We start from the raw sequence: 288,358 nt of genomic DNA, 5'->3' as shown, positions 1-288,358 counted from the left end.
GCAGGATAATACAGAGATTTGACTCATGGAACTGCAAAACCACACCTGTATTTCTTGGGCCTACACCAGACTATTTTCAACAGACATATTTGTGTCTGAACAATCAGGAGACACTACTGTTTTTCTTTACAGCAAAAAATGCAAAAAAGCAATATAACACAGAGAGATTTGACCCTTTGAACTGCAAAAGCACACTTGTATTTCTCGGGCCTACACCAGACTATTTTCAACAGATATACTTGTGTCTGAACAATCAGGAGACACTACTGTTTTTCTTTACAGAAAAAAATGCAAAAAAGCAGGATATTACAGAGATTTGACCTGTGGAACTGCAAAACGACACTTGTATTTCTGGGGCCTACACCAGACTATTTTCAACAGATATATTTGTGTCTGAACAATCAGGAGACACTACTGTTTTTCTTTACAGCAAAAAATGCAAAAAAGCAGGATAACACAGAGAGATTTGACCCTTTGAACTGCAAAAGCACACTTGTATTTCTCGGGCCTACACCAGACTATTTTCAAAAGATATACTTGTGTCTGAACAATCAGGAGACACTACTGTTTTTCTTTACAGAAAAAAATGCAAAAAAGCAGGATATTACAGAGATTTGACCTGTGGAACGGCAAAACGACACTTGTATTTCTGGGGCCTACACCAGACTATTTTCAACAGATATATTTGTGTCTGAACAATCAGGAGACACTACTGTTTTTCTTTACAGCAAAAAATGCAAAAAAGCAGGATAATACCGAGATTTGACCCATGGAACTGCAAAACCACACTTGTATTTCTTGGGCCTACACCAGACTATTTTCAACAGAAATATTTGTGTCTGAACAATCAGGAGACACTACTGTTTTTCTTTACATGCAAAAAATGTAAAAAAGCAGGATAATACAGAGAGATTTGACCCGTTGAACTGCAAAACCACAGTTGTATTTCTCGGGCCTACACCAGACTATTTTCAACAGATATATTTGTGTCTGAACAATCAGGAGACACTACTGTTTTTCTTTACACAAAAAATGCAAAAAAGCAGGATAATACAAATAGATTTGTCCCGTGGAACTGCAAAACCACACTTGTATGTCTCGGGCCTACACCAGACTATTTTCAACAGATATATTTGTGTCTGAACAATCAGGAGACACTACTGTTTTTCTTTACAGCAAAAAATGCAAAAAAGCAGGATAATACAGAGATTTGAAACGTGGAACTGCAAAACCACACTTGTATTTCTTGGGCCTACACCAGACTATTTTCAACAGATATATTTGTGTCTGAACAATCAGGAGACACTACTGTTTTTCTTTACAGCAAAAAATGCAAAAAAGCAGGATAACACAGAGAGATTTGACCCGTTGAACTGCAAAAGCACACTTGTATTTCTCGGGACTACACCAGACTCTTTTTAACAGATATATTTGTGTCTGAACAATCAGGAGACACTACTGTTTTTCTTTACAGCAAAAAAATGCAAAAAAGCAGGATATTACAGAGAGGTTTGACCGGTGGAACTGCAAAACCAAACTTGTATTTCTCGGGCCTACACCAGACTATTTTCAACAAATATATTTGTGTCTGAACAATCAGGAGACACTACTGTTTTTCTTTACAAGCAAAAAATGCAAAAAAACAGGATAATACAGAGATTTGACCCGTGGTACTGCAAAACCACACTTGTATTTCTCGGGCCTACACCAGACTATTTTCAAAAGATATACTTGTGTCTGAACAATCAGGAGACACTACTGTTTTTCTTTACAGAAAAAAATGCAAAAAAGCAGGATATTACAGAGATTTGACCTGTGGAACTGCAAAACGACACTTGTATTTCTGGGGCCTACACCAGACTATTTCAACAGATATATTTGTGTCTGAACAATCAGGAGACACAACTGTTTTTCTTTACAGCAAAAAATGCAAAAAAAGCAGGATAATACAGAGATTTGACTCATGGAACTGCAAAACCACACTTGTATTTCTTGGGCCTACACCAGACTATTTTCAACAGACATATTTGTGTCTGAACAATCAGGAGACACTACTGTTTTTCTTTACAGCAAAAAATGCAAAAAAGCAGGATAACACAGAGAGATTTGACCGTTTGAACTGCAAAAGCACACTTGTATTTCTCGGGCCTACACCAGACTATTTTCAACAGATATATTTGTGTCTGAACAATCAGGAGACACTACTGTTTTACTGTACAGCAAAAAATGTAAAAAAGCAGGATATTACAGAGAGGTTTGACCCGTGGAACTGCAAAACCACACTTGTATTTCTCGGGCCTACACCAGACTATTTTCAAAAGATATACTTGTGTCTGAACAATCAGGAGACACTACTGTTTTTCTTTACAGAAAAAAATGCAAAAAAGCAGGATATTACAGAGATTTGACCTGTGGAACTGCAAAACGACACTTGTATTTCTGGGGCCTACACCAGACTATTTTCAACAGATATATTTGTGTCTGAACAATCAGGAGACACTACTGTTTTTCTTTACAGCAAAAAATGCAAAAAAGCAGGATAATACAGAGATTTGACCCATGGAACTGCAAAACCACAGTTGTATTTCTCGGGCCTACACCAGACTATTTTCAACAGATATATTTGTGTCTGAACAATCAGGAGACACTACTGTTTTTCTTTACAGCAAAAAATGCAAAAAAGCAGGATAATACAAATAGATTTGTCCCGTGGAACTGCAAAACCACACTTGTATGTCTCGGGCCTACACCAGACTATTTTCAACAGATATATTTGTGTCTGAACAATCAGGAGACACTACTGTTTTTCTTTACAGCAAAAAATGCAATAAAGCAGGATAATACAGAGATTTGACCCGCGGAACTGCAAAACCACACTTGTATTTCTTGGGCCTACACCAGACTATTTTCAACAGATATATTTGTGTCTGAACAATCAGGAGACACTACTGTTTTTCTTTACAGCAAAAAATGCAAAAAAGCAGGATAACACAGAGAGATTTGACCCGTTGAACTGCAAAAGCACACTTGTATTTCTCGGGACTACACCAGACTCTTTTTAACAGATATATTTGTGTCTGAACAATCAGGAGACACTACTGTTTTTCTTTACAGCAAAAAAATGCAAAAAAGCAGGATATTACAGAGAGGTTTGACCGGTGGAACTGCAAAACCAAACTTGTATTTCTCGGGCCTACACCAGACTATTTTCAACAAATATATTTGTGTCTGAACAATCAGGAGACACTACTGTTTTTCTTTACAAGCAAAAAATGCAAAAAAACAGGATAATACAGAGATTTAACCCGTGGTACTGCAAAACCACACTTGTATTTCTCGGCCTACACCAGACTATTTTCAAAAGATATACTTGTGTCTGAACAATCAGGAGACAATACTGTTTTTCTTTACAGCAAAAAATGCAAAAAAGAAGGATAATACAGAGATTTGACCCGTGGAACTGCAAAACCACAGTTGTATTTCTTGGGCCTACACCAGACTATTTTCAACAGATATATTTGTGTCTGAACAATCAGGAGACACTACTGTTTTTCTTTACAGCAAAAAATGCAAAAAAGCAGGATAATACAGTGAGATTTGACCCGTGGAACTGCAAAACCACACTTGTATTTCTGGGGCCTACACCAGACTATTTTCAACAGATGCATTTGTGTCTGAAAAATAAGTAGACACTACTGTTTTTCTTTACTGCAAAAAAATGCAAAAAAGCAGGATATTACAGAGAGGTTTGACCGGTGGAACTGCAAAACCACACTTGTATTTCTCGGGCCTACACCAGACTATTTTCAACAAATATATTTGTGTCTGAACAATCAGGAGACACTACTGTTTTTCTTTACAAGCAAAAAATGCAAAAAAACAGGATAATACAGAGATTTGACCCGTGGTACTGCAAAACCACACTTGTATTTCTCGGGCCTACACCAGACTATTTTCAAAAGATATACTTGTGTCTGAACAATCAGGAGACACTACTGTTTTTCTTTACAGAAAAAAATGCAAAAAAGCAGGATATTACAGAGATTTGACCTGTGGAACTGCAAAACGACACTTGTATTTCTGGGGCCTACACCAGACTATTTCAACAGATATATTTGTGTCTGAACAATCAGGAGACACAACTGTTTTTCTTTACAGCAAAAAATGCAAAAAAAGCAGGATAATACAGAGATTTGACTCATGGAACTGCAAAACCACACTTGTATTTCTTGGGCCTACACCAGACTATTTTCAACAGACATATTTGTGTCTGAACAATCAGGAGACACTACTGTTTTTCTTTACAGCAAAAAATGCAAAAAAGCAGGAGAACACAGAGAGATTTGACCGTTTGAACTGCAAAAGCACACTTGTATTTCTCGGGCCTACACCAGACTATTTTCAACAGATATATTTGTGTCTGAACAATCAGGAGACACTACTGTTTTACTGTACAGCAAAAAATGTAAAAAAGCAGGATATTACAGAGAGGTTTGACCCGTGGAACTGCAAAACCACACTTGTATTTCTCGGGCCTACACCAGACTATTTTCAAAAGATATACTTGTGTCTGAACAATCAGGAGACACTACTGTTTTTCTTTACAGAAAAAAATGCAAAAAAGCAGGATATTACAGAGATTTGACCTGTGGAACTGCAAAACGACACTTGTATTTCTGGGGCCTACACCAGACTATTTTCAACAGATATATTTGTGTCTGAACAATCAGGAGACACTACTGTTTTTCTTTACAGCAAAAAATGCAAAAGAGCAGGATAATACAGAGATTTGACCCATGGAACTGCAAAACCACAGTTGTATTTCTCGGGCCTACACCAGACTATTTTCAACAGATATATTTGTGTCTGAACAATCAGGAGACACTACTGTTTTTCTTTACAGCAAAAAATGCAAAAAAGCAGGATAATACAAATAGATTTGTCCCGTGGAACTGCAAAACCACACTTGTATGTCTCGGGCCTACACCAGACTATTTTCAACAGATATATTTGTGTCTGAACAATCAGGAGACACTACTGTTTTTCTTTACAGCAAAAAATGCAATAAAGCAGGATAATACAGAGATTTGACCCGCGGAACTGCAAAACCACACTTGTATTTCTCGGGACTACACCAGACTCTTTTTAACAGATATATTTGTGTCTGAACAATCAGGAGACACTACTGTTTTTCTTTACAGCAAAAAAATGCAAAAAAGCAGGATATTACAGAGAGGTTTGACCGGTGGAACTGCAAAACCAAACTTGTATTTCTCGGGCCTACACCAGACTATTTTCAACAAATATATTTGTGTCTGAACAATCAGGAGACACTACTGTTTTTCTTTACAAGCAAAAAAATGCAAAAAAACAGGATAATACAGAGATTTGACCCGTGGTACTGCAAAACCACACTTGAATTTCTCGGGCCTACACCAGACTATTTTCAAAAGATATACTTGTGTCTGAACAATCAGGAGACACTACTGTTTTTCTTTACAGCAAAAAATGCAAAAAAGAAGGATAATACAGAGATTTGACCCGTGGAACTGCAAAACCACAGTTGTATTTCTTGGGCCTACACCAGACTATTTTCAACAGATATATTTGTGTCTGAACAATCAGGAGACACTACTGTTTTTCTTTACAGCAAAAAATGCAAAAAAGCAGGATAATACAGTGAGATTTGACCCGTGGAACTGCAAAACCACACTTGTATTTCTGGGGCCTACACCAGACTATTTTCAACAGATGCATTTGTGTCTGAAAAATAAGTAGACACTACTGTTTTTCTTTACAGCAAAAAAATGCAAAAAAGCAGGATATTACAGAGAGGTTTGACCGGTGGAACTGCAAAACCACACTTGTATTTCTCGGGCCTACACCAGACTATTTTCAACAAATATATTTGTGTCTGAACAATCAGGAGACACTACTGTTTTTCTTTACAAGCAAAAAATGCAAAAAAACAGGATAATACAGAGATTTGACCCGTGGTACTGCAAAACCACACTTGTATTTCTCGGGCCTACACCAGACTATTTTCAAAAGATATACTTGTGTCTGAACAATCAGGAGACACTACTGTTTTTCTTTACAGAAAAAAATGCAAAAAAGCAGGATATTACAGAGATTTGACCTGTGGAACTGCAAAACGACACTTGTATTTCGGGGGCCTACACCAGACTATTTTCAACAGATATATTTGTGTCTGAACAATCAGGAGACACAACTGTTTTTCTTTACAGCAAAAAATGCAAAAAAAGCAGGATAATACAGAGATTTGACTCATGGAACTGCAAAACCACACTTGTATTTCTTGGGCCTACACCAGACTATTTTCAACAGACATATTTGTGTCTGAACAATCAGGAGACACTACTGTTTTTCTTTACAGCAAAAAATGCAAAAAAGCAGGATAACACAGAGAGATTTGACCCTTTGAACTACAAAAGCACACTTGTATTTCTCGGGCCTACACCAGACTATTTTCAACAGATATATTTGTGTCTGAACAATCAGGAGACACTACTGTTTTACTGTACAGCAAAAAATGTAAAAAAGCAAAATATTACAGAGAGGTTTGACCCGTGGAACTGCAAAACCACACTTGTATTTCTCGGGCCTACACCAGACTATTTTCAAAAGATATACTTGTGTCTGAACAATCAGGAGACACTACTGTTTTTCTTTACAGAAAAAAATGGAAAAAAGCAGGATATTACAGAGATTTGACCTGTGGAACTGCAAAACGACACTTGTATTTCTGGGGCCTACACCAGACTATTTTCAACAGATATATTTGTGTCTGAACAATCAGGAGACACTACTGTTTTTCTTTACAGCAAAAAATGCAAAAAAGCAGGATAATACAGAGATTTGACCCATGGAACTGCAAAACCACAGTTGTATTTCTCGGGCCTACACCAGACTATTTTCAACAGATATATTTGTGTCTGAACAATCAGGAGACACTACTGTTTTTCTTTACAGCAAAAAATGCAAAAAAGCAGGATAATACAAATAGATTTGTCCCGTGGAACTGCAAAACCACACTTGTATGTCTCGGGCCTACACCAGACTATTTTCAACAGATATATTTGTGTCTGAACAATCAGGAGACACTACTGTTTTTCTTTACAGCAAAAAATGCAATAAAGCAGGATAATACAGAGATTTGACCCGCGGAACTGCAAAACCACACTTGTATTTCTTGGGCCTACACCAGACTATTTTCAACAGATATATTTGTGTCTGAACAATCAGGAGACACTACTGTTTTTCTTTACAGCAAAAAATGCAAAAAAGCAGGATAATACAGAGATTTGACCCGTGGTACTGCAAAACCACACTTGTATTTCTCGGCCCTACACCAGACTATTTTCAAAAGATATACTTGTGTCTGAACAATCAGGAGACACTACTGTTTTTCTTTACAGAAAAAAATGTAAAAAAGCAGGTTATTACAGAGATTTGACCTGTGGAACTGCAAAACGACACTTGTATTTCTGGGGCCTACACCAGACTATTTTCAACAGATATATTTGTGTCTGAACAATCAAGAGACACAACTGTTTTTCTTTACATCAAAAAATGCAAAAAAGCAGGATAATACAGAGATTTGACTCATGGAACTGCAAAACCACACTTGTATTTCTCAGGCCTACACCAGATTATTTTCAACAGATATATTTGTGTCTGAACAATCAGGAGACACTACTGTTTTTCTTTGCAGCAAAAAATGCAAAAAAATATGATAAAATAGACATTTGACCCATGGAACTGCAAAACTACACTTGTATTTCTTGGGCCTACACCAGACTATTTTCAACAGATATATTTGTGTCTGAACAATCAGGAGACACTACTGTTTTTCTTTACAGCAAAAAATGCAAAAAAGCAGGATAATACAAATAGATTTGTCCCGTGGAACTGCAAAACCACACTTGTATGTCTCGGGCCTACACCAGACTATTTTCAACAGATATATTTGTGTCTGAACAATCAGGAGACACTACTGTTTTTCTTTACAGCAAAAAATGCAATAAAGCAGGATAATACAGAGATTTGACCCGCGGAACTGCAAAACCACACTTGTATTTCTCGGGACTACACCAGACTCTTTTTAACAGATATATTTGTGTCTGAACAATCAGGAGACACTACTGTTTTTCTTTACAGCAAAAAAATGCAAAAAAGCAGGATATTACAGAGAGGTTTGACCGGTGGAACTGCAAAACCAAACTTGTATTTCTCGGGCCTACACCAGACTATTTTCAACAAATATATTTGTGTCTGAACAATCAGGAGACACTACTGTTTTTCTTTACAAGCAAAAAAATGCAAAAAAACAGGATAATACAGAGATTTGACCCGTGGTACTGCAAAACCACACTTGAATTTCTCGGGCCTACACCAGACTATTTTCAAAAGATATACTTGTGTCTGAACAATCAGGAGACACTACTGTTTTTCTTTACAGCAAAAAATGCAAAAAAGAAGGATAATACAGAGATTTGACCCGTGGAACTGCAAAACCACAGTTGTATTTCTTGGGCCTACACCAGACTATTTTCAACAGATATATTTGTGTGTGAACAATCAGGAGACACTACTGTTTTTCTTTACAGCAAAAAATGCAAAAAAGCAGGATAATACAGTGAGATTTGACCCGTGGAACTGCAAAACCACACTTGTATTTCTGGGGCCTACACCAGACTATTTTCAACAGATGCATTTGTGTCTGAAAAATAAGTAGACACTACTGTTTTTCTTTACAGCAAAAAAATGCAAAAAAGCAGGATATTACAGAGAGGTTTGACCGGTGGAACTGCAAAACCACACTTGTATTTCTCGGGCCTACACCAGACTATTTTCAACAAATATATTTGTGTCTGAACAATCAGGAGACACTACTGTTTTTCTTTACAAGCAAAAAATGCAAAAAAACAGGATAATACAGAGATTTGACCCGTGGTACTGCAAAACCACACTTGTATTTCTCGGGCCTACACCAGACTATTTTCAAAAGATATACTTGTGTCTGAACAATCAGGAGACACTACTGTTTTTCTTTACAGAAAAAAATGCAAAAAAGCAGGATATTACAGAGATTTGACCTGTGGAACTGCAAAACGACACTTGTATTTCGGGGGCCTACACCAGACTATTTTCAACAGATATATTTGTGTCTGAACAATCAGGAGACACAACTGTTTTTCTTTCCAGCAAAAAATGCAAAAAAAGCAGGATAATACAGAGATTTGACTCATGGAACTGCAAAACCACACTTGTATTTCTTGGGCCTACACCAGACTATTTTCAACAGACATATTTGTGTCTGAACAATCAGGAGACACTACTGTTTTTCTTTACAGCAAAAAATGCAAAAAAGCAGGATAACACAGAGAGATTTGACCCTTTGAACTACAAAAGCACACTTGTATTTCTCGGGCCTACACCAGACTATTTTCAACAGATATATTTGTGTCTGAACAATCAGGAGACACTACTGTTTTACTGTACAGCAAAAAATGTAAAAAAGCAGGATATTACAGAGAGGTTTGACCCGTGGAACTGCAAAACCACACTTGTATTTCTCGGGCCTACACCAGACTATTTTCAAAAGATATACTTGTGTCTGAACAATCAGGAGACACTACTGTTTTTCTTTACAGAAAAAAATGGAAAAAAGCAGGATATTACAGAGATTTGACCTGTGGAACTGCAAAACGACACTTGTATTTCTGGGGCCTACACCAGACTATTTTCAACAGATATATTTGTGTCTGAACAATCAGGAGACACTACTGTTTTTCTTTACAGCAAAAAATGCAAAAAAGCAGGATAATACAGAGATTTGACCCATGGAACTGCAAAACCACAGTTGTATTTCTCGGGCCTACACCAGACTATTTTCAACAGATATATTTGTGTCTGAACAATCAGGAGACACTACTGTTTTTCTTTACAGCAAAAAATGCAAAAAAGCAGGATAATACAAATAGATTTGTCCCGTGGAACTGCAAAACCACACTTGTATGTCTCGGGCCTACACCAGACTATTTTCAACAGATATATTTGTGTCTGAACAATCAGGAGACACTACTGTTTTTCTTTACAGCAAAAAATGCAATAAAGCAGGATAATACAGAGATTTGACCCGCGGAACTGCAAAACCACACTTGTATTTCTTTGGCCTACACCAGACTATTTTCAACAGATATATTTGTGTCTGAACAATCAGGAGACACTACTGTTTTTCTTTACAGCAAAAAATGCAAAAAAGCAGGATAATACAGAGATTTGACCCGTGGTACTGCAAAACCACACTTGTATTTCTCGGCCCTACACCAGACTATTTTCAAAAGATATACTTGTGTCTGAACAATCAGGAGACACTACTGTTTTTCTTTACAGAAAAAAATGTAAAAAAGCAGGTTATTACAGAGATTTGACCTGTGGAACTGCAAAACGACACTTGTATTTCTGGGGCCTACACCAGACTATTTTCAACAGATATATTTGTGTCTGAACAATCAAGAGACACAACTGTTTTTCTTTACATCAAAAAATGCAAAAAAGCAGGATAATACAGAGATTTGACTCATGGAACTGCAAAACCACACTTGTATTTCTCAGGCCTACACCAGATTATTTTCAACAGATATATTTGTGTCTGAACAATCAGGAGACACTACTGTTTTTCTTTGCAGCAAAAAATGCAAAAAAATATGATAAAATAGACATTTGACCCATGGAACTGCAAAACTACACTTGTATTTCTTGGGCCTACACCAGACTATTTTCAACAGATATATTTGTGTCTGAACAATCAGGAGACACTACTGTTTTTCTTTACAGCAAAAAATGCAAAAAAGCAGGATAATACAAATAGATTTGTCCCGTGGAACTGCAAAACCACACTTGTATGTCTCGGGCCTACACCAGACTATTTTCAACAGATATATTTGTGTCTGAACAATCAGGAGACACTACTGTTTTTCTTTACAGCAAAAAATGCAATAAAGCAGGATAATACAGAGATTTGACCCGCGGAACTGCAAAACCACACTTGTATTTCTCGGGACTACACCAGACTCTTTTTAACAGATATATTTGTGTCTGAACAATCAGGAGACACTACTGTTTTTCTTTACAGCAAAAAAATGCAAAAAAGCAGGATATTACAGAGAGGTTTGACCGGTGGAACTGCAAAACCAAACTTGTATTTCTCGGGCCTACACCAGACTATTTTCAACAAATATATTTGTGTCTGAACAATCAGGAGACACTACTGTTTTTCTTTACAAGCAAAAAAATGCAAAAAAACAGGATAATACAGAGATTTGACCCGTGGTACTGTAAAACCACACTTGAATTTCTCGGGCCTACACCAGACTATTTTCAAAAGATATACTTGTGTCTGAACAATCAGGAGACACTACTGTTTTTCTTTACAGCAAAAAATGCAAAAAAGAAGGATAATACAGAGATTTGACCCGTGGAACTGCAAAACCACAGTTGTATTTCTTGGGCCTACACCAGACTATTTTCAACAGATATATTTGTGTCTGAACAATCAGGAGACACTACTGTTTTTCTTTACAGCAAAAAATGCAAAAAAGCAGGATAATACAGTGAGATTTGACCCGTGGAACTGCAAAACCACACTTGTATTTCTGGGGCCTACACCAGACTATTTTCAACAGATGCATTTGTGTCTGAAAAATAAGTAGACACTACTGTTTTTCTTTACAGCAAAAAAATGCAAAAAAGCAGGATATTACAGAGAGGTTTGACCGGTGGAACTGCAAAACCACACTTGTATTTCTCGGGCCTACACCAGACTATTTTCAACAAATATATTTGTGTCTGAACAATCAGGAGACACTACTGTTTTTCTTTACAAGCAAAAAATGCAAAAAAACAGGATAATACAGAGATTTGACCCGTGGTACTGCAAAACCACACTTGTATTTCTCGGGCCTACACCAGACTATTTTCAAAAGATATACTTGTGTCTGAACAATCAGGAGACACTACTGTTTTTCTTTACAGAAAAAAATGCAAAAAAGCAGGATATTACAGAGATTTGACCTGTGGAACTGCAAAACGACACTTGTATTTCGGGGGCCTACACCAGACTATTTTCAACAGATATATTTGTGTCTGAACAATCAGGAGACACAACTGTTTTTCTTTCCAGCAAAAAATGCAAAAAAAGCAGGATAATACAGAGATTTGACTCATGGAACTGCAAAACCACACTTGTATTTCTTGGGCCTACACCAGACTATTTTCAACAGACATATTTGTGTCTGAACAATCAGGAGACACTACTGTTTTTCTTTACAGCAAAAAATGCAAAAAAGCAGGATAACACAGAGAGATTTGACCCTTTGAACTACAAAAGCACACTTGTATTTCTCGGGCCTACACCAGACTATTTTCAACAGATATATTTGTGTCTGAACAATCAGGAGACACTACTGTTTTACTGTACAGCAAAAAATGTAAAAAAGCAGGATATTACAGAGAGGTTTGACCCGTGGAACTGCAAAACCACACTTGTATTTCTCGGGCCTACACCAGACTATTTTCAAAAGATATACTTGTGTCTGAACAATCAGGAGACACTACTGTTTTTCTTTACAGAAAAAAATGGAAAAAAGCAGGATATTACAGAGATTTGACCTGTGGAACTGCAAAACGACACTTGTATTTCTGGGGCCTACACCAGACTATTTTCAACAGATATATTTGTGTCTGAACAATCAGGAGACACTACTGTTTTTCTTTACAGCAAAAAATGCAAAAAAGCAGGATAATACAGAGATTTGACCCATGGAACTGCAAAACCACAGTTGTATTTCTCGGGCCTACACCAGACTATTTTCAACAGATATATTTCTGTCTGAACAATCAGGAGACACTACTGTTTTTCTTTACAGCAAAAAATGCAAAAAAGCAGGATAATACAAATAGATTTGTCCCGTGGAACTGCAAAACCACACTTGTATGTCTCGGGCCTACACCAGACTATTTTCAACAGATATATTTGTGTCTGAACAATCAGGAGACACTACTGTTTTTCTTTACAGCAAAAAATGCAATAAAGCAGGATAATACAGAGATTTGACCCGCGGAACTGCAAAACCACACTTGTATTTCTTGGGCCTACACCAGACTATTTTCAACAGATATATTTGTGTCTGAACAATCAGGAGACACTACTGTTTTTCTTTACAGCAAAAAATGCAAAAAAGCAGGATAATACAGAGATTTGACCCGTGGTACTGCAAAACCACACTTGTATTTCTCGGGCCTACACCAGACTATTTTCAAAAGATATACTTGTGTCTGAACAATCAGGAGACACTACTGTTTTTCTTTACAGAAAAAAATGTAAAAAAGCAGGTTATTACAGAGATTTGACCTGTGGAACTGCAAAACGACACTTGTATTTCTGGGGCCTACACCAGACTATTTTCAACAGATATATTTGTGTCTGAACAATCAAGAGACACAACTGTTTTTCTTTACATCAAAAAATGCAAAAAAGCAGGATAATACAGAGATTTGACTCATGGAACTGCAAAACCACACTTGTATTTCTCAGGCCTACACCAGATTATTTTCAACAGATATATTTGTGTCTGAACAATCAGGAGACACTACTGTTTTTCTTTGCAGCAAAAAATGCAAAAAAATAGGATAAAATAGACATTTGACCCATGGAACTGCAAAACTACACTTGTATTTCTTGGGCCTACACCAGACTATTTTCAACAGATATATTTGTGTCTGAGCAATCAAGAGACACTACTGTTTTTCTTTACAGCAAAAAATGCAAAAAAGCAGGATAATACAGAGAGATTTGACCCGTGGAACTGCAAAACCACACTTGTATTTCTCGGGACTACACCAGACTCTTTTTAACAGATATATTTGTGTCTGAACAATCAGGAGACACTACTGTTTTTCTTTACAGCAAAAAATGCAATAAAGCAGGATAATACAGAGATTTGACCCGCGGAACTGCAAAACCACACTTGTATTTCTCGGGACTACACCAGACTCTTTTTAACAGATATATTTGTGTCTGAACAATCAGGAGACACTACTGTTTTTCTTTACAGCAAAAAAATGCAAAAAAGCAGGATATTACAGAGAGGTTTGACCGGTGGAACTGCAAAACCAAACTTGTATTTCTCGGGCCTACACCAGACTATTTTCAACAAATATATTTGTGTCTGAACAATCAGGAGACACTACTGTTTTTCTTTACAAGCAAAAAAATGCAAAAAAACAGGATAATACAGAGATTTGACCCGTGGTACTGCAAAACCACACTTGAATTTCTCGGGCCTACACCAGACTATTTTCAAAAGATATACTTGTGTCTGAACAATCAGGAGACACTACTGTTTTTCTTTACAGCAAAAAATGCAAAAAAGAAGGATAATACAGAGATTTGACCCGTGGAACTGCAAAACCACAGTTGTATTTCTTGGGCCTACACCAGACTATTTTCAACAGATATATTTGTGTCTGAACAATCAGGAGACACTACTGTTTTTCTTTACAGCAAAAAATGCAAAAAAGCAGGATAATACAGTGAGATTTGACCCGTGGAACTGCAAAACCACACTTGTATTTCTGGGGCCTACACCAGACTATTTTCAACAGATGCATTTGTGTCTGAAAAATAAGTAGACACTACTGTTTTTCTTTACAGCAAAAAAATGCAAAAAAGCAGGATATTACAGAGAGGTTTGACCGGTGGAACTGCAAAACCACACTTGTATTTCTCGGGCCTACACCAGACTATTTTCAACAAATATATTTGTGTCTGAACAATCAGGAGACACTACTGTTTTTCTTTACAAGCAAAAAATGCAAAAAAACAGGATAATACAGAGATTTGACCCGTGGTACTGCAAAACCACACTTGTATTTCTCGGGCCTACACCAGACTATTTTCAAAAGATATACTTGTGTCTGAACAATCAGGAGACACTACTGTTTTTCTTTACAGAAAAAAATGCAAAAAAGCAGGATATTACAGAGATTTGACCTGTGGAACTGCAAAACGACACTTGTATTTCGGGGGCCTACACCAGACTATTTTCAACAGATATATTTGTGTCTGAACAATCAGGAGACACAACTGTTTTTCTTTCCAGCAAAAAATGCAAAAAAAGCAGGATAATACAGAGATTTGACTCATGGAACTGCAAAACCACACTTGTATTTCTTGGGCCTACACCAGACTATTTTCAACAGACATATTTGTGTCTGAACAATCAGGAGACACTACTGTTTTTCTTTACAGCAAAAAATGCAAAAAAGCAGGATAACACAGAGAGATTTGACCCTTTGAACTACAAAAGCACACTTGTATTTCTCGGGCCTACACCAGACTATTTTCAACAGATATATTTGTGTCTGAACAATCAGGAGACACTACTGTTTTACTGTACAGCAAAAAATGTAAAAAAGCAGGATATTACAGAGAGGTTTGACCCGTGGAACTGCAAAACCACACTTGTATTTCTCGGGCCTACACCAGACTATTTTCAAAAGATATACTTGTGTCTGAACAATCAGGAGACACTACTGTTTTTCTTTACAGAAAAAAATGGAAAAAAGCAGGATATTACAGAGATTTGACCTGTGGAACTGCAAAACGACACTTGTATTTCTGGGGCCTACACCAGACTATTTTCAACAGATATATTTGTGTCTGAACAATCAGGAGACACTACTGTTTTTCTTTACAGCAAAAAATGCAAAAAAGCAGGATAATACAGAGATTTGACCCATGGAACTGCAAAACCACAGTTGTATTTCTCGGGCCTACACCAGACTATTTTCAACAGATATATTTCTGTCTGAACAATCAGGAGACACTACTGTTTTTCTTTACAGCAAAAAATGCAAAAAAGCAGGATAATACAAATAGATTTGTCCCGTGGAACTGCAAAACCACACTTGTATGTCTCGGGCCTACACCAGACTATTTTCAACAGATATATTTGTGTCTGAACAATCAGGAGACACTACTGTTTTTCTTTACAGCAAAAAATGCAATAAAGCAGGATAATACAGAGATTTGACCCGCGGAACTGCAAAACCACACTTGTATTTCTTGGGCCTACACCAGACTATTTTCAACAGATATATTTGTGTCTGAACAATCAGGAGACACTACTGTTTTTCTTTACAGCAAAAAATGCAAAAAAGCAGGATAATACAGAGATTTGACCCGTGGTACTGCAAAACCACACTTGTATTTCTCGGGCCTACACCAGACTATTTTCAAAAGATATACTTGTGTCTGAACAATCAGGAGACACTACTGTTTTTCTTTACAGAAAAAAATGTAAAAAAGCAGGTTATTACAGAGATTTGACCTGTGGAACTGCAAAACGACACTTGTATTTCTGGGGCCTACACCAGACTATTTTCAACAGATATATTTGTGTCTGAACAATCAAGAGACACAACTGTTTTTCTTTACATCAAAAAATGCAAAAAAGCAGGATAATACAGAGATTTGACTCATGGAACTGCAAAACCACACTTGTATTTCTCAGGCCTACACCAGATTATTTTCAACAGATATATTTGTGTCTGAACAATCAGGAGACACTACTGTTTTTCTTTGCAGCAAAAAATGCAAAAAAATAGGATAAAATAGACATTTGACCCATGGAACTGCAAAATTACACTTGTATTTCTTGGGCCTACACCAGACTATTTTCAACAGATATATTTGTGTCTGAGCAATCAAGAGACACTACTGTTTTTCTTTACAGCAAAAAATGCAAAAAAGCAGGATAATACAGAGAGATTTGACCCGTGGAACTGCAAAACCACACTTGTATTTCTCGGGCCTACACCAGACTATTTTCAACAGATATATTTGTGTCTGAACAATCAAGAGACACTACTGTTTTTCTTTACAGCAAAAAATGCAAAAAAGCAGGATAATACAAAGATTTGACCTGTGGAACTGCAAAACCACACTTGTATTTCTCGGTCCTACACCAGACTATTTTCAACAGATATAATTGTGTCTGAACACTCAGGAGACACTACTGTTTTTCTTTACAACAAAAAATGCAAAAAAGCAGGATAATACAGATAGATTTGACCCGTGGAACTGCAAAACCAAACTTGTATTCCTCGGGCCTACACCAGACTATTTTCAACAGATATATTTGTGTCTGAACAATCAGGAGACTCTACTGTTTTTCTTTACAGCAAAAAATACAAAAAAGTAGGATAATATAAAGATTTGACCCGTGGAACTGCAAAACCACACTTGTATTTCTCGGGCCTACACCAGACTATTTTCAACAGATATATTTGTGTCTGAACAATCAAGAGATATTACTGTTTTACTTTACAGCAAAAAATGCAAAAAAGCATGGTAATACAGAGAGATTTGGCCCGTGGAACTGCAAAACCACACTTGTATTTCTTGATCCTACACCAGACTATTTTCATCAGATATATTTGTATCTGAACAATCAGGAGACACTACTGTTTTTCTTTACAGCAAAAAATGAAAAAAAGCAGGATAATATAGAGAGATCTGACCCGTGGAACTGCAAAACCACACTTGCATTTCTCGGGCCTACACCAGACTATTTTCAACAGATATATTTGTGTCTGAACAATCAGTAGACACTACTGTTTTTCTTTACAGCAAAAAATGGCAAAACCAGGATAATACAGAAATTTGACCCGAGGAGATGCAAAACCACACTTGTATTTCTCGGGCCTACACCAGACTACTATCAACATATATATTTGTGTCTGATCAATCAGGAGACACTACTGTTTCTCTTTGCAGCAAAAAATGCAAAAAAGCAGGATAATACAGTGAGATTTGACCCGTGGAACTGCAAAACCACACTTGTATTTCTCAGGCCTACACCAGATTATTTTCAACAGATATATTTGTGTCTGAACAATCAGGAGACACTACTGTTTTTCTTTACAAGCAATAAAGGCAAAAAAGCAGGATAATATAGAGATTTGACACGAGCAACTGCAAAAGCACACTTGCATTTCTTGGGCTTACACCAGACTATTTTCAAAAGATATATTTGTGTCTGAACAATCAGGAGACACTACTGTTTTTCTTTACAGCAAAAAATGCAAAAAAGAAGGATAATACAGAGATTTGACCCGTGGAACTGCAAAACCACAGTTGTATTTCTTGGGCCTACACCAGACTATTTTCAACAGATATATTTGTGTCTGAACAATCAGGAGACACTACTGTTTTTCTTTACAGCAAAAAATGCAAAAAAGCAGGATAATACAGTGAGATTTGACCCGTGGAACTGCAAAACCACACTTGTATTTCTGGGGCCTACACCAGACTATTTTCAACAGATGCATTTGTGTCTGAAAAATAAGTAGACACTACTGTTTTTCTTTACAGCAAAAAAATGCAAAAAAGCAGGATATTACAGAGAGGTTTGACCGGTGGAACTGCAAAACCACACTTGTATTTCTCGGGCCTACACCAGACTATTTTCAACAAATATATTTGTGTCTGAACAATCAGGAGACACTACTGTTTTTCTTTACAAGCAAAAAATGCAAAAAAACAGGATAATACAGAGATTTGACCCGTGGTACTGCAAAACCACACTTGTATTTCTCGGGCCTACACCAGACTATTTTCAAAAGATATACTTGTGTCTGAACAATCAGGAGACACTACTGTTTTTCTTTACAGAAAAAAATGCAAAAAAGCAGGATATTACAGAGATTTGACCTGTGGAACTGCAAAACGACACTTGTATTTCGGGGGCCTACACCAGACTATTTTCAACAGATATATTTGTGTCTGAACAATCAGGAGACACAACTGTTTTTCTTTCCAGCAAAAAATGCAAAAAAAGCAGGATAATACAGAGATTTGACTCATGGAACTGCAAAACCACACTTGTATTTCTTGGGCCTACACCAGACTATTTTCAACAGACATATTTGTGTCTGAACAATCAGGAGACACTACTGTTTTTCTTTACAGCAAAAAATGCAAAAAAGCAGGATAACACAGAGAGATTTGACCCTTTGAACTACAAAAGCACACTTGTATTTCTCGGGCCTACACCAGACTATTTTCAACAGATATATTTGTGTCTGAACAATCAGGAGACACTACTGTTTTACTGTACAGCAAAAAATGTAAAAAAGCAGGATATTACAGAGAGGTTTGACCCGTGGAACTGCAAAACCACACTTGTATTTCTCGGGCCTACACCAGACTATTTTCAAAAGATATACTTGTGTCTGAACAATCAGGAGACACTACTGTTTTTCTTTACAGAAAAAAATGGAAAAAAGCAGGATATTACAGAGATTTGACCTGTGGAACTGCAAAACGACACTTGTATTTCTGGGGCCTACACCAGACTATTTTCAACAGATATATTTGTGTCTGAACAATCAGGAGACACTACTGTTTTTCTTTACAGCAAAAAATGCAAAAAAGCAGGATAATACAGAGATTTGACCCATGGAACTGCAAAACCACAGTTGTATTTCTCGGGCCTACACCAGACTATTTTCAACAGATATATTTCTGTCTGAACAATCAGGAGACACTACTGTTTTTCTTTACAGCAAAAAATGCAAAAAAGCAGGATAATACAAATAGATTTGTCCCGTGGAACTGCAAAACCACACTTGTATGTCTCGGGCCTACACCAGACTATTTTCAACAGATATATTTGTGTCTGAACAATCAGGAGACACTACTGTTTTTCTTTACAGCAAAAAATGCAATAAAGCAGGATAATACAGAGATTTGACCCGCGGAACTGCAAAACCACACTTGTATTTCTTGGGCCTACACCAGACTATTTTCAACAGATATATTTGTGTCTGAACAATCAGGAGACACTACTGTTTTTCTTTACAGCAAAAAATGCAAAAAAGCAGGATAATACAGAGATTTGACCCGTGGTACTGCAAAACCACACTTGTATTTCTCGGGCCTACACCAGACTATTTTCAAAAGATATACTTGTGTCTGAACAATCAGGAGACACTACTGTTTTTCTTTACAGAAAAAAATGTAAAAAAGCAGGTTATTACAGAGATTTGACCTGTGGAACTGCAAAACGACACTTGTATTTCTGGGGCCTACACCAGACTATTTTCAACAGATATATTTGTGTCTGAACAATCAAGAGACACAACTGTTTTTCTTTACATCAAAAAATGCAAAAAAGCAGGATAATACAGAGATTTGACTTATGGAACTGCAAAACCACACTTGTATTTCTCAGGCCTACACCAGATTATTTTCAACAGATATATTTGTGTCTGAACAATCAGGAGACACTACTGTTTTTCTTTGCAGCAAAAAATGCAAAAAAATAGGATAAAATAGACATTTGACCCATGGAACTGCAAAACTACACTTGTATTTCTTGGGCCTACACCAGACTATTTTCAACAGATATATTTGTGTCTGAGCAATCAAGAGACACTACTGTTTTTCTTTACAGCAAAAAATGCAAAAAAGCAGGATAATACAGAGAGATTTGACCCGTGGAACTGCAAAACCACACTTGTATTTCTCGGGCCTACACCAGACTATTTTCAACAGATATATTTGTGTCTGAACAATCAAGAGACACTACTGTTTTTCTTTACAGCAAAAAATGCAAAAAAGCAGGATAATACAAAGATTTGACCTGTGGAACTGCAAAACCACACTTGTATTTCTCGGTCCTACACCAGACTATTTTCAACAGATATAATTGTGTCTGAACACTCAGGAGACACTACTGTTTTTCTTTACAACAAAAAATGCAAAAAAGCAGGATAATACAGATAGATTTGACCCGTGGAACTGCAAAACCAAACTTGTATTCCTCGGGCCTACACCAGACTATTTTCAACAGATATATTTGTGTCTGAACAATCAGGAGACTCTACTGTTTTTCTTTACAGCAAAAAATACAAAAAAGTAGGATAATATAAAGATTTGACCCGTGGAACTGCAAAACCACACTTGTATTTCTCGGGCCTACACCAGACTATTTTCAACAGATATATTTGTGTCTGAACAATCAAGAGATATTACTGTTTTACTTTACAGCAAAAAATGCAAAAAAGCATGGTAATACAGAGAGATTTGGCCCGTGGAACTGCAAAACCACACTTGTATTTCTTGATCCTACACCAGACTATTTTCATCAGATATATTTGTATCTGAACAATCAGGAGACACTACTGTTTTTCTTTACAGCAAAAAATGAAAAAAAGCAGGATAATATAGAGAGATCTGACCCGTGGAACTGCAAAACCACACTTGCATTTCTCGGGCCTACACCAGACTATTTTCAACAGATATATTTGTGTCTGAACAATCAGTAGACACTACTGTTTTTCTTTACAGCAAAAAATGGCAAAACCAGGATAATACAGAAATTTGACCCGAGGAGATGCAAAACCACACTTGTATTTCTCGGGCCTACACCAGACTACTATCAACATATATATTTGTGTCTGATCAATCAGGAGACACTACTGTTTCTCTTTGCAGCAAAAAATGCAAAAAAGCAGGATAATACAGTGAGATTTGACCCGTGGAACTGCAAAACCACACTTGTATTTCTCAGGCCTACACCAGATTATTTTCAACAGATATATTTGTGTCTGAACAATCAGGAGACACTACTGTTTTTCTTTACAAGCAATAAAGGCAAAAAAGCAGGATAATATAGAGATTTGACACGAGCAACTGCAAAAGCACACTTGCATTTCTTGGGCTTACACCAGACTATTTTCAAAAGATATATTTGTGTCTGAACAATCAGGAGACACTACTGTTTTTCTTTACAGCAAAAAATGCAAAAAAGAAGGATAATACAGAGATTTGACACGAGAAACTGAAAAACCACACTTGTATTTCTCGGGCCTGCACCAGACTATTTTCAACAGATATATTTGTGTCTGAACAATCAGGAGACACTACTGTTTTTCTTTACAGCAAAAAATGCAAAAAAGCAGGATATTACAGAGATTTGACCCATGGAACTGCAAAACCACACTTGTATTTCTTGGGACTACACCAGACTATTTTCAACAGATATATTTGGGTCTGAACAATCAGGAGACACTACTGTTTTTCTTTACAGCAAAAAATGCAAAAAAGCAGGATAATACAGATGCTTGACCCGTGGAACTGCAAAACCACACTTGTATTTCTGGGGCCTACACCAGACTATTTTCAACAGACATATTTGTATCTGAACAATCAGGAGACACTACTGTTTTTCTTTACAGCAAAAAATTCAAACAAGCAGAGTGATACAGAGATTTAACCCGTGGAACTGCAAAACCACACTTGTATTTCTCGGGCCTACACCAGACTATTTTCAACAGATATATTTGTGTCTGAACAATCAAGAGACACTACTGTTTTTCTTTACAGCAAAAAATGCGAAAAAGTAGGATAATACAGAGATTTGACGCATGGAACTGCAAAACCACACTTGTATTTCTTGGGCCTACACCAGACTATTTTCAACAGATATATTTGTGTCTGAAGAATCAAGAGACACTACTGTTTTTCTTTACAGCAAAAAATGCAAAAAAACAGGATAGTACAGAGAGATTTGACCCGTGGAACTGCAAAACCACACTTGTATTTCTCGGGCCTACACCAGACTATTTTCAACAGATATATTTGTGTCTGAACAATCAGGAGACACTACTGTTTTTCTTTACAGCAAAAAATGCAAAAAAGCAGGATAATATATAGAGATTTGACCTGTGGAACTGCAAAACCACATTTGTATTTCTCGGGCCTACACCAGACTATTTTCAACAGATATATTTGTGTCTGAACAATCAGGAGACACTACTGTTTTTCTTTACAGCAAAAAATGCAAAAAAGCAGGGTAATACAGAGATTTGAACCGTGGAACTGCAAAACCACACTTGTATTTCTCGGGCCTACACCAGACTATTTTCAACAGAAGTATTTGTGTCTGAACAATCAGGAGACACTACTGTTTTACTTTACAGCAAAAAATGTAAAAAAGCAGGATATTACAGAGAGGTTTGACCCGTGGAACTGCAAAACCACACTTGTATTTCTCGGGCCTACACCAGACTATTTTCAAAAGATATACTTGTGTCTGAACAATCAGGAGACACTACTGTTTTTCTTTACAGCAAAAAATGCAAAAAAGCAGGATAATACAGAGATTTGACCTGTGGAACTGCAAAATGACACTTGTATTTCTGGGGCCTACAACAGACTATTTTCAACAGATATATTTGTGTCTGAACAATCAGGAGACACTACTGTTTTTCTTTACAGCAAAAAATGCAAAAAAGCAGGATAATACAGAGAGATTTGATCCATTGAACTGCAAAACCACACTTGTATTTCTCCGGCCTACACCAGACTATTTTCAAGAGATATATTTGTGTCTGAACAATCAGGAGACACTACTGTTTTTCTTTACAGCAAAAAATGCAAAAAAGCAGGATAATACAGATAGATTTGTCCCGTGGAACTGCAAAACCACACTTGTATTTCTCGGGACTACACCAGACGTTTTTCAACAGATATATTTGTGTCTGAACAATCAGGAGACACTACTGTTTTTCTTTACAGCAAAAAATGCAAAAAAGCAGGATAATACAGAGATTTGACCCGTGAAACTGCAAAACCACACTTGTATTTCTTGGGCCTACACCAGACTATTTTCAACAGATATATTTGTGTCTGAACAATCAGGAGACACTACTGTTTTTCTTTACAGCAAAAAATGCAAAAAAGCAGGATAATACAGTGAGATTTGACCCGTGGAACTGCAAAACCACACTTGTATTTCTGGGGCCTAAACAAGACTATTTTCAACAGATGCATTTGTGTCTGAACAATCAGTAGACACTACTGTTTTTCTTTACAGCAAAAAAATGCAAAAAAGCAGGATATTACAGAGAGGTTTGACCGGTGGAACTGCAAAACCACACTTGTATTTCTCGGGCCTACACCAGACTATTTTCAACAAATATATTTGTGTCTGAACAATCAGGAGACACTACTGTTTTTCTTTACAAGCAAAAAATGCAAAAAAGCAGGATAATACAGAGATTTGACCCGTGGTACTGCAAAACCACACTTGTATTTCTCGGGCCTACACCAGACTATTTTCAAAAGATATACTTGTGTATGAACAATCAGGAGACACTACTGTTTTTCTTTAGAGAAAAAAATGCAAAAAAGCAGGATATTACAGAGATTTGACCTGTGGAACTGCAAAACGACACTTGTATTTCTGGGGCCTACACCAGACTATTTTCAACAGATATATTTGTGTCTGAACAATCAGGAGACACTACTGTTTTTCTTTACAGCAAAAAATGCAAAAAAAGCAGGATAATACAGAGATTTGACTCATGGAACTGCAAAACCACAGTTGTATTTCTTGGGCCTACACCAGACTATTTTCAACAGACATATTTGTGTCTGAACAATCAAGAGACAGTACTGTTTTACTTTACAGCAAAAAATGCAAAAAAGCATGGTAATACAGAGAGATTTGGCCCGTGGAACTGCAAAACCACACTTCTATTTCTTGTTCCTACACCAGACTATTTTCAACAGATACATTTGTGTCTGAACAATCAGGAGACACTACTGATTTTCTTTACAGCAAAAAATGGCAAAACCAGGATAATACAGAGATTTGACCCGAGGAGATGCAAAACCACACTTGTATTTCTCGGGCCTACACCAGACTATTTTCAACAGATATATTGGTGTCTGAACAATCAGGAGACACTACTGTTTTTCTTTACAGCAAAAAATGCAAAAAAGAAGGATAATACAGAGATTTGACCCGAGGAACTGCAAAACCACACTTGTATTTCTCGGGCCTACACCAGACTATTTTCAACAGATATATTTGTGTCTGAACAATCAAGAGACACTACTGTTTTTCTTTACAGCAAAAAATGCAAAAAAGCAGGATAATACAAAGATTTGACCTGTGGAACTGCAAAACCACACTTGTATTTCTCGGTCCTACACCAGACTATTTTCAACAGATATAATTGTGTCTGAACACTCAGGAGACACTACTGTTTTTCTTTACAACAAAAAATGCAAAAAAGCAGGATAATACAGATAGATTTGACCCGTGGAACTGCAAAACCAAACTTGTATTCCTCGGGCCTACACCAGACTATTTTCAACAGATATATTTGTGTCTGAACAATCAGGAGACTCTACTGTTTTTCTTTACAGCAAAAAATACAAAAAAGTAGGATAATACAAAGATTTGACCCGTGGAACTGCAAAACCACACTTGTATTTCTCGGGCCTACACCAGACTATTTTCAACAGATATATTTGTGTCTGAACAATCAAGAGATATTACTGTTTTACTTTACAGCAAAAAATGCAAAAAAGCATGGTAATACAGAGAGATTTGGCCCGTGGAACTGCAAAACCACACTTGTATTTCTTGATCCTACACCAGACTATTTTCATCAGATATATTTGTATCTGAACAATCAGGAGACACTACTGTTTTTCTTTACAGCAAAAAATGAAAAAAAGCAGGATAATATAGAGAGATCTGACCCGTGGAACTGCAAAACCACACTTGCATTTCTCGGGCCTACACCAGACTATTTTCAACAGATATATTTGTGTCTGAACAATCAGTAGACACTACTGTTTTTCTTTACAGCAAAAAATGGCAAAACCAGGATAATACAGAAATTTGACCCGAGGAGATGCAAAACCACACTTGTATTTCTCGGGCCTACACCAGACTACTATCAACATATATATTTGTGTCTGATCAATCAGGAGACACTACTGTTTCTCTTTGCAGCAAAAAATGCAAAAAAGCAGGATAATACAGTGAGATTTGACCCGTGGAACTGCAAAACCACACTTGTATTTCTCAGGCCTACACCAGATTATTTTCAACAGATATATTTGTGTCTGAACAATCAGGAGACACTACTGTTTTTCTTTACAAGCAATAAAGGCAAAAAAGCAGGATAATATAGAGATTTGACACGAGCAACTGCAAAAGCACACTTGCATTTCTTGGGCTTACACCAGACTATTTTCAAAAGATATATTTGTGTCTGAACAATCAGGAGACACTACTGTTTTTCTTTACAGCAAAAAATGCAAAAAAGAAGGATAATACAGAGATTTGACACGAGAAACTGAAAAACCACACTTGTATTTCTCGGGCCTACACCAGACTATTTTCAACAGATATATTTGTGTCTGAACAATCAGGAGACACTACTGTTTTCCTTTACAGCAAAAAATGCAAAAAAGCAGGATATTACAGAGATTTGACCCATGGAACTGCAAAACCACACTTGTATTTCTTGGGACTACACCAGACTATTTTCAACAGATATATTTGGGTCTGAACAATCAGGAGACACTACTGTTTTTCTTTACAGCAAAATGTGCAAAAAAGCAGGATAATACAGATGCTTGACCCGTGGAACTGCAAAACCACACTTGTATTTCTGGGGCCTACACCAGACTATTTTCAACAGACATATTTGTATCTGAACAATCAGGAGACACTACTGTTTTTCTTTACAGCAAAAAATTCAAACAAGCAGAGTGATACAGAGATTTAACCCGTGGAACTGCAAAACCACACTTGTATTTCTCGGGCCTACACCAGACTATTTTCAACAGATATATTTGTGTCTGAACAATCAAGAGACACTACTGTTTTTCTTTACAGCAAAAAATGCGAAAAAGTAGGATAATACAGAGATTTGACGCATGGAACTGCAAAACCACACTTGTATTTCTTGGGCCTACACCAGACTATTTTCAACAGATATATTTGTGTCTGAAGAATCAAGAGACACTACTGTTTTTCTTTACAGCAAAAAATGCAAAAAAACAGGATAGTACAGAGAGATTTGACCCGTGGAACTGCAAAACCACACTTGTATTTCTCGGGCCTACACCAGACTATTTTCAACAGATATATTTGTGTCTGAACAATCAGGAGACACTACTGTTTTTCTTTACAGCAAAAAATGCAAAAAAGCAGGATAATATATAGAGATTTGACCTGTGGAACTGCAAAACCACATTTGTATTTCTCGGGCCTACACCAGACTATTTTCAACAGATATATTTGTGTCTGAACAATCAGGAGACACTACTGTTTTTCTTTACAGCAAAAAATGCAAAAAAGCAGGGTAATACAGAGATTTGAACCGTGGAACTGCAAAACCACACTTGTATTTCTCGGGCCTACACCAGACTATTTTCAACAGAAGTATTTGTGTCTGAACAATCAGGAGACACTACTGTTTTAGTTTACAGCAAAAAATGTAAAAAAGCAGGATATTACAGAGAGGTTTGACCCGTGGAACTGCAAAACCACACTTGTATTTCTCGGGCCTACACCAGACTATTTTCAAAAGATATACTTGTGTCTGAACAATCAGGAGACACTACTGTTTTTCTTTACAGCAAAAAATGCAAAAAAGCAGGATAATACAGAGATTTGACCTGTGGAACTGCAAAATGACACTTGTATTTCTGGGGCCTACAACAGACTATTTTCAACAGATATATTTGTGTCTGAACAATCAGGAGACACTACTGTTTTTCTTTACAGCAAAAAATGCAAAAAAGCAGGATAATACAGAGAGATTTGATCCATTGAACTGCAAAACCACACTTGTATTTCTCCGGCCTACACCAGACTATTTTCAAGAGATATATTTGTGTCTGAACAATCAGGAGACACTACTGTTTTTCTTTACAGCAAAAAATGCAAAAAAGCAGGATAATACAGATAGATTTGTCCCGTGGAACTGCAAAACCACACTTGTATTTCTCGGGACTACACCAGACGTTTTTCAACAGATATATTTGTGTCTGAACAATCAGGAGACACTACTGTTTTTCTTTACAGCAAAAAATGCAAAAAAGCAGGATAATACAGAGATTTGACCCGTGAAACTGCAAAACCACACTTGTATTTCTTGGGCCTACACCAGACTATTTTCAACAGATATATTTGTGTCTGAACAATCAGGAGACACTACTGTTTTTCTTTACAGCAAAAAATGCAAAAAAGCAGGATAATACAGTGAGATTTGACCCGTGGAACTGCAAAACCACACTTGTATTTCTGGGGCCTAAACAAGACTATTTTCAACAGATGCATTTGTGTCTGAACAATCAGTAGACACTACTGTTTTTCTTTACAGCAAAAAAATGCAAAAAAGCAGGATATTACAGAGAGGTTTGACCGGTGGAACTGCAAAACCACACTTGTATTTCTCGGGCCTACACCAGACTATTTTCAACAAATATATTTGTGTCTGAACAATCAGGAGACACTACTGTTTTTCTTTACAAGCAAAAAATGCAAAAAAGCAGGATAATACAGAGATTTGACCCGTGGTACTGCAAAACCACACTTGTATTTCTCAGGCCTACACCAGACTATTTTCAAAAGATATACTTGTGTCTGAACAATCAGGAGACACTACTGTTTTTCTTTACAGAAAAAAATGCAAAAAAGCAGGATATTACAGAGATTTGACCTGTGGAACTGCAAAACGACACTTGTATTTCTGGGGCCTACACCAGACTATTTTCAACAGATATATTTGTGTCTGAACAATCAGGAGACACTACTGTTTTTCTTTACAGCAAAAAATGCAAAAAAAGCAGGATAATACAGAGATTTGACTCATGGAACTGCAAAACCACACTTGTATTTCTTGGGCCTACACCAGACTATTTTCAACAGACATATTTGTGTCTGAACAATCAAGAGACAGTACTGTTTTACTTTACAGCAAAAAATGCAAAAAAGCATGGTAATACAGAGAGATTTGGCCCGTGGAACTGCAAAACCACACTTCTATTTCTTGTTCCTACACCAGACTATTTTCAACAGATACATTTGTGTCTGAACAATCAGGAGACACTACTGATTTTCTTTACAGCAAAAAATGGCAAAACCAGGATAATACAGAGATTTGACCCGAGGAGATGCAAAACCACACTTGTATTTCTCGGGCCTACACCAGACTATTTTCAACAGATATATTGGTGTCTGAACAATCAGGAGACACTACTGTTTTTCTTTACAGCAAAAAATGCAAAAAAGAAGGATAATACAGAGATTTGACCCGAGGAACTGCAAAACCACACTTGTATTTCTTGGGCCTACACCAGACTATTTTCAACAGATATATTTGTGTCTGAACAATCAGGAGACACTACTGTTTTTCTTTGCAGCAAAAAATGCAAAAAAATAGGATAAAACAGACATTTGACCCATGGAACTGCAAAACTACACTTGTATTTCTTGGGCCTAGACCAGACTATTTTCAACAGATATATTTGTGTCTGAGCAATCAAGAGACACTACTGTTTTTCTTTGCAGCAAAAAATGCAAAAAAGCAGGATAATACAAAGATTTGACCCGTGGAACTGCAAAACCACACTTGCATTTCTCGGGTCTACACCAGACTATTTTCAACAGATATATTTGAGTCTGAACAATCAGTAGACACTACTGTTTTTCTTTACAGCAAAAAATGGCAAAAAAAGGATAATACAGAGATTTGACCCATGGAAATGCAAAACCACACTTGTATTTCTCGGGCCTACACCAGACTGTTATCATCATATATATTTGTGTCTGATCAATCAGGAGACACTACTGTTTTTCTTTACAGCAAAAAATGCAAAAAAGCAGGATAATACAGAGATTGGACCCGAGGAACTGCAAAACCACACTTGTATTTCTCGGGCCTACACCAGACTATTTTCAACAGATATATTTGTGTCTGAACAATCAAGAGACACTACTGTTTGTCTTTACAGCAAAAAATGCAAAAAAGCAGGATAATACAAAGATTTGACCTGTGGAACTGCAAAACCACACTTGTATTTCTCGGGCCTACACCAGACTATTTTCAACAGATATATTTGTGTCTGAACAATCAGGAGACTCTACTGTTTTTCTTTAAGGCAAAAAATGCAAAAAAGTAGGATAATACAGAGAGATTTGACCCGTGGAACTGCAAAACCAGACTTGTATTTCTCGGGCCTACACCAGACTATTTTCAACAGATATATTTGTGTCTGAACAATCAAGAGACATTACTGTTTTACTTTACAGCAAAAAATGCAAAAAAGCAGGATATTACAGAGATTTGACCTGTGGAACTGCAAAACGACACTTGTATTTCTTGGGACTACACCAGACTATTTTCAACAGATATATTTGGGTCTGAACAATCAGGAGACACTACTGTTTTTCTTTACAGCAAAATGTGCAAAAAAGCAGGATAATACAGATGCTTGACCCGTGGAACTGCAAAACCACACTTGTATTTCTGGGGCCTACACCAGACTATTTTCAACAGACATATTTGTATCTGAACAATCAGGAGACACTACTGTTTTTCTTTACAGCAAAAAATTCAAACAAGCAGAGTGATACAGAGATTTAACCCGTGGAACTGCAAAACCACACTTGTATTTCTCGGGCCTACACCAGACTATTTTCAACAGATATATTTGTGTCTGAACAATCAAGAGACACTACTGTTTTTCTTTACAGCAAAAAATGCGAAAAAGTAGGATAATACAGAGATTTGACGCATGGAACTGCAAAACCACACTTGTATTTCTTGGGCCTACACCAGACTATTTTCAACAGATATATTTGTGTCTGAAGAATCAAGAGACACTACTGTTTTTCTTTACAGCAAAAAATGCAAAAAAACAGGATAGTACAGAGAGATTTGACCCGTGGAACTGCAAAACCACACTTGTATTTCTCGGGCCTACACCAGACTATTTTCAACAGATATATTTGTGTCTGAACAATCAGGAGACACTACTGTTTTTCTTTACAGCAAAAAATGCAAAAAAGCAGGATAATATATAGAGATTTGACCTGTGGAACTGCAAAACCACATTTGTATTTCTCGGGCCTACACCAGACTATTTTCAACAGATATATTTGTGTCTGAACAATCAGGAGACACTACTGTTTTTCTTTACAGCAAAAAATGCAAAAAAGCAGGGTAATACAGAGATTTGAACCGTGGAACTGCAAAACCACACTTGTATTTCTCGGGCCTACACCAGACTATTTTCAACAGAAGTATTTGTGTCTGAACAATCAGGAGACACTACTGTTTTAGTTTACAGCAAAAAATGTAAAAAAGCAGGATATTACAGAGAGGTTTGACCCGTGGAACTGCAAAACCACACTTGTATTTCTCGGGCCTACACCAGACTATTTTCAAAAGATATACTTGTGTCTGAACAATCAGGAGACACTACTGTTTTTCTTTACAGCAAAAAATGCAAAAAAGCAGGATAATACAGAGATTTGACCTGTGGAACTGCAAAATGACACTTGTATTTCTGGGGCCTACAACAGACTATTTTCAACAGATATATTTGTGTCTGAACAATCAGGAGACACTACTGTTTTTCTTTACAGCAAAAAATGCAAAAAAGCAGGATAATACAGAGAGATTTGATCCATTGAACTGCAAAACCACACTTGTATTTCTCCGGCCTACACCAGACTATTTTCAAGAGATATATTTGTGTCTGAACAATCAGGAGACACTACTGTTTTTCTTTACAGCAAAAAATGCAAAAAAGCAGGATAATACAGATAGATTTGTCCCGTGGAACTGCAAAACCACACTTGTATTTCTCGGGACTACACCAGACGTTTTTCAACAGATATATTTGTGTCTGAACAATCAGGAGACACTACTGTTTTTCTTTACAGCAAAAAATGCAAAAAAGCAGGATAATACAGAGATTTGACCCGTGAAACTGCAAAACCACACTTGTATTTCTTGGGCCTACACCAGACTATTTTCAACAGATATATTTGTGTCTGAACAATCAGGAGACACTACTGTTTTTCTTTACAGCAAAAAATGCAAAAAAGCAGGATAATACAGTGAGATTTGACCCGTGGAACTGCAAAACCACACTTGTATTTCTGGGGCCTAAACAAGACTATTTTCAACAGATGCATTTGTGTCTGAACAATCAGTAGACACTACTGTTTTTCTTTACAGCAAAAAAATGCAAAAAAGCAGGATATTACAGAGAGGTTTGACCGGTGGAACTGCAAAACCACACTTGTATTTCTCGGGCCTACACCAGACTATTTTCAACAAATATATTTGTGTCTGAACAATCAGGAGACACTACTGTTTTTCTTTACAAGCAAAAAATGCAAAAAAGCAGGATAATACAGAGATTTGACCCGTGGTACTGCAAAACCACACTTGTATTTCTCAGGCCTACACCAGACTATTTTCAAAAGATATACTTGTGTCTGAACAATCAGGAGACACTACTGTTTTTCTTTACAGAAAAAAATGCAAAAAAGCAGGATATTACAGAGATTTGACCTGTGGAACTGCAAAACGACACTTGTATTTCTGGGGCCTACACCAGACTATTTTCAACAGATATATTTGTGTCTGAACAATCAGGAGACACTACTGTTTTTCTTTACAGCAAAAAATGCAAAAAAAGCAGGATAATACAGAGATTTGACTCATGGAACTGCAAAACCACACTTGTATTTCTTGGGCCTACACCAGACTATTTTCAACAGACATATTTGTGTCTGAACAATCAAGAGACAGTACTGTTTTACTTTACAGCAAAAAATGCAAAAAAGCATGGTAATACAGAGAGATTTGGCCCGTGGAACTGCAAAACCACACTTCTATTTCTTGTTCCTACACCAGACTATTTTCAACAGATACATTTGTGTCTGAACAATCAGGAGACACTACTGATTTTCTTTACAGCAAAAAATGGCAAAACCAGGATAATACAGAGATTTGACCCGAGGAGATGCAAAACCACACTTGTATTTCTCGGGCCTACACCAGACTATTTTCAACAGATATATTGGTGTCTGAACAATCAGGAGACACTACTGTTTTTCTTTACAGCAAAAAATGCAAAAAAGAAGGATAATACAGAGATTTGACCCGAGGAACTGCAAAACCACACTTGTATTTCTTGGGCCTACACCAGACTATTTTCAACAGATATATTTGTGTCTGAACAATCAGGAGACACTACTGTTTTTCTTTGCAGCAAAAAATGCAAAAAAATAGGATAAAACAGACATTTGACCCATGGAACTGCAAAACTACACTTGTATTTCTTGGGCCTAGACCAGACTATTTTCAACAGATATATTTGTGTCTGAGCAATCAAGAGACACTACTGTTTTTCTTTGCAGCAAAAAATGCAAAAAAGCAGGATAATACAAAGATTTGACCCGTGGAACTGCAAAACCACACTTGCATTTCTCGGGTCTACACCAGACTATTTTCAACAGATATATTTGAGTCTGAACAATCAGTAGACACTACTGTTTTTCTTTACAGCAAAAAATGGCAAAAAAAGGATAATACAGAGATTTGACCCATGGAAATGCAAAACCACACTTGTATTTCTCGGGCCTACACCAGACTGTTATCATCATATATATTTGTGTCTGATCAATCAGGAGACACTACTGTTTTTCTTTACAGCAAAAAATGCAAAAAAGCAGGATAATACAGAGATTGGACCCGAGGAACTGCAAAACCACACTTGTATTTCTCGGGCCTACACCAGACTATTTTCAACAGATATATTTGTGTCTGAACAATCAAGAGACACTACTGTTTGTCTTTACAGCAAAAAATGCAAAAAAGCAGGATAATACAAAGATTTGACCTGTGGAACTGCAAAACCACACTTGTATTTCTCGGGCCTACACCAGACTATTTTCAACAGATATATTTGTGTCTGAACAATCAGGAGACTCTACTGTTTTTCTTTAAGGCAAAAAATGCAAAAAAGTAGGATAATACAGAGAGATTTGACCCGTGGAACTGCAAAACCAGACTTGTATTTCTCGGGCCTACACCAGACTATTTTCAACAGATATATTTGTGTCTGAACAATCAAGAGACATTACTGTTTTACTTTACAGCAAAAAATGCAAAAAAGCATGGTAATACAGATAGATTTGGCCCGTGGAACTGCAAAACCACACTTGTATTTCTCGGGCCTACACCAGATTATTTTCAACAGATATATTTGAGTCTGAACAATCAGGAGACTCTACTGTTTTTCTTTACAGCAAAAAATGCAAAAAAGTAGGATAATACAGAGATTTGACCCGTGGAACTGCAAAACCACACTTGTATTTCTCCGGCCTACCCCAGACTATTTTCAACAGATATATTTGTGTCTGAACAATGAAGAGACACTACTGTTTGTCTTTACAGCAAAAAATGCAAAAAAGCAGGATAATACAAAGATTTGACCTGTGGAACTGCGAAACCACACTTGTATTTCTCGGGCCTACACCAGACTATTTTCAACAGATATATTTGTGTCTGAACAATCAGGAGACACTACTGTTTTTCTTTGCAGCAAAAAATGCAAAAAAATACTATAATACAGACATTTGACCCATGGAACTGCAAAACTACACTTGTATTTCTTGGGCCTACACCACACTATTTTCAATAGATATATTTGTGTCTGAACAATCAGGAGACACTACTGTTTTTCTTTACAGCAAAAAATGAAAAAAAAAAGCAGGATAATACAGAGAGATTTGTCCCGTGGAACTGCAAATCCACACTTGTATTTCTCGGGTCTACACCAGACTATTTTCAACAGATATATTTGTGTCTGAACGATCAGGAGACACTACTGTTTTTCCTTACAGCAAAAAATGCAAAAAAGCAGGATAATACAGAGATTTGACCCGTGGAAATGCAAAACCACACTTGTATTTCTCGGGCCTACACCAGACTGTTATCAACACATATATTTGTGTCTGATCAATCAGGAGACATTACTGTTTTTCTTTGCAGCAAAAAATGCAAAAAAGCAGGATAATACAGTGAGATTTGACCAGTGGAACTGCAAAACCACACTTGTATTTCTCGGGCCTACACCAGACTATTTTCAACAGATATATTTGTATCTGAACAATCAGGAGACACTACTGTTTTTCTTTACAGCAAAAAATTCAAACAAGCAGGGTAATACAGAGATTTGACCCGTGGAACTGCAAAACCACACTTGTATTTCTCGGGCCTACACCAGACTATTTTCAACAGATATATTTGTGTCTGAACATTCAGGAGACACTACTGTTTTTCTTTACAGCAAAAAATGCAAAAAAGCAGTATAGTACAGAGAGATTTGACCCGTGGAACTGCAAAACCACACTTGTATTTCGCAGGCCTACACCAGACTATTTTCAACAGATATATTTGTGTCTGAACAATCAGGAGACACTACTGTTTTTCTTTACAGCAAAAAATGCAAAAAAATAGGATAATACAGACATTTGACCCATGGAACTGCAAAACTACACTTGCATTTCTCGGGCCTACACCAGACTATTTTCAATAGATATATTTGTGTCTGAACAATCAGGAGACACTACTGTTTTTCTTTACAGCAAAAAATGAAAAAAAAAGCAGGATAATACAGAGAGATTTGTCCCGTGGAACTGCAAAACCACACTTGTATTTCTCATGACTACACCAGAGTATTTTCAACAGATATATTTGTGTCTGAACGATCAGGAGACACTACTGTTTTTCTTTTCAGCAAAAAATGCAAAAAAGCAGGATAATACAGAGATTTGACCCATGGAACTGCAAAACCACACTTGTATTTCTTGGGAATACACCAGACTATTTTCAACAGATATATTTGTGTCTGAACAATCAGGAGACATTACTGTTTTTCTTTACAGCAAAAAATGCAAAAAAGCAGGATAATACAGATGTTTGACCCGTGGAACTGCAAAACCACACTTGTATTTCTCGGGCCTACACCAGACTATTTTCAACAGATATATTTGTGTCTGAACAATCAGGAGACACTACTGTTTTCCTTTACAGCAAAAAATGCAAAAAAGCAGGATAATGCAGATATATTTGACCCGTGGAACTGCAAAACCACACTTGTATTTCTCGGGCCTACACCATACTATTTTCAACAGATATATTTGTGTCTGAACAATCAGGAGACACTACTGTTTTTCTTTACAGCAAAAAATGCAAAAAAGCAGGATAATACAGAGATTTGACCCGTGGAACTGCAAAATCACACTTGTATTTCTCGGGCCTATACCAGACTATTTTCAACAGATATATTTGTGTCTGAACAATCAGGAGACACTACTATTTTTCTTTACAGCAAAAAATGCAAAAAAACAGGATAATACAGTGAGATTTGACCCGTGGAACTGCAAAACCACACTTGTATTTCTCGGGCCTACACCAGACTATTTTCAACACATATATTTTTGTCTGAGCAATCAGGAGACACTACTGTTTTTCTTTACAGCAAAAAATGCAAAAAAGCAGGATAATAGAGAGATTTGACCCGAGGAACTGCAAAACCACACTTGTATTTATCAGGCCTACACCAGACTATTTTCAACAGATATATTTGTGTCTGAACAATCAGGAGACACTACTGTTTTTCTTTACAGCAAAAAATGCAAAAAAGCAGGATAATACAGAGATTTGACCAGTGGAACTGCAAAACCACACTTGTATTTCTTGGGACTACACAAGACTATTTTCAACAGATATATTTGTGTCTGAACAATCAGGAGACACTACTGTTTCTCTTTACAGCAAAAAATGCAAAAAAGCAGGATAATACACATGTTTGACCCGTGGAACTGCAAAACCACACTTGTATTTCTCGGGCCTACACCAGACTATTTTCAACAGATATATTTGTATCTGAACAATCAGGAGACACTACTGTTTTTCTTTACAGCAAAAAATGCAAAAAAGCAGGATAATAGAGAGATTTGACCCGAGGAACTGCAAAACCACACTTGTATTTATCAGGCCTACACCAGACTATTTTCAACAGATATATTTGTGTCTGAACAATCAGGAGACACTACTGTTTTTCTTTACAGCAAAAAATGCAAAAAAGCAGGATAATACAGAGATTTGACCAGTGGAACTGCAAAACCACACTTGTATTTCTTGGGACTACACAAGACTATTTTCAACAGATATATTTGTGTCTGAACAATCAGGAGACACTACTGTTTCTCTTTACAGCAAAAAATGCAAAAAAGCAGGGTAATACAGAGATTTGACCCGTGGAACTGCAAAACCACACTTGTATTTCTCGGGCCTACACCAGACTATTTTCAACAGATATATTTTTGTCTGAACAATCAGGAGACACTACTGTTTTTCTTTACAGCAAAAAATGCAAAAAAGCAGGATAATGCAGATAGATTTGACCCGTGGAACTGCAAAACCACACTTGTATTTCTTGGGCCTACACCAGACTATTTTCAACAGATATATTTGTGTCTGAGCAATCAAGAGACACTACTATTTTTCTTTACAGCAAAAAATGCAAAAAAAGCAGGATAATATAGAGAGATTTGACCCGTGGAACTGCAAAACCACACTTGTATTTCTCGGGCCTACACCAGACTATTTTCAACAGATATATTTGTGTCTGAACAATCAGGAGACACTACTGTTTTTCTTTACAGCAAAAAATGCAAAAAAAGCAGGATAATACAGAGATATGACCCGTGGAACTACAAAACCACACTTGTATTTCTTGGGCCTACACCAGACTATTTTCAACAGATATATTTGTGTCTGAACAATCAGGAGACACTACTGTTTTTCTTTACAGCAAAAAATGCAAAAAAGAAGGATAATACAGAGAGATTTGACCCGTTGAACTGCAAAACCACACTTGTATTTCTCGGGCCTACACCAGACTATTTTCAACAGATATATTTGTGTCTGAACAATCAGGAGACACTACTGTTTTTCTTTACAGCAAAAAATGCAAAAAAGCAGGATAATACAGTGAGATTTGACCCGTGGAACTGCAAAACCACACTTGTATTTCTCGGGACAACACCAGACTATTTTCAAGAGATGTATTTGTGTCTGAACAATCAGGAGACACTACTGTTTTTCTTTACAGCAAAAAAATGCAAAAAAGCAGGATATTACAGAGAGGTTTGACCCGTGGTACTGCAAAACCACACTTGTATTTCTCGGGCCTACACCAGACTATTTTCAATAGATATATTTGTGTCTGAACAATCAGGAGACACTACTGTTTTTCTTTACAGCAAAAAATGAAAAAAAAAGCAGGATAATACAGAGAGATTTGTCCCGTGGAACTGCAAAACCACACTTGTATTTCTCATGACTACACCAGAGTATTTTCAAAAGATATATTTGTGTCTGAACGATCAGGAGACACTACTGTTTTTCTTTTCAGCAAAAAAATGCAAAAAAGCAGGATAATACAGAGATTTGACCCATGGAACTGCAAAACCACACTTGTATTTCTTGGGAATACACCAGACTATTTTCAACAGATATATTTGTGTCTGAACAATCAGGAGACATTACTGTTTTTCTTTACAGCAAAAAATGCAAAAAAGCAGGATAATACAGATGTTTGACCCGTGGAACTGCAAAACCACACTTGTATTTCTCGGGCCTACACCAGACTATTTTCAACAGATATATTTGTGTCTGAACAATCAGGAGACACTACTGTTTTCCTTTACAGCAAAAAATGCAAAAAAGCAGGATAATGCAGATATATTTGACCCGTGGAACTGCAAAACCACACTTGTATTTCTCGGGTCTACACCATACTATTTTCAACAGATATATTTGTGTCTGAACAATCAGGAGACACTACTGTTTTTCTTTACAGCAAAAAATGCAAAAAAGCAGGATAATACAGAGATTTGACCCGTGGAACTGCAAAATCACACTTGTATTTCTCGGGCCTATACCAGACTATTTTCAACAGATATATTTGTGTCTGAACAATCAGGAGACACTACTGTTTTTCTTTACAGCAAAAAATGCAAAAAAACAGGATAATACAGTGAGATTTGACCCGTGGAACTGCAAAACCACACTTGTATTTCTCGGGCCTACACCAGACTATTTTCAACACATATATTTTTGTCTGAACAATCAGGAGACACTACTGTTTTTCTTTACAGCAAAAAATGCAAAAAAGCAGGATAATGCAGATAGATTTGACCCGTGGAACTGCAAAACCACACTTTTATTTCTTGGGCCTACACCAGACTATTTTCAACAGATATATTTGTGTCTGAGCAATCAAGAGACACTACTATTTTTCTTTACAGCAAAAAATGCAAAAAAAGCAGGATAATATAGAGAGATTTGACCCGTGGAACTGCAAAACCACACTTGTATTTCTCGGGCCTATACCAGACTATTTTCAACAGATATATTTGTGTCTGAACAATCAGGAGACACTACTGTTTTTCTTTACAGCAAAAAATGCAAAAAAGCAGGGTAATACAGAGATTTGACCCGTGGAACTGCAAAACCACACTTGTATTTCTCGGGCCTACACCAGACTATTTTCAACAGATATATTTGTATCTGAACAATCAGGAGACACTACTGTTTTTCTTTACAGCAAAAAATTCAAACAAGCAGGGTAATACAGAGATTTGACCCGTGGAACTGCAAAACCACACTTGTATTTCTCGGGCCTACACCAGACTATTCTCAACAGATATATTTTTGTCTGAACAATCAGGAGACACTACTGTTTTTCTTTACAGCAAAAAATGCAAAAAAGCAGGATAATACAGAGATTTGACCCGTGGAACTGCAAAACCACACTTGTATTTCTTGGGCCTACACCAAACTATTTTCAACAGATATATTTGTGTCTGAACAATCAGGAGACACTACTGTTTTTCTTTACAGCAAAAAATGCAAAAAAAGCAGGATAGTACAGAGAGATTTGACCCGTGGAACTGCAAAACCACACTTGTATTTCTCGTGCCTACACCAGACTATTTTCAACAGATATATTTGTGTGTGAGCAATCAAGAGACACTACTGCTTTTCTTTACAGCAAAAAATGCAAAAAAGCAGAATAATACAGAGATTTGACCCGTGGAACTGCAAAACCACACTTGTATTTCTTGGGCCTACACCAGACTATTTTCAACAGATATATTTGTATCTGAACAATCAGGAGACACTACTGTTTTTCTTTGCAGCAAAAAATGCAAAAAAGCAGGATAATACAGATGTTTGACCCGTGGAACTTCAAAATCACACTTGTATTTCTCGGGCCTACACCAGACTATTTTCAACAGATATATTTGTATCTGAACAATCAGGAGACACTACTGTTTTTCTTTACAGCAAAAAATTCAAACAAGCAGGGTAATACAGAGATTTGACCCATGGAACTGCAAAACCACACTTGTATTTCTCGGGCCTACACCAGACTATTTTCAACAGATATACTTGTATATGAACAATCAGGAGACACTACTGTTTTTCTTTACAGCAAAAAATGCAAAAAAGCAGGATAATGCAGATAGATTTGACCCGTGGAACTGCAAAACCACACTTGTATTTCTCGGGCCTACACCAGACTATTTTCAACAGATATATTTGTGTCTGAACAATCAGGAGACACTACTGTTTTTCTTTACAGCAAAAAATGCAAAAAAGCAGGATAATACAGAGATTTGACCCGTGGAACTGCAAAACCACACTTGTATTTCTTGGGCCTACACCAAACTATTTTCAACAGATATATTTGTGTCTGAACAATCAGGAGACACTACTGTTTTTCTTTACAGCAAAAAATGCAAAAAAACAGGATAATACAGTGAGATTTGACCCGTGGAACTGCAAAACCACACTTGTATTTCTCGGGCCTACACCAGACTATTTTCAACACATATATTTTTGTCTGAACAATCAGGAGACACTACTGTTTTTCTTTACAGCAAAAAACGCAAAAAAGCAGGATAATAGAGAGATTTGACCCGAGGAACTGCAAAACCACAATTGTATTTCTCGATCCTACACCAGACTATTTTCAACAGATATATTTGTGTCTGAACAATCAGGAGACACTACTGTTTTTCATTAAAGCAAAAAATGCAAAAAAGCAGGATAGTACAGAGGGATTTGACCCGTGGAACTTGAAAACCACACTTGTATTTCTCGGGCCTACACCAGACTATTTTCAACAGATATATTTGTGTCTGAGCAATCAAGAGACACTACTGTTTTTCTTTACAGCAAAAAAATGCAAAAAAGCAGGATATTACAGAGAGGTTTGACCCGTGGAACTGCAAAACCACACTTGTATTTCTTGGGCCTACACCAGACTATTTTCAACAGATATATTTGTGTCTGAACAATCAGGAGACTCTACTGTTTTTCTTTACAAGCAAAAAATGCAAAAAAACAGGATAATACAGAGATTTGACCCGTGGTGCTGCAAAACCACACTTGTATTTCTCGGGCCTACACCAGACTATTTTCAAAAGATATACTTGTGTCTGAACAATCAGGAGACACTACTGTTTTTCTTTACAGAAAAAAATGCAAAAAAGCAGGATATTACAGAGATTTGACCTGTGGAACTGCAAAACGACACTTGTATTTCTCGGGCCTACACCAGACTATTTTCAACAGATATATTTGTGTCTGAACAATCAGGAGACACTACTGTTTTTCTTTACAGCAAAAAATGCAAAAAAGCAGGATAATACAGAGATTTGACCCGTGGAACTGCAAAACCACACTTGTATTTCTCGGGCCTACACCAGACTATTTTCAACAGATATATTTGTGTCTGAACATTCAGGAGACACTACTGTTTTTCTTTACAGCAAAAAAGGCAAAAAAGCAGGATAATACAGATGACTTCAAAATCACACTTGTATTTCTTGGGCCTACACCAGACTATTTTCAACAGATATTTTTGTATCTGAACAATCAGGAGACACTACTGTTTTTCTTTACAGCAAAAAATTCAAACAAGCAGGGTAATACAGAGATTTGACCCGTGGAACTGCAAAACCACACTTGTATTTCTCGGGCCTACACCAGACTATTTTCAACAGATATATTTGTGTCTGAACAATCAGGAGACACTACTGTTTTTCTTTACAGCAAAAAATGCAAAAAAAGCAGGATAATACAGAGATATGACCCGTGGAACTACAAAACCACACTTGTATTTCTTGGGCCTACACCAGACTATTTTCAACAGATATATTTGTGTCTGAACAATCAGGAGACACTACTGTTTTTCTTTACAGCAAAAAATGCAAAAAAGAAGGATAATACAGAGAGATTTGACCCGTTGAACTGCAAAACCACACTTGTATTTCTCGGGCCTACACCAGACTATTTTCAACAGATATATTTGTGTCTGAACAATCAGGAGACACTACTGTTTTTCTTTACAGCAAAAAATGCAAAAAAGCAGGATAATACAGTGAGATTTGACCCGTGGAACTGCAAAACCACACTTGTATTTCTCGGGACAACACCAGACTATTTTCAAGAGATGTATTTGTGTCTGAACAATCAGGAGACACTACTGTTTTTCTTTACAGCAAAAAAATGCAAAAAAGCAGGATATTACAGAGAGGTTTGACCCGTGGTACTGCAAAACCACACTTGTATTTCTCGGGCCTACACCAGACTATTTTCAAAAGATATACTTGTGTCTGAACAATCAGGAGACACTACTGTTTTTCTTTACAGAAAAAAATGCAAAAAAGCAGGATATTACAGAGATTTGATCTGTGGAACTGCAAAACGACACTTTTATTTCTGGGGCCTACACCAGACTATTTTCAGCAGATATATTTGTGTCTGAACAATCAGGAGACACTACTGTTTTTCTTTACAGCAAAAATGCAAAAAAGCAGGATAACACAGAGAGATTTGACCCGTGGAACTGCAAAACCACACTTGTATTTCTTGGGCCTACACCAGAATATTTTCAACAGATATATTTGTGTCTGAGCAATCAAGAGACACTACTATTTTTCTTTACAGCAAAAAATGCAAAAAAAGCAGGATAATATAGAGAGATTTGACCCGTGGAACTGCAAAACCACACTTGTATTTCTCGGGCCTATACCAGACTATTTTCAACAGATATATTTGTGTCTGAACAATCAGGAGACACTACTGTTTTTCTTTACAGCAAAAAATGCAAAAAAGCAGGGTAATACAGAGATTTGACCCGTGGAACTGCAAAACCACACTTGTATTTCTCGGGCCTACACCAGACTATTTTCAACAGATATATTTGTATCTGAACAATCAGGAGACACTACTGTTTTTCTTTACAGCAAAAAATTCAAACAAGCAGGGTAATACAGAGATTTGACCCGTGGAACTGCAAAACCACACTTGTATTTCTCGGGCCTACACCAGACTATTTTCAACAGATATATTTTTGTCTGAACAATCAGGAGACACTACTGTTTTTCTTTACAGCAAAAAATGCAAAAAAGCAGGATAATGCAGATAGATTTGACCCGTGGAACTGCAAAACCACACTTGTATTTCTTGGGCCTACACCAGACTATTTTCAACAGATATATTTGTGTCTGAGCAATCAAGAGACACTACTATTTTTCTTTACAGCAAAAAATGCAAAAAAAGCAGGATAATATAGAGAGATTTGACCCGTGGAACTGCAAAACCACACTTGTATTTCTCGGGCCTACACCAGACTATTTTCAACAGATATATTTGTGTCTGAACAATCAGGAGACACTACTGTTTTTCATTAAAGCAAAAAATGCAAAAAAGCAGGATAGTACAGAGGGATTTGACCCGTGGAACTTGAAAACCACACTTGTATTTCTCGGGCCTACACCAGACTATTTTCAACAGATATATTTGTGTCTGAGCAATCAAGAGACACTACTGTTTTTCTTTACAGCAAAAAAATGCAAAAAAGCAGGATATTACAGAGAGGTTTGACCCGTGGAACTGCAAAACCACACTTGTATTTCTTGGGCCTACACCAGACTATTTTCAACAGATATATTTGTGTCTGAACAATCAGGAGACTCTACTGTTTTTCTTTACAAGCAAAAAATGCAAAAAAACAGGATAATACAGAGATTTGACCCGTGGTGCTGCAAAACCACACTTGTATTTCTCGGGCCTACACCAGACTATTTTCAAAAGATATACTTGTGTCTGAACAATCAGGAGACACTACTGTTTTTCTTTACAGAAAAAAATGCAAAAAAGCAGGATATTACAGAGATTTGACCTGTGGAACTGCAAAACGACACTTGTATTTCTCGGGCCTACACCAGACTATTTTCAACAGATATATTTGTGTCTGAACAATCAGGAGACACTACTGTTTTTCTTTACAGCAAAAAATGCAAAAAAGCAGGATAATACAGAGATTTGACCCGTGGAACTGCAAAACCACACTTGTATTTCTCGGGCCTACACCAGACTATTTTCAACAGATATATTTGTGTCTGAACATTCAGGAGACACTACTGTTTTTCTTTACAGCAAAAAAGGCAAAAAAGCAGGATAATACAGATGACTTCAAAATCACACTTGTATTTCTTGGGCCTACACCAGACTATTTTCAACAGATATTTTTGTATCTGAACAATCAGGAGACACTACTGTTTTTCTTTACAGCAAAAAATTCAAACAAGCAGGGTAATACAGAGATTTGACCCGTGGAACTGCAAAACCACACTTGTATTTCTCGGGCCTACACCAGACTATTTTCAACAGATATATTTGTGTCTGAACAATCAGGAGACACTACTGTTTTTCTTTACAGCAAAAAATGCAAAAAAAGCAGGATAATACAGAGATATGACCCGTGGAACTACAAAACCACACTTGTATTTCTTGGGCCTACACCAGACTATTTTCAACAGATATATTTGTGTCTGAACAATCAGGAGACACTACTGTTTTTCTTTACAGCAAAAAATGCAAAAAAGCAGGATAATACAGTGAGATTTGACCCGTGGAACTGCAAAACCACACTTGTATTTCTCGGGACAACACCAGACTATTTTCAAGAGATGTATTTGTGTCTGAACAATCAGGAGACACTACTGTTTTTCTTTACAGCAAAAAAATGCAAAAAAGCAGGATATTACAGAGAGGTTTGACCCGTGGTACTGCAAAACCACACTTGTATTTCTCGGGCCTACACCAGACTATTTTCAAAAGATATACTTGTGTCTGAACAATCAGGAGACACTACTGTTTTTCTTTACAGAAAAAAATGCAAAAAAGCAGGATATTACAGAGATTTGATCTGTGGAACTGCAAAACGACACTTTTATTTCTGGGGCCTACACCAGACTATTTTCAGCAGATATATTTGTGTCTGAACAATCAGGAGACACTACTGTTTTTCTTTACAGCAAAAATGCAAAAAAGCAGGATAACACAGAGAGATTTGACCCGTGGAACTGCAAAACCACACTTGTATTTCTTGGGCCTACACCAGAATATTTTCAACAGATATATTTGTGTCTGAGCAATCAAGAGACACTACTATTTTTCTTTACAGCAAAAAATGCAAAAAAAGCAGGATAATATAGAGAGATTTGACCCGTGGAACTGCAAAACCACACTTGTATTTCTCGGGCCTATACCAGACTATTTTCAACAGATATATTTGTGTCTGAACAATCAGGAGACACTACTGTTTTTCTTTACAGCAAAAAATGCAAAAAAGCAGGGTAATACAGAGATTTGACCCGTGGAACTGCAAAACCACACTTGTATTTCTCGGGCCTACACCAGACTATTTTCAACAGATATATTTGTATCTGAACAATCAGGAGACACTACTGTTTTTCTTTACAGCAAAAAATTCAAACAAGCAGGGTAATACAGAGATTTGACCCGTGGAACTGCAAAACCACACTTGTATTTCTCGGGCCTACACCAGACTATTTTCAACAGATATATTTTTGTCTGAACAATCAGGAGACACTACTGTTTTTCTTTACAGCAAAAAATGCAAAAAAGCAGGATAATGCAGATAGATTTGACCCGTGGAACTGCAAAACCACACTTGTATTTCTTGGGCCTACACCAGACTATTTTCAACAGATATATTTGTGTCTGAGCAATCAAGAGACACTACTATTTTTCTTTACAGCAAAAAATGCAAAAAAAGCAGGATAATATAGAGAGATTTGACCCGTGGAACTGCAAAACCACACTTGTATTTCTCGGGCCTATACCAGACTATTTTCAACAGATATATTTGTGTCTGAACAATCAGGAGACACTACTGTTTTTCTTTACAGCAAAAAATGCAAAAAAGCAGGATAATACAGATAGATTTGTCCCGTGGAACTGCAAAACCACACTTGTATTTCTCGGGCCTACACCAGACTATTTTCAACAGATATATTTGTGTCTGAACAATCAGGAGACACTACTGTTTTTCTTTACAGCAAAAAATGCAAAAAAGCAGGATAATACAGAGATTTGACCCGTGGAACTGCAAAACCACACTTGTATTTCTTGGGCCTACACCAAACTATTTTCAACAGATATATTTGTGTCTGAACAATCAGGAGACACTACTGTTTTTCTTTACTGCAAAAAATGCAAAAAAAGCAGGATAGTACAGAGAGATTTGACCCGTGGAACTGCAAAACCACACTTGTATTTCTCGTGCCTACACCAGACTATTTTCAACAGATATATTTGTGTGTGAGCAATCAAGAGACACTACTGCTTTTCTTTACAGCAAAAAATGCAAAAAAGCAGAATAATACAGAGATTTGACCCGTGGAACTGCAAAACCACACTTGTATTTCTTGGGCCTACACCAGACTATTTTCAACAGATATATTTGTATCTGAACAATCAGGAGACACTACTGTTTTTCTTTGCAGCAAAAAATGCAAAAAAGCAGGATAATACAGATGTTTGACCCGTGGAACTTCAAAATCACACTTGTATTTCTCGGGCCTACACCAGACTATTTTCAACAGATATATTTGTATCTGAACAATCAGGAGACACTACTGTTTTTCTTTACAGCAAAAAATTCAAACAAGCAGGGTAATACAGAGATTTGACCCATGGAACTGCAAAACCACACTTGTATTTCTCGGGCCTACACCAGACTATTTTCAACAGATATACTTGTATATGAACAATCAGGAGACACTACTGTTTTTCTTTACAGCAAAAAATGCAAAAAAGCAGGATAATGCAGATAGATTTGACCCGTGGAACTGCAAAACCACACTTGTATTTCTCGGGCCTACACCAGACTATTTTCAACAGATATATTTGTGTCTGAACAATCAGGAGACACTACTGTTTTTCTTTACAGCAAAAAATGCAAAAAAGCAGGATAATACAGAGATTTGACCCGTGGAACTGCAAAACCACACTTGTATTTCTTGGGCCTACACCAGACTATTTTCAACAGATATATTTGTGTCTGAACAATCAGGAGACACTACTGTTTTTCTTTACAGCAAAAAATGCGAAAAAACAGGATAATACAGTGAGATTTGACCCGTGGAACTGCAAAACCACACTTGTATTTCTCGGGCCTACACCAGACTATTTTCAACACATATATTTTTGTCTGAACAATCAGGAGACACTACTGTTTTTCTTTACAGCAAAAAACGCAAAAAAGCAGGATAATAGAGAGATTTGACCCGAGGAACTGCAAAACCACACTTGTATTTCTCGATCCTACACCAGACTATTTTCAACAGATATATTTGTGTCTGAACAATCAGGAGACACTACTGTTTTTCATTAAAGCAAAAAATGCAAAAAAGCAGGATAGTACAGAGGGATTTGACCCGTGGAACTTGAAAACCACACTTGTATTTCTCGGGCCTACACCAGACTATTTTCAACAGATATATTTGTGTCTGAGCAATCAAGAGACACTACTGTTTTTCTTTACAGCAAAAAAATGCAAAAAAGCAGGATATTACAGAGAGGTTTGACCCGTGGAACTGCAAAACCACACTTGTATTTCTTGGGCCTACAACAGACTATTTTCAACAGATATATTTGTGTCTGAACAATCAGGAGACTCTACTGTTTTTCTTTACAAGCAAAAAATGCAAAAAAACAGGATAATACAGAGATTTGACCCGTGGTGCTGCAAAACCACACTTGTATTTCTCGGGCCTACACCAGACTATTTTCAAAAGATATACTTGTGTCTGAACAATCAGGAGACACTACTGTTTTTCTTTACAGAAAAAAATGCAAAAAAGCAGGATATTACAGAGATTTGACCTGTGGAACTGCAAAACGACACTTGTATTTCTCGGGCCTACACCAGACTATTTTCAACAGATATATTTGTGTCTGAACAATCAGGAGACACTACTGTTTTTCTTTACAGCAAAAAATGCAAAAAAGCAGGATAATACAGAGATTTGACCCGTGGAACTGCAAAACCACACTTGTATTTCTCGGGCCTACACCAGACTATTTTCAACAGATATATTTGTGTCTGAACATTCAGGAGACACTACTGTTTTTCTTTACAGCAAAAAAGGCAAAAAAGCAGGATAATACAGATGACTTCAAAATCACACTTGTATTTCTTGGGCCTACACCAGACTATTTTCAACAGATATTTTTGTATCTGAACAATCAGGAGACACTACTGTTTTTCTTTACAGCAAAAAATTCAAACAAGCAGGGTAATACAGAGATTTGACCCGTGGAACTGCAAAACCACACTTGTATTTCTCGGGCCTACACCAGACTATTTTCAACAGATATATTTGTGTCTGAACAATCAGGAGACACTACTGTTTTTCTTTACAGCAAAAAATGCAAAAAAAGCAGGATAATACAGAGATATGACCCGTGGAACTACAAAACCACACTTGTATTTCTTGGGCCTACACCAGACTATTTTCAACAGATATATTTGTGTCTGAACAATCAGGAGACACTACTGTTTTTCTTTACAGCAAAAAATGCAAAAAAGAAGGATAATACAGAGAGATTTGACCCGTTGAACTGCAAAACCACACTTGTATTTCTCGGGCCTACACCAGACTATTTTCAACAGATATATTTGTGTCTGAACAATCAGGAGACACTACTGTTTTTCTTTACAGCAAAAAATGCAAAAAAGCAGGATAATACAGTGAGATTTGACCCGTGGAACTGCAAAACCACACTTGTATTTCTCGGGACAACACCAGACTATTTTCAAGAGATGTATTTGTGTCTGAACAATCAGGAGACACTACTGTTTTTCTTTACAGCAAAAAAATGCAAAAAAGCAGGATATTACAGAGAGGTTTGACCCGTGGTACTGCAAAACCACACTTGTATTTCTCGGGCCTACACCAGACTATTTTCAAAAGATATACTTGTGTCTGAACAATCAGGAGACACTACTGTTTTTCTTTACAGAAAAAAATGCAAAAAAGCAGGATATTACAGAGATTTGATCTGTGGAACTGCAAAACGACACTTTTATTTCTGGGGCCTACACCAGACTATTTTCAGCAGATATATTTGTGTCTGAACAATCAGGAGACACTACTGTTTTTCTTTACAGCAAAAATGCAAAAAAGCAGGATAACACAGAGAGATTTGACCCGTGGAACTGCAAAACCACACTTGTATTTCTTGGGCCTACACCAGAATATTTTCAACAGATATATTTGTGTCTGAGCAATCAAGAGACACTACTATTTTTCTTTACAGCAAAAAATGCAAAAAAAGCAGGATAATATAGAGAGATTTGACCCGTGGAACTGCAAAACCACACTTGTATTTCTCGGGCCTATACCAGACTATTTTCAACAGATATATTTGTGTCTGAACAATCAGGAGACACTACTGTTTTTCTTTACAGCAAAAAATGCAAAAAAGCAGGGTAATACAGAGATTTGACCCGTGGAACTGCAAAACCACACTTGTATTTCTCGGGCCTACACCAGACTATTTTCAACAGATATATTTGTATCTGAACAATCAGGAGACACTACTGTTTTTCTTTACAGCAAAAAATTCAAACAAGCAGGGTAATACAGAGATTTGACCCGTGGAACTGCAAAACCACACTTGTATTTCTCGGGCCTACACCAGACTATTTTCAACAGATATATTTTTGTCTGAACAATCAGGAGACACTACTGTTTTTCTTTACAGCAAAAAATGCAAAAAAGCAGGATAATGCAGATAGATTTGACCCGTGGAACTGCAAAACCACACTTGTATTTCTTGGGCCTACACCAGACTATTTTCAACAGATATATTTGTGTCTGAGCAATCAAGAGACACTACTATTTTTCTTTACAGCAAAAAATGCAAAAAAAGCAGGATAATATAGAGAGATTTGACCCGTGGAACTGCAAAACCACACTTGTATTTCTCGGGCCTATACCAGACTATTTTCAACAGATATATTTGTGTCTGAACAATCAGGAGACACTACTGTTTTTCTTTACAGCAAAAAATGCAAAAAAGCAGGATAATACAGATAGATTTGTCCCGTGGAACTGCAAAACCACACTTGTATTTCTCGGGCCTACACCAGACTATTTTCAACAGATATATTTGTGTCTGAACAATCAGGAGACACTACTGTTTTTCTTTACAGCAAAAAATGCAAAAAAGCAGGATAATACAGAGATTTGACCCGTGGAACTGCAAAACCACACTTGTATTTCTTGGGCCTACACCAAACTATTTTCAACAGATATATTTGTGTCTGAACAATCAGGAGACACTACTGTTTTTCTTTACTGCAAAAAATGCAAAAAAAGCAGGATAGTACAGAGAGATTTGACCCGTGGAACTGCAAAACCACACTTGTATTTCTCGTGCCTACACCAGACTATTTTCAACAGATATATTTGTATCTGAACAATCAGGAGACACTACTGTTTTTCTTTACAGCAAAAAATGCAAAAAAGCAGAATAATACAGAGATTTGACCCGTGGAACTGCAAAACCACACTTGTATTTCTTGGGCCTACACCAGACTATTTTCAACAGATATATTTGTATCTGAACAATCAGGAGACACTACTGTTTTTCTTTGCAGCAAAAAATGCAAAAAAGCAGGATAATACAGATGTTTGACCCGTGGAACTTCAAAATCACACTTGTATTTCTCGGGCCTACACCAGACTATTTTCAACAGATATATTTGTATCTGAACAATCAGGAGACACTACTGTTTTTCTTTACAGCAAAAAATTCAAACAAGCAGGGTAATACAGAGATTTGACCCATGGAACTGCAAAACCACACTTGTATTTCTCGGGCCTACACCAGACTATTTTCAACAGATATACTTGTATATGAACAATCAGGAGACACTACTGTTTTTCTTTACAGCAAAAAATGCAAAAAAGCAGGATAATGCAGATAGATTTGACCCGTGGAACTGCAAAACCACACTTGTATTTCTCGGGCCTACACCAGACTATTTTCAACAGATATATTTGTGTCTGAACAATCAGGAGACACTACTGTTTTTCTTTACAGCAAAAAATGCAAAAAAACAGGATAATACAGTGAGATTTGACCCGTGGAACTGCAAAACCACATTTGTATTTCTCGTGCCTACACCAGACTATTTTCAACAGATATATTTGTATCTGAACAATCAGGAGACACTACTGTTTTTCTTTACAGCAAAAAATGCAAAAAAGCCGAATAATACAGAGATTTGACCCGTGGAACTGCAAAACCACACTTGTATTTCTTGGGCCTACACCAGACTATTTTCAACAGATATATTTGTATCTGAACAATCAGGAGACACTACTGTTTTTCTTTGCAGCAAAAAATGCAAAAAAGCAGGATAATACAGATGTTTGACCCGTGGAACTTCAAAATCACACTTGTATTTCTCGGGCCTACACCAGACTATTTTCAACAGATATATTTGTATCTGAACAATCAGGAGACACTACTGTTTTTCTTTACAGCAAAAAATTCAAACAAGCAGGGTAATACAGAGATTTGACCCATGGAACTGCAAAACCACACTTGTATTTCTCGGGCCTACACCAGACTATTTTCAACAGATATACTTGTATATGAACAATCAGGAGACACTACTGTTTTTCTTTACAGCAAAAAATGCAAAAAAGCAGGATAATGCAGATAGATTTGACCCGTGGAACTGCAAAACCACACTTGTATTTCTCGGGCCTACACCAGACTATTTTCAACAGATATATTTGTGTCTGAACAATCAGGAGACACTACTGTTTTTCTTTACAGCAAAAAATGCAAAAAAACAGGATAATACAGTGAGATTTGACCCGTGGAACTGCAAAACCACACTTGTATTTCTCGGGCCTACACCAGACTATTTTCAACACATATATTTTTGTCTGAACAATCAGGAGACACTACTGTTTTTCTTTACAGCAAAAAATGCAAAAAAGCAGGATAATAGAGAGATTTGACCCGAGGAACTGCAAAACCACACTTGTATTTCTCGGGCCTACACCAGACTATTTTCAACAGATATATTTGTGTCTGAACAATCAGGAGACACTACTGTTTTTCATTAAAGCAAAAAATGCAAAAAAGCAGAATAATACAGAGATTTGACCCGTGGAACTGCAAAACCACACTTGTATTTCTCGTGCCTACACCAGACTATTTTCAACAGATATATTTGTATCTGAACAATCAGGAGACACTACTGTTTTTCTTTACAGCAAAAAATGCAAAAAAGCAGAATAATACAGAGATTTGACCCGTGGAACTGCAAAACCACACTTGTATTTCTTGGGCCTACACCAGACTATTTTCAACAGATATATTTGTATCTGAACAATCAGGAGACACTACTGTTTTTCTTTGCAGCAAAAAATGCAAAAAAGCAGGATAATACAGATGTTTGACCCGTGGAACTTCAAAATCACACTTGTATTTCTCGGGCCTACACCAGACTATTTTCAACAGATATATTTGTATCTGAACAATCAGGAGACACTACTGTTTTTCTTTACAGCAAAAAATTCAAACAAGCAGGGTAATACAGAGATTTGACCCATGGAACTGCAAAACCACACTTGTATTTCTCGGGCCTACACCAGACTATTTTCAACAGATATACTTGTATATGAACAATCAGGAGACACTACTGTTTTTCTTTACAGCAAAAAATGCAAAAAAGCAGGATAATGCAGATAGATTTGACCCGTGGAACTGCAAAACCACACTTGTATTTCTCGGGCCTACACCAGACTATTTTCAACAGATATATTTGTGTCTGAACAATCAGGAGACACTACTGTTTTTCTTTACAGCAAAAAATGCAAAAAAACAGGATAATACAGTGAGATTTGACCCGTGGAACTGCAAAACCACACTTGTATTTCTCGTGCCTACACCAGACTATTTTCAACAGATATATTTGTATCTGAACAATCAGGAGACACTACTGTTTTTCTTTACAGCAAAAAATGCAAAAAAGCAGAATAATACAGAGATTTGACCCGTGGAACTGCAAAACCACACTTGTATTTCTTGGGCCTACACCAGACTATTTTCAACAGATATATTTGTATCTGAACAATCAGGAGACACTACTGTTTTTCTTTGCAGCAAAAAATGCAAAAAAGCAGGATAATACAGATGTTTGACCCGTGGAACTTCAAAATCACACTTGTATTTCTCGGGCCTACACCAGACTATTTTCAACAGATATATTTGTATCTGAACAATCAGGAGACACTACTGTTTTTCTTTACAGCAAAAAATTCAAACAAGCAGGGTAATACAGAGATTTGACCCATGGAACTGCAAAACCACACTTGTATTTCTCGGGCCTACACCAGACTATTTTCAACAGATATACTTGTATATGAACAATCAGGAGACACTACTGTTTTTCTTTACAGCAAAAAATGCAAAAAAGCAGGATAATGCAGATAGATTTGACCCGTGGAACTGCAAAACCACACTTGTATTTCTCGGGCCTACACCAGACTATTTTCAACAGATATATTTGTGTCTGAACAATCAGGAGACACTACTGTTTTTCTTTACAGCAAAAAATGCAAAAAAACAGGATAATACAGTGAGATTTGACCCGTGGAACTGCAAAACCACACTTGTATTTCTCGGGCCTACACCAGACTATTTTCAACACATATATTTTTGTCTGAACAATCAGGAGACACTACTGTTTTTCTTTACAGCAAAAAATGCAAAAAAGCAGGATAATAGAGAGATTTGACCCGAGGAACTGCAAAACCACACTTGTATTTCTCGGGCCTACACCAGACTATTTTCAACAGATATATTTGTGTCTGAACAATCAGGAGACACTACTGTTTTTCATTAAAGCAAAAAATGCAAAAAAGCAGGATAGTACAGAGGGATTTGACCCGTGGAACTTGAAAACCACACTTGTATTTCTCGGGCCTACACCAGACTATTTTCAACAGATATATTTGTGTTTGAGCAATCAAGAGACACTACTGTTTTTCTTTACAGCAAAAAAAATGCAAAAAAGCAGAATATTACAGAGAGGTTTGACCCGTGGAACTGCAAAACCACACTTGTATTTCTTGGGCCTACACCAGACTATTTTCAACAGATATATTTGTGTCTGAACAATCAGGAGACACTACTGTTTTTCTTTACAAGCAAAAAATGCAAAAAAACAGGATAATACAGAGATTTGACCCGTGGTACTGCAAAACCACACTTGTATTTCTCGGGCCTACACCAGACTATTTTCAAAAGATATACTTGTGTCTGAACAATCAGGAGACACTACTGTTTTTCTTTACAGAAAAAAATGCAAAAAAGCAGGATATTACAGAGATTTGACCTGTGGAACTGCAAAACGACACTTGTATTTCTCGGGCCTACACCAGACTATTTTCAACAGATATATTTGTGTCTGAACAATCAGGAGACACTACTGTTTTTCTTTACAGCAAAAAATGCAAAAAAGCAGGATAATACAGAGATTTGACCCGTGGAACTGCAAAACCACACTTGTATTTCTCGGGCCTACACCAGACTATTTTCAACAGATATATTTGTGTCTGAACATTCAGGAGACACTACTGTTTTTGTTTACAGCAAAAAGGCAAAAAAGCAGGATAATACAGATGTTTGACCCGTGGAACTTCAAAATCACACTTGTATTTCTCGGGCCTACACCAGACTATTTTCAACAGATATTTTTGTATCTGAACAATCAGGAGACACTACTGTTTTTCTTTACAGCAAAAAATTCAAACAAGCAGGGTAATACAGAGATTTGACCCGTGGAACTGCAAAACCACACTTGTATTTCTCGGGCCTACACCAGACTATTTTCAACAGATATATGTGTATCTGAACAATCAGGAGACACTACTGTTTTTCTTTACTGCAAAAAATGCAAAAAAGCAGGATAATGCAGATAGATTTGACCCGTGGAACTGCAAAACCACACTTGTATTTCTCGGGCCTACACCAGACTATTTTCAACAGATATATTTGTGTCTGAACAATCAGGAGACACTACTGTTTTTCTTTACAGCAAAAAATGCAAAAAAGCAGGATAATACAGAGATATGACCCGTGGAACTACAAAACCACACTTGTATTTCTTGGGCCTACACCAGACTATTTTCAACAGATATATTTGTGTCTGAACAATCAGGAGACACTACTGTTTTTCTTTACAGCAAAAAATGCAAAAAAGAAGGATAATACACAGAGATTTGACCCGTTGAACTGCAAAACCACACTTGTATTTCTCGGGCCTACACCAGACTATTTTCAACAGATATATTTGTGTCTGAACAATCAGGAGACACTACTGTTTTTCTTTACAGCAAAAAGTGCAAAAAAGCAGGATAATACAGTGAGATTTGACCCGTGGAACTGCAAAACCACACTTGTATTTCTCGGGACAACACCAGACTATTTTCAAGAGATGTATTTGTGTCTGAAGAATCAGGAGACACTACTGTTTTTCTTTACAGCAAAAAAATGCAAAAAAAGCAGGATATTACAGAGAGGTTTGACCCGTGGTACTACAAAACCACACTTGTATTTCTCGGGCCTACACCAGACTATTTTCAAAAGATATACTTGTGTCTGAACAATCAGGAGACACTACTGTTTTTCTTTACAGAAAAAAATGCAAAAAAGCAGGATATTACAGAGATTTGATCTGTGGAACTGCAAAACGACACTTTTATTTCTGGGGCCTACACCAGACTATTTTCAGCAGATATATTTGTCTCTGAACAATCAGGAGACACTACTGTTTTTCTTTACAGCAAAAATGCAAAAAAGCAGGATAACACAGAGAGATTTGACCCGTTGAACTGCAAAACCACACTTGTATTTCTCGGGCCTACACCAGACTATTTTCAACAGATATATTTGTGTCTGAACAATCAGGAGACACTACTGTTTTTCTTTACAGCAAAAAAGGCAAAAAAGCAGGATAATACAGATGTTTGACCCGTGGAACTTCAAAATCACACTTGTATTTCTCGGGCCTACACCAGACTATTTTCAACAGATATATTTGTATCTGAACAATCAGGAGACACTACTGTTTTTCTTTACAGCAAAAAATTCAAACAAGCAGGGTAATACAGAGATTTGACCCGTGGAACTGCAAAACCACACTTGTATTTCTCGGGCCTACACCAGACTATTTTCAACAGATATATTTGTATCTGAACAATCAGGAGACACTACTGTTTTTCTTTACTGCAAAAAATGCAAAAAAGCAGGATAATGCAGATAGATTTGACCCGTAGAACTGCAAAACCACACTTGTATTTCTCGGGCCTACACCAGACTATTTTCAACAGATATATTTGTGTCTGAACAATCAGGAGACACTACTGTTTTTCTTTACAGCAAAAAATGCAAAAAAAGCAGGATAATACAGAGATATGACCCGTGGAACTGCAAAACCACACTTGTATTTCTCGGGCCTACACCAGACTATTTTCAACAGATATATTTGTGTCTGAACAATCAGGAGACACTACTGTTTTTCTTTACAGCAAAAAATGCAAAAAAGAAGGGTAATACAGAGATTTGAACCGTGGAACTGCAAAACCACACTTGTATTTCTCGGGCCTAAACCAGACTATTTTCAACAGATGTATTTGTGTCTGAAAAATCAGGAGACACTACTGTTTTACTTTACAGCAAAAAAATGCAAAAAATCAGGATTTTACAGAGAGGTTTGACCCGTGGAACTGCAAAACCACACTTGTATTTCTTGGGCCTACACCAGACTATTTTCAACAGATATATTTGTGTCTGAACAATCAGGAGACACTACTGTTTTTCTTTACAAGCAAAAAATGCAAAAAAACAGGATAATACAGAGATTTGACCCGTGGTACTGCAAAACCACACTTGTATTTCTCGGGCCTACACCAGACTATTTTCAAAAGATATATTTGTGTCTGAACAATCAGGAGACACTATTGTTTTTCTTTACAGCAAAAAATGCAAAAAAGCAGGATAATACAGAGAGATTTGTCCCGTGGAACTGCAAAACCACACTTGTATTTCTCGGGCCTACACCAGACTATTTTCAACAGATATATTTGTGTCTGAACAATCAGGAGACACTATTGTTTTTCTTTACAGCAAAAAATGCAAAAAAACAGGATAATACAGAGATTTGACCCGTGGTACTGCAAAACCACACTTATATTTCTCGGGCCTACACCAGACTATTTTCAAAAGATATACTTGTGTCTGAACAATCAGGAGACACTACTGTTTTTCTTTACAGCAAAAAATGCAAAAAAGCAGGATAATACAGAGATTTGACTCATGGAACTGCAAAACCACACTTATATTTCTTGGGCCTACACCAGACTATTTTCAACAGACATATTTGTGTCTGAACAATCAGGAGACACTACTGTTTTCCTTTACAGCAAAAAATGCAAAAAAGCAGGATAATACAGAGATTTGACCCGTGGAACTGCAAAACCACACTTGTATTTCTCGGGCCTACACCAGACTATTTTCAACAGATATATTTGTGTCTGAACAATCAGGAGACACTACTGTTTTTCTTTACAGCAAAAAATGCAAAAAAGCAGGATAATAGAGATGGATTTGACCCGTGGAACTGCAAAACCACTCTTGTATTTCTCGGGCCTACACCAGACTATTTTCAACAGATATATTTGTGTCTGAACAATCAGGAGACACAACTGTTTTTCTTTACAGCAAAAAATGCAAAAAAGCAGGATAATACAGAGATTTGACTCATGGAACTGCAAAACCACACTTATATTTCTTGGGCCTACACCAGACTATTTTCAACAGACATATTTGTGTCTGAACAATCAAGAGACACTACTATTTTTCTTTACAGCAAAAATGCAAAAAAGCAGGATAACACAGAGAGATTTGACCCGTTGAACTGCAAAACCACACTTGTATTTCTCGGGCCTACACCAGACTATTTTCAACAGATATATTTGTGTCTGAACAATCAGGAGACACTACTGTTTTTCTTTACAGCAAAAAATGCAAAAAAGCAGGATAATACAGATAGATTTGACCCGTGGAACTGCAAAACCACACTTGTATTTCTCTAGCCTACACCAGACTATTTTCAACAGATATATTTGTGTCTGAACAATCAGGAGACACTACTGTTTTTCTTTACAGCAAAAAATGCAAAAAAGCAGGATAATACAGAGATTTGACCCGTGGAACTGCAAAACCACACTTGTATTTCTCGGGCCTACACCAGACTATTTTCAACAGATATATTTGTGTCTGAACAATCAGGAGACACTACTGTTTTTCTTTACAGCAAAAAATTCAAAAAAGCAGGATAATACAGAGATTTGACCCCTGGAACTGCAAAACCACACTTGTATTTCTTGGGCCTACACCAGACTTTTTTCAACAGATATATTTGTGTCTGAACAATCAGGAGACACTTCTGTTTTTCTTTACAGCAAAAAATGCAAAAAAGCAGGATAATACAGTGAGATTTGACCCGTGGAACTGCAAAACCACACTTGTATTTCTCGGGCCTACACCAGACTATTTTCAACAGATATATTTGTGTCTGAGCAATCAAGAGACACTACTGTTTTTCTTTACAGCAAAAAATGCAAAAAAGCAGGATAATATAGAGAGATTTGACCCGTGGAACTGCAAAACCACACTTGTATTTCTCGGGCCTACACCAGACTGTTTTCAATAGATATATTTGTGTCTGAAAAGTCAGGAGACACTACTGTTTTTCTATACAGAAAAAATGAAAAAAAAAGCAGGATAATACAGAGAGATTTGACCCGTGGAACTACAAAACCACACTTGTATTTCTCGGGCCTACCCCAGACTATTTTCAACAGATATATTTGTGTCTGAACAATCAGGAGACACTTCTGTTTTTCTTTACAGCAAAAAATGCAAAAAAGCAGGGTAATACAGAGATTTGACCCGTGGAACTGCAAAACCACACTTGTATTTCTCGGGCCTACACCAGACTATTTTCAACAGATGTATTTGTGTCTGAACAATCAGGAGACACTACTGTTTTTCTTTACAGCAAAAAAATGCAAAAAAGCAGGATATTACAGAGAGATTTGACCAGTGGTACTGCAAAACCACATTTGTATTTCTCGGGCCTACACCAGACTATTTTAAACAGATATATTTGTGTCTGAACAATCAGGAGACACTACTGTTTTTCTTTACAGCAAAAAATGCAAAAAAGCAGGATAATACAGTGAGATTTGACCCGTGGAACTGCAAAACCACACTTGTATATCTCGGGCCTACACCAGACTATTTTCAACACATATATTTGTGTCTGAACAATCAGGAGACACTACTGTTTTTCTTTACAGCAAAAAAATGCAAAAAAGCAGGATATTACAGAGAGATTTGACCAGTGGTACTGCAAAACCACATTTGTATTTCTCGGGCCTACACCAGACTATTTTCAAAAGATATACTTGTGTCTGAACAACTAGGAGACACTACTGTTTTTCTTTACAGAAAAAAATGCAAAAAATCAGGATATTACAGAGATTTGACCTGTGGAACTGCAAAACGACACTTGTTTTTCTGGGGCCTACACCAGACTATATTCAACTGATATATTTGTGTCTGAACAATCAGGAGACACTACTGTTTTTTTTTACAGCAAAAAATGCAAAAAAGCAGGATAATACAGAGATTTGACCCATGGAACTGCAAAACCACACTTGTATATCTCGGGCCTACACCAGACTATTTTCAACAAATATATTTGTGTCTGAACAATCAGGAGACACTACTGTTTTTCTTTACAGCAAAAAATGCAAAAAAGCAGGATAATACAGAGATTTGACCTGTGGAACTGCAAAACCACATTTGTATTTCTCGGGCCTACACCAGACTATTTTCAACAAATATATTTGTGTCTGAACAATCAGGAGACACTACTGTTTTTCTTTACAGCAAAAAAGCAGGATAAAGCAGATAGATTTGACCCGTGGAACGGCAAAACCACACTTGTATTTCTCGGGCCTACACCAGACTATTTTAAACAGATATATTTGTGTCTGAACAATCAGGAGACACTACTGTTTTTCTTTACAGCAAAAAATGCAAAAAAGCAGGATAATACAGTGAGATTTGACCCGTGGAACTGCAAAACCACACTTGTATATCTCGGGCCTACACCAGACTATTTTCAACAGATATATTTGTGTCTGAACAATCAGGAGACACTACTGTTTTTCTTTACAGCAAAAAATGCAAAAAAGCAGGATAATACAGACATTTGACCCGTGGAACTGCAAAACCACACTAGTATTTCTCGGGCCTACACCAGACTATTTTCAACAGATGTATTTGTGTCTGAAAAATCAGGAGACATTACTGTTTTACTTTACAGCAAAAAAATGCAAAAAATCAGGATTTTACAGAGAGGTTTGACCCGTGGAACTGCAAAACCACACTTGTATTTCTTGGGCCTACACCAGACTATTTTCAACAGATATATTTGTGTCTGAACAATCAGGAGACACTACTGTTTTTCTTTACAAGCAAAAAATGCAAAAAAACAGGATAATACAGAGATTTGACCCGTGGTACTGCAAAACCACACTTGTATTTCTCGGGCCTACACCAGACTATTTTCAAAAGATATATTTGTGTCTGAACAATCAGGAGACACTATTGTTTTTCTTTACAGCAAAAAATGCAAAAAAGCAGGATAATACAGAGAGATTTGTCCCGTGGAACTGCAAAACCACACTTGTATTTCTCGGGCCTACACCAGACTATTTTCAACAGATATATTTGTGTCTGAACAATCAGGAGACACTATTGTTTTTCTTTACAGCAAAAAATGCAAAAAAACAGGATAATACAGAGATTTGACCCGTGGTACTGCAAAACCACACTTGTATTTCTCGGGCCTACACCAGACTATTTTCAAAAGATATACTTGTGTCTGAACAATCAGGAGACACTACTGTTTTTCTTTACAGCAAAAAATGCAAAAAAGCAGGATAATACAGAGATTTGACTGATGGAACTGCAAAACCACACTTATATTTCTTGGGCCTACACCAGACTATTTTCAACAGACATATTTGTGTCTGAACAATCAGGAGACACTACTGTTTTTCTTTACAGCAAAAAATGCAAAAAAGCAGTATAATACAGAGATTTGACCCGTGGAACTGCAAAACCACACTTGTATTTCTCGGGCCTACACCAGACTATTTTCAACAGATATATTTGTGTCTGAACAATCAGGAGACACTACTGTTTTTCTTTACAGCAAAAAATGCAAAAAAGCAGGATAATAGAGATGGATTTGACCCGTGGAACTGCAAAACCACTCTTGTATTTCTCGGGCCTACACCAGACTATTTTCAACAGATATATTTGTGTCTGAACAATCAGGAGACACAACTGTTTTTCTTTACAGCAAAAAATGCAAAAAAGCAGGATAATACAGAGATTTGACTCATGGAACTGCAAAACCACACTTATATTTCTTGGGCCTACACCAGACTATTTTCAACAGACATATTTGTGTCTGAACAATCAAGAGACACTACTGTTTTTCTTTACAGCAAAAATGCAAAAAAGCAGGATAACACAGAGAGATTTGACCCGTTGAACTGCAAAACCACACTTGTATTTCTCGGGCCTACACCAGACTATTTTCAACAGATATATTTGTGTCTGAACAATCAGGACACACTACTGTTTTTCTTTACAGCAAAAAATGCAAAAAAGCAGGATAATACAGATAGATTTGACCCGTGGAACTGCAAAACCACACTTGTATTTCTCTAGCCTACACCAGACTATTTTCAACAGATATATTTGTGTCTGAACAATCAGGAGACACTACTGTTTTTCTTTACAGCAAAAAATTCAAAAAAGCAGGATAATACAGAGATTTGACCCCTGGAACTGCAAAACCACACTTGTATTTCTTGGGCCTACACCAGACTTTTTTCAACAGATATATTTGTGTCTGAACAATCAGGAGACACTACTGTTTTTCTTTACAGCAAAAAATGCAAAAAAGCAGGATAATACAGTGAGATTTGACCCGTGGAACTGCAAAGCCACACTTGTATTTCTCGGGCCTACACCAGACTATTTTCAACAGATATATTTGTGTCTGAGCAATCAAGAGACACTACTGTTTTTCTTTACAGCAAAAAATGCAAAAAAGCAGGATAATATAGAGAGATTTGACCCGTGGAACTGCAAAACCACACTTGTATTTCTCGGGCCTACACCAGACTATTTTCAAAAGATATACTTGTGTCTGAACAACTAGGAGACACTACTGTTTTTCTTTACAGAAAAAAATGCAAAAAATCAGGATATTACAGAGATTTGACCTGTGGAACTGCAAAACGACACTTGTTTTTCTGGGGCCTACACCAGACTATATTCAACTGATATATTTGTGTCTGAACAATCAGGAGACACTACTGTTTTTCTTTACAGCAAAAAATGCAAAAAAGCAGGATAATACAGAGATTTGACCCATGGAACTGCAAAACCACACTTGTATATCTCGAGCCTACACCAGACTATTTTCAACAAATATATTTGTGTCTGAACAATCAGGAGACACTACTGTTTTTCTTTACAGCAAAAAATGCAAAAAAGCAGGATAATACAGAGATTTGACCTGTGGAACTGCAAAACCACATTTGTATTTCTCGGGCCTACACCAGACTATTTTAAACAGATATATTTGTGTCTGAACAATCAGGAGACACTACTGTTTTTCTTTACAGCAAAAAATGCAAAAAAGCAGGATAATACAGTGAGATTTGACCCGTGGAACTGCAAAACCACACTTGTATATCTCGGGCCTACACCAGACTATTTTCAACACATATATTTGTGTCTGAACAATCAGGAGACACTACTGTTTTTCTTTACAGCAAAAAATGCAAAAAAGCAGGATAATACAGAGATTTGACCCGTGGAACTGCAAAACCACACTTGTATTTCGCGAGCCTACACCAGACTATTTTCAACAGATATATTTGTGTCTGAACAATCAGGAGACACTACTGTTTTTCTTTACAGCAAAAAATGCAAAAAAGCAGGATAATACAGAGAGATTTGACCCGTGGAACTGCAAATCCACACTTGTATTTCTCGGGCCTACACCAGACTATTTTCAACAGATATATTTGTGTCTGAACAATCAGGTGACACTACTGTTTTTCTTTACAGTAAAAAATGCAAAAAAGCAGGATATTACAGAGATTTGACCTGTGGAACTGCAAAACGACACTTGTATTTCTGGGGCCTACACCAGACTATTTTCAAAAGATATACTTGGGTCTGAACAACTAGGAGACACTACTGTTTTTCTTTACAGAAAAAAATGCAAAAAATCAGGATATTACAGAGATTTGACCTGTGGAACTGCAAAACGACACTTGTATTTCTGGGGCCTACACCACACTATTTTCAACAGATATATTTGTGTCTGAACAATCAAGAGACACTACTGTTTTTCTTTACAGCAAAAAAGTAGGATAAAGCAGATAGATTTGACCCGTGGAACGGCAAAACCACACTTGTATTTCTCGGGCCTACACCAGACTATTTTAAACAGATATATTTGTGTCTGAACAATCAGGAGACACTACTGTTTTTCTTTACAGCAAAAAATGCAAAAAAGCAGGATAATAGAGAGATTTGACCCGTGGAACTGCAAAACCACACTTGTATTTCTCGGGCCTACGCCAGACTATTATCAACAGATATATTTGTGTCTGAACAATCAGGAGACACTACTGTTTTTCTTTACAGCAAAAAATGCAAAAAAGCAGGATAATACAGTGAGATTTGACCCGTGGAACTGCAAAACCACACTTGTATATCTCGGGCCTACACCAGACTATTTTCAACACATATATTTTTGTCTGAACAATCAGGAGACACTACTGTTTTTCTTTACAGCAAAAAATGCAAAAAAGCAGGATAATAGAGATATTTGACCCGAGGAACTGCAAAACCACACTTGTATTTCTCGGGTCTACACCAGACTATTTTCAACAGATATATTTGTGTTTGAACAATCAGGAGACACTACTGTTTTTCTTTACAGCAAAAAATGTAAAAAAGCAGGATAATACAGAGAGAAGTGACCCGTGGAACTGCAAAACCACACTTGTATTTCTCGGGCCTACGCCAGACTATTTTCAACAGATATATTTGTGTCTGAACAATCAGGAGACACTACTGTTTTTCTTTACAGCAAAAAATGCAAAAAAGCAGGATAATACAGAGATTTGACTCATGGAACTGCAAAACCACACTTATATTTCTTGGGCCTACACCAGACTATTTTCAACAGACATATTTGTGTCTGAACAATCAGGAGACACTACTGTTTTTCTTTACAGCAAAAATGCAAAAAAGCAGGATAACACAGAGAGATTTGACCCGTTGAACTGCAAAACCACACTTGTATTTCTCGGGCCTACACCAGACTATTTTCAACAGATATATTTGTGTCTGAACAATCAGGAGACACTACTGTTTTTCTTTACAGCAAAAAATGCAAAAAAGCAGGATAATACAGATAGATTTGACCCGTGGAACTGCAAAACCACACTTGTATTTCTCTAGCCTACACCAGACTATTTTCAACAGATATATTTGTGTCTGAACAATCAGGAGACACTACTGTTTTTCTTTACAGCAAAAAATGCAAAAAAGCAGGATAATACAGAGATTTGACCCGTGGAACTGCAAAACCACACTTGTATTTCTAGGGCCTACACCAGACTATTTTCAACCGATATATTTGTGTCTGAACAATCAGGAGACACTACTGTTTTTCTTTACAGCAAAAAATTCAAAAAAGCAGGATAATACAGAGATTTGACCCCTGGAACTGCAAAACCACACTTGTATTTCTTGGGCCTACACCAGACTTTTTTCAACAGATATATTTGTGTCTGAACAATCAGGAGACACTACTGTTTTTCTTTACAGCAAAAAATGCAAAAAAGCAGGATAATACAGTGAGATTTGACCCGTGGAACTGCAAAACCACACTTGTATTTCTCGGGCCTACACCAGACTATTTTCAACAGATATATTTGTGTCTGAGCAATCAAGAGACACTACTGTTTTTCTTTACAGCAAAAAATGCAAAAAAGCAGGATAATATAGAGAGATTTGACCCGTGGAACTGCAAAACCACACTTGTATTTCTCGGGCCTACACCAGACTGTTTTCAATAGATATATTTGTGTCTGAAAAGTCAGGAGACACTACTGTTTTTCTTTACAGAAAAAATGAAAAAAAAAGCAGGATAATACAGAGAGATTTGACCCGTGGAACTACAAAACCACACTTGTATTTCTCGGGCCTACCGCAGACTATTTTCAACAGATATATTTGTGTCTGAACAATCAGGAGACACTTCTGTTTTTCTTTACAGCAAAAAATGCAAAAAAGCAGGGTAATACAGAGATTTGACCCGTGGAACTGCAAAACCACACTTGTATTTCTCGGGCCTACACCAGACTATTTTCAACAGATGTATTTGTGTCTGAACAATCAGGAGACACTACTGTTTTTCTTTACAGCAAAAAAATGCAAAAAAGCAGGATATTACAGAGATTTGACCTGTGGAACTGCAAAATGACACTTGTTTTTCTGGGGCCTACACCAGACTATTTTCAACAAATATATTTGTGTCTGAACAATCAGGAGACACTACTGTTTTTCTTTACAGCAAAAAAGCAGGATAAAGCAGATAGATTTGACCCGTGGAACGGCAAAACCACACTTGTATTTCTCGGGCCTACACCAGACTATTTTAAACAGATATATTTGTGTCTGAACAATCAGGAGACACTACTGTTTTTCTTTACAGCAAAAAATGCAAAAAAGCAGGATAATACAGTGAGATTTGACCCGTGGAACTGCAAAACCACACTTGTATATCTCGGGCCTACACCAGACTATTTTCAACACATATATTTGTGTCTGAACAATCAGGAGACACTACTGTTTTTCTTTACAGCAAAAAATGCAAAAAAGCAGGATAATACAGAGATTTGACCCGTGGAACTGCAAAACCACACTTGTATTTCGCGAGCCTACACCAGACTATTTTCAACAGATATATTTGTGTCTGAACAATCAGGAGACACTACTGTTTTTCTTTACAGCAAAAAATGCAAAAAAGCAGGATAATACAGAGAGATTTGACCCGTGGAACTGCAAAACCACACTTGTATTTCTCGGGCCTACATCAGACTATTTTCAACAGATATATTTGTGTCTGAACAATCAGGTGACACTACTGTTTTTCTTTACAGTAAAAAATGCAAAAAAGCAGGATATTACAGAGATTTGACCTGTGGAACTGCAAAATGACACTTGTATTTCTGGGGCCTACACCAGACTATTTTCAACAGATATATTTGTGTCTGAACAATCAGGAGACACTACTGTTTTTCTTTACAGCAAAAAAATGCAAAAAAGCAGGATATTACAGAGAGATTTGACCAGTGGTACTGCAAAACCACATTTGTATTTCTCGGGCCTACACCAGACTATTTTCAAAAGATATACTTGGGTCTGAACGACTAGGAGACACTACTGTTTTTCTTTACAGAAAAAAATGCAAAAAATCAGGATATTACAGAGATTTGACCTGTGGAACTGCAAAACGACAGTTGTATTTCTGGGGCCTACACCAGACTATTTTCAACAGATATATTTGTGTCTGAACAATCAAGAGACACTACTGTTTTTCTTTACAGCAAAAAAGTAGGATAAAGCATATAGATTTGACCCGTGGAACGGCAAAACCACACTTGTATTTCTCGGGCCTACACCAGACGATTTTAAACAGATATATTTGTGTCTGAACAATCAGGAGACACTACTGTTTTTCTTTACAGCAAAAAATGCAAAAAAGCAGGATAATAGAGAGATTTGACCCGTGGAACTGCAAAACCACACTTGTATTTCTCGGGCCTACGCCAGACTATTTTCAACAGATATATTTGTGTCTGAACAATCAGGAGACACTACTGTTTTTCTTTACAGCAAAAAATGCAAAAAAGCAGGATAATAGAGATATTTGACCCGAGGAACTGCAAAACCACAGTTGTATTTCTCGGGTCTACACCAGACTATTTTCAACAGATATATTTGTGTTTGAACAATCAGGAGACACTACTGTTTTTCTTTACAGCAAAAAATGCAAAAAAGCAGGATAATACAGAAAGAAGTGACCCGTGGAACTGCAAAACCACACTTGTATTTCTCGGGCCTACGCCAGACTATTTTCAACAGATATATTTGTGTCTGAACAATCAGGAGACACTACTGTTTTTCTTTACAGCAAAAAATGCAAAAAAGCAGGATAATACAGAGATTTGACCCGTGGAACTGCAAAACCACACTTGTATTTCTTGGGCCTACACCAGACTATTTTCAACAGATATATTTGTGTCTGAACAATCAGGAGACACTACTGTTTTTCTTTACAGCAAAAAATGCAAAAAAGCAGGATAATACAGTGAGATTTGACCCGTGGAACTGCAAAACCACACTTGTATATCTCGCGCCTACACCAGACTATTTTCAACACATGTATTTGTGTCTGAACAATCAGGAGACACTACTGTTTTTCTTTACAGCAAAAAATGCAAAAAAGCAGGATAATACAGAGAGATTTGACCCGTGGAACTGCAAAACCACACTTGTATTTCTCGGGCCTACACCAGACTATTTTCAACAGATATATTTGTGTCTGAACAATCAGGAGACACTACTGTTTTTCTTTACAGCAAAAAATGCAAAAAAGCAGGATAATACAGAGATTTGACCCGTGGAACTGCAAAACCACACTTGTATTTCTCGAGCCTACACCAGACTATTTTCAACAGATATATTTGTGTCTGAACAATCAGGAGACACTACTGTTTTTCTTTACAGCAAAAAATGCAAAAAGTAGGATAATACAGAGATTTGACCCATGGAACTGCAAAACCACACTTGTATCTTTTGGGCCTACACCAGACTATTTTCAACAGATATATTTGTGTCTGAACAATCAAGAGACACTACTGTTTTTCTTTACAGCAAAAAATGCAAAAAAGCAGGATAATACAGAGAGATTTGACCCGTGGAACTGCAAAACCACACTTGTATTTCTCGGGCCTACACCAGACTATTTTCAACAGATATATTTGTGTCTGAACAATCAGGAGACACTACTGTTTTTCTTTACAGCAAAAAATGCAAAAAAGCAGGATAATACAGAGAGAAGTGACCCGTGGAACTGCAAAACCACACTTGTATTTCTCGGGCCTACGCCAGACTATTTTCAACAGATATATTTGTGTCTGAACAATCAGGAGACACTACTGTTTTTCTTTACAGCAAAAAATGCAAAAAAGCAGGATAATACAGAGATTTGACCCGTGGAACTGCAAAACCACACTTGTATTTCTTGGGCCTACACCAGACTATTTTCAACAGATATATTTGTGTCTGAACAATCAGGAGACACTACTGTTTTTCTTTACAGCAAAAAATGCAAAAAAGCAGGATAATACAGTGAGATTTGACCCGTGGAACTGCAAAACCACACTTGTATATCTCGCGCCTACACCAGACTATTTTCAACACATATATTTTTGTCTGAACAATCAGGAGACACTACTGTTTTTCTTTACAGCAAAAAATGCAAAAAAGCAGGATAATAGAGAGATTTGACCAGAGGAACTGCAAAACCACACTTGTATTTCTCGGGTCTACACCAGACTATTTTCAACAGATATATTTGTGTCTGAACAATCAGGAGACACTACTGTTTTTCTTTACAGCAAAAAATGCAAAAAAGCAGGATAATACAGAGAGATTTGACCCGTGGAACTGCAAAACCACACTTGTATTTCTCGGGCCTACACCAGACTATTTTCAACAGATATATTTGTGTCTGAACAATCAGGAGACACTACTGTTTTTCTTTACAGCAAAAAATGCAAAAAAGCAGGATAATACAGAGATTTGACCCGTGGAACTGCAAAACCACACTTGTATTTCTCGAGCCTACACCAGACTATTTTCAACAGATATATTTGTGTCTGAACAATCAGGAGACACTACTGTTTTTCTTTACAGCAAAAAATGCAAAAAGTAGGATAATACAGAGATTTGACCCATGGAACTGCAAAACCACACTTGTATCTTTTGGGCCTACACCAGACTATTTTCAACAGATATATTTGTGTCTGAACAATCAAGAGACACTACTGTTTTTCTTTACAGCAAAAAATGCAAAAAAGCAGGATAATACAGAGAGATTTGACCCGTGGAACTGCAAAACCACACTTGTATTTCTCGGGCCTACCGCAGACTATTTTCAACAGATATATTTGTGTCTGAACAATCAGGAGACACTTCTGTTTTTCTTTACAGCAAAAAATGCAAAAAAGCAGGGTAATACAGAGATTTGACCCGTGGAACTGCAAAACCACACTTGTATTTCTCGGGCCTACACCAGACTATTTTCAACAGATGTATTTGTGTCTGAACAATCAGGAGACACTACTGTTTTTCTTTACAGCAAAAAAATGCAAAAAAGCAGGATATTACAGAGATTTGACCTGTGGAACTGCAAAATGACACTTGTTTTTCTGGGGCCTACACCAGACTATTTTCAACAAATATATTTGTGTCTGAACAATCAGGAGACACTACTGTTTTTCTTTACAGCAAAAAAGCAGGATAAAGCAGATAGATTTGACCCGTGGAACGGCAAAACCACACTTGTATTTCTCGGGCCTACACCAGACTATTTTAAACAGATATATTTGTGTCTGAACAATCAGGAGACACTACTGTTTTTCTTTACAGCAAAAAATGCAAAAAAGCAGGATAATACAGTGAGATTTGACCCGTGGAACTGCAAAACCACACTTGTATATCTCGGGCCTACACCAGACTATTTTCAACACATATATTTGTGTCTGAACAATCAGGAGACACTACTGTTTTTCTTTACAGCAAAAAATGCAAAAAAGCAGGATAATACAGAGATTTGACCCGTGGAACTGCAAAACCACACTTGTATTTCGCGAGCCTACACCAGACTATTTTCAACAGATATATTTGTGTCTGAACAATCAGGAGACACTACTGTTTTTCTTTACAGCAAAAAATGCAAAAAAGCAGGATAATACAGAGAGATTTGACCCGTGGAACTGCAAAACCACACTTGTATTTCTCGGGCCTACATCAGACTATTTTCAACAGATATATTTGTGTCTGAACAATCAGGTGACACTACTGTTTTTCTTTACAGTAAAAAATGCAAAAAAGCAGGATATTACAGAGATTTGACCTGTGGAACTGCAAAATGACACTTGTATTTCTGGGGCCTACACCAGACTATTTTCAACAGATATATTTGTGTCTGAACAATCAGGAGACACTACTGTTTTTCTTTACAGCAAAAAAATGCAAAAAAGCAGGATATTACAGAGAGATTTGACCAGTGGTACTGCAAAACCACATTTGTATTTCTCGGGCCTACACCAGACTATTTTCAAAAGATATACTTGGGTCTGAACGACTAGGAGACACTACTGTTTTTCTTTACAGAAAAAAATGCAAAAAATCAGGATATTACAGAGATTTGACCTGTGGAACTGCAAAACGACAGTTGTATTTCTGGGGCCTACACCAGACTATTTTCAACAGATATATTTGTGTCTGAACAATCAAGAGACACTACTGTTTTTCTTTACAGCAAAAAAGTAGGATAAAGCATATAGATTTGACCCGTGGAACGGCAAAACCACACTTGTATTTCTCGGGCCTACACCAGACGATTTTAAACAGATATATTTGTGTCTGAACAATCAGGAGACACTACTGTTTTTCTTTACAGCAAAAAATGCAAAAAAGCAGGATAATAGAGAGATTTGACCCGTGGAACTGCAAAACCACACTTGTATTTCTCGGGCCTACGCCAGACTATTTTCAACAGATATATTTGTGTCTGAACAATCAGGAGACACTACTGTTTTTCTTTACAGCAAAAAATGCAAAAAAGCAGGATAATAGAGATATTTGACCCGAGGAACTGCAAAACCACAGTTGTATTTCTCGGGTCTACACCAGACTATTTTCAACAGATATATTTGTGTTTGAACAATCAGGAGACACTACTGTTTTTCTTTACAGCAAAAAATGCAAAAAAGCAGGATAATACAGAAAGAAGTGACCCGTGGAACTGCAAAACCACACTTGTATTTCTCGGGCCTACGCCAGACTATTTTCAACAGATATATTTGTGTCTGAACAATCAGGAGACACTACTGTTTTTCTTTACAGCAAAAAATGCAAAAAAGCAGGATAATACAGAGATTTGACCCGTGGAACTGCAAAACCACACTTGTATTTCTTGGGCCTACACCAGACTATTTTCAACAGATATATTTGTGTCTGAACAATCAGGAGACACTACTGTTTTTCTTTACAGCAAAAAATGCAAAAAAGCAGGATAATACAGTGAGATTTGACCCGTGGAACTGCAAAACCACACTTGTATATCTCGCGCCTACACCAGACTATTTTCAACACATGTATTTGTGTCTGAACAATCAGGAGACACTACTGTTTTTCTTTACAGCAAAAAATGCAAAAAAGCAGGATAATACAGAGAGATTTGACCCGTGGAACTGCAAAACCACACTTGTATTTCTCGGGCCTACACCAGACTATTTTCAACAGATATATTTGTGTCTGAACAATCAGGAGACACTACTGTTTTTCTTTACAGCAAAAAATGCAAAAAAGCAGGATAATACAGAGATTTGACCCGTGGAACTGCAAAACCACACTTGTATTTCTCGAGCCTACACCAGACTATTTTCAACAGATATATTTGTGTCTGAACAATCAGGAGACACTACTGTTTTTCTTTACAGCAAAAAATGCAAAAAGTAGGATAATACAGAGATTTGACCCATGGAACTGCAAAACCACACTTGTATCTTTTGGGCCTACACCAGACTATTTTCAACAGATATATTTGTGTCTGAACAATCAAGAGACACTACTGTTTTTCTTTACAGCAAAAAATGCAAAAAAGCAGGATAATACAGAGAGATTTGACCCGTGGAACTGCAAAACCACACTTGTATTTCTCGGGCCTACACCAGACTATTTTCAACAGATATATTTGTGTCTGAACAATCAGGAGACACTACTGTTTTTCTTTACAGCAAAAAATGCAAAAAAGCAGGATAATACAGAGAGAAGTGACCCGTGGAACTGCAAAACCACACTTGTATTTCTCGGGCCTACGCCAGACTATTTTCAACAGATATATTTGTGTCTGAACAATCAGGAGACACTACTGTTTTTCTTTACAGCAAAAAATGCAAAAAAGCAGGATAATACAGAGATTTGACCCGTGGAACTGCAAAACCACACTTGTATTTCTTGGGCCTACACCAGACTATTTTCAACAGATATATTTGTGTCTGAACAATCAGGAGACACTACTGTTTTTCTTTACAGCAAAAAATGCAAAAAAGCAGGATAATACAGTGAGATTTGACCCGTGGAACTGCAAAACCACACTTGTATATCTCGCGCCTACACCAGACTATTTTCAACACATATATTTTTGTCTGAACAATCAGGAGACACTACTGTTTTTCTTTACAGCAAAAAATGCAAAAAAGCAGGATAATAGAGAGATTTGACCAGAGGAACTGCAAAACCACACTTGTATTTCTCGGGTCTACACCAGACTATTTTCAACAGATATATTTGTGTCTGAACAATCAGGAGACACTACTGTTTTTCTTTACAGCAAAAAATGCAAAAAAGCAGGATAATACAGAGAGATTTGACCCGTGGAACTGCAAAACCACACTTGTATTTCTCGGGCCTACACCAGACTATTTTCAACAGATATATTTGTGTCTGAACAATCAGGAGACACTACTGTTTTTCTTTACAGCAAAAAATGCAAAAAAGCAGGATAATACAGAGATTTGACCCGTGGAACTGCAAAACCACACTTGTATTTCTCGAGCCTACACCAGACTATTTTCAACAGATATATTTGTGTCTGAACAATCAGGAGACACTACTGTTTTTCTTTACAGCAAAAAATGCAAAAAGTAGGATAATACAGAGATTTGACCCATGGAACTGCAAAACCACACTTGTATCTTTTGGGCCTACACCAGACTATTTTCAACAGATATATTTGTGTCTGAACAATCAAGAGACACTACTGTTTTTCTTTACAGCAAAAAATGCAAAAAAGCAGGATAATACAGAGAGATTTGACCCGTGGAACTGCAAAACCACACTTGTATTTTTCGGGCCTACACCAGACTATTTTCAACAGATATATTTGTGTCTGAACAATCAGGAGACACTACTGTTTTTCTTTACAGCAAAAAATGCAAAAAAGCAGGATAATACAGAGAGAAGTGACCCGTGGAACTGCAAAACCACACTTCTATTTCTCGGGCCTACGCCAGACTATTTTCAACAGATATATTTGTGTCTGAACAATCAGGAGACACTACTGTTTTTCTTTACAGCAAAAAATGCAAAAAAGCAGGATAATACAGAGATTTGACCCGTGGAACTGCAAAACCACACTTGTATTTCTTGGGCCTACACCAGACTATTTTCAACAGATATATTTGTGTCTGAACAATCAGGAGACACTACTGTTTTTCTTTACAGCAAAAAATGCAAAAAAGCAGGATAATACAGTGAGATTTGACCCGTGGAACTGCAAAACCACACTTGTATATCTCGGGCCTACACCAGACTATTTTCAACACATATATTTTTGTCTGAACAATCAGGAGACACTACTGTTTTTCTTTACAGCAAAAAATGCAAAAAAGCAGGATAATAGAGAGATTTGACCAGAGGAACTGCAAAACCACACTTGTATTTCTCGGGTCTACATCAAACAATTTTCAACAGATATATTTGTGTCTGAACAATCAGGAGACACTACTGTTTTTCTTTACAACAAAAAATGCAAAAAAGCAGGATAATACAGAGAGATTTGACCCGTGGAACTGCAAAACCACACTTGTATTTCTCGGGCCTACATCAGACTATTTTCAACAGATATATTTGTGTCTGAACAATCAGGAGACACTACTGTTTTTCTTTACAGCAAAAAATGCAAAAAAGCAGGATAATACAGAGATTTGACCCGTGGAACTGCAAAACCACACTTGTATTTCTCGAGCCTACACCAGACTATTTTCAACAGATATATTTGTGTCTGAACAATCAGGAGACACTACTGTTTTTCTTTACAGCAAAAAATGCAAAAAAGCAGGATAATAGAGAGATTTGACCCGAGGAACTGCAGAACCAAACTTGTATTTCTCGGGCCTACACCAGACTATTTTCAACAGATATATTTGTGTCTGAACAATCAGGAGACACTACTGTTTTTCTTTACAGCAAAAAATTCAAAAAAGCAGGATAATACAGAGAGATTTGACCCGTGGAACTGCAAAACCACACTTGTATTTCTCGGGCCTACACCAGACTATTTTCAACAGATATATTTGTGTCTGAACAATCAGGAGACACTAATGTTTTTCTTTACTGCAAAAACTGCAAAAATGCAGGATAATACAGAGATTTGACCCGAGGAACTGCAAAACCACACTTGTATTTCTCGGGCCTACACCAGACTATTTTCAACAGATATATTTGTGTCTGAACAATCAGGAGACACTACTGTTTTTCTTTACAGTAAAAAATGCAAAAAAGTAGGATATTACAGAGATTTGACCTGTGGAACTTCAAAACGACACTTGTATTTCTGCTGCCTACACCAGACTATTTTCAACAGATATATTTGTGTCTGAACAATCAGGAGACACTACTGTTTTTCTTTACAGCAAAAATGCAAAAAAGCAGGATAATATGGAGAGATTTGACCCGTGGAACTGCAAAACACACTTGTATTTCTCGGGCCTACACCAGACTATTTTCAACAGATATATTTGTGTCTGAGCAATCAAGAGACACTACTGTTTTTCTTTACAGCAAAAAATGCAAAAAAGCAGGATAATATAGAGAGATTTGACCCGTGAAATTGCAAAACCACACTTGTGTTTCTCGGGCCTACACCAGACTGTTTTCAATAGATATATTTGTGTCTGAACAATCAGGAGACACTACTGTTTTTCTTTACAGCAAAAAATGAAAAAAAAAACAGGATAATACAGAGAGATTTGACCCATGGAACTGCAAAACCACACTTGTATTTCTCGGGCCTACCCCAGACTATTTTCAACAGATATATTTGTGTCTGAACAATCAGGAGACACTACTGTTTTTCTTTACAGCAAAAAATGCAAAAAAGCAGGGTAATTCAGAGATTTGACCCGTGGAACTGCAAAACCACACTTGTATTTCTCGGGCCTACACCAGACTATTTTCAACAGATGTATTTGTGTCTGAACAATCAGGAGACACTACTGTTTTTCTTTACAGAAAAAAATGCAAAAAAGCAGGATACTACAGAGATTTGACCTGTGGAACTGCAAAACGACACTTGTATTTCTGGGGCCCACACCAGACTATTTTCAACAGATATATTTGTGTCTGAACAATCAGGAGACACTACTGTTTTTCTTTACAGCAAAAAATGCAAAAAAGCAGGATAATACAGAGATTTGACCCATGGAACTGCAAAACCACACTTGTATTTCTTGTGCCTACACCAGACTATTTTCAACAGATATATTTGGGTCTGAACAATCAGGAGACACTACTGTTTTTCTTTACATGCAAAAAATGCAAAAAATCAGGATAATACAGAGAGATTTGACCCGTTGAACTGTAAAACCATACTTGTATTTCTTAGGCCTACACCAGACTATTTGCAACAGATATATTTGTGTCTGAACAATCAGGAGACCCTACTGTTTTTCTTTACATGCAAAAAATGCAAAAAAGCAGGATAATACAGAGAGATTTGTCCCGTGGAACTGCAAAACCACACTTGTATTTCTCGGGCCTACACCAGACTATTTTCAACAGATATATTTGTGTCTGAACAATCAGGAGACACTACTGTTTTTCTTTACAGCAAAAAATGCAAAAAAGCAGGATAATACAGATAGATTTGACCCGTGGAACTGCAAAACCACACTTGTATTTCTCGGGCCTACACCAGACTATTTTCAACAGATATATTTGTGTCTGAACAATCAGGAGACACTACTGTTTTTCTTTACAGCAAAAAATGCAAAAAAGCAGGATAATACAGAGATTTGACACGTGGAACTGCAAAACCACACTTGTATTTCTCGGGCCTACACCAGACTATTTTCAACAGATATATTTGTGTCCGAACAATCAGGAGACACTACTGTTTTTCTTTACAGCAAAAAATTCAAAAAAGCAGGATAATACAGAGATTTGACCCGTGGAACTGCAAAACCACACTTGTATTTCTTGGGCCTACACCAGACTATTTTCAACAGATATATTTGTGTCTGAACAATCAGAAGACACTACTGTTTTTCTTTACAGCAAAAAATGCAAAAAAGCAGGATAATACAGTGAGATTTGACCCCTGGAACTGCAAAACCACACTTGTATTTCTCGAGCCTACACCAGACTATTTTCAACACATGTATTTTTGTCTGAACAATCAGGAGACACTACTGTTTTTCTTTACAGCAAAAAATGCAAAAAAGCAGGATATTAGAGAGATTTGACCGGAGGAACTGCAAAACCGCACTTGTATTTCTCGGGCCTACACCAGACTATTTTCAACAGATATATTTGTGTCTGAACAATCAGGAGACACTACTGTTTTTCTTTACAGCAAAAAATGCAAAAAAGCAGGATAATACAGAGATTTGACCCGTGGAACTGCAAAACCACACTTGTATTTCTCGCGCCTACACCAGACTATTTTCAACAGATATATTTGTGTCTGAACAATCAGGAGACACTTATGTTTTTCTTTACTGCAAAAAATGCAAAAATGCAGGATAATACAGAGATTTGACCCGAGGAACTGCAAAACCACACTTGTATTTCTCGGGCCTACACCAGACTATTTTCAACAGATATATTTGTGTCTGAACAATCAGGAGACACTACTGTTTTTCTTTACAGTAAAAAAAGCAAAAAAGCAGGGTATTACAGAGATTTGACCTGTGGAACTGCAAAACGACACTTGTATTTCTGGGGCCTACACCAGACTATTTTCAACAGATATATTTGTGTCTGAACAATCAGGAGACACTACTGTTTTTCTTTACAGCAAAAATGCAAAAAAGCAGGATAATATGGAGAGATTTGACCCGTGGAACTGCAAAACCACACTTGTATTTCTCGGGCCTACAACAGACTATTTTCAACAGATATATTTGTGTCTGAGCAATCAAGAGACATTACTGTTTTTCTTTACAGCAAAAAATGCAAAAAAGCAGGATAATATAGAGAGATTTGACCCGTGGAACTGCGAAACCACACTTGTGTTTCTCGGGCCTACACCAGACTGTTTTCAATAGATATATTTGTGTCTGAACAATCAGGAGACACTACTGTTTTTCTTTACAGCAAAAAATGAAAAAAAAAAACAGGATAATACAGAGAGATTTGACCCGTGGAACTGCAAAACCACACTTGTATTTCTCGGGCCTACCCCAGACTATTTTCAACAGATATATTTGTGTCTGAACAATCAGGAGACACTACTGTTTTTCTTTACAGCAAAAAATGCAAAAAAGCAGGATAATACAGAGATTTGACCCATGGAACTGCAAAACCACACTTGTATTTCTTGGGCCTACACCAGACTATTTTCAACAGATATATTTGGGTCTGAACAATCAGTAGACACTACTGTTTTTCTTTACATGCAAAAAATGCAAAAAAGCAGGATAATACAGAGAGATTTGACCCGTTGAACTGTAAAACCATACTTGTATTTCTTAGGCCTACACCAGACTATTTGCAACAGATATATTTGTGTCTGAACAATCAGGAGACCCTACTGTTTTTCTTTACATGCAAAAAATGCAAAAAAGCAGGATAATACAGAGAGATTTGTCCCGTGGAACTGCAAAACCACACTTGTATTTCTCGGGCCTACACCAGACTATTTTCAACAGATATATTTGTGTCTGAACAATCAGGAGACACTACTGTTTTTCTTTACAGCAAAAAATGCAAAAAAGCAGGATAATACAGATAGATTTGACCCGTGGAACTGCAAAACCACACTTGTATTTCTCGGGCCTACACCAGACTATTTTCAACAGATATATTTGTGTCTGAACAATCAGGAGACACTACTGTTTTTCTTTACAGCAAAAAATGCAAAAAAGCAGTATAATACAGAGATTTGACCCGTGGAACTGCAAAACCACACTTGTATTTCTCGGGCCTACACCAGACTATTTTCAACAGATATATTTGTGTCCGAACAATCAGGAGACACTACTGTTTTTCTTTACAGCAAAAAATTCAAAAAAGCAGGATAATACAGAGATTTGACCCGTGGAACTGCAAAACCACACTTGTATTTCTTGGGCCTACACCAGACTATTTTCAACAGATATATTTGTGTCTGAACAATCAGGAGACACTACTGTTTTTCTTTACAGCAAAAAATGCAAAAAAGCAGGATAATACAGTGAGATTTGACCTGTGGAACTGCAAAACCACACTTGTATTTCTCGAGCCTACACCAGACTATTTTCAACACATGTATTTTTGTCTGAACAATCAGGAGACACTACTGTTTTTCTTTACAGCAAAAAATGCAAAAAAGCAGGATAATAGAGAGATTTGACCGGAGGAACTGCAAAACCGCACTTGTATTTCTCGGGCCTACACCAGACTATTTTCAACAGATATATTTGTGTCTGAACAATCAGGAGACACTACTGTTTTTCTTTACAGCAAAAAATGCAAAAAAGCAGGATAATACAGAGATTTGACCCGTGGAACTGCAAAACCACACTTGTATTTCTCGGGCCTACACCAGACTATTTTCAACAGATATATTTGTGTCTGAACAATCAGGAGACACTTATGTTTTTCTTTACTGCAAAAAATGCAAAAATGCAGGATAATACAGAGATTTGACCCGAGGAACTGCAGAACCACACTTGTATTTCTCGGGCCTACACCAGACTATTTTCAACAGATATATTTGTGTCTGAACAATCAGGAGACACTACTGTTTTTCTTTACAGTAAAAAATGCAAAAAAGCAGGGTATTACAGAGATTTGACCTGTGGAACTGCAAAACGACACTTGTATTTCTGGGGCCTACACCAGACTATTTTCAACAGATATATTTGTGTCTGAGCAATCAAGAGACATTACTGTTTTTCTTTACAGCAAAAAATGCAAAAAAGCAGGATAATATAGAGAGATTTGACCCGTGGAATTGCGAAACCACACTTGTGTTTCTCGGGCCTACACCAGACTGTTTTCAATAGATATATTTGTGTCTGAACAATCAGGAGACACTACTGTTTTTCTTTACAGCAAAAAATGAAAATAAAAAACAGGATAATACAGAGAGATTTGACCCGTGGAACTGCAAAACCACACTTGTATTTCTCGGGCCTACCCCAGACTATTTTCAACAGATATATTTGTGTCTGAACAATCAGGAGACACTACTGTTTTTCTTTACAGCAAAAAATGCAAAAAAGCAGGGTAATACAGAGGTTTGACCCATGGAACTGCAAAACCACACTGGTATTTCTTGGGCCTACACCAGACTATTTTCAACAGATGTATTTGTGTCTGAACAATCAGGAGACACTACTGTTTTTCTTTACAGAAAAAAATGCAAAAAAGCAGGATAATACAGAGATTTGACCAATGGAACTGCAAAACCACACTTGTATTTCTTGGGCCTACACCAGACTATTTTCAACAGATATATTTGGGTCTGAACAATCAGGAGACACTACTGTTTTTCTTTACATGCAAAAAATGCAAAAAAGCAGGATAATACAGAGATATTTGACCCGTTGAACTGTAAAACCACACTTGTATTTCTTAGGCCTACACCAGACTATTTTCATCAGATATATTTGTGTCTGAACAATCAGGAGACACTACTGTTTTTCTTTACAGCAAAAAATGCAAAAAAGCAGGATAATACAGATAGATTTGACCCGTGGAACTGCAAAACCACACTTGTATTTCTCGGGCCTACACCAGACTATTTTCAACAGATATATTTGTGTCTGAACAATCAGGAGACACTACTGTTTTTCTTTACAGCAAAAAATTCAAAAAAGCAGGATAATACAGAGATTTGACCCGTGGAACTGCAAAACCACACTTGTATTTCTTGGGCCTACACCAGACTATTTTCAACAGATATATTTGTGTCTGAACAATCAGGAGACACTACTGTTTTTCTTTACAGCAAAAAATGCAAAAAAGCAGGATAATACAGTGAGATTTGACCCGTGGAACTGCAAAACCACACTTGTATTTCTCGAGCCTACACCAGACTATTTTCAACACATGTATTTTTGTCTGAACAATCAGGAGACACTACTGTTTTTCTTTACAGCAAAAAATGCAAAAAAGCAGGATAATAGAGAGATTTGACCGGAGGAACTGCAAAACCGCACTTGTATTTCTGGGCCTACACCAGACTATTTTCAACAGATATATTTGTGTCTGAACAATCAGGAGACACTACTGTTTTTCTTTACAGCAAAAAATGCAAAAAAGCAGGATAATAGAGAGATTTGACCGGAGGAACTGCAAAACCGCACTTGTATTTCTCGGGCCTACACCAGACTATTTTCAACAGATATATTTGTGTCTGAACAATCAGGAGACACTACTGTTTTTCTTTACAGCAAAAAATGCAAAAAAGCAGGATAATACAGAGATTTGACCCGTGGAACTGCAAAACCACACTTGTATTTCTCGGGCCTACACCAGACTATTTTCAACAGATATATTTGTGTCTGAACAATCAGGAGACACTTATGTTTTTCTTTACTGCAAAAAATGCAAAAATGCAGGATAATACAGAGATTTGACCCGAGGAACTGCAAAACCACACTTGTATTTCTCGGGCCTACACCAGACTATTTTCAACAGATATATTTGTGTCTGAACAATCAGGAGACACTACTGTTTTTCTTTACAGTAAAAAATGCAAAAAAGCAGGGTATTACAGAGATTTGACCTGTGGAACTGCAAAACGACACTTGTATTTCTGGGGCCTACACCAGACTATTTTCAACAGATATATTTGTGTCTGAGCAATCAAGAGACATTACTGTTTTTCTTTACAGCAAAAAATGCAAAAAAGCAGGATAATATAGAGAGATTTGACCCGTGGAACTGCGAAACCACACTTGTGTTTCTCGGGCCTACACCAGACTGTTTTCAATAGATATATTTGTGTCTGAACAATCAGGAGACACTACTGTTTTTCTTTACAGCAAAAAATGAAAAAAAAAAACAGGATAATACAGAGAGATTTGACCCGTGGAACTGCAAAACCACACTTGTATTTCTCGGGCCTACCCCAGACTATTTTCAACAGATATATTTGTGTCTGAACAATCAGGAGACACTACTGTTTTTCTTTATAGCAAAAAATGCAAAAAAGCAGGGTAATACAGAGATTTGACCCATGGAACTGCAAAACCACACTGGTATTTCTTGGGCCTACACCAGACTATTTTCAACAGATGTATTTGTGTCTGAACAATCAGGAGACACTACTGTTTTTCTTTACAGAAAAAAATGCAAAAAAGCAGGATAATACAGAGATTTGACCATTGGAACTGTAAAACCACACTGGTATTTCTTGGGCCTACACCAGACTATTTTCAACAGATATATTTGGGTCTGAACAATCAGGAGACACTACTGTTTTTCTTTACATGCAAAAAATGCAAAAAAGCAGGATAATACAGAGAGATTTGACCCGTTGAACTGTAAAACAACACTTGTATTTCTTAGGCCTACACCAGACTATTTTCAACAGATATATTTGTGTCTGAACAATCAGGAGACACTACTGTTTTTCTTTACAGCAAAAAATGCAAAAAAGCAGGATAATACAGATAGATTTGACCCGTGGAACTGCAAAACCACACTTGTATTTCTCGGGCCTACACCAGACTATTTTCAACAGATATATTTGTGTCTGAACAATCAGGAGACACTACTGTTTTTCTTTACAGCAAAAAATTCAAAAAAGCAGGATAATACAGAGATTTGACCCGTGGAACTGCAAAACCACACTTGTATTTCTTGGGCCTACACCAGACTATTTTCAACAGATATATTTGTGTCTGAACAATCAGGAGACACTACTGTTTTTCTTTACAGCAAAAAATGCAAAAAAGCAGGATAATACAGTGAGATTTGACCCGTGGAACTGCAAAACCACACTTGTATTTCTCGAGCCTACACCAGACTATTTTCAACACATGTATTTTTGTCTGAACAATCAGGAGACACTACTGTTTTTCTTTACAGCAAAAAATGCAAAAAAGCAGGATAATAGAGAGATTTGACCGGAGGAACTGCAAAACCGCACTTGTATTTCTGGGCCTACACCAGACTATTTTCAACAGATATATTTGTGTCTGAACAATCAGGAGACACTACTGTTTTTCTTTACAGCAAAATATGCAAAAAAGCAGGATAATACAGAGATTTGACCCGTGGAACTGCAAAACCACACTTGTATTTCTTGGGCCTACACCAGACTATTTTCAACAGATATATTTGTGTCTGAACAATCAGGAGACACTACTGTTTTTCTTTACAGCAAAAAATGCAAAAAAGCAGGATAATACAGTGAGATTTGACCCGTGGAACTGCAAAACCACACTTGTATATCTCGGGCCTACACCAGACTATTTTCAACAGATATATTTTTTCTGAACAATCAGGAGACACTACTGTTTTTCTTTACAGCAAAAATGCAAAAAAGCAGGATAATATGGAGAGATTTGACCCGTGGAACTGCAAAACCACACTTGTATTTCTCGGGCCTACACCAGAATATTTGCAACAGATATATTTGTGTCTGAGCAATCAAGAGACACTACCGTTTTTCTTTACAGCAAAAAATGCAAAAAAGCAGGATAATATAGAGAGATTTGACCCGTGGAATTGCAAAACCACACTTGTGTTTCTCTGGCCTACACCAGACTGTTTTCAATAGATATATTTGTGTCTGAACAATCAGGAGACACTACTGTTTTTCTTTACAGCAAAAAATGAAAAAAAAAACAGGATAATACAGAGAGATTTGACCCGTGGAACTGCAAAACCACACTTGTATTTCTCGGGCCTACCCCAGACTATTTTCAACAGATATATTTGTGTCTGAACAATCAGGAGACACTACTGTTTTTCTTTACAGCAAAAAATGCAAAAAAGCAGGGTAATTCAGAGATTTGACCCGTGGAACTGCAAAACCACACTTGTATTTCTCGGGCCTACACCAGACTATTTTCAACAGATGTATTTGTGTCTGAACAATCAGGAGACACTACTGTTTTTCTTTACAGAAAAAAATGCAAAAAAGCAGGATACTACAGAGATTTGACCTGTGGAACTGCAAAACGACACTTGTATTTCTGGGGCCCACACCAGACTATTTTCAACAGATATATTTGTGTCTGAACAATCAGGAGACACTACTGTTTTTCTTTACAGCAAAAAATGCAAAAAAGCAGGATAATACAGAGATTTGACCCATGGAACTGCAAAACCACACTTGTATTTCTTGGGCCTACACCAGACTATTTTCAACAGATATATTTGGGTCTGAACAATCAGGAGACACTACTGTTTTTCTTTACATGCAAAAAATGCAAAAAAGCAGGATAATACAGAGAGATTTGTCCCGTGGAACTGCAAAACCACACTTGTATTTCTCGGGCCTACACCAGACTATTTTCAACAGATATATTTGTGTCTGAACAATCAGGAGACACTACTGTTTTTCTTTACAGCAAAAAATGCAAAAAAGCAGGATAATACAGAGAGATTTGTCCCGTGGAACTGCAAAACCACACTTGTATTTCTCGGGCCTACACCAGACTATTTTCAACAGATATATTTGTGTCTGAACAATCAGGAGACACTACTGTTTTTCTTTACAGCAAAAAATGCAAAAAAGCAGGATAATACAGATAGATTTGACCCGTGGAACTGCAAAACCACACTTGTATTTCTCGGGCCTACACCAGACTATTTTCAACACATATATTTGTGTCTGAACAATCAGGAGACACTACTGTTTTTCTTTACAGCAAAAAATGCAAAAAAGCAGGATAATACAGAGATTTGACCCGTGGAACTGCAAAACCACACTTGTATTTCTCGGGCCTACACCAGACTATTTTCAACAGATATATTTGTGTCCGAACAATCAGGAGACACTACTGTTTTTCTTTACAGCAAAAAATTCAAAAAAGCAGGATAATACAGAGATTTGACCCGTGGAACTGCAAAACCACACTTTTATATCTCGGGCCTACACCAGACTATTTTCAACAGATATATTTTTTCTGAACAATCAGGAGACACTACTGTTTTTCTTTACAGCAAAAATGCAAAAAAGCAGGATAATATGGAGAGATTTGACCCGTGGAACTGCAAAACCACACTTGTATTTCTCGGGCCTACACCAGACTATTTGCAACAGATATATTTGTGTCTGAGCAATCAAGAGACACTACCGTTTTTCTTTACAGCAAAAAATGCAAAAAAGCAGGATAATATAGAGAGATTTGACCCGTGGAATTGCAAAACCACACTTGTGTTTCTCTGGCCTACACCAGACTGTTTTCAATAGATATATTTGTGTCTGAACAATCAGGAGACACTACTGTTTTTCTTTACAGCAAAAAATGAAAAAAAAAACAGGATAATACAGAGAGATTTGACCCGTGGAACTGCAAAACCACACTTGTATTTCTCGGGCCTACCCCAGACTATTTTCAACAGATATATTTGTGTCTGAACAATCAGGAGACACTACTGTTTTTCTTTACAGCAAAAAATGCAAAAAAGCAGGGTAATTCAGAGATTTGACCCGTGGAACTGCAAAACCACACTTGTATTTCTCGGGCCTACACCAGACTATTTTCAACAGATGTATTTGTGTCTGAACAATCAGGAGACACTACTGTTTTTCTTTACAGAAAAAAATGCAAAAAAGCAGGATACTACAGAGATTTGACCTGTGGAACTGCAAAACGACACTTGTATTTCTGGGGCCCACACCAGACTATTTTCAACAGATATATTTGTGTCTGAACAATCAGGAGACACTACTGTTTTTCTTTACAGCAAAAAATGCAAAAAAGCAGGATAATACAGAGATTTGACCCATGGAACTGCAAAACCACACTTGTATTTCTTGGGCCTACACCAGACTATTTTCAACAGATATATTTGGGTCTGAACAATCAGGAGACACTACTGTTTTTCTTTACATGCAAAAAATGCAAAAAAGCAGGATAATACAGAGAGATTTGTCCCGTGGAACTGCAAAACCACACTTGTATTTCTCGGGCCTACACCAGACTATTTTCAACAGATATATTTGTGTCTGAACAATCAGGAGACACTACTGTTTTTCTTTACAGCAAAAAATGCAAAAAAGCAGGATAATACAGAGAGATTTGTCCCGTGGAACTGCAAAACCACACTTGTATTTCTCGGGCCTACACCAGACTATTTTCAACAGATATATTTGTGTCTGAACAATCAGGAGACACTACTGTTTTTCTTTACAGCAAAAAATGCAAAAAAGCAGGATAATACAGATAGATTTGACCCGTGGAACTGCAAAACCACACTTGTATTTCTCGGGCCTACACCAGACTATTTTCAACACATATATTTGTGTCTGAACAATCAGGAGACACTACTGTTTTTCTTTACAGCAAAAAATGCAAAAAAGCAGGATAATACAGAGATTTGACCCGTGGAACTGCAAAACCACACTTGTATTTCTCGGGCCTACACCAGACTATTTTCAACAGATATATTTGTGTCTGAACAATCAGGAGACACTACTGTTTTTCTTTACAGCAAAAAATTCAAAAAAGCAGGATAATACAGAGATTTGACCCGTGGAACTGCAAAACCACACTTGTATTTCTTGGGCCTACACCAGACTATTTTCAACAGATATATTTGTGTCTGAACAATCAGGAGACACTACTGTTTTTCTTTACAGCAAAAAATGCAAAAAAGCTGGATAATACAGTGAGATTTGACCCGTGGAACTGCAAAACCACACTTGTATTTCTCGAGCCTACACCAGACTATTTTCAACACATGTATTTTTGTCTGAACAATCAGGAGACACTACTGTTTTTCTTTATAGCAAAAAATGCAAAAAAGCAGGATAATAGAGAGATTTGACCGGAGGAACTGCAAAACCGCACTTGTATTTCTTAGGCCTACACCAGACTATTTTCAACAGATATATTTGTGTCTGAACAATCAGGAGACACTTATGTTTTTCTTTACTGCAAAAAATGCAAAAATGCAGGATAATACAGAGATTTGACCCGAGGAACTGCAAAACCACACTTGTATTTCTCGGGCCTACACCAGACTATTTTCAACAGATATATTTGTGTCTGAACAATCAGGAGACACTACTGTTTTTCTTTACAGTAAAAAATGCAATAAAGCAGGGTATTACAGAGATTTGACCTGTGGAACTGCAAAACGACACTTGTATTTCTGGGGCCTACACCAGACTATTTTCAACAGATATATTTGTGTCTGAACAATCAGGAGACACTACTGTTTTTCTTTACAGCAAAAATGCAAAAAAGCAGGATAATATGGAGAGATTTGACCCGTGGAACTGCAAAACCACACTTGTATTTCTCGGGCCTACAACAGACTATTTTCAACAGATATATTTGTGTCTGAGCAATCAAGAGACATTACTGTTTTTCTTTACAGCAAAAAATGCAAAAAAGCAGGATAATATAGAGAGATTTGACCCGTGGAACTGCGAAACCACACTTGTGTTTCTCGGGCCTACACCAGACTGTTTTCAATAGATATATTTGTGTCTGAACAATCAGGAGACACTACTGTTTTTCTTTACAGCAAAAAATGAAAAAAAAAAACAGGATAATACAGAGAGATTTGACCCGTGGAACTGCAAAACCACACTGGTATTTCTTGGGCCTACACCAGACTATTTTCAACAGATGTATTTGTGTCTGAACAATCAGGAGACACTACTGTTTTTCTTTACAGAAAAAAATGCAAAAAAGCAGGATAATACAGAGAGATTTGACCCGTTGAACTGTAAAACCACACTTGTATTTCTTAGGCCTACACCAGACTATTTTCAACAGATATATTTGTGTCTGAACAATCAGTAGAAACTACTGTTTTTCTTTACAGCAAAAAATGCAAAAAAGCAGGATAATACAGATAGATTTGACCCGTGGAACTGCAAAACCACACTTGTATTTCTCGGGCCTACACCATACTATTTTCAACAGATATATTTGTGTCTGAACAATCAGGAGACACTACTGTTTTTCTTTACAGCAAAAAATTCAAAAAAGCAGGATAATACAGAGATTTGACCCGTGGAACTGCAAAACCACACTTGTATTTCTTGGGCCTACACCAGACTATTTTCAACAGATATATTTGTGTCTGAACAATCAGGAGACACTACTGTTTTTCTTTACAGCAAAAAATGCAAAAAAGCAGGATAATACAGTGAGATTTGACCCGTGGAACTGCAAAACCACACTTGTATTTCTCGAGCCTACACCAGACTATTTTCAACACATGTATTTTTGTCTGAACAATCAGGAGACACTACTGTTTTTCTTTACAGCAAAAAATGCAAAAAAGCAGGATAATAGAGAAATTTGACCGGAGGAACTGCAAAACCGCACTTGTATTTCTGGGCTTACACCAGACTATTTTCAACAGATATATTTGTGTCTGAACAATCAGGAGACACTACTGTTTTTCTTTACAGCAAAATATGCAAAAAAGCAGGTTAATACAGAGATTTGACCCGTGGAACTGCAAAACCACACTTGTATTTCTTGGGCCTACACCAGACTATTTTCAACAGATATATTTGTGTCTGAACAATCAGGAGACACTACTGATTTTCTTTACAGCAAAAAATGCAAAAAAGCAGGATAATACAGTGAGATTTGACCCGTGGAACTGCAAAACCACACTTGTATATCTCGGGCCTACTCCAGACTATTTTCAACAGATATATTTTTTCTGAACAATCAGGAGACACTACTGTTTTTCTTTACAGCAAAAAATGCAAAAAAGCAGGATAATAGAGAGATTTGACCCGAGGAACTGCAGAACCAAACTTGTATTTCTCGGGCCTACACCAGACTATTTTCAACAGATATATTTGTGTCTGAACAATCAGGAGACACTACTGTTTTTCTTTACAGCAAAAAATTCAAAAAAGCAGGATAATACAGAGATTTGACCCGTGGAACTGCAAAACCACACTTGTATTTCTTGGGCCTACACCAGACTATTTTCAACAGATATATTTGTGTCTGAACAATCAGGAGACACTACTGTTTTTCTTTACAGCAAAAAATGCAAAAAAACAGGATAATACAGTGAGATTTGACCCGTGGAACTGCAAAACCACACTTGCATTTCTCGAGCCTACACCAGACTATTTTCAACACATGTATTTTTGTCTGAACAATCAGGAGACACTACTGTTTTTCTTTACAGCAAAAAATGCAAAAAAGCAGGATAATAGAGAGATTTGACCGGAGGAACTGCAAAACCGCACTTGTATTTCTCGGGCCTACACCAGACTATTTTCAACAGATATATTTGTGTCTGAACAATCAGGAGACACTACTGTTTTTCTTTACAGCAAAAAATGCAGAAAAGCAGGATAATACAGAGATTTGACCCGTGGAACTGCAAAACCACACTTGTATTTCTTGGGCCTACACCAGACTATTTTCAACAGATATATTTGTGTCTGAACAATCAGGAGACACTACTGTTTTTCTTTACAGCAAAAAATGCAAAAAAGCAGGATAATACAGTGAGATTTGACCCGTGGAACTGCAAAACCACACTTGTATATCTCGGGCCTACACCAGACTATTTTCAACAGATATATTTTTTCTGAACAATCAGGAGACACTACTGTTTTTCTTTACAGCAAAAAATGCAAAAAAGCAGGATAATAGAGAGATTTGACCAGAGGAACTGCAGAACCAAACTTGTATTTCTCGGGCCTACACCAGACTATTTTCAACAGATATATTTGTGTCTGAAAAATCAGGAGACACTACTGTTTTTCTTTACAGCAAAAAATGCAAAAAAGCAGGATAATACAGAGAGATTTGACCCGTGGAACTGCAAAACCACACTTGTATTTCTCGGGCCTACACCAGACTATTTTCAACAGATATATTTGTGTCTGAACAATCAGGAAACACTAATGTTTTTCTTTACTGCAAAAACTGCAAAAATGCAGGATAATACAGAGATTTGACCCGAGGAACTGCAAAACCACACTTGTATTTCTCGGGCCTACACCAGACTATTTTCAACAGATATATTTGTGTCTGAACAATCAGGAGACACTACTGTTTTTCTTTACAGTAAAAAATGCAAAAAAGTAGGATATTACAGAGATTTGACCTGTGGAACTTCAAAACGACACTTGTATTTCTGCTGCCTACACCAGACTATTTTCAACAGATATATTTGTGTCTGAACAATCAGGAGACACTACTGTTTTTCTTTAAAGCAAAAATGCAAAAAAGCAGGATAATATGGAGAGATTTGACCCGTGGAACTGCAAAACCACACTTGTATTTCTCGGGCCTACACCAGACTATTTTCAACAGATATATTTGTGTCTGAGCAATCAAGAGACACTACTGTTTTTCTTTACAGCAAAAAATGCAAAAAAGCAGGATAATATAGAGAGATTTGACCCGTGGAATTGCAAAACCACACTTGTGTTTCTCTGGCCTACACCAGACTGTTTTCAATAGATATATTTGTGTCTGAACAATCAGGAGACACTACTGTTTTTCTTTACAGCAAAAAATGAAAAAAAAAACAGGATAATACAGAGAGATTTGACCCGTGGAACTGCAAAACCACACTTGTATTTCTCGGGCCTACCCCAGACTATTTTCAACAGATATATTTGTGTCTGAACAATCAGGAGACACTACTGTTTTTCTTTACAGCAAAAAATGCAAAAAAGCAGGGTAATTCAGAGATTTGACCCGTGGAACTGCAAAACCACACTTGTATTTCTCGGGCCTACACCAGACTATTTTCAACAGATGTATTTGTGTCTGAACAATCAGGAGACACTACTGTTTTTCTTTACAGAAAAAAATGCAAAAAAGCAGGATACTACAGAGATTTGACCTGTGGAACTGCAAAACGACACTTGTATTTCTGGGGCCCACACCAGACTATTTTCAACAGATATATTTGTGTCTGAACAATCAGGAGACACTACTGTTTTTCTTTACAGCAAAAAATGCAAAAAAGCAGGATAATACAGAGATTTGACCCATGGAACTGCAAAACCACACTTGTATTTCTTGGGCCTACACCAGACTATTTTCAACAGATATATTTGGGTCTGAACAATCAGGAGACACTACTGTTTTTCTTTACATGCAAAAAATGCAAAAAAGCAGGATAATACAGAGAGATTTGTTCCGTGGAACTGCAAAACCACACTTGTATTTCTCGGGCCTACACCAGACTATTTTCAACAGATATATTTGTGTCTGAACAATCAGGAGACACTACTGTTTTTCTTTACAGCAAAAAATGCAAAAAAGCAGGATAATACAGAGATTTGACCCGTGGAACTGCAAAACCACACTTGTATTTCTCGGGCCTACACCAGACTATTTTCAACAGATATATTTGTGTCCGAACAATCAGGAGACACTACTGTTTTTCTTTACAGCAAAAAATGCAAAAAAGCAGGATAATACAGTGAGATTTGACCCGTGGAACTGCAAAACCACACTTGTATTTCTCGAGCCTACACCAGACTATTTTCAACACATGTATTTTTGTCTGAACAATCAGGAGACACTACTGTTTTTCTTTACAGCAAAAAATGCAAAAAAGCAGGATAATAGAGAGATTTGACCGGAGGAACTGCAAAACAGCACTTGTATTTCTCGGGCCTACACCAGACTATTTTCAACAGATATATTTGTGTCTGAACAATCAGGAGACACTACTGTTTTTCTTTACAGCAAAAAATGCAAAAAAGCAGGATAATACAGAGATTTGACCCGTGGAACTGCAAAACCACACTTGTATTTCTTGGGCCTACACCAGACTATTTTCAACAGATATATTTGTGTCTGAACAATCAGGAGACACTACTGTTTTTCTTTACAGCAAAAAATGCAAAAAAGCAGGATAATACAGTGAGATTTGACCCGTGGAACTGCAAAACCACACTTGTATATCTCGGGCCTACACCAGACTATTTTCAACAGATATATTTTTTCTGAACAATCAGGAGACACTAGTGTTTTTCTTTACAGCAAAAAATGCAAAAAAGCAGGATAATAGAGAGATTTGACCCGAGGAACTGCAGAACCAAACTTGTATTTCTCGGGCCTACACCAGACTATTTTCAACAGATATATTTGTGTCTGAACAATCAGGAGACACTACTGTTTTTCTTTACAGCAAAAAATGCAAAAAAGCAGGATAATACAGAGAGATTTGACTCGTGGAACTGCAAAACCACACTTGTATTTCTCGGGCCTACACCAGACTATTTTCAACAGATATATTTGTGTCTGAACAATCAGGAGACACTACTGTTTTTCTTTACTGCAAAATATGCAAAAATGCAGGATAATACAGAGATTTGACCCGAGGAACTGCAAAACCACACTTGTATTTCTCGGGCCTACACCAGACTATTTTCAACAGATATATTTGTGTCTGAACAATCAGGAGACACTACTGTTTTTCTTTACAGTAAAAAATGCAAAAAAGCAGGATATTACAGAGATTTGACCTGTGGAACTGCAAAACGACACTTGTATTTCTGGGGCCTACACCAGACTATTTTCAACAGATATATTTGTGTCTGAACAATCAGGAGACACTACTGTTTTTCTTTACAGCAAAAATGCAAAAAAGCAGGATAATATAGAGAGACTTGACCCGTGGAACTGCAAAACCACACTTGTATTTCTCGGGCCTACACCAGACTATTTTCAACAGATATATTTGTGTCTGAGCAATCAAGAGACACTACTGTTTTTCTTTACAGCAAAAAATGCAAAAAAGCAGGATAATATAGAGAGATTTGACCCGTGGAACTGCAAAACCACACTTGTGTTTCTTGGGCCTACACCAGACTGTTTTCAATAGATATATTTGTGTCTGAACAATCAGGAGACACTACTGTTTTTCTTTACAGCAAAAAATGAAAAAAAAAACAGGATAATACAGAGAGATTTGACCCGTGGAACTGCAAAACCACACTTGTATTTCTCGGGCCTACCCCAGACTATTTTCAACAGATATATTTGTGTCTGAACAATCAGGAGACACTACTGTTTTTCTTTACAGCAAAAAATGCAAAAAAGCAGGGTAATACAGAGAGATTTGACTCGTGGAACTGCAAAACCACACTTGTATTTCTCGGGCCTACACCAGACTATTTTCAACAGATATATTTTTTCTGAACAATCAGGAGACACTAGTTGTTAGAACCTTGCTCTTAGGTCTTTTTTCCTTTGCTGGTCACATGACCTTGTTGGCCTATTTAATCTTGCTCCGCCCTTCTGGCTTTGCTGGACTTCATTGTATATCTACTTTCTAGCTAGCCTGTGCTCTGTATCTAACTCTGTTAGTTTGCTTGGTCTACGGACCTCTATGTTCTATCTATTTTGTTTGTTCGTCTGTCTGCTACTATTTCTGTTAGGAGGTGTCCCATATTCCTCCCAGTCTTAGTACTTGTAGGGATTCCCTCCCCACATCTATAGGTCTCCGTACAGACTAGATTAGGACTTTAGCAGGTCTGATCGCAGGATCAGGTTCCCTGTTACATTGTAGGGATTCAGCTGAGTCCTATAGTAGGGACAGATCTCCTCTCTTTCCTTAGCTTTGGTAGCAGAACATAACACTAGTGTTTTTCTTTACAGCAAAAAATGCAAAAAAGCAGGATAATAGAGAGATTTGACCCGAGGAACTGCAGAACCAAACTTGTATTTCTCGGGCCTACACCAGACTATTTTCAACAGATATATTTGTGTCTGAACAATCAGGAGACACTACAGTTTTTCTTTTCAGCAAAAAATGCAAAAAAGCAGGATAATACAGAGAGATTTGACTCGTGGAACTGCAAACCACACTTGTATTTCTCGGGCCTACACCAGACTATTTTCAACAGATATATTTGTGTCTGAACAATCAGGAGACACTACTGTTTTTCTTTACTGCAAAATATGCAAAAATGCAGGATAATACAGAGATTTGACCCGAGGAACTGCAAAACCACACTTGTATTTCTCGGGCCTACACCAGAATATTTTCAACAGATATATTTGTGTCTGAACAATCAGGAGACACTAATGTTTTTCTTTACTGCAAAAACTGCAAAAATGCAGGATAATACAGAGATTTGACCCGAGGAACTGCAAAACCACACTTGTATTTCTCGGGCCTACACCAGACTATTTTCAACAGATATATTTGTGTCTGAACAATCAGGAGACCCTACTGTTTTTCTTTACAGTAAAAAATGCAAAAAAGTAGGATATTACAGAGATTTGACCTGTGGAACTTCAAAACGACACTTGTATTTCTGCTGCCTACACCAGACTATTTTCAACAGATATATTTGTGTCTGAACAATCAGGAGACACTACTGTTTTTCTTTACAGCAAAAATGCAAAAAAGCAGGATAATATGGAGAGATTTGACCCGTGGAACTGCAAAACCACACTTGTATTTCTCGGGCCTACACCAGACTATTTTCAACAGATATATTTGTGTCTGAGCAATCAAGAGACACTACTGTTTTTCTTTACAGCAAAAAATGCAAAAAAGCAGGATAATATAGAGAGATTTGACCCGTGGAATTGCAAAACCACACTTGTGTTTCTCTGGCCTACACCAGACTGTTTTCAATAGATATATTTGTGTCTGAACAATCAGGAGACACTACTGTTTTTCTTTACAGCAAAAAATGAAAAAAAAAACAGGATAATACAGAGAGATTTGACCCGTGGAACTGCAAAACCACACTTGTATTTCTCGGGCCTACCCCAGACTATTTTCAACAGATATATTTGTGTCTGAACAATCAGGAGACACTACTGTTTTTCTTTACAGCAAAAAATGCAAAAAAGCAGGGTAATTCAGAGATTTGACCCGTGGAACTGCAAAACCACACTTGTATTTCTCAGGCCTACACCAGACTATTTTCAACAGATGTATTTGTGTCTGAACAATCAGGAGACACTACTGTTTTTCTTTACAGAAAAAAATGCAAAAAAGCAGGATACTACAGAGATTTGACCTGTGGAACTGCAAAACGACACTTGTATTTCTGGGGCCCACACCAGACTATTTTCAACAGATATATTTGTGTCTGAACAATCAGGAGACACTACTGTTTTTCTTTACAGCAAAAAATGCAAAAAAGCAGGATAATACAGAGATTTGACCCATGGAACTGCAAAACCACACTTGTATTTCTTGGGCCTACACCAGACTATTTTCAACAGATATATTTGGGTCTGAACAATCAGGAGACACTACTGTTTTTCTTTACATGCAAAAAATGCAAAAAAGCAGGATAATACAGAGAGATTTGTTCCGTGGAACTGCAAAACCACACTTGTATTTCTCGGGCCTACACCAGACTATTTTCAACAGATATATTTGTGTCTGAACAATCAGGAGACACTACTGTTTTTCTTTACAGCAAAAAATGCAAAAAAGCAGGATAATAGAGATAGATTTGACCCGTGGAACTGCAAAACCACACTTGTATTTCTCGGGCCTACACCAGACTATTTTCAACAGATATATTTGTGTCTGAACAATCAGGAGACACTACTGTTTTTCTTTACAGCAAAAAATGCAAAAAAGCAGGATAATACAGAGATTTGACCCGTGGAACTGCAGAACCACACTTGTATTTCTCGGGCCTACACCAGACTATTTTCAACAGATATATTTGTGTCCGAACAATCAGGAGACACTACTGTTTTTCTTTACAGCAAAAAATGCAAAAAAGCAGGATAATACAGTGAGATTTGACCCGTGGAACTGCAAAACCACACTTGTATTTCTCGAGCCTACACCAGACTATTTTCAACACATGTATTTTTGTCTGAACAATCAGGAGACACTACTGTTTTTCTTTACAGCAAAAAATGCAAAAAAGCAGGATAATAGAGAGATTTGACCGGAGGAACTGCAAAACAGCACTTGTATTTCTCGGGCCTACACCAGACTATTTTCAACAGATATATTTGTGTCTGAACAATCAGGAGACACTACTGTTTTTCTTTACAGCAAAAAATGCAAAAAAGCAGGATAATACAGAGATTTGACCCGTGGAACTGCAAAACCACACTTGTATTTCTTGGGCCTACACCAGACTATTTTCAACAGATATATTTGTGTCTGAACAATCAGGAGACACTACTGTTTTTCTTTACAGCAAAAAATGCAAAAAAGCAGGATAATACAGTGAGATTTGACCCGTGGAACTGCAAAACCACACTTGTATATCTCGGGCCTACACCAGACTATTTTCAACAGATATATTTTTTCTGAACAATCAGGAGACACTAGTGTTTTTCTTTACAGCAAAAAATGCAAAAAAGCAGGATAATAGAGAGATTTGACCCGAGGAACTGCAGAACCAAACTTGTATTTCTCGGGCCTACACCAGACTATTTTCAACAGATATATTTGTGTCTGAACAATCAGGAGACACTACTGTTTTTCTTTACAGCAAAAAATGCAAAAAAGCAGGATAATACAGAGAGATTTGACTCGTGGAACTGCAAAACCACACTTGTATTTCTCGGGCCTACACCAGACTATTTTCAACAGACATATTTGTGTCTGAACAATCAGGAGACACTACTGTTTTTCTTTACTGCAAAATATGCAAAAATGCAGGATAATACAGAGATTTGACCCGAGGAACTGCAAAACCACACTTGTATTTCTCGGGCCTACACCAGACTATTTTCAACAGATATATTTGTGTCTGAACAATCAGGAGACACTACTGTTTTTCTTTACAGTAAAAAATGCAAAAAAGCAGGATATTACAGAGATTTGACCTGTGGAACTTCAAAACGACACTTGTATTTCTGGGGCCTACACCAGACTATTTTCAACAGATATATTTGTGTCTGAACAATCAGGAGACACTACTGTTTTTCTTTACAGCAAAAATGCAAAAAAGCAGGATAATATAGAGAGACTTGACCCGTGGAACTGCAAAACCACACTTGTATTTCTCGGGCCTACACCAGACTATTTTCAACAGATATATTTGTGTCTGAGCAATCAAGAGACACTACTGTTTTTCTTTACAGCAAAAAATGCAAAAAAGCAGGATAATATAGAGAGATTTGACCCGTGGAACTGCAAAACCACACTTGTGTTTCTTGGGCCTACACCAGACTGTTTTCAATAGATATATTTGTGTCTGAACAATCAGGAGACACTACTGTTTTTCTTTACAGCAAAAAATGAAAAAAAAAACAGGATAATACAGAGAGATTTGACCCGTGGAACTGCAAAACCACACTTGTATTTCTCGGGCCTACCCCAGACTATTTTCAACAGATATATTTGTGTCTGAACAATCAGGAGACACTACTGTTTTTCTTTACAGCAAAAAATGCAAAAAAGCAGGGTAATACAGAGAGATTTGACTCGTGGAACTGCAAAACCACACTTGTATTTCTCGGGCCTACACCAGACTATTTTCAACAGATATATTTTTTCTGAACAATCAGGAGACACTAGTTGTTAGAACCTTGCTCTTAGGTCTTTTTTCCTTTGCTGGTCACATGACCTTGTTGGCCTATTTAATCTTGCTCCGCCCTTCTGGCTTTGCTGGACTTCATTGTATATCTACTTTCTAGCTAGCCTGTGCTCTGTATCTAACTCTGTTAGTTTGCTTGGTCTACGGACCTCTATGTTCTATCTATTTTGTTTGTTCGTCTGTCTGCTACTATTTCTGTTAGGAGGTGTCCCATATTCCTCCCAGTCCTTAGTACTTGTAGGGATTCCCTCCCCACATCTATAGGTCTCCGTACAGACTAGATTAGTACTTTAGCAGGTCTGATCGCAGGATCAGGTTCCCTGTTACATCGTAGGGATTCAGCTGAGTCCTATAGTAGGGACAGATCTCCTCTCTTTCCTTAGCTTTGGTAGCAGAACATAACACTAGTGTTTTTCTTTACAGCAAAAAATGCAAAAAAGCAGGATAATAGAGAGATTTGACCCGAGGAACTGCGGAACCAAACTTGTATTTCTCGGGCCTACACCAGACTATTTTCAACAGATATATTTGTGTCTGAACAATCAGGAGACACTACTGTTTTTCTTTACAGCAAAAAATGCAAAAAAGCAGGATAATACAGAGAGATTTGACTCGTGGAACTGCAAACCACACTTGTATTTCTCGGGCCTACACCAGACTATTTTCAACAGATATATTTGTGTCTGAACAATCAGGAGACACTACTGTTTTTCTTTACTGCAAAATATGCAAAAATGCAGGATAATACAGAGATTTGACCCGAGGAACTGCAAAACCACACTTGTATTTCTCGGGCCTACACCAGAATATTTTCAACAGATATATTTGTGTCTGAACAATCAGGAGACACTACTGTTTTTCTTTACAGTAAAAAATGCAAAAAAGCAGGATATTACAGAGATTTGACCTGTGGAACTGCAAAACGACACTTGTATTTCTGGGGCCTACACCAGACTATTTTCAACAGATATATTTGTGTCTGAACAATCAGGAGACACTACTGTTTTTCTTTACAGCAAAAATGCAAAAAAGCAGGATAATATAGAGAGACTTGACCCGTGGAACTGCAAAACCACACTTGTATTTCTCGGGCCTACACCAGACTATTTTCAACAGATATATTTGTGTCTGAGCAATCAAGAGACACTACTGTTTTTCTTTACAGCAAAAAATGCAAAAAAGCAGGATAATATAGAGAGATTTGACCCGTGGAACTGCAAAACCACACTTGTGTTTCTTGGGCCTACACCAGACTGTTTTCAATAGATATATTTGTGTCTGAACAATCAGGAGACACTACTGTTTTTCTTTACAGCAAAAAATGCAAAAAAGCAGGATAATACAGTGAGATTTGACCCGTGGAACTGCAAAACCACAATTGTATATCTCGGGCCTACACCAGACTATTTTCAACAGATATATTTTTTCTGAACAATCAGGAGACACTAGTGTTTTTCTTTACAGCAAAAAATGCAAAAAAGCAGGATAATAGAGAGATTTGACCCGAGGAACTGCAGAACCAACTTGTATTTCTCGGGCCTACACCAGACTATTTTCAACAGATATATTTGTGTCTGAACAATCAGGAGACACTACTGTTTTTCTTTACAGCAAAAAATGCAAAAAAGCAGGATAATACAGAGAGATTTGACTCGTGGAACTGCAAAACCACACTTGTATTTCTCGGGCCTACACCAGACTATTTTCAACAGATATATTTGTGTCTGAGCAATCAGGAGACACTACTGTTTTTCTTTACTGTAAAATATGCAAAAATGCAGGATAATACAGAGATTTGACCCGAGGAACTGCAAAACCACACTTGTATTTCTCGGGCCTACACCAGACTCTTTTCAACAGATATATTTGTGTCTGAACAATCAGGAGACACTACTGTATTTCTTTACAGCAAAAAATGAAAAAAAGCAGGATAATACAGATAGATTTGACCCGTGGCACTGCAAAACCACAGTTGTATTTTTCGGGCCTACACCAGACTATTTTCAACAGATATATTTGTGTCTGAACAATCAGGAGACACTACTGTTTTTCTTTACAGCAAAAAATGCAAGAAAGCAGGGTAATACAAACATTTGACCCGTGGAACTGCAAAACCACACTTGCATTTCTTGGGTCTACACCAGGCTATTTTCAACAGATATATTTGTGTCTGAACACTCAAGAGACACTACTGATTTTCTTTACAGCAAAAAAATGCAAAAAAGTAGGATAATACAGAGATTTGACACGTGGAACTCCAAAACCACACTTGTATTTCTCGGGCCTACACCAGACTATTATCAACAGATATATTTGTATCTGAACAGTCAGGAGATAATACTGTTTTTCTTTACAGCAAAAAGTGCAAAAAAGCATGATAATACAGAGAGATTTGACCCGTGGCACTGCAAAACCACAGTTGTATTTCTCGGGCCTACACCAGACTATTTTCAACAGATATATTTGTGTATGTACAATCAGGAGACACTACTGTTTTTCTTTACAGCAAAAAATGCAAACAAGCAGAGTAATATAGAGATTTGACCCGTGGAAATGCAAAACCACACTTGTATTTCTCGGGCCTACACCAGACTATTTTCAACAGATATATTTGTGTCTGAACAATCAGGAGACACTACTGTTTTTCTTTACAGCAAAAAATGCAAAAAAGTAGGATAATACAGAGATTTGACGCGTGGATCAGCAAAACCACACTTGTATTTCTCGGGCCTACACCAGACTATTTTCAACAGATATATTTGTGTCTGAACAATCAAGAGACACTACTGTTTTTCTTTACAGCAAAAAATGCAAAAAAGCAGGATAATACAGACAGATTTGACCCGTGGAACTGCAAAACCACTCTTGTATTTCTTGGGCCTACACCAGACTATTTTCAACAGATATATTTGTGTCTGAACAATCAGGAGACACTACTGTTTTTCTTTACAGCAAAAAATGCAAAAAAGCAGGATAATGCAGATAGATTTGACCCGTGGAACTGCAAAACCACACTTGTATTTCTCAGGCCTACACCAGACTATTTTCAACAGATATATTTGTGTCTGAACAATCTGGAGACACTACTGTTTTACTTTACAGCAAAAAATGCAAAAAAGCAGGATAATACAGAGATTTGACCCCTGGAACTGCAAAAGCACACTTGTATTTCTCGGGCCTACACCAGACTATTTTCAACAGATATATTTGTGTCTGAGCAATCAGGAGACACTACTGTTTTTCTTTACAGCAGAAAATGCAAAAAAGTAGGATAATACAGAGATTCGACCCGTGGAACTGCAAAATCACACTTGTATTTTTTGGGCCTACACCAGACTATTTTCAACAGATATATTTGTGTCTGAGCAATCAGGAGACACTACTGTTTTTCTTTACAGCAGAAAATGCAAAAAAGTAGGATAATACAGAGATTCGACCCGTGGAACTGCAAAACCACACTTGTATTTTTCGGGCCTACACCAGACTATTTTCAACAGATATATTTGTGTCTGAACAATCAGGAGACACTACTGTTTTTCTTTACAGCAAAAAATGAAAAAAAGCATGATAATACAGAGAGATTTGACCCGTGGCACTGCAAAACCACAGTTGTATTTCTCGGGCCTACACCAGACTATTTTCAACAGATATATTTGTGTCTGAACAATCAGGAGACACTACTGTTTTTCTTTACAGCAAAAAATGCAAGAAAGCAGGGTGATACCAACATTTGATCCGTGGAACTGCAAAACCACACTTGTATTTTTAGGGCCTACACCAGACTATTTTCAACAGATATATTTGTGTCTGAACAATCAGGAGACACTACTGTTTTTCTTTACAGCAAAAAATACAAAAAAGCAGGATAATACAGAGATTTGACCCGTGGAACTGCAAAACCACACTTGTATTTCTCGGGCCCTCACCAGACTATTTTCAACAGATATATTTGTGTCTGAGCAATCAGGAGACACTACTGTTTTTCTTTACTGTAAAATATGCAAAAATGCAGGATAATACAGAGATTTGACCCGAGGAACTGCAAAACCACACTTGTATTTCTCGGGCCTACACCAGACTATTTTCAACAGATATATTTGTGTCTGAACAATCAGGAGACACTACTGTTTTTCTTTACAGCAAAAAATGCAAAAAAGCAGGATAATACAGAGATTTGACCTGTGGAACTGCAAAACCACACTTGTATTTCTTGGGCCTACACCAGACTATTTTCAACAGATATATTTGTGTCTGAACAATCAGGAGACACTACTGTTTTTCTTTACAGCAAAAGATGCAAAAAAGCAGGATAATACAGTGAGATTTGACCCGTGGAACTGCAAAACCACACTTGTATATCTCGGGCCTACACCAGACTATTTTCAACAGATATATTTTTTCTGAACAATCAGGAGACACTAGTGTTTTTCTTTACAGTAAAAAATGCAAAAAAGCAGGATAATAGAGAGATTTGACCCGAGGAACTGCAGAACCAAACTTGTATTTCTCGGGCCTACACCAGACTATTTTCAACAGATATATTTGTGTCTGAACTATCAGGAGACACTACTGTTTTTCTTTACAGCGAAAAGGAAAAAAACAAGATAATACAGATATTTGACCCGAGGAAGTGCAAAACCTCACTTGTATTTCTCGGGCCTACACCAGACTCTTTTCAACAGATATATTTGTGTCTGAACAATCATGAGACACTACTGTATTTCTTTACAGCAAAAAAATGAAAAAAAGCAGGATAATACAGATAGATTTGACCCGTGGCACTGCAAAACCACAGTTGTATTTTTCGGGCCTACACCAGACTATTTTCAACAGATATATTTGTGTCTGAACAATCAGGAGACACTACTGTTTTTCTTTACAGCAAAAAATGCAAGAAAGCAGGGTAATACAAACATTTGACCCGTGGAACTGCAAAACCACACTTGCATTTCTTGGGTCTACACCAGGCTATTTTCAACAGATATATTTGTGTCTGAACAATCAAGAGACACTACTGATTTTCTTTACAGCAAAAAATGCAAAAAAGTAGGATAATACAGAGATTTGACACGTGGAACTCCAAAACCACACTTGTATTTCTGGGGCCTACACCAGACTATTATCAACAGATATATTTGTATCTGAACAGTCAGGAGATAATACTGTTTTTATTTACAGCAAAAAGTGCAAAAAAGCATGATAATACAGAGAGATTTGACCCGTGGCACTGCAAAACCACAGTTGTATTTCTCGGGCCTACACCAGACTATTTTCAACAGATATATTTGTGTCTGAACAGTCAGGAGACACTACTGTTTTTCTTTACAGCAAAAAATGCAAGAAAGCAGGGTGATACAAACATTTGACCTGTGGAACTGCAAAACCACACTTGTATTTTTAGGGCCTACACCAGACTATTTTCAACAGATATATTTGTGTCTGAACAATCAGGAGACACTACTGTTTTTCTTTACAGCAAAAAATACAAAAAAGCAGGATAATACAGAGATTTGACCCGTGGAACTGCAAAACCACACTTGTATTTCTCGGGCCTACACCAGACCATTTTCAACAGATATATTTGTGTCTGAACAATCAGGAGACACTACTGTTTTTCTTTACAGCAAAAAATGCAAACAAGCAGAGTAATATAGAGATTTGACCCGTGGAAATGCAAAACCACACTTGTATTTATCGGGCCTACACCAGACTATTTTCAACAGATATATTTGTGTCTGAACAATCAGGAGACACTACTGTTTTTCTTTACAGCAAAAAATGCAAAAAAGTAGGATAATACAGAGATTTGACGCGTGGATCAGCAAAACCACACTTGTATTTCTCGGGCCTACACCAGACTATTTTCAACAGATATATTTGTGTCTGAACAATCAAGAGACACTACTGTTTTTCTTTACAGCAAAAAATGCAAAAAAGCAGGATAATACAGACAGATTTGACCCGTGGAACTGCAAAACCACTCTTGTATTTCTTGGGCCTACACCAGACTATTTTCAACAGATATATTTGTGTCTGAACAATCAGGAGACACTACTGTTTTTCTTTACAGCAAAAAATGCAAAAAAGCAGGATAATGCAGATAGATTTGACCCGTGGAACTGCAAAACCACACTTGTATTTCTCAGGCCTACACCAGACTATTTTCAACAGATATATTTGTGTCTGAACAATCTGGAGACACTACTGTTTTACTTTACAGCAAAAAATGCAAAAAAGCAGGATAATACAGAGATTTGACCCCTGGAACTGCAAAGCCACACTTGTATTTCTCGGGCCTACACCAGACTATTTTCAACAGATATATTTGTGTCTGAGCAATCAGGAGACACTACTGTTTTTCTTTACAGCAGAAAATGCAAAAAAGTAGGATAATACAGAGATTCGACCCGTGGAACTGCAAAATCACACTTGTATTTTTTGGGCCTACACCAGACTATTTTCAACAGATATATTTGTGTCTGAGCAATCAGGAGACACTACTGTTTTTCTTTACAGCAGAAAATGCAAAAAAGTAGGATAATACAGAGATTCGACCCGTGGAACTGCAAAACCACACTTGTATTTTTCGGGCCTACACCAGACTATTTTCAACAGATATATTTGTGTCTGAACAATCAGGAGACACTACTGTTTTTCTTTACAGCAAAAAATGAAAAAAAGCATGATAATACAGAGAGATTTGACCCGTGGCACTGCAAAACCACAGTTGTATTTCTCGGGCCTACACCAGACTATTTTCAACAGATATATTTGTGTCTGAACAATCAGGAGACACTACTGTTTTTCTTTACAGCAAAAAATGCAAGAAAGCAGGGTGATACCAACATTTGATCCGTGGAACTGCAAAACCACACTTGTATTTTTAGGGCCTACACCAGACTATTTTCAACAGATATATTTGTGTCTGAACAATCAGGAGACACTACTGTTTTTCTTTACAGCAAAAAATACAAAAAAGCAGGATAATACAGAGATTTGACCCGTGGAACTGCAAAACCACACTTGTATTTCTCGGGCCCTCACCAGACTATTTTCAACAGATATATTTGTGTCTGAGCAATCAGGAGACACTACTGTTTTTCTTTACTGTAAAATATGCAAAAATGCAGGATAATACAGAGATTTGACCCGAGGAACTGCAAAACCACACTTGTATTTCTCGGGCCTACACCAGACTATTTTCAACAGATATATTTGTGTCTGAACAATCAGGAGACACTACTGTTTTTCTTTACAGCAAAAAATGCAAAAAAGCAGGATAATACAGAGATTTGACCTGTGGAACTGCAAAACCACACTTGTATTTCTTGGGCCTACACCAGACTATTTTCAACAGATATATTTGTGTCTGAACAATCAGGAGACACTACTGTTTTTCTTTACAGCAAAAGATGCAAAAAAGCAGGATAATACAGTGAGATTTGACCCGTGGAACTGCAAAACCACACTTGTATATCTCGGGCCTACACCAGACTATTTTCAACAGATATATTTTTTCTGAACAATCAGGAGACACTAGTGTTTTTCTTTACAGTAAAAAATGCAAAAAAGCAGGATAATAGAGAGATTTGACCCGAGGAACTGCAGAACCAAACTTGTATTTCTCGGGCCTACACCAGACTATTTTCAACAGATATATTTGTGTCTGAACTATCAGGAGACACTACTGTTTTTCTTTACAGCGAAAAGGAAAAAAACAAGATAATACAGATATTTGACCCGAGGAAGTGCAAAACCTCACTTGTATTTCTCGGGCCTACACCAGACTCTTTTCAACAGATATATTTGTGTCTGAACAATCATGAGACACTACTGTATTTCTTTACAGCAAAAAAATGAAAAAAAGCAGGATAATACAGATAGATTTGACCCGTGGCACTGCAAAACCACAGTTGTATTTTTCGGGCCTACACCAGACTATTTTCAACAGATATATTTGTGTCTGAACAATCAGGAGACACTACTGTTTTTCTTTACAGCAAAAAATGCAAGAAAGCAGGGTAATACAAACATTTGACCCGTGGAACTGCAAAACCACACTTGCATTTCTTGGGTCTACACCAGGCTATTTTCAACAGATATATTTGTGTCTGAACAATCAAGAGACACTACTGATTTTCTTTACAGCAAAAAATGCAAAAAAGTAGGATAATACAGAGATTTGACACGTGGAACTCCAAAACCACACTTGTATTTCTGGGGCCTACACCAGACTATTATCAACAGATATATTTGTATCTGAACAGTCAGGAGATAATACTGTTTTTATTTACAGCAAAAAGTGCAAAAAAGCATGATAATACAGAGAGATTTGACCCGTGGCACTGCAAAACCACAGTTGTATTTCTCGGGCCTACACCAGACTATTTTCAACAGATATATTTGTGTCTGAACAGTCAGGAGACACTACTGTTTTTCTTTACAGCAAAAAATGCAAGAAAGCAGGGTGATACAAACATTTGACCTGTGGAACTGCAAAACCACACTTGTATTTTTAGGGCCTACACCAGACTATTTTCAACAGATATATTTGTGTCTGAACAATCAGGAGACACTACTGTTTTTCTTTACAGCAAAAAATACAAAAAAGCAGGATAATACAGAGATTTGACCCGTGGAACTGCAAAACCACACTTGTATTTCTCGGGCCTACACCAGACCATTTTCAACAGATATATTTGTGTCTGAACAATCAGGAGACACTACTGTTTTTCTTTACAGCAAAAAATGCAAACAAGCAGAGTAATATAGAGATTTGACCCGTGGAAATGCAAAACCACACTTGTATTTATCGGGCCTACACCAGACTATTTTCAACAGATATATTTGTGTCTGAACAATCAGGAGACACTACTGTTTTTCTTTACAGCAAAAAATGCAAAAAAGTAGGATAATACAGAGATTTGACGCGTGGATCAGCAAAACCACACTTGTATTTCTCGGGCCTACACCAGACTATTTTCAACAGATATATTTGTGTCTGAACAATCAAGAGACACTACTGTTTTTCTTTACAGCAAAAAATGCAAAAAAGCAGGATAATACAGACAGATTTGACCCGTGGAACTGCAAAACCACTCTTGTATTTCTTGGGCCTACACCAGACTATTTTCAACAGATATATTTGTGTCTGAACAATCAGGAGACACTACTGTTTTTCTTTACAGCAAAAAATGCAAAAAAGCAGGATAATGCAGATAGATTTGACCCGTGGAACTGCAAAACCACACTTGTATTTCTCAGGCCTACACCAGACTATTTTCAACAGATATATTTGTGTCTGAACAATCTGGAGACACTACTGTTTTACTTTACAGCAAAAAATGCAAAAAAGCAGGATAATACAGAGATTTGACCCCTGGAACTGCAAAGCCACACTTGTATTTCTCGGGCCTACACCAGACTATTTTCAACAGATATATTTGTGTCTGAGCAATCAGGAGACACTACTGTTTTTCTTTACAGCAGAAAATGCAAAAAAGTAGGATAATACAGAGATTCGACCCGTGGAACTGCAAAATCACACTTGTATTTTTTGGGCCTACACCAGACTATTTTCAACAGATATATTTGTGTCTGAGCAATCAGGAGACACTACTGTTTTTCTTTACAGCAGAAAATGCAAAAAAGTAGGATAATACAGAGATTCGACCCGTGGAACTGCAAAACCACACTTGTATTTTTCGGGCCTACACCAGACTATTTTCAACAGATATATTTGTGTCTGAACAATCAGGAGACACTACTGTTTTTCTTTACAGCAAAAAATGAAAAAAAGCATGATAATACAGAGAGATTTGACCCGTGGCACTGCAAAACCACAGTTGTATTTCTCGGGCCTACACCAGACTATTTTCAACAGATATATTTGTGTCTGAACAATCAGGAGACACTACTGTTTTTCTTTACAGCAAAAAATGCAAGAAAGCAGGGTGATACCAACATTTGACCCGTGGAACTGCAAAACCACACTTGTATTTTTAGGGCCTACACCAGACTATTTTCAACAGATATATTTGTGTCTGAACAATCAGGAGACACTACTGTTTTTCTTTACAGCAAAAAATACAAAAAAGCAGGATAACACAGAGATTTGACCCGTGGAACTGCAAAACCACACTTGTATTACTCGGGCCTACACCAGACCATTTTCAACAGATATATTTGTGTCTGAACAATCAGGAGACACTACTGTTTTTCTTTACAGCAAAAAATGCAAACAAGCAGGGTAATATAGAGATTTGACCCGTGGAAATGCAAAACCACACTTGTATTTCTCGGGCCTACACCAGACTATTTTCAACAGATATATTTGTGTCTGAACAATCAGGAGACACTACTGTTTTTCTTTACAGCAAAAAATGCAAAAAAGTAGGATAATACAGAGATTTGACGCGTGGATCAGCAAAACCACACTTGTATTTCTCGGGCCTACACCAGACTATTTTCAACAGATATATTTGTGTCTGAACAATCAAGAGACACTACTGTTTTTCTTTACAGCAAAAAATGCAAAAAAGCAGGATAATACAGAGAGATTTGAAACGTGGAACTGCAAAACCACTCTTGTATTTCGTGGGCCACACCAGACTATTTTCAACAGTTATATTTGTGTCTGAACAATCAGGAGACACTACTGTTTTTCTTTACAGCAAAAAATGCAAAAAAGCAGGATAATGCAGATAGATTTGACCCGTGGAACTGCAAAACCACACTTGTATTTCTCAGGCCTACACCAGACTATTTTCAACAGATATATTTGTGTCTGAGCAATCAGGAGACACTACTGTTTTTATCTTTACAGCAGAAAATGCAAAAAAGTAGGATAATACAGAGATTCGACCCGTGGAACTGCAAAATCACACTTGTATTTCTTGGGCCTACACCAGACTATTTTCAACAGATATATTTGTGTCTGAAAAATCAGGAGACACTACTGTTTTTCTTTACAGCAAAAAATGCAAAAAAGTAGGATAATACAGAGATTTGACCCGTGGAACTGCAAAACCACACTTGTATTTCTCGGGCCTACACCAGACTATTTTCAACAGATATATTTGTGTCTGAACAATCAGGAGACACTACTGATTTTCTTTACAGCAAAAAATGCAAAAAAGTAGGATAATACAGAGATTTGACCCGTGGAACTGCAAAACCACACTTGTATTTCTCGGGCCTACACCAGACTATTTTCAACAGATATATTTGTGTCTGAACAATCAGGAGACACTACTGTTTTTCTTTACAGAAAAAAAATGCAAACAAGCAGGGTAATATAGAGATTTGACCAGTGGAAATGCAAAACCACACTTGCATTTCTCGGGCCTACACCAGACTATTTTCAACAGATATATTTGTGTCTGAACAATCAGGAGACACTACTGTTTTTCTTTACAGCAAAAAATGCAAAAAAGTAGGATAATACAGAGATTTGACGCGTGGATCTGCAAAACCACACTTGAATTTCTCGAGCCTACACCAGACTATTTTCAACAGATATATTTGTGTCTGAACAATCAAGAGACACTACTGTTTTTCTTTACAGCAAAAAATGCAAAAAAGCAGGATAATACAGAGAGATTTGACCCGTGGAACTGCAAAACCTCTCTTGAATTTCTTGGGCCTACACCAGACTATTTTCAACAGATATATTTGTGTCTGAACAATCAGGAGACACTACCGTTTTTTTTTTGCAGAAAAAAATGCAAAAAGCAGGATAATGCAGATAGATTTGACCCGTGGAACTGCAAAACCACACTTGTAATTCTCAGGCCTACACCAAACTATTTTCAACAAATATATTTGTGTCTGAACAATCTGGAGACACTACTGTTTCTCTTTACAGCAAAAAATGCAAAAAAGCAGGATAATACAGAGATTTGACCCCAGGAACTGCAAAGCCACACTTGTATTTCTCGGGCCTACACCAGACTATTTTCAACAGATATATTTGTGTCTGAGCAATCAAGAGACACTACTGTTTTTCTTTACAGCAGAAAATGCAAAAAAGTAGGATAATACAAACATTTGACCCGTGGAACTGCAAAACCACACTAGCATTTCTTGGGCCTACACCAGGCTATTTTCAACAGATATATTTGTGTCTGAACAATCAAGAGACACTACTGATTTTCTTTACAGCAAAAAATGCAAAAAAGTAGGATAATACAGAGATTTGACACGTGGAACTGCAAAACCACACTTGTATTTCTCGGGCCTACACCAGAATATTATCAACAGATTAATTTGTGTCTGAACAATCAGGAGATACTACTGTTTTTCTTTACAGCAAAAAATGCAAAAAAGCATGAAAATACAGAGAGATTTGACCCGTGGCACTGCAAAACCACAGTTGTATTTCTCGGGCCTACACCAGACTATTTTCAACAGATATATTTGTGTCTGAACTATCAGGAGACACTACTGTTTTTCTTTACAGCAAAAAATGTAAGAAAGCAGGGTGATACAAACATTTGACCCTTGGAACTGCAAAACCACACTTGCATTTCTCGGGCCTACACCAGACTATTTTCAACAGATATATTTGGGTATGAACATTCAGGAGACACTACTTTTTTTCTTTACAGCAAAAAATGGAAAAAAGCAGGATAATACAGAGATTTAACCCGTGGAGCTGCAAAACCACACTTGTATTTTTAGGGCCTTCACCAGACTATTTTCAACAGATATATTTGTGTCTGAAAAATCAGGAGACACTACTGTTTTTCTTTACAGCAAAAAATACAAAAAAGCAGGATAATACAGAGATTTGACCCGTGGAACTGCAAAACCACACTTGTATTTCTCGGGCCTACACCAGACTATTTTCAACAGATATATTTGTGTCTGAACAATCAGGAGACACTACTGTTTTTCTTTACAGCAAAAAATGCAAAAAAGTAGGATAATACAGAGATTTGACGCGTGGATCTGCAAAACCACACTTGAATTTCTCGGGCCTTCACCAGACTATTTTCAACAGATATATTTGTGTCTGAACAATCAAGAGACACTACTGTTTTTCTTTACAGCAAAAAATGCAAAAAAGCAGGATAATACAGAGAGATTTGACCCGTGGAACTGCAAAACCACTCTTGTATTTCTTGGGCCTACACCAGACTATTTTCAACAGATATATTTGTGTCTGAACAATCAGGAGACACTACTGTTTTACTTTACAGCAAAAAATGCAAAAAAGCAGGATAATACAGATATTTGACCCCTGGAACTGCAAAACCACACTTGTATTTCTTGGGCTTACACCAGACTATTTTCAACAGATATATTTGTGTCTGAAAAATCAGGAGACACTACTGGTTTTCTTTACAGCAAAAAATGCAAAAAAGTAGGATAATACAGAGATTTGACCCGTGGAACTGCAAAACCACACTTGTATTTCTCGGGCCTACACCAGACTATTTTCAACAGATATATTTGTGTCTGAACAATCAGGAGACACAACTGATTTTCTTTACAGCAAAAAATGTAAAAAAGTAGGATAATACAGAGATTTGACCCGTGGAACTGCAAAACCACACTTGTATTTCTTGGGCCTACACCAGACTATTTTCAACAGATATATTTGTGTCTGAACAATCAGGAGACACTACTGTTTTTCTTTACAGCGAAATGGAAAAAAACAAGATAATACAGATATTTGACCCGAGGAAGGGCAAAACCTCACTTGTATTTCTCGGGCCTACACCAGACTATTTTCAACAGATATATTTGTGTCTGAACATTCAGGAGACACTACTTTTTTTCTTTACAGCAAAAAATGCAAAAAAGCAGGATAATACAGAGATTTAACCCGTGGAGCTGCAAAACCACACTTGTATTTTTCGGGCCTACACCAGACTATTTTCAACAGATATATTTGTGTCTGAACAATCAGGAGACACTATTGTTTTTCTTTACAGCAAAAAATGCAAAAAAGCAGGATAATACAGAGATTTGACCCGTGGAACTGCAAAACCACACTTGTATTTATCGGGCCTACACCAGACTATTTTCAACAGATATATTTGTGTCTGAACAATCAGGAGACACTACTGTTTTTCTTTACAGCAAAAAATGCAAAAAAGCAGGATAATACAGATAGATTTGACCCGTGGAACTGCAAAACCACACTTGTATTTCTCGGGCCTACACCAGACTATTTTCAACAGATATATTTGTGTCTGAACAATCAGGAGACACTACTGTTTTTCTTTACAGCAAAAAATTCAAAAAAGCAGGATAATACAGAGATTTGACCCGTGGAACTGCAAAACCACACTTGTATTTCTTGGGCCTACACCAGACTATTTTCAACAGATATATTTGTGTCTGAACAATCAGGAGACACTACTGTTTTTCTTTACAGCAAAAAATGCAAAAAAGCAGGATAATACAGTGAGATTTGACCCGTGGAACTGCAAAACCACACTTGTATTTCTCGAGCCTACACCAGACTATTTTCAACACATGTATTTTTGTCTGAACAATCAGGAGACACTACTGTTTTTCTTTACAGCAAAAAATGCAAAAAAGCAGGATAATAGAGAGATTTGACCGGAGGAACTGCAAAACCGCACTTGTATTTCTGGGCCTACACCAGACTATTTTCAACAGATATATTTGTGTCTGAACAATCAGGAGACACTACTGTTTTTGTTTACAGCAAAATATGCAAAAAAGCAGGATAATACAGAGATTTGACCCGTGGAACTGCAAAACCACACTTGTATTTCTTGGGCCTACACCAGACTATTTTCAACAGATATATTTGTGTCTGAACAATCAGGAGACACTACTGTTTTTCTTTACAGCAAAAAATGCAAAAAAGCAGGATAATACAGAGAGATTTGACTCGTGGAACTGCAAAACCACACTTGTATTTCTCGGGCCTACACCAGACTATTTTCAACAGATATATTTGTGTCTGAGCAATCAGGAGACACTACTGTTTTTCTTTACTGTAAAATATGCAAAAATGCAGGATAATACAGAGATTTGACCCGAGGAACTGCAAAACCACACTTGTATTTCTCGGGCCTACACCAGACTCTTTTCAACAGATATATTTGTGTCTGAACAATCAGGAGACACTACTGTATTTCTTTACAGCAAAAAATGAAAAAAAGCAGGATAATACAGATAGATTTGACCCGTGGCACTGCAAAACCACAGTTGTATTTTTCGGGCCTACACCAGACTATTTTCAACAGATATATTTGTGTCTGAACAATCAGGAGACACTACTGTTTTTCTTTACAGCAAAAAATGCAAGAAAGCAGGGTAATACAAACATTTGACCCGTGGAACTGCAAAACCACACTTGCATTTCTTGGGTCTACACCAGGCTATTTTCAACAGATATATTTGTGTCTGAACACTCAAGAGACACTACTGATTTTCTTTACAGCAAAAAAATGCAAAAAAGTAGGATAATACAGAGATTTGACACGTGGAACTCCAAAACCACACTTGTATTTCTCGGGCCTACACCAGACTATTATCAACAGATATATTTGTATCTGAACAGTCAGGAGATAATACTGTTTTTCTTTACAGCAAAAAGTGCAAAAAAGCATGATAATACAGAGAGATTTGACCCGTGGCACTGCAAAACCACAGTTGTATTTCTCGGGCCTACACCAGACTATTTTCAACAGATATATTTGTGTATGTACAATCAGGAGACACTACTGTTTTTCTTTACAGCAAAAAATGCAAACAAGCAGAGTAATATAGAGATTTGACCCGTGGAAATGCAAAACCACACTTGTATTTCTCGGGCCTACACCAGACTATTTTCAACAGATATATTTGTGTCTGAACAATCAGGAGACACTACTGTTTTTCTTTACAGCAAAAAATGCAAAAAAGTAGGATAATACAGAGATTTGACGCGTGGATCAGCAAAACCACACTTGTATTTCTCGGGCCTACACCAGACTATTTTCAACAGATATATTTGTGTCTGAACAATCAAGAGACACTACTGTTTTTCTTTACAGCAAAAAATGCAAAAAAGCAGGATAATACAGACAGATTTGACCCGTGGAACTGCAAAACCACTCTTGTATTTCTTGGGCCTACACCAGACTATTTTCAACAGATATATTTGTGTCTGAACAATCAGGAGACACTACTGTTTTTCTTTACAGCAAAAAATGCAAAAAAGCAGGATAATGCAGATAGATTTGACCCGTGGAACTGCAAAACCACACTTGTATTTCTCAGGCCTACACCAGACTATTTTCAACAGATATATTTGTGTCTGAACAATCTGGAGACACTACTGTTTTACTTTACAGCAAAAAATGCAAAAAAGCAGGATAATACAGAGATTTGACCCCTGGAACTGCAAAAGCACACTTGTATTTCTCGGGCCTACACCAGACTATTTTCAACAGATATATTTGTGTCTGAGCAATCAGGAGACACTACTGTTTTTCTTTACAGCAGAAAATGCAAAAAAGTAGGATAATACAGAGATTCGACCCGTGGAACTGCAAAATCACACTTGTATTTTTTGGGCCTACACCAGACTATTTTCAACAGATATATTTGTGTCTGAGCAATCAGGAGACACTACTGTTTTTCTTTACAGCAGAAAATGCAAAAAAGTAGGATAATACAGAGATTCGACCCGTGGAACTGCAAAACCACACTTGTATTTTTCGGGCCTACACCAGACTATTTTCAACAGATATATTTGTGTCTGAACAATCAGGAGACACTACTGTTTTTCTTTACAGCAAAAAATGAAAAAAAGCATGATAATACAGAGAGATTTGACCCGTGGCACTGCAAAACCACAGTTGTATTTCTCGGGCCTACACCAGACTATTTTCAACAGATATATTTGTGTCTGAACAATCAGGAGACACTACTGTTTTTCTTTACAGCAAAAAATGCAAGAAAGCAGGGTGATACCAACATTTGATCCGTGGAACTGCAAAACCACACTTGTATTTTTAGGGCCTACACCAGACTATTTTCAACAGATATATTTGTGTCTGAACAATCAGGAGACACTACTGTTTTTCTTTACAGCAAAAAATACAAAAAAGCAGGATAATACAGAGATTTGACCCGTGGAACTGCAAAACCACACTTGTATTTCTCGGGCCCTCACCAGACTATTTTCAACAGATATATTTGTGTCTGAGCAATCAGGAGACACTACTGTTTTTCTTTACTGTAAAATATGCAAAAATGCAGGATAATACAGAGATTTGACCCGAGGAACTGCAAAACCACACTTGTATTTCTCGGGCCTACACCAGACTATTTTCAACAGATATATTTGTGTCTGAACAATCAGGAGACACTACTGTTTTTCTTTACAGCAAAAAATGCAAAAAAGCAGGATAATACAGAGATTTGACCTGTGGAACTGCAAAACCACACTTGTATTTCTTGGGCCTACACCAGACTATTTTCAACAGATATATTTGTGTCTGAACAATCAGGAGACACTACTGTTTTTCTTTACAGCAAAAGATGCAAAAAAGCAGGATAATACAGTGAGATTTGACCCGTGGAACTGCAAAACCACACTTGTATATCTCGGGCCTACACCAGACTATTTTCAACAGATATATTTTTTCTGAACAATCAGGAGACACTAGTGTTTTTCTTTACAGTAAAAAATGCAAAAAAGCAGGATAATAGAGAGATTTGACCCGAGGAACTGCAGAACCAAACTTGTATTTCTCGGGCCTACACCAGACTATTTTCAACAGATATATTTGTGTCTGAACTATCAGGAGACACTACTGTTTTTCTTTACAGCGAAAAGGAAAAAAACAAGATAATACAGATATTTGACCCGAGGAAGTGCAAAACCTCACTTGTATTTCTCGGGCCTACACCAGACTCTTTTCAACAGATATATTTGTGTCTGAACAATCATGAGACACTACTGTATTTCTTTACAGCAAAAAAATGAAAAAAAGCAGGATAATACAGATAGATTTGACCCGTGGCACTGCAAAACCACAGTTGTATTTTTCGGGCCTACACCAGACTATTTTCAACAGATATATTTGTGTCTGAACAATCAGGAGACACTACTGTTTTTCTTTACAGCAAAAAATGCAAGAAAGCAGGGTAATACAAACATTTGACCCGTGGAACTGCAAAACCACACTTGCATTTCTTGGGTCTACACCAGGCTATTTTCAACAGATATATTTGTGTCTGAACAATCAAGAGACACTACTGATTTTCTTTACAGCAAAAAATGCAAAAAAGTAGGATAATACAGAGATTTGACACGTGGAACTCCAAAACCACACTTGTATTTCTGGGGCCTACACCAGACTATTATCAACAGATATATTTGTATCTGAACAGTCAGGAGATAATACTGTTTTTATTTACAGCAAAAAGTGCAAAAAAGCATGATAATACAGAGAGATTTGACCCGTGGCACTGCAAAACCACAGTTGTATTTCTCGGGCCTACACCAGACTATTTTCAACAGATATATTTGTGTCTGAACAGTCAGGAGACACTACTGTTTTTCTTTACAGCAAAAAATGCAAGAAAGCAGGGTGATACAAACATTTGACCTGTGGAACTGCAAAACCACACTTGTATTTTTAGGGCCTACACCAGACTATTTTCAACAGATATATTTGTGTCTGAACAATCAGGAGACACTACTGTTTTTCTTTACAGCAAAAAATACAAAAAAGCAGGATAATACAGAGATTTGACCCGTGGAACTGCAAAACCACACTTGTATTTCTCGGGCCTACACCAGACCATTTTCAACAGATATATTTGTGTCTGAACAATCAGGAGACACTACTGTTTTTCTTTACAGCAAAAAATGCAAACAAGCAGAGTAATATAGAGATTTGACCCGTGGAAATGCAAAACCACACTTGTATTTATCGGGCCTACACCAGACTATTTTCAACAGATATATTTGTGTCTGAACAATCAGGAGACACTACTGTTTTTCTTTACAGCAAAAAATGCAAAAAAGTAGGATAATACAGAGATTTGACGCGTGGATCAGCAAAACCACACTTGTATTTCTCGGGCCTACACCAGACTATTTTCAACAGATATATTTGTGTCTGAACAATCAAGAGACACTACTGTTTTTCTTTACAGCAAAAAATGCAAAAAAGCAGGATAATACAGACAGATTTGACCCGTGGAACTGCAAAACCACTCTTGTATTTCTTGGGCCTACACCAGACTATTTTCAACAGATATATTTGTGTCTGAACAATCAGGAGACACTACTGTTTTTCTTTACAGCAAAAAATGCAAAAAAGCAGGATAATGCAGATAGATTTGACCCGTGGAACTGCAAAACCACACTTGTATTTCTCAGGCCTACACCAGACTATTTTCAACAGATATATTTGTGTCTGAACAATCTGGAGACACTACTGTTTTACTTTACAGCAAAAAATGCAAAAAAGCAGGATAATACAGAGATTTGACCCCTGGAACTGCAAAGCCACACTTGTATTTCTCGGGCCTACACCAGACTATTTTCAACAGATATATTTGTGTCTGAGCAATCAGGAGACACTACTGTTTTTCTTTACAGCAGAAAATGCAAAAAAGTAGGATAATACAGAGATTCGACCCGTGGAACTGCAAAATCACACTTGTATTTTTTGGGCCTACACCAGACTATTTTCAACAGATATATTTGTGTCTGAGCAATCAGGAGACACTACTGTTTTTCTTTACAGCAGAAAATGCAAAAAAGTAGGATAATACAGAGATTCGACCCGTGGAACTGCAAAACCACACTTGTATTTTTCGGGCCTACACCAGACTATTTTCAACAGATATATTTGTGTCTGAACAATCAGGAGACACTACTGTTTTTCTTTACAGCAAAAAATGAAAAAAAGCATGATAATACAGAGAGATTTGACCCGTGGCACTGCAAAACCACAGTTGTATTTCTCGGGCCTACACCAGACTATTTTCAACAGATATATTTGTGTCTGAACAATCAGGAGACACTACTGTTTTTCTTTACAGCAAAAAATGCAAGAAAGCAGGGTGATACCAACATTTGATCCGTGGAACTGCAAAACCACACTTGTATTTTTAGGGCCTACACCAGACTATTTTCAACAGATATATTTGTGTCTGAACAATCAGGAGACACTACTGTTTTTCTTTACAGCAAAAAATACAAAAAAGCAGGATAATACAGAGATTTGACCCGTGGAACTGCAAAACCACACTTGTATTTCTCGGGCCCTCACCAGACTATTTTCAACAGATATATTTGTGTCTGAGCAATCAGGAGACACTACTGTTTTTCTTTACTGTAAAATATGCAAAAATGCAGGATAATACAGAGATTTGACCCGAGGAACTGCAAAACCACACTTGTATTTCTCGGGCCTACACCAGACTATTTTCAACAGATATATTTGTGTCTGAACAATCAGGAGACACTACTGTTTTTCTTTACAGCAAAAAATGCAAAAAAGCAGGATAATACAGAGATTTGACCTGTGGAACTGCAAAACCACACTTGTATTTCTTGGGCCTACACCAGACTATTTTCAACAGATATATTTGTGTCTGAACAATCAGGAGACACTACTGTTTTTCTTTACAGCAAAAGATGCAAAAAAGCAGGATAATACAGTGAGATTTGACCCGTGGAACTGCAAAACCACACTTGTATATCTCGGGCCTACACCAGACTATTTTCAACAGATATATTTTTTCTGAACAATCAGGAGACACTAGTGTTTTTCTTTACAGTAAAAAATGCAAAAAAGCAGGATAATAGAGAGATTTGACCCGAGGAACTGCAGAACCAAACTTGTATTTCTCGGGCCTACACCAGACTATTTTCAACAGATATATTTGTGTCTGAACTATCAGGAGACACTACTGTTTTTCTTTACAGCGAAAAGGAAAAAAACAAGATAATACAGATATTTGACCCGAGGAAGTGCAAAACCTCACTTGTATTTCTCGGGCCTACACCAGACTCTTTTCAACAGATATATTTGTGTCTGAACAATCATGAGACACTACTGTATTTCTTTACAGCAAAAAAATGAAAAAAAGCAGGATAATACAGATAGATTTGACCCGTGGCACTGCAAAACCACAGTTGTATTTTTCGGGCCTACACCAGACTATTTTCAACAGATATATTTGTGTCTGAACAATCAGGAGACACTACTGTTTTTCTTTACAGCAAAAAATGCAAGAAAGCAGGGTAATACAAACATTTGACCCGTGGAACTGCAAAACCACACTTGCATTTCTTGGGTCTACACCAGGCTATTTTCAACAGATATATTTGTGTCTGAACAATCAAGAGACACTACTGATTTTCTTTACAGCAAAAAATGCAAAAAAGTAGGATAATACAGAGATTTGACACGTGGAACTCCAAAACCACACTTGTATTTCTGGGGCCTACACCAGACTATTATCAACAGATATATTTGTATCTGAACAGTCAGGAGATAATACTGTTTTTATTTACAGCAAAAAGTGCAAAAAAGCATGATAATACAGAGAGATTTGACCCGTGGCACTGCAAAACCACAGTTGTATTTCTCGGGCCTACACCAGACTATTTTCAACAGATATATTTGTGTCTGAACAGTCAGGAGACACTACTGTTTTTCTTTACAGCAAAAAATGCAAGAAAGCAGGGTGATACAAACATTTGACCTGTGGAACTGCAAAACCACACTTGTATTTTTAGGGCCTACACCAGACTATTTTCAACAGATATATTTGTGTCTGAACAATCAGGAGACACTACTGTTTTTCTTTACAGCAAAAAATACAAAAAAGCAGGATAATACAGAGATTTGACCCGTGGAACTGCAAAACCACACTTGTATTTCTCGGGCCTACACCAGACCATTTTCAACAGATATATTTGTGTCTGAACAATCAGGAGACACTACTGTTTTTCTTTACAGCAAAAAATGCAAACAAGCAGAGTAATATAGAGATTTGACCCGTGGAAATGCAAAACCACACTTGTATTTATCGGGCCTACACCAGACTATTTTCAACAGATATATTTGTGTCTGAACAATCAGGAGACACTACTGTTTTTCTTTACAGCAAAAAATGCAAAAAAGTAGGATAATACAGAGATTTGACGCGTGGATCAGCAAAACCACACTTGTATTTCTCGGGCCTACACCAGACTATTTTCAACAGATATATTTGTGTCTGAACAATCAAGAGACACTACTGTTTTTCTTTACAGCAAAAAATGCAAAAAAGCAGGATAATACAGACAGATTTGACCCGTGGAACTGCAAAACCACTCTTGTATTTCTTGGGCCTACACCAGACTATTTTCAACAGATATATTTGTGTCTGAACAATCAGGAGACACTACTGTTTTTCTTTACAGCAAAAAATGCAAAAAAGCAGGATAATGCAGATAGATTTGACCCGTGGAACTGCAAAACCACACTTGTATTTCTCAGGCCTACACCAGACTATTTTCAACAGATATATTTGTGTCTGAACAATCTGGAGACACTACTGTTTTACTTTACAGCAAAAAATGCAAAAAAGCAGGATAATACAGAGATTTGACCCCTGGAACTGCAAAGCCACACTTGTATTTCTCGGGCCTACACCAGACTATTTTCAACAGATATATTTGTGTCTGAGCAATCAGGAGACACTACTGTTTTTCTTTACAGCAGAAAATGCAAAAAAGTAGGATAATACAGAGATTCGACCCGTGGAACTGCAAAATCACACTTGTATTTTTTGGGCCTACACCAGACTATTTTCAACAGATATATTTGTGTCTGAGCAATCAGGAGACACTACTGTTTTTCTTTACAGCAGAAAATGCAAAAAAGTAGGATAATACAGAGATTCGACCCGTGGAACTGCAAAACCACACTTGTATTTTTCGGGCCTACACCAGACTATTTTCAACAGATATATTTGTGTCTGAACAATCAGGAGACACTACTGTTTTTCTTTACAGCAAAAAATGAAAAAAAGCATGATAATACAGAGAGATTTGACCCGTGGCACTGCAAAACCACAGTTGTATTTCTCGGGCCTACACCAGACTATTTTCAACAGATATATTTGTGTCTGAACAATCAGGAGACACTACTGTTTTTCTTTACAGCAAAAAATGCAAGAAAGCAGGGTGATACCAACATTTGACCCGTGGAACTGCAAAACCACACTTGTATTTTTAGGGCCTACACCAGACTATTTTCAACAGATATATTTGTGTCTGAACAATCAGGAGACACTACTGTTTTTCTTTACAGCAAAAAATACAAAAAAGCAGGATAACACAGAGATTTGACCCGTGGAACTGCAAAACCACACTTGTATTACTCGGGCCTACACCAGACCATTTTCAACAGATATATTTGTGTCTGAACAATCAGGAGACACTACTGTTTTTCTTTACAGCAAAAAATGCAAACAAGCAGGGTAATATAGAGATTTGACCCGTGGAAATGCAAAACCACACTTGTATTTCTCGGGCCTACACCAGACTATTTTCAACAGATATATTTGTGTCTGAACAATCAGGAGACACTACTGTTTTTCTTTACAGCAAAAAATGCAAAAAAGTAGGATAATACAGAGATTTGACGCGTGGATCAGCAAAACCACACTTGTATTTCTCGGGCCTACACCAGACTATTTTCAACAGATATATTTGTGTCTGAACAATCAAGAGACACTACTGTTTTTCTTTACAGCAAAAAATGCAAAAAAGCAGGATAATACAGAGAGATTTGAAACGTGGAACTGCAAAACCACTCTTGTATTTCGTGGGCCACACCAGACTATTTTCAACAGTTATATTTGTGTCTGAACAATCAGGAGACACTACTGTTTTTCTTTACAGCAAAAAATGCAAAAAAGCAGGATAATGCAGATAGATTTGACCCGTGGAACTGCAAAACCACACTTGTATTTCTCAGGCCTACACCAGACTATTTTCAACAGATATATTTGTGTCTGAGCAATCAGGAGACACTACTGTTTTTATCTTTACAGCAGAAAATGCAAAAAAGTAGGATAATACAGAGATTCGACCCGTGGAACTGCAAAATCACACTTGTATTTCTTGGGCCTACACCAGACTATTTTCAACAGATATATTTGTGTCTGAAAAATCAGGAGACACTACTGTTTTTCTTTACAGCAAAAAATGCAAAAAAGTAGGATAATACAGAGATTTGACCCGTGGAACTGCAAAACCACACTTGTATTTCTCGGGCCTACACCAGACTATTTTCAACAGATATATTTGTGTCTGAACAATCAGGAGACACTACTGATTTTCTTTACAGCAAAAAATGCAAAAAAGTAGGATAATACAGAGATTTGACCCGTGGAACTGCAAAACCACACTTGTATTTCTCGGGCCTACACCAGACTATTTTCAACAGATATATTTGTGTCTGAACAATCAGGAGACACTACTGTTTTTCTTTACAGAAAAAAAATGCAAACAAGCAGGGTAATATAGAGATTTGACCAGTGGAAATGCAAAACCACACTTGCATTTCTCGGGCCTACACCAGACTATTTTCAACAGATATATTTGTGTCTGAACAATCAGGAGACACTACTGTTTTTCTTTACAGCAAAAAATGCAAAAAAGTAGGATAATACAGAGATTTGACGCGTGGATCTGCAAAACCACACTTGAATTTCTCGAGCCTACACCAGACTATTTTCAACAGATATATTTGTGTCTGAACAATCAAGAGACACTACTGTTTTTCTTTACAGCAAAAAATGCAAAAAAGCAGGATAATACAGAGAGATTTGACCCGTGGAACTGCAAAACCTCTCTTGAATTTCTTGGGCCTACACCAGACTATTTTCAACAGATATATTTGTGTCTGAACAATCAGGAGACACTACCGTTTTTTTTTTGCAGAAAAAAATGCAAAAAGCAGGATAATGCAGATAGATTTGACCCGTGGAACTGCAAAACCACACTTGTAATTCTCAGGCCTACACCAAACTATTTTCAACAAATATATTTGTGTCTGAACAATCTGGAGACACTACTGTTTCTCTTTACAGCAAAAAATGCAAAAAAGCAGGATAATACAGAGATTTGACCCCAGGAACTGCAAAGCCACACTTGTATTTCTCGGGCCTACACCAGACTATTTTCAACAGATATATTTGTGTCTGAGCAATCAAGAGACACTACTGTTTTTCTTTACAGCAGAAAATGCAAAAAAGTAGGATAATACAAACATTTGACCCGTGGAACTGCAAAACCACACTAGCATTTCTTGGGCCTACACCAGGCTATTTTCAACAGATATATTTGTGTCTGAACAATCAAGAGACACTACTGATTTTCTTTACAGCAAAAAATGCAAAAAAGTAGGATAATACAGAGATTTGACACGTGGAACTGCAAAACCACACTTGTATTTCTCGGGCCTACACCAGAATATTATCAACAGATTAATTTGTGTCTGAACAATCAGGAGATACTACTGTTTTTCTTTACAGCAAAAAATGCAAAAAAGCATGAAAATACAGAGAGATTTGACCCGTGGCACTGCAAAACCACAGTTGTATTTCTCGGGCCTACACCAGACTATTTTCAACAGATATATTTGTGTCTGAACTATCAGGAGACACTACTGTTTTTCTTTACAGCAAAAAATGTAAGAAAGCAGGGTGATACAAACATTTGACCCTTGGAACTGCAAAACCACACTTGCATTTCTCGGGCCTACACCAGACTATTTTCAACAGATATATTTGGGTATGAACATTCAGGAGACACTACTTTTTTTCTTTACAGCAAAAAATGGAAAAAAGCAGGATAATACAGAGATTTAACCCGTGGAGCTGCAAAACCACACTTGTATTTTTAGGGCCTTCACCAGACTATTTTCAACAGATATATTTGTGTCTGAAAAATCAGGAGACACTACTGTTTTTCTTTACAGCAAAAAATACAAAAAAGCAGGATAATACAGAGATTTGACCCGTGGAACTGCAAAACCACACTTGTATTTCTCGGGCCTACACCAGACTATTTTCAACAGATATATTTGTGTCTGAACAATCAGGAGACACTACTGTTTTTCTTTACAGCAAAAAATGCAAAAAAGTAGGATAATACAGAGATTTGACGCGTGGATCTGCAAAACCACACTTGAATTTCTCGGGCCTTCACCAGACTATTTTCAACAGATATATTTGTGTCTGAACAATCAAGAGACACTACTGTTTTTCTTTACAGCAAAAAATGCAAAAAAGCAGGATAATACAGAGAGATTTGACCCGTGGAACTGCAAAACCACTCTTGTATTTCTTGGGCCTACACCAGACTATTTTCAACAGATATATTTGTGTCTGAACAATCAGGAGACACTACTGTTTTACTTTACAGCAAAAAATGCAAAAAAGCAGGATAATACAGATATTTGACCCCTGGAACTGCAAAACCACACTTGTATTTCTTGGGCTTACACCAGACTATTTTCAACAGATATATTTGTGTCTGAAAAATCAGGAGACACTACTGGTTTTCTTTACAGCAAAAAATGCAAAAAAGTAGGATAATACAGAGATTTGACCCGTGGAACTGCAAAACCACACTTGTATTTCTCGGGCCTACACCAGACTATTTTCAACAGATATATTTGTGTCTGAACAATCAGGAGACACAACTGATTTTCTTTACAGCAAAAAATGTAAAAAAGTAGGATAATACAGAGATTTGACCCGTGGAACTGCAAAACCACACTTGTATTTCTTGGGCCTACACCAGACTATTTTCAACAGATATATTTGTGTCTGAACAATCAGGAGACACTACTGTTTTTCTTTACAGCGAAATGGAAAAAAACAAGATAATACAGATATTTGACCCGAGGAAGGGCAAAACCTCACTTGTATTTCTCGGGCCTACACCAGACTATTTTCAACAGATATATTTGTGTCTGAACATTCAGGAGACACTACTTTTTTTCTTTACAGCAAAAAATGCAAAAAAGCAGGATAATACAGAGATTTAACCCGTGGAGCTGCAAAACCACACTTGTATTTTTCGGGCCTACACCAGACTATTTTCAACAGATATATTTGTGTCTGAACAATCAGGAGACACTATTGTTTTTCTTTACAGCAAAAAATGCAAAAAAGCAGGATAATACAGAGATTTGACCCGTGGAACTGCAAAACCACACTTGTATTTATCGGGCCTACACCAGACTATTTTCAACAGATATATTTGTGTCTGAACAATCAGGAGACACTACTGTTTTTCTTTACAGCAAAAAATGCAAAAAAGCAGGATAATACAGATAGATTTGACCCGTGGAACTGCAAAACCACACTTGTATTTCTCGGGCCTACACCAGACTATTTTCAACAGATATATTTGTGTCTGAACAATCAGGAGACACTACTGTTTTTCTTTACAGCAAAAAATTCAAAAAAGCAGGATAATACAGAGATTTGACCCGTGGAACTGCAAAACCACACTTGTATTTCTTGGGCCTACACCAGACTATTTTCAACAGATATATTTGTGTCTGAACAATCAGGAGACACTACTGTTTTTCTTTACAGCAAAAAATGCAAAAAAGCAGGATAATACAGTGAGATTTGACCCGTGGAACTGCAAAACCACACTTGTATTTCTCGAGCCTACACCAGACTATTTTCAACACATGTATTTTTGTCTGAACAATCAGGAGACACTACTGTTTTTCTTTACAGCAAAAAATGCAAAAAAGCAGGATAATAGAGAGATTTGACCGGAGGAACTGCAAAACCGCACTTGTATTTCTGGGCCTACACCAGACTATTTTCAACAGATATATTTGTGTCTGAACAATCAGGAGACACTACTGTTTTTGTTTACAGCAAAATATGCAAAAAAGCAGGATAATACAGAGATTTGACCCGTGGAACTGCAAAACCACACTTGTATTTCTTGGGCCTACACCAGACTATTTTCAACAGATATATTTGTGTCTGAACAATCAGGAGACACTACTGTTTTTCTTGACAGCAAAAAATGCAAAAAAGCAGGATAATACAGTGAGATTTGACCCGTGGAACTGCAAAACCACACTTGTATATCTCGGGCCTACACCAGACTATTTTCAACAGATATATTTTTTCTGAACAATCAGGAGACACTACTGTTTTTCTTTACAGCAAAAAATGCAAAAAAGCAGGATAATAGAGAGATTTGACCCGAGGAACTGCAGAACCAAACTTGTATTTCTCGGGCGTACACCAGACTATTTTCAACAGATATATTTGTGTCTGAACAATCAGGAGACACTACTGTTTTTCTTTACAGCAAAAAATTCAAAAAAGCAGGATAATACAGAGATTTGACCCGTGGAACTGCAAAACCACACTTGTATTTCTTGGGCCTACACCAGACTATTTTCAACAGATATATTTGTGTCTGAACAATCAGGAGACACTACTGTTTTTCTTTACAGCAAAAAATGCAAAAAAGCAGGATAATACAGTGAGATTTGACCCGTGGAACTGCAAAACCACACTTGCATTTCTCGAGCCTACACCAGACTATTTTCAACACATGTATTTTTGTCTGAACAATCAGGAGACACTACTGTTTTTCTTTACAGCAAAAAATGCAAAAAAGCAGGATAATAGAGAGATTTGACCGGAGGAACTGCAAAACCGCACTTGTATTTCTCGGGCCTACACCAGACTATTTTCAACAGATATATTTGTGTCTGAACAATCAGGAGACACTACTGTTTTTCTTTACAGCAAAAAATGCAAAAAAGCAGGATAATACAGAGATTTGACCCGTGGAACTGCAAAACCACACTTGTATTTCTTGGGCCTACACCAGACTATTTTCAACAGATATATTTGTGTCTGAACAATCAGGAGACACTACTGTTTTTCTTTACAGCAAAAAATGCAAAAAAGCAGGATAATACAGTGAGATTTGACCCGTGGAACTGCAAAACCACACTTGTATATCTCGGGCCTACACCAGACTATTTTCAACAGATATATTTTTTCTGAACAATCAGGAGACACTACTGTTTTTCTTTACAGCAAAAAATGCAAAAAAGCAGGATAATAGAGAGATTTGACCCGAGGAACTGCAGAACCAAACTTGTATTTCTCGGGCCTACACCAGACTATTTTCAACAGATATATTTGTGTCTGAACAATCAGGAGACACTACTGTTTTTCTTTACAGCAAAAAATTCAAAAAAGCAGGATAATACAGAGATTTGACCCGTGGAACTGCAAAACCACACTTGTATTTCTTGGGCCTACACCAGACTATTTTCAACAGATATATTTGTGTCTGAACAATCAGGAGACACTACTGTTTTTCTTTACAGCAAAAAATGCAAAAAAGCAGGATAATACAGTGAGATTTGACCCGTGGAACTGCAAAACCACACTTGCATTTCTCGAGCCTACACCAGACTATTTTCAACACATGTATTTTTGTCTGAACAATCAGGAGACACTACTGTTTTTCTTTACAGCAAAAAATGCAAAAAAGCAGGATAACACAGAGAGATTTGACCCTTTGAACTGCAAAAGCACACTTGTATTTCTCGGGCCTACACCAGACTATTTTCAACAGATATATTTGTGTCTGAACAATCAGGAGACACTACTGTTTTTCTTTACAGCAAAAAATGCAAAAAAGCAGGATAATACAGAGATTTGACCCGTGGAACTGCAAAACCACACTTGTATTTCTTGGGCCTACACCAGACTATTTTCAACAGATATATTTGTGTCTGAACAATCAGGAGACACTACTGTTTTTCTTTACAGCAAAAAATGCAAAAAAGCAGGATAATACAGTGAGATTTGACCCGTGGAACTGCAAAACCACACTTGTATATCTCGGGCCTACACCAGACTATTTTCAACAGATAGATTTTTTCTGAACAATCAGGAGACACTACTGTTTTTCTTTACAGCAAAAAATGCAAAAAAGCAGGATAATAGAGAGATTTGACCGGAGGAACTTTAAAAACCGCACTTGTATTTCTCGGGCCTACACCAGACTATTTTCAACAGATATATTTGTGTCTGAACAATCAGGAGACACTACTGTTTTTCTTTACAGCAAAAAATGCAAAAAAGCAGGATAATACAGAGATTTGACCCGTGGAACTGCAAAACCACACTTGTATTTCTTGGGCCTACACCAGACTATTTTCAACAGATATATTTGTGTCTGAACAATCAGGAGACACTACTGTTTTTCTTTACAGCAAAAAATGCAAAAAAGCAGGATAATACAGTGAGATTTGACCCGTGGAACTGCAAAACCACACTTGTATATCTCGGGCCTACACCAGACTATTTTCAACAGATAGATTTTTTCTGAACAATCAGGAGACACTACTGTTTTTCTTTACAGCAAAAAATGCAAAAAAGCAGGATAATAGAGAGATTTGACCAGAGGAACTGCAGAACCAAACTTGTATTTCTCGGGCCTACACCAGACTATTTTCAACAGATATATTTGTGTCTGAAAAATCAGGAGACACTATTGTTTTTCTTTACAGCAAAAAATGCAAAAAAGCAGGATAATACAGAGAGATTTGACCCGTGGAACTGCAAAACCACACTTGTATTTCTCGGGCCTACACCAGACTATTTTCAACAGATATATTTGTGTCTGAACAATCAGGAGACACTAATGCTTTTCTTTACTGCAAAAACTGCAAAAATGCAGGATAATACAGAGATTTGACCCGAGGAACTGCAAAACCACACTTGTATTTCTCGGGCCTACACCAGACTATTTTCAACAGATATATTTGTGTCTGAACAATCAGGAGACACTACTGTTTTTCTTTACAGTAAAAAATGCAAAAAAGTAGGATATTACAGAGATTTGACCTGTGGAACTTCAAAACGACACTTGTATTTCTGCTGAGTACACCAGACTATTTTCAACAGATATATTTGTGTCTGAACAATCAGGAGACACTACTGTTTTTCTTTACAGCAAAAATGCAAAAAAGCAGGATAATATGGAGAGATTTGACCCGTGGAACTGCAAAACCACACTTGTATTTCTCGGGCCTACACCAGACTATTTTCAACAGATATATTTGTGTCTGAGCAATCAAGAGACACTACTGTTTTTCTTTACAGCAAAAAATGCAAAAAAGCAGGATAATATAGAGAGATTTGACCCGTGGAATTGCAAAACCACACTTGTGTTTCTCTGGCCTACACCAGACTGTTTTCAATAGATATATTTGTGTCTGAACAATCAGGAGACACTACTGTTTTTCTTTACAGCAAAAAATGAAAAAAAAAACAGGATAATACAGAGAGATTTGACCCGTGGAACTGCAAAACCACACTTGTATTTCTCGGGCCTACCCCAGACTATTTTCAACAGATATATTTGTGTCTGAACAATCAGGAGACACTACTGTTTTTCTTTACAGCAAAAAATGCAAAAAAGCAGGGTAATTCAGAGATTTGACCCGTGGAACTGCAAAACCACACTTGTATTTCTTGGGCCTACACCAGACTATTTTCAACAGATGTATTTGTGTCTGAACAATCAGGAGACACTACTGTTTTTCTTTACAGAAAAAAATGCAAAAAAGCAGGATACTACAGAGATTTGACCTGTGGAACTGCAAAACGACACTTGTATTTCTGGGGCCCACACCAGACTATTTTCAACAGATATATTTGTGTCTGAACAATCAGGAGACACTACTGTTTTTCTTTACAGCAAAAAATGTAAAAAAGCAGGATAATACAGAGATTTGACCCATGGAACTGCAAAACCACACTTGTATTTCTTGGGCCTACACCAGACTATTTTCAACAGATATATTTGGGTCTGAACAATCAGGAGACACTACTGTTTTTCTTTACATGCAAAAAATGCAAAAAAGCAGGAAAATACAGAGAGATTTGTCCCGTGGAACTGCAAAACCACACTTGTATTTCTCGGGCCTACACCAGACTATTTTCAACAGATTTATTTGTGTCTGAACAATCAGGAGACACTACTGTTTTTCTTTACAGCAAAAAATGCAAAAAAGCAGGATAATACAGATAGATTTGACCCGTGGAACTGCAAAACCACACTTGTATTTCTCGGGCCTACACCAGACTATTTTCAACAGATATATTTGTGTCTGAACAATCAGGAGACACTACTGTTTTTCTTTACAGCAAAAAATGCAAAAAAGCAGGATAATACAGAGATTTGACCCGTGGAACTGCAAAACCACACTTGTATTTCTCGGGCCTACACCAGACTATTTTCAACAGATATATTTGTGTCCGAACAATCAGGAGACACTACTGTTTTTCTTTACAGCAAAAAATGCAAAAAAGCAGGATAATACAGTGAGATTTGACCCGTGGAACTGCAAAACCACACTTGTATTTCTCGAGCCTACACCAGACTATTTTCAACAAATGTATTTTTGTCTGAACAATCAGGATACACTACTGTTTTTCTTTACAGCAAAAAATGCAAAAAAGCAGGATAATAGAGAGATTTGACCGGAGGAACTGCAAAACAGCACTTGTATTTCTCGGACCTACACCAGACTATTTTCAACAGATATATTTGTGTCTGAACAATCAGGAGACACTACTGTTTTTCTTTACAGCAAAAAATGCAAAAAAGCAGGATAATACAGAGATTTGACCCGTGGAACTGCAAAACCACACTTGTATTTCTTGGGCCTACACCAGACTATTTTCAACAGATATATTTGTGTCTGAACAATCAGGAGACACTACTGTTTTTCTTTACAGCAAAAAATGCAAAAAAGCAGGATAATACAGTGAGATTTGACCCGTGGAACTGCAAAACCACACTTGTATATCTCGGGCCTACACCAGACTATTTTCAACAGATATATTTTTTCTGAACAATCAGGAGACACTAGTGTTTTTCTTTACAGCAAAAAATGCAAAAAAGCAGGATAATAGAGAGATTTGACCGGAGGAACTGCAGAACCAAACTTGTATTTCTCGGGCCTACACCAGACTATTTTCAACAGATATATTTTTTCTGAACAATCAGGAGACACTACTGTTTTTCTTTACTGCAAAATATGCAAAAATGCAGGATAATACAGAGATTTGACCCGAGGAACTGCAAAACCACACTTGTATTTCTCGGGCCTACACCAGACTATTTTCAACAGATATATTTGTGTCTGAACAATCAGGAGACACTACTGTTTTTCTTTACAGTAAAAAATGCAAATAAGCAGGATATTATAGAGATTTGACCTGTGGAACTGCAAAACCACACTTGTATTTCTGGGGCCTACACCAGACTATTTTCAACAGATATATTTGTGTCTGAGCAATCAAGAGACACTACTGTTTTTCTTTACAGCAAAAAATGCAAAAAAGCAGGATAATATAGAGAGATTTGACCCGTGGAACTGCAAAACCACACTTGTGTTTCTTGGGCCTACACCAGACTGTTTTCAATAGATATATTTGTGTCTGAACAATCAGGAGACACTACTGTTTTTCTTTACAGCAAAAAATGAAAAAAAAACAGGATAATACAGAGAGATTTGACCCGTGGAACTGCAAAACCACACTTGTATTTCTCGGGCCTACCCCAGACTATTTTCAACAGATATATTTGTGTGAACAATCAGGAGACACTACTGTTTTTCTTTACAGCAAAAAATGCAAAAAAGCAGGGTAATACAGAGAGATTTGACTCGTGAAACTGCAAAACCACACTTGTATTTCTCGGGCCTACACCAGACTATTTTCAACAGATATATTTTTTCTGAACAATCAGGAGACACTAGTTGTTAGATCCTTGCTCTTAGGTCTTTTTTCCTTTGCTGGTCACATGACCTTGTTGGCCTATTTAATCTTGCTCCGCCCTTCTGGCTTTGCTGGACTTCATTGTATATCTACTTTCTAGCTAGCCTGTGCTCTGTATCTAACTCTGTTAGTTTGCTTGGTCTACGGACCTCTATGTTCTATCTATTTTGTTTGTTCGTCTGTCTGCTACTATTTCTGTTAGGAGGTGTCCCATATTCCTCCCAGTCCTTAGTACTTGTAGGGATTCCCTCCCCACATCTATAGGTCTCCGTACAGACTAGATTAGGACTTTAGCAGGTCTGATCGCAGGATCAGGTTCCCTGTTACATCGTAGGGATTCAGCTGAGTCCTATAGTAGGGACAGATCTCCTCTCTTTCCTTAGCTTTGGTAGCAGAACATAACAGTAAGTCCAGCCTGCAAATTCTCTAAGGAAAGATTTTTTTTGTTCCATCATGGTGTCGGTTCAGGATTTGGCTAAACACCTGCAGGGACTCTCTCTGGAAGTGGCCGAGCTCCGTCAGCACGTGAGTAACTGTCCTGGAGCATATTTCTTGGAGCCTGAGGTATGTTTGCCGGATTTATTTTTTGGTGAACATCGAGAATTTTTTTTCATTTAAAAATGCTTGCTTATTGTATTTTCGTTTGAGACCCAAGTCCTCTGGGGATGAATCCCAGCGCGTAGGGTTCATAATGTCACTTTTGCGCAAAGAGCCTCAGGAGTGGGCCTTTTCTTTGCAACCTAGTGATACATGCTTCAGATCAGTGGATAGTTTTTTTTCTGCTTTAGGACTATTATATGATGATCCTGACCGTGTGGCATCAGCTGAGACTGAGTTGAGACGTTTAAAACAAGGATCAGGTAATGTGGAAAAATATTGTACTCATTTTCGTCGTTGGTCCACTCAAACAGGGTGGAACGATTCTGCTCTGAAAATTCTATTTCTTGCTGGGCTCAGTGAAAGGGTTAAAGACCTGCTAATTGCTTATCCTACACCTGAGGATTTGCAACAGGCTATGCAATTAGCTATACGGGTGTATAGAAGACTGCGTGCTAGGGTTAATGAGAGCAAATCCTCTGCTATGTCAGTTTCTGGTTATGATAATGTGTGTACTAACAGTGGTGAACCGATGGAGATTGGATCGGTGGCACCTCGCTCTCAAGAAAAAGACCGTCGTTTTTCGGAAGGCTTGTGTTTCTATTGCGGAAAATCTGGTCATTTGATTAAAGGCTGTGAGCTTCGTATGAAGAAAGAAAAAAAAATGGTCAGTCACGCCCGTATTGCCTGTTTAAATTCCAAGGGTATATTTTTAGCTGCTTCCACGATTGCGCAGGAAAAATTAATGGAATTTCGGGTGTTTGTTGATTGCGGGTCTACACTGAATGTAATTGATGGGGGATTCGTGGAAAAACTCAATTTAAAACCTGAACCTTTATCATCCCCCATTTCTGTGGTTTCTGTGGATGGCTCCCCTTTGAAGAATATTACTCTCAAGGTCAGTGAATTTCCTCTCACTATTAATGGTGTTCACCATGAGAAATTGGATTTGGTAGTGTTGAATAACTTGCCTTCTCCAGTAATATTGGGTTTGCCCTGGTTAAAATTTCACAATCCTGTACTGGATTGGTCTACCAGTGAAATTAAATCCTGGAGCCATAAATGTTATGACAAGTGTTGTAACGGGCTTATTGCAGCTTTGGATAGGGGAGAATTGCCTGTTCCTATTCAGGATTTTTGGAGAGTTTTTTCTGAGAAAGAATCGCAGGTTTTGCCTCCCCATAGAGACTATGATTGTTCTATTGAATTTGTCCCTGGAGCGACTCTTCCTAAAAGTCGTTTATTTAACCTTACTATTCCTGAGAGGAAGGCTTTGGAGGAATACATACAGACAAGTTTGGCCGCCGGTCACATTAGGCCCTCTAAGTCTCCTGTGGCGGTTGGATTTTTTTTTGTAAAAAAAAAGGACGGCGGTTTACGTCCTTGTCTGGATTTTCGTGAGATTAACAAAATTACGGGACGCAATCCTTACCCACTGCCATTGATTCCTGATCTGTTTAACCAGTTATTGGGGGCCAAGTGGTTCTCTAAAATTGACCTTAAGGGGGCATACAATCTGTTGCGCATGAAGGAGGGTGATGAATGGAAGACTGCTTTTAACACTCCTGTGGGTCATTTTGAGAATCTGGTTATGCCTTTTGGTCTTACTAATGCTCCTGCATTTTTTCAGAATCTGATTAATGACATCCTTAGACCTTTGATCGGTAAAAATGTGGTTGTGTATTTGGATGACATTTTGATTTATTCGCCAGATCTGGAGTCTCATTGGCGGAGCGTGCGTGAGGTATTACAGTTATTAATGGACAATTCGCTTTTTGCTAAGCTGGAGAAATGTGAGTTCGCTGTACAGAGAATTAGTTTTTTGGGCTACATTATCTCCAGCAAAGGTTTTGAGATGGATCCGGTTAAGGTTCAGGCTGTGCAGGAATGGCCTAGGCCTATTGGTTTGAAATCGATACAGAGGTTTTTGGGTTTCGCCAATTACTATAGAAAATTCATAAAAAATTTTTCTAGTATTGTCAAACCTCTGACTGATCTCACCAGGAAAGGTGCTGATGCGGTTCAGTGGTCTTCTGAGGCCATTGAAGCTTTTGTGTATCTCAAGGAGAGGTTCACCTCTGCTCCCATCCTTATGCAGCCTGATGTTACTAGGCCGTTTTTGGTTGAGGTTGATGCTTCCTCTGTGGGGGTTGGCGCAGTATTGTCTCAGGATAACGGGGATGGATTACATCCCTGTGCCTTTTTTTCAAAAAAATTTTCGGAGACTGAACTGAATTACGATATTGGTAATCGGGAATTATTGGCTATTAAACTCGCATTTGAACACTGGCGCCACTTCTTGGAAGGTGCGGAATTTCCCGTTCAGGTTCTTACGGATCATAAAAATCTGATATATCTTGATGCTGCCAAGCGCCTGAATGCCCGTCAGGCTAGGTGGGCACTGTTTTTCTCGCGGTTTAATTTCTCCGTTACTTACATCCCTGGTACTAAGAATGTTAAGGCAGATGCCTTGTCTCGCAGTTTTTCTCCCATAGTCGGTGCTGAGAAAGAGGAAAACATTTTACAAGAAGGTGTTGTGATAGCTGCTTTAGACTCCGTTTTGGAAGATGAGATTCTTAAAGCTCAGGAGAATGCCCCATCTAACACTCCTCATGGGAGGTTGTTTGTGCCTGGGACCTTTAGGAGAGATTTGTTTGTTGAGTGTCACGAATCTCGGTTGGCAGGTCATCCCGGAATCTCTGAGACCAAGAGACTGGTGGGTCGCAGTTTTTGGTGGCCTGGATGGCAGAAGGAAGTCATTAAGTGGGTGCGCCAATGTACTATATGTGCTAGATCTAAGTCCTCACATACTCCTGCTGCGGGGTTGCTTTGTCCTTTGGAGGTCCCCAGTGCTACTTGGACACATTTGGCTATGGACTTTATAACTGACCTTCCCCCCTCTGAGGGTTTTACTGTCATCTGGGTGGTCGTGGACCGTTTTAGCAAGATGTGTCACTTGGTTCCCTTCGTCAAACTGCCCTGCGCTAAAACTCTCGCTAAGGCCTTTGTCAAGGAAATTGTCAGACTTCATGGCGTTCCTACTGACATTGTTTCTGATAGGGGTCCTCAGTTCGTGGCTCGTTTTTGGCGTGCCTTTTGTGACAGGTTGGGAATTCATTTGTCGTTTTCGTCCGGATATCATCCTGAATCTAATGGCCAGACAGAAAGGAAAAACCAGGATGTTGAGCAGTTCTTGCGTTGTTTTGTGGCAGACAATCAAGAGGGGTGGTCTGAGTTTCTGCCACTTGCCGAATTTGCTCTGAACAATCATACATCTTCTTCTGCTGGTTGTTCGCCTTTTTTTTGTTGTTCTGGGAGACATCCGTCGTTTGGGTCGTTCTCCAAGTTGGGATCTGCCGTGCCTGAGGAGGAGAATTTTTCCGGTGATTTGGAAAGAGTTTGGACGGATGTGCGTGGTAATCTTCAGGAGGCCAACAGAAAATCTAAAGACTACTTTGATAGGAAATGACAGGAGGTTTTGTTCGCTGTTGGTGACATGGTTTGGTTGTCCTCTAGGAATCTGCGGTTGAGGATTCCTTCTAAGAAATTGGGTCCCAAGTTTGTAGGGCCCTTTAAGGTGCTTCAGGTTGTCAACCAATCTGCTGTTAGGTTGGAGGTTCCTACCTCCTGGAGAATTAATCCGGTCTTTCATGTCTCTCTGTTAAAAAAAGCTGTTGTGTCGGATGGTGACGCCTCTGCCTCTATTCCTCCGGTGGTGGAGGACGGGGAATATGAAATTTCTCGCATCCTTGACTCTAGACGGTATAGAGGTAGTTTGCAGTATCTTGTGGCCTGGAAAGGTTTCGGACCCGAGGATAACTCTTGAGTGAGGTCAGATGATGTTTCCGCGTCCAGACTTATCAGAGCGTTTCACAGGAGATTTCCTGATAAGCCTGGTCCTAGGGGATCCGGAGGATCCTCTTAGAAGGGGGGGTACTGTTAGAACCTTGCTCATAGGTCTTTTTTCCTTTGCTGGTCACATGACCTTGTTGGCCTATTTAATCCTGCTCCGCCCTTCTGGCTTTGCTGGACTTCATTGTATATCTACTTTCTAGCTAGCCTGTGCTCTGTATCTAACTCTGTTAGTTTGCTTGGTCTACGGACCTCTATGTTCTATCTATTTTGTTTGTTCGTCTGTCTGCTACTATTTCTGTTAGGAGGTGTCCCATATTCCTCCCAGTCCTTAGTACTTGTAGGGATTCCCTCCCCACATCTATAGGTCTCCGTACAGACTAGATTAGGACTTTAGCAGGTCTGATCGCAGGATCAGGTTCCCTGTTACATCGTAGGGATTCAGCTGAGTCCTATAGTAGGGACAGATCTCCTCTCTTTCCTTAGCTTTGGTAGCAGAACATAACACTAGTGTTTTTCTTTACAGCAAAAAATGCAAAAAAGCAGGATAATAGAGAGATTTGACCCGAGGAACTGCAGAACCAAACTTGTATTTCTCGGGCCTACACCAGACTATTTTCAACAGATATATTTGTGTCTGAACAATCAGGAGACACTACTGTTTTTCTTTACAGCAAAAAATGCAAAAAAGCAGGATAATACAGAGAGATTTGACTCGTGGAACTGCAAAACCACACTTGTATTTCTCGGGCCTACACCAGACTATTTTCAACAGATATATTTCTGTCTGAACAATCAGGAGACACTACTGTTTTTCTTTACTGCAAAATATGCAAAAATGCAGGATAATACAGAGATTTGACCCGAGGAACTGCAAAACCACACTTGTATTTCTCGGGCCTACACCAGAATATTTTCAACAGATATATTTGTGTCTGAACAATCAGGAGACACTACTGTTTTTCTTTACAGTAAAAAATGCAAAAAAGCAGGATATTACAGAGATTTGACCTGTGGAACTGCAAAACGACACTTGTATTTCTGGGGCCTACACCAGACTATTTTCAACAGATATATTTGTGTCTGAACAATCAGGAGACACTACTGTTTTTCTTTACAGCAAAAATGCAAAAAAGCAGGATAATATAGAGAGACTTGACCCGTGGAACTGCAAAACCACACTTGTATTTCTCGGGCCTACACCAGACTATTTTCAACAGATATATTTGTGTCTGAGCAATCAAGAGACACTACTGTTTTTCTTTACAGCAAAAAATGCAAAAAAGCAGGATAATATAGAGAGATTTGACCCGTGGAACTGCAAAACCACACTTGTATTTCTCGGGCCTACACCAGACTATTTTCAACAGATATATTTGTGTCTGAACAATCAGGAGACACTACTGTTTTTCTTTACAGCAAAAAATGCAAACAAGCAGAGTAATATAGAGATTTGACCCGTGGAAATGCAAAACCACACTTGTATTTCTCGGGCCTACACCAGACTATTTTCAACAGATATATTTGTGTCTGAACAATCAGGAGACACTACTGTTTTTCTTTACAGCAAAAAATGCAAAAAAGTAGGATAATACAGAGATTTGACGCGTGGATCAGCAAAACCACACTTGTATTTCTCGGGCCTACACCAGACTATTTTCAACAGATATATTTGTGTCTGAACAATCAAGAGACACTACTGTTTTTCTTTACAGCAAAAAATGCAAAAAAGCAGGATAATACAGACAGATTTGACCCGTGGAACTGCAAAACCACTCTTGTATTTCTTGGGCCTACACCAGACTATTTTCAACAGATATATTTGTGTCTGAACAATCAGGAGACACTACTGTTTTTCTTTAGAGCAAAAAATGCAAAAAAGCAGGATAATGCAGATAGATTTGACCCGTGGAACTGCAAAACCACACTTGTATTTCTCAGGCCTACACCAGACTATTTTCAACAGATATATTTGTGTCTGAACAATCTGGAGACACTACTGTTTTACTTTACAGCAAAAAATGCAAAAAAGCAGGATAATACAGAGATTTGACCCCTGGAACTGCAAAGGCACACTTGTATTTCTCGGGCCTACACCAGACTATTTTCAACAGATATATTTGTGTCTGAGCAATCAGGAGACACTACTGTTTTTTTTTACAGCAGAAAATGCAAAAAAGTAGGATAATACAGAGATTCGACCCGTGGAACTGCAAAATCACACTTGTATTTTTTGGGCCTACACCAGACTATTTTCAACAGATATATTTGTGTCTGAGCAATCAGGAGACACTACTGTTTTTCTTTACAGCAGAAAATGCAAAAAAGTAGGATAATACAGAGATTCGACCCGTGGAACTGCAACACCACACTTGTATTTTTAGGGCCTACACCAGACTATTTTCAACAGATATATTTGTGTCTGAACAATCAGGAGACACTACTGTTTTTCTTTACAGCAAAAAATACAAAAAAGCAGGATAATACAGAGATTTGACCCGTGGAACTGCAAAACCACACTTGTATTTCTCCGGCCTACACCAGACTATTTTCAACAGATATATTTGTGTCTGAGCAATCAGGAGACACTACTGTTTTTCTTTACTGTAAAATATGCAAAAATGCAGGATAATACAGAGATTTGACCCGAGGAACTGCAAAACCACACTTGTATTTCTCGGGCCTACACCAGACTATTTTCAACAGATATATTTGTGTCTGAACAATCAGGAGACACTACTGTTTTTCTTTACAGCAAAAAATGCAAAAAAGCAGGATAATACAGAGATTTGACCTGTGGAACTGCAAAACCACACTTGTATTTCTTGGGCCTACACCAGACTATTTTCAACAGATATATTTGTGTCTGAACAATCAGGAGACACTACTGTTTTTCTTTACAGCAAAAAATGCAAAAAAGCAGGATAATACAGTGAGATTTGACCCGTGGAACTGCAAAACCACACTTGTATATCTAGGGCCTACACCAGACTATTTTCAACAGATATATTTTTTCTGAACAATCAGGAGACACTAGTGTTTTTCTTTACAGTAAAAAATGCAAAAAAGCAGGATAATAGAGAGATTTGACTCGAGGAACTGCAGAACGAAACTTGTATTTCTCGGGCCTACACCAGACTATTTTTAACAGATATATTTGTGTCTGAACTATCAGGAGACACTACTGTTTTTCTTTACAGCGAAATGGAAAAAAACAAGATAATACAGATATTTGACCCGAGGAAGTGAAAACCTCACTTGTATTTCTCGGGCCTACACCAGACTCTTTTCAACAGATATATTTGTGTCTGAACAATCAGGAGACACTACTGTATTTCTTTACAGCAAAAAATGAAAAAAAGCAGGATAATACAGATAGATTTGACCCGTGGCACTGCAAAACCACAGTTGTATTTTTCGGGCCTACACCAGACTATTTTCAACAGATATATTTGTGTCTGAACAATCAGGAGACACTACTGTTTTTCTTTACAGCAAAAAATGCAAGAAAGCAGGGTAATACAAACATTTGACCCGTGGAACTGCAAAACCACACTTGAATTTCTTGGGTCTACACCAGGCTATTTTCAACAGATATATTTGTGTCTGAACAATCAAGAGACACTACTGATTTTCTTTACAGCAAAAAATGCAAAAAAGTAGGATAATACAGAGATTTGACACGTGGAACTCCAAAACCACACTTGTATTTCTGGGGCCTACACCAGACTATTATCAACAGATATATTTGTATCTGAACAGTCAGGAGATAATACTGTTTTTCTTTACAGCAAAAAGTGCAAAAAAGCATGATAATACAGAGAGATTTGACCCGTGGCACTGCAAAACCACAGTTGTATTTCTCGGGCCTACACCAGACTATTTTCAACAGATATATTTGTGTCTGAACAGTCAGGAGACACTACTGTTTTTCTTTACAGCAAAAAATGCAAGAAAGCAGGGTGATACAGAGATTTGACCCGTGGAACTGCAAAACCACACTTGTATTTTTAGGGCCTACACCAGACTATTTTCAACAGATATATTTGTGTCTGAACAATCAGGAGACACTACTGTTTTTCTTTACAGCAAAAAATACAAAAAAGCAGGATAATACAGAGATTTGACCCGTGGAACTGCAAAACCACACTTGTATTTCTCGGGCCTACACCAGACCATTTTCAACAGATATATTTGTGTCTGAACAATCAGGAGACACTACTGTTTTTCTTTACAGCAAAAAATGCAAACAAGCAGAGTAATATAGAGATTTGACCCGTGGAAATTCAAAACCACACTTGTATTTCTCAGGCCTACACCAGACTATTTTCAACAGATATATTTGTGTCTGAATAATCAGGAGACACTACTGTTTTTCTTTACAGCAAAAAATGCAAAAAAGTAGGATAATACAGAGATTTGACGCGTGGATCAGCAAAACCACACTTGTATTTCTCGGGCCTACACCAGACTATTTTCAACAGATATATTTGTGTCTGAACAATCAAGAGACACTACTGTTTTTCTTTACAGCAAAAAATACAAAAAAGCAGGATAATACAGACAGATTTGACCCGTGTAACTGCAAAACCACTCTTGTATTTCTTGGGCCTACACCAGACTATTTTCAACAGATATATTTGTGTCTGAACAATCAGGAGACACTACTGTTTTTCTTTACAGCAAAAAATGCAAAAAAGCAGGATAATGCAGATAGATTTGACCCGTGGAACTGCAAAACCACACTTGTATTTCTCAGGCCTACACCAGACTATTTTCAACAGATATATTTGTGTCTGAACAATCTGGAGACACTACTGTTTTACTTTACAGCAAAAAATGCAAAAAAGCAGGATAATACAGAGATTTGACCCCTGGAACTGCAAAGCCACACTTGTATTTCTCGGGCCTACACCAGACTATTTTCAACAGATATATTTGTGTCTGAGCAATCAGGAGACACTACTGTTTTTCTTTACAGCAGAAAATGCAAAAAAGTAGGATAATACAGAGATTCGACCCGTGGAACTGCAAAATCACACTTGTATTTTTTGGGCCTACACCAGACTATTTTCAACAGATATATTTGTGTCTGAGCAATCAGGAGACACTACTGTTTTTCTTTACAGCAAAAAATGAAAAAAAGCATGATAATACAGAGAGATTTGACCCGAGGAACTGCAAAACCACACTTGTATTTTTAGGGCCTACACCAGACTATTTTCAACAGATATATTTGTGTCTGAACAATCAGGAGACACTACTGTTTTTCTTTACAGCAAAAAATACAAAAAAGCAGGATAATACAGAGATTTGACCCGTGGAACTGCAAAACCACACTTGTATTACTCGGGCCTACACCAGACCATTTTCAACAGATATATTTGTGTCTGAACAATCAGGAGACACTACTGTTTTTCTTTACAGCAAAAAATGCAAACAAGCAGGGTAATATAGAGATTTGACCCGTGGAAATGCAAAACCACACTTGTATTTCTCGGGCCTACACCAGACTATTTTCAACAGATATATTTGTGTCTGAACAATCAGGAGACACTACTGTTTTTCTTTACAGCAAAAAATGCAAAAAAGTAGGATAATACAGAGATTTGACCCATGGAACTGCAAAACCACACTTGTATTTCTCGGGCCTACACCAGACTATTTTCAACAGATATGTTTGTGTTTGAACAATCAGGAGACACTACTGTTTTTCTTTACAGCGAAATGGAAAAAAACAAGATAATACAGATATTTGACCCGAGGAAGGGCAAAACCTCACTTGTATTTCTCGGGCCTACACCAGACTATTTTCAACAGATATATTTGTGTCTGAACAATCAGGAGACACGACTGTTTTTCATTACAGCAAAAAATGCAAAAAAGCAGGATAATGCAGATAGATTTGACCTGTGGAACTGCAAAACCACACTTGTATTTCTCAGGCCTACACCAGACTATTTTCAACAGATATATTTGTGTCTAAACAATCAGGAGACACTACTGTTTTTCTTTACAGCAAAAAATGCATAAAAGCAGGATAATACAGAGATTTGACTCCTGGAACTGCAAAGCCACACTTGTATTTCTCGGGCCTACACCAGACTATTTTCAACAGATATATTTGTGTCTGAGCAATCAGGAGACACTACTGTTTTTCTTTACAGCAGAAAATGAAAAAAAAGTAGGATAATACAGAGATTCGACCCGAGGAACTGCAAAACCACACTTGTATTTCTTGTGCCTACACCAGACTATTTTCAACAGATATATTTGTGTCTGAACAATCAGGAGACACTACTGGTTTTCTTTACAGCAAAAAATGCAAAAAAGTAGGATAATACAGAGATTTGACCCGTGGAACTGCAAAACCACACTTGTATTTCTCGGGCCTACACCAGACTATTTTCAACAGATATATTTGTGTCTGAACAATCAGGAGACACTACTGATTTTCTTTACAGCAAAAAATGCAAAAAAGTAGGATAATAAAAAGATTTGACCCGTGGAACTGCAAAACCACACTTGTATTTCTCGGGCCTACAACAGACTATTTTAAACAGATATATTTGTGTCTGAACAATCAGGAGACACTACTGTTTTTCTTTACAGCGAAATGGAAAAAAACAAGATAATACAGATATTTGACCCGAGAAAGTGCAAAACCTCATTTGTATTTCTCGGGCCTACATCAGACTATTTTCAACAGATATATTTGTGTCTGAACAATCAGGAGACACTACTGTTTTTCTTTACAGCAAAAAATGAAAAAAAAGCAGGATAATACAGATAGATTTTACCCGTGGCACTGCAAAATCACAGTTGTATTTCTCGGGCTTACACCAGACTATTTTCAACAGATATATTTGTGTCTGAACAATCAGGAGACACTACTGTTTTTCTTTACAGCAAAAAATGCAAGAAAGCAGGGTAATACAGAGATTTGACGCGTGGATCTGCAAATCCACACTTGAATTTCTCGAGCCTACACCAGACTATTTTCAACAGATATATTTGTGTCTGAACAATCTGGAGACACTACTGTTTTTCTTTACAGCAAAAAATGCAAAAAAGAAGGATAATACAGAGATTTGACCCCTGGAACTGTATAGCCACACTTGTATTTCTCGGGCCTACCCCAGACTATTTTCAACAGATATATTTGTGTCTGAGCAATCAGGAGACACTACTGTTTTTCTTTACAGCAGAAAATGCAAAAAAGTAGGATAATGCAGAGATTCGACCCGTGGAACTGCAAAACCACACTTGTATTTCTCAGGCCTACATTAGACTATTTTCAACAGATATATTTGTGTCTGAACAATCAGGAGACACTACTGTTTTTCTTTACAGCAAAAAATGCAAAAAAAGCAGGATAATACAGAGATTTGACCCCTGGAACTGTATAGCCACACTTGTATTTCTCGGGCCTACCCCAGACTATTTTCAACAGATATATTTGTGTCTGAGCAATCAGGAGACACTACTGTTTTTCTTTACAGCAGAAAATGCAAAAAAGTAGGATAATGCAGAGATTCGACCCGTGGAACTGCAAAACCACACTTGTATTTCTTGTGCCTACACCAGACTACTTTCAACAGATATATTTGTGTCTGAACAATCAGGAGACACTACTGATTTTCTTTACAGCAAAAAAATGCAAAAAAGTAGGATAATACAGAGATTCGACCCGTGGAACTGCAAAACCACACTTGTATTTCTCGGGCCTACACCAGACTATTTTCAACAGATATATTTGTGTCTGAAAAACTAGGAGACACTACTGTTTTTCTTTACAGCAAAAAATGCAAAAAAGCAGGATAATACAGAGATTTGACCCGTGGAACTGCAAAACCACACTTGTATTTCTCGGGCCTACACCAGACTATTTTCAACAGATATATTTGTGTCTGAACAATCAGGAGACACTACTGTTTTTCTTTACAGAAAAAAATGCAAACAAGCAGGGTAATATAGAGATTTGACCCGTGGAAATGCAAAACCACACTTGTATTTCTCGGGCCTACACCAGACTATTTTCAACAGATATATTTGTGTCTGAACAATCAGGAGACACTACTGTTTTTCTTTACAGCAAAAAATGCAAAAAAGTAGGATAATACAGAGATTTGACGCGTGGATCTGCAAATCCACACTTGAATTTCTCGAGCCTACACCAGACTATTTTCAACAGATATATTTGTGTCTGAACAATTAGGAGACACTACTGTTTTTCTTTACAGCAAAAAATGCAAACAAGCAGGGTAATATAGAGATTTGACCCGTGGAAATGCAAAACCACACTTGTATTTCTCGGGCCTACACCAGACTATTTTCAACAGATATATTTGTGTCTGAACAATCAGGAGACACTACTGTTTTTCTTTACAGCAAAAAATGCAAAAAAGTAGGATAATACAGAGATTTGATGCGTGGATCTGCAAAACCAAACTTGAATTTCTCGGGCCTTCACCAGACTATTTTCAACAAATATATTTGTGTCTGAACAATCAAGAGACACTCCTGTTTTTCTTTACAGCAAAAAATGCAAAAAAGCCGGATAATACAGAGAGATTTGACCTGTGGAACTGCAAAACCACTCTTGTATTTCTTGGGCCTACACCAGACTATTTTCAACAGATATATTTGTGTCTGAACAATCAGGAGACACTACTGTTTTTCTTTACAGCAAAAAATGCAAAAAAGCAGGATAATGCAGATAGATTTGACCCGTGGAACTGCAAAACCACACTTGTATTTCTCATTCCTACACCAGACTATTTTCAACAGATATATTTGTGTCTGAACAATCAAGAGACACTACTGTTTTTCTTTACAGCAAAAAATGCAAAAAAGCAAGATAATACAGAGAGATTTGACCCGTGGAACTGCAAAACCACTCTTGTATTTCTTGGGCCTACACCAGACTATTTTCAACAGATATATTTGTGTCTGAACAATCAGGAGACACTACTGTTTTTCTTTACAGCAAAAAATGCAAAAAAGCAGGATAATACAGAGATTTGACCCGTGGAACTGCAAAACCACACTTGTATTTCTCGGGCCTACACCAGACTATTTTCAACAGATATATTTGTGTCTGAACAATCAGGAGACACTACTGTTTTTCTTTACAGAAAAAAATGCAAACAAGCAGGGTAATATAGAGATTTGACCCGTGGAAATGCAAAACCACACTTGTATTTCTCGGGCCTACACCAGACTATTTTCAACAGATATATTTGTGTCTGAACAATCAGGAGACACTACTGTTTTTCTTTACAGCAAAAAATGCAAAAAAGTAGGATAATACAGAGATTTGACGCGTGGATCTGCAAATCCACACTTGAATTTCTCGAGCCTACACCAGACTATTTTCAACAGATATATTTGTGTCTGAACAATTAGGAGACACTACTGTTTTTCTTTACAGCAAAAAATGCAAACAAGCAGGGTAATATAGAGATTTGACCCGTGGAAATGCAAAACCACACTTGTATTTCTCGGGCCTACACCAGACTATTTTCAACAGATATATTTGTGTCTGAACAATCAGGAGACACTACTGTTTTTCTTTACAGCAAAAAATGCAAAAAAGTAGGATAATACAGAGATTTGATGCGTGGATCTGCAAAACCAAACTTGAATTTCTCGGGCCTTCACCAGACTATTTTCAACAAATATATTTGTGTCTGAACAATCAAGAGACACTACTGTTTTTCTTTACAGCAAAAAATGCAAAAAAGCCGGATAATACAGAGAGATTTGACCTGTGGAACTGCAAAACCACTCTTGTATTTCTTGGGCCTACACCAGACTATTTTCAACAGATATATTTGTGTCTGAACAATCAGGAGACACTACTGTTTTTCTTTACAGCAAAAAATGCAAAAAAGCAGGATAATGCAGATAGATTTGACCCGTGGAACTGCAAAACCACACTTGTATTTCTCATTCCTACACCAGACTATTTTCAACAGATATATTCGTGTCTGAACAATCAGGAGACACTACTGTTTTACTTTACAGCAAAAAATGCAAAAAAGCAGGATAATACAGAGATTTGACCCCTGGAACTGCAAAACCACACTTGTATTTCTTGGGCTTACACCAGACTATTTTCAACAGATATATTTGTGTCTGAAAAATCAGGAGACACTACTGGTTTTCTTCACAGCAAAAAATGCAAAAAAGTAGGATAATACAGAGATTTGACCCGTGGAACTGCAAAACCACACTTGTATTTCTCGGGCCTACACCAGACTATTTTCAACAGATATATTTGTGTCTGAACATTCAGGAGACACTACTTTTTTTCTTTACAGCAAAAAATGCAAAAAAGCAGGATAATATAGAGATTTAACCCGTGGAGCTGCAAAACCACACTTGTATTTTTCGGGCCTACACCAGACTATTTTCAACAGATATATTTGTGTCTGAACAATCAGGAGACACTACTGTTTTTCTTTACAGCAAAAAATGCAAAAAAGCAGGATAATACAGAGATTTGACCCGTGGAACTGCAAAACCACACTTGTATTTCTCGGGCCTACACCAGACTATTTTCAACAGATATATTTGTGTCTGAACAATCAGGAGACACTACTGTTTTTCTTTACAGAAAAACATGCAAACAAGCAGGGTAATATAGAGATTTGACCCGTGGAAATGCAAAACCACACTTGTATTTCTCGGGCCTACACCAGACTATTTTCAACAGATATATTTGTGTCTGAACAATCAGGAGACACTACTGTTTTTCTTTACAGCAAAAAATGCAAAAAAGTAGGATAATACAGAGATTTGACGCGTGGATCTGCAAATCCACACTTGAATTTCTCGAGCCTACACCAGACTATTTTCAACAGATATATTTGTGTTTGAACAATCTGGAGACACTACTGTTTTTCTTTACAGCAAAAAATGCAAAAAAGCAGGATAATACAGAGATTTGACCCGTGGAACTGCAAAACCACACTTGTATTTCTCAGGCCTACATTAGACTATTTTCAACAGATATATTTGTGTCTGAACAATCAGGAGACACTACTGTTTTTCTTTACAGCAAAAAATGCAAAAAAAGCAGGATAATACAGAGATTTGACCCCTGGAACTGTATAGCCACACTTGTATTTCTCGGGCCTACCCCAGACTATTTTCAACAGATATATTTGTGTCTGAGCAATCAGGAGACACTACTGTTTTTCTTTACAGCAGAAAATGCAAAAAAGTAGGATAATGCAGAGATTCGACCCGTGGAACTGCAAAACCACACTTGTATTTCTCGGGCCTACACCAGACTATTTTCAACAGATATATTTGTGTCTGAACAATCAGGAGACACTACTGTTTTTCTTTACAGCAAAAAAAGCAAAAAAGTAGGATAATACAGAGATTTGACGCGTGGATCTGCAAATCCACACTTGAATTTCTCGAGCCTACACCAGACTATTTTCAACAGATATATTTGTGTCTGAACAATCTGGAGACACTACTGTTTTTCTTTACAGCAAAAAATGCAAAAAAGCAGGATAATACAGAGATTTGACCCCTGGAACTGCAAAGCCACACTTGTATTTCTCGGGCCTACACCAGACTATTTTCAACAGATATATTTGTGTCTGAGCAATCAGGAGACACTACTGTTTTTCTTTACAGCAGAAAATGCAAAAAAGTAGGATAATGCAGAGATTCGACCCGTGGAACTGCAAAACCACACTTGTATTTCTTGTGCCTACACCAGACTACTTTCAACAGATATATTTGTGTCTGAACAATCAGGAGACACTGCTGATTTTCTTTACAGCAAAAAATGCAAAAAAGTAGGATAATACAGAGATTCGACCCGTGGAACTGCAAAACCACACTTGTATTTCTCGGGCCTACACCAGACTATTTTCAACAAATATATTTGTGTCTGAAAAATTAGGAGACACTACTGTTTTTCTTTACAGCAAAAAATGCAAACAAGCAGGATAATATAGAGATTTGACCCGTGGAAATCCAAAACCACACTTGTATTTCTCGGGCCTACACCAGACTATTTTCAACAGATATATTTGTGTCTGAACAATCAGGAGACACTACTGTTTTTCTTTACAGCAAAAAATGCAAAAAAGTAGGATAATACAGAGATTTGATGCGTGGATCTGCAAAACCACACTTGAATTTCTCGGGCCTTCACCAGACTATTTTCAACAGATATATTTGTGTCTGAACAATCAAGAGACACTACTGTTTTTCTTTACAGCAAAAAATGCAAAAAAGCAGGATAATACAGAGAGATTTGACCCGTGGAACTGCAAAACCACTCTTGTATTTCTTGGGCCTACACCAGACTATTTTCAACAGATATATTTGTGTCTGAACATTCAGGAGACACTACTGTTTTTCTTTACAGCAAAAAATGCAAAAAAGCAGGATAATGCAGATAGATTTGACCCGTGGAACTGCAAAACCACACTTTTATTTCTCAGGCCTACACCAGACTATTTTCAACAGATATATTTGTGTCTGAACAATCAGGAGACACTACTCTTTTACTTTACAGCAAAAAATGCAAAAAAGCAGGATAATACAGAGATTTAACCCGTGGAGCTGCAAAACCACACTTGTATTTTTCGGGCCTACACCAGACTATTTTCAACAGATATATTTGTGTCTGAACAATCAGGAGACACTACTGTTTTTCTTTACAGCAAAAAATGCAAAAAAGCAGGATAATACAGAGATTTGACCCGTGGAACTGCAAAACCACACTTGTATTTATCGGGCCTACACCAGACTATTTTCAACAGATATATTTGTGTCTGAACAATCAGGAGACACTACTGTTTTTCTTTACAGAAAAAAATGCAAACAAGCAGGGTAATATAGAGATTTGACCCGTGGAAATGCAAAACCACACTTGTATTTCTCGGGCCTACACCAGACTATTTTCAACAGATATATTTGTGTCTGAACAATCAGGAGACACTACTGTTTTTCTTTACAGCAAAAAATGCAAAAAAGTAGGATAATACAGAGATTTGACGCATGGATCTGCAAATCCACACTTGAATTTCTCGAGCCTACACCAGACTATTTTCAACAGATATATTTGTGTCTGAACAATCTGGAGACACTACTGTTTTTCTTTACAGCAAAAAATGCAAAAAAGCAGGATAATACAGAGATTTGACCCCTGGAACTGCAAAGCCACACTTGTATTTCTCGGGCCTACACCAGACTATTTTCAACAGATATATTTGTGTCTGAGCAATCAGGAGACACTACTGTTTTTCTTTACAGCAGAAAATGCAAAAAAGTAGGATAATACAGAGATTCGACCCGTGGAACTGCAAAACCACACTTGTATTTCTTGGGCCTACACCAGACTATTTTCAACAGATATATTTGTGTCTGAACAGTCAGGAGACACTACTGTTTCTCTTTACAGCAAAAAATGCAAAAAAGTAGGATAATACAGAGATTTGACCCGTGGAACTGCAAAACCACACTTGTATTTCTCGGGCCTACACCAGACTATTTTCAACAGATATATTTGTGTCTGAACAATCAGGAGACACTACTGATTTTCTTTACAGCAAAAAATGCAAAAAAGTAGGATAATACAGAGATTTGACCCGTGGAACTGCAAAACCACACTTGTATTTCTCGGGCCTACACCAGACTATTTTCAACAGATATATTTGTGTCTGAACATTCAGGAGACACTACTTTTTTTCTTTACAGCAAAAAATGCAAAAAAGCAGGATAATATAGAGATTTAACCCGTGGAGCTGCAAAACCACACTTGTATTTTTCGGGCCTACACCAGACTATTTTGAACAGATATATTTGTGTCTGAACAATCAGGAGACACTACTGTTTTTCTTTACAGCAAAAAATGCAAAAAAGCAGGATAATACAGAGATTTGACCCGTGGAACTGCAAAACCACACTTGTATTTCTCGGGCCTACACCAGACTATTTTCAACAGATATATTTGTGTCTGAACAATCAGGAGACACTACTGTTTTTCTTTACAGAAAAACATGCAAACAAGCAGGGTAATATAGAGATTTGACCCGTGGAAATGCAAAACCACACTTGTATTTCTCGGGCCTACACCAGACTATTTTCAACAGATATATTTGTGTCTGAACAATCAGGAGACACTACTGTTTTTCTTTACAGCAAAAAATGCAAAAAAGTAGGATAATACAGAGATTTGACGCGTGGATCTGCAAATCCACACTTGAATTTCTCGAGCCTACACCAGACTATTTTCAACAGATATATTTGTGTCTGAACAATCTGGGGACACTACTGTTTTTCTTTACAGCAAAAAATGCAAAAAAGCAGGATAATACAGAGATTTGACCCGTGGAACTGCAAAACCACACTTGTATTTCTCGGGCCTACCCCAGACTATTTTCAACAGATATATTTGTGTCTGATCAATCAGGAGACACTACTGTTTTTCTTTACAGCAGAAAATGCAAAAAAGTAGGATAATGCAGAGATTCGACCCGTGGAACTGCAAAACCACACTTGTATTTCTTGTGCCTACACCAGGCTACTTTCAACAGATATATTTGTGTCTGAACAATCAGGAGACACTACTGATTTTCTTTACAGCAAAAAATGCAAAAAAGTAGGATAATACAGAGATTCGACCCGTGGAACTGCAAAACCACACTTGTATTTCTCGGGCCTACACCAGACTATTTTCAACAGATATATTTGTGTCTGAAAAATTAGGAGACACTACTGTTTTTCTTTACAGCAAAAAATGCAAACAAGCAGGGTAATATAGAGATTTTGTTAGAACCTTGCTGTTAGTTTTTTTTTCCTTTGCTGGTCACATGACCTTGTTGGCCTATTTAATCCTGCTCCGCCCTTCTGGCTTTGCTGGACTTCATTGTATATCTACTTTCTAGCTAGCCTGTGCTCTGTATCTAACTCTGTTAGTTTGCTTGGTCTACGGACCTCTATGTTCTATCTATTTTGTTTGTTCGTCTGTCTGCTACTATTTCTGTTAGGAGGTGTCCCATATTCCTCCCAGTCCTTAGTACTTGTAGGGATTCCCTCCCCAAATCTATAGGTCTCCGTACAGACTAGATTAGGACTTTAGCAGGTCTGATCGCAGGATCAGGTTCCCTGTTACATCGTAGGGATTCAGCTGAGTCTTATAGTAGGGACAGATCTCCTCTCTTTCCTTAGCTTTGGTAGCAGAACATAACAGTAAGTCCAGCCTGTAAATTCTCTAAGGAAAGATTTTTTTTTTTTGTTCCATCATGGTGTCGGTTCAGGATTTGGCTAAACACCTGCAGGGACTCTCTCTGGAAGTGGCCGAGCTCCGTCAGCACGTGAGTAACTGTCCTGGAGCATATTTCTTGGAGCCTAAGGTATGTTTGCCGGATTTATTTTTTGGTGAACATCGAGAATTTTTTTCATTTAAAAATGCTTGCTTATTGTATTTTCGTTTGAGACCCAAGTCCTCTGGGGATGAATCCCAGCGCGTAGGGTTCATTATGTCACTTTTGCGCAAAGAGCCTCAGGAGTGGGCCTTTTCTTTGCAACCTAGTGATACATGCTTCAGATCAGTGGATAGTTTTTTTTCTGCTTTAGGACTATTATATGATGATCCTGACCGTGTGGCATCAGCTGAGACTGAGTTGAGACGTTTAAAACAAGGATCAGGTAATATGGAAAAATATTGTACACATTTTCGTCGTTGGTCCACTCAAACAGGGTGGAACGATTCTGCTCTGAAAAGTCTATTTCTTGCTGGGCTCAGTGAAAAGGTTAAAGACCTGCTAATTGCTTATCCTACACCTGAGGATTTGCAACAGGCTATGCAATTAGCTATACGGGTGGATAGAAGACTGCGTGCTAGGGTTAATGAGAGCAAATCCTCTGCTATGTCAGTTTCTGGTTATGATAATGTGTGTACTAACAGTGGTGAACCGATGGAGATTGGATCGGTGGCACCTCGCTCTCAAGAAAAACACCGTCGTTTTTCAGAAGGCTTGTGTTTCTATTGCGGGAAATCTGGTCATTTGATTAAAGGCTGTGAGCTTCGTATGAAGAAAGAAAAAAAAATGGTCAGTCACGCCCGTATTGCCTGTTTAAATTCCAAGGGTATATTTTTAGCTGCTTCCACGATTGCTCAGGAAAAATTAATGGAATTTCGGGTGTTTGTTGATTGCGGGTCTACACTGAATGTTATTGATGGGGGATTCGTGGAAAAACTCAATTTAAAACCTGAACCTTTATCATTCCCCATTGCTGTGGTTTCTGTGGATGGCTCCCCTTTGAAAGATATTACTCTCAAGGTCTGTGAATTTCCTCTCACTATTAATGGTGTTCACCATGAGAAATTGGATTTGGTAGTTTTGAATAACTTGCCTTCTCCAGTAATATTGGGTTTGCCCTGGTTAAAATTTCACAATCCTGTACTGGATTGGTCTACCAGTGAAATTAAATCCTGGAGCCATAAATGTTATGACAAGTGTTGTAACGGGCGTATTGCAGCTTTGGATAGGGGAGAATTGCCTGTTCCTATTCAGGATTTTTGGAGAGTTTTTTCTGAGAAAGAATCACAGGTTTTGCCTCCCCATAGAGACTATGATTGTTCTATTGAATTTGTCCCTGGAGCGACTCTTCCTAAAAGTCGTTTATTTAACCTTACTATTCCTGAGAGGAAGGCTTTGGAGGAATACATACAGACAAGTTTGGCCGCCGGTCACATTAGGCCCTCTAAGTCTCCTGTGGCGGTTGGATTTTTTTTTGTAAAAAAAAAGGACGGCGGTTTACGTCCTTGTCTGGATTTTCGTGAGATTAACAAAATTACGGTACGCAATCCTTACCCACTGCCATTGATTCCTGATCTGTTTAACCAGTTATTGGGGGCCAAGTGGTTCTCTAAAATTGACCTTAAGGGGGCATACAATCTGTTGCGCATGAAGGAGGGTGATGAATGGAAGACTGCTTTTAACACTCCTGTGGGTCATTTTGAGAATCTGGTTATGCCTTTTGGTCTTACTAATGCTCCTGCATTTTTTCAGAATCTGATTAATGACATCCTTAGACCTTTGATCGGTAAAAATGTGGTTGTGTATTTGGATGACATTTTGATTTATTCGCCAGATCTGGAGTCTCATTGGCGGAGCGTGCGTGAGGTATTACAGTTATTAATGGACAATTCGCTTTTTGCTAAGCTGGAGAAATGTGAGTTCGCTGTACAGAGAATTAGTTTTTTGGGCTACATTATCTCCAGCAAAGGTTTTGAGATGGATCCGGTTAAGGTTCAGGCTGTGCAGGAATGGCCTAGGCCTATTGGTTTGAAATCGATACAGAGGTTTTTGGGTTTCGCCAATTACTATAGAAAATTCATAAAAAATTTTTCTAGTATTGTCAAACCTCTGACTGATCTCACCAGGAAAGGTGCTGATGCGGTTCAGTGGTCTTCTGAGGCCATTGAAGCTTTTGTGTATCTCAAGGAGAGGTTCACCTCTGCTCCCATCCTTATGCAGCCTGATGTTACTAGGCCGTTTTTGGTTGAGGTTGATGCTTCCTCTGTGGGGGTTGGCGCAGTATTGTCTCAGGATAACGGGGATGGATTACATCCCTGTGCATTTTTTTCAAAAAAATTTTCGGAGACTGAATTGAATTACGATATTGGTAATCGGGAATTATTGGCTATTAAACTCGCATTTGAACACTGGCGCCACTTCTTGGAAGGTGCGGAATTTCCCGTTCAGGTTCTTACGGATCATAAAAATCTGATATATCTTGACGCTGCCAAGCGCCTGAATGCCCGTCAGGCTAGGTGGGCACTGTTTTTCTCGCGGTTTAATTTCTCCGTTACTTACATCCCTGGTACTAAGAATGTTAAGGCGGATGCCTTGTCTCGCAGTTTTTCTCCCATAGTCGGTGCTGAGAAAGAGGAAAACATTTTACAAGAAGGTGTTGTGATAGCTGCTTTAGACTCCGTTTTGGAAGATGAGATTCTTAAAGCTCAGGAGAATGCCCCATCTAACACTCCTCATGGGAGGTTGTTTGTGCCTGGGACCTTTAGGAGAGATTTGTTTGTTGAGTGTCATGAATCTCTGTTGGCAGGTCATCCCGGAATCTCTGAGACCAAGAGACTGGTGGGTCGCAGTTTTTGGTGGCCTGGATGGCAGAAGGAAGTCATTAAGTGGGTGCGCCAATGTACTATATGTGCTAGATCTAAGTCCTCACATACTCCTGCTGCGGGGTTGCTTTGTCCTTTGGAGGTCCCCAGTGCTCCTTGGACACATTTGGCTATGGACTTTATAACTGACCTTCCCCCCTCTGAGGGTTTTACTGTCATCTGGGTGGTCGTGGACCGTTTTAGCAAGATGTGTCACTTGGTTCCCTTCGTCAAACTGCCCTGCGCTAAAACTCTCGCTAAGGCCTTTGTCAAGGAAATTGTCAGACTTCATGGCGTTCCTACTGACATTGTTTCTGATAGGGGTCCTCAGTTCGTGGCTCGTTTTTGGCGTGCCTTTTGTGACAGGTTGGGAATTCATTTGTCGTTTTCGTCCGGATATCATCCTGAATCTAATGGCCAGACAGAAAGGAAAAACCAGGATGTTGAGCAGTTCTTGCGTTGTTTTGTGACAGACAATCAAGAGGGGTGGTCTGAGTTTCTGCCACTTGCCGAATTTGCTCTGAACAATCATACATCTTCTTCTGCTGGTTGTTCGCCTTTTTTTTGTTGTTCTGGGAGACATCCGTCGTTTGGGTCGTTCTCCAAGTTGGGATCTGCCGTGCCTGAGGAGGAGAATTTTTCCGGTGATTTGGAAAGAGTTTGGACGGATGTGCGTGGTAATCTTCAGGAGGCCAACAGAAAATCTAAAGACTACTTTGATAGGAAACGACAGGAGGTTTTGTTCGCTGTTGGTGACATGGTTTGGTTGTCCTCTAGGAATCTGCGGTTGAGGATTCCTTCTAAGAAATTGGGTCCCAAGTTTGTAGGGCCCTTTAAGGTGCTTCAGGTTGTCAACCAATCTGCTGTTAGGTTGGAGGTTCCTACCTCCTGGAGAATTAATCCGGTCTTTCATGTCTCTCTGTTAAAAAAAGCTGTTGTGTCGGATGGTGACGCCTCTGCCTCTGTTCCTCCGGTGGTGGAGGACGGGGAATATGAAATTTCTCGCATCCTTGACTCTAGACGGTATAGAGGTAGTTTGCAGTATCTTGTGGCCTGGAAAGGTTTCGGACCCGAGGATAACTCTTGGGTGAGGTCGGATGATGTTTCCGCGTCCAGACTTATCAGAGCGTTTCACAGGAGATTTCCTGATAAGCCTGGTCCTAGGGGATCCGGAGGATCCTCTTAGAAGGGGGGGTACTGTTAGAACCTTGCTGTTAGGTTTTTTTTCCTTTGCTGGTCACATGACCTTGTTGGCCTATTTAATCCTGCTCCGCCCTTCTGGCTTTGCTGGACTTCATTGTATATCTACTTTCTAGCTAGCCTGTGCTCTGTATCTAACTCTGTTAGTTTGCTTGGTCTACGGACCTCTATGTTCTATCTATTTTGTTTGTTCGTCTGTCTGCTACTATTTCTGTTAGGAGGTGTCCCATATTCCTCCCAGTCCTTAGTACTTGTAGGGATTCCCTCCCCAAATCTATAGGTCTCCGTACAGACTAGATTAGGACTTTAGCAGGTCTGATCGCAGGATCAGGTTCCCTGTTACATCGTAGGGATTCAGCTGAGTCTTATAGTAGGGACAGATCTCCTCTCTTTCCTTAGCTTTGGTAGCAGAACATAACAGTTTTGACCCATGGAAATGCAAAACCACACTTGTATTTCTCGGGCCTACACCAGACTATTTTCAACAGATATATTTGTGTCTGTACAATCAGGAGACACTACTGTTTTTCTTTACAGCAAAAAATGCAAAAAAGTAGGATAATACAGAGATTTGATGCGTGGATCTGCAAAACCACACTTGAATTTCTCGGGCCTTCACCAGACTATTTTCAACAGATATATTTGTGTCTGAACAATCAAGAGACACTACTGTTTTTCTTTACAGCAAAAAATGCAAAAAAGCAAGATAATACAGAGAGATTTGACCCGTGGAACTGCAAAACCACTCTTGTATTTCTTGGGCCTACACCAGACTATTTTCAACAGATATATTTGTGTCTGAACAATCAGGAGACACTACTGTTTTCCTTTACAGAAAAAAATGCAAACAAGCAGGGTAATATAGAGATTTGACCCGTGGAAATGCAAAACCACACTTGTATTTCTCGGGCCTACACCAGACTATTTTCAACAGATATATTTGTGTCTGAACAATCAGGAGACACTATTGTTTTTCCTTACAGCAAAAAATGCAAAAAAGTAGGATAATACAGAGATTTGACGCGTGGATCTGCAAATCCACACTTGAATTTCTCGAGCCTACACCAGACTATTTTCAACAGATATATTTGTGTCTGAACAATCTGGAGACACTACTGTTTTTCTTTACAGCAAAAAATGCAAAAAAGCAGGATAATACAGAGATTTGACCCCTGGAACTGCAAAGCCACACTTGTATTTCTCGGGCCTACACCAGACTATTTTCAACAGATATATTTATGTCTGAGCAATCAGGAGACACTACTGTTTTTCTTTACAGCAGAAAATGCAAAAAAGTAGGATAATACAGAGATTTGACCCGTGGAACTGCAAAACCACACTTGTATTTCTCAGGCCTACATTAGACTATTTTCAACAGATATATTTGTGTCTGAACAATCAGGAGACACTACTGTTTTTCTTTACAGCAAAAAATGCAAAAAAGCAGGATAATACAGAGATTTGACCCCTGGAACTGTAAAGCCACACTTGTATTTCTCGGGCCTACACCAGACTATTTTCAACAGATATATTTGTGTCTGAGCAATCAGGAGACACTACTGTTTTTCTCTACAGCAGAAAATGCAAAAAAGTAGGATAATGCAGAGATTCGACCCGTGGAACTGCAAAACCACACTTGTATTTCTTGTGCCTACACCAGACTACTTTCAACAGATATATTTGTGTCTGAACAATCAGGAGACACTACTGATTTTCTTTATAGCAAAAAATGCAAAAAAGTAGGATAATACAGAGATTCGACCCGTGGAACTGCAAAACCACACTTGTATTTCTCGGGCCTACACCAGACTATTTTCAACAGATATATTTGTGTCTGAAAAATTTGGAGACACTACTGTTTTTCTTTACAGCAAAAAATGCAAACAAGCAGGATAATATAGAGATTTGACCCGTGGAAATGCAAAACCACACTTGTATTTCTCGGGCCTACACCAGACTATTTTCAACAGATATATTTGTGTCTGAACAATCAGGAGACACTACTGTTTTTCTTTACAGCAAAAAATGCAAAAAAAGTAGTATAATAAGGAGATTTGATGCGTGGATCTGCAAAACCACACTTGAATTTCTCGGGCCTTCACCAGACTATTTTCAACAGATATATTTGTGTCTGAACAATCAAGAGACACTACTGTTTTTCTTTACAGCAAAAAATGCAAAAAAGCAGGATAATGCAGATAGATTTGACCCGTGGAACTGCAAAACCACACTTTTATTTCTCAGGCCTACACCAGACTATTTTCAACAGATATATTTGTGTCTGAACAATCAGGAGACACTACTGTTTTACTTTACAGCAAAAAATGCAAAAAAGCAGGATAATACAGAGATTTAACCCGTGGAGCTGCAAAACCACACTTGTATTTTTCGGGCCTACACCAGACTATTTTCAACAGATATATTTGTGTCTGAACAATCAGGAGACACTACTGTTTTTCTTTACAGCAAAAAATGCAAAAAAGCAGGATAATACAGAGATTTGACCCGTGGAACTGCAAAACCACACTTGTATTTATCGGGCCTACACCAGACTATTTTCAACAGATATATTTGTGTCTGAACAATCAGGAGACACTACTGTTTTTCTTTACAGAAAAAAATGCAAACAAGCAGGGTAATATAGAGATTTGACCCGTGGAAATGCAAAACCACACTTGTATTTCTCGGGCCTACACCAGACTATTTTCAACAGATATATTTGTGTCTGAACAATCAGGAGACACTACTGTTTTTCTTTACAGCAAAAAATGCAAAAAAGCAAGATAATACAGAGAGATTTGACCCGTGGAACTGCAAAACCACTCTTGTATTTCTTGGGCCTACACCAGACTATTTTCAACAGATATATTTGTGTCTGAACAATCAGGAGACACTACTGTTTTCCTTTACAGAAAAAAATGCAAACAAGCAGGGTAATATAGAGATTTGACCCGTGGAAATGCAAAACCACACTTGTATTTCTCGGGCCTACACCAGACTATTTTCAACAGATATATTTGTGTCTGAACAATCAGGAGACACTATTGTTTTTCCTTACAGCAAAAAATGCAAAAAAGTAGGATAATACAGAGATTTGACGCGTGGATCTGCAAATCCACACTTGAATTTCTCGAGCCTACACCAGACTATTTTCAACAGATATATTTGTGTCTGAACAATCTGGAGACACTACTGTTTTTCTTTACAGCAAAAAATGCAAAAAAGCAGGATAATACAGAGATTTGACCCCTGGAACTGCAAAGCCACACTTGTATTTCTCGGGCCTACACCAGACTATTTTCAACAGATATATTTATGTCTGAGCAATCAGGAGACACTACTGTTTTTCTTTACAGCAGAAAATGCAAAAAAGTAGGATAATACAGAGATTTGACCCGTGGAACTGCAAAACCACACTTGTATTTCTCAGGCCTACATTAGACTATTTTCAACAGATATATTTGTGTCTGAACAATCAGGAGACACTACTGTTTTTCTTTACAGCAAAAAATGCAAAAAAGCAGGATAATACAGAGATTCGACCCGTGGAACTGCAAAACCACACTTGTATTTCTTGTGCCTACACCAGACTACTTTCAACAGATATATTTGTGTCTGAACAATCAGGAGACACTACTGATTTTCTTTAAAGCAAAAAATGCAAAAAAGTAGGATAATACAGAGATTCGACCCGTGGAACTGCAAAACCACACTTGTATTTCTCGGGCCTACACCAGACTATTTTCAACAGATATATTTGTGTCTGAACAATTAGGAGACACTACTGTTTTTCTTTACAGCAAAAAATGCAAACAAGCAGGGTAATATAGAGATTTGACCCGTGGAAATGCAAAACCACACTTGTATTTCTCGGGCCTACACCAGACTATTTTCAACAGATATATTTGTGTCTGAACAATCAGGAGACACTACTGTTTTTCTTTACAGCAAAAAATGCAAAAAAGTAGGATAATACAGAGATTTGATGCGTGGATCTGCAAAACCACACTTGAATTTCTCGGGCCTTCACCAGACTATTTTCAACAAATATATTTGTGTCTGAACAATCAAGAGACACTACTGTTTTCCTTTACAGCAAAAAATGCAAAAAAGCAGGATAATACAGAGAGATTTGACCTGTGGAGCTGCAAAACCACTCTTGTATTTCTTGGGCCTACACCAGACTATTTTCAACAGATATATTTGTGTCTGAACAATCTGGAGACACTACTGTTTTTCTTTACAGCAAAAAATGCAAAAAAGCAGGATAATACAGAGATTTGACCCGTGGAACTGCAAAACCACACTTGTATTTCTCAGGCCTACATTAGACTATTTTCAACAGATATATTTGTGTCTGAACAATCAGGAGACACTACTGTTTTTCTTTACAGCAAAAAATGCAAAAAAGCAGGATAATACAGAGATTTGACCCCTGGAACTGTATAGCCACACTTGTATTTCTCGGGCCTACCCCAGACTATTTTCAACAGATATATTTGTGTCTGAGCAATCAGGAGACACTACTGTTTTTCTTTACAGCAAAAAATGCAAAAAAGCAAGATAATACAGAGAGATTTGACCCGTGGAACTGCAAAACCACTCTTGTATTTCTTGGGCCTACACCAGACTATTTTCAACAGATATATTTGTGTCTGAACAATCAGGAGACACTACTGTTTTTCTTTACAGCAAAAAATGCAAAAAAGCAGGATAATACAGAGATTTGACCCGTGGAACTGTAAAACCACACTTGTATTTCTCAGGCCTACACCAGACTATTTTCAACAGATATATTTGTGTCTGAACAATCAGGAGACACTACTGTTTTTCTTTACAGAAAAAAATGCAAACAAGCAGGGTAATATAGAGATTTGACCCGTGGAAATGCAAAACCACACTTGTATTTCTCGTGCCTACACCAGACTATTTTCAACAGATATATTTGTGTCTGAACAATCAGGAGACACTACTGTTTTTCTTTACAGCAAAAAATGCAAAAAAGTAGGATAATACAGAGATTTGACGCGTGGATCTGCAAATCCACACTTGAATTTCTCGAGCCTACACCAGACTATTTTCAACAGATATATTTGTGTCTGAACAATCTGGAGACACTACTGTTTTTCTTTACAGCAAAAAATGCAAAAAAGCAGGATAATACAGAGATTTGACCCCTGGAACTGCAAAGCCACACTTGTATTTCTCGGGCCTACACCAGACTATTTTCAACAGATATATTTGTGTCTGAGCAATCAGGAGACACTACTGTTTTTCTTTACAGCAGAAAATGCAAAAAAGTAGGATAATGCAGAGATTCGACCCGTGGAACTGCAAAACCACACTTGTGTTTCTTGTGCCTACACCAGACTACTTTCAACAGATATATTTGTGTCTGAAAAATTAGGAGACACTACTGTTTTTCTTTACAGCAAAAAATGCAAACAAGCAGGGTAATATAGAGATTTGACCCGTGGAAATGCAAAACCACACTTGTATTTCTCGGGCCTACACCAGACTATTTTCAACAGATATATTTGTGTCTGAACAATCAGGAGACACTACTGTTTTTCTTTACAGCAAAAAATGCAAAAAAGCAGGATAATACAGAGAGATTTGACCCGTGGAACTGCAAAACCACTCTTGTATTTCTTGGGCCTACACCAGACTATTTTCAACAGATATATTTGTGTCTGAACAATCAGGAGACACTACTGTTTTTCTTTACAGCAAAAAATGCAAAAAAGCAGGATAATGCAGATAGATTTGACCCGTGGAACTGCAAAACCACACTTGTATTTCTCAGGCCTACACCAGACTATTTTCAACAGATATATTTGTGTCTGAACAATCAGGAGACACTACTGTTTTACTTTACAGCAAAAAATGCAAAAAAGCAGGATAATACAGAGATTTGACCCCTGGAACTGCAAAACCACACTTGTATTTCTTGGGCTTACACCAGACTATTTTCAACAGATATATTTGTGTCTGAAAAATCAGGAGACACTACTGGTTTTCTTTACAGCAAAAAATGCAAAAAAGTAGGATAATACAGAGATTTGACCCGTGGAACTGCAAAACCACACTTGTATTTCTCGGGCCTACACCAGACTATTTTCAACAGATATATTTGTGTCTGAACATTCAGGAGACACTACTTTTTTTCTTTACAGCAAAAAATGCAAAAAAGCAGGATAATACAGAGATTTAACCCGTGGAGCTGCAAAACCACAATTGTATTTTTCGGGCCTACACCAGACTATTTTCAACAGATATATTTGTGTCTGAACAATCAGGAGACACTACTGTTTTTCTTTACAGCAAAAAATGCAAAAAAGCAGGATAATACAGAGATTTGACCCGTGGAACTGCAAAACCACACTTGTATTTCTAGGGCCTACACCAGACTATTTTCAACAGATATATTTGTGTGTGAACAATCAGGAGACACTACTGTTTTTCTTTACAGAAAAAAATGCAAACAAGCAGGGTAATATAGAGATTTGACCCGTGGAAATGCAAAACCACACTTGTATTTCTCGGGCCTACACCAGACTATTTTCAACAGACATATTTGTGTCTGAACAATCAGGAGACACTACTGTTTTTCTTTACAGCAAAAAATGCAAAAAAGTAGGATAATACAGAGATTTGACGCGTGGATCTGCAAATCCACACTTGAATTTCTCGAGCCTACACCAGACTATTTTCAACAGATATATTTGTGTCTGAACAATCTGGAGACACTACTGTTTTTCTTTACAGCAAAAAATGCAAAAAAGCAGGATAATACAGAGATTTGACCCGTGGAACTGCAAAGCCACACTTGTATTTCTCGGGCCTACACCAGACTATTTTCAACAGATATATTTGTGTCTGAGCAATCAGGAGACACTACTGTTTTTCTTTACAGCAGAAAATGCAAAAAAGTAGGATAATACAGAGATTCGACCCGTGGAACTGCAAAACCACACTTGTATTTCTTGGGCCTACACCAGACTATTTTCAACAGATATATTTGTGTCTGAACAGTCAGTAGACACTACTGTTTCTCTTTACAGCAAAAAATGCAAAAAAGTAGGATAATACAGAGATTTGACCCGTGGAACTGCAAAACCACACTTGTATTTCTCGGGCCTACACCAGACTATTTTCAACAGATATATTTGTGTCTGAACAATCAGGAGACACTACTGATTTTCTTTACAGCAAAAAATGCAAAAAAGTAGGATAATACAGAGATTTGACCCGTGGAACTGCAAAACCACACTTGTATTTCTTGGGCCTATACCAGACTATTTTCAATAGATATATTTGTGTCTGAACAATCAGGAGACACTACTGTTTTTCTTTACAGCGAAATGGAAAAAAACAAGATAATACAGATATTTGACCCGAGGAAGGGCAAAACCTCACTTGTTTTTCTCGGGACTACACCAGACTATTTTCAACAGATATATTTGTGTCTGAACATTCAGGAGACGCTACTTTTTTTCTTTACAGCAAAAAATGCAAAAAAGCAGGATAATACAGAGATTTAACCCGTGGAGCTGCAAAACCACACTTGTATTTTTCGGGCCTACACCAGACTATTTTCAACAGATATATTTGTGTCTGAACAATCAGGAGACACTACTGTTTTTCTTTACAGCAAAAAATGCAAAAAAGCAGGATAATACAGAGATTTGACCAGTGGAACTGCAAAAGCACACTTGTATTTCTTGGGCCTACAACAGACTATTTTCAACAGATATATTTGTGTCTGAACAATCAGGAGACACTACTGTTTTTCTTTACAGAAAAAAATGCAAACAAGCAGGGTAATATAGAGATTTGACCCATGGAAATGCAAAACCACACTTGTATTTCTCGGGCCTACACCAGACTATTTTCAACAGATATATTTGTGTCTGAACAATCAGGAGACACTACTGTTTTACTTTACAGCAAAAAATGCAAAAAAGTAGGATAATACAGAGATTTGACGCGTGGATCTGTAAATCCACACTTGAATTTCTCGAGCCTACACCAGACTATTTTCAACAGATATATTTGTGTCTGAACAATCAAGAGACACTACTGTTTTTCTTTACAGCAAAAAATGCAAAAAAGCAGGATTATACAGAGAGATTTGACCCGTTGAACTGCAAAACCACTCTTGTATTTCTTGGGCCTACACCAGACTATTTTCAACAGATATATTTGTGTCTGAACAATCAGGAGACACTACTGTTTTTCTTTACAGCAAAAAATGCAAAAAAGCAGGATAATACAGAGATTTGACCCCTGGAACTGCAAAGCCACACTTGTATTTTTCGGGCCTACACCAGACTATTTTCAACAGATATATTTGTGTCTGAGCAGTCAGGAGACACTACTGTTTTTCTTTACAGCAGAAAATGCAAAAAAGTAGGATAATACAGCGATTCCACCCATGGAACTGCAAAACCACACTTGTATTTCTTGGGCCTACACCAGACTATTTTCAACAGATATATTTGTGTCTGAACAGTCAGGAGACACTACTGGTTTTCTTTACAGCAAAAAATGCAAAAAAGTAGGATAATACAGAGATTTGACCCGTGGAAATGCAAAACCACACTTGAATTTCTCGGGCCTACACCAGACTATTTTCAACAGATATATTTGTGTCTGAACAATCAGAAGACACTACTGTTTTTCTTTACAGCAAAAAATGCAAAAAAGTAGGATAATACAGAGATTTGACCCGTGGAACTGCAAAACCACACTTGTATTTCTCGGGCCTACACCAGACTATTTTCAACAGATATGTTTGTGTCTGAACAATCAGGAGACACTACTGTTTTTCTTTACAGCGAAATGGAAAAAAACAAGATAATACAGATATTTGACCCGAGGAAGGGCAAAACCTCACTTGTATTTCTCGGGCCTACACCAGACTATTTTCAACAGATATATTTGTGTCTGAACAATCAGGAGACACTACTGTTTTTCATTACAGCAAAAAATGCAAAAAAGCAGGATAATGCAGATAGATTTGACCTGTGGAACTGCAAAACCACACTTGTATTTCTCAGGCCTACACCAGACTATTTTCAACAGATATATTTGTGTCTGAAAAATCAGGAGACACTACTGTTTTTCTTTACAGCAAAAAATGCAAAAAAGTAGGATAATACAGAGATTTGACCCGTGGAACTGCAAAACCACACTTGTATTTCTCGGGCCTACACCAGACTATTTTCAACAGATATATTTGTGTCTGAACATTCAGGAGACACTACTTTTTTTCTTTACAGCAAAAAATGCAAAAAAGCAGGATAATACAGAGATTTAACCCGTGGAGCTGCAAAACCACAATTGTATTTTTCGGGCCTACACCAGACTATTTTCAACAGATATATTTGTGTCTGAACAATCAGGAGACACTACTGTTTTTCTTTACAGCAAAAAATGCAAAAAAGCAGGATAATACAGAGATTTGACCCGTGGAACTGCAAAACCACACTTGTATTTCTAGGGCCTACACCAGACTATTTTCAACAGATATATTTGTGTGTGAACAATCAGGAGACACTACTGTTTTTCTTTACAGAAAAAAATGCAAACAAGCAGGGTAATATAGAGATTTGACCCGTGGAAATGCAAAACCACACTTGTATTTCTCGGGCCTACACCAGACTATTTTCAACAGACATATTTGTGTCTGAACAATCAGGAGACACTACTGTTTTTCTTTACAGCAAAAAATGCAAAAAAGTAGGATAATACAGAGATTTGACGCGTGGATCTGCAAATCCACACTTGAATTTCTCGAGCCTACACCAGACTATTTTCAACAGATATATTTGTGTCTGAACAATCTGGAGACACTACTGTTTTTCTTTACAGCAAAAAATGCAAAAAAGCAGGATAATACAGAGATTTGACCCGTGGAACTGCAAAGCCACACTTGTATTTCTCGGGCCTACACCAGACTATTTTCAACAGATATATTTGTGTCTGAGCAATCAGGAGACACTACTGTTTTTCTTTACAGCAGAAAATGCAAAAAAGTAGGATAATACAGAGATTCGACCCGTGGAACTGCAAAACCACACTTGTATTTCTTGGGCCTACACCAGACTATTTTCAACAGATATATTTGTGTCTGAACAGTCAGTAGACACTACTGTTTCTCTTTACAGCAAAAAATGCAAAAAAGTAGGATAATACAGAGATTTGACCCGTGGAACTGCAAAACCACACTTGTATTTCTCGGGCCTACACCAGACTATTTTCAACAGATATATTTGTGTCTGAACAATCAGGAGACACTACTGATTTTCTTTACAGCAAAAAATGCAAAAAAGTAGGATAATACAGAGATTTGACCCGTGGAACTGCAAAACCACACTTGTATTTCTTGGGCCTATACCAGACTATTTTCAATAGATATATTTGTGTCTGAACAATCAGGAGACACTACTGTTTTTCTTTACAGCGAAATGGAAAAAAACAAGATAATACAGATATTTGACCCGAGGAAGGGCAAAACCTCACTTGTTTTTCTCGGGACTACACCAGACTATTTTCAACAGATATATTTGTGTCTGAACATTCAGGAGACACTACTTTTTTTCTTTACAGCAAAAAATGCAAAAAAGCAGGATAATACAGAGATTTAACCCGTGGAGCTGCAAAACCACACTTGTATTTTTCGGGCCTACACCAGACTATTTTCAACAGATATATTTGTGTCTGAACAATCAGGAGACACTACTGTTTTTCTTTACAGCAAAAAATGCAAAAAAGCAGGATAATACAGAGATTTGACCAGTGGAACTGCAAAAGCACACTTGTATTTCTTGGGCCTACAACAGACTATTTTCAACAGATATATTTGTGTCTGAACAATCAGGAGACACTACTGTTTTTCTTTACAGAAAAAAATGCAAACAAGCAGGGTAATATAGAGATTTGACCCATGGAAATGCAAAACCACACTTGTATTTCTCGGGCCTACACCAGACTATTTTCAACAGATATATTTGTGTCTGAACAATCAGGAGACACTACTGTTTTACTTTACAGCAAAAAATGCAAAAAAGTAGGATAATACAGAGATTTGACGCGTGGATCTGTAAATCCACACTTGAATTTCTCGAGCCTACACCAGACTATTTTCAACAGATATATTTGTGTCTGAACAATCAAGAGACACTACTGTTTTTCTTTACAGCAAAAAATGCAAAAAAGCAGGATTATACAGAGAGATTTGACCCGTTGAACTGCAAAACCACTCTTGTATTTCTTGGGCCTACACCAGACTATTTTCAACAGATATATTTGTGTCTGAACAATCAGGAGACACTACTGTTTTTCTTTACAGCAAAAAATGCAAAAAAGCAGGATAATACAGAGATTTGACCCCTGGAACTGCAAAGCCACACTTGTATTTTTCGGGCCTACACCAGACTATTTTCAACAGATATATTTGTGTCTGAGCAGTCAGGAGACACTACTGTTTTTCTTTACAGCAGAAAATGCAAAAAAGTAGGATAATACAGCGATTCCACCCATGGAACTGCAAAACCACACTTGTATTTCTTGGGCCTACACCAGACTATTTTCAACAGATATATTTGTGTCTGAACAGTCAGGAGACACTACTGGTTTTCTTTACAGCAAAAAATGTAAAAAAGTAGGATAATACAGAGATTTGACCCGTGGAAATGCAAAACCACACTTGAATTTCTCGGGCCTACACCAGACTATTTTCAACAGATATATTTGTGTCTGAACAATCAGAAGACACTACTGTTTTTCTTTACAGCAAAAAATGCAAAAAAGTAGGATAATACAGAGATTTGACCCGTGGAACTGCAAAACCACACTTGTATTTCTCGGGCCTACACCAGACTATTTTCAACAGATATGTTTGTGTCTGAACAATCAGGAGACACTACTGTTTTTCTTTACAGCGAAATGGAAAAAAACAAGATAATACAGATATTTGACCCGAGGAAGGGCAAAACCTCACTTGTATTTCTCGGGCCTACACCAGACTATTTTCAACAGATATATTTGTGTCTGAACAATCAGGAGACACTACTGTTTTTCATTACAGCAAAAAATGCAAAAAAGCAGGATAATGCAGATAGATTTGACCTGTGGAACTGCAAAACCACACTTGTATTTCTCAGGCCTACACCAGACTATTTTCAACAGATATATTTGTGTCTGAAAAATCAGGAGACACTACTGTTTTTCTTTACAGCAAAAAATGCAAAAAAGCAGGATAGTACAGAGTTTTGACCCCTGGAACTGCAAAGCCACACTTGTATTTCTCGGGCCTACACCAGACTATTTTCAACAGATATATTTGTGTCTGAGCAATCAGGAGACACTACTGTTTTTCTTTACAGCAGAAAATGCAAAAAGTAGGATAATACAGAGATTCGACCCGAGGAACTGCAAAACCACACTTGTATTTCTTGTGCCTACACCAGACTATTTTCAACAGATATATTTGTGTCAGAACAATCAGGAGACACTACTGGTTTTCTTTACAGCAAAAAATGCAAAAAAGTAGGATAATACAGAGATTTGACCCGTGGAACTGCAAAACCACACTTGTATTTCTCGGGCCTACAACAGACTATTTTCAACAGATATATTTGTGTCTGAACAATCAGGAGACACTACTGTTTTTCTTTACAGCGAAATGGAAAAAAACAAGATAATACATTAATTTGACCCGAGGAAGTGCAAAACCTCATTTGTATTTCTCGGGCCTACATCAGACTATTTTCAACAGATATTTTTGTGTCTGAACAATCAGGAGACACTACTGTTTTTCTTTACAGCAAAAAATGAAAAAAAAGCAGGATAATACAGATAGATTTTACCCGTGGCACTGCAAAACCACAGTTGTATTTCTCGGGCTTACACCAGACTATTTTCAACAGACATATTTGTGTCTGAACAATCAGGAGACACTACTGTTTTTCTTTACAGCAAAAAATGCAAGAAAGCAGGGTAATACAAACATTTAACCCGTGGAACTGCAAAACCACACTTGCATTTCTTGGGCCTACACCATGTTATTTTCAACAGATATATTTGTGTCTGAACAATCAAGAGACACTACTAATTTTCTTTACAGCAAAAAATGCAAAAAAGCAGGATAATACAGAGAGATTTGACCCGTTGAACTGCGAAACCACACTTGTATTTCTCGGGCCTACACCAGACTATTTTCAACAGATATATTTGTGTCTGAACAATCAGGAGACACTACTGATTTTCTTTACAGCAAAAAATACAAAAAAAGTAGGATAATACAGAGATTTGACCCGTGGAACTGCAAAACCACACTTGTATTTCTCGGGCCTACACCAGACTATTTTCAACAGATATATTTGTGTCTGAACAGTTAGGAGACACTACTGTTTTTCTTTACAGCGAAATGGAAAAAACAAGATAATACAGATATTTGACCCGAGGAAGTGCAAAACCTCACTTGTATTTCTCGGGCCTACACCAGACTATTTTCAACAGATATAATTGTGTCTGAACAATCAGGAGACACTACTGTTTTTCTTTACAGCAAAAAATTAAAAAAGGATGATAATACAGATAGATTTGACCCGTGGCACTGCAAAACCACAGTTGTATTTCTCGGGCCTACACCAGACTATTTTCAACATATATATTTGTGTCTGAGCAATCAGGAGACACTACTGTTTTTCTTTACAGCAGAAAATGCAAAAAAGTAGGATAATACAGAGATTCCACCCGTGGAACTGCAAAACCACACTTGTATTTCTTGGGCCTACACCAGACTATTTTCAAAAGATATATTTGTGTCTGAACAATCAGGAGACACTACTGGTTTTCTTTACAGCAAAAAATGCAAAAAAGTAGGATAATACAGAGATTTGACGAGTGGAACTGCAAAACCACACTTGTATTTCTCAGGCCTACATTAGACTATTTTCAACAGATATATTTGTGTCTGAACAATCAGGAGACACTACTGTTTTTCTTTACAGCAAAAAATGCAAAAAAGCAGGATAATACAGAGATTTGACCCCTGGAACTGTAAAGCCACACTTGTATTTCTCGGGCCTACACCAGACTATTTTCAACAGATATATTTGTGTCTGAGCAATCAGGAGACACTACTGTTTTTCTTTACAGCAGAAAATGCAAAAAAGTAGGATAATACAGAGATTCGACCCGTGGAACTGCAAAACCACACTTGAATTTCTTGTGCGTACACCAGACTACTTTCAACAGATATATTTGTGTCTGAACAATCAGGAGACACTACTGATTTTCTTTACAGCAAAAAATGCAAAAAAGTAGGATAATACAGAGATTTGACCCGTGGAACTGCAAAACCACACTTGTATTTCTCGGGCCTACACCAGACTATTTTCAACAGATATATTTGTGTCTGAACAATCAGGAGACACTACTGTTTTTCTTTACAGCGAAATTGAAAAAAAGCAGGATAATACAGATAGATTTGACCCGTGGCTCTGCAAAACCACAGTTGTATTTCTCGGGCCTACACCAGACTATTTTCAACAGATATATTTGTGTCTGAGCAATCAGGAGACACTACTGTTTTTCTTTAGAGCAGAAAATGCAAAAAAGTAGGATAATACAGAGATTCGACCCGTGGAACTGCAAAACCACACTTGTATTTCTTGTGCCTACACCAGACTACTTTCAACAGATATATTTGTGTCTGAACAATCAGGAGACACTACTGATTTTCTTTAAAGCAAAAAAATGAAGAAAGCAGGGTAATACAAATATTTGACCCGTGGAACTGCAAAACCACAGTTGCATTTCTTGGGCCTACACCAGGCTATTTTCAACAGATATATTTGTGTCTGAACAATCAAGAGACAAAACTGATTTTCTTTACAGCAAAAAATGCAAAAAAGCAGGATAATACAGAGAGATTTGACCCGTTGAACTGCAAAACCACACTTGTATTTCTCGGGCCTACACCAGACTATTTTCAACAGATATATTTGTGTCTGAACAATCAGGAGACACTACTGATTTTCTTTACATCAAAAAATGCAAAAAAGTAGGATAATACAGAGATTTGACCCGTGGAATTGCAAAACCACACTTGTATTTCTTGGGCCTACACCAGACTATTTTCAACAGATATATTTGTGTCTGAACAATCAGGAGACACTACTGTTTTTCTCTACAGCGAAATGGAAAAAAACAAGATAATACAGATATTTGACCCGAGGAAGTGCAAAAGCTCACTTCTATTTCTCGGGCCTACACCAGACTATTTTCAACAGATATATTTGTGTTTGAACAATCAGGAGACACTACTGTTTTTCTTTACAGCAAAAAATGAAAAAAAGCAGGATAATACAGATAGATTTGACCCGTGGCACTGCAAAACCACACTTGTATTTCGCGGGCCTACACCAGACTATTTTCAACAGATATATTTGTGTCTGAACAATCAGGAGACACTACTGTTTTTCTTTACAGCAAAAAATGCAAGAAAGCAGGGTAATACAAACATTTGACCCGTGGAACTGCAAAACCACACTTGCATTTCTTGGGCCTACACCAGGCTATTTTCAACAGATATATTTGTGTCTGAACAATCAAGAGACACTACTGATTTTCTTTACAGCAAAAAATGCAAAAAAGCAGGATAATACAGATAGATTTGACCCGTTGAACTGCAAAACCACACTTGTATTTCTCAGGCCTACACCAGACTATTTTCAACAGATATATTTGCGTCTGAACAATTAGGAGACACTACTGATTTTCTTTACAGCAAAAAATGCAAAAAAGTAGGATAATACAGAGATTTGACCCGTGGAACTGCAAAACCACACTTGAATTTCTCAAGCCTACACCAGACTATTTTCAACAGATATATTTGTGTCTGAACAATCAGGAGACACTACTGTTTTTCTCTACAGCGAAATGGAAAAAAAGAAGATAATACAGATATTTGACCCGAGGAAGTGCAAAAGCTCACTTGTATTTCTCGGGCCTACACCAGACTATTTTCAACAGATATATTTGTGTTTGAACAATCAGGAGACACTACTGTTTTTCTTTACAGCAAAAAATGAAAAAAAGCAGGATAATACAGATAGATTTGACCCGTGGCACTGCAAAACCACACTTGTATTTCTCGGGCCTACACCAGACTATTTTCAACAGATATATTTGTGTCTGAACAATCAGGAGACACTACTGGTTTTCTTTACAGCAAAAAATGCAAAAAAGTAGGATAATACAGAGATTTGACGCGTGGAACTGCAAAACCACACTTGTATTTCTCAGGCCTACATTAGACTATTTTCAACAGATATATTTGTGTCTGAACAATCAGGAGACACTACTGTTTTTCTTTACAGCAAAAAATGCAAAAAAGCAGGATAATACAGAGATTTGACCCCTGGAACTGTAAAGCCACACTTGTATTTCTCGGGCCTACACCAGACTATTTTCAACAGATATATTTGTGTCTGAGCATTCAGGAGACACTACTGTTTTTCTTTACAGCAGAAAATGCAAAAAAGTAGGATAATACAGAGATTCGACCCGTGGAACTGCAAAACCACACTTGAATTTCTTGTGCGTACACCAGACTACTTTCAACAGATATATTTGTGTCTGAACAATCAGGAGACACTACTGATTTTCTTTACAGCAAAAAATGCAAAAAAGTAGGATAATACAGAGATTTGACCCGTGGAACTGCAAAACCACACTTGTATTTCTCGGGCCTACACCAGACTATTTTCAACAGATATATTTGTGTCTGAACAATCAGGAGACACTACTGTTTTTCTTTACAGCGAAATTGAAAAAAAGCAGGATAATACAGATAGATTTGACCCGTGGCACTGCAAAACCACAGTTGTATTTCTCGGGCCTACACCAGACTATTTTCAACAGATATATTTGTGTCTGAGCAATCAGGAGACACTACTGTTTTTCTTTAGAGCAGAAAACGCAAAAAAGTAGGATAATACAGAGATTCGACCCGTGGAACTGCAAAACCACACTTGTATTTCTTGTGCCTACACCAGACTACTTTCAACAGATATATTTGTGTCTGAACAATCAGGAGACACTACTGATTTTCTTTAAAGCAAAAAAATGAAGAAAGCAGGGTAATACAAATATTTGACCCGTGGAACTGCAAAACCACAGTTGCATTTCTTGGGCCTACACCAGGCTATTTTCAACAGATATATTTGTGTCTGAACAATCAAGAGACAAAACTGATTTTCTTTACAGCAAAAAATGCAAAAAAGCAGGATAATACAGAGAGATTTGACCCGTTGAACTGCAAAACCACACTTGTATTTCTCGGGCCTACACCAGACTATTTTCAACAGATATATTTGTGTCTGAACAATCAGGAGACCCTACTGATTTTCTTTACATCAAAAAATGCAAAAAAGTAGGATAATATAGAGATTTGACCCGTGGAATTGCAAAACCACACTTGTATTTCTTGGGCCTACACCAGACTATTTTCAACAGATATATTTGTGTCTGAACAATCAGGAGACACTACTGTTTTTCTCTACAGCGAAATGGAAAAAAACAAGATAATACAGATATTTGACCCGAGGAAGTGCAAAAGCTCACTTCTATTTCTTGGGCCTACACCAGACTATTTTCAACAGATATATTTGTGTTTGAACAATCAGGAGACACTACTGTTTTTCTTTACAGCAAAAAATGAAAAAAAGCAGGATAATACAGATAGATTTGACCCGTGGCACTGCAAAACCACACTTGTATTTCGCGGGCCTACACCAGACTATTTTCAACAGATATATTTGTGTCTGAACAATCAGGAGACACTACTGTTTTTCTTTACAGCAAAAAATGCAAGAAAGCAGGGTAATACAAACATTTGACCCGTGGAACTGCAAAACCACACTTGCATTTCTTGGGCCTACACCAGGCTATTTTCAACAGATATATTTGTGTCTGAACAATCAAGAGACACTACTGATTTTCTTTACAGCAAAAAATGCAAAAAAGCAGGATAATACAGATAGATTTGACCCGTTGAACTGCAAAACCACACTTGTATTTCTCAGGCCTACACCAGACTATTTTCAACAGATATATTTGTGTCTGAACAATTAGGAGACACTACTGATTTTCTTTACAGCAAAAAATGCAAAAAAGTAGGATAATACAGAGATTTGACCCGTGGAACTGCAAAACCACACTTGAATTTCTCAAGCCTACACCAGACTATTTTCAACAGATATATTTGTGTCTGAACAATCAGGAGACACTACTGTTTTTCTCTACAGCGAAATGGAAAAAAAGAAGATAATACAGATATTTGACCCGAGGAAGTGCAAAACCACACTTGTATTTCTCGGGCCTACACCAGACTATTTTCAACAGATATATTTGTGTCTGAACAATCAGGAGACACTACTGTTTTTCTCTACAGCGAAATGGAAAAAACAAGATAATACAGATATTTGACCCGAGGAAGTGCAAAAGCTCACTTGTATTTCTCGGGCCTACACCAGACTATTTTCAACAGATATATTTGTGTCTGAACAATCAGGAGACACTACTGTTTTTCTTTACAGCAAAAAATGAAAAAAAGCAGGATAATACATATAGATTTGACCCGTGGCACTGCAAAACCACAGTTGTATTTCTCGGGCCTACACCAGACTATTTTCAAAAGATATATTTGTGTCTGAACTATCAGGAGACACTACTGTTTTTCTTTGCAGCAAAAAATGCAAAAAAGCAGGATAATGCAGATAGATTTGACCCGTGGAACTGCAAAACCACACTTGTATTTCTCAGGCCTACACCAGACTATTTTCAACAGATATATTTGTGTCTGAACAATCAGGAGACACTACTGTTTTTCTTTACAGCAAAAAATGCAAAAAAGCAGGATAATACAGAGATTTAACCCCTGGAACTGCAAAGCCACACTTGTATTTCTCGGGCCTACACCAGACTATTTTCAACAGATATATTTGTGTCTGAGCTATCAGGAGACACTACTGTTTTTCTTTACAGCAGAAAATGCAAAAAAGTAGGATAATACAGAGATTCGACCCGTGGAACTGCAAAACCACACTTGTATTTCTTGGGCCTACACCAGACTATTTTCAACAGATATATTTGTGTCTGAACAATCAGGAGACACTACTGGTTTTCTTTACAGCAAAAAATGCAAAAAAGTAGGATAATACAGAGATTTGACCCGTGGAACTGCAAAACCACACTTGTATTTCTCAAGCCTACACCAGACTATTTTCAACAGATATATTTGTGTCTGAACAATCAGGAGACACTACTGTTTTTCTCTACAGCGAAATGGAAAAAAACAAGATAATACAGATATTTGACCCGAGGAAGTGCAAAAGCTCACTTGTATTTCTCAGGCCTACACCAGACTATTTTCAACAGATTTATTTGTGTTTGAACAATCAGGAGACACTACTGTTTTTCTTTACAGCAAAAAATGAAAAAAAGCAGGATAATACAGATAGATTTGACCCGTGGCACTGCAAAACCACACTTGTATTTCGCGGGCCTACACCAGACTATTTTCAACAGATATATTTGTGTCTGAACAATCAGGAGACACTACTGTTTTTCTTTACAGCAAAAAATGCAAGAAAGCAGGGTAATACAAACATTTGACCCGTGGAACTGCAAAACCACACTTGCATTTCTTGGGCCTACACCAGGCTATTTTCAACAGATATATTTGTGTCTGAACAATCAAGAGACACTACTGATTTTCTTTACAGCAAAAAATGCAAAAAAGCAGGATAATACAGATAGATTTGACCCGTTGAACTGCAAAACCACACTTGTATTTCTCAGGCCTACACCAGACTATTTTCAACAGATATATTTGTGTCTGAACAATTAGGAGACACTACTGATTTTCTTTACAGCAAAAAATGCAAAAAAGTAGGATAATACAGAGATTTGACCCGTGGAACTGCAAAACCACACTTGAATTTCTCAAGCCTACACCAGACTATTTTCAACAGATATATTTGTGTCTGAACAATCAGGAGACACTACTGTTTTTCTCTACAGCGAAATGGAAAAAAAGAAGATAATACAGATATTTGACCCGAGGAAGTGCAAAAGCTCACTTGTATTTCTCGGGCCTACACCAGACTATTTTCAACAGATATATTTGTGTTTGAACAATCAGGAGACACTACTGTTTTTCTTTACAGCAAAAAATGAAAAAAAGCAGGATAATACAGATAGATTTGACCCGTGGCACTGCAAAACCACACTTGTATTTCTCGGGCCTACACCAGACTATTTTCAACAGATATATTTGTGTCTGAACAATCAGGAGACACTACTGTTTTTCTCTACAGCGAAATGGAAAAAACAAGATAATACAGATATTTGACCCGAGGAAGTGCAAAAGCTCACTTGTATTTCTCGGGCCTACACCAGACTATTTTCAACAGATATATTTGTGTCTGAACAATCAGGAGACACTACTGTTTTTCTTTACAGCAAAAAATGAAAAAAAGCAGGATAATACATATAGATTTGACCCGTGGCACTGCAAAACCACAGTTGTATTTCTCGGGCCTACACCAGACTATTTTCAAAAGATATATTTGTGTCTGAACTATCAGGAGACACTACTGTTTTTCTTTGCAGCAAAAAATGCAAAAAAGCAGGATAATGCAGATAGATTTGACCCGTGGAACTGCAAAACCACACTTGTATTTCTCAGGCCTACACCAGACTATTTTCAACAGATATATTTGTGTCTGAACAATCAGGAGACACTACTGTTTTTCTTTACAGCAAAAGATGCAAAAAAGCAGGATAATACAGAGATTTAACCCCTGGAACTGCAAAGCCACACTTGTATTTCTCGGGCCTACACGAGACTATTTTCAACAGATATATTTGTGTCTGAGCTATCAGGAGACACTACTGTTTTTCTTTACAGCAGAAAATGCAAAAAAGTAGGATAATACAGAGATTTGACCCGTGGAACTGCAAAACCACACTTGTATTTCTTGGGCCTACACCAGACTATTTTCAACAGATATATTTGTGTCTGAACAATCAGGAGACACTACTGGTTTTCTTTACAGCAAAAAATGCAAAAAAGTAGGATAATACAGAGATTTGACCCGTGGAACTGCAAAACCACACTTGTATTTCTCAAGCCTACACCAGACTATTTTCAACAGATATATTTGTGTCTGAACAATCAGGAGACACTACTGTTTTTCTCTACAGCGAAATGGAAAAAAACAAGATAATACAGATATTTGACCCGAGGAAGTGCAAAAGCTCACTTGTATTTCTCGGGCCTACACCAGACTATTTTCAACAGATATATTTGTGTTTGAACAATCAGGAGACACTACTGTTTTTCTTTACAGCAAAAAATGAAAAAAAGCAGGATAATACAGATAGATTTGACCCGTGGCACTGCAAAACCACACTTGTATTTCGCGGGCCTACACCAGACTATTTTCAACAGATATATTTGTGTCTGAACAATCAGGAGACACTACTGTTTTTCTTTACAGCAAAAAATGCAAGAAAGCAGGGTAATACAAACATTTGACCCGTGGAACTGCAAAACCACACTTGCATTTCTTGGGCCTACACCAGGCTATTTTCAACAGATATATTTGTGTCTGAACAATCAAGAGACACTACTGATTTTCTTTACAGCAAAAAATGCAAAAAAGCAGGATAATACAGATAGATTTGACCCGTGGCACTGCAAAACCACACTTGTATTTCTCGGGCCTACACCAGACTATTTTCAACAGATATATTTGTGTCTGAACAATCAGGAGACACTACTGTTTTTCTCTACAGCGAAATGGAAAAAACAAGATAATACAGATATTTGACCCGAGGAAGTGCAAAAGCTCACTTGTATTTCTCGGGCCTACACCAGACTATTTTCAACAGATATATTTGTGTCTGAACAATCAGGAGACACTACTGTTTTTCTTTACAGCAAAAAATGAAAAAAAGCAGGATAATACATATAGATTTGACCCGTGGCACTGCAAAACCACAGTTGTATTTCTCGGGCCTACACCAGACTATTTTCAAAAGATATATTTGTGTCTGAACTATCAGGAGACACTACTGTTTTTCTTTGCAGCAAAAAATGCAAAAAAGCAGGATAATGCAGATAGATTTGACCCGTGGAACTGCAAAACCACACTTGTATTTCTCAGGCCTACACCAGACTATTTTCAACAGATATATTTGTGTCTGAACAATCAGGAGACACTACTGTTTTTCTTTACAGCAAAAAATGCAAAAAAGCAGGATAATACAGAGATTTAACCCCTGGAACTGCAAAGCCACACTTGTATTTCTCGGGCCTACACGAGACTATTTTCAACAGATATATTTGTGTCTGAGCTATCAGGAGACACTACTGTTTTTCTTTACAGCAGAAAATGCAAAAAAGTAGGATAATACAGAGATTCGACCCGTGGAACTGCAAAACCACACTTGTATTTCTTGGGCCTACACCAGACTATTTTCAACAGAGATATTTGTGTCTGAACAATCAGGAGACACTACTGGTTTTCTTTACAGCAAAAAATGCAAGAAAGCAGGGTAATACAAACATTTGACCCGTGGAACTGCAAAACCACACTTGCATTTCTTGGGCCTACACCAGGCTATTTTCAACAGATATATTTGTGTCTGAACAATCAAGAGACACTACTGATTTTCTTTACAGCAAAAAATGCAAAAAAGCAGGATAATACAGATAGATTTGACCCGTTGAACTGCAAAACCACACTTGTATTTCTCAGGCCTACACCAGACTATTTTCAACAGATATATTTGTGTCTGAACAATTAGGAGACACTACTGATTTTCTTTACAGCAAAAAATGCAAAAAAGTAGGATAATACAGAGATTTGACCCGTGGAACTGCAAAACCACACTTGAATTTCTCAAGCCTACACCAGACTATTTTCAACAGATATATTTGTGTCTGAACAATCAGGAGACACTACTGTTTTTCTCTACAGCGAAATGGAAAAAAAGAAGATAATACAGATATTTGACCCGAGGAAGTGCAAACGCTCACTTGTATTTCTCGGGCCTACACCAGACTATTTTCAACAGATATATTTGTGTTTGAACAATCAGGAGACACTACTGTTTTTCTTTACAGCAAAAAATGAAAAAAAGCAGGATAATACAGATAGATTTGACCCGTGGCACTGCAAAACCACACTTGTATTTCTCGGGCCTACACCAGACTATTTTCAACAGATATATTTGTGTCTGAACAATCAGGAGACACTACTGTTTTTCTCTACAGCGAAATGGAAAAAACAAGATAATACAGATATTTGACCCGAGGAAGTGCAAAAGCTCACTTGTATTTCTCGGGCCTACACCAGACTATTTTCAACAGATATATTTGTGTCTGAACAATCAGGAGACACTACTGTTTTTCTTTAAAGCAAAAAATGAAAAAAAGCAGGATAATACATATAGATTTGACCCGTGGCACTGCAAAACCACAGTTGTATTTCTCTGGCCTACACCAGACTATTTTCAAAAGATATATTTGTGTCTGAACTATCAGGAGACACTACTGTTTTTCTTTGCAGCAAAAAATGCAAAAAAGCAGGATAATGCAGATAGATTTGACCCGTGGAACTGCAAAACCACACTTGTATTTCTCAGGCCTACACCAGACTATTTTCAACAGATATATTTGTGTCTGAACAATCAGGAGACACTACTGTTTTTCTTTACAGCAAAAAATGCAAAAAAGCAGGATAATACTGAGATTTAACCCCTGGAACTGCAAAGCCACACTTGTATTTCTCGGGCCTACACGAGACTATTTTCAACAGATATATTTGTGTCTGAGCTATCAGGAGACACTACTGTTTTTCTTTACAGCAGAAAATGCAAAAAAGTAGGATAATACAGAGATTCGACCCGTGGAACTGCAAAACCACACTTGTATTTCTTGGGCCTACACCAGACTATTTTCAACAGATATATTTGTGTCTGAACAATCAGGAGACACTACTGGTTTTCTTTACAGCAAAAAATGCAAAAAAGTAGGATAATACAGAGATTTGACCCGTGGAACTGCAAAACCACACTTGTATTTCTCAGGCCTACACCAGACTATTTTCAACAGATATATTTGTGTCTGAACAATCAGGAGACACTACTGTTTTTCTCTACAGCGAAATGGAAAAAAACAAGATAATACAGATATTTGACCCGAGGAAGTGCAAAAGCTCACTTGTATTTCTCGGGCCTACACCAGACTATTTTCAACAGATATATTTGTGTTTGAACAATCAGGAGACACTACTGTTTTTCTTTACAGCAAAAAATGAAAAAAAGCAGGATAATACAGATAGATTTGACCCGTGGCACTGCAAAACCACACTTGTATTTCGCGGGCCTACACCAGACTATTTTCAACAGATATATTTGTGTCTGAACAATCAGGAGACACTACTGTTTTCTTTACAGCAAAAAATGCAAGAAAGCAGGGTAATACAAACATTTGACCCGTGGAACTGCAAAACCACACTTGCATTTCTTGGGCCTACACCAGGCTATTTTCAACGGATATATTTGTGTCTGAACAATCAAGAGACACTACTGATTTTCTTTACAGCAAAAAATGCAAAAAAGCAGGATAATACAGAGAGATTTGACCCGTTGAACTGCAAAACCACACTTGTATTTCTCAGGCCTACACCAGACTATTTTCAACAGATATATTTGTGTCTGAACAATTAGGAGACACTACTGATTTTCTTTACAGCAAAAAATGCAAAAAAGTAGGATAATACAGAGATTTGACCCGTGGAACTGCAAAACCACACTTGAATTTCTCAAGCCTACACCAGACTATTTTCAACAGATATATTTGTGTCTGAACAATCAGGAGACACTACTGTTTTTCTCTACAGCGAAATGGAAAAAAAGAAGATAATACAGATATTTGACCCGAGGAAGTGCAAAAGCTCACTTGTATTTCTCGGGCCTACACCAGACTATTTTCAACAGATATATTTGTGTTTGAACAATCAGGAGACACTACTGTTTTTCTTTACAGCAAAAAAATGAAAAAAAGCAGGATAATACAGATAGATTTGACCCGTGGCACTGCAAAACCACACTTGTATTTCTCGGGCCTACACCAGACTATTTTCAACAGATATATTTGTGTCTGAACAATCAGGAGACACTACTGTTTTTCTCTACAGCGAAATGGAAAAAACAAGATAATACAGATATTTGACCCGAGGAAGTGCAAAAGCTCACTTGTATTTCTCGGGCCTACACCAGACTATTTTCAACAGATATATTTGTGTCTGAACAATCAGGAGACACTACTGTTTTTCTTTACAGCAAAAAATGAAAAAAAGCAGGATAATACATATAGATTTGACCCGTGGCACTGCAAAACCACAGTTGTATTTCTCGGGCCTACACCAGACTATTTTCAAAAGATATATTTGTGTCTGAACTATCAGGAGACACTACTGTTTTTCTTTGCAGCAAAAAATGCAAGAAAGCAGGATAATGCAGATAGATTTGACCCGTGGAACTGCAAAACCACACTTGTATTTCTCAGGCCTACACCAGACTATTTTCAACAGATATATTTGTGTCTGAACAATCAGGAGACACTACTGTTTTTCTTTACAGCAAAAAATGCAAAAAAGCAGGATAATACAGAGATTTAACCCCTGGAACTGCAAAGCCACACTTGTATTTCTCGGGCCTACACGAGACTATTTTCAACAGATATATTTGTGTCTGAGCTATCAGGAGACACTACTGTTTTTCTTTACAGCAGAAAATGCAAAAAAGTAGGATAATACAGAGATTCGACCCGTGGAACTGCAAAACCACACTTGTATTTTTCGGGCCTACACCAGACTATTTTCAACAGATATATTTGTGTCTGAACAATCAGGAGACACTACTGTTTTTCTTTACAGCAAAAAATGAATAAAAGCAGGATAATACAGTTGGATTTGACCCGTGGCACTGCAAAACCACACTTGTATTTCGCGGGCCTACACCAGACTATTTTCAACAGATATATTTGTGTCTGAACAATCAGGAGACACTACTGTTTTTCTTTACAGCAAAAAATGCAAAAAAGCAGGATAATACAGAGATTTGACCCCTGGAACTGCAAAGCCACACTTGTATTTCTCGGGCCTATACGAGGCTATTTTCAACAGATATATTTGTGTCTGAGCAATCAGGAGACACTACTGTTTTTCTTTATAGCAGAAAATGCAAAAAAGTAGGATAATACAGAGATTCGACCCGTGGAACTGCAAAACCACACTTGTATTTCTTGGGCCTACACCAGACTATTTTTAACAGATATATTTGTGTCTGAACAATCAGGAGACACTACTGGTTTTCTTTACAGCAAAAAATGCAAAAAAGTAGGATAATACGGAGATTTGACTCGTGGAACTGCAAAACCACACTTGTATTTCTCAGGCCTACACCAGACTATTTTCAACAGATATATTTGTGTCTGAACAATCAGGAGACACTACTGATTTTCTTTACAGCAAAAAATGCAAAAAAGTAGGATAATACAGAGATTTGACCCGTGGAACTGCAAAACCACACTTGTCTTTCTCAAGCCTACACCAGACTATTTTCAACAGATATATTTGTGTCTGAACAATCAGGAGACACTACTGTTTTTCTCTACAGCGAAATGGAAAAAAACAAGATAATACAGATATTTGACCCGAGGAAGTGCAAAAGCTCACTTGTATTTCTCGGGCCTACACCAGACTATTTTCAACAGATATATTTGTGTTTGAACAATCAGGAGACACTACTGTTTTTTTTAACAGCAAAAAATGAAAAAAAGCAGGATAATACAAATAGATTTGACCCGTGGCACTGCAAAACCACACTTGTATTTCTCGGGCCTACACCAGACTATTTTCAACATATATATTTGTGTCTGAACAATCAGGAGACACTACTGTTTTTCTCTACAGCGAAATGGAAAAAACAAGATAATACAGATATTTGACCCGAGGAAGTGCAAAACCTCACTTGTATTTCTCGGACCTACACCAGACTATTTTCAACAGATATATTTGTGTCTGAACAATCAGGAGACACTACTGTTTTTCTTTACAGCAAAAAATGAAAAAAAGCAGGATAATACAGATAGATTTGACCCGTGGCACTGCAAAACCACAGTTGTATTTCTCGGGCCTACACCAGACTATTTTCAAAAGATATATTTGTGTCTGAACTATCAGGAGACACTACTGTTTTTCTTTGCAGCAAAAAATTGCAAAAAAGCAGCATAATGCAGATAGATTTGACCCGTGGAACTGCAAAACCACACTTGTATTTCTCAGGCCTACACCAGACTATTTTCAACAGATATATTTGTGTCTGAACAATCAGGAGACACTACTGTTTTTCTTTACAGCAAAAAATGCAAAAAAGCAGGATAATACAGAGATTTGACCCCTGGAACTGCAAAGCCACACTTGTATTTCTCGGGCCTACACCAGACTATTTTCAACAGATATATTTGTGTCTGAACAACCTGGAGACACTACTGTTTTTCTTTACAGCAAAAAATGAAAAAAGCATGATAATACAGATAGATTTGACCCGTGTCACTGCAAAACCACAGTTGTATTTCTCGGGCCTACACCAGACTATTTTCAACAGATATATTTGTGTCTGAACATTAAGGAGACACTACTGTTTTTCTTTACAGCAAAAAATGCAAAAAAGCAGGATAATGCAGATAGATTTGACCCGTGGAACTGCAAATCCACACTTGTATTTCTCAGGCCTACACCAGACTATTTTCAACAGATATATTTGTGTGAACAATCAGGAGACACTACTGTTTTTCTTCACAGCAAAAAATGCAAGAAAGCAGGGTAATACAAACATTTGACCCGTGGAACTGCAAAACCACACTTGCATTTCTTGGGCCTACACCAGGCTATTTTCAACAGATATATTTGTGTCTGAACAATCAAGAGACACTACTGATTTTCTTTACAGCAAAAAATGCAAAAAAGCAGGATAATACAAAGAGATTTGACCCGTTGAACTGCAAAACCACACTTGTATTTCTCGGGCCTACACCAGACTATTTTCAACAGATATATTTGTGTCTGAACAATCAGGAGACACTACTGTTTTTCTTTACAGCAAAAATGCAAAAAAGCAGGATAATATAGAGAGACTTGACCCGTGGAACTGCAAAACCACACTTGTATTTCTCGGGCCTACACCAGACTATTTTCAACAGATATATTTGTGTCTGAGCAATCAAGAGACACTACTGTTTTTCTTTACAGCAAAAAATGCAAAAAAGCAGGATAATATAGAGAGATTTGACCCGTGGAACTGCAAAACCACACTTGTGTTTCTTGGGCCTACACCAGACTGTTTTCAATAGATATATTTGTGTCTGAACAATCAGGAGACACTACTGTTTTTCTTTACAGCAAAAAATGAAAAAAAAAACAGGATAATACAGAGTGATTTGACCCGTGGAACTGCAAAAGCTCACTTGTATTTCTCGGGCCTACACCAGACTATTTTCAACAGATATATTTGTGTTTGAACAATCAGGAGACACTACTGTTTTTCTTTACAGCAAAAAATGAAAAAAAGCAGGATAATACAGATAGATTTGACCCGTGGCACTGCAAAACCACACTTGTATTTCTCGGGCCTACACCAGACTATTTTCAACAGATATATTTGTGTCTGAACAATCAGGAGACACTACTGTTTTTCTCTACAGCGAAATGGAAAAAACAAGATAATACAGATATTTGACCCGAGGAAGTGCAAAAGCTCACTTGTATTTCTCGGGCCTACACCAGACTATTTTCAACAGATATATTTGTGTCTGAACAATCAGGAGACACTACTGTTTTTCTTTACAGCAAAAAATGAAAAAAAGCAGGATAATACATATAGATTTGACCCGTGGCACTGCAAAACCACAGTTGTATTTCTCGGGCCTACACCAGACTATTTTCAAAAGATATATTTGTGTCTGAACTATCAGGAGACACTACTGTTTTTCTTTGCAGCAAAAAATGCAAGAAAGCAGGATAATGCAGATAGATTTGACCCGTGGAACTGCAAAACCACACTTGTATTTCTCAGGCCTACACCAGACTATTTTCAACAGACATATTTGTGTCTGAACAATCAGGAGACACTACTGTTTTTCTTTACAGCAAAAAATGCAAAAAAGCAGGATAATACAGAGATTTAACCCCTGGAACTGCAAAGCCACACTTGTATTTCTCGGGCCTACACGAGACTATTTTCAACAGATATATTTGTGTTTGAGCTATCAGGAGACACTACTGTTTTTCTTTACAGCAGAAAATGCAAAAAAGTAGGATAATACAGAGATTCGACCCGTGGAACTGCAAAACCACACTTGTATTTCTTGGGCCTACACCAGACTATTTTCAACAGATATATTTGTGTCTGAACAATCAGGAGACACTACTGGTTTTCTTTACAGCAAAAAATGCAAAAAAGTAGGATAATACAGAGATTTGACTCGTGGAACTGCAAAACCACACTTGTATTTCTCAAGCCTACACCAGACTATTTTCAACAGATATATTTGTGTCTGAACAATCAGGAGACACTACTGTTTTTCTCTACAGCGAAATGGAAAAAAACAAGATAATACAGATATTTGACCCGAGGAAGTGCAAAAGCTCACTTGTATTTCTCGGGCCTACACCAGACTATTTTCAACAGATATATTTGTGTTTGAACAATCAGGAGACACTACTGTTTTTCTTTGCAGCAAAAAATGCAAGAAAGCAGGGTAATACAAACATTTGACCCGTGGAACTGCAAAACCACACTTGCATTTCTTGGGCCTACACCAGGCTATTTTCAACAGATATATTTGTGTCTGAACAATCAAGAGACACTACTGATTTTCTTTACAGCAAAAAATGCAAAAAAGCAGGATAATACAGAGAGATTTGACCCGTTGAACTGCAAAACCACACTTGTATTTCTCAGGCCTACATCAGACTATTTTCAACAGATATATTTGTGTCTGAACAATCAGGAGACACTACTGTTTTTCTTTACAGCAAAAAATGCAAAAAAGCAGGATAATACAGAGATTTGACCCCTGGAACTGCAAAGCCACACTTGTATTTCTCGGGCCTATACGAGGCTATTTTCAACAGATATATTTGTGTCTGAGCAATCAGGAGACACTACTGTTTTTCTTTACAGCAGAAAATGCAAAAAAGTAGGATAATACAGAGATTCGACCCGTGGAACTGCAAAACCACACTTGTATTTCTTGGGCCTACACCAGACTATTTTTAACAGATATATTTGTGTCTGAACAATCAGGAGACACTACTGGTTTTCTTTACAGCAAAAAATGCAAAAAAGTAGGATAATACAGAGATTTGACCCGTGGAACTGCAAAACCACACTTGTATTTCTCAGGCCTACACCAGACTATTTTCAACAGATATATTTGTGTCTGAACAATCAGGAGACACTACTGATTTTCTTTACAGCAAAAAATGCAAAAAAGTTGGATAATACAGAGATTTGACCCGTGGAACTGCAAAATCACACTTGTCTTTCTCAAGCCTACACCAGACTATTTTCAACAGATATATTTGTGTCTGAACAATCAGGAGACACTACTGTTTTTCTCTACAGCGAAATGGAAAAAAACAAGATAATACAGATATTTGACCCGAGGAAGTGCAAAAGCTCACTTGTATTTCTCGGGCATACACCAGACTATTTTCAACAGATATATTTGTGTTTGAACAATCAGGAGACACTACTGTTTTTCTTTACAGCAAAAAATGAAAAAAAGCAGGATAATACAGATAGATTTGACCCGTGGCACTGCAAAACCACACTTGTATTTCTCGGGCCTACACCAGACTATTTTCAAAAGATATATTTGTGTCTGAACTATCAGGAGACACTACTGTTTTTCTTTGCAGCAAAAAATTGCAAAAAAGCAGCATAATGCAGATAGATTTGACCCGTGGAACTGCAAAACCACACTTGTATTTCTCAGGCCTACACCAGACTATTTTCAACAGATATATTTGTGTCTGAACAATCAGGAGACACTACTGTTTTTCTTTACAGCAAAAAATGCAAAAAAGCAGGATAATACAGAGATTTGACCCCTGGAACTGCAAAGCCACACTTGTATTTCTCGGGCCTACACCAGACTATTTTCAACAGATATATTTGTGTCTGAACAACCAGGAGACACTACTGTTTTTCTTTACAGCAAAAAATGAAAAAAGCATGATAATACAGATAGATTTGACCCGTGTCACTGCAAAACCACAGTTGTATTTCTCGGGCCTACACCAGACTATTTTCAACAGATATATTTGTGTCTGAACATTAAGGAGACACTACTGTTTTTCTTTACAGCAAAAAATGCAAAAAAGCAGGATAATGCAGATAGATTTGACCCGTGGAACTGCAAATCCACACTTGTATTTCTCAGGCCTACACCAGACTATTTTCAACAGATATATTTGTGTGAACAATCAGGAGACACTACTGTTTTTCTTTACAGCAAAAAATGCAAAAAAGCAGGATAATACAGAGATTTGACCCCTGGAACTGCAAAGCCACACTTGTATTTCTCGGGCCTACACCAGACTATTTTCAACAGATATATTTGTGTCTGAGCAATCAGGAGACACTACTGTTTTTCTTTACAGCAGAAAATGCAAAAAAGTAGGATAATACAGAGATTCGACCCGTGGAACTACAAAACCACACTTGTATTTCTTGGGCCTACACCAAACTATTTTCAACAGATATATTTGTCTCTGAACAATCAGGAGACACTACTGTTTTTCTTTACAGCAAAAAATGCAAGAAAGCAGGGTAATATAAATATTTGACCCGTGGAACTGCAAAACCACACTTGTATTTCTTGGGCCTACACCAGACTATTTTCAACAGATATATTTGTGTCTGAACAATCAGGAGACAATACTGGTTTTCTTTACAGCAAAAAATGCAAAAAAGTAGGATAATACAGAGATTTGACCCGTGGAACTGCAAAACCACACTTGTATTTCTCAGGCCTACACCAGACAATTTTCAACAGATATATTTGTGTCTGAACAATCAGGAGACACTACTGTTTTTCTCTACAGCGAAATGGAAAAAAACAAGATAATACAGATATTTGACCCGAGGAAGTGCAAATGCTCACTTGTATTTCTCGGGCCTACACCCGACTATTTTCAACAGATATATTTGTGTCTGAACAATCAGGAGACACTACTGTTTTTCTTTACAGCAAAAAATGCAAAAAAGCAGGATAATATAGAGAGATTTGACCCGTGGAACTGCAAAACCACACTTGTGTTTCTTGGGCCTACACCAGACTGTTTTCAATAGATATATTTGTGTCTGAACAATCAGGAGACACTACTGTTTTTCTTTACAGCAAAAAATGAAAAAAAAAACAGGATAATACAGAGTGATTTGACCCGTGGAACTGCAAAACCAGACTTGTATTTCTCGGGCCTACCCCAGACTATTTTCAACAGATATATTTGGGTCTGAACAATCAGGAGACACTACTGTTTTTCTTTACAGCAAAAAAGCAGGGTAATAAAGAGAGATTTGACTCGTGGAACTGCAAAACCACACTTGTATTTCTCGGGCCTACACCAGACTATTTTCAACAGATATATTTGTGTCTGAACAATCAGGAGACACTACTGTTTTTCTTTACAGCAAAAAATGCAAAAAAGCAGGATAATACAGAGATTTGACCCGTGGAACTGCAAAACCACACTTGTATTTCTTGGGCCTACACCAGACTATTTTCAACAGATATATTTGTGTCTGAACAATCAGGAGACACTACTGTTTTTCTTTACAGCAAAAAATGCAAAAAAGCAGGATAATACAGTGAGATTTGACCGGTGGAACTGCAAAACCACACTTGTATATCTCGGGCCTACACCAGACTATTTTCAACAGATATATTTTTTCTGAACAATCAGGAGACACTAGTGTTTTTCTTTACAGCAAAAAATGCAAAAAGCAGGATAATAGAGAGATTTGACCCGAGGAACTGCAGAACCAACTTGTATTTCTCGGGCCTACACCAGACTATTTTCAACAGATATATTTGTGTCTGAACAATCAGGAGACACTACTGTTTTTCTTTACAGCAAAAAATGCAAAAAAGCAGGATAATACAGAGAGATTTGACTCGTGGAACTGCAAAACCACACTTGTATTTCTCGGGCCTACACCAGACTATTTTCAACAGATATATTTGTGTCTGAGCAATCAGGAGACACTACTGTTTTTCTTTACTGTAAAATATGCAAAAATGCAGGATAATACAGAGATTTGACCCGAGGAACTGCAAAACCACACTTGTATTTCTAGGGCCTACACCAGACTATTTTCAACAGATATATTTGTGTCTGAACAATCAGGAGACACTACTGTTTTTCTTTACAGCAAAAAATGCAAAAAAGCAGGATAATACAGAGATTTGACCTGTGGAACTGCAAAACCACACTTGTATTTCTTGGGCCTACACCAGACTATTTTCAACAGATATATTTGTGTCTGAACAATCAGGAGACACTACTGTTTTTCTTTACAGCAAAAAATGCAAAAAAGCAGGATAATACAGTGAGATTTGACCCGTGGAACTGCAAAACCACACTTGTATATCTCGGGCCTACACCAGACTATTTTCAACAGATATATTTTTTCTGAACAATCAGGAGACACTAGTGTTTTTCTTTACAGCAAAAAATGAAAAAAAGCAGGATAATACAGATAGATTTGACCCGTGGCACTGCAAAACCACAGTTGTATTTTTCGGGCCTACACCAGACTATTTTCAACAGATATATTTGTGTCTGAACAATCAGGAGACACTACTGTTTTTCTTTACAGCAAAAAATGCAAGAAAGCAGGGTAATACAAACATTTGACCCGTGGAACTGCAAAACCACACTTGCATTTCTTGGGTCTACACCAGGCTATTTTCAACAGATATATTTGTGTCTGAACAATCAAGAGACACTACTGATTTTCTTTACAGCAAAAAATGCAAAAAAGTAGGATAATACAGAGATTTGACACGTGGAACTCCAAAACCACACTTGTATTTCTCGGGCCTACACCAGACTATTATCAACAGATATATTTGTATCTGAACAGTCAGGAGATAATACTGTTTTTCTTTACAGCAAAAAGTGCAAAAAAGTATGATAATACAGAGAGATTTGACCCGTGGCCCTGCAAAACCACAGTTGTATTTCTCGGGCCTACACCAGACTATTTTCAACAGATATATTTGTGTCTGAACAGTCAGGAGACACTACTGTTTTTCTTTACAGCAAAAAATGCAAAAAAGTAGGATAATACAGAGATTTGACGCGTGGATCAGCAAAACCACACTTGTATTTCTAGGGCCTACACCAGACTATTTTCAACAGATATATTTGTGTCTGAACAATCAAGAGACACTACTGTTTTTCTTTACAGCAAAAAATGCAAAAAAGCAGGATAATACAGAGATATTTGACCCGTGGAACTGCAAAACCACTCTTGTATTTCTTTGTCCTACACCAGACTATTTTCAACAGATATATTTGTGTCTGAACAATCAGGAGACACTACTGTTTTTCTTTACAGCAAAAAATGCAAAAAAGCAGGATAATGCAGATAGATTTGACCCGTGGAACTGCAAAACCACACTTGTATTTCTCAGGCCTACACCAGACTATTTTCAACAGATATATTTGTGTCTGAACAATCTGGAGACACTACTGTTTTACTTTACAGCAAAAAATGCAAAAAAGCAGGATAATACAGAGATTTGACCCCTGGAACTGCAAAGCCACACTTGTATTTCTCGGGCCTACACCAGACTATTTTCAACAGATATATTTGTGTCTGAGCAATCGGGAGACACTACTGTTTTTCATTACAGCAGAAAATGCAAAAAAGTAGGATAATACAGAGATTCGACCCGTGGAACTGCAAAATCACACTTGTATTTCTTGGGCCTACACCAGACTATTTTCAACAGATATATTTGTGTCTGAGCAATCAGGAGACACTACTGTTTTTCTTTACAGCAGAAAATGCAAAAAAGTAGGATAATACAGAGATTCGACCCGTGGAACTGCAAAACCACACTTGTATTTTTCGGGCCTACACCAGACTATTTTCAACAGATATATTTGTGTCTGAACAATCAGGAGACACTACTGTTTTTCTTTACAGCAAAAAATGAAAAAAAGCATGATAATACAGAGAGATTTGACACGTGGCACTGCAAAACCACAGTTGTATTTCTCGGGCCTACACCAGACTATTTTCAACAGATATATTTGTGTCTGAACAATCAGGAGACACTACTGTTTTTCTTTACAGCAAAAAATGCAAGAAAGCAGGGTGATACCAACATTTGACCCGTGGAACTGCAAAACCACACTTGTATTTTTAGGGCCTACACCAGACTATTTTCAACAGATATATTTGTGTCTGAACAATCAGGAGACACTACTGTTTTTCTTTACAGCAAAAAATACAAAAAAGCAGGATAATACAGAGATTTGACCCGTGGCACTGCAAAACCACACTTGTATTTCTCGGGCCTACACCAGACCATTTTCAACAGATATATTTGTGTCTGAACAATCAGGAGACACTACTGTTTTTCTTTACTGCAAAAAATGCAAACAAGCAGGGTAATATAGAGATTTGACCCGTGGAAATGCAAAACCACACTTGTATTTCTCGGGCCTACACCAGACTATTTTCAACAGATATATTTGTGTCTGACCAATCAGGAGACACTACTGTTTTTCTTTACAGCAGAAAATGCAAAAAAGTAGGATAATACAGAGATTCGACCCGTGGAACTGCAAAACCACACTTGTATTTTTCGGGCCTACACCAGACTATTTTCAACAGATATATTTGTGTCTGAACAATCAGGAGACACTACTGTTTTTCTTTACAGCAAAAAATGAAAAAAAGCATGATAATACAGAGAGATTTGACCCGTGGCACTGCAAAACCACAGTTGTATTTCTCGGGCCTACACCAGACTATTTTCAACAGATATATTTGTGTCTGAACAATCAGGAGACACTACTGTTTTTCTTTACAGCAAAAAATGCAAGAAAGCAGGGTGATACCAACATTTGACCCGTGGAACTGCAAAACCACACTTGTATTTTTAGGGCCTACACCAGACTATTTTCAACAGATATATTTGTGTCTGAACAATCAGGAGACACTACTGTTTTTCTTTACAGCAAAAAATACAAAAAAGCAGGATAATACAGAGATTTGACCCGTGGCACTGCAAAACCACACTTGTATTTCTCGGGCCTACACCAGACCATTTTCAACAGATATATTTGTGTCTGAACAATCAGGAGACACTACTGTTTTTCTTTACAGCAAAAAATGCAAAAAAGTAGGATAATACAGAGATTTGACGCGTGGATCAGCAAAACCACACTTGTATTTCTCGGGCCTACACCAGACTATTTTCAACAGATATATTTGTGTCTGAACAATCAAGAGACACTACTGTTTTTCTTTACAGCAAAAAATGCAAAAAAGCAGGATAATACAGAGAGATTTGAAACGTGGAACTGCAAAACCACTCTTGTATTTCGTGGGCCTACACCAGACTATTTTCAACAGTTATATTTGTGTCTGATCAATGAGGAGACACTACTGTTTTTCTTTACAGCAAAAAATGCGAAAAAGCAGGATAATGCAGATAGATTTGACCCGTGGAACTGCAAAACCACACTTGTATTTCTCAGGCCTACACCAGACTATTTTCAACAGATATATTTGTGTCTGAGCAATCAGGAGACACTACTGTTTTTCTTTACAGCAGAAAATGCAAAAAAGTAGGATAATACAGAGATTCGACCCGTGGAACTGCAAAACCACACTTGTATTTTTCGGGCCTACACCAGACTATTTTCAACAGATATATTTGTGTCTGAACAATCAGGAGACACTACTGTTTTTCTTTACAGCAAAAAATGAAAAAAAGCATGATAATACAGAGAGATTTGACCCGTGGCACTGCAAAACCACAGTTGTATTTCTCGGGCCTACACCAGACTATTTTCAACAGATATATTTGTGTCTGAACAATCAGGAGACACTACTGTTTTTCTTTACAGCAAAAAATGCAAGAAAGCAGGGTGATACCAACATTTGACCCGTGGAACTGCAAAACCACACTTGTATTTTTAGGGCCTACACCAGACTATTTTCAACAGATATATTTGTGTCTGAACAATCAGGAGACACTACTGTTTTTCTTTACAGCAAAAAATACAAAAAAAGCAGGATAATACAGAGATTTGACCCGTGGCACTGCAAAACCACACTTGTATTTCTCGGGCCTACACCAGACCATTTTCAACAGATATATTTGTGTCTGAACAATCAGGAGACACTACTGTTTTTCTTTACTGCAAAAAATGCAAACAAGCAGGGTAATATAGAGATTTGACCCGTGGAAATGCAAAACCACACTTGTATTTCTCGGGCCTACACCAGACTATTTTCAACAGATATATTTGTGTCTGAGCAATCAGGAGACACTACTGTTTTTCTTTACAGCAGAAAATGCAAAAAAGTAGGATAATACAGAGATTCGACCCGTGGAACTGCAAAACCACACTTGTATTTTTCGGGCCTACACCAGACTATTTTCAACAGATATATTTGTGTCTGAACAATCAGGAGACACTACTGTTTTTCTTTACAGCAAAAAATGAAAAAAAGCATGATAATACAGAGAGATTTGACCCGTGGCACTGCAAAACCACAGTTGTATTTCTCGGGCCTACACCAGACTATTTTCAACAGATATATTTGTGTCTGAACAATCAGGAGACACTACTGTTTTTCTTTACAGCAAAAAATGCAAGAAAGCAGGGTGATACCAACATTTGACCCGTGGAACTGCAAAACCACACTTGTATTTTTAGGGCCTACACCAGACTATTTTCAACAGATATATTTGTGTCTGAACAATCAGGAGACACTACTGTTTTTCTTTACAGCAAAAAATACAAAAAAGCAGGATAATACAGAGATTTGACCCGTGGCACTGCAAAACCACACTTGTATTTCTCGGGCCTACACCAGACCATTTTCAACAGATATATTTGTGTCTGAACAATCAGGAGACACTACTGTTTTTCTTTACAGCAAAAAATGCAAAAAAGTAGGATAATACAGAGATTTGACGCGTGGATCAGCAAAACCACACTTGTATTTCTCGGGCCTACACCAGACTATTTTCAACAGATATATTTGTGTCTGAACAATCAATAGACACTACTGTTTTTCTTTACATCAAAAAATGCAAAAAAGCAGGATAATACAGAGAGATTTGAAACGTAGAACTGCAAAACCAATCTTGTATTTCGTGGGCCTACACCAGACTATTTTCAACAGTTATATTTGTGTCTGAACTATCAGGAGACACTACTGTTTTTCTTTACAGCAAAAAATGCAAAAAAGCAGGATAATGCAGATAGATTTGACCCGTGGAACTGCAAAACCACACTTGTATTTCTCAGGCCTACACCAGACTATTTTCAACAGATATATTTGTGTCTGAGCAATCAGGAGACACTACTGTTTTTATCTTTACAGCAGAAAATGCAAAAAAGTAGGATAATACAGAGATTCGACCCGTGGAACTGCAAAATCACACTTGTATTTCTTGGGCCTACACCAGACTATTTTCAACAGATATATTTGTGTCTGAAAAATCAGGAGACACTACTGGTTTTCTTTACAGCAAAAAACGCAAAAAAGTAGGATAATACAGAGATTTGACCCGTGGAACTGCAAAACCACACTTGTATTTCTCGGGCCTACACCAGACTATTTTCAACAGATATATTTGTGTCTGAACAATCAGGAGACACTACTGATTTTCTTTACAGCAAAAAATGCAAAAAAGTAGGATAATACAGAGATTTGACCCGTGGAACTGCAAAACCACACTTGTATTTCTCGGGCCTACACCAGACTATTTTCAACAGATATATTTGTGTCTGAACAATCAGGAGACACTACTGTTTTTCTTTACAGCGAAATGGAAAAAAGCAGGATAATACAGAGATTTAACCCGTGGAGCTGCAAAACCACACTTGTATTTTTAGGGCCTACACCAGACTATTTTCAACAGATATATTTGTGTCTGAACAATCAGAAGACACTACTGTTTTTCTTTACAGCAAAAAATGCAAAAAAGCAGGATAATACAGAGATTTGACCCATGAAACTGCAAAACCACACTTGTATTTTTCGGGCCTACACCAGACTATTTTCAACAGATATATTTGTGTCTGAACATTCAGGAGACACTACTTTTTTTCTTTACAGCAAAAAATGCAAAAAAGCAGGATAATACAGAGATTTAACCTGTGGAGCTGCAAAACCACACTTGTATTTTTAGGGCCTACACCAGACTATTTTCAACAGATATATTTGTGTCTGAACAATCAGAAGACACTACTGTTTTTCTTTACAGCAAAAAATGCAAAAAAGCAGGATAATACAGAGATTTGACCCATGAAACTGCAAAACCACACTTGTATTTTTCGGGCCTACACCAGACTATTTTCAACAGATATATTTGTGTCTGAACAATCAGGAGACACTACTGTTTTTCTTTACAGAAAAAAAATGCAAACAAGCAGGGTAATATAGAGATTTGACCAGTGGAAATGCAAAACCACACTTGTATTTCTCGGGCCTACACCAGACTATTTTCAACAGATATATTTGTGTCTGAACAATCAGGAGACACTACTGTTTTTCTTTAAAGCAAAAAATGCAAAAAAGTAGGATAATACAGAGATTTGACGCGTGGATCTGCAAAACCACACTTGAATTTCTCGAGCCTACACCAGACTATTTTCAACAGATATATTTGTGTCTGAACAATCAAGAGACACTACTGTTTTTCTTTACAGCAAAAAATGCAAAAAAGCAGGATAATACAGAGAGATTTGACCCGTGGAACTGCAAAACCTCTCTTGAATTTCTTGGGCCTACACCAGACTATTTTCAACAGATATATTTGTGTCTGAACAATCAGGAGACACTACCGTTTTTTTTTACAGAAAAAAATGCAAAAAGCAGGATAATGCAGATAGATTTGACCCGTGGAACTGCAAAACCACACTTGTAATTCTCAGGCCTACACCAGACTATTTTCAACAAATATATTTGTGTCTGAACAATCTGGAGACACTACTGTTTCTCTTTACAGCAAAAAATGCAAAAAAGCAGGATAATACAGAGATTTGACCCCTGGAACTGCAAAGCCACACTTGTATTTCTCGGGCCTACACCAGACTATTTTCAACAGATATATTTGTGTCTGAGCAATCAGGAGACACTACTGTTTTTCTTTACAGCAGAAAATGCAAAAAAGTAGGATAATACAGAGATTCGACCCGTGGAACTGCAAAACCACACTTGTATCTTTCGGGCCTACACCAGACTATTTTCAACAGATATATTTGTGTCTGAACAATCAGGAGACACTACTGTTTTTCTTTACAGCAAAAAATGAAAAAAAGCAGGATAATACAGATAGATTTGGCCCGTGGCACTGCAAAACCACAGTTCTATTTCTCGGGCCTACACCAGACTATTTTCAACAGATATATTTGTGTCTGAACAATCAGGAGACACTACTGTTTTTCTTTACTGCGAAATGGAAAAAAACAAGATAATACAGATATTTGACCCGAGGAAGGGCAAAACCTCACTTGTATTTCTCGGGCCTACACCAGACTCTTTTCAACAGATATATTTGTGTCTGAACATTCAGGAGACACTACTTTTTTTCTTTACAGCAAAAAATGCAAAAAAGCAGGATAATACAGAGATTTAACCCGTGGAGCTGCAAAACCGCACTTGTATTTTTAGGGCCTACACCAGACTATTTTCAACAGATATATTTGTGTCTGAACAATCAGAAGACACTACTGTTTTTCTTTACAGCAAAAAATGCAAAAAAGCAGGATAATACAGAGATTTGACCCATGAAACTGCAAAACCACACTTGTATTTTTCGGGCCTACACCAGACTATTTTCAACAGATATATTTGTGTCTGAACAATCAGGAGACACTACTGTTTTTCTTTACAGAAAAAAAATGCAAACAAGCAGGGTAATATAGAGATTTGACCAGTGGAAATGCAAAACCACACTTGTATTTCTCGGGCCTACACCAGACTATTTTCAACAGATATATTTGTGTCTGAACAATCAGGAGACACTACTGTTTTTCTTTACAGCAAAAAATGCAAAAAAGTAGGATAATACAGAGATTTGACGCGTGGATCTGCAAAACCACACTTGAATTTCTCGAGCCTACACCAGACTATTTTCAACAGATATATTTGTGTCTGAACAATCAAGAGACACTACTGTTTTTCTTTACAGCAAAAAATGCAAAAAAGCAGGATAATACAGAGAGATTTGACCCGTGGAACTGCAAAACCTCTCTTGAATCTCTTGGGCCTACACCAGACTATTTTCAACAGATATATTTGTGTCTGAACAATCAGGAGACACTACCGTTTTTTTTTACAGAAAAAAATGCAAAAAGCAGGATAATGCAGATAGATTTGACACGTGGAACTGCAAAACCACACTTGTAATTCTCAGGCCTACACCAGACTATTTTCAACAAATATATTTGTGTCTGAACAATCTGGAGACACTACTGTTTCTCTTTACAGCAAAAAATGCAAAAAAGCAGGATAATACAGAGATTTGACCCCTGGAACTGCAAAGCCACACTTGTATTTCTCGGGCCTACACCAGACTATTTTCAACAGATATATTTGTGTCTGAGCAATCAGGAGACACTACTGTTTTTCTTTACAGCAGAAAATGCAAAAAAGTAGGATAATACAGAGATTCGACCCGTGGAACTGCAAAACCACACTTGAATCTTTCGGGCCTACACCAGACTATTTTCAACAGATATATTTGTGTCTGAACAATCAGGAGACACTACTGTTTTTCTTTACAGCAAAAAATGAAAAAAAGCAGGATAATACAGATAGATTTGGCCCGTGGCACTGCAAAACCACAGTTGTATTTCTCGGGCCTACACCAGACTATTTTCAACAGATATATTTGTGTCTGAACAATCAGGAGACACTACTGTTTTTCTTTACAGAAAAAAAATGCAAACAAGCAGGGTAATATAGAGATTTGACCAGTGGAAATGCAAAACCACACTTGTATTTCTCGGGCCTACACCAGACTATTTTCAACAGATATATTTGTGTCTGAACAATCAGGAGACACTACTGTTTTTCTTTACAGCAAAAAATGCAAAAAAGTAGGATAATACAGAGATTTGACGCGTGGATCTGCAAAACCACACTTGAATTTCTCGAGCCTACACCAGACTATTTTCAACAGATATATTTGTGTCTGAACAATCAAGAGACACTACTGTTTTTCTTTACAGCAAAAAATGCAAAAAAGCAGGATAATACAGAGAGATTTGACCCGTGGAACTGCAAAACCTCTCTTGAATTTCTTGGGCCTACACCAGACTATTTTCAACAGATATATTTGTGTCTGAACAATCAGGAGACACTACCGTTTTTTTTTACAGAAAAAAATGCAAAAAGCAGGATAATGCAGATAGATTTGACCCGTGGAACTGCAAAACCACACTTGTAATTCTCAGGCCTACACCAGACTATTTTCAACAAATATATTTGTGTCTGAACAATCTGGAGACACTACTGTTTCTCTTTACAGCAAAAAATGCAAAAAAGTAGGATAATACAGAGATTCGACCCGTGGAACTGCAAAACCACACTTGAATCTTTCGGGCCTACACCAGACTATTTTCAACAGATATATTTGTGTCTGAACAATCAGGAGACACTACTGTTTTTCTTTACAGCAAAAAATGAAAAAAAGCAGGATAATACAGATAGATTTGGCCCGTGGCACTGCAAAACCACAGTTGTATTTCTCGGGCCTACACCAGACTATTTTCAACAGATATATTTGTGTCTGAACTTTCAGGAGACACTGCTGTTTTTCTTTACAGCGAAATGGAAAAAAACAAGATAACACAGATATTTGACCCGAGGAAGTGCAAAATCTCACTTGTATTTCTCGGGCCTACACCAGACTATTTTCAACAGATATATTTGTGACTGAACAATCAAGAGACACTACTGATTTTCTTTACAGCAAAAAATGCAAAAAAGTAGGATAATACAAAGATTTGACACGTGGAACTGCAAAACCACACTTGTATTTCTCGGGCCTACACCAGACTATTATCAACAGATATATTTGTGTCTGAACAATCAAGAGATACTACTGTTTTTCTTTACAGCAAAAAATGCAAAAAAGCATGATAATATAGAGAGATTTGACCCGTGGCACTGCAAAACCACAGTTGTATTTCTCGGGCCTATACCAGACTATTTTCAACAGATATATTTGTGTCTGAACATTCAGGAGACACTACTTTTTTTCTTTACAGCAAAAAATGCAAAAAAGCAGGATAATACAGAGATTTAACCCGTGGAGCTGCAAAACCACACTTGTATTTCTCGGGCCTACACCAGACTATTTTCAACAGATATATTTGTGTCTGAACAATCAGGAGACACTACTGTTTTTCTTTACAGAAAAAAAATGCAAACAAGCAGGGTAATATAGAGATTTGACCAGTGGAAATGCAAAACCACACTTGTATTTCTCGGGCCTACACCAGACTATTTTCAACAGATATATTTGTGTCTGAACAATCAGGAGACACTACTGTTTTTCTTTACAGCAAAAAATGCAAAAAAGTAGGATAATACAGAGATTTGACGCGTGGATCTGCAAAACCACACTTGAATTTCTCGAGCCTACACCAGACTATTTTCAACAGATATATTTGTGTCTGAACAATCAAGAGACACTACTGTTTTTCTTTACAGCAAAAAATGCAAAAAAGCAGGATAATACAGAGAGATTTGACCCGTGGAACTGCAAAACCTCTCTTGAATTTCTTGGGCCTACACCAGACTATTTTCAACAGATATATTTGTGTCTGAACAATCAGGAGACACTACCGTTTTTTTTTACAGAAAAAAATGCAAAAAGCAGGATAATGCAGATAGATTTGACCCGTGGAACTGCAAAACCACACTTGTAATTCTCAGGCCTACACCAGACTATTTTCAACAAATATATTTGTGTCTGAACAATCTGGAGACACTACTGTTTCTCTTTACAGCAAAAAATGCAAAAAAAGCAGGATAATACAGAGATTTGACCCCTGGAACTGCAAAGCCACACTTGTATTTCTCGGGCCTACACCAGACTATTTTCAACAGATATATTTGTGTCTGAGCAATCAGGAGACACTACTGTTTTTCTTTACAGCAGAAAATGCAAAAAAGTAGGATAATACAGAGATTCGACCCGTGGAACTGCAAAACCACACTTGAATCTTTCGGGCCTACACCAGACTATTTTCAACAGATATATTTGTGTCTGAACAATCAGGAGACACTACTGTTTTTCTTTACAGCAAAAAATGAAAAAAAACAGGATAATACAGATAGATTTGGCCCGTGGCACTGCAAAACCACAGTTGTATTTCTCGGGCCTACACCAGACTATTTTCAACAGATATATTTGTGTCTGAACTATCAGGAGACACTGCTGTTTTTCTTTACAGCGAAATGGAAAAAAACAAGATAACACAGATATTTGACCCGAGGAAGTGCAAAATCTCACTTGTATTTCTCGGGCCTACACCAGACTATTTTCAACAGATATATTTGTGACTGAACAATCAAGAGACACTACTGATTTTCTTTACAGCAAAAAATGCAAAAAAGTAGGATAATACAGAGATTTGACACGTGGAACTGCAAAACCACACTTGTATTTCTCGGGCCTACACCAGACTATTATCAACAGATATATTTGTGTCTGAACAATCAAGAGATACTACTGTTTTTCTTTACAGCAAAAAATGCAAAAAAGCATGATAATACAGAGAGATTTTACCCGTGGCACTGCAAAACCACAGTTGTATTTCTCGGGCCTATACCAGACTATTTTCAACAGATATATTTGTGTCTGAAAATTCAGGAGACACTACTTTTTTTCTTTACAGCAAAAAATGCAAAAAAGCAGGATAATACAGAGATTTAACCCGTGGAGCTGCAAAACCACACTTGTATTTTTCGGGCCTACACCAGACTATTTTCAACAGATATATGTGTGTCTGAACAATCAGGAGACACTACTGTTTTTCTTTACAGCAAAAAATGCAAGAAAGCAGGGTAATACAAACATTTGACCCGTGGAACTGCAAAACCGCACTTGCATTTCTCGGGCCTACACCAGACTATTTTCAACAGATATATTTGTGTATGAACAATCAGGAGACACTACTGTTTTTCTTTACAGCAAAAAATGCAAAAAAGCAGGATAATACAGAGATTTGACCTGTGGAACTGCAAAACCACATTTGTATTTCTCAGGCCTACACCAGACTATTTTCAACAGATATATTTGTGTCTGAACATTCAGGAGACACTACTTTTTTTCTTTACAGCAAAAAATGCAAAAAAGCAGGATAATACAGAGATTTAACCCTTGGAGCTGCAAAACCACACTTCTATTTTTCGGGCCTACACCAGACTATTTTCAACAGATATATTTGTGTCTGAACAATCAGGAGACACTACTGTTTTTCTTTACAGCAAAAAATGCAAACAAGCAGGGTAATACAGAGATTTGACCCGTGGAAATGCTAAACCACACTTGTATTTCTCGGGACTACACCAGACTATTTTCAACAGATATATTTGTGTCTGAACAATCAGGAGATACTACTGTTTTTCTTTACAGCAAAAAATGCAAAAAAGTAGGATAATACAGAGATTTGACGCGTGGATCTGCAAAACCACACTTGTATTTCTCGGGCCTACACCAGACTATTTTCAACAGATATATTTGTGTCTGAACAATCAAGAGACACTACTGTTTTTCTTTACAGCAAAAAATGCAAAAAAGCAGGATAATACAGAGAGATTTGACCCGTGGAACTCCAAAACCTCTCTTGTATTTCTTGGGCCTACACCAGACTATTTTCAACAGATATATTTGTGTCTGAACAATCAGGAGACACTACTGTTTTTCTTTACAGCAAAAAATGCAAAAAAGCCGGATAATGCAGATAGATTTGACGCTTGGAACTGCAAAATCACACTTGTATTTCTCAGGCCTTCACCAGACTATTTTCAACAGATATATTTGTGTCTGAACAATCAGGAGACACTACTGTTTTTCTTTACAGCAAAAAATGCAAAAAAGCAGGATAATACAGAGATTCTGTTAGAATCTTGCTCTTAGGTTTTTTTTCCTTTGCTGGTCACATGACCTTGTTGGCCTATTTAATCCTGCTCCGCCCTTCTGGCTTTGCTGGACTTCATTGTATATCTACTTTCTAGCTAGCCTGTGCTCTGTGTCTTGCTCTGTTAGTTTGCTTGGTCTACTGACCTCTATGTTCTATATATTTTGTTTGTTCGTCTGTCTGCTACTATTTCTGTTATGAGGTATCCCATATTCCTCCCAGTCCTTAGTACTTGTAGGGATTCCTTCCCCACATCTATAGGTCTCCGTACAGACTAGCTTAGGACTTTAGCAGGTCTGATCGCAGGATCAGGTCCCCTGTTACATCGTAGGGATTCAGCTGAGTTCTATCGTAGGGACAGATCTCCTCTCTTTCCTTAGCTCTGGTAGCAGAACATAACAGTAAGTCCAGCCTGCAAATTCTCTAAGGAAAGATTTTTCTGTTCCATCATGGTGTCGGTTCAGGATCTGGCTCATCGCCTGCAGGGACTCTCTCTGGAGGTGGCCGAGCTCCGTCAGCACGTGAGTAGCTGTCCTGGAGCGCATTTCTTGGAGCCTAAGGTATGTTTGCCGGATTTATTTTTTGGTGAACACCGAGAATTTTTTTCATTTAAAAATGCTTGCTTATTGTATTTTCGTTTGAGACCTAAGTCCTCTGGGGATGAATCCCAGCACGTAGGGTTCATAATGTCACTTTTGCGCAAAGAGCCTCAGGAGTGGGCCTTTTCTTTGCAACCTAGTGATACATGCTTCAGATCAGTGGATAGTTTTTTTTTCTGCTTTGGGACTATTATATGATGATCCTGACCGTGTCGCATCAGCTGAGACTGAGTTGAGACGTTTAAAACAGGGATCAGGTAATGTGGAAAAATATTATACTCATTTCCGTTGTTGGTCTACTCAAACAGGGTGGAACGATTCTGCTCTGAAAAGTCTATTTCTTGCTGGGCTCAGTGAAAGGGTTAAAGACCTGCTAATTGCTTATCCTACACCTGAAGATTTGCAACAGGCTATGCAATTAGCTATACGGGTGGATAGAAGACTGCGTGCAAGGGTTAATGAGAGCAAATCCTCTGCTATGTCAGTTTCTGGTTATGAGAATGTGTGTACTAACAGTGGTGAACCGATGGAGATTGGATCGGTGGCACCTCGCTCTCAAGAAAAAGACCGTCGATTTTCTGAAGGCTTGTGTTTCTATTGCGGAAAATCTGGTCATTTGATTAAAGGCTGTGAGCTTCGTATGAAGAAAGAAAAAAAAAAGGTCAGTCATGCCCGTATTGCCTGTTTAAATTCCAAGGGTATATTTTTAGCTGCTTCCACGATTGCTCAGAAAAAATTAATGGAATTTCGGGTGTTTGTTGATTGCGGGTCTACTCTGAATGTAATTGATGGGGGATTCGTGGAAAGACTCAATTTAAAACCTGAACCTTTATCATCCCCCATTGCTGTGGTTTCTGTGGATGGTTCCCCTTTGAAGAATATTACTCTCAAGGTCTGTGAATTTCCTCTCACTATTAATGGTGTTCACCATGAGAAATTGGATTTGGTAGTGTTGAATAACTTGCCTTCTCCAGTAATATTGGGATTGCCCTGGTTAAAATTTCACAATCCTGTACTGGATTGGTCTACCAGTGAAATTAAATCCTGGAGCCATAAATGTTATGACAAGTGTTGTAACGGGCGTATTGCAGCTTTGGATAGGGGAGAATTGCCTGTTCCTATTCAGGATTTTTGGAGAGTTTTTTCTGAGAAGGAATCGCAGGTTTTGCCTCCCCATAGAGACTATGATTGTTCTATTGAATTTGTCCCTGGAGCGACTCTTCCTAAAAGTCGTTTATTTAACCTTACTATTCCTGAGAGGAAGGCTTTGGAGGAATACATACAGACAAGTTTGGCCGCCGGTCACATTAGGCCCTCTAAGTCTCCTGTGGCGGTTGGATTTTTTTTGTAAAAAAAAAGGACGGCAGTTTACGTCCTTGTCTGGATTTTCGTGAGATTAACAAAATTACTGTACGCAATCCTTACCCACTGCCATTGATTCCTGATCTGTTTAACCAGTTAATGGGGGCCAAGTGGTTCTCTAAAATTGACCTTAAGGGGGCATACAATCTGTTGCGCATGAAGGAGGGTGACGAATGGAAGACTGCTTTTAACACTCCTGTGGGTCATTTTGAGAATCTGGTTATGCCTTTTGGTCTTACTAATGCTCCTGCATTTTTTCAGAATCTGATTAATGACATCCTTAGACCTTTGATCGGTAAAAATGTGGTTGTGTATTTGGATGACATTTTGATTTATTCGCCAGATCTGGAGTCTCATTGGCGGAGCGTGCGTGAGGTATTACAGTTATTAATGGACAATTCGCTTTTTGCTAAGCTGGAGAAATGTGAGTTCGCTGTACAGAGAATTAGTTTTTTGGGCTACATTATCTCCAGCAAAGGTTTTGAGATGGATCCGGTTAAGGTTCAGGCTGTGCAGGAATGGCCTAGGCCTATTGGTTTGAAATCGATACAGAGGTTTTTGGGTTTCGCCAATTACTACAGAAAATTCATAAAAAAATTTTCTAGTATTGTCAAACCTCTGACTGATCTCACCAGGAAAGGTGCTGATGCGGTTCAGTGGTCTTCTGAGGCCATTGAAGCTTTTGTGTATCTCAAGTAGAGGTTCACCTCTGCTCCCATCCTTATGCAGCCTGATGTTACTAGGCCGTTTTTGGTTGAGGTTGATGCTTCCTCTGTGGGGGTTGGCGCAGTATTGTCTCAGGATAACGGGGATGGATTACATCCCTGTGCCTTTTTTTCAAAAAAATTTTCGGAGACTGAACTGAATTACGATATTGGTAATCGGGAATTATTGGCTATTAAACTCGCATTTGAACACTGGCGCCACTTCTTGGAAGGTGCGGAATTTCCCGTTCAGGTTCTTACGGATCATAAAAATCTGATATATCTTGATGCTGCCAAGCGCCTGAATGCCCGTCAGGCTAGGTGGGCACTGTTTTTCTCGCGGTATAATTTCTCCGTTACTTACATCCCTGGTACTAAGAATGTTAAGGCGGATGCCTTTTTCGCAGTTTTTCTCCCATAGTCGGTGCTGAGAAAGAGGAGAACATTTTACAAGAAGGTGTTGTGATAGCTGCTTTGGACTCCGTTTTGGAAAATGAGATTCTTAAAGCACAGGAGAATGCCCCTTCTAACACTCCTCATGGGAGGTTGTTTGTGCCTGGGACCTTTAGGAGAGATTTGTTTGTTGAGTGTCACGAATCTCGGTTGGCAGGTCATCCCGGAATCTCTGAGACCAAGAGACTGGTGGGTCGCAGTTTTTGGTGGCCTGGATGGCAGAAGGAAGTCATTAAGTGGGTGCGTCAATGTACTATATGTGCTAGATCTAAGTCCTCACATACTCCTGCTGCGGGGTTGCTTTGTCCTTTGGAGGTTCCCAGTGCTCCTTGGACACATTTGGCTATGGACTTTATAACTGACCTTCCCCCCTCTGAGGGTTTTACTGTCATCTGGGTGGTCGTGGACCATTTTAGCAAGATGTGTCACTTGGTTCCTTTCGTCAAACTGCCCTGCGCTAAAACTCTCGCTAAGGCCTTTGTCAAGGAAATTGTCAGACTTCATGGCGTTCCTACTGACATTGTTTCTGATAGGGGTCCTCAGTTCGTGGCTCGTTTTTGGCGTGCCTTTTGTGATAGGTTGGGAGTTCATTTGTCGTTCTCGTCCGGATATCATCCTGAATCTAATGGCCAGACAGAAAGGAAAAACCAGGATGTTGAGCAGTTCTTGCGTTGTTTTGTGGCAGACAATCAAGAGGGGTGGTCTGAGTTTCTGCCACTTGCTGAATTTGCTCTGAACAATCATACATCTTCTTCTGCTGGTTGTTCGCCTTTTTTTTGTTGTTCTGGGAGACATCCGTCGTTTGGGTCGTTCTCCAAGTTGGGATCTGCCGTGCCTGAGGAGGAGAATTTTTCCGGTGATTTGGAGAGAGTTTGGACGGATGTGCGTGGTAATGTTCAGGAGGCCAACAGAAAATCTAAAGACTACTTTGATAGGAAACGACAGGAGGTTTTGTTCGCTGTTGGTGACATGGTTTGGTTGTCCTCTAGGAATCTGCGGTTGAGGATTCCTTCAAAGAAATTGTTTCCCAAGTATGTAGGGCCCTTTAAGGTGCTTCAGGTTGTCAACCAATCTGCTGTTAGGTTGGAGGTTCCTACCTCCTGGAGAATTAATCCGGTATTTCATGTCTCTCTGTTGAAAAAAGCTGTTGTATCGGATTGTGACGCCTCTGCCTCTGTTCCTCCGGTGGTGGAGGACGGGGAATATGAAATTTCTCGCATCCTTAACTCTAGACGGTATAGAGGTAGTTTGCAGTATCTTGTGGCCTGGAAAGGTTTCGGTCCCGAGGATAACTCTTGGGTGAGGTCGGATGATGTTTCCGCGTCCAGACTTATCAGAGCTTTTCACAGGAGATTTCCTTATAAGCCTGGTCCTAGGGGATCCGGAGGATCCTCTTAGAAGGGGGGGTACTGTTAGAACCTTGCTCTTAGGTTTTTTTTCCTTTGCTGGTCACATGACCTTGTTGGCCTATTTAATCCTGCTCCGCCCTTCTGGCTTTGCTGGACTTCATTGTATATCTACTTTCTAGCTAGCCTGTGCTCTGTGTCTTGCTCTGTTAGTTTGCTTGGTCTACAGACCTCTATGTTCTATATATTTTGTTTGTTCGTCTGTCTGCTACTATTTCTGTTAGGAGGTGTCCCATATTCCTCCAGGGTCCTTAGTACTTGTAGGGATTCCTTCCCCACATCTATAGGTCTCCGTACAGACTAGCTTAGGACTTTAGCAGGTCTGATCGCAGGATCAGGTCCCCGGTTAAATCGTAGGGATTCAGCTGAGTTCTATCGTAGGGACAGATCTCCTCTCTTTCCTTAGCTCTGGTAGCAGAACATAACAGATTCGACCCGTGGAACTGCAAAACCACACTTGTATTTCTTGGGCCTACACCAGACTATTTTCAACAGATATATTTGTGTCTGAACAATCAGGAGACACTACTGATTTTCTTTACAGCAAAAAATGCAAAAAAGTAGGATAATACAGAGATTTGACCGTGGAACTGCAAAACCACACTTGTATTTCTCGGGCCTACACCAGCCTGTTTTCAACAGATATATTTGTGTCTGAGCTATCAGGAGACACTACTGTTTTTCATTACATCGAAATGGAAAAAAAACAAGATAATACAGATATTTGACCCGAGGAAGTGCAAAACCTCACTTGTATTTCTCGGGCCTGCACCATACTATTTTCAACAGATATATTTGTGTCTGAACAATCAGGAGACACTACTGTTTTTCTTTACAGCAAAAAATGAAAAAAAGCAGAATAATACAGATAGATTTGACCCGTGGCACTGCAAAACCACAGTTGTATTTCTCGGGCCTACACCAGACTATTTTCAACAGATATATTTGTGTCTGAACAATCAGGAGACACTACTGTTTTTCTTTACAACAAAAAATGAAAAAAAGCAGGATAATACAGATAGATTTGACCCGTGGCACTTCAAAACCACAGTTGTATTTCTCGGGCCTACACCAGACTATTTTCAACAGATATATTTGTGTCTGAACTATCAGGAGACACTACTGTTTTTCTTTACAGCGAAATGGAAAAAAACAAGATAATACAGATATTTGACCCGAGGAAGTGCAAAACCTCACTTGTATTTTTCGGGCCTACACCAGACTCTTTTCAACAGATATATTTGTGTCTGAACAATCAGGAGACACTACTGTATTTCTTTACAGCAAAAAATGCAAGAAAGCAGGGTAATACAAACATTTGACCCGTGGAACTGCAAAACCACACTAGCATTTCTTGGGCCTACACCAGGCTATTTTCAACAGATATATTTGTGTCTGAACAATCAAGAGACACTACTGATTTTCTTTACAGCAAAAAATGCAAAAAAGTAGGATAATACAGAGATTTGACACGTGGAACTGCAAAACCACACTTGTATTTCTCTGGCCTACACCAGACTATTATCAACAGATAAATTTGTGTCTGAACAATCAGGAGATACTACTGTTTTTCTTTACAGCAAAAAATGCAAAAAAGCATGATAATACAGAGAGATTTGACCCGTGGCACTGCAAAACCACAGTTGTATTTCTCGGGCCTACACCAGACTATTTTCAACAGATATATTTGTGTCTGAACAATCAGGAGACACTACTGTTTTTCTTTACAGCAAAAAATGTAAGAAAGCAGGGTGATACAAACATTTGACCCGTGGAACTGCAAAACCACACTTGCATTTCTCGGGCCTACACCAGACTATTTTCAACAGATATATTTGGATATGAACAATCAGGAGACACTACTGTTTTTCTTTACAGCAAAAAATGCAAAAAAGCAGGATAATACAGAGATTTGACCTGTGGAACTGCAAAACCACACTTGTATTTCTCAGGCCTACACCAGACTATTTTCAACAGATATATTTGTGTCTGAACAATCAGGAGACACTACTGTTTTTCTTTACAGCAAAAAATGCAAAAAAGTAGGATAATACAGAGATTTGACGCGTGGATCTGCAAAACCACACTTGAATTTCTCGGGCCTTCACCAGACTATTTTCAACAGATATATTTGTGTCTGAACAATCAAGAGACACTACTGTTTTTCTTTACAGCAAAAAATGCAAAAAAGCAGGATAATACAGAGAGATTTGACCCGTGGAACTGCAAAACCACTCTTGTATTTCTTGGGCCTACACCAGACTATTTTCAACAGATATATTTGTGTCTGAACAATCAGGAGACACTACTGTTTTACTTTACAGCAAAAAATGCAAAAAAGCAGGATAATACAGATATTTGACCCCTGGAACTGCAAAACCACACTTGTATCTCTTGGGCTTACACCAGACTATTTTCAACAGATATATTTGTGTCTGAAAAATCAGGAGACACTACTGGTTTTCTTTACAGCAAAAAATGCAAAAAAGTAGGATAATACAGAGATTTGACCCGTGGAACTGCAAAACCACACTTGTATTTCTCGGGCCTACACCAGACTATTTTCAACAGATATATTTGTGTCTGAACAATCAGGAGACACAACTGATTTTCTTTACAGCAAAAAATGCAAAAAAGTAGGATAATACAGAGATTTGACCCGTGGAACTGCAAAACCACACTTGTATTTCTTGGGCCTACACCAGACTATTTTCAACAGATATATTTGTGTCTGAACAATCAGGAGACACTACTGTTTTTCTTTACAGCGAAATGGAAAAAAACAAGATAATACAGATATTTGACCCGAGGAAGGGCAAAACCTCACTTGTATTTCTCGGGCCTACACCAGACTATTTTCAACAGATATATTTGTGTCTGAACATTCAGGAGACACTACTTTTTTTCTTTACAGCAAAAAATGCAAAAAAGCAGGATAATACAGAGATTTAACCCGTGGAGCTGCAAAACCACACTTGTATTTTTCGGGCCTACACCAGACTATTTTCAACAGATATATTTGTGTCTGAACAATCAGGAGACACTACTGTTTTTCTTTACAGAAAAAAATGCAAACAAGCAGGGTAATATAGAGATTTGACCCGTGGAAATGCAAAACCACACTTGTATTTCTCGGGCCTACACCAGACTATTTTCAACAGATATATTTGTGTCTGAACAATCAGGAGACACTACTGTTTTTCTTTACAGCAAAAAATGCAAAAAAGTAGGATAATACAGAGATTTGACGCGTGGATCTGCAAATCCACACTTGAATTTCTCGAGCCTACACCAGACTATTTTCAACAGATATATTTGTGTCTGAACAATCTGGAGACACTACTGTTTTTCTTTACAGCAAAAAATGCAAAAAAGCAGGATAATACAGAGATTTGACCCCTGGAACTGCAAAGCCACACTTGTATTTCTCGGGCCTACACCAGACTATTTTCAACAGATATATTTGTGTCTGAGCAATCAGGAGACACTACTGTTTTTCTTTACAGCAGAAAATGCAAAAAAGTAGGATAATACAGAGATTCGACCCGTGGAACTGCAAAACCACACTTGTATTTCTTGGGCCTACACCAGACTATTTTCAACAGATATATTTGTGTCTGAACAGTCAGGAGACACTACTGGTTTTCTTTACAGCAAAAAATGCAAAAAAGTAGGATAATACAGAGATTTGACCCGTGGAACTGCAAAACCACAATTGTATTTCTCGGGCCTACACCAGACTATTTTCAACAGATATATTTGTGTCTGAACAATCAGGAGACACAACTGATTTTCTTTACAGCAAAAAATGCAAAAAAGTAGGATAATACAGAGATTTGACACGTGGAACTGCAAAACCACACTTGTATTTCTTGGGCCTACACCAGACTATTTTCAACAGATATATTTGTGTCTGAACAATCAGGAGACACTACTGTTTTTCTTTACAGCGAAATGGAAAAAAAACAAGATAATACAGATATTTGACCCGAGGAAGGGCAAAACCTCACTTGTATTTCTCGGGCCTACACCAGACTATTTTCAACAGATATATTTGTGTCTGAACATTCAGGAGACACTACTTTTTTTCTTTACAGCAAAAAATGCAAAAAAGCAGGATAATACAGAGATTTAACCCGTGGAGCTGCAAAACCACACTTGTATTTTTCGGGCCTACACCAGACTATTTTCAACAGATATATTTGTGTCTGAACAATCAGGAGACACTTCTGTTTTTCTTTACAGAAAAAAATGCAAACAAGCAGGGTAATATAGAGATTTGACCCGTGGAAATGCAAAACCACACTTGTATTTCTCGGGCCTACACCAGACTATTTTCAACAGATATATTTGTGTCTGAACAATCAGGAGACACTACTGTTTTTCTTTACAGCAAAAAATGCAAAAAAGTAGGATAATACAGAGATTTGACGCGTGGATCTGCAAATCCACACTTGAATTTCTCGAGCCTACACCAGACTATTTTCAACAGATATATTTGTGTCTGAACAATCTGGAGACACTACTGTTTTTCTTTACAGCAAAAAATGCAAAAAAGCAGGATAATACAGAGATTTGACCCCTGGAACTGCAAAGGCACACTTGTATTTCTCGGGCCTACACCAGACTATTTTCAACAGATATATTTGTGTCTGAGCAATCAGGAGACACTACTGTTTTTCTTTACAGCAGAAAATGCAAAAAAGTAGGATAATACAGAGATTCGACCCGTGGAACTGCAAAACCACACTTGTATTTCTTGGGCCTACACCAGACTATTTTCAACAGATATATTTGTGTCTGAACAGTCAGGAGACACTACTGTTTCTCTTTACAGCAAAAAATGCAAAAAAGTAGGATAATACAGAGATTTGACCCGTGGAACTGCAAAACCACACTTGTATTTCTCGGGCCTACACCAGACTATTTTCAACAGATATATTTGTGTCTGAACAATCAGGAGACACTACTAATTTTCTTTACAGCAAAAAATGCAAAAAAGTAGGATAATACAGAGATTTGACCCGTGGAACTGCAAAACCACACTTGTATTTCTTGGGCCTACACCAGACTATTTTCAACAGATATATTTGTGTCTGAACAATCAGGAGACACTACTGTTTTTCTTTACAGCAAAAAATGAAAAAAAGCAGGATAATACAGATAGATTTGACCCGTGGCACTTCAAAACCACAGTTGTATTTCTCGGGCCTACACCAGACTATTTTCAACAGATATATTTGTGTCTGAACTATCAGGAGACACTACTGTTTTTCTTTACAGCGAAATGGAAAAAAACAAGATAATACAGATATTTGACCCGAGGAAGTGCAAAACCTCACTTGTATTTTTCGGACCTACACCAGACTCTTTTCAACAGATATATTTGTGTCTGAACAATCAGGAGACACTACTGTATTTCTTTACAGCAAAAAATGCAAGAAAGCAGGATAATACAAACATTTGACCCGTGGAACTGCAAAACCACACTAGCATTTCTTGGGCCTACAACAGGCTATTTTCAACAGATATATTTGTGTCTGAACAATCAAGAGACACTACTGATTTTCTTTACAACAAAAAATGCAAAAAAGTAGGATAATACAGAGATTTGACACGTGGAACTGCAAAACCACACTTGTATTTCTCGGGCCTACACCAGACTATTATCAACAGATAAATTTGTGTCTGAACAATCAGGAGATACTACTGTTTTTCTTTACAGCAAAAAATGCAAAAAAGCATGATAATACAGAGAGATTTGACCCGTGGCACTGCAAAACCACAGTTGTATTTCTCGGTCCTACACCAGACTATCTTCAACAGATATATTTGTGTCTGAACAATCAGGAGACACTACTGTTTTTCTTTACAGCAAAAAATGGAAGAAAGCAGGGTGATACAAACATTTGACCCGTGGAACTGCAAAACCACACTTGCATTTCTCGGGCCTACACCAGACTATTTTCAACAGATATATTTGGGTATGAACAATCAGGAGACACTACTGTTTTTCTTTACAGCAAAAAATGCAAAAAAGCAGGATAATACAGAGATTTGACCTGTGGAACTGCAAAACCACACTTGTATTTCTCAGGCCTACACCAGACTATTTTCAACAGATATATTTGTGTCTGAACATTCAGGAGACACTACTTTTTTTCTTTACAGCAAAAAATGCAAAAAAGCAGGATAATACAGAGATTTAACCCATGGAGCTGCAAAACCACACTTGTATTTTTAGGGCCTTCACCAGACTATTTTCAACAGATATATTTGTGTCTGAAAAATCAGGAGACACTACTGTTTTTCTTTACAGCAAAAAATACAAAAAAGCAGGATAATACAGAGATTTGACCCGTGGAACTGCAAAACCACACTTGTATTTCTCGGGCCTACACCAGACTATTTTCAACAGATATATTTGTGTCTGAACAATCAAGAGACACTACTGTTTTTCTTTACAGCAAAAAATGCAAACAAGCAGGGTAATATAGAGATTTGACCCGTGGAAATGCAAAACCACACTTGTATTTCTCGGGCCTACACCAGACTATTTTCAACAGATATATTTGTGTCTGAACAATCAGGAGACACTACTGTTTTTCTTTACAGCAAAAAATGCAAAAAAGTAGGATAATACAGAGATTTGACGCGTGGATCTGCAAAACCACACTTGAATTTCTCGGGCCTTCACCAGACTATTTTCAACAGATATATTTGTGTCTGAACAATCAAGAGACACTACTGTTTTTCTTTACAGCAAAAAATGCAAAAAAGCAGGATAATACAGAGAGATTTGACCTGTGGAACTGCAAAACCACTCTTGTATTTCTTGGGCCTACACCAGACTATTTTCAACAGATATATTTGTGTCTGAACAATCAGGAGACACAACTGTTTTACTTTACAGCAAAAAATGCAAAAAAGCAGGATAATACAGATATTTGACCCCTGGAACTGCAAAACCACACTTGTATCTCTTGGGCTTACACCAGACTATTTTCAACAGATATATTTGTGTCTGAAAAATCAGGAGACACTACTGGTTTTCTTTACAGCAAAAAATGCAAAAAAGTAGGATAATACAGAGATTTGACCCGTGGAACTGCAAAACCACACTTGTATTTCTCGGGCCTACACCAGACTATTTTCAACAGATATATTTGTGTCTGAACAATCAGGAGACACAACTGATTTTCTTTACAGCAAAAAATGCAAAAAAGTAGGATAATACAGAGATTTGACCCGTGGAACTGCAAAACCACACTTGTATTTCTTGGGCCTACACCAGACTATTTTCAACAGATATATTTGTGTCTGAACAATCAGGAGACACTACTGTTTTTCTTTACAGCGAAATGGAAAAAAACAAGATAATACAGATATTTGACCCGAGGAAGGGCAAAACCTCACTTGTATTTCTCGGGCCTACACCAGACTATTTTCAACAGATATATTTGTGTCTGAACATTCAGGAGACACTACTTTTTTTCTTTACAGCAAAAAATGCAAAAAAGCAGGATAATACAGAGATTTAACCCGTGGAGCTGCAAAACCACACTTGTATTTTTCGGGCCTACACCAGACTATTTTCAACAGATATATTTGTGTCTGAACAATCAGGAGACACTACTGTTTTTCTTTACAGAAAAAAATGCAAACAAGCAGGGTAATATAGAGATTTGACCCGTGGAAATGCAAAACCACACTTGTATTTCTCGGGCCTACACCAGACTATTTTCAACAGATATATTTGTGTCTGAACAATCAGGAGACACTACTGTTTTTCTTTACAGCAAAAAATGCAAAAAAGTAGGATAATACAGAGATTTGACGCGTGGATCTGCAAATCCACACTTGAATTTCTCGAGCCTACACCAGACTATTTTCAACAGATATATTTGTGTCTGAACAATCTGGAGACACTACTGTTTTTCTTTACAGCAAAAAATGCAAAAAAGCAGGATAATACAGAGATTTGACCCCTGGAACTGCAAAGCCACACTTGTATTTCTCGGGCCTACACCAGACTATTTTCAACAGATATATTTGTGTCTGAGCAATCAGGAGACACTACTGTTTTTCTTTACAGCAGAAAATGCAAAAAAGTAGGATAATACAGAGATTCGACCCGTGGAACTGCAAAACCACACTTGTATTTCTTGGGCCTACACCAGACTATTTTCAACAGATATATTTGTGTCTGAACAGTCAGGAGACACTACTGGTTTTCTTTACAGCAAAAAATGCAAAAAAGTAGGATAATACAGAGATTTGACCCGTGGAACTGCAAAACCACACTTGTATTTCTCGGGCCTACACCAGACTATTTTCAACAGATATATTTGTGTCTGAACAATCAGGAGACACAACTGATTTTCTTTACAGCAAAAAATGCAAAAAAGTAGGATAATACAGAGATTTGACCCGTGGAACTGCAAAACCACACTTGTATTTCTTGGGCCTACACCAGACTATTTTCAACAGATATATTTGTGTCTGAACAATCAGGAGACACTACTGTTTTTCTTTACAGCGAAATGGAAAAAAAACAAGATAATACAGATATTTGACCCGAGGAAGGGCAAAACCTCACTTGTATTTCTCGGGCCTACACCAGACTATTTTCAACAGATATATTTGTGTCTGAACATTCAGGAGACACTACTTTTTTTCTTTACAGCAAAAAATGCAAAAAAGCAGGATAATACAGAGATTTAACCCGTGGAGCTGCAAAACCACACTTGTATTTTTCGGGCCTACACCAGACTATTTTCAACAGATATATTTGTGTCTGAACAATCAGGAGACACTTCTGTTTTTCTTTACAGAAAAAAATGCAAACAAGCAGGGTAATATAGAGATTTGACCCGTGGAAATGCAAAACCACACTTGTATTTCTCGGGCCTACACCAGACTATTTTCAACAGATATATTTGTGTCTGAACAATCAGGAGACACTACTGTTTTTCTTTACAGCAAAAAATGCAAAAAAGTAGGATAATACAGAGATTTGACGCGTGGATCTGCAAATCCACACTTGAATTTCTCGAGCCTACACCAGACTATTTTCAACAGATATATTTGTGTCTGAACAATCTGGAGACACTACTGTTTTTCTTTACAGCAAAAAATGCAAAAAAGCAGGATAATACAGAGATTTGACCCCTGGAACTGCAAAGGCACACTTGTATTTCTCGGGCCTACACCAGACTATTTTCAACAGATATATTTGTGTCTGAGCAATCAGGAGACACTACTGTTTTTCTTTACAGCAGAAAATGCAAAAAAGTAGGATAATACAGAGATTCGACCCGTGGAACTGCAAAACCACACTTGTATTTCTTGGGCCTACACCAGACTATTTTCAACAGATATATTTGTGTCTGAACAGTCAGGAGACACTACTGTTTCTCTTTACAGCAAAAAATGCAAAAAAGTAGGATAATACAGAGATTTGACCCGTGGAACTGCAAAACCACACTTGTATTTCTCGGGCCTACACCAGACTATTTTCAACAGATATATTTGTGTCTGAACAATCAGGAGACACTACTAATTTTCTTTACAGCAAAAAATGCAAAAAAGTAGGATAATACAGAGATTTGACCCGTGGAACTGCAAAACCACACTTGTATTTCTTGGGCCTACACCAGACTATTTTCAACAGATATATTTGTGTCTGAACAATCAGGAGACACTACTGTTTTTCTTTACAGCAAAAAATGAAAAAAAGCAGGATAATACAGATAGATTTGACCCGTGGCACTTCAAAACCACAGTTGTATTTCTCGGGCCTACACCAGACTATTTTCAACAGATATATTTGTGTCTGAACTATCAGGAGACACTACTGTTTTTCTTTACAGCGAAATGGAAAAAAACAAGATAATACAGATATTTGACCCGAGGAAGTGCAAAACCTCACTTGTATTTTTCGGACCTACACCAGACTCTTTTCAACAGATATATTTGTGTCTGAACAATCAGGAGACACTACTGTATTTCTTTACAGCAAAAAATGCAAGAAAGCAGGATAATACAAACATTTGACCCGTGGAACTGCAAAACCACACTAGCATTTCTTGGGCCTACAACAGGCTATTTTCAACAGATATATTTGTGTCTGAACAATCAAGAGACACTACTGATTTTCTTTACAACAAAAAATGCAAAAAAGTAGGATAATACAGAGATTTGACACGTGGAACTGCAAAACCACACTTGTATTTCTCGGGCCTACACCAGACTATTATCAACAGATAAATTTGTGTCTGAACAATCAGGAGATACTACTGTTTTTCTTTACAGCAAAAAATGCAAAAAAGCATGATAATACAGAGAGATTTGACCCGTGGCACTGCAAAACCACAGTTGTATTTCTCGGTCCTACACCAGACTATCTTCAACAGATATATTTGTGTCTGAACAATCAGGAGACACTACTGTTTTTCTTTACAGCAAAAAATGGAAGAAAGCAGGGTGATACAAACATTTGACCCGTGGAACTGCAAAACCACACTTGCATTTCTCGGGCCTACACCAGACTATTTTCAACAGATATATTTGGGTATGAACAATCAGGAGACACTACTGTTTTTCTTTACAGCAAAAAATGCAAAAAAGCAGGATAATACAGAGATTTGACCTGTGGAACTGCAAAACCACACTTGTATTTCTCAGGCCTACACCAGACTATTTTCAACAGATATATTTGTGTCTGAACATTCAGGAGACACTACTTTTTTTCTTTACAGCAAAAAATGCAAAAAAGCAGGATAATACAGAGATTTAACCCATGGAGCTGCAAAACCACACTTGTATTTTTAGGGCCTTCACCAGACTATTTTCAACAGATATATTTGTGTCTGAAAAATCAGGAGACACTACTGTTTTTCTTTACAGCAAAAAATACAAAAAAGCAGGATAATACAGAGATTTGACCCGTGGAACTGCAAAACCACATTTGTATTTCTCGGGCCTACACCAGACTATTTTCAACAGATATATTTGTGTCTGAACAATCAAGAGACACTACTGTTTTTCTTTACAGCAAAAAATGCAAACAAGCAGGGTAATATAGAGATTTGACCCGTGGAAATGCAAAACCACACTTGTATTTCTCGGGCCTACACCAGACTATTTTCAACAGATATATTTGTGTCTGAACAATCAGGAGACACTACTGTTTTTCTTTACAGCAAAAAATGCAAAAAAGTAGGATAATACAGAGATTTGACGCGTGGATCTGCAAAACCACACTTGAATTTCTCGGGCCTTCACCAGACTATTTTCAACAGATATATTTGTGTCTGAACAATCAAGAGACACTACTGTTTTTCTTTACAGCAAAAAATGCAAAAAAGCAGGATAATACAGAGAGATTTGACCTGTGGAACTGCAAAACCACTCTTGTATTTCTTGGGCCTACACCAGACTATTTTCAACAGATATATTTGTGTCTGAACAATCAGGAGACACAACTGTTTTACCTTACAGCAAAAAATGCAAAAAAGCAGGATAATACAGATATTTGACCCCTGGAACTGCAAAACCACACTTGTATTTCTTGGGCTTACACCAGACTATTTTCAACAGATATATTTGTGTCTGAAAAATCAGGAGACACTACTGGTTTTCTTTACAGCAAAAATTGCAAAAAAGTAGGATAATACAGAGATTTGACCCGTGGAACTGCAAAACCACACTTGTATTTCTCGGGCCTACACCAGACTATTTTCAACAGATATATTTGTGTCTGAACAATCAGGAGACACAACTGATTTTCTTTACAGCAAAAAATGCAAAAAAGTAGGATAATACAGAGATTTGACCCGTGGAACTGCAAAACCACACTTGTATTTCTTGGGCCTACACCAGACTATTTTCAACAGATATATTTGTGTCTGAACAATCAGGAGACACTACTGTTTTTCTTTACAGAAAAAAATGCAAACAAGCAGGGTAATATAGAGATTTGACCCGTGGAAATGCAAAACCACACTTGTATTTCTCGGGCCTACACCAGACTATTTTCAACAGATATATTTGTGTCTGAACAATCAGGAGACACTACTGTTTTTCTTTACAGCAAAAAATGCAAAAAAGTAGGATAATACAGAGATTTGACGAGTGGATCTGCAAATCCACACTTGAATTTCTCGAGCCTACACCAGACTATTTTCAACAGATATATTTGTGTCTGAACAATCTGGAGACACTACTGTTTTTCTTTACAGCAAAAAATGCAAAAAAGCAGGATAATACAGAGATTTGACCCCTGGAACTGCAAAGCCACACTTGTATTTCTCGGGCCTACACCAGACTATTTTCAACAGATATATTTGTGTCTGAGCAATCAGGAGACACTACTGTTTTTCTTTACAGCAAAAAATGCAAGAAAGCAGGGTAATACAAACATTTGACCCGTGGAACTGCAAAACCACACTAGCATTTCTTGGGCCTACACCAGGCTATTTTCAACAGATATATTTGTGTCTGAACAATCAAGAGACACTACTGATTTTCTTTACAGCAAAAAATGCAAAAAAGTAGGATAATACAGAGATTTGACACGTGGAACTGCAAAACCACACTTGTATTTCTCGGGCCTACACCAGACTATTATCAACAGATAAATTTGTGTCTGAACAATCGGGAGATACTACTGTTTTTCTTTACAGCAAAAAATGCAAAAAAGCATGATAATACAGAGAGATTTGACCCGTGGCACTGCAAAACCACAGTTGTATTTCTCGGGCCTACACCAGACTATTTTCAACAGATATATTTGTGTCTGAAAAATCAGGAGACACTACTGTTTTTCTTTACAGCAAAAAATACAAAAAAGCAGGATAATACAGAGATTTGACCCGTGGAACTGCAAAACCACACTTGTATTTCTCGGGCCTACACCAGACTATTTTCAACAGATATATTTGTGTCTGAACTATCAGGAGACACTACTGTTTTTCTTTACAGCAAAAAATGCAAAAAAGTAGGATAATACAGAGATTTGACGCGTGGATCTGCAAAACCACACTTGAATTTCTCGAGCCTACACCAGACTATTTTCAACAGATATATTTGTGTCTGAACAATCAAGAGACACTACTGTTTTTCTTTACAGCAAAAAATGCAAAAAAGCAGGATAATACAGAGAGATTTGACCCGTGGAACTGCAAAACCTCTCTTGAATCTCTTGGGCCTACACCAGACTATTTTCAACAGATATATTTGTGTCTGAACAATCAGGAGACACTACCGTTTTTTTTTACAGAAAAAAATGCAAAAAGCAGGATAATGCAGATAGATTTGACACGTGGAACTGCAAAACCACACTTGTAATTCTCAGGCCTACACCAGACTATTTTCAACAAATATATTTGTGTCTGAACAATCTGGAGACACTACTGTTTCTCTTTACAGCAAAAAATGCAAAAAAGCAGGATAATACAGAGATTTGACCCCTGGAACTGCAAAGCCACACTTGTATTTCTCGGGCCTACACCAGACTATTTTCAACAGATATATTTGTGTCTGAGCAATCAGGAGACACTACTGTTTTTCTTTACAGCAGAAAATGCAAAAAAGTAGGATAATACAGAGATTCGACCCGTGGAACTGCAAAACCACACTTGAATCTTTCGGGCCTACACCAGACTATTTTCAACAGATATATTTGTGTCTGAACAATCAGGAGACACTACTGTTTTTCTTTACAGCAAAAAATGAAAAAAAGCAGGATAATACAGATAGATTTGGCCCGTGGCACTGCAAAACCACAGTTGTATTTCTCGGGCCTACACCAGACTATTTTCAACAGATATATTTGTGTCTGAACAATCAGGAGACACTACTGTTTTTCTTTACAGAAAAAAAATGCAAACAAGCAGGGTAATATAGAGATTTGACCAGTGGAAATGCAAAACCACACTTGTATTTCTCGGGCCTACACCAGACTATTTTCAACAGATATATTTGTGTCTGAACAATCAGGAGACACTACTGTTTTTCTTTACAGCAAAAAATGCAAAAAAGTAGGATAATACAGAGATTTGACGCGTGGATCTGCAAAACCACACTTGAATTTCTCGAGCCTACACCAGACTATTTTCAACAGATATATTTGTGTCTGAACAATCAAGAGACACTACTGTTTTTCTTTACAGCAAAAAATGCAAAAAAGCAGGATAATACAGAGAGATTTGACCCGTGGAACTGCAAAACCTCTCTTGAATTTCTTGGGCCTACACCAGACTATTTTCAACAGATATATTTGTGTCTGAACAATCAGGAGACACTACCGTTTTTTTTTACAGAAAAAAATGCAAAAAGCAGGATAATGCAGATAGATTTGACCCGTGGAACTGCAAAACCACACTTGTAATTCTCAGGCCTACACCAGACTATTTTCAACAAATATATTTGTGTCTGAACAATCTGGAGACACTACTGTTTCTCTTTACAGCAAAAAATGCAAAAAAGTAGGATAATACAGAGATTCGACCCGTGGAACTGCAAAACCACACTTGAATCTTTCGGGCCTACACCAGACTATTTTCAACAGATATATTTGTGTCTGAACAATCAGGAGACACTACTGTTTTTCTTTACAGCAAAAAATGAAAAAAAGCAGGATAATACAGATAGATTTGGCCCGTGGCACTGCAAAACCACAGTTGTATTTCTCGGGCCTACACCAGACTATTTTCAACAGATATATTTGTGTCTGAACTTTCAGGAGACACTGCTGTTTTTCTTTACAGCGAAATGGAAAAAAACAAGATAACACAGATATTTGACCCGAGGAAGTGCAAAATCTCACTTGTATTTCTCGGGCCTACACCAGACTATTTTCAACAGATATATTTGTGACTGAACAATCAAGAGACACTACTGATTTTCTTTACAGCAAAAAATGCAAAAAAGTAGGATAATACAAAGATTTGACACGTGGAACTGCAAAACCACACTTGTATTTCTCGGGCCTACACCAGACTATTATCAACAGATATATTTGTGTCTGAACAATCAAGAGATACTACTGTTTTTCTTTACAGCAAAAAATGCAAAAAAGCATGATAATATAGAGAGATTTGACCCGTGGCACTGCAAAACCACAGTTGTATTTCTCGGGCCTATACCAGACTATTTTCAACAGATATATTTGTGTCTGAACATTCAGGAGACACTACTTTTTTTCTTTACAGCAAAAAATGCAAAAAAGCAGGATAATACAGAGATTTAACCCGTGGAGCTGCAAAACCACACTTGTATTTCTCGGGCCTACACCAGACTATTTTCAACAGATATATTTGTGTCTGAACAATCAGGAGACACTACTGTTTTTCTTTACAGAAAAAAAATGCAAACAAGCAGGGTAATATAGAGATTTGACCAGTGGAAATGCAAAACCACACTTGTATTTCTCGGGCCTACACCAGACTATTTTCAACAGATATATTTGTGTCTGAACAATCAGGAGACACTACTGTTTTTCTTTACAGCAAAAAATGCAAAAAAGTAGGATAATACAGAGATTTGACGCGTGGATCTGCAAAACCACACTTGAATTTCTCGAGCCTACACCAGACTATTTTCAACAGATATATTTGTGTCTGAACAATCAAGAGACACTACTGTTTTTCTTTACAGCAAAAAATGCAAAAAAGCAGGATAATACAGAGAGATTTGACCCGTGGAACTGCAAAACCTCTCTTGAATTTCTTGGGCCTACACCAGACTATTTTCAACAGATATATTTGTGTCTGAACAATCAGGAGACACTACCGTTTTTTTTTACAGAAAAAAATGCAAAAAGCAGGATAATGCAGATAGATTTGACCCGTGGAACTGCAAAACCACACTTGTAATTCTCAGGCCTACACCAGACTATTTTCAACAAATATATTTGTGTCTGAACAATCTGGAGACACTACTGTTTCTCTTTACAGCAAAAAATGCAAAAAAAGCAGGATAATACAGAGATTTGACCCCTGGAACTGCAAAGCCACACTTGTATTTCTCGGGCCTACACCAGACTATTTTCAACAGATATATTTGTGTCTGAGCAATCAGGAGACACTACTGTTTTTCTTTACAGCAGAAAATGCAAAAAAGTAGGATAATACAGAGATTCGACCCGTGGAACTGCAAAACCACACTTGAATCTTTCGGGCCTACACCAGACTATTTTCAACAGATATATTTGTGTCTGAACAATCAGGAGACACTACTGTTTTTCTTTACAGCAAAAAATGAAAAAAAACAGGATAATACAGATAGATTTGGCCCGTGGCACTGCAAAACCACAGTTGTATTTCTCGGGCCTACACCAGACTATTTTCAACAGATATATTTGTGTCTGAACTATCAGGAGACACTGCTGTTTTTCTTTACAGCGAAATGGAAAAAAACAAGATAACACAGATATTTGACCCGAGGAAGTGCAAAATCTCACTTGTATTTCTCGGGCCTACACCAGACTATTTTCAACAGATATATTTGTGACTGAACAATCAAGAGACACTACTGATTTTCTTTACAGCAAAAAATGCAAAAAAGTAGGATAATACAGAGATTTGACACGTGGAACTGCAAAACCACACTTGTATTTCTCGGGCCTACACCAGACTATTATCAACAGATATATTTGTGTCTGAACAATCAAGAGATACTACTGTTTTTCTTTACAGCAAAAAATGCAAAAAAGCATGATAATACAGAGAGATTTTACCCGTGGCACTGCAAAACCACAGTTGTATTTCTCGGGCCTATACCAGACTATTTTCAACAGATATATTTGTGTCTGAAAATTCAGGAGACACTACTTTTTTTCTTTACAGCAAAAAATGCAAAAAAGCAGGATAATACAGAGATTTAACCCGTGGAGCTGCAAAACCACACTTGTATTTTTCGGGCCTACACCAGACTATTTTCAACAGATATATGTGTGTCTGAACAATCAGGAGACACTACTGTTTTTCTTTACAGCAAAAAATGCAAGAAAGCAGGGTAATACAAACATTTGACCCGTGGAACTGCAAAACCGCACTTGCATTTCTCGGGCCTACACCAGACTATTTTCAACAGATATATTTGTGTATGAACAATCAGGAGACACTACTGTTTTTCTTTACAGCAAAAAATGCAAAAAAGCAGGATAATACAGAGATTTGACCTGTGGAACTGCAAAACCACATTTGTATTTCTCAGGCCTACACCAGACTATTTTCAACAGATATATTTGTGTCTGAACATTCAGGAGACACTACTTTTTTTCTTTACAGCAAAAAATGCAAAAAAGCAGGATAATACAGAGATTTAACCCTTGGAGCTGCAAAACCACACTTCTATTTTTCGGGCCTACACCAGACTATTTTCAACAGATATATTTGTGTCTGAACAATCAGGAGACACTACTGTTTTTCTTTACAGCAAAAAATGCAAACAAGCAGGGTAATACAGAGATTTGACCCGTGGAAATGCTAAACCACACTTGTATTTCTCGGGACTACACCAGACTATTTTCAACAGATATATTTGTGTCTGAACAATCAGGAGATACTACTGTTTTTCTTTACAGCAAAAAATGCAAAAAAGTAGGATAATACAGAGATTTGACGCGTGGATCTGCAAAACCACACTTGTATTTCTCGGGCCTACACCAGACTATTTTCAACAGATATATTTGTGTCTGAACAATCAAGAGACACTACTGTTTTTCTTTACAGCAAAAAATGCAAAAAAGCAGGATAATACAGAGAGATTTGACCCGTGGAACTCCAAAACCTCTCTTGTATTTCTTGGGCCTACACCAGACTATTTTCAACAGATATATTTGTGTCTGAACAATCAGGAGACACTACTGTTTTTCTTTACAGCAAAAAATGCAAAAAAGCCGGATAATGCAGATAGATTTGACGCTTGGAACTGCAAAATCACACTTGTATTTCTCAGGCCTTCACCAGACTATTTTCAACAGATATATTTGTGTCTGAACAATCAGGAGACACTACTGTTTTTCTTTACAGCAAAAAATGCAAAAAAGCAGGATAATACAGAGATTCTGTTAGAATCTTGCTCTTAGGTTTTTTTTCCTTTGCTGGTCACATGACCTTGTTGGCCTATTTAATCCTGCTCCGCCCTTCTGGCTTTGCTGGACTTCATTGTATATCTACTTTCTAGCTAGCCTGTGCTCTGTGTCTTGCTCTGTTAGTTTGCTTGGTCTACTGACCTCTATGTTCTATATATTTTGTTTGTTCGTCTGTCTGCTACTATTTCTGTTATGAGGTATCCCATATTCCTCCCAGTCCTTAGTACTTGTAGGGATTCCTTCCCCACATCTATAGGTCTCCGTACAGACTAGCTTAGGACTTTAGCAGGTCTGATCGCAGGATCAGGTCCCCTGTTACATCGTAGGGATTCAGCTGAGTTCTATCGTAGGGACAGATCTCCTCTCTTTCCTTAGCTCTGGTAGCAGAACATAACAGTAAGTCCAGCCTGCAAATTCTCTAAGGAAAGATTTTTCTGTTCCATCATGGTGTCGGTTCAGGATCTGGCTCATCGCCTGCAGGGACTCTCTCTGGAGGTGGCCGAGCTCCGTCAGCACGTGAGTAGCTGTCCTGGAGCGCATTTCTTGGAGCCTAAGGTATGTTTGCCGGATTTATTTTTTGGTGAACACCGAGAATTTTTTTCATTTAAAAATGCTTGCTTATTGTATTTTCGTTTGAGACCTAAGTCCTCTGGGGATGAATCCCAGCACGTAGGGTTCATAATGTCACTTTTGCGCAAAGAGCCTCAGGAGTGGGCCTTTTCTTTGCAACCTAGTGATACATGCTTCAGATCAGTGGATAGTTTTTTTTTCTGCTTTGGGACTATTATATGATGATCCTGACCGTGTCGCATCAGCTGAGACTGAGTTGAGACGTTTAAAACAGGGATCAGGTAATGTGGAAAAATATTATACTCATTTCCGTTGTTGGTCTACTCAAACAGGGTGGAACGATTCTGCTCTGAAAAGTCTATTTCTTGCTGGGCTCAGTGAAAGGGTTAAAGACCTGCTAATTGCTTATCCTACACCTGAAGATTTGCAACAGGCTATGCAATTAGCTATACGGGTGGATAGAAGACTGCGTGCAAGGGTTAATGAGAGCAAATCCTCTGCTATGTCAGTTTCTGGTTATGAGAATGTGTGTACTAACAGTGGTGAACCGATGGAGATTGGATCGGTGGCACCTCGCTCTCAAGAAAAAGACCGTCGATTTTCTGAAGGCTTGTGTTTCTATTGCGGAAAATCTGGTCATTTGATTAAAGGCTGTGAGCTTCGTATGAAGAAAGAAAAAAAAAAGGTCAGTCATGCCCGTATTGCCTGTTTAAATTCCAAGGGTATATTTTTAGCTGCTTCCACGATTGCTCAGAAAAAATTAATGGAATTTCGGGTGTTTGTTGATTGCGGGTCTACTCTGAATGTAATTGATGGGGGATTCGTGGAAAGACTCAATTTAAAACCTGAACCTTTATCATCCCCCATTGCTGTGGTTTCTGTGGATGGTTCCCCTTTGAAGAATATTACTCTCAAGGTCTGTGAATTTCCTCTCACTATTAATGGTGTTCACCATGAGAAATTGGATTTGGTAGTGTTGAATAACTTGCCTTCTCCAGTAATATTGGGATTGCCCTGGTTAAAATTTCACAATCCTGTACTGGATTGGTCTACCAGTGAAATTAAATCCTGGAGCCATAAATGTTATGACAAGTGTTGTAACGGGCGTATTGCAGCTTTGGATAGGGGAGAATTGCCTGTTCCTATTCAGGATTTTTGGAGAGTTTTTTCTGAGAAGGAATCGCAGGTTTTGCCTCCCCATAGAGACTATGATTGTTCTATTGAATTTGTCCCTGGAGCGACTCTTCCTAAAAGTCGTTTATTTAACCTTACTATTCCTGAGAGGAAGGCTTTGGAGGAATACATACAGACAAGTTTGGCCGCCGGTCACATTAGGCCCTCTAAGTCTCCTGTGGCGGTTGGATTTTTTTTGTAAAAAAAAAGGACGGCAGTTTACGTCCTTGTCTGGATTTTCGTGAGATTAACAAAATTACTGTACGCAATCCTTACCCACTGCCATTGATTCCTGATCTGTTTAACCAGTTAATGGGGGCCAAGTGGTTCTCTAAAATTGACCTTAAGGGGGCATACAATCTGTTGCGCATGAAGGAGGGTGACGAATGGAAGACTGCTTTTAACACTCCTGTGGGTCATTTTGAGAATCTGGTTATGCCTTTTGGTCTTACTAATGCTCCTGCATTTTTTCAGAATCTGATTAATGACATCCTTAGACCTTTGATCGGTAAAAATGTGGTTGTGTATTTGGATGACATTTTGATTTATTCGCCAGATCTGGAGTCTCATTGGCGGAGCGTGCGTGAGGTATTACAGTTATTAATGGACAATTCGCTTTTTGCTAAGCTGGAGAAATGTGAGTTCGCTGTACAGAGAATTAGTTTTTTGGGCTACATTATCTCCAGCAAAGGTTTTGAGATGGATCCGGTTAAGGTTCAGGCTGTGCAGGAATGGCCTAGGCCTATTGGTTTGAAATCGATACAGAGGTTTTTGGGTTTCGCCAATTACTACAGAAAATTCATAAAAAAATTTTCTAGTATTGTCAAACCTCTGACTGATCTCACCAGGAAAGGTGCTGATGCGGTTCAGTGGTCTTCTGAGGCCATTGAAGCTTTTGTGTATCTCAAGTAGAGGTTCACCTCTGCTCCCATCCTTATGCAGCCTGATGTTACTAGGCCGTTTTTGGTTGAGGTTGATGCTTCCTCTGTGGGGGTTGGCGCAGTATTGTCTCAGGATAACGGGGATGGATTACATCCCTGTGCCTTTTTTTCAAAAAAATTTTCGGAGACTGAACTGAATTACGATATTGGTAATCGGGAATTATTGGCTATTAAACTCGCATTTGAACACTGGCGCCACTTCTTGGAAGGTGCGGAATTTCCCGTTCAGGTTCTTACGGATCATAAAAATCTGATATATCTTGATGCTGCCAAGCGCCTGAATGCCCGTCAGGCTAGGTGGGCACTGTTTTTCTCGCGGTATAATTTCTCCGTTACTTACATCCCTGGTACTAAGAATGTTAAGGCGGATGCCTTTTTCGCAGTTTTTCTCCCATAGTCGGTGCTGAGAAAGAGGAGAACATTTTACAAGAAGGTGTTGTGATAGCTGCTTTGGACTCCGTTTTGGAAAATGAGATTCTTAAAGCACAGGAGAATGCCCCTTCTAACACTCCTCATGGGAGGTTGTTTGTGCCTGGGACCTTTAGGAGAGATTTGTTTGTTGAGTGTCACGAATCTCGGTTGGCAGGTCATCCCGGAATCTCTGAGACCAAGAGACTGGTGGGTCGCAGTTTTTGGTGGCCTGGATGGCAGAAGGAAGTCATTAAGTGGGTGCGTCAATGTACTATATGTGCTAGATCTAAGTCCTCACATACTCCTGCTGCGGGGTTGCTTTGTCCTTTGGAGGTTCCCAGTGCTCCTTGGACACATTTGGCTATGGACTTTATAACTGACCTTCCCCCCTCTGAGGGTTTTACTGTCATCTGGGTGGTCGTGGACCATTTTAGCAAGATGTGTCACTTGGTTCCTTTCGTCAAACTGCCCTGCGCTAAAACTCTCGCTAAGGCCTTTGTCAAGGAAATTGTCAGACTTCATGGCGTTCCTACTGACATTGTTTCTGATAGGGGTCCTCAGTTCGTGGCTCGTTTTTGGCGTGCCTTTTGTGATAGGTTGGGAGTTCATTTGTCGTTCTCGTCCGGATATCATCCTGAATCTAATGGCCAGACAGAAAGGAAAAACCAGGATGTTGAGCAGTTCTTGCGTTGTTTTGTGGCAGACAATCAAGAGGGGTGGTCTGAGTTTCTGCCACTTGCTGAATTTGCTCTGAACAATCATACATCTTCTTCTGCTGGTTGTTCGCCTTTTTTTTGTTGTTCTGGGAGACATCCGTCGTTTGGGTCGTTCTCCAAGTTGGGATCTGCCGTGCCTGAGGAGGAGAATTTTTCCGGTGATTTGGAGAGAGTTTGGACGGATGTGCGTGGTAATGTTCAGGAGGCCAACAGAAAATCTAAAGACTACTTTGATAGGAAACGACAGGAGGTTTTGTTCGCTGTTGGTGACATGGTTTGGTTGTCCTCTAGGAATCTGCGGTTGAGGATTCCTTCAAAGAAATTGTTTCCCAAGTATGTAGGGCCCTTTAAGGTGCTTCAGGTTGTCAACCAATCTGCTGTTAGGTTGGAGGTTCCTACCTCCTGGAGAATTAATCCGGTATTTCATGTCTCTCTGTTGAAAAAAGCTGTTGTATCGGATTGTGACGCCTCTGCCTCTGTTCCTCCGGTGGTGGAGGACGGGGAATATGAAATTTCTCGCATCCTTAACTCTAGACGGTATAGAGGTAGTTTGCAGTATCTTGTGGCCTGGAAAGGTTTCGGTCCCGAGGATAACTCTTGGGTGAGGTCGGATGATGTTTCCGCGTCCAGACTTATCAGAGCTTTTCACAGGAGATTTCCTTATAAGCCTGGTCCTAGGGGATCCGGAGGATCCTCTTAGAAGGGGGGGTACTGTTAGAACCTTGCTCTTAGGTTTTTTTTCCTTTGCTGGTCACATGACCTTGTTGGCCTATTTAATCCTGCTCCGCCCTTCTGGCTTTGCTGGACTTCATTGTATATCTACTTTCTAGCTAGCCTGTGCTCTGTGTCTTGCTCTGTTAGTTTGCTTGGTCTACAGACCTCTATGTTCTATATATTTTGTTTGTTCGTCTGTCTGCTACTATTTCTGTTAGGAGGTGTCCCATATTCCTCCAGGGTCCTTAGTACTTGTAGGGATTCCTTCCCCACATCTATAGGTCTCCGTACAGACTAGCTTAGGACTTTAGCAGGTCTGATCGCAGGATCAGGTCCCCGGTTAAATCGTAGGGATTCAGCTGAGTTCTATCGTAGGGACAGATCTCCTCTCTTTCCTTAGCTCTGGTAGCAGAACATAACAGATTCGACCCGTGGAACTGCAAAACCACACTTGTATTTCTTGGGCCTACACCAGACTATTTTCAACAGATATATTTGTGTCTGAACAATCAGGAGACACTACTGATTTTCTTTACAGCAAAAAATGCAAAAAAGTAGGATAATACAGAGATTTGACCGTGGAACTGCAAAACCACACTTGTATTTCTCGGGCCTACACCAGCCTGTTTTCAACAGATATATTTGTGTCTGAGCTATCAGGAGACACTACTGTTTTTCATTACATCGAAATGGAAAAAAAACAAGATAATACAGATATTTGACCCGAGGAAGTGCAAAACCTCACTTGTATTTCTCGGGCCTGCACCATACTATTTTCAACAGATATATTTGTGTCTGAACAATCAGGAGACACTACTGTTTTTCTTTACAGCAAAAAATGAAAAAAAGCAGAATAATACAGATAGATTTGACCCGTGGCACTGCAAAACCACAGTTGTATTTCTCGGGCCTACACCAGACTATTTTCAACAGATATATTTGTGTCTGAACAATCAGGAGACACTACTGTTTTTCTTTACAACAAAAAATGAAAAAAAGCAGGATAATACAGATAGATTTGACCCGTGGCACTTCAAAACCACAGTTGTATTTCTCGGGCCTACACCAGACTATTTTCAACAGATATATTTGTGTCTGAACTATCAGGAGACACTACTGTTTTTCTTTACAGCGAAATGGAAAAAAACAAGATAATACAGATATTTGACCCGAGGAAGTGCAAAACCTCACTTGTATTTTTCGGGCCTACACCAGACTCTTTTCAACAGATATATTTGTGTCTGAACAATCAGGAGACACTACTGTATTTCTTTACAGCAAAAAATGCAAGAAAGCAGGGTAATACAAACATTTGACCCGTGGAACTGCAAAACCACACTAGCATTTCTTGGGCCTACACCAGGCTATTTTCAACAGATATATTTGTGTCTGAACAATCAAGAGACACTACTGATTTTCTTTACAGCAAAAAATGCAAAAAAGTAGGATAATACAGAGATTTGACACGTGGAACTGCAAAACCACACTTGTATTTCTCTGGCCTACACCAGACTATTATCAACAGATAAATTTGTGTCTGAACAATCAGGAGATACTACTGTTTTTCTTTACAGCAAAAAATGCAAAAAAGCATGATAATACAGAGAGATTTGACCCGTGGCACTGCAAAACCACAGTTGTATTTCTCGGGCCTACACCAGACTATTTTCAACAGATATATTTGTGTCTGAACAATCAGGAGACACTACTGTTTTTCTTTACAGCAAAAAATGTAAGAAAGCAGGGTGATACAAACATTTGACCCGTGGAACTGCAAAACCACACTTGCATTTCTCGGGCCTACACCAGACTATTTTCAACAGATATATTTGGATATGAACAATCAGGAGACACTACTGTTTTTCTTTACAGCAAAAAATGCAAAAAAGCAGGATAATACAGAGATTTGACCTGTGGAACTGCAAAACCACACTTGTATTTCTCAGGCCTACACCAGACTATTTTCAACAGATATATTTGTGTCTGAACAATCAGGAGACACTACTGTTTTTCTTTACAGCAAAAAATGCAAAAAAGTAGGATAATACAGAGATTTGACGCGTGGATCTGCAAAACCACACTTGAATTTCTCGGGCCTTCACCAGACTATTTTCAACAGATATATTTGTGTCTGAACAATCAAGAGACACTACTGTTTTTCTTTACAGCAAAAAATGCAAAAAAGCAGGATAATACAGAGAGATTTGACCCGTGGAACTGCAAAACCACTCTTGTATTTCTTGGGCCTACACCAGACTATTTTCAACAGATATATTTGTGTCTGAACAATCAGGAGACACTACTGTTTTACTTTACAGCAAAAAATGCAAAAAAGCAGGATAATACAGATATTTGACCCCTGGAACTGCAAAACCACACTTGTATCTCTTGGGCTTACACCAGACTATTTTCAACAGATATATTTGTGTCTGAAAAATCAGGAGACACTACTGGTTTTCTTTACAGCAAAAAATGCAAAAAAGTAGGATAATACAGAGATTTGACCCGTGGAACTGCAAAACCACACTTGTATTTCTCGGGCCTACACCAGACTATTTTCAACAGATATATTTGTGTCTGAACAATCAGGAGACACAACTGATTTTCTTTACAGCAAAAAATGCAAAAAAGTAGGATAATACAGAGATTTGACCCGTGGAACTGCAAAACCACACTTGTATTTCTTGGGCCTACACCAGACTATTTTCAACAGATATATTTGTGTCTGAACAATCAGGAGACACTACTGTTTTTCTTTACAGCGAAATGGAAAAAAACAAGATAATACAGATATTTGACCCGAGGAAGGGCAAAACCTCACTTGTATTTCTCGGGCCTACACCAGACTATTTTCAACAGATATATTTGTGTCTGAACATTCAGGAGACACTACTTTTTTTCTTTACAGCAAAAAATGCAAAAAAGCAGGATAATACAGAGATTTAACCCGTGGAGCTGCAAAACCACACTTGTATTTTTCGGGCCTACACCAGACTATTTTCAACAGATATATTTGTGTCTGAACAATCAGGAGACACTACTGTTTTTCTTTACAGAAAAAAATGCAAACAAGCAGGGTAATATAGAGATTTGACCCGTGGAAATGCAAAACCACACTTGTATTTCTCGGGCCTACACCAGACTATTTTCAACAGATATATTTGTGTCTGAACAATCAGGAGACACTACTGTTTTTCTTTACAGCAAAAAATGCAAAAAAGTAGGATAATACAGAGATTTGACGCGTGGATCTGCAAATCCACACTTGAATTTCTCGAGCCTACACCAGACTATTTTCAACAGATATATTTGTGTCTGAACAATCTGGAGACACTACTGTTTTTCTTTACAGCAAAAAATGCAAAAAAGCAGGATAATACAGAGATTTGACCCCTGGAACTGCAAAGCCACACTTGTATTTCTCGGGCCTACACCAGACTATTTTCAACAGATATATTTGTGTCTGAGCAATCAGGAGACACTACTGTTTTTCTTTACAGCAGAAAATGCAAAAAAGTAGGATAATACAGAGATTCGACCCGTGGAACTGCAAAACCACACTTGTATTTCTTGGGCCTACACCAGACTATTTTCAACAGATATATTTGTGTCTGAACAGTCAGGAGACACTACTGGTTTTCTTTACAGCAAAAAATGCAAAAAAGTAGGATAATACAGAGATTTGACCCGTGGAACTGCAAAACCACAATTGTATTTCTCGGGCCTACACCAGACTATTTTCAACAGATATATTTGTGTCTGAACAATCAGGAGACACAACTGATTTTCTTTACAGCAAAAAATGCAAAAAAGTAGGATAATACAGAGATTTGACACGTGGAACTGCAAAACCACACTTGTATTTCTTGGGCCTACACCAGACTATTTTCAACAGATATATTTGTGTCTGAACAATCAGGAGACACTACTGTTTTTCTTTACAGCGAAATGGAAAAAAAACAAGATAATACAGATATTTGACCCGAGGAAGGGCAAAACCTCACTTGTATTTCTCGGGCCTACACCAGACTATTTTCAACAGATATATTTGTGTCTGAACATTCAGGAGACACTACTTTTTTTCTTTACAGCAAAAAATGCAAAAAAGCAGGATAATACAGAGATTTAACCCGTGGAGCTGCAAAACCACACTTGTATTTTTCGGGCCTACACCAGACTATTTTCAACAGATATATTTGTGTCTGAACAATCAGGAGACACTTCTGTTTTTCTTTACAGAAAAAAATGCAAACAAGCAGGGTAATATAGAGATTTGACCCGTGGAAATGCAAAACCACACTTGTATTTCTCGGGCCTACACCAGACTATTTTCAACAGATATATTTGTGTCTGAACAATCAGGAGACACTACTGTTTTTCTTTACAGCAAAAAATGCAAAAAAGTAGGATAATACAGAGATTTGACGCGTGGATCTGCAAATCCACACTTGAATTTCTCGAGCCTACACCAGACTATTTTCAACAGATATATTTGTGTCTGAACAATCTGGAGACACTACTGTTTTTCTTTACAGCAAAAAATGCAAAAAAGCAGGATAATACAGAGATTTGACCCCTGGAACTGCAAAGGCACACTTGTATTTCTCGGGCCTACACCAGACTATTTTCAACAGATATATTTGTGTCTGAGCAATCAGGAGACACTACTGTTTTTCTTTACAGCAGAAAATGCAAAAAAGTAGGATAATACAGAGATTCGACCCGTGGAACTGCAAAACCACACTTGTATTTCTTGGGCCTACACCAGACTATTTTCAACAGATATATTTGTGTCTGAACAGTCAGGAGACACTACTGTTTCTCTTTACAGCAAAAAATGCAAAAAAGTAGGATAATACAGAGATTTGACCCGTGGAACTGCAAAACCACACTTGTATTTCTCGGGCCTACACCAGACTATTTTCAACAGATATATTTGTGTCTGAACAATCAGGAGACACTACTAATTTTCTTTACAGCAAAAAATGCAAAAAAGTAGGATAATACAGAGATTTGACCCGTGGAACTGCAAAACCACACTTGTATTTCTTGGGCCTACACCAGACTATTTTCAACAGATATATTTGTGTCTGAACAATCAGGAGACACTACTGTTTTTCTTTACAGCAAAAAATGAAAAAAAGCAGGATAATACAGATAGATTTGACCCGTGGCACTTCAAAACCACAGTTGTATTTCTCGGGCCTACACCAGACTATTTTCAACAGATATATTTGTGTCTGAACTATCAGGAGACACTACTGTTTTTCTTTACAGCGAAATGGAAAAAAACAAGATAATACAGATATTTGACCCGAGGAAGTGCAAAACCTCACTTGTATTTTTCGGACCTACACCAGACTCTTTTCAACAGATATATTTGTGTCTGAACAATCAGGAGACACTACTGTATTTCTTTACAGCAAAAAATGCAAGAAAGCAGGATAATACAAACATTTGACCCGTGGAACTGCAAAACCACACTAGCATTTCTTGGGCCTACAACAGGCTATTTTCAACAGATATATTTGTGTCTGAACAATCAAGAGACACTACTGATTTTCTTTACAACAAAAAATGCAAAAAAGTAGGATAATACAGAGATTTGACACGTGGAACTGCAAAACCACACTTGTATTTCTCGGGCCTACACCAGACTATTATCAACAGATAAATTTGTGTCTGAACAATCAGGAGATACTACTGTTTTTCTTTACAGCAAAAAATGCAAAAAAGCATGATAATACAGAGAGATTTGACCCGTGGCACTGCAAAACCACAGTTGTATTTCTCGGTCCTACACCAGACTATCTTCAACAGATATATTTGTGTCTGAACAATCAGGAGACACTACTGTTTTTCTTTACAGCAAAAAATGGAAGAAAGCAGGGTGATACAAACATTTGACCCGTGGAACTGCAAAACCACACTTGCATTTCTCGGGCCTACACCAGACTATTTTCAACAGATATATTTGGGTATGAACAATCAGGAGACACTACTGTTTTTCTTTACAGCAAAAAATGCAAAAAAGCAGGATAATACAGAGATTTGACCTGTGGAACTGCAAAACCACACTTGTATTTCTCAGGCCTACACCAGACTATTTTCAACAGATATATTTGTGTCTGAACATTCAGGAGACACTACTTTTTTTCTTTACAGCAAAAAATGCAAAAAAGCAGGATAATACAGAGATTTAACCCATGGAGCTGCAAAACCACACTTGTATTTTTAGGGCCTTCACCAGACTATTTTCAACAGATATATTTGTGTCTGAAAAATCAGGAGACACTACTGTTTTTCTTTACAGCAAAAAATACAAAAAAGCAGGATAATACAGAGATTTGACCCGTGGAACTGCAAAACCACACTTGTATTTCTCGGGCCTACACCAGACTATTTTCAACAGATATATTTGTGTCTGAACAATCAAGAGACACTACTGTTTTTCTTTACAGCAAAAAATGCAAACAAGCAGGGTAATATAGAGATTTGACCCGTGGAAATGCAAAACCACACTTGTATTTCTCGGGCCTACACCAGACTATTTTCAACAGATATATTTGTGTCTGAACAATCAGGAGACACTACTGTTTTTCTTTACAGCAAAAAATGCAAAAAAGTAGGATAATACAGAGATTTGACGCGTGGATCTGCAAAACCACACTTGAATTTCTCGGGCCTTCACCAGACTATTTTCAACAGATATATTTGTGTCTGAACAATCAAGAGACACTACTGTTTTTCTTTACAGCAAAAAATGCAAAAAAGCAGGATAATACAGAGAGATTTGACCTGTGGAACTGCAAAACCACTCTTGTATTTCTTGGGCCTACACCAGACTATTTTCAACAGATATATTTGTGTCTGAACAATCAGGAGACACAACTGTTTTACTTTACAGCAAAAAATGCAAAAAAGCAGGATAATACAGATATTTGACCCCTGGAACTGCAAAACCACACTTGTATCTCTTGGGCTTACACCAGACTATTTTCAACAGATATATTTGTGTCTGAAAAATCAGGAGACACTACTGGTTTTCTTTACAGCAAAAAATGCAAAAAAGTAGGATAATACAGAGATTTGACCCGTGGAACTGCAAAACCACACTTGTATTTCTCGGGCCTACACCAGACTATTTTCAACAGATATATTTGTGTCTGAACAATCAGGAGACACAACTGATTTTCTTTACAGCAAAAAATGCAAAAAAGTAGGATAATACAGAGATTTGACCCGTGGAACTGCAAAACCACACTTGTATTTCTTGGGCCTACACCAGACTATTTTCAACAGATATATTTGTGTCTGAACAATCAGGAGACACTACTGTTTTTCTTTACAGCGAAATGGAAAAAAACAAGATAATACAGATATTTGACCCGAGGAAGGGCAAAACCTCACTTGTATTTCTCGGGCCTACACCAGACTATTTTCAACAGATATATTTGTGTCTGAACATTCAGGAGACACTACTTTTTTTCTTTACAGCAAAAAATGCAAAAAAGCAGGATAATACAGAGATTTAACCCGTGGAGCTGCAAAACCACACTTGTATTTTTCGGGCCTACACCAGACTATTTTCAACAGATATATTTGTGTCTGAACAATCAGGAGACACTACTGTTTTTCTTTACAGAAAAAAATGCAAACAAGCAGGGTAATATAGAGATTTGACCCGTGGAAATGCAAAACCACACTTGTATTTCTCGGGCCTACACCAGACTATTTTCAACAGATATATTTGTGTCTGAACAATCAGGAGACACTACTGTTTTTCTTTACAGCAAAAAATGCAAAAAAGTAGGATAATACAGAGATTTGACGCGTGGATCTGCAAATCCACACTTGAATTTCTCGAGCCTACACCAGACTATTTTCAACAGATATATTTGTGTCTGAACAATCTGGAGACACTACTGTTTTTCTTTACAGCAAAAAATGCAAAAAAGCAGGATAATACAGAGATTTGACCCCTGGAACTGCAAAGCCACACTTGTATTTCTCGGGCCTACACCAGACTATTTTCAACAGATATATTTGTGTCTGAGCAATCAGGAGACACTACTGTTTTTCTTTACAGCAGAAAATGCAAAAAAGTAGGATAATACAGAGATTCGACCCGTGGAACTGCAAAACCACACTTGTATTTCTTGGGCCTACACCAGACTATTTTCAACAGATATATTTGTGTCTGAACAGTCAGGAGACACTACTGGTTTTCTTTACAGCAAAAAATGCAAAAAAGTAGGATAATACAGAGATTTGACCCGTGGAACTGCAAAACCACACTTGTATTTCTCGGGCCTACACCAGACTATTTTCAACAGATATATTTGTGTCTGAACAATCAGGAGACACAACTGATTTTCTTTACAGCAAAAAATGCAAAAAAGTAGGATAATACAGAGATTTGACCCGTGGAACTGCAAAACCACACTTGTATTTCTTGGGCCTACACCAGACTATTTTCAACAGATATATTTGTGTCTGAACAATCAGGAGACACTACTGTTTTTCTTTACAGCGAAATGGAAAAAAAACAAGATAATACAGATATTTGACCCGAGGAAGGGCAAAACCTCACTTGTATTTCTCGGGCCTACACCAGACTATTTTCAACAGATATATTTGTGTCTGAACATTCAGGAGACACTACTTTTTTTCTTTACAGCAAAAAATGCAAAAAAGCAGGATAATACAGAGATTTAACCCGTGGAGCTGCAAAACCACACTTGTATTTTTCGGGCCTACACCAGACTATTTTCAACAGATATATTTGTGTCTGAACAATCAGGAGACACTTCTGTTTTTCTTTACAGAAAAAAATGCAAACAAGCAGGGTAATATAGAGATTTGACCCGTGGAAATGCAAAACCACACTTGTATTTCTCGGGCCTACACCAGACTATTTTCAACAGATATATTTGTGTCTGAACAATCAGGAGACACTACTGTTTTTCTTTACAGCAAAAAATGCAAAAAAGTAGGATAATACAGAGATTTGACGCGTGGATCTGCAAATCCACACTTGAATTTCTCGAGCCTACACCAGACTATTTTCAACAGATATATTTGTGTCTGAACAATCTGGAGACACTACTGTTTTTCTTTACAGCAAAAAATGCAAAAAAGCAGGATAATACAGAGATTTGACCCCTGGAACTGCAAAGGCACACTTGTATTTCTCGGGCCTACACCAGACTATTTTCAACAGATATATTTGTGTCTGAGCAATCAGGAGACACTACTGTTTTTCTTTACAGCAGAAAATGCAAAAAAGTAGGATAATACAGAGATTCGACCCGTGGAACTGCAAAACCACACTTGTATTTCTTGGGCCTACACCAGACTATTTTCAACAGATATATTTGTGTCTGAACAGTCAGGAGACACTACTGTTTCTCTTTACAGCAAAAAATGCAAAAAAGTAGGATAATACAGAGATTTGACCCGTGGAACTGCAAAACCACACTTGTATTTCTCGGGCCTACACCAGACTATTTTCAACAGATATATTTGTGTCTGAACAATCAGGAGACACTACTAATTTTCTTTACAGCAAAAAATGCAAAAAAGTAGGATAATACAGAGATTTGACCCGTGGAACTGCAAAACCACACTTGTATTTCTTGGGCCTACACCAGACTATTTTCAACAGATATATTTGTGTCTGAACAATCAGGAGACACTACTGTTTTTCTTTACAGCAAAAAATGAAAAAAAGCAGGATAATACAGATAGATTTGACCCGTGGCACTTCAAAACCACAGTTGTATTTCTCGGGCCTACACCAGACTATTTTCAACAGATATATTTGTGTCTGAACTATCAGGAGACACTACTGTTTTTCTTTACAGCGAAATGGAAAAAAACAAGATAATACAGATATTTGACCCGAGGAAGTGCAAAACCTCACTTGTATTTTTCGGACCTACACCAGACTCTTTTCAACAGATATATTTGTGTCTGAACAATCAGGAGACACTACTGTATTTCTTTACAGCAAAAAATGCAAGAAAGCAGGATAATACAAACATTTGACCCGTGGAACTGCAAAACCACACTAGCATTTCTTGGGCCTACAACAGGCTATTTTCAACAGATATATTTGTGTCTGAACAATCAAGAGACACTACTGATTTTCTTTACAACAAAAAATGCAAAAAAGTAGGATAATACAGAGATTTGACACGTGGAACTGCAAAACCACACTTGTATTTCTCGGGCCTACACCAGACTATTATCAACAGATAAATTTGTGTCTGAACAATCAGGAGATACTACTGTTTTTCTTTACAGCAAAAAATGCAAAAAAGCATGATAATACAGAGAGATTTGACCCGTGGCACTGCAAAACCACAGTTGTATTTCTCGGTCCTACACCAGACTATCTTCAACAGATATATTTGTGTCTGAACAATCAGGAGACACTACTGTTTTTCTTTACAGCAAAAAATGGAAGAAAGCAGGGTGATACAAACATTTGACCCGTGGAACTGCAAAACCACACTTGCATTTCTCGGGCCTACACCAGACTATTTTCAACAGATATATTTGGGTATGAACAATCAGGAGACACTACTGTTTTTCTTTACAGCAAAAAATGCAAAAAAGCAGGATAATACAGAGATTTGACCTGTGGAACTGCAAAACCACACTTGTATTTCTCAGGCCTACACCAGACTATTTTCAACAGATATATTTGTGTCTGAACATTCAGGAGACACTACTTTTTTTCTTTACAGCAAAAAATGCAAAAAAGCAGGATAATACAGAGATTTAACCCATGGAGCTGCAAAACCACACTTGTATTTTTAGGGCCTTCACCAGACTATTTTCAACAGATATATTTGTGTCTGAAAAATCAGGAGACACTACTGTTTTTCTTTACAGCAAAAAATACAAAAAAGCAGGATAATACAGAGATTTGACCCGTGGAACTGCAAAACCACATTTGTATTTCTCGGGCCTACACCAGACTATTTTCAACAGATATATTTGTGTCTGAACAATCAAGAGACACTACTGTTTTTCTTTACAGCAAAAAATGCAAACAAGCAGGGTAATATAGAGATTTGACCCGTGGAAATGCAAAACCACACTTGTATTTCTCGGGCCTACACCAGACTATTTTCAACAGATATATTTGTGTCTGAACAATCAGGAGACACTACTGTTTTTCTTTACAGCAAAAAATGCAAAAAAGTAGGATAATACAGAGATTTGACGCGTGGATCTGCAAAACCACACTTGAATTTCTCGGGCCTTCACCAGACTATTTTCAACAGATATATTTGTGTCTGAACAATCAAGAGACACTACTGTTTTTCTTTACAGCAAAAAATGCAAAAAAGCAGGATAATACAGAGAGATTTGACCTGTGGAACTGCAAAACCACTCTTGTATTTCTTGGGCCTACACCAGACTATTTTCAACAGATATATTTGTGTCTGAACAATCAGGAGACACAACTGTTTTACTTTACAGCAAAAAATGCAAAAAAGCAGGATAATACAGATATTTGACCCCTGGAACTGCAAAACCACACTTGTATTTCTTGGGCTTACACCAGACTATTTTCAACAGATATATTTGTGTCTGAAAAATCAGGAGACACTACTGGTTTTCTTTACAGCAAAAATTGCAAAAAAGTAGGATAATACAGAGATTTGACCCGTGGAACTGCAAAACCACACTTGTATTTCTCGGGCCTACACCAGACTATTTTCAACAGATATATTTGTGTCTGAACAATCAGGAGACACAACTGATTTTCTTTACAGCAAAAAATGCAAAAAAGTAGGATAATACAGAGATTTGACCCGTGGAACTGCAAAACCACACTTGTATTTCTTGGGCCTACACCAGACTATTTTCAACAGATATATTTGTGTCTGAACAATCAGGAGACACTACTGTTTTTCTTTACAGAAAAAAATGCAAACAAGCAGGGTAATATAGAGATTTGACCCGTGGAAATGCAAAACCACACTTGTATTTCTCGGGCCTACACCAGACTATTTTCAACAGATATATTTGTGTCTGAACAATCAGGAGACACTACTGTTTTTCTTTACAGCAAAAAATGCAAAAAAGTAGGATAATACAGAGATTTGACGAGTGGATCTGCAAATCCACACTTGAATTTCTCGAGCCTACACCAGACTATTTTCAACAGATATATTTGTGTCTGAACAATCTGGAGACACTACTGTTTTTCTTTACAGCAAAAAATGCAAAAAAGCAGGATAATACAGAGATTTGACCCCTGGAACTGCAAAGCCACACTTGTATTTCTCGGGCCTACACCAGACTATTTTCAACAGATATATTTGTGTCTGAGCAATCAGGAGACACTACTGTTTTTCTTTACAGCAAAAAATGCAAGAAAGCAGGGTAATACAAACATTTGACCCGTGGAACTGCAAAACCACACTAGCATTTCTTGGGCCTACACCAGGCTATTTTCAACAGATATATTTGTGTCTGAACAATCAAGAGACACTACTGATTTTCTTTACAGCAAAAAATGCAAAAAAGTAGGATAATACAGAGATTTGACACGTGGAACTGCAAAACCACACTTGTATTTCTCGGGCCTACACCAGACTATTATCAACAGATAAATTTGTGTCTGAACAATCGGGAGATACTACTGTTTTTCTTTACAGCAAAAAATGCAAAAAAGCATGATAATACAGAGAGATTTGACCCGTGGCACTGCAAAACCACAGTTGTATTTCTCGGGCCTACACCAGACTATTTTCAACAGATATATTTGTGTCTGAAAAATCAGGAGACACTACTGTTTTTCTTTACAGCAAAAAATACAAAAAAGCAGGATAATACAGAGATTTGACCCGTGGAACTGCAAAACCACACTTGTATTTCTCGGGCCTACACCAGACTATTTTCAACAGATATATTTGTGTCTGAACTATCAGGAGACACTACTGTTTTTCTTTACAGCAAAAAATGCAAAAAAGTAGGATAATACAGAGATTTGACGCGTGGATCTGCAAAACCACACTTGAATTTCTCGGGCCTTCACCAGACTATTTTCAACAGATATATTTGTGTCTGAACAATCAAGAGACACTACTGTTTTTCTTTACAGCAAAAAATGCAAAAAAGCAGGATAATACAGAGAGATTTGACCCGTGGAACTGCAAAACCACTCTTGCATTTCTTGGGCCTACACCAGACTATTTTCAACAGATATATTTGTGTCTGAACAATCAGGAGACACTACTGTTTTACTTTACAGCAAAAAATGCAAAAAAGCAGGATAATACAGATATTTGACCCCTGGAACTGCAAAACCACACTTGTATTTCTTGGGCTTACACCAGACTATTTTCAAGAGATATATTTGTGTCTGAAAAATCAGGAGACACTACTGGTTTTCTTTACAGCAAAAAATGCAGAAAAGTAGGATAATACAGAGATTTGACCAGTGGAACTGCAAAACCACACTTGTATTTCTCGGGCCTACACCAGACTATTTTCAACAGATATATTTGTGTCTGAACAATCAGGAGACACAACTGATTTTCTTTACAGCAAAAAATGCAAAAAAGTAGGATAATACAGAGATTTGACCCGTGGAACTGCAAAACCACACTTGTATTTCTTGGGCCTACACCAGACTATTTTCAACAGATATATTTGTGTCTGAACAATCAGGAGACACTACTGTTTTTCTTTACAGCGAAATGGAAAAAAACAAGATAATACAGATATTTGACCCGAGGAAGGGCAAAACCTCACTTGTATTTCTCGGGCCTACACCAGACTATTTTCAACAGATATATTTGTGTCTGAACATTCAGGAGACACTACTTTTTTTCTTTACAGCAAAAATTGCAAAAAAGCAGGATAATACAGAGATTTAACCCGTGGAGCTGCAAAACCACACTTGTATTTTTCGGGCCTACACCAGACTATTTTCAACAGATATATTTGTGTCTGAACAATCAGGAGACAGTACTGTTTTTCTTTACAGCAAAAAATGCAAAAAAGCAGGATAATACAGAGATTTGACCCGTGGAACTGCAAAACCACACTTGTATTTATCGGGCCTACACCAGACTATTTTCAACAGATATATTTGTGTCTGAACAATCAGGAGACACTACTGTTTTTCTTTACAGAAAAAAATGCAAACAAGCAGGGTAATATAGAGATTTGACCCGTGGAAATGCAAAACCACACTTGTATTTCTCGGGCCTACACCAGACTATTTTCAACAGATATATTTGTGTCTGAACAATCAGGAGACACTACTGTTTCTCTTTACAGCAAAAAATGCAAAAAAGTAGGATAATACAGAGATTTGACGCGTGGATCTGCAAATCCACACTTGAATTTCTCGAGCCTACACCAGACTATTTTCAACAGATATATTTGTGTCTGAACAATCTGGAAACACTACTGTTTTTCTTTACAGCAAAAAATGCAAAAAAGCAGGATAGTACAGAGATTTGACCCCTGGAACTGCAAAGCCACACTTTTATTTCCCCGGGCCTACACCAGACTATTTTCAACAGATATATTTGTGTCTGAGCAATCAGGAGACACTACTGTTTTTCTTTACAGCAGAAAATGCAAAAAAGTAGGATAACACAGAGATTCGACCCGTGGAACTGCAAAACCACACTTGTATTTCTTGGGCCTACACCAGACTATTTTCAACAGATATATTTGTGTCTGAACAGTCAGGAGACACTACTGTTTCTCTTTACAGCAAAAAATGCAAAAAAGTAGGATAATACAGAGATTTGACCCGTGGAACTGCAAAACCACACTTGTATTTCTCGGGCCTACACCAGACTATTTTCAACAGATATATTTGTGTCTGAACAATCAGGAGACACTACTGATTTTCTTTACAGCAAAAAATGCAAAAAAGTAGGATAATACAGAGATTTGACCCGTGGAACTGCAAAACCACACTTGTATTTCTTGGGCCTACACCAGACTATTTTCAACAGATATATTTGTGTCTGAACAATCAGGAGACACTACTGTTTTTCTTTACAGCGAAATGGAAAAAAACAAGATAATACAGATATGTGACCCGAGGAAGGGCAAAACCTCACTTGTATTTCTCGGGCCTACACCAGACTATTTTCAACAGATATATTTGTGTCTGAACATTCAGGAGACACTACTTTTTTTCTTTACAGCAAAAAATGCAAAAAAGCAGGATAATACAGAGATTTAACCCGTGGAGCTGCAAAACCACACTTGTATTTTTCGGGCCTACACCAGACTATTTTCAACAGATATATTTGTGTCGGAACAATCAGGAGACACTACTGTTTTTCTTTACAGCAAAAAATGCAAAAAAGCAGGATAATGCAGAGATTTGACCAGTGGTACTGCAAAACCACACTTGTATTTCTCGGGCCTACACCAGACTATTTTCAACAGATATATTTGTGTCTGAACAATCAGGAGACACTACTGTTTTTCTTTACAGAAAAAAATGCAAACAAGCAGGGTAATATAGAGATTTGACCCATGGAAATGCGAAACCACACTTGTATTTCTCGGGCCTACACCAGACTATTTTCAACAGATATATTTGTGTCTGAACAATCAGGAGACACTACTGTTTTACTTTACAGCAAAAAATGCAAAAAAGTAGGATAATACAGAGATTTGACGCGTGGATCTGTAAATCCACACTTGAATTTCTCGAGCCTACACCAGACTATTTTCAACAGATATATTTGTGTCTGAACAATCAAGAGACACTACTGTTTTTCTTTACAGCAAAAAATGCAAAAAAGCAGGATTATACAGAGAGATTTGACCCGTTGAACTGCAAAACCACTCTTGTATTTCTTGGGCCTACACCAGACTATTTTCAACAGATATATTTGTGTCTGAACAATCAGGAGACACTAATGTTTTTCTTTACAGCAAAAAATGCAAAAAAGCAGGATAATGCAGATAGATTTGACCCGTGGAACTGCAAAACCACACTTGTAATTCTCAGGCCTACACCAGACTATTTTCAACAGATATATTTGTGTCTGAACAATCAGGAGACACTACTGTTTTTCTTTACAGCAAAAAATGCAAAAAAGTAGGATAATACAGAGATTTGACCCATGGAACTGCAAAACCACACTTGTATTTCTCGGGCCTACACCAGACTATTTTCAACAGATATGTTTGTGTCTGAACAATCAGGAGACACTACTGTTTTTCTTTACAGCGAAATGGAAAAAAACAAGATAATACAGATATTTGACCCGAGGAAGGGCAATACCTCACTTGTATTTCTCGGGCCTACACCAGACTATTTTCAACAGATATATTTGTGTCTGAACAATCAGGAGACACGACTGTTTTTCATTACAGCAAAAAATGCAAAAAAGCAGGATAATGCAGATAGATTTGACCTGTGGAACTGCAAAACCACACTTGTATTTCTCAGGCCTACACCAGACTATTTTCAACAGATATATTTGTGTCTGAACAATCAGGAGACACTACTGTTTTTCTTTACAGCAAAAAATGCAAAAAAGCAGGATAATACAGAGATTTGACTCCTGGAACTGCAAAGCCACACTTGTATTTCTCGGGCCTACACCAGACTATTTTCAACAGATATATTTGTGTCTGAGCAATCAGGAGACACTACTGTTTTTCTTTACAGCAGAAAATGAAAAAAAAGTAGGATAATACAGAGATTCGACCTGAGGAACTGCAAAACCACACTTGTATTTCTTGTGCCTACACCAGACTATTTTCAACAGATATATTTGTGTCTGAACAATCAGGAGACACTACTGGTTTTCTTTACAGCAAAAAATGCAAAAAAGTAGGATAATACAGAGATTTGACCCGTGGAACTGCAAAACCACACTTGTATTTCTCGGGCTTACAGCAGACTATTTTCAACAGATATATTTGTGTCTGAACAATCAGGAGACACTACTGATTTTCTTTACAGCAAAAAATGCAAAAAAGTAGGATAATAAAAAGATTTGACCCGTGGAACTGCAAAACCACACTTGTATTTCTCGGGCCTACAACAGACTATTTTAAACAGATATATTTGTGTCTGAACAATCAGGAGACACTACTGTATTTCTTTACAGCGAAATGGAAAAAAACAAGATAATACAGATATTTGACCCGAGGAAGTGCAAAACCTCATTTGTATTTCTCGGGCCTACATCAGACTATTTTCAACAGATATATTTGTGTCTGAACAATCAGGAGACACTACTGTTTTTCTTTACAGCAAAAAATGAAAAAAAAGCAGGATAATACAGATAGATTTTACCCGTGGCAATGCAAAATCACAGTTGTATTTCTCGGGCTTACACCAGACTATTTTCAACAGATATATTTGTGTCTGAACAATCAGGAGACACTACTGTTTTTCTTTACAGCAAAAAATGCAAGAAAGCAGGGTAATACAAACATTTGACCCGTGGAACTGCAAAACCACACTTTCCTTTCTTGGGCCTACACCAGGCTATTTTCAACAGATATATTTGTCTCTGAACAATCAAGAGACACTACTGATTTTCTTTACAGCAAAAAATGCAAAAAAGCAGGATAATACAGAGAGATTTGACCCGTTGAACTGCAAAACCACACTTGTATTTCTCGGGCCTACACCAGACTATTTTCAACAGATATATTTGTGTCTGAACAATCAGGAGACACTACTGATTTTCTTTACAGCAAAAAATACAAAAAAGTAGGATAATACAGAGATTTGACCCGTGGAACTGCAAAACCACACTTGTATTTCTCGGGCCTACTCCAGACTATTTTCAACAGATATATTTGAGTCTGAACAGTTAGGAGACACTACTGTTTTTCTTTACAGCGAAATGGAAAAAAACAAGATAATACAGATATTTGACCCGAGGAAGTGCAAAACCTCACTTGTATTTCTCGGGCCTACACCAGACTATTTTCAACAGATATATTTGTGTCTGAACATTCAGGAGACACTACTTTTTTTCTTTACAGCAAAAAATGCAAAAAAGCAGGATAATACAGAGATTTAACCCGTGGAGCTGCAAAACCACACTTGTATTTTTCGGGCCTACACCAGACTATTTTCAACAGATATATTTGTGTCGGAACAATCAGGAGACACTACTGTTTTTCTTTACAGCAAAAAATGCAAAAAAGCAGGATAATGCAGAGATTTGACCAGTGGTACTGCAAAACCACACTTGTATTTCTAGGGCCTACACCAGACTATTTTCAACAGATATATTTGTGTCTGAACAATCAGGAGACACTACTGTTTTTCTTTACAGAAAAAAATGCAAACAAGCAGGGTAATATAGAGATTTGACCCATGGAAATGCGAAACCACACTTGTATTTCTCGGGCCTACACCAGACTATTTTCAACAGATATATTTGTGTCTGAACAATCAGGAGACACTACTGTTTTACTTTACAGCAAAAAATGCAAAAAAGTAGGATAATACAGAGATTTGACGCGTGGATCTGTAAATCCACACTTGAATTTCTCGAGCCTACACCAGACTATTTTCAACAGATATATTTGTGTCTGAACAATCAAGAGACACTACTGTTTTTCTTTACAGCAAAAAATGCAAAAAAGCAGGATTATACAGAGAGATTTGACCCGTTGAACTGCAAAGCCACACTTGTATTTCTCGGGCCTACACCAGACTATTTTCAACAGATATGTTTGTGTCTGAACAATCAGGAGACACTACTGTTTTTCTTTACAGCGAAATGGAAAAAAACAAGATAATACAGATATTTGACCCGAGGAAGGGCAAAACCTCACTTGTATTTCTCGGGCCTACACCAGACTATTTTCAACAGATATATTTGTGTCTGAACAATCAGGAGACACGACTGTTTTTCATTACAGCAAAAAATGCAAAAAAGCAGGATAATACAGAGATTTAACCCCTGGAACTGCAAAGCCACACTTGTATTTCTCGGGCCTACACGAGACTATTTTCAACAGATATATTTGTGTCTGAGCTATCAGGAGACACTACTGTTTTTCTTTGCAGCAAAAAATGCAAGAAAGCAGGGTAATACAAACATTTGACCCGTGGAACTGCAAAACCACACTTGCATTTCTTGGGCCTACACCAGGCTATTTTCAACAGATATATTTGTGTCTGAACAATCAAGAGACACTACTGATTTTCTTTACAGCAAAAAATGCAAAAAAGCAGGATAATACAGAGAGATTTGACCCGTTGAACTGCAAAACCACACTTGTATTTCTCAGGCCTACATCAGACAATTTTCAACAGATATATTTGTGTGTGAACAATCAGGAGACACTACTCTTTTTCTTTACAGCAAAAAATGCAAAAAAGCAGGATAATACAGAGATTTGACCCCTGGAACTGCAAAGCCACACTTGTATTTCTCGGGCCTATACGAGGCTATTTTCAACAGATATATTTGTGTCTGAGCAATCAGGAGACACTACTGTTTTTCTTTACAGCAGAAAATGCAAAAAAGTAGGATAATACAGAGATTCGACCCGTGGAACTGCAAAACCACACTTGTATTTCTTGGGCCTACACCAGACTATTTTCAACAGATATATTTGTGTCTGAACAATCAGGAGACACTACTGGTTTTCTTTACAGCAAAAAATGCAAAAAAGTAGGATAATACAGAGATTTGACCCGTGGAACTGCAAAACCACACTTGTATTTCTCAGGCCTACACCAGACTATTTTCAACAGATATATTTGTGTCTGAACAATCAGGAGACACTACTGATTTTCTTTACAGCAAAAAATGCAAAAAAGTAGGATAATACAGAGATTTGACCCGTGGAACTGCAAAACCACACTTGTCTTTCTCAAGCCTACACCAGACTATTTTCAACAGATATATTTGTGTCTGAACAATCAGGAGACACTACTGTTTTTCTCTACAGCGAAATGGAAAAAAACAAGATAATACAGATATTTGACCCGAGGAAGTGCAAAACCTCACTTGTATTTCTCGGGCCTACACCAGACTATTTTCAACAGATATATTTGTGTCTGAACAATCAGGAGACACTACTATTTTTCTTTACAGCAAAAAATGAAAAAAAGCAGGATAATACAGATAGATTTGACCCGTGGCACTGGAAAACCACAGTTGTATTTCTCGGGCCTACACCAGACTATTTTCAAAAGATATATTTGTGTCTGAACTATCAGGAGACACTACTGTTTTTCTTTGCAGCAAAAAATGCAAAAAAGCAGGATAATGCAGATAGATTTGACCCGTGGAACTGCAAAACCACACTTGTATTTCTCAGGCCTACACCAGACTATTTTCAACAGATATATTTGTGTCTGAACAATCAGGAGACACTACTGTTTTTCTTTACAGCAAAAAATGCAAAAAAGCAGGATAATACAGAGATTTAACCCCTGGAACTGCAAAGCCACACTTGTATTTCTCGGGCCTACACGAGACTATTTTCAACAGATATATTTGTGTCTGAGCTATCAGGAGACACTACTGTTTTTCTTTACAGCAGAAAATGCAAAAAAGTAGGATAATACAGAGATTCGACCCGTGGAACTGCAAAACCACACTTGTATTTCGCGGGCCTGCACCAGACTATTTTCAACAGATATATTTGTGTCTGAACAATCAGGAGACACTACTGGTTTTCTTTACAGCAAAAAGTGCAAAAAAGTAGGATAATACAGAGATTTGACCCGTGGAACTGCAAAACCACACTTGTATTTCTCAAGCCTACACCAGACTATTTTCAACAGATATATTTGTGTCTGAACAATCAGGAGACACTACTGTTTTTCTCTACAGCGAAATGGAAAAAAACAAGATAATACAGATATTTGACCCGAGGAAGTGCAAAAGCTCACTTGTATTTCTCGGGCCTACACCAGACTATTTTCAACAGATATATTTGTGTTTGAACAATCAGGAGACACTACTGTTTTTCTTTACAGCAAAAAATGAAAAAAAGCAGGATAATACAGATAGATTTGACCCGTGGCACTGCAAAACCACACTTGTATTTCGTGGGCCTACACCAGACTATTTTCAACAGATATATTTGTGTCTGAACAATCAAGAGACACTACTGATTTTCTTTACAGCAAAAAATGCAAAAAAGCAGGATAATACAGAGAGATTTGACCCGTTGAACTGCAAAACCACACTTGTATTTCTCAGGCCTACACCAGACTATTTTCAACAGATATATTTGTGTCTGAACAATCAGGAGACACTACTGATTTTCTTTACAGCAAAAAATGCAAAAAAGTAGGATAATACAGAGATTTGACCCGTGGAACTGCAAAACCACACTTGAATTTCTCAAGCCTACACCAGACTATTTTCAACAGATATATTTGTGTCTGAACAATCAGGAGACACTACTGTTTTTCTCTACAGCGAAATGGAAAAAAACAAGATAATACAGATATTTGACCCGAGGAAGTGCAAAAGCTCACTTGTATTTCTCGGGCCTACACCAGACTATTTTCAACAGATATATTTGTGTTTGAACAATCAGGAGACACTACTGTTTTTCTTTACAACAAAAAATGAAAAAAGCAGGATAATACAGATAGATTTGACCCGAGGAAGTGCAAAAGCTCACTTGTATTTCTCGGGCCTACACCAGACTATTTTCAACAGATATATTTGTGTCTGAACAATCAGGAGACACTACTGTTTTTCTTTACAGCAAAAAATGAAAAAAAGCAGGATAATACATATAGATTTGACCCGTGGCACTGCAAAACCACAGTTGTATTTCTCGGGCCTACACCAGACTATTTTCAAAAGATATATTTGTGTCTGAACTATCAGGAGACACTACTGTTTTTCTTTGCAGCAAAAAATGCAAAAAAGCAGGATAATGCAGATAGATTTGACCCGTGGAACTGCAAAACCACACTTGTATTTCTCAGGCCTACACCAGACTATTTTCAACAGATATATTTGTGTCTGAACAATCAGGAGACACTACTGTTTTTCTTCACAGCAAAAAATGCAAAAAAGCAGGATAATACAGAGATTTAACCCCTGGAACTGCAAAGCCACACTTGTATTTCTCGGGCCTACACGAGACTATTTTCAACAGATATATTTGTGTCTGAGCTATCAGGAGACACTACTGTTTTTCTTTACAGCAGAAAATGCAAAAAAGTAGGATAATACAGAGATTCGACCCGTGGAACTGCAAAACCACACTTGTATTTCTTGGGCCTACACCAGACTATTTTCAACAGATATATTTGTGTCTGAACAATCAGGAGACACTACTGGTTTTCTTTACAGCAAAAAATGCAAAAAAGTAGGATAATACAGAGATTTGACCCGTGGAACTGCAAAACCACACTTGTATTTCTCAAGCCTACACCAGACTATTTTCAACAGATATATTTGTGTCTGAACAATCAGGAGACACTACTGTTTTTCTCTACAGCGAAATGGAAAAAAACAAGATAATACAGATATTTGACCCGAGGAAGTGCAAAAGCTCACTTGTATTTCTCGGGCCTACACCAGACTATTTTCAACAGATATATTTGTGTTTGAACAATCAGGAGACACTACTGTTTTTCTTTACAGCAAAAAATGAATAAAAGCAGGATAATACAGTTGGATTTGACCCGTGGCACTGCAAAACCACACTTGTATTTCGCGGGCCTACACCAGACTATTTTCAACAGATATATTTGTGTCTGAACAATCAGGAGACACTACTGTTTTTCTTTGCAGCAAAAAATGCAAGAAAGCAGGGTAATACAAACATTTGACCCGTGGAACTGCAAAACCACACTTGCATTTCTTGGGCCTACACCAGACTATTTTCAACAGATATATTTGTGTCTGAACAATCAAGAGACACTACTGATTTTCTTTACAGCAAAAATGCAAAAAAGCAGGATAATACAGAGAGGTTTGACCCGTTGAACTGCAAAACCACACTTGTATTTCTCAGGCCTACATCAGACTATTTTCAACAGATATATTTGTGTCTGAACAATCAGGAGACACTACTGTTTTCTTTACAGCAAAAAATGCAAAAAAGCAGGATAATACAGAGATTTGACCCCTGGAACTGCAAAGCCACACTTGTATTTCTCGGGCCTACACCAGACTATTTTCAACAGATATATTTGTGTCTGAGCAATCAGGAGACACTACTGTTTTTCTTTACAGCAGAAAATGCAAAAAAGTAGGATAATACAGAGATTCGACCCGTGGAACTACAAAACCACACTTGTATTTCTTGGGACTACACCAAACTATTTTCAACAGATATATTTGTGTCTGAACAATCAGGAGACACTACTGTTTTTCTTTGCAGCAAAAAATTGCAAAAAAGCAGGATAATGCAGATAGATTTGACCCGTGGAACTGCAAAACCACACTTGTATTTCTCAGGCCTACACCAGACTATTTTCAACAGATATATTTGTGTCTGAACAATCAGGAGACACTACTGTTTTTCTTTACAGCAAAAAATGCAAAAAAGCAGGATAATACAGAGATTTGACCCCTGGAACTGCAAAGCCACACTTGTATTTCTCGGGCCTACACCAGACTATTTTCAACAGATATATTTTGTGTCTGAACAATCAGGAGACACTACTGTTTTTCTTTACAGCGAAATGGAAAAAAACAAGATAATACAGATATTTGACCCGAGGAAGTGCAAAACCTCACTTGTATTTCTCGGGCCTACACCAGACTATTTTCAACAGATATATTTGTGTCTGAACAACCAGGAGACACTACTGTTTTTCTTTACAGGAAAAAATGAAAAAAGCATGATAAAACAGATAGATTGGACCCGTGGCACTGCAAAACCACAGTTGTATTTCTCGGGCCTACACCAGACTATTTTCAACAGATATATTTGTGTCTGAACATTAAGGAGACACTACTGTTTTTCTTTACAGCAAAAAATGCAAAAAAAGCAGGATAATGCAGATAGATTTGACCCGTGGAACTGCAAATCCACACTTGTATTTCTCAGGCCTACACCAGACTATTTTCAACAGATATATTTGTGTGAACAATCAGGAGACACTACTGTTTTTCTTTACAGCAAAAAATGCAAAAAAGCAGGATAATACAGAGATTTGACCCCTGGAACTGCAAAGCCACACTTGTATTTCTCGGGCCTACACGAGACTATTTTCAACAGATATATTTGTGTCTGAGCAATCAGGAGACACTACTGTTTTTCTTTACAGCAGAAAATGCAAAAAAGTAGGATAATACAGAGATTCGACCCGTGGAACTGCAAAACCACACTTGTATTTCTTGGGCCTACACCAGACTATTTTCAACAGATATATTTGTGTCTGAACAATCAGGAGACACTACTGGTTTTCTTTACAGCAAAAAGTGCAAAAAAGTAGGATAATACAGAGATTTGACCCGTGGAACTGCAAAACCACACTTGTATTTCTCAAGCCTACACCAGACTATTTTCAACAGATATATTTGTGTCTGAACAATCAGGAGACACTACTGTTTTTCTCTACAGCGAAATGGAAAAAAACAAGATAATACAGATATTTGACCCGAGGAAGTGCAAAAGCTCACTTGTATTTCTCGGGCCTACACCAGACTATTTTCAACAGATATATTTGTGTTTGAACAATCAGGAGACACTACTGTTTTTCTTTACAGCAAAAAATGAAAAAAAGCAGGATAATACAGATAGATTTGACCCGTGGCACTGCAAAACCACACTTGTATTTCGTGGGCCTACACCAGACTATTTTCAACAGATATATTTGTGTCTGAACAATCAGGAGACACTACTGTTTTTCTTTACAGCAAAAAATGCAAGAAAGCAGGGTAATACAAACATTTGACCCGTGGAACTGCAAAACCACACTTGCATTTCTTGGGCCTACACCAGGCTATTTTCAACAGATATATTTGTGTCTGAACAATCAAGAGACACTACTGATTTTCTTTACAGCAAAAAATGCAAAAAAGCAGGATAATACAGAGAGATTTGACCCGTTGAACTGCAAAACCACACTTGTATTTCTCAGGCCTACACCAGACTATTTTCAACAGATTTATTTGTGTCTGAACAATCAGGAGACACTACTGATTTTCTTTACAGCAAAAAATGCAAAAAAGTAGGATAATACAGAGATTTGAGCCGTGGAACTGCAAAACCACACTTGAATTTCTCAAGCCTACACCAGATTATTTTCAACAGATATATTTGTGTCTGAACAATCAGGAGACACTACTGTTTTTCTCTACAGCGAAATGGAAAAAAACAAGATAATACAGATATTTGACCCGAGAAAGTGCAAAAGCTCACTTGTATTTCTCGGGCCTACACCAGACTATTTTCAACAGATATATTTGTGTTTGAACAATCAGGAGACACTACTGTTTTTCTTTACCACAAAAAATGAAAAAAGCAGGATAATACAGATAGATTTGACCCGAGGAAGTGCAAAAGCTCACTTGTATTTCTCGGGCCTACACCAGACTATTTTCAACAGATATATTTGTGTCTGAACAATCAGGAGACACTACTGTTTTTCTCTACAGCGAAATGGAAAAAAACAAGATAATACAGATATTTGACCCGAGGAAGTGCAAAAGCTCACTTGTATTTCTCGGGCCTACACCAGACTATTTTCAACAGATATATTTGTGTTTGAACAATCAGGAGACACTACTGTTTTTCTTTACAGCAAAAAATGAAAAAAAGCAGGATAATACAGATAGATTTGACCCGTGGCACTGCAAAACCACACTTGTATTTCGTGGGCCTACACCAGACTATTTTCAACAGATATATTTGTGTCTGAACAATCAGGAAACACTACTGTTTTTCTTTACAGCAAAAAATGCAAGAAAGCAGGGTAATACAAACATTTGACCCGTGGAACTGCAAAACCACACTTGCATTTCTTGGGCCTACACCAGGCTATTTTCAACAGATATATTTGTGTCTGAACAATCAAGAGACACTACTGATTTTCTTTACAGCAAAAAATGCAAAAAAGCAGGATAATACAGAGAGATTTGACCCGTTGTACTGCAAAACCACACTTGTATTTCTCAGGCCTACACCAGACTATTTTCAACAGATATATTTGTGTCTGAACAATCAGGAGACACTACTGATTTTCTTTACAGCAAAAAATGCAAAAAAGTAGGATAATACAGAGATTTGACCTGTGGAACTGCAAAACCACACTTGAATTTCTCAAGCCTACACCAGACTATTTTCAACAGATATATTTGTGTCTGAACAATCAGGAGACACTACTGTTTTTCTCTACAGTGAAATGGAAAAAAACAAGATAATACAGATATTTGACCCGAGGAAGTGCAAAAGCTCACTTGTATTTCTCGGGCATACACCAGACTATTTTCAACAGATATATTTGTGTTTGAACAATCAGGAGACACTACTGTTTTTCTTTACAGCAAAAAATGAATAAAAGCAGGATAATACAGTTGTATTTGACCCGTGGCACTGCAAAACCACACTTGTATTTCGCGGGCCTACACCAGACTATTTTCAACAGATATATTTGTCTCTGAACAATCAGGAGACACTACTGTTTTTCTTTGCAGCAAAAAATGCAAGAAAGCAGGGTAATACAAACATTTGACCCGTGGAACTGCAAAACCACACTTGCATTTCTTGGGCCTACACCAGGCTATTTTCAACAGATATATTTGTGTCTGAACAATCAAGAGACACTACTGATTTTCTTTACAGCAAAAAATGCAAAAAAGCAGGATAATACAGAGAGATTTGACCCGTTGAACTGCAAAACCACACTTGTATTTCTCAGGCCTACATCAGACTATTTTCAACAGATATATTTGTGTGTGAACAATCAGGAGACACTACTCTTTTTCTTTACAGCAAAAAATGCAAAAAAGCAGGATAATACAGAGATTTGACCCTTGGAACTGCAAAGCCACACTTGTATTTCTCGGGCCTATACGAGGCTATTTTCAACAGATATATTTATGTCTGAGCAATCAGGAGACACTACTGTTTTTCTTTACAGCAGAAAATGCAAAAAAGTAGGATAATACAGAGATTCGACCCGTGGAACTGCAAAACCACACTTGTATTTCTTGGGCCTACACCAGACTATTTTCAACAGATATATTTGTGTCTGAACAATCAGGAGACACTACTGGTTTTCTTTACAGCAAAAAATGCAAAAAAGTAGGATAATACAGAGATTTGACCCATGGAACTGCAAAACCACACTTGTATTTCTCAGGCCTACACCAGACTATTTTCAACAGATATATTTGTGTCTGAACAATCAGGAGACACTACTGATTTTCTTTACAGCAAAAAATGCAAAAAAGTAGGATAATACAGAGATTTGACCCGTGGAACTGCAAAACCACACTTGTCTTTCTCAAGCCTACACCAGACTATTTTCAACAGATATATTTGTGTCTGAACAATCAGGAGACACTACTGTTTTTCTCTACAGCGAAATGGAAAAAAACAAGATAATACAGATATCTGACCCGAGGAAGTGCAAAACCTCACTTGTATTTCTCGGGCCTACACCAGACTATTTTCAACAGATATATTTGTGTCTGAACAATCAGGAGACACTACTATTTTTCTTTACAGCAAAAAATGAAAAAAAGCAGGATAATACAGATAGATTTGACCCGTGGCACTGGAAAAACACAGTTGTATTTCTCGGGCCTACACCAGACTATTTTCAAAAGATATATTTGTGTCTGAACTCTCAGGAGACACTACTGTTTTTCTTTGCAGCAAAAAATGCAAAAAAGCAGGATAATGCAGATAGATTTGACCCTTGGAACTGCAAAACCACACTTGTATTTCTCAGGCCTACACCAGACTATTTTCAACAGATATATTTGTGTCTGAACAATCAGGAGACACTACTGTTTTTCTTTACAGCAAAAAACGCAAAAAAGCAGGATAATACAGAGATTTGACCCCTGGAACTGCAAAGCCACACTTGTATTTCTCGGGCCTACACGAGACTATTTTCAACAGATATATTTGTGTCTGAGCAATCAGGAGACACTACTGTTTTTCTTTACAGCAGAAAATGCAAAAAAGTAGGATAATACAGAGATTCGACCCGTGGAACTGCAAAACCACACTTGTATTTCTTGGGCCTACACCAGACTATTTTCAACAGATATATTTGTGTCTGAACAATCAGGAGACACTACTGGTTTTCTTTACAGCAAAAAATGCAAAAAAGTAGGATAATACAGAGATTTGTCCCGTGGAACTGCAAAACCACACTTGTATTTCTCAAGCCTACACCAGACTATTTTCAACAGATATATTTGTGTCTGAACAATCAGGAGATACTACTGTTTTTCTCTACAGCGAAATGGAAAAAAACAAGATAATACAGATATTTGACCCGAGGAAGTGCAAAAGCTCACTTGTATTTCTCGGGCCTACACCAGACTATTTTCAACAGATATATTTGTGTTTGAACAATCAGGAGACACTACTGTTTTTCTTTACAGCAAAAAATGAAAAAAAGCAAGATTATACAGAGAGATTTGACCCGTGGCACTGCAAAACCACAGTTGTATTTCTCGGGCCTACACCAGACTATTTTCAACAGATATATTTGTGTCTGAACAATCAGGAGACACTACTGTTTTTCTTTACAGCAAAAAATGCAAAAAAGCAGGATAATGCAGATAGATTTGACCCTTGGAACTGCAAAACCACACTTGTATTTCTCAGGCCTACACCAGACTATTTTCAACAGATATATTTGTGTCTGAACAATCAGGAGACACTACTGTTTTTCTTTACAGCAAAAAATGCAAAAAAGCAGGATAATACAGAGATTTGACCCCTGGAACTGCAAAGCCACACTTGTATTTCTCGGGCCTACACCAGACTATTTTCAACAGATATATTTTGTGTCTGAACAATCAGGAGACACTACTGTTTTTCTTTACAGCGAAATGGAAAAAAACAAGATAATACAGATATTTGACCCGAGGAAGTGCAAAACCTCACTTGTATTTCTCGGGCCTACACCAGACTATTTTCAACAGATATATTTGTGTCTGAACAACCAGGAGACACTACTGTTTTTCTTTACAGGAAAAAATGAAAAAAGCATGATAAAACAGATAGATTGGACCCGTGGCACTGCAAAACCACAGTTGTATTTCTCGGGCCTACACCAGACTATTTTCAACAGATATATTTGTGTCTGAACATTAAGGAGACACTACTGTTTTTCTTTACAGCAAAAAATGCAAAAAAGCAGGATAATGCAGATAGATTTGACCCGTGGAACTGCAAATCCACACTTGTATTTCTCAGGCCTACACCAGACTATTTTCAACAGATATATTTGTGTGAACAATCAGGAGACACTACTGTTTTTCTTTACAGCAAAAAATGCAAAAAAGCAGGATAATACAGAGATTTGACCCCTGGAACTGCAAAGCCACACTTGTATTTCTCGGGCCTACACGAGACTATTTTCAACAGATATATTTGTGTCTGAGCAATCAGGAGACACTACTGTTTTTCTTTACAGCAGAAAATGCAAAAAAGTAGGATAATACAGAGATTCGACCCGTGGAACTGCAAAACCACACTTGTATTTCTTGGGCCTACACCAGACTATTTTCAACAGATATATTTGTGTCTGAACAATCAGGAGACACTACTGGTTTTCTTTACAGCAAAAAGTGCAAAAAAGTAGGATAATACAGAGATTTGACCCGTGGAACTGCAAAACCACACTTGTATTTCTCAAGCCTACACCAGACTATTTTCAACAGATATATTTGTGTCTGAACAATCAGGAGACACTACTGTTTTTCTCTACAGCGAAATGGAAAAAAACAAGATAATACAGATATTTGACCCGAGGAAGTGCAAAAGCTCACTTGTATTTCTCGGGCCTACACCAGACTATTTTCAACAGATATATTTGTGTTTGAACAATCAGGAGACACTACTGTTTTTCTTTACAGCAAAAAATGAAAAAAAGCAGGATAATACAGATAGATTTGACCCGTGGCACTGCAAAACCACACTTGTATTTCGTGGGCCTACACCAGACTATTTTCAACAGATATATTTGTGTCTGAACAATCAGGAGACACTACTGTTTTTCTTTACAGCAAAAAATGCAAGAAAGCAGGGTAATACAAACATTTGACCCGTGGAACTGCAAAACCACACTTGCATTTCTTGGGCCTACACCAGGCTATTTTCAACAGATATATTTGTGTCTGAACAATCAAGAGACACTACTGATTTTCTTTACAGCAAAAAATGCAAAAAAGCAGGATAATACAGAGAGATTTGACCCGTTGAACTGCAAAACCACACTTGTATTTCTCAGGCCTACACCAGACTATTTTCAACAGATATATTTGTGTCTGAACAATCAGGAGACACTACTGATTTTCTTTACAGCAAAAAATGCAAAAAAGTAGGATAATACAGAGATTTGAGCCGTGGAACTGCAAAACCACACTTGAATTTCTCAAGCCTACACCAGATTATTTTCAACAGATATATTTGTGTCTGAACAATCAGGAGACACTACTGTTTTTCTCTACAGCGAAATGGAAAAAAACAAGATAATACAGATATTTGACCCGAGGAAGTGCAAAAGCTCACTTGTATTTCTCGGGCCTACACCAGACTATTTTCAACAGATATATTTGTGTTTGAACAATCAGGAGACACTACTGTTTTTCTTTACCACAAAAAATGAAAAAAGCAGGATAATACAGATAGATTTGACCCGAGGAAGTGCAAAAGCTCACTTGTATTTCTCGGGCCTACACCAGACTATTTTCAACAGATATATTTGTGTCTGAACAATCAGGAGACACTACTGTTTTTCTCTACAGCGAAATGGAAAAAAACAAGATAATACAGATATTTGACCCGAGGAAGTGCAAAAGCTCACTTGTATTTCTCGGGCCTACACCAGACTATTTTCAACAGATATATTTGTGTTTGAACAATCAGGAGACACTACTGTTTTTCTTTACAGCAAAAAATGAAAAAAAGCAGGATAATACAGATAGATTTGACCCGTGGCACTGCAAAACCACACTTGTATTTCGTGGGCCTACACCAGACTATTTTCAACAGATATATTTGTGTCTGAACAATCAGGAGACACTACTGTTTTTCTTTACAGCAAAAAATGCAAGAAAGCAGGGTAATACAAACATTTGACCCGTGGAACTGCAAAACCACACTTGCATTTCTTGGGCCTACACCAGGCTATTTTCAACAGATATATTTGTGTCTGAACAATCAAGAGACACTACTGATTTTCTTTACAGCAAAAAATGCAAAAAAGCAGGATAATACAGAGAGATTTGACCCGTTGTACTGCAAAACCACACTTGTATTTCTCAGGCCTACACCAGACTATTTTCAACAGATATATTTGTGTCTGAACAATCAGGAGACACTACTGATTTTCTTTACAGCAAAAAATGCAAAAAAGTAGGATAATACAGAGATTTGACCTGTGGAACTGCAAAACCACACTTGAATTTCTCAAGCCTACACCAGACTATTTTCAACAGATATATTTGTGTCTGAACAATCAGGAGACACTACTGTTTTTCTCTACAGTGAAATGGAAAAAAACAAGATAATACAGATATTTGACCCGAGGAAGTGCAAAAGCTCACTTGTATTTCTCGGGCATACACCAGACTATTTTCAACAGATATATTTGTGTTTGAACAATCAGGAGACACTACTGTTTTTCTTTACAGCAAAAAATGAATAAAAGCAGGATAATACAGTTGTATTTGACCCGTGGCACTGCAAAACCACACTTGTATTTCGCGGGCCTACACCAGACTATTTTCAACAGATATATTTGTGTCTGAACAATCAGGAGACACTACTGTTTTTCTTTGCAGCAAAAAATGCAAGAAAGCAGGGTAATACAAACATTTGACCCGTGGAACTGCAAAACCACACTTGCATTTCTTGGGCCTACACCAGGCTATTTTCAACAGATATATTTGTGTCTGAACAATCAAGAGACACTACTGATTTTCTTTACAGCAAAAAATGCAAAAAAGCAGGATAATACAGAGAGATTTGACCCGTTGAACTGCAAAACCACACTTGTATTTCTCAGGCCTACATCAGACTATTTTCAACAGATATATTTGTGTGTGAACAATCAGGAGACACTACTCTTTTTCTTTACAGCAAAAAATGCAAAAAAGCAGGATAATACAGAGATTTGACCCTTGGAACTGCAAAGCCACACTTGTATTTCTCGGGCCTATACGAGGCTATTTTCAACAGATATATTTATGTCTGAGCAATCAGGAGACACTACTGTTTTTCTTTACAGCAGAAAATGCAAAAAAGTAGGATAATACAGAGATTCGACCCGTGGAACTGCAAAACCACACTTGTATTTCTTGGGCCTACACCAGACTATTTTCAACAGATATATTTGTGTCTGAACAATCAGGAGACACTACTGGTTTTCTTTACAGCAAAAAATGCAAAAAAGTAGGATAATACAGAGATTTGACCCATGGAACTGCAAAACCACACTTGTATTTCTCAGGCCTACACCAGACTATTTTCAACAGATATATTTGTGTCTGAACAATCAGGAGACACTACTGATTTTCTTTACAGCAAAAAATGCAAAAAAGTAGGATAATACAGAGATTTGACCCGTGGAACTGCAAAACCACACTTGTCTTTCTCAAGCCTACACCAGACTATTTTCAACAGATATATTTGTGTCTGAACAATCAGGAGACACTACTGTTTTTCTCTACAGCGAAATGGAAAAAAACAAGATAATACAGATATCTGACCCGAGGAAGTGCAAAACCTCACTTGTATTTCTCGGGCCTACACCAGACTATTTTCAACAGATATATTTGTGTCTGAACAATCAGGAGACACTACTATTTTTCTTTACAGCAAAAAATGAAAAAAAGCAGGATAATACAGATAGATTTGACCCGTGGCACTGGAAAACCACAGTTGTATTTCTCGGGCCTACACCAGACTATTTTCAAAAGATATATTTGTGTCTGAACTATCAGGAGACACTACTGTTTTTCTTTGCAGCAAAAAATGCAAAAAAGCAGGATAATGCAGATAGATTTGACCCTTGGAACTGCAAAACCACACTTGTATTTCTCAGGCCTACACCAGACTATTTTCAACAGATATATTTGTGTCTGAACAATCAGGAGACACTACTGTTTTTCTTTACAGCAAAAAATGCAAAAAAGCAGGATAATACAGAGATTTGACCCCTGGAACTGCAAAGCCACACTTGTATTTCTCGGGCCTACACGAGACTATTTTCAACAGATATATTTGTGTCTGAGCAATCAGGAGACACTACTGTTTTTCTTTACAGCAGAAAATGCAAAAAAGTAGGATAATACAGAGATTCGACCCGTGGAACTGCAAAACCACACTTGTATTTCTTGGGCCTACACCAGACTATTTTCAACAGATATATTTGTGTCTGAACAATCAGGAGACACTACTGGTTTTCTTTACAGCAAAAAATGCAAAAAAGTAGGATAATACAGAGATTTGTCCCGTGGAACTGCAAAACCACACTTGTATTTCTCAAGCCTACACCAGACTATTTTCAACAGATATATTTGTGTCTGAACAATCAGGAGATACTACTGTTTTTCTCTACAGCGAAATGGAAAAAAACAAGATAATACAGATATTTGACCCGAGGAAGTGCAAAAGCTCACTTGTATTTCTCGGGCCTACACCAGACTATTTTCAACAGATATATTTGTGTTTGAACAATCAGGAGACACTACTGTTTTTCTTTACAGCAAAAAATGAAAAAAAGCAAGATTATACAGAGAGATTTGACCCGTGGCACTGCAAAACCACAGTTGTATTTCTCGGGCCTACACCAGACTATTTTCAACAGATATATTTGTGTCTGAACAATCAGGAGACACTACTGTTTTTCTTTACAGCAAAAAATGCAAAAAAGCAGGATAATGCAGATAGATTTGACCCTTGGAACTGCAAAACCACACTTGTATTTCTCAGGCCTACACCAGACTATTTTCAACAGATATATTTGTGTCTGAACAATCAGGAGACAATACTGTTTTTCTTTACAGCAAAAAATGCAAAAAAGCAGGATAATACAGAGATTTGACCCCTGGAACTGCAAAGCCACACTTGTATTTCTCGGGCCTACACGAGACTATTTTCAACAGATATATTTGTGTCTGAGCAATCAGGAGACACTACTGTTTTTCTTTACAGCAGAAAATGCAAAAAAGTAGGATAATACAGAGATTCGACCCGTGGAACTGCAAAACCACACTTGTATTTCTTGGGCCTACACCAGACTATTTTCAACAGATATATTTGTGTCTGAACAATCAGGAGACACTACTGGTTTTCTTTACAGCAAAAAGTGCAAAAAAGTAGGATAATACAGAGATTTGACCCGTGGAACTGCAAAACCACACTTGTATTTCTCAAGCCTACACCAGACTATTTTCAACAGATATATTTGTGTCTGAACAATCAGGAGACACTACTGTTTTTCTCTACAGCGAAATGGAAAAAAACAAGATAATACAGATATTTGACCCGAGGAAGTGCAAAAGCTCACTTGTATTTCTCGGGCCTACACCAGACTATTTTCAACAGATATATTTGTGTTTGAACAATCAGGAGACACAACTGTTTTTCTTTACAGCAAAAAATGAAAAAAAGCAGGATAATACAGATAGATTTGACCCGTGGCACTGCAAAACCACACTTGTATTTCGTGGGCCTACACCAGACTATTTTCAACAGATATATTTGTGTCTGAACAATCAGGAGACACTACTGTTTTTCTTTACAGCAAAAAATGCAAGAAAGCAGGGTAATACAAACATTTGACCCGTGGAACTGCAAAACCACACTTGCATTTCTTGGGCCTACACCAGGCTATTTTCAACAGATATATTTGTGTCTGAACAATCAAGAGACACTACTGATTTTCTTTACAGCAAAAAATGCAAAAAAGCAGGATAATACAGAGAGATTTGACCCGTTGAACTGCAAAACCACACTTGTATTTCTCAGGCCTACACCAGACTATTTTCAACAGATATATTTGTGTCTGAACAATCAGGAGACACTACTGATTTTCTTTGCAGCAAAAAATGCAAAAAAGTAGGATAATACAGAGATTTGACCCGTGGAACTGCAAAACCACACTTGAATTTCTCAAGCCTACACCAGACTATTTTCAACAGATATATTTGTGTCTGAACAATCAGGAGACACTACTGTTTTTCTTTACAGGAAAAAATGAAAAAAGCATGATAATACAGATAGATTGGACCCGTGGCACTGCAAAACCACAGTTGTATTTCTCGGGCCTACACCAGACTATTTTCAACAGATATATTTGTGTCTGAACATTAAGGAGACACTACTGTTTTTCTTTACAGCAAAAAATGCAAAAAAGCAGGATAATGCAGATAGATTTGACCCGTGGAACTGCAAATCCACACTTGTATTTCTCAGGCCTACACCAGACTATTTTCAACAGATATATTTGTGTGAACAATCAGGAGACACTACTGTTTTTCTTTACAGCAAAAAATGCAAAAAAGCAGGATAATACAGAGATTTGACCCCTGGAACTGCAAAGCCACACTTGTATTTCTCGGGCCTACACCAGACTATTTTCAACAGATATATTTGCGTCTGAGCAATCAGGAGACACTACTGTTTTTCTTTACAGCAGAAAATGCAAAAAAGTAGGATAATACAGAGATTCGACCCGTGGAACTACAAAACCACACTTGTATTTCTTGGGCCTACACCAAACTATTTTCAACAGATATATTTGTGTCTGAACAATCAGGAGACACTACTGTTTTTCTTTACAGCAAAAAATGCAAAAAAGCAGGGTAATATAAATATTTGACCCGTGGAACTGCAAAACCACACTTGTATTTCTTGGGCCTACACCAGACTATTTTCAACAGATATATTTGTGTCTGAACAATCAGGAGACAATACTGGTTTTCTTTACAGCAAAAAATGCAAAAAAGTAGGATAATACAGAGATTTGACCCGTGGAACTGCAAAACCACACTTGTATTTCTCAGGCCTACACCAGACAATTTTCAACAGATATATTTGTGTCTGAACAATCAGGAGACACTACTGTTTTTCTCTACAGCGAAATGGAAAAAAACAAGATAATACAGATATTTGACCCGAGGAAGTGCAAAAGCTCACTTGTATTACTCGGGCCTACACCCGACTATTTTCAACAGATATATTTGTGTTTGAACAATCAGGAGACACTACTGTTTTTCTTTACAGCAAAAAATGAAAAAAAGCAGGATAATACAGATAGATTTGACGCGTGGCACTGCAAAACCACACTTGCATTTCTTGGGCCTACACCAGGCTATTTTCAACAGATATATTTGTGTCTGAACAATCAAGAGACACTACTGATTTTCTTTACAGCAAAAAATGCAAAAAAGCAGGATAATACAAAGAGATTTGACCCGTTGAACTGCAAAACCACACTTGTATTTCTCGGGCCTACACCAGACTATTTTCAACAGATATATTTGTGTCTGAACAATCAGGAGACACTTATGTTTTTCTTTACTGCAAAAAATGCAAAAATGCAGGATAATACAGAGATTTGACCCGAGGAACTGCAAAACCACACTTGTATTTCTCGGGCCTACACCAGACTATTTTCAACAGATATATTTGTGTCTGAACTATCAGGAGACACTACTGTTTTTCTTTGCAGCAAAAAATGCAAAAAAGCAGGATAATGCAGATAGATTTGACCCGTGGAACTGCAAAACCACACTTGTATTTCTCAGGCCTACAGCAGACTATTTTCAACAGATATATTTCTGTCTGAACAATCAGGAGACACTACTGTTTTTCTTTACAGCAAAAAATGCAAAAAAGCAGGATAATACAGAGATTTGACCCCTGGAACTGCAAAGCCACACTTGTATTTCTCGGGCCTACACCAGACTATTTTCAACAGATATATTTGTGTGTGAGCAATCAGGAGACACTACTGTTTTTCTTTACAGCGAAATGGAAAAAAACAAGATAATACAGATATTTGACCCGAGGAAGTGCAAAACCTCACTTAAATTTCTCGGGCCTACACCAGACTATTTTCAACAGATATATTTGTGTCTGAACAATCAGGAGACACTACTGTTTTTCTTTACAGCAAAAAATGAAAAAAGCATGATAATACAGATAGATTTGACCCGTGGCACTGCAAAACCACAGTTGTATTTCTCAGGCCCACACCAGACTATTTTCAACAGATATATTTGTGTCTGCACATTAAGGAGACACTACTGTTTTTCTTTGCAGCAAAAAATGCAAAAAAGCAGGATAATGCAGATAGATTTGACCCGTGGAACTGCAATACCACACTTGTATTTCTCAGGCCTACACCAGACTATTTTCAACAGATATATTTGTGTCTGAAATATCAGGAGACACTACTGTTTTTCTTTACAGCAAAAAATGCAAAAAAGCAGGATAATACAGAGATTTGACCCCTGGAACTGCAAAGCCACACTTGTATTTCTCGGGCCTACACCAGACTATTTTCAACAGATATATTTGTGTCTGAGCAATCAGGAGACACTACTGTTTTTCTTTACAGCAGAAAATGCAAAAAAGTAGGATAATACAGAGATTCGACCCGTGGAACTGCAAAACCACACTTGTATTTCTTGGGCCTACACCAGACTATTTTCAACAGATATATTTGTGTCTGAACAATCAGGAGACACTACTGTTTTTCTTTACAGCAAAAAATGCAAGAAAGCAGGGTAATACAAATATTTGACCCGTGGAACTGCAAAACCACACTTGCATTTCTTGGGCCTACACCAGGCTATTTTCAACAGATATATTTGTGTCTGAACAATCAAGAGACAAAACTGATTTTCTTTACAGCAAAAAATGCAAAAAAGCAGGATAATACAGAGAGATTTGACCCGTTGAACTGCAAAACCACACTTGTTTTTCTCGGGCCTACACCAGACTATTTTCAACAGATATATTTGTGTCTGAACAATCAGGAGACACTACTGTTTTTCTTTACAGCAAAAAATGAAAAAAGCATGATAATACAGATAGATTTGACCCGTGGCACTGCAAAACCACAGTTGTATTTCTCGGGCCTACACCAGACTATTTTCAACAGATATATTTGTGTCTGCACATTAAGGAGACACTACTGTTTTTCTTTACAAGAAAAAATGCAAAAAAGCAGGATAATGCAGATATATTTGACCCGTGGAACTGCAAATCCACAATTGTATTTCTCAGGCCTACACCAGACTATTTTCAACAGATATATTTGTGTCTGAACAATCAGGAGACACTACTGTTTTTCTTTACAGCAAAAAATGCAAAAAAGCAGGATAATACAGAGATTTGACCCCTGGAACTGCAAAGCCACACTTGTATTTCTCGGGCCTACACCAGACAATTTCCAACAGATATATTTGTGTCTGAGCAATCAGGAGACACTACTGTTTTTCTTTACAGCAGAAAATGCAAAAAAGTCGGATAATACAGAGATTCGACCCGTGGAATTGCAAAACCACACTTGTATTTCTTGGGCCTACACCAAACTATTTTCAACAGATATATTTGTGTCTGAACAATCAGGAGACACTACTGTTTTTCTTTACAGCAAAAAATGCAAGAAAGCAGGGTAATATAAATATTTGACCCGTGGAACTGCAAAACCACACTTGTATTTCTTGGGCCTACACCAGGCTATTTTCAACAGATATATGTGTGTCTGAACAATCAAGAGACAAAACTGATTATCTTTACAGCAAAAAATGCAAAAAAGCAGGATAATACAGAGAGATTTGACCCATTGAACTGCAAAACCACACTTGTATTTCATGGGCCTACACCAGACTATTTTCAACAGATATATTTGTGTCTGAACAATCAGGAGACACTACTGATTTTCTTTAAAGCAAAAAATGCAAAAAAGTAGGATAATACAGAGATTTGACCCATGGAACTGCAAAACCACACTTGTATTTCTCGGGCCTACACCAGACTATTTTCAACAGATATATTTGTGTCTGAACAATCAGGAGACACTACTGTTTTTCTTTACAGCAAAAAATGCAAAAAAGCAGGATAATACACAGAGATTTGACCCGTTGAACAGCAAAACCACACTTGTATTTCTTGGGCCTACACCAGACTATTTTCAAAAGATATATTTGTGTCTGAACTATCAGGAGACACTACTGTTTTTCTTTGCAGCAAAAAATGCAAAAAAGCAGGATAATGCAGATAGATTTGACCCGTGGAACTGCAAAACCACACTTGTATTTCTCAGGCCTACACCAGACTATTTTCAACAGATATATTTGTGTCTGAAATATCAGGAGACACTACTGTTTTTCTTTACAGCAAAAAATGTAAAAAAGCAGGATAATACAGAGATTTGACCCCTGGAACTGCAAAGCCACACTTGTATTTCTCGGGCCTACACCAGACTATTTTCAACAGATATATTTGTGTCTGAGCAATCAGGAGACACTACTGTTTTTCTTTACAGCAGAAAATGCAAAAAAGTAGGATAATACAGAGATTCGACCCGTGGAACTGCAAAACCACACTTGTATTTCTTGGGCCTACACCAGACTATTTTCAACAGATATATTTGTGTCTGAACAATCAGGAGACACTACTGTTTTTCTTTACAGCAAAAAATGCAAGAAAGCAGGGTAATACAAATATTTGACCCGTGGAACTGCAAAACCACACTTGCATTTCTTGGGCCTACACCAGGCTATTTTCAACAGATATATTTGTGTCTGAACAATCAAGAGACAAAACTGATTTTCTTTACAGCAAAAAATGCAAAAAAGCAGGATAATACAGAGAGATTTGACCCGTTGAACTGCAAAACCACACTTGTTTTTCTCGGGCCTACACCAGACTATTTTCAACAGATATATTTGTGTCTGAACAATCAGGAGACACTACTGATTTTCTTTACAGCAAAAAATGCAAAAAAGTAGGATAATACAGAGATTTGACCCGTGGAACTGCAAAACCACACTTGTATTTCTCGGGCCTACACCAGACTATTTTCAACAGATATATTTGTGTCTGAACAATCAGGAGACACTACTGTTTTTCTTTACAGCAAAAAATGCAAAAAAGCAGGATAATGCAGATAAATTTGACCCGTGGAACTGCAAAACCACACTTGTATTTCTCAGGCCTACACCAGACTATTTTCAACAGATATATTTGTGTCTGAACAATCAGGAGACACTACTATTTTTCTTTACAACAAAAAATGCAAAAAACCAGGATAATACAGAGATTTGACCCCTGGAACTGCAAAGCCACACTTGTATTTCTCGGGCCTACACGAGACTATTTTCAACAGATATATTTGTGTCTGAGCAATCAGGAGACACTACTGTTTTTCTTTACAGCAGAAAATGCAAAAAAATAGGATAATACAGAGATTCGACCCGTGGAACTGCAAATCCACACTTGTATGTCTTGGGCCTACACCAGACTATTTTCAACAGATATATTTGTGTCTGAACAATCAAGAGACACTACTGTTTTTCTCTACAGCAAAATTCAAAAAAACAAGATAATACAGATATTTGACCCGAGGAAGTGCAAAAGCTCACTTGTATTTCTCGGGCCTACACCAGACTATTTTCAACAGATATATTTGTGTCTGAACAATCAGGAGACACTACTGTTTTTCTTTACAGCAAAAAATGCAAGAAAGCAGGGTAATACAAACATTTGACCCGTGGAACTGCAAAACCACACTTGCATTTCTGGGGCCTACACCAGGCTATTTTCAACAGATATATTTGTGTCTGAACAATCAAGAGACACTACTGATTTTCTTTACAGCAAAAAATGCAAAAAAGTAGGATAATACAGAGAGATTTGACCCGTTGAACTGCAAAACCACACTTGTATTTCTCGGGCCTACACCAGACTATTTTCAACAGATATATTTGTGTCTGAACAATCAGGAGACACTACTGATTTTCTTTACAGCAAAAAATGCAAAAAAGTAGGATAATACAGAGATTTGACCCGTGGAACTGCAAAACCACACTTGTATTTCTCAAGCCTACACCAGACTATTTTCAACAGATATATTTGTGTCTGAACAATCAGGAGACACTACTGTTTTCTCTACAGCGAAATGGAAAAAAACAAGATAATACAGATATTTGACCCGAGGAAGTGCAAAAGCTCACTTGTATTTCTCGAGCCTACACCAGACTATTTTCAACAGATATATTTGTGTCTGAACAATCAGGAGACACTACCGTTTTTCTTTACAGCAAAAAATGAAAAAAAGCAGGATAATACAGATAGATTTGACCCGTGGCACTGCAAAACCACAGTTGTATTTCTCGGGCCTACACCAGACTATTTTCAACAGATATATTTGTGTCTGAACAATCAGGAGACACTACTGTTTTTCTTTACAGCAAAAAATGCAAAAAAGCAGGATAATACAGAGATTTGACCCCTGGAACTGCAAAGTCACACTAGTATTTCTCGGGCCTACACCAGACTATTTTCAACAGATATATTTGTGTCTGAGCAATCAGGAGACACTACTGTTTTTCTTTACAGCAGAAAATGCAAAAAAGTAGGATAATACAGAGATTCGACCCGTGGAACTGCAAAACCACACTTGTATTTCTTGGGCCTACACCAGACTATTTTGAACAGATATATTTGTGTCTGAACAATCAGGAGACACTACTGCTTTTCTTTACAGTGAAATGGAAAAAAACAATATAATACAGATATTTGACCCGAGGAAGTGGAAAACCTCACTTGTATTTCTCGGGCCTACACCAGACTATTTTCAACAGACATATTTGTGTCTGAACAATCAGGAGACACTACTGTTTTTCTTTACAGCAAAAAATAAAAAAACAGGATAATACAGATAGATTTGACCCGTGGCACTGCAAAACCACAGTTGTATTTCTCGGGCCTACACCAGACTATTTTAAACAGATATATTTGTGTCTGAACAATCAGGAGACACTGCTGTTTTTCTTTACAGCAAAAAATGCAAGAAAGCAGGGTAATACAAACATTTGACCCGCGGAGCTGCAAAACCACACTTGCATTTCTTGGGCCTACACCAGGCTATTTTCAACAGATATATTTGTGTCTGAACAATCAAGAGACACTACTGTTATTCTTTAGAGCAAAAAATGCAAACAAGCAGGGTAATACAGAGATGTGACCAGTGGAAATGCAAAACCACACTTGTATTTCTCGGGCCTACACTAGACTATTTCCAACAGATATATTTGTGTCTGAACAATCAGGAGACACTACTGTTTTTCTTTACAGCAAAAAATGCAAAAAAGTAGGATAATACAGAGATTTGACGCGTGGATCTGCAAAACCACTGTTGTATTTCTCGGGCCTACACCAGACTATTTTCAACAGATATATTTGTGTCTGAACAATCAAGAGACACTACTGTTTTTCTTTACAGCAAAAAATGCAAAAAAGCAGGATAATACAGAGAGATTTGACCCGTGGAACTGCAAAACCAATCTTGTATTTCTTGGGCCTACATCAGCCTATTTTCAACAGATATATTTTTGTCTGAACAATCAGGAGACACTGCTGTTTTTCTTTCAAGCAAAAAATGCAAAAAAGCAGGATAATGCAGATAGATTTGACCCGTGGAACTGCAAAACACCACTTTTATTTCTCAGGCCTACACCAGACTATTTTCAACAGATATATTTGTGTCTGAACAATCAGGAGACACTACTGGTTTTCTTTACAGCAAAAAATGCAAAAAAGCAGGATAATACAGAGATTTGACCCCTGGAACTGCAAAGCCACACTTGTATTTCTCGGGCCTACACCAGACTATTTTCAACAGATATATTTGTGTCTGAACAATCAGGAGACACTACTGTTTTTCTTTACAGCAAAAAATGCAAAAAAGCAGGATAATGCAGATAAATTTGACCCGTGGAACTGCAAAACCACACTTGTATTTCTCCGGCCTACACCAGACTATTTTCAACAGATATATTTGTGTCTGAACAATCAGGAGACACTACTATTTTTCTTTACAACAAAAAATGCAAAAAACCAGGATAATACAGAGATTTGACCCCTGGAACTGCAAAGCCACACTTGTATTTCTCGGGCCTACACGAGACTATTTTCAACAGATATATTTGTGTCTGAGCAATCAGGAGACACTACTGTTTTTCTTTACAGCAGAAAATGCAAAAAAATAGGATAATACAGAGATTCGACCCGTGGAACTGCAAATCCACACTTGTATGTCTTGGGCCTACACCAGACTATTTTCAACAGATATATTTGTGTCTGAACAATCAAGAGACACTACTGTTTTTCTCTACAGCAAAATGGAAAAAAACAAGATAATACAGATATTTGACCCGAGGAAGTGCAAAAGCTCACTTGTATTTCTCGGGCCTACACCAGACTATTTTCAACAGATATATTTGTGTCTGAACAATCAGGAGACACTACTGTTTTTCTTTACAGCAAAAAATGCAAGAAAGCAGGGTAATACAAACATTTGACCCGTGGAACTGCAAAACCACACTTGCATTTCTGGGGCCTACACCAGGCTATTTTCAACAGATATATTTGTGTCTGAACAATCAAGAGACACTACTGATTTTCTTTACAGCAAAAAATGCAAAAAAGCAGGATAATACAGAGAGATTTGACCCGTTGAACTGCAAAACCACACTTGTATTTCTCGGGCCTACACCAGACTATTTTCAACAGATATATTTGTGTTTGAACAATCAGGAGACACTACTGATTTTCTTTACAGCAAAAAATGCAAAAAAGTAGGATAATACAGAGATTTGACCCGTGGAACTGCAAAACCACACTTGTATTTCTCAAGCCTACACCAGACTATTTTCAACAGATGTATTTGTGTCTGAACAATCAGGAGACACTACTGTTTTCTCTACAGCGAAATGGAAAAAAACAAGATAATACAGATATTTGACCCGAGGAAGTGCAAAAGCTCACTTGTATTTCTCGAGCCTACACCAGACTATTTTCAACAGATATATTTGTGTCTGAACAATCAGGAGACACTACCGTTTTTCTTTACAGCAAAAAATGAAAAAAAGCAGGATAATACAGATAGATTTGACCCGTGGCACTGCAAAACCACAGTTGTATTTCTCGGGCCTACACCAGACTATTTTCAACAGATATATTTGTGTCTGAACAATCAGGAGACACTACTGTTTTTCTTTACAGCAAAAAATGCAAAAAAGCAGGATAATACAGAGATTTGACCCCTGGAACTGCAAAGTCACACTTGTATTTCTCGGGCCTACACCAGACTATTTTCAACAGATATATTTGTGTCTGAGCAATCAGGAGACACTACTGTTTTTCTTTACAGCAGAAAATGCAAAAAAGTAGGATAATACAGAGATTCGACCCGTGGAACTGCAAAACCACACTTGTATTTCTTGGGCCTACACCAGACTATTTTGAACAGATATATTTGTGTCTGAACAATCAGGAGACACTACTGCTTTTCTTTACAGTGAAATGGAAAAAAACAATATAATACAGATATTTGACCCGAGGAAGTGGAAAACCTCACTTGTATTTCTCGGGCCTACACCAGACTATTTTCAACAGACATATTTGTGTCTGAACAATCAGGAGACACTACTGTTTTTCTTTACAGCAAAAAATAAAAAAACAGGATAATACAGATAGATTTGACCCGTGGCACTGCAAAACCACAGTTGTATTTCTCGGGCCTACACCAGACTATTTTAAACAGATATATTTGTGTCTGAACAATCAGGAGACACTGCTGTTTTTCTTTACAGCAAAAAATGCAAGAAAGCAGGGTAATACAAACATTTGACCCGCGGAGCTGCAAAACCACACTTGCATTTCTTGGGCCTACACCAGGCTATTTTCAACAGATATATTTGTGTCTGAACAATCAAGAGACACTACTGTTATTCTTTAGAGCAAAAAATGCAAACAAGCAGGGTAATACAGAGATGTGACCAGTGGAAATGCAAAACCACACTTGTATTTCTCGGGCCTACACTAGACTATTTCCAACAGATATATTTGTGTCTGAACAATCAGGAGACACTACTGCTTTTCTTTACAGTGAAAAATGCAAAAAAGTAGGATAATACAGAGATTTGACGCGTGGATCTGCAAAACCACTGTTGTATTTCTCGGGCCTACACCAGACTATTTTCAACAGATATATTTGTGTCTGAACAATCAAGAGACACTACTGTTTTTCTTTACAGCAAAAAATGCAAAAAAGCAGGATAATACAGAGAGATTTGACCCGTGGAACTGCAAAACCAATCTTGTATTTCTTGGGCCTACATCAGACTATTTTCAACAGATATATTTTTGTCTGAACAATCAGGAGACACTGCTGTTTTTTTTTCAAGCAAAAAATGCAAAAAAGCAGGATAATGCAGATAGATTTGACCCGTGGAACTGCAAAACACCACTTTTATTTCTCAGGCCTACACCAGACTATTTTCAACAGATATATTTGTGTCTGAACAATCAGGAGACACTACTGGTTTTCTTTACAGCAAAAAATGCAAAAAAAGCAGGATAATACAGAGATTTGACCCCTGGAACTGCAAAGCCACACTTGTATTTCTCGGGCCTACACCAGACTATTTTCAACAGATACATTTGTGTCTGAGCAATCAGGAGACACTACAGTTTTTCTTTACAGCAGAAAGTGCAAAAAAGTAGGATAATACAGAGATTCGACCCGTGGAACTGCAAAACCACACTTGTATTTCATGGGCCTACACCAGACTATTTTCAACAGATATATTTGTGTCTGAACAATCAGGAGACACTACTGTTTTTCTTTACAGCAAAAAATGCAAAAAAGTAGGATAATACTGAGATTTGACCCGTGTAACTGCAAAACCACACTTGTATTTCTCGGGCCTACACCAGACTATTTTCAACAGATATATTTGTGTCTGAACAATCAGGAGACACTACTGATTTTCTTTACAGCAAAAAATGCAAAAAAGTAGGATAATACAGATAGATTTGACCCGTGGCACTGCAAAACCACAGTTGTTTTTCTCGGGCCTACACCAGACTATTTTCAACAGATATATTTGTGTCTGAACAATAAGGAGACACTACTGTTTTTCTTTACAGCAAAAAATGTAAGAAAGCAGTGTAATACAAACATTTGACCCGTGGAACTGCAAAACCACACTTGCATTTCTCGGGCCTACACCAGACTATTTTCAACATATTTATTTGTGTCTGAACAATCAGGAGACACTACTGATTTTCTTTACAGCAAAAAATGCAAAAAAGTAGGATAATACAGAGATTTGACACGTGGAACTGCAAAACCACACTTGTATTTCTCGGGCCTACAGCAGACTATTATCAACAGATATATTTGTGTCTGAACAATCAGGAGACATTACTGATTTTCTTTACAGCAAAAAATGCAAAAAAGCATGATAATACAGATAGATTTGACCCGTTGAACTGCAAAACAGCACTAGTATTTCTCGGGCCTACACCAGACTATTTTCAATAGATATATTTGTGTCTGAACAATCAGGAGACACTACTGTTTTTCTTTACAGAAAAAATGCAAAAAAGCAGGAAAATACAGAGATTTGACTCGAGGAACTGCAAAACCACACTTGTATTTCTCGGACCTACACCAGACTATTTTCAACAGATATATTTGTGTCTGAACAATCAGGAGACACTATTGTTTTTCTTTAGAGCAAAAAATGCAAAAAAGCAGGATAATACAGAGATTTGACCCGTGGAACTGCAAAACCACACTTGTATTTCTTGGGCCTCCACCAGACTATTTTCAACAGATATATTTGTGTCTGAACAATCAGGAGACACTACTGTTTTTCTTTACAGCAAAAAATGACAAAAAGCAGGATAATACAGAGATTTGACCCGTGGAACTGCAAAACCACATTATCATTTCACGGGCCTACACCAGACTATTTTCAACAGATATATTTGTGTCTGAACAATCAGGAGACACTACTGTTTTTCTTTACAGCAAAATGGAAAAAAACAAGATAATACAGATATTTGACCCGAGGAAGTGCAAAACCTCACTTGTATTTCTCGGGCCTACACCAGACTATTTTCAACAGATATATTTGTGTCTGAACAATCAGGAGATACTACTGTTTTTCTTTACAGCAAAAAATGCAAAAAAGCATGATAATACAGAGAGATTTGACCCATTAAACTGCAAAACCACACTTGTATTTCTCGGGCCTACACCAGACTATTTTCAATAGATATATTTGTGTCTGAACAATCAGGAGACACTACTGTTTTTCTTTACAGCAAAAATGCAAAAAAGCAGTAAAATACAGAGATTGGACCCGAGGAACTGCAAAACCACACTTGTATTTTTCGGGGCTACACCAGACTATTTTCAACAGATATATTTGTGTCTGAACAATCAGGAGACACCACTGTTATTCTTTAGAGCAAAAAATGCAAAAAAGCAGGGTAATACAGAGATGTGACCCGTGGAAATGCAAAACCACACTTGTATTTCTCAGGCCTACACCAGACTATTTTCAACAGATATATTTGTGTCTGAACAATCAGGAGACACTACTGTTTTTCTTTACAGCAAAAAATGCAAAAAAGTAGGATAATACAGAGATTTGACGCATGGATCTGCAAAACCACTGTTGTATTTCTCGGGCCTTCACCAGACTATTTTCAACAGATATATTTTTGTCTGAACAATCAAGAGACACTACTGTTTTTCTTTAGAGCAAAAAATGCAAAAAAGCAGGATAATACATAGAGATTTGACCCGTGGAACTGCAAAACCACTCTTGTATTTCTTGGGCCTACACCAGACTATTTTCAACAGATATATTTGTGTCTGAACAATCAGTAGACACTACTGTTTTTCTTTAAAGCAAAAAATGCAAAAAAGCAGGATAATGCAGATAGATTTGATCCGTGGAACTGCAAAACCCCACTTGTATTTCTCGGCCCTACACCAGACTATTTTCAACAGATACATTTGTGTTTGAGCAATCAGGAGACACTACTGTTTTTCTTTACAGCAGAAAATGCAAAAAAGTAGGATAATACAGAGATTCGACCCTTGGAACTGCAAAACCACACTTGTATTTCTTGGGGATATACCAGACTATTTTCAACAGATATATTTGTGTCTGAACAATCAGGAGACACTACTGTTTTTCTTTATAGCAAAAAATGCAAAAAAGTAGGATAATACTGAGATTTGACCCGTGGAACTGCAAAACCACACTTGTATTTCTCGGGCCTACACCAGACTATTTTCAACAGATATATTTTTGTCTAAACAATCAGGAGACACTACTTATTTTCTTTACAGCAAACAATACAAAAAAGTAGGATAATACAGAGATTTGACCCGTGGAACTGCAAAACCACACTTGTATTTCTTGGGTCTACACCAGACTATTTTCAACAGATATATTTGTGTCTGAACAATCAGGAGACACTACTGTTTTTCTTTACAGCGAAATGGAAAAAACAAGATAATACAGATATTTGACCCGAGGAAGTGAAAACCTCACTTGTATTTCTCGGGCCTACACCAGACTATTTTCAACAGATATATTTGTGTCTGAACAATCAGGAGACACTACTGTTTTTCTTTACAGCAAAAAATGAAAAAAAAGCAGGATAATACAGATAGATTTGACCTGTGGCACTGCAAAACCACAGTTGTATTTCTCGGGCCCACACCAGACTATTTTCAACAGATATATTTGTGTCTGAACAATCAGGAGACACTACTGTTTTTCTTCACAGCAAAAAATGTAAGAAAGCAGGGTAATACAAACATTTGACCCGTGGAACAGCAAAACCACAGTTGTATTTCTCGGGCCCACACCAGACTATTTTCAATAGATATATTTGTGTCTGAACAATCAGGAGACACTCCTGTTTTTCTTTACAGCAAAAAATGTAAGAAAGCAGGGTAATACAAACATTTGACCCGTGGAACAGCAAAACCACACTTGCATTTCTCGGGCCTACACTAGACTATTTTCAACATATTTATTTGTGTCTGAACAATCAGGAGACACTACTGTTTTTCTTTACAGCAAAAAATGCAAAAAAGCATGATAATACAGAGAGATTTGACCCGTTGAACTGCAAAACAACACTTGTATTTCTCGGGCCTACACCAGACTATTTTCAATAGATATATTTGTGTCTGAACAATCAGGAGACACTACTGTTTTTCTTTACAGCAAAAAATGCAAAAAAGCAGGAAAATACAGAGATTTGACCCGAGGAACTGCAAAACCACACTTGTATTTCTCGGGCCTACACCAGACTATTTTCAACAGATATATTTGTGTCTGAACATTCAGGAACACTACTGTTTTTCTTTACAGGAAAAATTGAAAATAGCAGGATAATACAGAGAGATTTGACCCGTGGCACTGCAAAACCACACTTGTATTTCTCGGGCCTACACGAGACTATTTTCAACAGATATATTTGTGTCTGAACAATCAGGAGATACTACTGTTTTTCTTTAGAGCAAAAAATGCAAAAAAGCAGGATAATACAGAGATTTGACCCGTGGAAATGCAAAACCACACTTGTATTTCTTGGGCCTACACCAGACTATTTTCAACAGATATATTTGTGTCTGGACAATCAGGAGACACTACTGTTTTTCTTTACAGCAAAAAATGCCAAAAAGCAGGATAATACAGAGATTTGACCCGTGGAACTGCAAAACCACACTTGCATTTCATGGGCCTACACCAGACTATTTTCAACAGATATTTTTGTGTATGAAAAGTCAGGAGACACTACTGTTTTTCTTTACAGCAAAAAATGCAAAAAAGCAGGATAATACAGCGAATTCACCTGTAGAACTGAAAAACCGTACTTGCATTTCTCAGGCCTACACCAGGCTATTTTCAACAGATATATTTGTGTCTGAATAATCAGGAGACACTACTGTTTTTCTTTACAGCAAAAAATGCAAAAAAGCAGGATAATACAGAGATTTGACGCGTGGAACTGCAAAATCACTCTTGTATTTCTCGGGCCTACACCAGACTATTTTCAACAGATATATTTGTGTCTGAGCAATCAGGATACACTACTGTTTTTCTTTACAGCAAAAAATGCAAAAAAGCATGATAATACAGAGAGATTTGACCCGTTGAACTGTAAAACCACACTTGTATTTCTCGGGACTACACCAGACTATATTCAACAGATTTATTTGTGTCTGAACAATCAGGAGACACTACTGTTTTTCTTTACAGCAAAAAATGACAAAAAGCAGGATAGTACAGAGATTTGACCCGTGGAACTGCAAAACCACACTTGCATTTCACGGGCGTACACCAGACTATTTTCAACAGATATTTTTGTGTATGAACAATCAGGAGACACTACTGTTTTTCTTTACAGCAAAAAATGCAAAAAAGCAGGATAATACAGAGAATTGACCTGTGGAACTGCAAAACCGTACTTGCATTTCTCAGGCCTTCACCAGGCTATTTTCAACAGATATATTTGTGTCTGAACAATCAGGAGACACTACTGTTTTTCTTTACAGCAAAAAATGCAAAAAAGCATGATAATACAGAGAGATTTGACCCGTTGAACTGCAAAACCACACTTGTATTTCTCGGGACTACACCAGACTATATTCAACAGATTTATTTCTGTCTGAACAATCAGGAGACACTACTGTTTTTCTTTACAGCAAAAAATGCCAAAAAGCAGGATAGTACAGAGATTTGACCCGTGGAACTGCAAAACCTCACTTGCATTTCACGGGCCTACACCAGACTATTTTCAACAGATATTTTTGTGTATGAACAATCAGGAGACACTACTCTTTTTCTTTACAGCAAAAAATGCAAAAAAGCAGGATAATACAGAGAATTGACCTGTGGAACTGCAAAACCGTACTTGCATTTCTCAGACCTTCACCAGGTTATTTTCACCAGATATATTTGTGTCTGAACAATCAGGAGACACTACTGTTTTTCTTTACAGCAAAAAATGCAAAAAAGCAGGATAATACAGAGATTTGACATGTGGAACTGCAAAACCACACATGTATTTCTTGGGCCTACACCAGACTATTTTCAACAGATATATTTGTGTCTGAACAATCAGGAGACACTACTGTTTTTCTTTACAGTGAAAAGGGAAAAAAGCAAGATAATACAGATATTTGACCCGAGGAAGTGCAAAACCACACTTGTATTTCTCGGGCCTACACCAGACTATTTTCAACAGATATATTTGTGTCTGAACAATCAGGAGACACTACTGTTTTTCTTTACAGCAAAAAATGCAAAAAAGTAGGATAATACAGAGATTTGGCACGTGGAACTGCAAAACCACACTTGTTTTTCTCGGGCCTACACCAGACTATTTTCCACAGATATATTTGTGTCTGAACAATCAGGAGACACTACTTTTTTTCGTTACAGCACAAAATGCAAAAAAGCAGGATAATACAGAGATTTAACCCGTGGAGCTGCAAAACCACACTTGTATTTCTCGGGCCTACCTCACATTATTTTCAACAGATATATTTGTGTCTGAACAATCAGGAGACACTACTGGTTTTCTTTACAGCAAAAAATGCAAAAAAGTAGGATAATACAGAGATTTGACCGGTGGAACTGCAAAACCACACTTGTATTTCTCGGGCCTACACCAGACTATTTTCAACAGATATATTAGTGTCTGAACAATCAGGAGACACTACTGATTTTCATTACAGCAAAAAATGCAAAAAAGTAGGATAATACAGAGATTTGACCCGTGGAACTGCAAAACCACACTTGTATTTCTCGCGCCTACACCAGACTATTATCAACAGATATATTTGTGTCTGAACAATCAGGAGACACTACTGTTTTTCTTTACAGCGAAAAGGGAAAAAAACAAGATAATACAGATATTTGACCCGAGGAAGTGCAAAACCACACTTGTATTTCTCGGGCCTACACCAGACTATTTTCAACAGATATGTTTGTGTCTGAACAATCAGGAGACACTACTGTTTTTCTTTACAGCAAAAAATGCAAGAAAGCAGGGTAATACAAACATTTGACCCATTGAACTGCAAAACCACACTTGCATTTCTCGGGCCTGCACCAGACTATTATCAACAGATATATTTGTGTCTGAACAATCAGGAGATACTACTGTTTTTCTTTTCAGCAAAAAATGAAAAAAAGCATGATAATACAGAGAGATTTGACCCTTTGAACTGCAAAACCACACTTGTATTTCTCGGGCCTGCACCAGACTATTTTCAATAGATATATTTGTGTCTGAACAATCAGGAGACACTACTGTTTTTCTTTACAGCAAAAAATGCAAAAAAGCAGGATAATACAGAGATTTGACCCGAGGAACTGCAAAACCAGACTTGTATTTCTCGGGCCTACACCAGACTATTTTTAACAGATATATTTGTGTCTGAACAATCAGGAGACACTACTGTTTTTCTTTACTGCAAAAAGTGCAAAAAAGTTGGATAATCCAGAGATTTGAGCCGTGGAATTACAAAACCACACTTGTATTTCTCGGGCCTACACAAGACTATTTTCAACAGATATATTTGTGTCTGAACAATCAGGAGACACTACTGTTTATCTTTACAGCAAAAAATGCAAAAAAGCAGGAAAATACCGAGATTTGACGCGTGGAACTGCAAAACCACACTTGTATTTCTCGGGCCTACACCAGACTATTTTCAACAGATATATTTGTGTCTGAACAATCAGGATACACTACTGTTTTTCTTTACAGCAAAAAATGCAAAAAAGTATGATAATACAGAGAGATTTGACCCGTTGAAATGCAAAACCACACTTGTATTTCTCGGGACTACACAAGACTATTTTCAGCAGATTTATTTGGGTCTGAGCAATCAGGAGACACTACTGTTTTTCTTTACAGCAAAAAAAGCAAAATAGCAGGATGATACAGCGATTTGACCCGTGGAACTGCAAAACCACACTTGTATTTCTCGGTCCTACACCAGACTATTTTCAACAGATATATTTGTGTCTGAACAATTAAGAGACACTACTGTTTATCTTTACAGCAAAAAATGCAAAAAAGCAGGATAATACAGAGATTTGACGCGTGAAACTGCAAAACCACACTTGTATTTCTTGGGCCTACACCAGACTGTTTTCAACATATATATTTATGTCTGAACAATCAGGAGACACTACTGTTTTTCTTTACAGCAAAAAGTGAAAAAAAGCAGGGTAATACAGAGATTTGACCTGTGGAACTGCAAAACCACACTTGCATTTTTCGAGCCTACACCAGACTATTTTCAACAGATATATTTGTGTCTGAACAATCAGGAGACACTACTGTTTTTCTTTACAGCAAAAAATGCAAAAAAGCAGGAAAATACAGAGATTTGTCCTGTGGAACTGCAAAACCACACTTGCATTTCTTGGGCCTACAACAGACTATTTTCAACAGACATATTTGTGTCTAAACAATCACGAGACACTACTTTTTTTCTTTACAGTAAAATATGCAAAAAAGCACGATAATACAGAGATTTGACCCATGGAACTGCAAAACCACGCTTGTACTTCTCGGGCCTACACAAGACTATGTTCAACAGATATATTTGTTTCTGAACAATCAGGAGACACTACTGTTTTTCTTTACAGCAAAAAATGCAAAAAAGCAGGATAATACAGAGATTTGACCCATGGAACTGCAAAACCACACTTTTATTTCTTGGGCCTACACCAGACTATTTTCAACAGACATATTTGTGTCTGAACAATCAGGAGACACTACTATTTTTTTTTATGGCAAAAAATGCCAAAAACAGGATAAATTATATTTTTTACCGTGGAACAGCAAAACCACAGTTATAATTTACTGGTGTATGCCAGACTATTTTCAACAGATATATTTGTGTTAGAACAATCAGGAGACACTATTACTATTTTTCTTTATGGCAAAAAGTGCCAAAAGCAGGATAATACAGAAATTTGACCCGTGGAACTGCAAAACCACACTTGAATTTCTTTGGCCCACACCAGACTATTTTCAACAGATATATTTGTGTCTGAACAATCAGGAGACACTACTGTTTTCCTTTACATCAAAAAATGAAAAAAAGCAGGATAATACAGAGAGATTTGACCCTTGGAACTGCAAAACCACACTGGTATTTCTCGATCCTACACCAGACTATTTTCAACAGATATATTTGTGTCTGAACAATCAGGAGATACTACTGTTTATCTTTACAGCAAAAAATGCAAAAAAGCAGGATAATACAGAAAGATTTGACCCGTGGAACTGCAAAACCACACTTGTATTTCTCAGGCCTACACCAGACTATTTTCAACAGATATATCTGTGTCTGAACAATCAGGATACACTACTGTTTTTCTTTACAGCAAAAAATGCAAAAAAGTATGATAATACAGAGAGATTTGACCCGTTGAAATGCAAAACCACACTTGTATTTCTCGGGACTACACAAGACTATTTTCAACAGATTTATTTGTGTCTGAGCAATCAGGAGACACTACTGTTTTTCTTTACAGCGAAAAGAGAAAAAAGCAAGATAATACAGATATTTGACCCGAGGAAGTGCAAAACCACACTTGTATTTCTCGGGCCTACACCAGACTATTTTCAACAGATATATTTGTGTCTGAACAATCAGGAGACACTACTGTTTTTCTTTACAGCAAAAAAGGCAAAAAAGTAGGATAATACAGAGATTTGGCACGTGGAACTGCAAAACCACACTTGTTTTTCTCAGGCCTACACTAGACTATTTTCAACAGATATATTTGTGTCTGAACAATCAGGAGACACTACTTTTTTTCTTTACAGCACAAAATGCAAAAAAGCAGGATAATACAGAGATTTAACCCGTGGAGCTGCAAAACCACACTTGTATTTCTCGGGCCTACCTCACATTATTTTCAACAGATATATTTGTGTCTGAACAATCAGGAGACACTACTGGTTTTCTTTACAGCAAAAAATGCAAAAAAGTAGGATAATACAGAGATTTCACCCGTGGAACTGCAAAACCACACTTGTATTTCTCGGGCCTACACCAGACTATTTTAAACAGATATATTTGTGTCTGAACAATCAGGAGACACTACTGATTTTCGTTACAGCAAAAAATGCAAAAAAGTAGGATAATACAGAGATTTGACCCGTGGAACTGCAAAACCACACTTGTATATCTCGGGCCTACACCAGACTATTATCAACAGATATATTTGTGTCTGAACAATCAGGAGACACTACTGTTTTTCTTTACAGCGAAAAGGGAAAAAAACAAGATAATACAGATATTTGACCCGAGGAAGTGCAAAACCACACTTGTATTTCTCGGGCCTACACCAGACTATTTTCAACAGATATGTTTGTGTCTGAACAATCAGGAGACACTACTGTTTTTCTTTACAGCAAAAAATGGAAAAAAGCATTATAATACAGAGAGATTTGACCCGTGGCACTGCAAAACCACACTTGTATTTCTCGGGCCTACACTAGGCTATTTTCAACAGATATATTTGTGTCTGAACAATCAGGAGACACTACTGTTTTTCTTTACAGCAAAAATGCCAAAAAGCAGGATAATATAGAGATTTCACCCGTGGAACTGCAAAACCACACTTGCATTTCACGGGCCTACACCTGACTATTTTCAACAGATATATTTGTGTATGAACAATCAGGAGACACTACTGTTATTCTTTACAGCAAAAAATGCAAATAAGCAGGATAATACAGAGAATTGACATGTGGAACTGCAAAACCGCACTTCCATTTCTGAGGAATACACCAGACTATTTTCAACAGATATATTTGTGCCTGAACAATCAGGAGACACTACTGTTTTTCTTTACAGCAAAAAATGCAAAAAAGTAGGATAATCCAGAGATTTGACCCGTGGAACTGCAAAACCACACTTGTATTTCTCAGGCCTACACCAGACTTTTTTCAACAGATATATTTGTGTCTGAACAATCAGGAGACACTACTGTTTTTCTTTACAGCAAAAAATGCAAAATAGCAGGATGATACAGAGATTTGACCCGTGGAACTGCAAAACCACACTTGTATTTCTCGGGCCTACACCAGACTATTTTCAACAGAAATATTTGTGTCTGAACAATCAGGAGACACTACTGTTTTTCTTTACAGCAAAAAAAGCAAAATAGCAGGATGATACAGAGATTTGACCCGTGGAACTGCAAAACCACACTTGTATTTCTCGGTCCTACACCAGACTATTTTCAACAGATATATTTGTGTCTGAACAATTAAGAGACACTACTGTTTATCTTTACAGCAAAAAATGCAAAAAAGCCGGATAATACAGAGATTTGACGCGTGAAACTGCAAAACCACACTTGTATTTCTCGAGCCTACACCAGACTATTTTCAACAGATATATTTGTGTCTGAACAATCAGGATACACTACTGTTTTTCTTTACAGCAAAAAATGAAAAAAAGCAGGATAATACAGAGAGATTTGACCCGTGGAACTGCAAAACCACACTTGTATTTCTCGGGACTACACCAGACTATTTTCAACAGATTTATTTGTGTCTGAACAATCAGGAGACACTACTGTTTTTATTTACAGCAAAAAATGCAAAAAAGCAGGGAAATACAGAGATTTGACCCGTGGAACTGCAAAACCACACTTGTATTTCTTGGACCTACACCAGACTATTTTCAACAGGTGTATTTGTGACTGAACATTCAGGAGACACTACTGTTTTTCTTTACAGCAAAAAAATGCAAACAAGCAGGATAATACAGAGATTTGACCCATGGAACTGCAAAACCACACTTGTATTTCTTGGGCCTACACCAGACTATTTTCAACAGACATATTTGTGTCTGAACAATCAGGAGACACTACTATTTTTTTTTACGGCAAAAAATGCCAAAAGCAGGATAAATGATATTTTTTACCGTGGAACAGCAAAACCACAGTTATAATTTACTGGTGTATGCCAGACTATTTTCAACAGATATATTTGTGTTAGAACAATCAGGAGACACTATTACTATTTTTCTTTATGGCAAAAAGTGCCAAAAGCAGGATAATACAGAAATTTGACCCGTGGAACTGCAAAACCACACTTGAAAATAGTCTGGTGTGGGCCAAAGAAATTCAACAGATATATTTGTGTCTGAACAATCAGGAGACACTACTGTTTTCCTTTACATCAAAAAATGAAAAAAACCAGGATAATACAGAGAGATTTGACCCTTGGAACTGCAAAACCACACTGGTATTTCTCGATCCTACACCAGACTATTTTCAACAGATATATTTGTGTCTGAACAATCAGGAGATACTACTGTTTACCTTTACAGCAAAAAATGCAAAAAAGCAGGATAATACAGAAAGATTTGACCCGTGGAACTGCAAAACCACACTTGAATTTCTCAGGCCTACACCAGACTATTTTCAACAGATATATCTGTGTCTGAACAATCAGGATACACTACTGTTTTTCTTTACAGCAAAAAATGAAAAAAAGCAGAATAATACAGAAAGATTTGACCCGTGGAACTGCCAAACCACACTTGTATTTCTTGGGCCTACACCAGACTATTTTCAACAGATATATTTGTGTCTGAACAATCAGGAGACACTACTGTTTTTCTTTACAGCAAAAAATGCAAAAAAGCAGGGTAATAGTTAGATTTGACCTGTGGAACTGCAAAACCACACTTGCATTTCTCGAGCCTACACCAGACTATTTTCAACAGATATATTTGTTTCTGAACAATCATGAGACACTACTGCTTTTCTTTACAGCAAAAAATGCAAAAAAGGTGGTTAATACAGAGATTTGACCCGTGGAACTGCAAAATCACACTTGTATTTCTTGGGCCTACACCACACTATTTTCAACAGATATATTTGTGTCTGAACAATCAGGAGACACTACTGTTTTTCTTTACAGCAAAAAATGAAAAAAGCAGGGTAATAGTTAGATTTGACCTGTGGAAATGCAAAACCACACTTGTAATTCTCGGGACTACACCAGACTATTTTCAACAGATTTATTTGTTTCTGAACAATCAGGAGACACTACTGTTTTTATTTACAGCAAAAAATGCAAAAAAGCAGGGAAATACAGAGATTTGACCCGTGGAACTGCAAAACCACTCTGGTATTTCTTGGGCCTACTCCAGACTATTTTCAGCAGATATATTTGTGTCTGAACAATCAGGAGACACTACTGTTTTTCTTTACAGCAAAAAAATGCAAAAAAGCAGGGTAATACAGAGATTTGAACTGTGGACCTGCAAAACCACACTTGTATTTCTTGGGCCTACACCAGACTATTTTCAACAGATGTATTTGTGTCTGAACAATCAGGAGACACTACTGTTTTTCATTACAGCAAAAAATGCAAACAAGCAGGATAATACAAAGATTTGACCTGTGGAACTGCAAAACCACACTTGTATTTCTTGGGCCTACACCAGACTATTTTCAACAGATATATTTGTGTCTGAACAATCAGGAGACACTACTGTTTTTTTTTACAGCAAAAAATGAAAAAAAGCAGGGTAATACAGAGATTTGACCTGTGGAACTGCAAAACCACACTTGCATTTTTCGAGCCTACACCAGACTATTTTCAACAGATATATTTGTGTCTGAACAATCAGGAGACACTACTGTTTTTCATTACAGCAAAAAATGCAAAAAAGCAGGAAAATACAGAGATTTGACCTGTGGAACTGCAAAACCACACTTGCATTTCTTGGGCCTACAACAGACTATTTTCAACAGACATATTTGTGTCTAAACAATCACGAGACACTACTTTTTTTCTTTACAGTAAAAAATGCAAAAAAGCACGATAATACAGAGATTTGACCCATGGAACTGCAAAACCATGCTTGTACTTCTCGGGCCTACACAAGACTATGTTCAACAGATATATTTGTTTCTGAACAATCAGGAGACACTACTGTTTTTCTTTACAGCAAAAAATGCAAAAAAGCAGGATAATACAGAGATTTGACCCATGGAACTGCAAAACCACACTTGTATTTCTTGGGCCTACA

This window comes from Phyllobates terribilis, unplaced genomic scaffold, assembly GCF_046119375.1.
Source record: "Phyllobates terribilis strain yellow unplaced genomic scaffold, ASM4611937v1 Scaffold_1__5_contigs__length_1240528914, whole genome shotgun sequence".
Classification (NCBI taxonomy): domain Eukaryota; kingdom Metazoa; phylum Chordata; class Amphibia; order Anura; family Dendrobatidae; genus Phyllobates; species Phyllobates terribilis.
Note: the sequence above shows the minus strand (reverse complement) of the source record.